The 288,358-nt window shown below is 33.9% G+C and overlaps 3 protein-coding genes across 14 annotated transcripts; 2 read left to right on the top strand and 1 right to left on the bottom strand.

The window, feature by feature from the left end:
* The first annotated feature begins 74,120 nt into the window (after positions 1–74,120).
* On the top strand, positions 74,121–84,140 carry mRpL24 (mitochondrial ribosomal protein L24). 5 transcript variants are annotated; one of them, XM_076475195.1, is made up of 6 exons: positions 74,121–74,580; positions 77,493–77,829; positions 78,363–78,458; positions 80,562–80,668; positions 82,150–82,286; positions 83,795–84,140. In XM_076475195.1, exons 2-6 carry the CDS (start codon positions 77,554–77,556, stop codon positions 83,929–83,931), a joined length of 753 nt encoding a protein of 250 aa, XP_076331310.1. In that variant the 5' UTR covers positions 74,121–74,580; positions 77,493–77,553; the 3' UTR covers positions 83,932–84,140. The 5 variants fall into 5 exon arrangements, with proteins under 5 accessions (XP_076331310.1, XP_076331309.1, XP_076331311.1 ...); XM_076475194.1 differs by lacking the exon at positions 74,121–74,580 and adding an exon at positions 74,779–74,908; XM_076475196.1 differs by lacking the exon at positions 74,121–74,580 and adding an exon at positions 74,819–75,254.
* A 7,628-nt stretch (positions 84,141–91,768) lies between these two features.
* LOC143239045 (ubiquitin-conjugating enzyme E2 Q1-like) lies at positions 91,769–143,631 on the top strand. Its single transcript, XM_076479828.1, has 10 exons — positions 91,769–92,101; positions 102,147–102,251; positions 105,261–105,362; positions 120,422–120,510; positions 122,220–122,398; positions 125,148–125,299; positions 132,268–132,375; positions 138,071–138,172; positions 141,777–141,843; positions 142,260–143,631. Exons 1-10 carry the CDS (start codon positions 91,940–91,942, stop codon positions 142,289–142,291), a joined length of 1,098 nt encoding a protein of 365 aa, XP_076335943.1. The 5' UTR covers positions 91,769–91,939; the 3' UTR covers positions 142,292–143,631.
* A 5,467-nt stretch (positions 143,632–149,098) lies between these two features.
* On the bottom strand, positions 149,099–267,205 carry LOC143239044 (phospholipid-transporting ATPase ID-like). Of its 8 annotated transcripts, XM_076479821.1 has the most exons (23): positions 267,070–267,205; positions 266,508–266,602; positions 216,404–216,501; positions 201,898–201,956; positions 180,828–180,941; positions 179,196–179,294; positions 178,601–178,735; positions 178,116–178,186; positions 177,615–177,697; positions 173,921–174,168; positions 173,062–173,276; positions 171,968–172,223; positions 169,061–169,223; positions 167,505–167,584; positions 164,084–164,185; positions 161,694–161,813; positions 160,180–160,277; positions 159,422–159,600; positions 157,147–157,557; positions 155,640–155,863; positions 154,370–154,453; positions 153,461–153,706; positions 149,099–153,022 (listed from the first exon to the last, which is right to left on the bottom strand). In XM_076479821.1, the coding sequence occupies exons 3-23, from the start codon at positions 216,432–216,434 to the stop codon at positions 152,558–152,560; spliced, it is 3,483 nt and encodes a 1,160-aa protein (XP_076335936.1). In that variant the 5' UTR covers positions 216,435–216,501; positions 266,508–266,602; positions 267,070–267,205; the 3' UTR covers positions 149,099–152,557. The 8 variants fall into 8 exon arrangements, with proteins under 8 accessions (XP_076335936.1, XP_076335935.1, XP_076335937.1 ...); XM_076479820.1 differs by lacking the exon at positions 267,070–267,205 and having other exon boundaries at positions 266,508–267,061; XM_076479822.1 differs by lacking the exons at positions 266,508–266,602; positions 267,070–267,205 and adding an exon at positions 238,080–238,259.
* Positions 267,206–288,358: the final 21,153 nt, after the last annotated feature.

The following is a 288,358-nucleotide window of genomic DNA, read 5'->3' as shown; positions in this document are numbered from 1 at the left end:
TATTCACAAATGTATAAGTAAGTGCTTAACGCTCTTGCCTTCCTGAAACGCCATATTTGTTAATAATATCTGAAAATACCCTGAAAGTCAAGAGTAGAATAATAAAAAAAAAATGCTTTCAAACGTTTATCGAGTAGGCACATAAATATAACACAAATACTAAGCTCAAAGTTTTCATTACCACTGATGTATTTTTGTGCTTAATCAGAAACAAACAAAACAGTTTTTTTGTAGTTTACTAGCTTATAACATTTCACTGGGTTATCTCATAAAGCAAAAACGATGCTTCCTAAATCTAGCTCTATTTTTGTTCCTTGATGGGAGAACGGTAACTGCCCACCAGTGGCACAGCGGTATGTCTGCGCATTCACACCGCTAAAAACCGGGTTTCGATACAAGAGGTGAGTAGAGCACCGATAGTCTCTTGTACGTAATTACAAACAAATAAAACACTAGTACTTTTACTGCCAACGCTAAACTCCGGTATTCGATTCCCCATGGTGAACAGAGCTCAGATAACATTTTCTGTTTTGTAGCTTTATGTTGACAGCATCTTTAACTACTTAGTACATTTGCACCATCTGAACCTCGTATCTATGGATGTTTTTTTGTTAGACACACGAGCGAGAAAAGAAACTTAAGAAAATCACTCACGTATTAACGAAACACAGTTAATATAATATATATATATATTTGATACAGAAAAAGTGAAAAAGTGTCTTCGTTAATGTTTTTGTTTGAATTTCGCGCAAAGCTACTCGAGGGCTATCTGCGCTAATCGTCCCTAATTTAGCAGTGTAAGACTAGAGGGAAGGGAGCTAGTCATCACCACCCACCTCCAACTCCTGGGCTACGCTTTTACCAATGAGTAGTAGGATTGACCGTCACATTATAACGCCCCCACCGGTGAAAGGATGATTATGTTTGGTGCGACGGGGATTCGAACCCGCGACTCTCGGAATACGAGTGCCTTAACTATCTAGCCATGCCGGGCCGTATCTCAGTTATTAACCACTCATCTTACTTCTCTGTCTGACCGTAAAGTAATAATCAAATGTAAGAAGTAACCTGTTGACAATCTTATATATTAATTTCTGAAATGTTACAGTCCACGACGTAGTTAAATCAAAATATATATATGTATACAATACAAGTATTTTATTAGTGACTGATAATCACGCTCAAGTACGCAAAACACACGCACTGCAGCAACTATATAAAATAGTTCTACTTGCTGATTGACTTTATACACTTGGAAGACTTAAGCAGTTTAATCACTGCTTTTTAAATCTGGAAATATTAAATAAGAACTGATGGTTACAATTGTCAATAATACTGGCTTTTCAAAGAAAATGTGTTTACATTTGCAATGGCATAATGTTGCAACAACGGCCAGTATAACTTTATAAGTAATTAATTGTTACATTAACACGGATAAAAGTCTCAAACTTTGGAGTTGCAACGATAAACTTATGTTGATTCTTTCCTCTTTATCAGGAACGTAGTAAAAAAAATCTCGAAACTCAACAAAAAAATAGAAGTTTTCTAAACACTGTGCGAATGTTCAATTCACGTTCGCTAATGTAGGCCTTTTTTTCAAAACAAATTATAAATGTTTGTCGAACAAAACAATTTTTTTAGTAATATACTTAGGAAGTTCATATCAAATACAGTTATGCACATTCATTGTACAGTACCGTTTGTAACAGAATAAATGAATGCTTTATGCACAATGGTCTATAAAAAGACCTGTTATTTTAATTTACATTTTGAAATTACTAACACTGTTGAAGCATTTTCAACGTTTTTCACCATATGCAAACTGACGTTGCGAAACCAATACAAATGAATAAAAGATTGAAAAAATAAAAATAATATAGTCAATTTCACCACGTGTCCTTTTTTATTGCAAATTAAAATAAGAAATGGCAGACAGTAATGTCTTAATTAAGTTCCTCGACTTTGGAAAAAAAAATAACTCCAGAGAAAATCCCGAATTTTAGCGTATAAGTAAGCACTTAAAATTGCAACTCAACTACTCTGTTTGGAGATTTTCTACGAAGTTTTAAGTATTAGCAATTCTGTTAGTAAAAGTAATTCGTACAATCACGATATACAAAGCACACAAAGCTCTTTGAATGTTTTAAATATCTTCTGTAACGCGTTCCATTTGCAGTTTAATACGATTCCCGGTAATTTCTCACATGCCTTCGTAGAGGAAACACGGCGATACTTTTGATTCCCAACTTGAGAACTCTTTTCCCAATAATCTAAATTCTTAAAGTGCTCTCTGTTACGACATCTGGAAATAAAACAACGCTAGAAATATTTGTTAGTGCGATGAAACACTACCTTCAACTTACAGGTAAATAGGATAGGGACGTGCTGGTCGTACCAGTAGCTTGTTCTTCATTTCCTATCCAACAAGCGTTGGCGTTGGCATCGGTCAAATGTCAAGACTTCTTACGCACAACTAGTTTTTTCGCTCTTTCTCGACGTTCATTGAAAGTAATGATTCCTTGAAGTATAGATGAACCAAAACAGAAACGTATTTCCAGGGTATCTCTATGAAAACCTTTTGGTATTTTTGTTATCAAATTAGATAAATAGACTATCTAGAGATAGTTTTTAGCCTATTATTCTATTATATGTTAACGTATTTTTCTAAATTGTGCAGTTGTCAAAATAGTGAAACTAGTTTATATTCATTGATAACAGTATTCATCTATTTCATGCTGTGGTAGTTGTTAGGAAACTAACTATTATCAGTATTTTTTACTAAGATAATCACGTACGTACACACAGGTATATATATATATCCTATTTGTAACTTATTTGTTAATCTGATCCTTCTCATGAACAAATACCCTGCTTCTGTTTAAGCTCGCCAGAAGTTATTCAGTGGGTCCGTGTGGCTACTAAAATATATTTATTTACTCCCACTATTAATAAAATAATTCAACACTACAAACACAGAGGTCGTTAAACTCCCGATTTAATTGAAACATAGAGCTACTCCAATTTCTTGCTTAGATATTTGAAAACGAAAGCTGATTTTTATCCATCTTATCTCAAGCTTGTCTCATTTACTTTAATTATTTGATTAATGTATGTGTCTGTGAGGAAGATCAGATACAGTCTCGTTTTCACAAGTATATATCTCTGTTGAAATTTCAAAACCTGATATCAAACGTACAGGATGGCCTTCTGCTTTGTTTCTCCATATTTCATGTTATACTGTGTCGGTTGTTAGTTACTTAATGCCATTCTCTGTTGCCTGCTGAAAGATGGCGCGATATACATAATCAGTTGATGACCAAAAGACTGTTCATATGTAGATACATATTTAGGACTAGAAGATATACCTAGAATACAAAATCCCGTGATTAACGCTGTCATGTGGTTTAATGAATAAATTTAACATGAGTAAACACAAAATAGTTTATTTATTATTTAAAAATCAGTTTTTTGTCGTCACCCAAGCCTATGAAGATTTATCGGAATTCTTGTACCTCAGACTGCAACATCGTATGAAAGAGAGTTATCTTTAGTGTTCCCCTTATTATAAACTGCAACGTTTAAGAGTTCTTCAAGTCATTAACTTTATTTTGATATATCTATGTTTTGAATTTCGCGCGATGCTACAGGAGAACTATCTGCGCCAGGGAAGGCAGCTACTTATCACCATCTAGGAGAGTGGAATTGACCGTCACATTATATCTTCCCCACAGCTAAAAGGGTGAGCATGTTTGGTACGACGCGGATTCGAACCAGCGACCTTCGGATTAGAAGTGGAGCACCTTAACCACCTGACCACTATATATATTTATTTATACATCACGTAAATAAACAGAAAGTATAAGCTAATAGGTATTAGCTTGATTTTGATATATGTATATATTTACCATGTTAATAAACAGAAGGTATAAGCTAATATGTATTAACTTGATTTTGATATGCGTATATATTTACCATAAATAAACAGAAAGTATATGCTAATATGTAGTAGCTTGATTTTGATATATGTATATATTTACCATGTAAATAAACAAAAGGTATAAGCTAAGGCTCGAACTTAAGCCAAAAGTATTACTACTGATTTATTTTATAGTTTTTATTGTAACTTGAAACTAAAATGCTCAAGAGCTCTCTAAACACATTGTCCACAAAGACAAACAAAGGATACGACGTAACCGAAAATTGAAATGTCCTCAATGTAATCTTAGTTTTATATTCTATAGCTCTCGGGTTATTCGCCGCATGCTACTTTTATAATTTCTTTAGTTTAAAACTTATGTGTAATGTTTTTAATGATGAATCGGTGAAGATAGATAGCTTTCTGCATGAAACGTGACTTTGATAAAAAAACATTTGAACTTGCCAAACATCAACTTTTGAAACAAACATTAGTTTTAACAACTACTACAATATTTTGTTCTTAGTGAGAGACACGTAATATGTATTACCTAGAGTTTGAATACCATTAATTTTAAAAGCTGTGGCAATCTTTTGTTCTTAATGAGAGTCATAATATGTATTACCTAGAGTTTGAATACCACTAATTTTAAAAGCTATGGCAATCTTTTGTTCTTAATGAGAAACATATAATATGTATTACCTAGAGTTTGAATACCACTAATTTTAAAAGCTATGGCAATCTTTTGTTCTTAATGAGAAACATGTAATATGTATTGCCTAGAGTTTGAATACCATTAATTTTAAAAGCTATGGCAATCTTTTGTTCTTAATGAGAGTCATATAATACGTATTACCTAGAGTTTGAATACCACTAATTTGAAAAGCTAAGGCAATCTTTTGTTCTTAATGAGAAACATATAATATGTATTACCTAGAGTTTGAATACCACTAATTTTAAAAGCTATGGCAATCTTTTGTTCTTAATGAGAGTCATATAATATGTATTACCTAGAGTTTGAATACCACTAATTTTAAAAGCTATGGCAATCTTTTGTTCTTAATGAGAGTCATATAATATGTATTACCTAGAGTTTGAATACCACTAATTTTAAAAGCTATGGCAATCTTTTGTTCTTAATGAGAAACATATAATATGTATTACCTAGAGTTTGAATACCACTAATTTTAAAAGCTATGGCAATCTTTTGTTCTTAATGAGAGACATATAATGTGTGTTACCTAGAGTTTGAATACCACAAGCAACTAAGCATTACCATAGAAGGAATGTGAACGTTATGTGATATCGTTCAAATAACCTATTTTGAATGTATCTAAATGAATGGACAGTTGTTGCTGAATGATTATGGTTCCAAACACCAGTTGGACAGTTCTTCAAGTAGATATAACGTTATCTCTCAGTTATACGCTCATTTATATGCAAATTTATTCAAGAACTATCTTCACTAGCAGTGCACTAATTTAGAAATGATAAACTAGATGGAATGTCGACATCATTCACCGCCAACTCTAGAGCTACTCCATTCAAATAGTGGTATTGAATGACGCATTATAACGCTTGAATACTGAAAAGGCGAACATATTCGGTGATGGGATTCGAACCCGCAACATGCTAAATACGAACTGAATGCTCTAATCACCATACCCAACTATTCGAAAACAGTAAATGAAACTTCAAATAGTTACAAAAATATAAAATCACTAATGATCAGATCTGAAGATAAAACTGACACAAAGTCTTTCCAGGGCAAGAAACAAGCGTAAAATATGTAATAATAGAGGTTTATTTTCACAAATAAACACCTATAATTACTATGTTCATAATAATATTTAAGTTTGTTTCTCAATGTATTTCAAGACTGAGTTGTATGTCGAAAGATTTACGGTTCGCTTCTAGTTACTACAAAAATGCACTTTAGATGTATTATAAGAGTAGCTGTCAATTTCCACTATTTGATAGGACAAGAGCAGCCCAAGTGTTAACAGTTTACTAGCCTCCACAAAGATATACATGTGCGCTCTTACAATCAAATTGTTACTTAAACTGAAAACTCCCCCAATGCGATAAGTCTAGGGTGAAAACCAGGTTTCGATGCTCGTAGCGGGAAATAAGCAAACTAAAATAAAGTGGAAACGAAACGTAACAAGTGTGATATGCTAATTAAATATCGTATAATACTACAAATACAGAGTGCTAATATTTCAAGCTGCATCTGAAAGAGTATAAAAATTTTCCATGTGATAATCAACATGGTTATTCTGACAATGTATATTTTTAAATAATTAAAAGAAAAAACAAAATGTCTTAAGTTTCTGTCCCACCAGTTATCTTTCTCGATCCACCTTCGGCTAGCCAACGCCTTGTAATTTAAGACTGAATGAACTTAAACATGCGAAAATTGCTAAATTTAGCCTGATCTAAGACATGTATGTGATTTAAAGAGAAAAAATAAAACAATTACAAAAAAATACTTTGCCCAACATAAAAACTAAAAATATGCATACATTATAAGCCTACACTAGGAAACTTTGGACTTTTTTGAGTCCAGAAACACGAAAATAGATTTATTTATTTCTGTTTCCGGCCAGATCCTTAAAAACTTAAATCTCGGCATAAACCTCAGTGAACTTATAATGTAAAGGAATGAAAATCTGATCTTGACAACAGATGTAACGTCAGAGTTAAAATATACTCGAGCGTGTACTTTCTACATCTGGAGGTTGATGTAGTCAATATATACTAATTTAAAACTACGAAAATCTATGAAAAGCTGTTATGAAAACAACCTATGGCAACCAGTTGGTGATATTGACCATTAGGCTTGGTGTGTTTTAAAAGTGGACTAGTTGAAGAGCTACAAACTTTTCATTTATATTTACTTATCAAAGTAAAAAGACTTTAGTAGGATGGATTTTGTCACGTTACAAAAGCAGAACACAATCGGGCTTAATTAGATATTCGTCGTCTCTACCTATACAACATTTAATATAGTTATATATATATCTTTGCAAACAAAATTAAGTATGCCGTTGCAGAAAAAAAAATTAACGTACTGAGGCGACGCATAAGTCTTAAAATGTAACTTTGGTCAACTCCTACAACGTCAGTTTCATTAAACCTTTACAAACTTGGTTCATTGTAAACTTTTAAAGTAATGAGTGTTCATTAGCATACAGTAAATTCTTAAAGAAAATAAAGAGTGTTTTCTGAGAATAACTTGTATAATATTGTAGTTTCGTTGAGTTATAAAACAATTAGAGCTGACCAGGTAAGTAATCTTCTATTATTTATCTCATTATATGAAATACTACACTCAAATGCAGGTAACAAAGAGAACTTTGAGTAAATCTTTAGCTGCTTAATATGTAGCCTGTCTTAATGAATTCCAAGGTTGTAAAATCTCACCTATAAAAGTGTGAAGTACTGATACAGGCGATACACCAGAAAATGTGACGTTCATTCTTTTCATATGCATATGTTTGTTCTTTGTTACCCTTAACCAACATGGCGTTTTAATATTAGAATCACAAACCCTAATCTCAACTTTTATTCTCAGTGAAGTCGGTTAAAACATTCTTGATTCTGTTTTTTTGGCAGAAAACAAAAGAAGCGACGGGATATTTTTCTTAGAATTCTTTTGTTTTAAATTTTCAGTAATTTAAGGTAAGAAAAAGTGATAAGAGGTATCTACTAGCGAATTTGATGGTTCACTGAATGCAGTAGACATAAATAAATATTTTGTTTTATATGAAACATTAAGGATACAAATACGCAAACATTGCGCATTACATATATGTTTTTTTAGTTGACGATAGTTAAAATTACATTTTTATGTTACACATTAAGAAGTTTATTATTTGCATAATATAATAACATTAATAGGTAACTTACTGCAGAAATGAAAGCGTATGATCAAAAACAATATCCCATTCAACATCACGTAAACGTTCTGGAAAGTTGTATCTTTAAACTCTAATTTGGAAAGTTCTACTTATTGCGTTAATTTTATACCTTGTCCTCAAACCCATTGAATGGAAGAATTTATAATAATTTAGTTGCAAAAACACATAAAATAAAGAGTTACGCGGTTTAACTTCACTAGCGGACAATTATCCGCCTCTCAAAATTCTTTATCCGTTTAATTTAGAAGGACACTTAAAACCAAAAATGACTTCTAGATAGCCAAGAAATTATGGTGGTAAAACTTTTATTTCACTTCTTTTATACATTATTATTGAAAAAAGAAACTTTAACAGCTATCGAATGTATGACCGAATCTTTCATCAGGACAAAAAAAAACATGCCAAAAAATCATCCACCAAAACAAGCGAGAAGATGTCTAAAAATACTGAACTTCACATTTTCACATTTTTCTCAGACGTAAAAATAGAGGGGAATACCATGTGATTGCTTTTTGAAAACTGATCAAATAATGCTGAGAAGCTAAAAGTTGTGACAGCTGAACGAATAGATAACTTCTTTTTTCACATATATATATAAGTGCAAAAGAAAAATTGATAAGGCAAAATGAAACGATTTCTAAACCAATAAGTTTCAAACTTTCTGCCAAAAATGTTAGGTATAAAGTTTCAAAAGGTGTTAATTCATACTTACCATTCGTCATTTTGCTTTGAAATATTTTGACATAAAAATAAATTAAATTGGCTCGGAAGTTTCTCCTTATTTTGTTATTGTTAAACCTTACACTAAAAATATTTGATATCACTGAGTGTAAAATATAATTTTGGACTAGTTCTAAGAATACTAGAACTGTGTAACCAAGGGTTCATGGTATGTAGCTGTTTGCAAAAAACAAAACTCGATCTTGCAGTTTAGATGTACTGGTACGTCACATGAATAACAATCAATTAACATTATTCGGTCAAACAAGAGTAAACGCACGGCATGGCCAGGTTAATCACCTCGACTCGTAATTCCAGGGTTACGGATTCGAATCCCCGTCACACCAAACATGCTCGCCCTTTCAGCCGTAAAGACGTTATAATGTGACGGTCGATCCCACTATTCGTTGGTAAAAGAGCAGCCCAACAGTTGGCGGTGGGTGGTGATGACTAGCTGCCTTCTCTTTAGTCTTACACTGTTAAATTAAGAACAGCTAGCGCAGATAGCCCTCGTGCAGCTTTGCGTGAAATTCAAAACAAACAAAAAAGAGCAGCGCAGGAGTTTGACTCGCTGCCCTTCCTCTTGTATATCAGTTCAAGCCTTCTAGCAGCACAGCGATACGTCTGCTGACTTATACTGCTGGAAACCTGGTTTCGATACCCGTAATGGGCAGAACACAGGTGGCCCTTTGTATATCTTTATGCTTAATAACAAAAAACAACTACTATTAGTTCAAAATTAGAGAAAGATTTGTGCAAGTTGCACTTGTGTAGCTTTGAGCTTCTGAATCAAACAGAAAATGAAAAGTGTTTATAGCTTCTCTACGCTAACAAGCTTTGGTTGCTCCGTTTTATGATTTATTTCTCGAGTTTAAAATCTCGATTCCTTAAGTGTCTATTAACTTCGTTTAAAGCGAATTCTATATCATTAATTTTGAATACAATTTTTAAACAATAATTAGTATTTAATAGTCATGAAAAAATACAAATTTCTTTTTTTTTATTTTGGCAGAAGTGAAAAAAATGAGCTGGAATAATTTCAAAACATTATCAAACTTTCAATTAAAAGAATGGATGGTAAATAAATACGTAATAAGCCGTTATATACATCGAAGAAAACGTGGCCCATGTGAAGTAATAGTACCCTTTGGTCAAAACCATCTACCGACAATATATCAAAACTAAAAGTCAACATGGTAATAGATAGAGATAATCTAATATATTGTATTTATTTATAATGCATTGTTTATTCAGTTGTATACCCCAGATGTTAAAGATATTTTTGTCCATATTCTAGTTGTGAATCTGTTTGGCAATACACAAAACCACTATAAATTTTGGAAAACAAATTTTAACGTAGGAGACATGTAAAGCTTTTTAATCTAATCATTTTGAAAGGAAAAATACACACATATTTATTCCACTGAAAACAAAGATAGCCTTTCTTTAAACAGTACCTTAAAATGATTTATGAATGGGCAAATACTACTATAAACGTACACGTGACGCATATGTTACGCCAGTTCATATGAATACATCCACAAGTCATTTATAAAATAACTATTGTACTAGAACACTATACGTAACTTAGAATAAGGCAGTAAGGACAGTTATTATGTATCAGTTTAGATTATTTGGTAATCTGCTTAGCGCGGCTAACGTAATTCCTCAAGATCACGTGATCCCTTGTAGTAGAGTCAGCTGTGATGATTTGATATAAGTATCGCCCTACGTTTCTAAATAACGTTGCTATATTTTTTTTTATATCTGATTTTGAAGTGTAAAGTCAGATCGCATTTTTCTTCAACAAAGCTAGCATTACAAACCATTTCAGGCAAACGAAATATATCGTTTCATCCAGTATATACTATTAGTTGCTCTAACGTAGTGTGGTTTGGTTTGTTTTGAATTTCGCGCAAAGCTACACGAGGGCTATCTGCGCTAGCCGTCCCTAATTTAGTAGTGTGAGACTAGAGGGAAGGCAGCTAGGCATCAGCACCCACCGCCAACTCTTGGGCTACTTTTTTATCAACGAATAGTAGGAATGCTGTCACATTATAACGCCCTCACGGCTGAAAGGGCGAGCATGTTTGGCGTGACAAGGATTTGAACCCGCGACTCTCAGATTATGAGCCGAACACCTTAATCCACCTGGCCATGCTGGGCCCAACTTATAAGTAAGAGTGACGTGGATTTTGGAATAACTGTGTCAATGTCAGAGCAAGGGCTTTTCATTATTTAATACTGCATTTTCAATTATTGTGCCTTCACTAGCGCCTGGCATAAACGGGTGGTTTATACGAAGTGGGAAAATTTGTAACCACAAAAACTCGTTGATCACGTGCCTTTCAAGTCCTTGAAAAAACATACATGCATTAATGAAGAGAATTTTTGGTTCCTAACGAATTATACACGTGGTTCACAAAGCGAAGTAATTTTACAGCAGTCCTGTAAAATTTCGACCTGTCCGAAATGTTATCCCGAATAGGTCACTGCCTTATGTTACCATTCTCATCTGCTTATGCTATTGAAACCGGGTTCAATACCTTCTCTTATGTGCTGATAGATTTGACTTGACTTTGCCTACCGTGTTGATAACATATGTTATATGATGCGCCGCGGTGGGACAGTTTACGGACTTGCAACGCTAAAATTCAGGGTTCGATTATTGCGGGGAACAAAGGAGATAGTCCAGTGTCATATAGATCTAGAAGAAAAAAAAACTAAGCAAATTGCAAGTAATATAAGATATTATGTACTTTCTTGAAGTAATGTAACATAATATGTTCTCCCTTGAAGCAATATATGTTCTTGACATTATAATATTATGCACCGTTTACCATTATTTCAAAGCTACGAACAGTGTTGGATATTATGTTTTGCAAAAATTAGAATTACTAGTAGTAATAAACTAAACAATGGCGCGAATAAAATGCGAAATGAAACAAGCTAAAAGCTTCAATCTTTGCTCTTTCCAAATACAATTATTGTACCATTATGTTTCCGTTTATCTTCTTTTTGAAACTAGTTCACATTCTTGAACGTTTATGCGCGTTAGGTAAACTGTTAAAGTTGCTCTTATTATTTTATATTATAACATATCTATTATACGCTCAAAACAACTGTTTCTCAGTTGAAATAACTGAGAGTCAAATTCCTATTCAATACTGGCATATACGTTTATTTATTTACTCCACTGGACTTGTAGGTTTACTCGTCGGTGTTATTAACTATTTGTCACCTAAATCTGACATTTTTTTCTTTCAGGCTAACCATCCTTTTTGTTTGTTTGTTTCAGGCAGATCTCAAGACGTGCGACAAGAAACCGCTATTTTTGTGAAATGTTTCCGTTCACGTTACCCGTTTCTGTCTTGTTTTTGTTAACCTATCAATGCTGTATGTTACGAAAGATTATACTAACATTTAGAAAAATTCAAACGACTGATGATATACAGCGTGCTTAGAGCTTATCTTAAATGTTTTATATCATATATCTATAGACCTGCAAAGTGATCCACGTAATTAGAAAGTTTATCTTCAAATACAAAACTTGAAGCTTATTTATGGTACATATATCATAATATAGTTTATCATTATATCATTCTTAAAAGTCTAATCTTAAATTATTTTTAAATTTTTTATTCAGAGTAGCGACAATAAAATAATGAACGCCTTAGGTTCAATCTCTCTCTTGTTATTTTTGATTTTTACATACCTCGTTGAAACCGGTGACTGTTGTCAAATAATTGCATTTATATTAGCTATATAACGTCTCCAATAATTTATATCAGTATAAATAAATATAAATCAAAAATAGCTCGCCACTGCGTTTTCAAACGGCTATAAACACATCACATGAGAAAGAAAAATTAACTAAAGAGCGCCATCTATTGAGTGTCCTGTCATGAAATAACGTAATTCGGATTATACATAACGTTTATTTATTTCTTTTTGTGCATCATCTCATTCTACGTCTATATTTTTACTTATTCGATTTGTTTCTTTTAGAGCAAAACCACATTGGACTATCTGTTGTGTCTACCGAAAGAATTGAGCTCTGGATTTTAGCGTTCGAAGTTTGTAAACTTACTGCTGTCCCATCGGCAGGACTACTCTTTCGATCGTCAGCAAATAATTTACGGACTTACAACTCTAAAATTCGGGATTCAATTCTCCGTAGCGGTTAGAGTGCAGACAGCCCATCGTGCAGCTTTGTGCTTAAAAAACAGATAAGAACTATATTCTACTTTTGGCATTCTCTCTACATAGTTTTGTGTGTGTATGTGAGAATGTTTACGTAAAAGCATTCCTCTGCATAATGTATCTGACGTTTGAAAAGCATCTATTCTAACTTATTAAAAAATTATGTTTATTAGTTACTAGAGGTATTCTTTAATTCCTGAAGTTTGTTATTGGTTAGTTTTAGTGTTCCCCTCACTCTTATTTCTTTCTGTAGAGTGAACGTATTGTACCTAAAACCACACAACCGGTTATATTTGAAGTTATACATTTATTATTCCCTCTGCATGTGCGTTAATTTTAGGAAAATAAACATGGTACCTCTTTCAAAACCAGAAGAAGATGAACTCAAATCGTCTTTCGAGTAAATAAAATAATAAAAATATTTATCTATCAACTATATCATTACCGACACTTATGGAAGTCCGCGTTTTCATTAGTACCGCTGTTAAATATTATCACGCGAACATTTCTCATTATTTTAACCTTTGATTTGATCTAATGGTATCTTACCATTTCGTTGTAACGTCAAAATTTCAACATTAATTTACGAAAATGAGATAAGGGTGTCTTTTTTAATGCTTATTTCTTAAGTCTTGTTTTTTTCCACATCTTAACAACAAATACGTTAACCATTAAAATGTAATCACTTTAATCGATAGAAGAGTTTAACACACGTTACCTCACAAATCTGTGAGAACCAGAATCTGATGTGTTCTATACATTTTCAAATGTTTATGTGCTTTGCTTTGTTTGACTTTTAGTTACGTAGTTTCGATGACCTTGAAGAAATCTAAGTTCATCAATATGTTTTGGAATGAAATTGATTAAAACTAGCATCGGAATTTTTGTGAATCATAAAACTAAAAATAAAAAAAAACTTCATTTTATAATACAACCATTCGAAAATTTTACAAAAAAGCTGTCATGATAAGACTTCTGTAGAAGCTATGCAAAACATCTGTCAAATCCAGCGTATTAACAATAGAAACCGGATTTAAGTTACACAAAAGTGTTACGAGTCCATTTTTACATATGTTAGAGAAAATCGCAGTTTATTTTTTTTACGTCTTATGTTTCTCAGGAATATGTTTAATAACCTTATTCATCTCAAAAGTTGTCGAATATGTTTCACAGATTTAAAAATAACGCACGCTTTCCTCGGGAAACATTTCTCGTGATATAACGTCTCCATCACCTAGAGTAAACTAAAAGTAATCGACCAATAAATACCTCTTTAAAACCAGCACACACACACACAAAGAAGTGTTGTATATTTTACAAGAATATAAATGCCCATTGCGACATTAAAATGTTTTACATATTTTACCAAAACGTCATTGCGCATTGCACTGGGCCCGTTGGGAGCATTAGCTTTTAACAGAGAAGAGACTCTGCCGTCACGAAAATACGAGGCCTGTATTAGACCAAACAAAATCTACATGTTTGGACTCTTGAGACAAATTTATGAATGTATATTCTTTACATCCAAAACTACTGTTTAAACTACCATGAATATTTGTATATATATAACACTGAAAAAGTTTATTTGAACCCATTATTATTGCCATTAATTTTTGCCCAGTGGTAACATTCACTGATAACGAGAGTTTTCCAGTATATAAATCACGTGTTAACGGGTACTTATCACTCAAAACATGAAATGGTTTTATATCATGACATCGAGGTTTTTAACTTAATTAACTTTTGTTCTCATTCCTAAAAGCGTCATAACCGGTGTTTTAACTCCTATCACCTGAAATGTTATAAATGAAATTATCATGCAAGCAAGATTTTATTACGACAAAAATTACTCATGAGTGTAAAACGACTTAATGGTGCAATTTCAATACATAAATGCAGAAAAACGTCATTACAGTTAACGCCGTAAAATATATACTTCAAATTTAATCTATATAGTACTTTAGGATGTCTTCAGAAACCATGTTTGAATCATCGAATTGACCTCCATGTGTGACATTTGAAACTTTATAAGCTGATTTCTGTGAGAAACTGTCTTTGGACCAAGTTGATCAGTCGGTGTGAACAGCATCATACTTTGGGAGTAATTTGCCAGTAAGAGAGAATATAAAAAAGTTGAAATTATTTTGTTGTCACTGTGGATAAAAAGAAACATTTCAAACTACACTTTCCGTCGTTTGGCCCGGCATGGCCAAGCGCGTTAAGGCGTGCGACTCGTAATCTGAGGGTCGCGGGTTCGCATCCCGGTCGCGTCAAAAATTCTCGCCCTTTCAGCCGTGGGGGTGTTATGATGTGATGGTCAATCTCCCTATTCATTGTCTCACTATTCATTGGTAAAAGAGTAGCCCAACAATTAGCGGTGACGACTAGCTGTCTTTCCTCTTGTCTTACACTGCTAAATTAGGGACGGCTAGCGCAGATAGCCCTCGTGTAGCTTTGCACGAAATTCAAAACAAACCAAACCTTAATTCAAAAGTGACGAACTAGAGCAGTGGTTCCCAACCTTTTTTGTGTCCTGCACCCTTAAAAATTTTTAATAAGTTCCCGTACCACTCAGAGTAATTATTTATTTAGGAATAAAGGTGAAGGTGGCCAAAACAAATGTTATCTCGCACCCCTGGTTGGGAACCACTGAACTGGAGGAAGAGTAAGTAGTTAACACCGCCCACCCACTCACACTAGATTGAATCACAACTACAACTCACCTACAACTAAAACGACAAGCATGTTTGGTGACAGAGATTCGAATTCACCTCCTTCACTTTGCTTTTCGAATGCCTTAGCCACCAGGTCATGCCAGTTACAAACAGAAACTAATATCTGACTTAAGGATTATGTTTGTAGGTCAAGAAAAGGCATGGTATTTCCTTTAACCCAGTAAACGTATAAAAGTATTAAACTTCTCAAATTTTACACAACTAAGAAAAAGAATGTCTTGTATGCAATTTTGACGGCATACGTGGTGGCGGATGTACCTATTTTATGACTCAGCTATTCGTATAAAAGTTGAATAATTTTATTGGACAACTGATTTGGCACAGAAAAGTCTTTTCTTTTATCTTGTTCGTAATCAAATTTTGCAGGCAAAAGGACAAGAAATTGGTAGGTGGTAAATAAAATCAACCTTTTCGACAATGCTAAGTATAGAATTCTTGCTAACACTGAAAGCCAGCTGTAGAAGAAAGATTCGTCTCTGTTGTAGAATGTATATTGAACAAGCAGAATAATCGCTATCGCTGACTTCTCACATTTCCTGATCTCTTTTCCCATGACAATAAGATTTAAAGCTTCGAGATGGCTTTATATGTATTATATACAAAGACTTCGTTTTTCTATTTTCTTCCGGCCATAAAGCAAACACTGATATTCACGTTTCTCTCGAATGTAGAAGAAAAATATGTCGACGAATAAAACTTGTTCAAAATATAAATTACACTTAAGTTAGAAATTTTCGAATTTTCTTAAGAATTATCTAATAATTTAAGCTTGTAGTATGCATCCAAGATAGGAGAAAGGTTTATCTCTATTTCAACTTTTTGTTTCATCAATAAAAAACTATAAAAATTTCCTTAGACAAAGATCTATTTTCTACCCATAAAGAAAATTACTTGGTATTAAGGATTTCTTAAAAGAGCAGGTGCCCCCTCTAGTGATCAATCTATACTTTAATAAAAGTGCAGATGTTCCAACGAAACGTGTGGCTGTGTTGTGTTTGTTTTTATGATAAAGCCACATCGGGTTATCTACTGAACCCACCGAGTGGAATCAAACGCCTGTTGATTGTAGTGGAAAGCTGTAGACATACCGCTGTACAAGCGGGGAGCTCCATGAAACACTTGTATGTCTATAATTCTAATTTTCAAAATAACATTTATGGTTACAAACTGTATTAAAGCTACTTTAAGCAGGGTGATTATTCTATTAGCATTTGGCTGTTGCATTTTGGAGATTTTTTCTCTTCAACCATGTTAAATTTATGGCAGGGACTCTCACAAACGAAACTATAGACGTTCGTCGGACAAGAAATTTGACGGATGGCATTATGTTTCAGATAATCTCATAAACACTATTTCATGTCAAAAGAGTTTTCAAGATTTTATATCTGTCACATTTACGGAGTCCAACAACGGACATAAGAAAAAAAAATTATGTCGTGCGCACGACTTGCCATCTTGTTCCCATAAAAATAGTTATCTCGTGCGCACGACTTGCCATCTTGTTCCCATAAAAATAGTTATCTCGTGCGCACGACTTGCCATCTTATTCCCATAAAAATAGTTATCTCGTGCGCACGACTTGCCATCTTGTTCCCATAAAAATAGTTATCTCGTGCGCACGACATAGTAAGTCATGCGCACGACATAAATATTTTATCCCATGTCCCCTTCCGAGATCAGTACATAATACATTTACAAAATCAAAAATTTAGAACAATAGTGTTAAAGATGGTTAAAAAATCTTTGACCTTCAAATAAAGATTGAAGTGTAAAAATTCTTTCATGGATATATTTGTAACTGTAGCGACGCTATTAGTTTAGAATGAATAAAATATTTAATATTTTCATACATTTTCTTCATCATTATTTTAAGGGTGTCCGAAAATTTTGGAACCATAGACAGTTTGCAGTGTTTCTTAATTTCAGGCACGTGACTGATCATAATGCTGTTAAAGCACTAGAAGGTCGACTTCTGTCTACTGTTGATCCAAACTTATTTCGAATTACAAAGACGGCAAGTGGAACATATTTTGTAAAATTTGTTGAAGTGCTTGTGGCTTCAGACTTTACGGACACCTTTAGTTCTGTTGAGGTACGTATGTAAAAGTTTTGATTGGTTATAAAGCACTGCCTTCAAAATGTCACGAGACTTAAAAGTTTTAATGACTAGTTTGCCTGGATCACAATAAATCCTCCTTTTAAATTGAACCTCATAAATTAAAAAGTTTATTTTAAATTTCGACAAGTATTGCAAAAATCCTGGATTATAAAAGTGTAGATTTAATCTGTTAAACAGATATATAATTGCGTATAATGGACAAATATTTTGTACACTTTATGTATACGATAACATCTGAAATAATCGAATGTAAAAAAGTAACTTACAATATAAATACAATGTTACATAACAAATATGTGACATTCAGGCATAGCAATGCGTCGAAAGATAACTTCTTCATTCACTTTGAAGACACGGGCCACATTAAAACTATTTTGAAGACAACGACACATCTATGTATATTATTCTATTTGAATTTGTTTATCGGAAAAAAACTTGTGTATGGTGTAGGTTGTTGATTGTTTGAAGTTAAGCACAAAGCTACACAATGGACTATCTGTGCACTTCACAACATAGGTATCGAAACCCGATATCTAGCGGTGTAAATCCGCAATCATATCGCTGTGTCACTAAGAAGGGGGAGCCGAAATCGTGAAGGATTCAGAAAATGTAATAATTACTTCATTATAAAACTGTTGTTTTTTCATTCTACAGAAGACAGAGTAAAGATGAAAACACCATTTTCTGAGTGGAATCCGCTTAACTCAATTGCTCTTTCAATGAGGTTAAAGTATTAAAAGGTTAAAAGTGAGATTTTCAAGCCAAAAACTTCAAGAAGTTGCAATTGAATAACTACTTACTTTTAACTCTTAGGGTCTCCTTCTTGTTCATGAAATAAAACGTTTGTTTTTTTCCTTTGTTGTTGTTCCTTTTCCAATGAGCAAAAGTAATATTTGTTCTGTAGATAGCAAGTATTTTGGAAAAAAAAAGGAAGAACGCGATTTTTCGATAATTTAGAATGGCAACTTTCAAGGAGTGGTTAAGGGTAAAAGGACTCCTCGCTGGTTGTAATTCAATTCACTTCGCACTCGAATGAAGTTTCTTATCGAGGTCTAAGTAATGTGCTGCACTCTTTCTGGTGGTTTACAGCTTGTGTTTGGTAACTGATGGAAGCAGTGCTTAAAACAAAAAAAATAACATATATTTATTTATTTATTTATAGTAATGGTAGGAATATATAAAGTCGTTCTAACAGTGTAACTCTTTTAAATATTACATTTGTGGGTTTATTGAATCTCGCTCAAAGCTACACGAGAGTTATATGCGCAAGCCGTCTCTATTTTTAAAGTTAAAAACTAGGCGAAATGCAGCTAGTCAATGCCACCTGCTTCCAACTCTTGAGTTACTCTTTTACCAACGTATAGTAGGACTTACCGTCACATTATAATATTCTCTGGTTAAAAGAACGAACATGTTCGGAGACGGTATTTACATACGTGACCCACAGTTTGGAAGTTAGGTACTACAACCAGCAAATATTAAGTCGATTTCAATTCTACTAACTTAATTATGTTATTGCACCCAACTTACGACAAAATGTTATGGATGCTTAATCACAAAAATAAACAAATATTAATGTGTGTCATGTGATAATCAACATAACAAATACTTTAAGCATTTGTAAAATAAATTTATCAAACAGTAAATGTCACGTTACCAAAACTGACCAGTAACGTGTAACTGTGTAAATCTTAAATAAAGAGAGAAGCTCCTAACACCAGAGTCACCCGACTTTATAAATCTTACCCTGTAAATGAAACTGAAAGCGGTTAGAAATTTATTTTAAATAATGTTCGTTTCGAACCAATATCTTCCCTCATTTGAAAATAAAATTCAGGACAACTAAAACTCGCCCCACTTGTTGCTGACACAATGGGGGCAAGTTTTAATTATCGTTGTAAGTTTCCCACTTGTTATCGGATTACATCAGGTGTGCATCGTTTCTTAAATATAACAATCTTTATCAGTAATAGAGTAAATTAAACTAGAAAATTTAAGAAAAAAACGATATTAAACGTATGATACACATAAAACGAAGTTACTATAAAGGTATGGAAGCCAGTAAATGGTCTAATATAACTGGTGGAGTCGGAGATCAGTATAATGAAATACAAGTCATAAATGTCAGAAACAAATGATTTAGTCAGGTTCGTGAGATTATGGGTTCAAGCACCTAAACATTGTTCTCTGATCATTTGAAGTTTGTTCATTTATTGTTGCACAGTAGACTTTTTATTCACGTTTGTGTGTAATTGAAGAGACAGACTAAATTCAAAGTCATTTGAACGCCAGAACAAAACCATACGCCATTTACGACTTTATACATTTTTTACTTTATTTTTTTATTTCCGTATGTTTGTCTCTGCGCATACTTGGATTAAAACTTAGCTCAGTTTTTTTGTATAAAATTAATTATTTATTTATATACATATCTCTGACGTATGTCTTGAACACTCGTATATGTATATCTGTGACTTATGTCTTACACATTAATAGCAAAATGTGAACTTACTAATCATTACTCACAATTGAATTAGATAAGCGGTCTTAATCATGAAACATATGTGTTACACCGCAATAGAGGTGAATTGGACAGTGAATCACCTGTCTCAACCTCCTAGAAATCCAGATACGGAAACAAAGATTCTCCATTGGCGTGTCGTTAAACGATACACCAATCAATTTCTGAAGCCACTACGGCTGTTCGTACAGTTCCCGTAGATCAACTAGCGTTATAATTTTCCACTTGGCTAAGGCCACTTGAGTTGTTGTGTAGTTAAAGTGTTCGAGCTCAGTACCTTTCCGGATTTAGGACAAGTTTGTTGCTCAGCACGCACAGAATAGCTATAGTTAACGATATTTCTCCCTGGCTAGTGGCCGAACCCTCTTAGGACGTAAGTGTAGCTGCCGAGATGAGGTTCTGTGTCCTTTATTTTCCGCCCTATGATTATGCTCCGTGGGAATTTATGCAACTAGGTGCATGTTTTTTATGCTCCTTTCCGTATAGAATTACATCAGCCATTTATTTTACGATGCTCGTGATGTGAGCTAAACGAACGCTTGACTGCATGTTCATATGACGAAACAAAATCGAAAAAATAAAAGGAACTTTCACCTACAAAAATGAAACGGGTCACACAGAGAATTCGGTTTTGCATTTATGAAGTTAGTTAATTATATTTCATAGCGTAGGTAAAAGTTTTATACTGTTTGTTTGTTTGTTCAGAATTAAGCACAAAGCTACACAGTGGACTATCTGCGCTCTGCCCAACACGGGTATTGAAACCCGATTTTTAGCGGTGTAAATCCGCAAACATATCGCTGTGCTACTGGGGGCAGTTTTATACTAAGTTGAGAAATTACAAAACTCATGCATATCTAGTGTTAAATTATGTGCGGGGTTGAGTACGATATGTTTAAATGAATTTGAGTATTTAAGTCAGCAAGTCAAATGACAACCAATTTCATACATGGAGGTATCCAGTATTACATTATACACAGGTTTGTGTACTTTATATTACAAGTGGCTAAATGCGCTCTGTCCAACGCGATGAAGCGAACCTCACATTTTTGTGAGGTAAGTCCTGAGACTTGCCTCTGACCAACCGTGTGATTGGATTGAAGATTTAGAAATTCCAAAAGCTTGATGCCTTTTTACTTGATGTAGTTTTGCAAAACAGAGGAATATAAATCAGTTTGGGAAATTAGATCTATCCATGAAGAGACCTGAAACAAGCCTTACCCAATCCATGGTAAGAAAAGTACCTTGTATTGTAATAAGCGATGCTCCGAAAATACCAAGGTCAGTGACGAAAGCCGTCCACGTGCCTCGGGCAATAATACATGATATAATCAAGAAGGGTCTTCTTCGTCTGGAAGTGAGACCATTGGGGTATGGATTAACCAAAATAAGGCTTGAAGCAGTTGTCAAATAACATGGGTTTCATGCTATTCCACACGAAGAAATACCGATCAAGTCGTTGGATACAGCTCCTGCTGGTTTCTATGTGATCAATTTGTTGAAACGAGCTTTGCGAAAGTGTCTTCCCCACGCACAAGATTTACATGTGAAGCAAATAATGGCAGAGCCTTTAGCAATGTCAACTACGCTGCAAGGCTATTGTGAAGATGCACGAACGTCAGGTAGAACATGTCGGGTCGTGGCGACATAGACTGTAACGACGTGATGATGTTCTAAAACTGTTTTAATATAAGGAGCTAGAGGTAACCCAATGACTAGTATGGCCAAAGTGTAACTCTGAAGATTCATGATTCGCATCACCTTGCTGCAACAAAGCACTCCGCATTTCGTTGTCGTGAATGAGATATAAGAGTAACAGTCAAATCCCTCTAAAAATTAGCGTTGAGTGGTGTTGATTAGCTTCCTTCTAACTAGTCTATCAGTTCAAAATTATAAAATGCTGTTGGCAGATAACCCTTGAATATCTTAAAGCGAATCTTCTAAGTACTAAAACACAGTAACGTGCAGAGAACACTAGATGGGCAGGGACTTGTTAATATAAGGGGCTCATTTCAAGCATCGAAAGGCAAAACCTTTGAAAGGCATGTTAAGAGAGACTATGGAGATTGTAAATTTCCTCTGGTGCATATAGAATAGAAAGCCATGAGATAAAAAATAGGCCCTCTTTTATTCCTATACAATTGTCTTACAAACACTTTCTAAACTTAAAACTAAACAGTAAATTATATATGTGAAAACGGCTGGTATGGATAGAGAAAGTTCTATGTAGAGGAGCAAACTCTACATAGAGCTTTCTCTACCCATACCAGCCGTTTTCACATGTATATTTCTCTCTACGGGTAGATTTTCTCGTCATCACGGATTAAACAGTAAATTATTGTGTATGAACACTTTATAACATAACAATTATGTTTTTAGTGTAAAGACCTACAAAACCCTTTGTTCCATATATTTTAAGGGGTGTTTGTGTGTTTTCTTATTACAAAGCCACATTGGGCTATCTGCTGAGCCCACCGAGGGGAATCGAACCGCTGATTTTAGCGTTGCAAATCCGTAGACTTACCGCTGTACTAGCGGGGGCTATTTTTAGGGAGAATGTTTTTTCCTAATAACTCGCACTAAACAAGATGTGGAATCAAACGTGGCTCTAAGTAGCTAAGAACAATTTGTATGACTGAAAAAAAGGGACACTTTGGGGTTATAAGAGCAGAAAGGCCCACTCAATCACCACGTGTGCACGTTACTGCTACAACAACAACCATCACCCTTTTTGTGAGCCCACGGCCTCAAAACGTGGAGCGAATGTTTGACGCAGCGAGACGCAAACCGTGAATATTTAGATTCATAGTCCAAGCATGCTCTCCACAAAGCCACGCACGGCTTAACAACGATGAAGATGAAATTCAACTATTCAGGCAGACAAAAGTAGCCCAAGATTTAGTAGTTGGTACTGTTTATTGGTGCCTTCAATCTAATTTCTCAACTCACAATAGCAACTAGTCATTTGTGTTGCTTTGTACAAAAATTCTAAAAAAAAACAACAAAAAAACGTGAAGGAGCTTCGATTAACATAACTCGGGATAATGTGAGCTACAAGGAAGTGAACGAATGTCAAACACACTTTATTTAAAACGGGCGTTTTTCATTGTTAAAAATGATCGCATTAATTTCGAATTTTCTTTATTTTAATATTATTTGTGTGGAGCATTTCAATTCCACGTCTCTTCTGAAAGTACGGCCTAATCCAAGGGTGAAATTCTGCTGATAACTACTGGTACTAAGTGCCAGAACGTATTTTTTAAGGTGGTACTAGTACCGGGACTTATTTCAGTTGCCTTGTCGTATTTTTTGTTTACATGTGGATTTTTTTTCCACTTCACCTACCCGAGTACCTCTACTTTATTTTTTTGTAGAATTTCACCTTTGACCTGATCTATATTTTGATAACAGCACATTTGTTTTGGAAATTTAGTCTAAATATTAACTCCAAATGTAATTAATAAATTTTCCTTTGTTTGTTTGAATTTCGTGCAAACCTACACAAGAGATATCTATATGCAAAAACGGCTCGTTTGGGCTGAGAAAACACTTTACATAGAAGAGCGAACAACGTTTCGACCTTCTTCGGTCATCGTCAAGAAGGTCGAAACGTTGTTCGCTCTTCTATGTAAAGTGTTTTCTCAGCCCAAACGAGCCGTTTTTGCATATAAATTTCTCAACAAGTGGGTTTCTCGTCATCACTGAAGAGATATCTGTGCTCATACGAACGATATAAACACAAACTACATTAACCCCCAGTGGCACAGCAGCGTGTCTGGTGACTTACAAGGTTAAAAAGTGGGTCTTTACACCCGTGGTGGGCAGGACATAGAAAACCTTTTGTGTAGCTTTTTTTAGTTAACAACAAACAAACCTCATTAATATTATTTAATAAATTTGGCAAACGTTTTGTTACTTGAGTGAGAATTGTCATGCGAATATGATGATAGGTAGGAAAACAACAACCTACGAGCATAAGAAAATGTTTTGTTGATGGTGGAACATAATACCCAAAAAAGACAGACCGATGTCCTGTCGAAACACGTAATATGTTCCACCATCAATAAAATCTTCCTTATGCCAAGGAGTTGATGTCTTTTTAGTTGATGTATTTTTACAAAACAGAGGATTAAAATAAAATCTTCTGGAAAACAACAACTGAATGGAAGTGATTCCAAAACAAGAACAGGCCCAACCTGCAAACAAAATTAGATAGAAAAACATGCAGACATCTAAGATAAGTAAAATACTTTCTTCAGTTACTTATTTTTTACTCTAACATAAAGTTTAGGATCAATTGTTTGCTCATTCCGCGGATCTTTCATGTCAGTTTGGAAGTTCCAGCTACGATATTGTATTAGATCCAAAAGCTCATTGTCTTCACGAATCGTTAACTAACGCGACTACTTAGTTCGTGAGAAAAGTGAATTTCTTCGTTTTTGCTCCAATAGTGAAATGAAGAACCAAACTTAATACGGGTTTATAAGCACAGCAGATGAGGTTTCTGTCTTCGAAAAAGAGAAAAACACAAAACTTTATCTGCTTACAAAAGTTATTTTAATGCCTGACTTATTCCTCAAATTTGTTCTCATTCTTGGGGGGGGGCGAAACAATGCTAATAGGAACTTCAAGCATGGTAATCAACTGAAAAATACAGTCACGTTTTCTTTGTTCGTTTCAAAACAAAGAGAAGAGCTCGTTGAAAAAAAGGCTAAAAATGCTCTTTATTTGCTTTACATATAAAATAAATACAACAATGTTTGATTTCATCTCTAGTTATAAACATTCCAGTTTTAAGCGTAAACGCTAAGATTTGAGTCTCAACACATTTCGCGCGAAAAGAAATTTATATATTAAGTTATAATATCCCTCCTCAGGTATCAAAAGGACACGTAATTTTTCCACTAGGTTTACGATTACCCTGTCAAATACTCACCATATTATGTTCGATAGTGATTGATCATTGTTTTGATAGTGCGCGTGGTCTTTGGAGAGAAAAAGATGTTCATTCGTCTAGGGAAAATGAGAAAAGGCATAAGAAGTAGTTTTATTCTGATGAAGTGTTAACCCTTTTAAAATAATAAACTATCAGTTTTATTACTGACATTTATAAGGTTAATAAAAATATTGTGATGTGCCACAAGTCAATCCTCTCTAAAAAGAAAACCTATACATTCAAACATTACCACACATACCTTTACCCCAAACAGAAGACAAGAAAATTATTGATTGTCAAACACATCCGTAAATGTACATCTTATGTAAACATATTTTTATTGTGGTAACCTTGTATAAAGTGATTCAATACAAGCTGATAAGTGTGAGATATTTACAGTTTTTACTTCATGAATCTAGAAATCGCCTAACTGGGTCTTGTGGTTAGCATACCCTTATCGTTGTTCCTACGATTCAGGTGGTTGTTCTTTATATTAGATCAAAATGACGTTGGGTACACAGGGAGATTCGAATCCCAAATTGTAGCGTCTGAAGTTCGCGAATTTACCGGTGTCCCACCGTAGAGACAGGTTTCAGCACTCGCGTACCGTTACTATAAAAAAAAAAAAACCATTAAAGAATCGAATAAAGGAAAATGAAAATAACACATTTATTGTCCAAAGCGAAAAACAATTAGAAACAAAACAAAACCCAATAAGACTTACAATCATCTTTAAAACCGCCAATTTTATGTGAACTTTTAAGTTAAAACATAATTATTTTGCAACAGACTGAGCAGGAAATGATTTATTTAGATGTTCGAAATATTAATTAACTTTGACTTAAGATCTACGAAAATTATAAACGTAACCAACGAAAAATGTGAATGTTAGAGCTTAGTTTGTAAGCTGCATTGTGTTAGTTTAATATATCACCGCAAGGGATAGTAAAAGATTTAATTTAGGTGATTTCTTCAATTATTCTATGTCAGTTTGGTTATCTGCCTATCACTATAATTATATTTGCTTTCCTTGGTTTTTGTTGAAGATCTCTTTTTAACTCTAATTTGTTTATTTACTGTAACTGTTTCGTATGTAATTATTATACAAATGAGCTTGGCGTTGCGCAGCGGTTAGTGTGTTTGAACTGTAAATCCAGATAATCTTGTTTTGCAATCCCTTGCTGCAAAATTGTACTCTACATGCTAACCACTAGGCAACTCCCAGCCCGTTCGTCAGATAATTACACGAATTACCGGTTGAGAATTAAGGACAAAAATGGGTAAGTAGCACTTTTTGCAGCTTTGCGGGAGGATTCTGAAGCATTCAAACAGCCACTTCATGGTATTGAAGAGAAGTGGTAAAATACTAAGGGGAAATACGAAAAAAAAGTCATAAAGTCAAAATGTGAATTACCTTCGCAAATTGTATAAGTTTAAGGTGTCAGTAAACAGAAGAGAAAATGACCAAACCCGATCATCCTAATTTTCTTATAACGGACATCGGAATGTCGCTTCATCTCAGAATGGGTTTTTATCTGGAAGCTTTAAAGCACGTTGGTACAAAATAACATGCTTTTGTGATTTACTGCTTATTTTATTTTATTTAAAATAAATTAGATTACTTTTTGTTCGTAAAATAACAATAACATTTTAATAGGGAACTTTTCAAAAAAAATTAAATAATTAATATATTTTTTCTTAAGTATTTTATTTAATGCGTGTCGTCCATTTCTTAAACGTAAGAAGAAAAAGGACGTAAGCCTAAACTGTAGATAGAGCCCCTTCAAAATAAGGATATATCCAGTCCTTTATTTCTCAACAAAATATTCTGGTACACAATTACTATCTTATTCTTATTTTATGTGTTTTGTGCCGACGGTCAGGCATGGTCAAGTGGATAAGGCATTCGACTCATAATCTAAGGGTCGCGGGTTCGAGGTCCCGTTACACCAAACATGCTCACTCTTTCAGCCATGGAGGCGTTATAATATAACGGGCAATCCCACTATTCGTTGGTGAAAGAGTAGCACAAGAGTTTGCGGTGGGTGGTCATGACTAGCTGCCTTCCCTCTAAGGACGGCTAGTGCAGATAGCTCTCGTGTAGCTTCGCACGAAATTAAAAAAAAAAAACCGTTTTGACCCCAGTGGCAAAGCATATTGGACATAATTTCATTGTCATTTTAAAAATGGAAAACAATTTGGTAATGTCTACTCCTAATAAGGTTTCATTAACACAAATGCGAAAATTGAGATACGTTATTTTTAAAGTCAATTTCATGATAATTTTATTAACGTTTATATTTTGTTGAGATTATTAAAGTTGTCGTGAAAGTTTCTGGATATAAAATATAATGACTCGCCATATACACATCTTATTTGTGTTTATTATTTATAATTATTTTAGAAATGTTATTTTAAAAAATATTGAAGATTAATAACTAAAGGTTATATTAACTATTCTTTCTTCGTTATTACGATTGTCACGAGAACGTAATAATACCGTGGTCTTTAACTTCGAAACACAGTGTTAAAACTGAAATTTTTGACTTCGCAGAACGCATAATCGGAAAGATTAGAAGATCTGAAAACGCACAATACCCCTGGTCGCCACAATATCCCTAGTCGTCACAATACCCCTAGTCACCACAATACCCCTAGTCGCCACAATACCCCTAGTCGCCACAATATCCCTAGTCACCACAATACCCCTAGTCGCCACAATATCTCTAGTTGCCACAATACCCCTAGTCGCCAGTGTTGAATTACCATCGAATATGGGAAACTCATTAAGAAATGCCAGCGGTTATAAGTCTGAAGGCTTATAACACTAAAATTCCTATTTCGATACCCGTGGTAGGCACAACAAAGGCAGTTCTTTATGTAGTTTGTGAGTAACAATGAACAAACGGAAACTAAAATACTTACATCAAGATTACTGAGTCTCATGAAACATAAGTTGGCTTACATGTACATGTGGTTCTAGTATTGATTTCTTTTTTTTTTATAGATGGACTGTGGGGTGCCTCTATGGTAAAGCTTAGCCTTTCAGAGCTAGCAAGCTAGGTTCAAATCTGTACGACTCCATAAAATATTTCCTTTTGACCCGGCATGGCCAAGCGCGTTAAGGCGTGCAACTCGTAATCTGAGGGTCGCGGGTTCGCATCCCGGTCGCGCCAAACATGCTCGCCCTTTCAGCCGGGGGGGCGTTATAATGTGATGGTCAATCCCACTATTTGTTGGTAAAAGAGTAGCCCAAGAGTTGGCGGTGGGTGGTGATGACTAGCTGCCTTCCCTCTAGTCTTACACTGCTAAATTAGGGACGGCTAGCACAGATAGCCCTCGAGTAGCTTTGTGCGAAATTCAAAAAACAAACAAACAAACTTTTTATAGATTTATGTAGAGAAACATATACTAAATGAAATTATCATAGGATTACCTTTATTTTGCTTTCTTAAAATCAATCAGCAAAGTTTCTATACTCATGTGAAAAATGTTTTGGAATTAAATCCAAATTACCCTTTCATCTACAGTGTGAGCGTTTTGAAAACTAAATTCACAAATCACTTGTGGATTGTAGTCACTCAAACTTAATCTGCTATAGAGAGATTAAAAGTTTAAAGCAAACGTACAGGTTGATGACGCTAATCCTATGACAGTTAGCCTCACGAAAGTTTGTTTAGTGAAAATACACATCAAAAAGGAGCTTGTAAGCAATAAAACCGTGTGCTGTGGAAATAACCAAAGAAAATGCTTCTTTCCTTAAATAACTAATGAAGTATTTAAGTACAGCTTAAGTTAAAAAACATTTAAATATTTTGTAAAAAAATAAATTTTGATAAATGTAATAACCTTCTCAACATAACTACGCACTTCAAGTATAGTTATTTTTGTCTTTTTGTGCGTGTGTGTATGCGCGTGGAATAAAGCTTGGAAGGAACAATGATCGTTTCTCTAGACAACACCTAAGCAGATATAGTTTCCTTCTGCTATTTCTTCCTCTTATTCTTTCTCCCTACACTTCAGTAGGTTTTACCTTATCTCTTCGGAAGAAGACAGGAGATGTGCAATGATTCATGATCAGGTAAGACGAATTGATTGGAGTAAAAAAAAAAACATTCTGTAGCAAAATTATCCCTTCTAACAGTAGCAGCATAATCCTATACGTATTAGGCTGCTCTACTTGTGGTTGCGAACCCCATCCGAGCAAGGTGTCTATCTATCAGAAAAGATCAATAATTCTACTGTTGGCTGAAAGTGATGTGCTCATTGTAGCAGACGATCATTGAAAGATTCTGGATGATTGTCTGATAAAACGACTGTACGACATGTACAAAAAAAATAATCAGTAAACAAAACATAATCTCAGTCGATTTGACAATTCTTATAACCAACACTATACATCGTACATAACTAAACATCATTCATTTAATATCGACGCGAAAAACGAGTACGAATAGAACTTGAGTTTTGTGCCTTATTTTTCACCCATAAGCTATAATGCGGTACTAAATACAGCAATTAAAATCCAATCTAAGCCTAATGAGCTGAAAGTACAACTAAACCGTTGAAGGAACGTAATAAGGTTACACACAATTAGAAGAGATGTTGTTTCGTACTCTGAAAGCTGTATTGATGTTCCGATCTCACAAACACCATATCTAACATTTCTTTTTGTTTTTACTATTATTTAAGTTGGAGTCTTGTTTAACGAGGCTTTGGCTAATTATTTAAAGGTATTTCAGAAATTAATAATACATGAAAATTCTAAATAATTTGCAAATTCTGTAAAGAATTTGTCTAAATTTTGAAAACGAAAACCTGGGAAAGTTAAGGATGATGTCGTAAATTAGCATACACATAACTGTGGCCTGAAAAGGTGAGACAAAGATAGAAGGCCCAGCAGGGCTTGGTGGTTAAGGCGCTCGTTTCTTAATTCGAAGGGCGCGGGTTCGAATCCCCGTCTCCCAAATATACTCTCACTTTCAGCCGTGGATGTGTTATAATTTGCCCCCAATTGGCTCAGCGGTATGTCTGCGGGTTTACAACGCTAAAAACCGGGTTTCGATACCTGTGGTGGGCAGAGTACAGATAGCCAATTGTGTAGCTTTTTGCTTAATTCAAAAACAACAACAAAGATAGAAAATAACACAAATTATGAAAGTTATGTTGATAACCTAAATTTTTAATTGCTATTTTTTAGACATGAAAAATTTTCAACTTATGCACATTAAAAATCAAGAGAACCATTCTGATGTCAGGAGGAAACTCCAATTACTTTGTGTTACTTATAAGATTATTCAAAATCACAACAAAAATATTTTGAGCGCGCAAATTGGCAATATATATTTATATATAATAAATAAAAACACCTGTCATGTGAAAACTCAACTAAATATAAATATTAAATATTTAGAAATACAACTTCAAGTGCCTAAAATATATTATACATTTGGAAAGCTAATTTTACTTTGTTTTTGGTATTTTACTATTCTCTGCTCTTGAATGATTAATCTAAATAGAGGGCTGCACCGCATGAGAAAAGAAAAAAAATCATTAAGATTACATAAGATCATTGCAAACTTAGGAAACTATGTTTATGCCCTGTGGGAGAATGTGAGGGGGGTGATTTTTCGTAGTTGCCTGACACAATAAATTTCGGTTTCAACATATTAGATTTAAAATGTTTATAAATAACTGCATAAAATATAGTTATAAGTAATCTGCAAGCCGAACTTACTTGGCTGACTTATTTAGTTTTTACAACCATATTGTTTTTTAAGACCTCTATAAGTTGATTGAATTCACACACGCACACACGATAGTACAAGGATTTTGGTAAAAAAAAATTAAGTTCTTCTTAGAATTTGCCCTCAAAAATAGTGCGAGTTCAACAAAAATAATACACATTCGCTGTTATATTTTTTTATATAGATCTTCAAGATTCGTAAAGAACATAATAACTTCTCCTGTGTTATACGTTTCAGACGTTGATTTTTTTATATATTTTTAGTCAACTTCATTTCTAGTTAAAACACGACTTTGCTGCCTGAAAGACTAAACGCATAACACAAGTAAAATCAATGAAAAACTGGTGTTTAGTCATGCCTGAAAAGTTTAAATTCACTTTTTTCGTGAGATTTAATTTATTTTCTCCTTTTTTGCTTTTTTAAAATAATTGTTGCAGAATTAAATTTAAATGTCCGGTAAATTTAATTTCTGATTAATTTTAACGTTTTCTGAATATATTAGAGTTTTAACATTATTATTATTACAACCCTTCTGATTCGTTGGTTCTTATTTTAATCTGTATTTCTCCGCGTAAGCTAAACAACATAAATAAATGTGCCAGTTATTAATAACAACAAAGAAATAACTGAATTCTTCAGTTATCTCTTGTTTATTCTTAATAGTAAGCATGTGCAATATGTTATAGAAGTAAGTAAACTAAAAGCGCTAAAACATTATTAAAAAATGATGTAATAAGAGCTTAAAAGAGATGCTTTGGCATTCATTATTTCATCCATTTCCCTCGTCTTTCATTACTGTATTTTATTAAAATGAAAGCTAAATACAAGCTACTTTTATTAACGTGTTTGTTATTTTTTCTTTTTTGCCTTAATATCTTAAATATACTTAAACAATAACTTTCTTCATTGGTCGCTTTTAACTAAGAGCTTTCTTTGGTTACACTAACCCACAGTCGATGTTTCATTACTTGTCTTTTCCATATGCCCGAAGTGGACCATTTCTGCCAAGACAAATTGTCATGTAAATAATGAACCAACTATTGTATTAAAAACCAAAATACACAGAGACTATCTTAATTTTACCGTTGCTCGGATACACAATGAACCAACTATTGTATTAAAAACCAAAAAACACAGAGAGTGTCTTAATGTTACCGTTGCCCGGATATACAATGAACCAACTATTGTATTAAAAACCAAAAAACACAGAGAGTATCTTAATTTTACCGTTGCCCGGATATACAATGAACCAACTATTGTATTAAAAACCAAAATACACAGAGAGTATCTTAATTTTACCGTTGCCCGGATATACAATGAACCAACTATTGTATTAAAAACCAAAGGACACAGATACGTATCTTAATTTTACCGTTGTCCGGATATACAATGAACCAACTATTGTATTAAAATCCAAAGGACACAAGTCGTGTCTTAATTTACAGTTTGCAGTCATCCGTACGAATATTAACCAGTTTTTGCATTGAAATGTGTTTAAAATAAAAATATAAAAACCATTATAAGTAAGTTTTTTTTAAAAAATCGTCAGTACTTTTAATGAAAACAACAAGCAATCCATTTTTAATTGTAATCTAAATGTTACATTAGGCAACATGATTCATGCATACTGTGATGTGTATTGTGTAAATGAAAGCTGCTTCATACGTATTTGTAATATGAAAGATACATCTAAACCCAGGAAGGCTTTGTTAAATCCACTGAAAGGAGTCCATTATAAGAAAAGCTTTGTGTGAATATCGTGCAGTATTACAAAGGTGTATTAGTAATAATTTCTAAGGTTGTAATTTCTCTATCACGCTTTTATACTTTGAGAAATCTGATAGTTTCTTTCACAGCCGAAATTGTAAGTTCCACAAGTTATAATAAATCTATCCATACGCTATATTTGTGTATCCTTATTTTTCACATTATTAGAACTAGATAATGGCCATATTGGTTGGGATTCCCCTGGGTATTTTGTTCCAAAATAAGCCTCAAACATGCATATTGATAATAACCTAATTAGTTTTTGTTTCTTTGCGTGTTTTATGACGATAATTTAATAAACTCTTTTCACATTTGCTGTATTTTAACTCTTTTTCTTTTCATGGATAGAACATTAGCTTTTGCCTGATTTTGTTTGAATGATCACGTGAGAATTAATAAAAGTGAACACCTTGTAAGTTCAAAAATAAATTTTATCAACAGGCTGTTGATTTTTTTTAAAACTTTTCATGTTAACGATGCTCATAATCATTAATCGTAAAATATTTAAACCACGATTTGAATACTTAAATGTGAGACGGATCAAAATCAAATGATTTTTAAGACACGTTTCTTTGGCACAAAGAAACATGTTTCTGATTTTATTTTGACATTGTGGTTCAACGCAAATTCCTATAGGTTTATGATTAGGTCTGGCAGCTTTTAAGCCATACGACATAAGAGTTTCCTTTTTTTCCGCCCGTAGGCTATAAAAATGTTTCATCCGATCGTTGTCAGTTATCGTTTGTTATAATCATATCTACTAACCAAACACAAAATGTAAGTTTAATGCGGCAAACTAATAATGTTATTTTGTTGTACCTCAAATGCATCGAAGTTTCAAATACTGTTCCTTCAAACAACTTTTTCGGAGCAAGAAATGATGGTATATTAAATCCTTCACGTCAAATATTGTAGCAAATCAATGATCTATTTGATAAAACACCCTTGAGCAAAATAAAATTATTACCTGTATTAGCTTCTTCATAACAACTTATGCACTTTTCCATTGTAAAAATAAAAACATCTGCTGGCGATAGCATAGTTAGTACAAATAAATTTCGAATAAAATACTTATACAGTATGTTTCTTGTTGTTGTTTTGTTATACGTACTGTTTATACAGTATGTTTCTTGTTGTTGTTTTGTTATACGTACTGCTTATATAGTGTGTTTCTTGTTGTTGTTTTGCTATACGTATGTTCAATATTTATTTTCAATTGTAACGAATTCTATCGAAGAGTTCTACTGGTCGTTTGTTCAATAAAACAACTCAAGCGACCTCTATGCTCGTACGTACGACAGAACAATACAGTGAACATCTCTACAATTGATTTAAAAGTATACGAGATATTTCCTCATAATTTATTACTATTTCACATGGGACACACAGAAAATGGAAACGACAATTTCTTTTTTTCATACAAAGTGAATGACTCAATTAATATTGTAAGGCTTTGAAAACTGACCATAATATTTAACAATAAATGAGGAATGTTTACAACTATATACTTTTTATTTAGACAAAAGTTGCCCCTATATTTCAGGTATTACATATATATATACACTGACAAAAGTAAAAGAAAAGCCAGATAAACACAATAGAAAAAACAACTTAGTATGGTTAGTTAGGACTTAGAGATATTGTATAAAAATAATGGTTTTACAATCATAAGTGCAAGAAGCAGAAGTAGAACAAAACTGGGATTTTGTATTTTCCGCATGTTACATCAAAGAAAACAGAAAATACTAGTACTTAGAAATAGAAAAACAAAAATACTGTGACTATACACAATTCCTTTCATTTTAAGATTTTTTGTGAATTTATTCCTTGTATGCCAATAAAATATTAAGTTTCACTTTTTAAAATGGCAATCTATCTCACAGTTATCCATTTTGTTCTAACTTATTAATTCGTATACAAAATAACAAGGAAAGTTAACATTTATCCATTTATTATAAATAATTGCCAAGAGTTTTATGTTGAAGACGTGTGTGTAGGAGAAAATATAAGTAACCTTAAAAAAAATATGTTTCGCTCGAATATTCGTATAAGCTACGTAAGTTCTTTCTGGGCTTGCCGTCTCTTAATTTTTGAAATCATAGACAAGAGAGGAGGCAACTAATCAATAGCATCTCCCGCCAACCCTTATACTGCTCTATTCAAGTAGTAAGAGTTGACCATTATTTATATAACGCATCTACGACTCCAATGTTCGGAGCATGGGTTTGCGATGACAAGACCCGAACCATGGATCCTCGAATCCACAGTCCAGCACACGAAATACTACGTAACATTCAGCCCCATTACGCAAAAGCATGACTTCTACGTAAGAACAGATCAGAGAATTTATAAAAGATTCATAAGATAACACTGATTATTGTCGAGTTTTATTACCAGACAGACAGATTTGACTTACCTCTTTCGAAAAATTCAATAAATTATTTACTTAATATATCTTTAATAGATTCGATAGACCAAGTGAACTGATCTGGGAAATGACTAGCAAGCCTAAATTACAAAACCTTGTAATTGTGATATTACATTTAAATATACTTCTGAATGTTCTTATATAAGTTATAAAGAAATTAACATCATTATATATCAATTTATTTGGTTTGGTTTATTTTGGATTTCGCGCAAAGCTACACGAGGGCTATCTGCGCTAGCCGTCCCTAATTTAGCAGTGCAAATCTTGGGCTACTATTTTATCAATGAATAGTGGGATTCACCGTCACTTTATAACGCCTCCACGGCTAAAGGGGCGAGCATATTTGACGTGACGAGGATTCGAGACCGCGACTCTCGGATTACGAAACGAGCGCCTTAACCACTTGGCCATGCCGGGCTCAATTTATTTGGAATGACAGTTATGACGAAAATGCTAAAGCAGTGGTTCTTAACCTGGGTTCAATGGAACCTAAGGGGTTCGGCGGAGGTCAAGACACACACTCTGGTTATGTGTCCGTTCCGTTCACCCCACTCGTATGATTTGTGACATAATGCTTCACTTGGCCATCATTGGCTGCGCCTAATCACGTCACATCACTGGGCCTTAATATCTGTGCTGCAGGGAACTTCGTGCGCTTAACAGTTGACTTGTGACTGTAGTAATCGTGCATCATTTGTGATTTTTTCCTAATCTTTCAATCTTTTCATACTAACTATGTCCAGCAAAATCAAAAGTGGTCGGACGAATACGTACAATATGGATTTTTTTTTTTTTAATTTCGCACATATCTACTCGAGGGCTACTGTACTACCCGTATCTAATTTAGCAGTGTAAGACTAGAGGGAAAACAGCTAGTCATCACTACCCACAGCCAACTCTTGGGTTACTCTTGTACCAACGAATAGTGGGATTGACCGTCAAATTATAACGCCCCCACGGTTGAAAGGGCGAGCATGTTTGGCGCGACGGAGATCGAATCCGCGACCCTCAGATTATGAGTCGCACGCCTTAACACGCTTGGCCATGCCAGGCCCCAATATAGATTCACGTGTATAACGGAACATGATGGGAGTCAGCGTCCTCAATGCATGATTGCAATGCCAAGTTGAGCAATTCTAGTCTAGCACTGGCAAAACTAAGAGAACACTCCCTAAAGCTGAATGGAGGTGGAAAATACAAGAACACAACGCTTGCTGAATTCAAGGTAAAGAGAGCCAGGTTCGATAAAAAGGCTACTTTGCCTGTTCTCGGCTTTGTACTCATTGACAAACCGATCCTCACAGCATCGTAGGAAGTTGTGTACTTGATCGCAAAGCAGGGCAAACCACACACCATTGGTGAAGCACTCGTAAAACCAGCTGTGTTTAAGATGGCGAATATCATGCTGGGAAAAGCTGCTGTAAATATGTTATCCCAAATTCCTCTTTCAAATGACACCATCAGCAGCAGAATAGATGACATGAGCGATGACGTCTTGACTCAAGTAGTTGTAGATCTGATTTCAAGCCCAGCAAAATTCAGCCTTTAACTCGACGAAACCACCGATGTTTCCAATCTAAGCCAGCTTGTTGTATTCGTGCGCTATGTGAAGAACGACGAGATAAAAGATTTTTTTATTTTGTAAGCCTCTTACAACAACAGCTAAGGCAGCCGATATGAAGAAACTTGTGGATGACTTCTTCAGAGACAACGATCTTTTGTGGGATATGGTTTCTGCAGTTTGTTCGGACGGAGCTCCAGTCATGCTTGGACGAAACTCTGGTTTTGGTGCGCTGATGAAAGCCGATGAACCACACATCATTGTAACACACCATGTTCTACACAGGCATGCATTGGCAACAAAAAACCTTGCCTTCAAAACTGGCAGAAGTATTCAAAATTGCAGTGGAATGTGTGAACTTTGTGCGAAATAGTACCCTGAAGCACCGCATCTTCAAAGAGCTGTGTAATAAAACGGGCTCTGAATTCGAGGCACTTCTGTACCAATCTACCGTTCAGTGGTTATCCCGGGGAAAGGTGCTGAATCGTGTTTTTACCATGCGCGTGGAATTAGCCCTGTTTTTGCAAGAACACCAACATTGTCATACAGATTGCTTCGAAAAATCTGAGTTCATTCTCATTTTCGCGTACATGGTCGATATCTTCAATGCTCTCAATCATTTCAATCAACAGATGCAGGATGGTGGAATCAACATCATCGAAGTGGAAGAAAACCTGAAGGCTTTTCAAAAAAGCTACCGTTATGGAAACGACGAACAGGGGATGATAACTTCGCAAACTTTTCCCTGCTGGACGACTGTGTAAGTAAGATCGAAGATGTGTCTCAAATCGGAGACATTTCTATACCCGGGGAACTGAAGCAAGCAATTGCCACGCACTTAGATGAGCTTGCAAAGTCTTTCGACGGATACTTCTCTACCAAAGAGTTATATCCAGCATGGGTGAGACAGCCGTTCACGTTTAGTGTTGCGACAGCAGATGTCAATAATGAATACCTCGACGAAATCATTGAACTTCAGCAGAGCCAGGTTCAACAGCAACTTTTCAGAACAACAACGCTCTCAACGTTTTGGTGTCACCAAATTCTAGCGTACCCTCTTATTGCTAAGTAAGCCCTTGAGATACTCATACCGTTTGTTACAATGTATCTTTGCGAGCAATCCTTTTCGAGAATGGTAGACATAAAAACGAAGAAAAGGAACAGCTTTTGTTGCGAAAACGATATGAAAGTGGCACTTACCAAAGTGAAGCCGCGCATTTCTGAACTTTCTCTGAAAGGCAACAGCAAAAGTCACATTGATTTGCAGTAAATATTCATTGAGTTATGTTTTTGTGTGAAAAACATGTTTTGTTGGTTTTGTTCTTTGAACACAGCGATATTGTGTGCAACTGATGCATGGTTCATTTTGTGCGCTAATAAAATATCTACTTATGTTTTGAATTTGAAAAAAAAATCATGTTTTATTTTTTCCAATTACGAAGGGTTCAGTGAATGCAAGTACGAAACTTCCGAGGTTCAGTACCTCCAACAAAGTTAAGAACCACTGCAAAGGAAACCTCTATTTGTTATGAAAACTGAATCTAACATGCTGAGTTATTTTGAGTTTGTCATGATACTCAAACGCAGCTGGATTAAAAAACTTCAAGTATATTTAGTGAATAGACTAGATTTCATCCTTTTTTGTATCCGATGGAACAGAAGTAAGTCTTCTAAATTACAGCGCTCTAATTCAGTGTTAGATTCCCTGCGATGGACACACAAGATAATCTAGTATAGCTTTGATCTAAAACAAACACAATCACCCCGTTTCTATATTAAAGGTTTTCCCCAGAACATGTTATGTATTACTTTAAGAAATGCTTTGCAAAATAATTACACTATCTTAATTAAAATACACTTGACATCAAATAATTTGGCCCATTTCATAAATACATATGTGAGATTGCTTCTAGATGTAAAACTGGATTTAGATTTAAGCCTTGTAACCTCAATGTAATGTATAATACGTATATAAATATTTTTTATCAATCACTGTTAACTAAATATGTTAATTTAAAATACCACAACCAGTATCAAACACTGAATGAGAATAGTTTTATCAATCGCCGAAGGAACTCAGTGTGAAAACCAACATTACGTGTTACTATTGAGCACCATAATTTTCATTGCAATAAGCGTTTCCAAAACACGGCGAAGTGAGTACTATACGACAAATCTTGAAATATCTTTCAAAGCCTCTCTACAGTACGTGGACGTGAATTTCCAAAATCATGTTAAAACGGACCCTAGAACAAAAGCTCATTGAAGTTGCCCAAAGGACTTGGGAAATGTGTAATAAAATGATACTGTTGTGTTATCGGTTTCTTCAACCATCTTTCTCACGAAAACAGCCGTAGAGTTTGAGATGTGGGATGTACACTTATGAAACTTTTGTCAACATCGAATCCTTGTTTATTATATTTTTAACAATACCTAGCTTCATCACAATTGCTCTTTTTTCTCTGGGGAAAGAAATCGGAAAGTTGACTTTTAGCAATTATGGAAAGCAAATTAAGTATGCATTTAACTTAAGATCTTTCAGTCGTATTTTCACTGTTACTTCAAATTTTTGTTTTACTTTCATAATTGCATGAATGATAAAGTAAATGCTGGACTAAATGAAGAAATGAAGACCCTGAAAAAGTTTTACTTTTACTAACAATGTACTTTGCAAACAATGTATCAAACAGTTAGGTCAGAAACCCTTACAGTGCAAAAGAATACTTACCAGTTTTCACTGTTGAACAAATGAAGGGCAAACAGTCGGCTGTACTCGTTCCAAGAGAGACTACACCAAGTAGCAGAATTGACTGTCACTCTTGCAATGAAACTACAAAGCATGTTTGGTGGCAATGTGTTCGAGTTCTAGAACTATCGATCTCCAGTACGATATGCTAGCCATTAGGCCACACTTGGACCCAATAGTATTTCGAACATTTGTAATTTCCATCTAATGAAAACATAAAAAGTTTGGGAAATTAGATATATTATGCATTTTGATTTGGTTTAAAGATTAAAGAAAACTCACGTAATTCTTGTCAGATATTGAATTTGTATTTGCAAATTAAAATATAATTTCAATGATTATTTAGTTACTTAATATTATTTTCTTTAAAAAAGAGTAGGGCATTTTTAATAAAAATACTTTCCTTTCTAGTTTAATAGATTTTAGTTTAATTTATTTTTATTAAATTATTATTTTTATTGTTGTTTAGTGATATACCGTTAGAATATTTTATTAAATTATAATAATAGTCATAAACTGTGCTTAAAAGTCCAATATATCTAAATAGTTTAAAGCTATAGTGTACCTATAAAATGCTTATTTTCTCCAAATACTTTATTTTGGTCAAGTGCATTTAAAGACGTAAACTATTATTAGCAATTTCAAAATATATGAATTTATATTAACAACTAAACGGAGGGTCTTAAAACTCCATCTTTTAAATATTTCTGGATGAAGTAAGTTATCTAACAAAATACAATATTGTAATCAATGTAAAGTAGTTATTAACTCCATTTCATGAATGTTTTCATACGTACTCTTATCACACTCGGTAATAACATACTGCGAGTTCCTTCTCCGCGAACTTTTCGTAGTTCTTATAACTAAATCTACATCATAACTGATATTTTATTATTTTATATAAAATAAAATAAAACGGATAGAAATGCTGTATTAAACTCCTTTCAGGTCATGAACTTATTTATTTACATTCGTATTTGAAAACTAGTATTTATTTGAAAATTTTAAAAAGGAATAATAAAAAACATTTAACATGTATATCAAACAAAACTATTCGAAAGGTAGAAACATTAATATATTTTGATCTATAGTAAACCATAAGCATTCTCAAGTACAGTTTTTTAAAAAGGTTTATATTCTACTATTTTATACAGTTAGCATATATTATAATATATTACTTAATTTTATGTTTTTAACGAAATTACATACCATTGCTTCTTTACTTGTTTTAAACTGTAGAATATATTGTATATCGCGCCATAAACGTATAATGAATATAATAATTTTGTATAAGATAACGCTTAAAGTATATAATTAATCGATTTGAAAATTTTCTGTTTAAAATACGAATAATCATATAATTCAGGTGTTCTTCTTCGAACAGATGAATATAATTTAATATTCGTGCTCAATAAAAGTTCATTTCTCATACAAATAAATGCATGTGTCAATTATTATTCATTATACTGCAGTAAAGGACTGTGGATCTGATTTATTTTCAGTAAGATGTATTCACCTTTATCACATTTGGTAACATAGTATATGCATGAGTATCACTATATACCCGTGTCACATTTTTCGGAGACCCAGCATGGCCAGGTGGGTAAAGGCGGTCGACTCCTAATCTGACGGTCGCGGGTTCGAATCCCCGTCGCACCAAATATGCTCGCCCTTTCAGCCGTAGTAGCGTTATAATGTGACGGTAAATCCAACTATTCATTGGTAAAATTGACGATGGGTGGTAATGATTAGCTGTCTTTCCTCTAATCTCACAGTGCTAAATGAGGGACGGCTAGCGCATATATCCCTCGTGTAGCTTTGCGTAAAATTCAAAAACAAACCATTTTCATCATTCAGTAAGTGTGGCGAAAAGATTAATCTATTAATTTTCCGTCTGTTGTTCGCTTTTTGCTCGTCTACAATATTTGACACTGTAATCATGTTATTTATTAAACGTTAAAAACAGACTTCCTGTATTATTTAATAAGTCAAAAATAGTTTCGTTAAGAAATACATGATCAGAATAATTTTCAGTTTGTTTCCTACATACACGATCATTTTGAAAAATGGCTATAAAATATTCCTGAGTTTTCTGGTGGTTCTATATGATCTATTAAGAAAATATAAACTCAGATATGCTCGTTTAGATATAGGTTCAATTATAATTCGAATGTACAAACAGACTGGTTCGTATAATACACGTTTGAAATATCGAATTTAAAAATGATTAATTTGCTATTCAAAAACGTAAAATTCAATTCACTTTTTCAAAAAAGTGAAAATAACGTGTTTCTATTTACCAAAAATAGTTATGTTATCTATCTAATGAAAATATTTATTATCTTAGCATAATAAAATAAGCCTTTTATGATTATTAGAAACAAATATTGGTCTTAAAATTCGTTTTCCTTCTTAAATTAAAAGAAAAATGCTCTATAACTAATTATAATTAAAAAATAACATTTATTGGCTGTCCTTGTTACACACACTACTTGAAGGGAACGGTCAAAACTGAAATATATTTTATAATTTTTCCCTCCAAAACCAAAATAACCTTTTTAAATGTTTGTTAAGTCGAATAATTTTTCAGAGCATGAGATTGCAATAACTGAACATTCTTTATTTCGTTGTGAAAAATGTATTGTCTAACGCATATGTGTATTTTTTCTTAAAGAAAAGCCTCAACGAACTACCTGCTGTGTCCACCGAATGGAATCGAACCCCAAATTTTAGCGTTATGAATCCGAAAACTTGCCTCTGCCCCAGAGAGGGGCTTGTATAGCACGTAAGTTGTATATTACCATGGATGTATATAAATGAAACGGTGTACGTCTGGATTTTATGAACCAAATGACTCGTAACAGGTTCTATCCTTATCTATTTGTTATGGCTTCAGTAGTGCCCGAAGTGATACTGGTCGCAAATTTATTAACTCTATCTGTCAATTCTTTCTTATTTTTAAGAGTCCCCCGCTGGATCAGCGGTAAGTTCATGAACTAACATCGTTAAAATCAGGGATTTTGATTACCCGTTGTTGTTTTTGTTGTTTTGAATTAGGCACAAAGCTACACAATGGACTATCTGTGCTCTGCCCACCACGGGTATCGAAACCTGGATTTTAGCGTTGTAAGTCCGCGTACATACCGCTGAGCTACTGGGGGGCTTTGATTACCCCTGGTGGACAGAAATCAAATAGTCTATTATGCAGCATTACACTAAGAAACAAAATGCTTTTCAAATAGTTCTCCTACACAAGCGTTCTTGATTGTTTCTCTTGTTTACTGTGATTGAACTATTACAATTAAATTGCGGCCCGGCATGGCCAAGCGTGTTAAGACACTCGACTCGTAATCTGAGGGTCGCGGGTTCGCATTCTCGTCGCGCCAAACATGCTCGCCCTTTCAGCCGTGGTGGCGTTATAATATGACGGTCAATCCCACTATTTGTTGGTTAAAAAAGTAGCCCAAGAGTTGGCGGTGGGTCTTACACTGTTAAATTAGCTGACGGCTAGCGCAGTTAGCCCTCGAGTAGCTTTGCGCGAAATTCAAAACAAGCAAACAAACAATACAATTAAATCAACTTCACTTACATATCTGTTGTTTTTCAGTAATTTGTAATTGTTAAATTGTTAAAATGCCAATACGTTCAGCACTTTCTACTGCGACTCGAAACTTCTGTATAGCGTACAACTACTTAGAAATATACGTATTTACATAAGAAAACTCGAAAATTCTCGTCAACATGATACGATTATTGTAAAATTATTACTCGTCCAGTCTAGCGTTTAATTTGATATCTTCTCTTTACCCAGCACAAATATATTCCTTCTTATTTGGAAAAAGGTATTTGTCAAATATTTGAAATGTGTGCTCTGAAGCTATACGGTCCAAAAATGTAATCGATATTACAACAAAACCTCAAGCTAAGCTCACCAGCTCATTATTATGTATTTCACTCAATTCCTTTTCAATATAATTGTAATATTCATGCGTTTTGTTTCTTCTTTTTGCAGTACGTACCCGTTGAATGAATTTAAATTTAGTTCCATCAATACTTATAAATTATCTTTGTAGTCAGATGGATATCATTTATTTTTCAAATAATGTAAATATATCAGTAGAAGGGAGCCACGCTGTTTTGTAGCTTAGTAATGAATTATTTTATAATTCCACTTTCTGCATGTTAAAGATCTGGTTTGTAGATAAACATTCGATTATTTTAATGGAATAATTTCTGCATTACGACGCAAATCTTTCTCCACTATTATCATCTGTACTTTTGTATCGTACTAACTGTCATAAAAAACAACACCACAAAAAAAAACATTTTCAATCTGAATTTAAACTATTAATGGAAACATCTTGTATTAATTTCGTCAGTACTTCCTTACCAACTCTGGAACCCAGAGCTCAGCCACAACCCATGGATCACAACCCAGAGCTCAGTCACAGCCCATGGATCATTTCACTTGAAAGGAAGAATATTTTTGAAACTCCTTACTTCCCGTATTTCAACGTTTAATTATTCACAATGTCCTATTTGTTCTTGAAACTATTTTAATATGTGTGTGTATCTTTTAACAATATTATCTATAAAGAAACCAATTAATACTCTGGACGCATTAACACACTGTCAGAAAATTCAAATCTAGCTTTGTGTATCTTGAATGTGGCTGATTCAGAACTGTCTCGTTTTATTTTACTTATAGAGTTTCATTCAGTTTTAAATATTTGTACGAAAACGAGAGTATAATTTATCTTTTGTTGAACGACTACAAAAATAAAATAATTTGCAATCATTGAAAATCGTGGAAATCAGAACACATATTTATCAACCAGTGTCCCCCCCCTCCTATTGGCTTAGTGATAATTCTTTAGAATTATCAACGTTAAAAGCCAGATTTATATACCCGTGGTAGGCAAAGCACAGACGGCCTATTGTTTAGCTTTGTACTTGAGAACAACCATCCAACCAAATCTGTCTACAAACTGGAATTATCCACTACCTTTCAACTATTAAGCACAAATGAAAAGCCACGTTTTAGAAAGATAGTGTTAGTGTCCTTTACTAGGAAGACTGTTGATATTTTTCCAGAATACAAAGATATATATATAAACGGAAAACATTACAAATACTTGAAACGAGAACTTACGAAATCCTAATAAAAATTAAACGACGTTTTTCCTGGGCCCGGCATGGCCAAGCGTGTTAAGGCGTGCGACTCGTAATCTGAGGGTCGCGGGTTCGCATCCCCTTCGCGTCAAACATGCTCGCCCTCCCAGTGTGGGGGCGTTATAATGTGACGGTCAATCCCACTATCCGTTGGTAAAAGAGTAGCCAAAGAGTTGGCGGTGGGTGGTGATGACTAGTTGCCTTCCCTCTAGTCTTACACTGCTACATTAGGGACGGCTAGCTCAGTTAGCCCTCGAGTAGCTTTGTGCAAAATTCAAAAACAAACAAACAAACTTTTTCCTTTGGATTTGTGATTCTAAAATACCGTCTACGTACATAAACAAAATAATTGCTTCTGTTGGGAAAGTTGGTCAACACATTTTGAAGAAAACATCTTCCAACTCGAAGTAGCCTTGGCATAGCCAGGTGATTAACGCTCCAGCGGTAATCTGGGGATCGCGGGTTCGAATCCCACTCACACCAAACATACTCTCCCTTTCATCCGCGGGAGCGTTATAATGTGATGGTCAATCCCACTATTCGTGGATAAAAGAGTAGCCCCAGAGTTAACGGTTAGTGGTGATAACTCGCTGCCTTCTCTCGAGTCTTACACTGCCAAAAGAGAGACGGCTAGCGCAAATAGCCCTCGTGTAGCTTTGCGCGAAATTCCAAAAACAAACTCGAAGTTCTTTTGTAACATGGTAACGCGTGGGTAACTCGATCAAATACTGTCGTTAAAAGAGAGGAACAAGAGATATGAGATTAACTTTAAATACGTTAAGTGAAGGAGAGTGGACGCAAAAAGCTTTACAATAATTATCTTTGGCGAAATGAATTTATAAAAATACGATCTAGTTTTGTTAAAAAAAAAAGTAATTTGGAAGTTAGTATTCCTAATACAATGGTAATATTTCAACGAGTTTCGTGACCCGCATGAAAATAAGTTAAAATAACAAACTGGAGTGGGAAAAACCTGATTCAGTTTCAAATTTAATTATTATTTTATTCAGAATAAAATGAAGACATTTTATTTATTTATACAAGCAGAAAATAATATATAACTTAAAGAAATAAACCTTTAATATTATACAGATAATAACATACATTTAAACGAGGTAGCAGTTGATAAAGTCACGAGACTGACCTGATAATCTGGTATGATGAAAACGTGGTATTAATTATTAATTCTTTTTAGGTTACAATGATATTTGTTAGCCTGAAATACTTATAATTTCTAAGAAGAAAGTTACTCATTAAGTGCTACAATGATGATACGAGATGACTAAGTTTATAACTATCCGTATCTAATAACTTTTTCAAACAATAATTTCACAAAGCAATACTGGTATTATTGCTGGTAAAAGACATTAAGAAAGAGAGTTATTTAAAGTAATAATGTTTTATATACAATATTTATCCGTACTGTAAACCACAAAAATTTCTCCGGACATCATTACCTATTTTCTATATTAATTTTGAAATTATTTTGTATTTCTACAAAATTTCGTTATGGATACTTTGATTCTGTGTAAAACGTAATTTCTCATTAAATCTAAATAACTTTATTTTCTGTGAAAAAAACACTATGTTTTTTAATATCTTTAACCATTTCTTGACCTTAGCCAATTAAAACTTGAAAAGTCATCAGACTTTATTTTGTCTTTTTAGAGTGTTGTGACTGTTTGCGTGATAATAACTTAACTGCTGTTTTCAAACTACTTAAGACTTCTTTCACTTATCTGAAATTTATTTCCCAACCATAAGCTGCGAAAAAATCGATCGAATTCCTAAGAGAAATAGGAAATGAACCACAAGCTAGTCTTATTTGATGATACAAGTCTTATTCCTTTCAAAACTCTTCGAAAAATTCCACGGTCAATCCATCATAGCCCGAGGTTTTTATCCTTACTCAGCATATTGCAAAACCTTCAAAATTAAACTTTAGAGAAATCCTCTTTCACTTCACCTAAAGTTGGTAAGTCTGTAAAAATCTATTTTACCATTTTTTGTTTTATATTTTTGGAACAATGTATGGTAACTAAGTTTATAGTGGTTCAAAACTAAATAATAAAATTCTATGACGTGTATTAATAGTCTTAAAATTTGAGATAAAAATACACTGCATTCTTGCATATCGTTTCAGCATTCAATTTTTTTTAACAGGAACTTTATAATATTAACTATAAATTTAAATAAGTTCGTTATTGCTTTTAACATCACGAAAAATGTAACTAACAACCTTGAGATAACTTATCATGATCGCATATTAAAAGTTGAACTCATATTTAGGGTCATATTACTCAGCTAATAAAAATAAAAAAATGGTAATAAATAATATTTCATTTGAATGGTAAATCCTCTTTATATTGATACCAATGTCACCACCTAATAGTCAGGTATGACTGAAAGATGGCTACACTTACAAAGCATATTTTTATAATGATACAGCAGTAGAGACCTATGTGGGTTCGATATAATAAGGTATATCTTAGCTCTTTTATTTGTTGTTAATCATAACGCAACTCACTGAGATATCCGTGCTCTGCCCACTGCAGGTATCGTATCCTTATTATTTAACTTAGCCACCTCGTGTGGATACGGATTAACTAGTCAAAAATAGACCAAACCAAATTTTACACAAAATACGAAAATCAATTTCTTAAGCAACCAAGACAACTCTAGATTAATATATTTTTAAAGAATAAGTAACCATAAAGTTCGTTTGTTTGTTTTGAATTTGAAAGATAATGTAGAATATGTTCATTAAGACATATTATACAATTTTTTACCCTATTCCCCATTGTTTGATGAGAAGGTTGTAAGTTTCGTTCAAATTTATCAGAAGGGTCCTGTCAATTATAATTTACTTACATTTGTGAAATAACTAATTAGAATACTCATAAAAAAGTATTGTAGGTAGAAAGTGTTTTGTTTTTAATTTTGCACAAAGTTGCACAAGGGCTATCTGCGCTAGCTGTCCCTAATTTAGCAGTGTAAGACTAGAGTGAAAGCAGCTAATCATCACCACCCACCGCCAACTGTTATGCTTCTCTTTTACCACTGAATAATGGGATTGACCGTAACATTATAACACCAACACGGCTGAAAGGGCGAAAATGTTTGGTGCGACGGGGATTCGAACCCGCGAAGGAAGTTTGTTGAATCAGCTGAATAAATGAATTACTACATTAATTGTAAATATCTAGGTACATATTCTTTTATAATTTTTTATGAATATTGCTGTCTGTAAGGAAGTTTCAGCCTGTCACGTTTCAGAATTTTTGTTTTGATATGCTCAGGCTAGCTTTCCAAATGTTGATAATACAGAGGTCGTTAGTTGTGATTTAAGACATTATTAAAATCGGTAGTGCTTGTATCATTCATGTAAATTGTTTATGCCGAGTTTTACGCAGAAACAGTCTGTATTATTGGATACTAGCTGACTTAACCGTTCTACGCGGGAGAAAGACACAGGAGTCTCCAGCGTGACAAATTCGAAAGCCGACTCACTTTTGACACTTCTAGAGGTCGTAATGATATATGCCGAATTTGGTGTCGATCGTTCTATAGGTTAGTAAATTGTATGCTGACATTCACAAGCACATTTTTTTCAAACAATGTTTTCAAATGTAGATAGCATCCTCAATCTGAAACATTTAGTAAATCAAAACAACTTTATTAAAATATATTTACGGGCAAGAACAAGGAAAATAGAAAAACACGAAAATATATTGTTTACACAGAGAAAAAAACTCATAAAAGTCTCTCTCTCTATATATATATATACACACACACACATACATATAGGTATATTTTGTTTGCATTTTACAAAATAAACTACATTATTGTAGTATTGGCATATAAAACGTTTAGAGTAAATAACACTTTTATTTAAAACACAGACAAATTGTGTACAGTTTTATAAAACAATATTTTTCAGACTATACGTAAAGAACTCTTTCGATATTTTAAAATAACACTTGGACATTAAAAGCTGTAAAACAACTTATCAAACAAATAACGCTTTCAAGATAGTGAGTAAAATCTGGCATGTACGTTTAGGACTTCCGAGGGGGGTGTCTGAACATAGGTCTGTATGTAACTTCTCGGAGTGCTAAGTATACACGTCAAGTTTGATGACGGTTGGTTCAGTTATATGCCAGTTATAAGCAAACACACACATACGTTTGTCAAATAACTCTATAGATGTTGGCTTAATTATATTAACTGCGTTTTTAAATTGCGTCAAGAATAAAAATGACGAAATAATATATATTTATGACTTTTTGATTATGACTCCTATTTATTAGATGATTAAGTTTACACATTCTTAATGCTTACGAGTCTAAAAATCGATTATGAACATAAAGCTTCTGCAGTGGAATAAAATGAGTAGGATTTGTTTAACAGTTTTAAAACCATATTTCTCGAACAAGCTCTAAACAAGTGGATGGATTCTGTTAAAGTCTGTCGAATAAGTGCAATTCTACGACGAAATCTTCTTCATCGTTACTGGCTCGACATGGCCAGGTGGTTAAGGCACTCGACTCGTAATCCGAGGGTCGCCCCTTCAGCCGTGGGGGCGTTATAATGTGACGGTCAATCCCACTATCCGTTGGTAAAAGTGTAGTCCAAGAGTTGGCGGTGGGTGGTGATGACTAGTTGCCTTCCCTCTTCTAGTCTTACACCGCTAAATTAGGGACGGCTAGCACAGATAGCCCTCGGTTGAAAAATATAACAGACTGTCAGTGAATAATGTTGAGGTTCCGTAATCTTCAAATATAAGTATTTTGGAGTTCCAGTCATCAAACATTTATCTAAACGTTTCTTAAGCATTACCATAAGTATTTCGTTGGGCATGTTTACTGCTAAACGTAATGATTGTCCTACATTAGATAAGTATTAGGTAACATTTTCCACTTATTCATTTCCAGATATCGTAGGTTAGTCTCTTGGGTGTTATTAGAAAGAATCTATGTCATGAAAATGGACAGGGGCTGACAGTGAGGTTGCCAGTCTCTGATTATAAGACGTTGATTCATTTATCAAGAGCTTCCTTGAAAAAGAACATCTTCACCTAGAGTACAATAAATTGCCACGTTATTAGTCAATCTAATAATGATCGGATAACGAGAACAAAACTGGGTTAATAAACTAATCTAAAAACATCTAAAACAAAACCTAATGCAACTTTTTTTACCATCTTTCATTATCATATTAATAGAGATATCTCAAAGGCAAATCTAAACACTCTTCCTTTCCTTGAGTATTAAAAATAAAACGGTCTTGAGATTAAAAATCTGACCACTCTTCCGATCCTTGACTATAAAGGAACATTTATTGAGATTGAAAATAATAAAAAGCTGAACACTTATAACACATACCATGCTTTATCCTTTACGAATAAACGCAGGCACTTTGCAAGATAAATTTGGGTTCTGATGACTTATACAATTAATTTAAAATTTCAGTTTTTGATTTTGGATTTATCGAACAAACTCTGTCTTTTAAATTTATGATACAGTCAAAAATACTTAAGCAACAGCTTTATTCTGTATATAAAAGAGAGATTTTTGAAATAAAAATCGAAATATCTGAATACTCCTAGTGGCACAGTTAAAAACAGGGCTTCGATACTCGTAATGGGCCGAGCATAGTAGCCCTTTGTGTAGTTTCGTGCTTAACAGCATGCTCGCTCTTTCAACCGTAGGCACGATATACAGTGACGGTTTATCCCACTATTCGTTGGTAAAAGAGTAGCCAAAGAGTTGGCGGTGGGTGATCATGACTAACTGCCTTCCTTCTAGTCTTACACTGCTAAATTAGGGACAGCTAGCGCAGATAGCCCTTGTGCAGCTTTGCGCAAAATTTAAAACATACAAACAAGTAATTTTATATTTCGTAGAACTATAAATGCTAAAGAAACTGAAACATTCTGTTAATTCTTGAACATAGAGGGAGGTTTTCGAGATCACTAATTTTAAAAAACAAAGACATGAAGTTCGATTAAAAAATCTTCGTGGAAACGACTTCCTGTTTTTTGTCCTCTGATCAATATTTTAAAATTAGGGAAGTTTTGACTTTATTTTAATTAAAGTTTTAATACCCATACCAGCCGTCTTGACAATACATTTTTACTTCAATTGGATTTATCGTCATCAAGAAGTTTTGACTTATTTGTTCAGCGCATCTGCGTGTGCGATAGTATTCGAGTTGAAAATATTAGCAATGAGGGCCTGGCATGGCCTAGCGCGTTCAGGCGTGCGCTTCGTAATCTGAGGGTCGCGGGTTCGCGCCCGAGTCGCGCCAAACATGCTCGCCCTCCCAGCCGTGGGGGCGTTATAATGTGACGGTCAATCCCACTATTCGTTGGTAAAAGAGTAGCCCAAGAGTTAGCGGTGGGTGGTGATGACTAGCTGCCTTCCCTCTAGTCTTACACTGCTAAATTAGGGACGGCTAGCACAGATAGCCCTCGAGTTGTTTTGTGTGAAATTCCAAAACAAGCAAGTATTAGCAATGCCTAATAGAAACCAAAATCTTAAGTGCAACATGTTAAAGTAATATTAACATCCACAGAGAGTATTTTTATTCATGTCTCTATTCAGCAATTTTACAAACACTTGAAATTTGTTTTACAGATAAGCAAGATGTTCTCAAGTTTTTAAAAATATTAAAGTTTTCGTCAGCTTAAATCACCATGTAACACCAGATGGCAGCAAATTCAATTTATAATATGTTGTTGTTCAATTTGAAGATAATTTTTCTTGGTTTACCTTTTTCTAATGTCACTGTATAATGTTAAGTTAACAATTATGAATGGCAGAAAGGCTCATCATGATGTACTATCAAAGTTTCTATTCTACACATTAATCTCTTTGCAAGAAAGATACTAATAACAGAATTCCGTGCAAGTGTTCTACTAATAGTTGTATGCTATCGAAGCTTCAAGTTCTTCCAGTATAAACGTTAAAAATATTATGCTTCTTAAAATTCAATGTATGTAACTTTTGTCTTTTCAAATAATTGTTTGCGCGTATATTTTATTATCATTTTGAGAATAACTCTCCTTCGAATAAAGTTGTTATAACGTAGCAGACATATACTTTGAACAATACTGTCAACCTGGCCTAATTTGTATTTTAAAGTAATACTACTTTAAAGAACAAAAATTCCTTTTTTCTCAATAATGAATAACATTGAAATACCTAGGTGAAAAGTTCCATTGACAGACAGATAAGTCAATGAAAGAATGGCAAGGAATAGCGTTTGACAGATAATCTGAGAATAAAAACCAGGTTTCTCTTCCCTAAAAGAAATATCTCCAGTGTTCTATACAACTATCTAGTAGCTACATAAAATCGCTTTCAAAAGATAACGTGATTGTATTGTACCTTGAAATATCATTCTGGTTCTTTATACCTTAAAAAACACGTTTTCGTAATTCAACAAGCGCACAGATGAGTTGTTTTCACAGCTTTGTGTTTGTATATACGAGGTATTTTTACAGAGAAAACCGTTACTGATTTACGTACGTTATCCCTTAAGAATATACTCAGGCACTTTGCAAGGTAAATTTGGGTTCTGCTGATTTAGACAAATACTTTAAAAATTGAGTTTTTTGATTCTGGATTTATCAAACAAGCTCTGTCTCTTAGAATTATGATATAGTCAAAAATACTTAAGGAATAGCTTTATTCTGTTAAAAACAAATAATTTAATTTTAAGGAATTGTTTTACGCTTAACAATATAATACTTTATCAAAAATATTCCTTTAAAACATCAGTAAGGCATATAAAAAAAAACTTTACACAGTTTGAACCTTAAAACGAACCAAAGAAATGAACTAAAACACTTTCTTTCGAGTGACGTGCTTTAATTTAAAGTGTACTTTTTTCAGAATAAACATGTGGCTCATCTTCTTTAAGGTTTCTTTAAATAACAGATCATATTAGGTTAAGTAACATCTTGTTTATTACAGTAATTTTGTTTTATATATAAATTCTACAATTCGAGTCGAAAATGTAGTCGTGACGTGCAACTATATAAATATTCCCAAGGGAAATTACACTGATATTATTATTAAACCAAGCCAAGAGAACGTCACAAACAAGCCCCAGTATACAGGCTTCTGTGAAGCAAACCTAACAGTATTTTTCTGGTTACTTAATTAACCAATAACTTTCATGAAACTTTTTATTTAAGAATTTTAACTCGTTGTTTAAAGGAGTTTCTGTAATTTAAAAGTTTTAATCCATTACGTAATTACGAACAAGCCATTGTCAATGTTTACTTGTTTATATCTGTGTGCTTCTTTATTTTTAATTGCTTTCAAGTAATGCATGTAAAGCTTTTATAAAATCGACCTGTTTTCACCAGTTGAATAGTTTTCGAGTATATTAAATCTTAAAATAAATGTTCTCTCTTTTTGCTAAGAAGTGTATTTCTTTATTAAAGGCAGAATTTAAATACGTGTAAGGATTTGTATTTTATCAAAAGGTTCACAATAAAAAAAAAAAAAACTTGAAGACATCTTTCTAACATAAAACGTATTGAAACAGCCTTTAGTCAGAAATGGCACACAAGATTCAAAAGTCTTATCCAAATTCTTCTTAACACAAAGTAAGTTACTGGAGCCCGTGATGTCTAGAAATCAGACAGCATGTATAGAGAGGGTATACCACATTTTGTAGCTATGTCTTAAGCTTATCGAGTAGTGCTTTTAATCCGGCTGAAAGAGAGGAAATTGGGAAAATACAAAGGTCTAAGGTATATAAATACACACCTAAAATATGTTTCAATCTAGCAGAAAGAAAACTGTTACAGAATACATTGAATCTGTTGGACTCGCTCCCCTCCCCAGCGGCACAGATGTATGTCTGCAAACTAATACCCTAAAGACCGGATTTCGATACCCGTGGTTGGCAGAGCACAGATAGCTCATTGTATAATTTGTGCTTAATTCTAAACAAACAAACAAACTGTAGAACTTTAGCCGTAAAGAAGAACCACAACTTGTATGCCTAAAGCAATATCAGATGAGATGCTCCACATGAGCTTGGGTTTAATAACCATTTCAAACTTTATAGAGTTATACAACATAAACAAGTATCCTACCCCCCAACTGTATTATTCCTGTGTCTGATGAATAATTTATGCCGCTAAATGTTTTTTTTTTCGTTTTTTAAATTTTTTTATATTGTGCGAAACATTCAAAACAGTCATTTTATTGAAGAGATGTTGTCTTAATGTATTTAGATTTTCCTAATGCAAGTTATATTATTAAACATGGACCACTAGGGGAACATATCAAAGCTGGTTAACTCGATACAGTTTTGAAGCAGTTGAATGCACGTTAATTTGTTTCGTCGCATCTTATTAATATCTTCACTGAATTAGCTTTGAGCTACTGTTACAGAACTGAGCTTTGATTTTACCTGTTTGTTTATTTTGAATTTCGTGCAAAGCTACACGAGGGCTATCTGCGCTAGCCGTCCCTACTATAGCGGTGTAAGACTAGAGGGAAGGTAGTTAGTCATCACCACCTACCGCCAACTTTTGTGCTACTCTTTTACCAACGAATAGTGGGATTGACCGTCACGTTATAACGTCCCCACAGCTGAGAGGACGAGCGTGTTTGGTGTGATTGGGATTCGAACCCGCGACCCTGGGATTACGAGTCGAGTGCCTTAACCACCTGGCCATACCGGGCCAATCTTACCTGAGTGCATATATTTTAATTACCAAACGCTATGGAGTTTGAAAAGAAACTATTTTAAGGTTGAAACATCTTCATCGCTTGATTGACTATTGTCTTAAAGAATTCACTTTGCATTCCATCTTCCGTATCTTCAAAATCTAACGGCCACTTTAACAAATTGTCGTCCTTCGCCGTGATGACAAACATTCTCTTTCCATAAATTTTTCACACCAGTCACGACCAGCTTTGAAACAAACACCAATACTTCCTGCATATTATTTTGCTTTTAACATTAAGGCTTCTCTCGTTACGGGCAGTTCTTTACTTCGTAACTCTCTGAAATACGATGAAACGTCAGCATCAATTTCAGGATGTCTTCCTTTTCTTGGGCCAGATAATGATTTTGTACTTTTCTTAAAAGAAAACAGCTTGGTTTTCATACCACGCCAACGACGTACATTTGCCTCACTCACTGTTCACTTTTTACATGCTACACGTTTCCTAGTATGTTCGGCGCACAAAATAACTTCTATTTTAAATTCGGCATCGTATGTAAAACGTTTTCCATGGATAAAAAACGCAACAATGATAAAAAACACAATAAAATACGGTCTGAACAACAGGAAAGATAGACAGACTGAGGACTGTGATATCCAACTATACCGCTAGAGGCGTTGAGATCAGCAAATTTGACGTTTTGTGCATGTATTTTTAGTTTTTCTAAGCTAAGTTATTTTTAAAATACAGTTCAATCTGTTTGTTAGTGCAGGATTTTAAAAATATTTGATGTTTGAAGAAAATGATGTTTTCGAGACTTTCAAAGAGTGAAAAATAATACCTCGAATTTAAGTCGCACCCCAATTTTCAGTTCGGAAAAAACTTTAAAAAAGGTGCGCTTTAAATTCTAAGTTATACGGCATGTACATAAAAATAATAACCTTTATACAGAGACTTGCTTTCTAAAACTGTAGCCCTAAGGAATTAACTTCTAAACTTTTTAGAGGGGTATTGTTTGTTCGTTTATTTTTAAATTTCGCGCAAAGCTACACGAGGGCTATCTGCGCTAGCCGTCCCTAATTTAGCAGTGCAATACCAGTGGAAAGGCAGCTAGTCATTACCACCCACCGCCATTTCTTGGGCTACTTTTGTACCAACGAATAGTTGTATTGATTGTAACATTATAACGCCCCCACAGCTGAAAGGGCGAGCATGTTTGGAGTAACGGAGATTCGAACTCGCGACCCTCAGATTACGAGTCGAGTGCCTTAACCACCTGGTCATGCCGGGCCAAAACAGTTTGATTTGTTTTGAATTTTGCGCATGGCTACACGAGGGCTATCTGTGCTAGCCGTCCCTAATTTAGTAGTGTAAGACAAGAGCGAAGGTAACTAGTCATCACCACCCACCGCCAACTCTAAGGCGACTCTTTTATCAACAAATAGTGGAAATGACCATCATACGACTTAAAAGTTAAGAGTGCAAGTGTCATAATTTTAAATAAGTAAAATGTTCATTGTAAAAATAATAATAATAACCTTGATAAATAATAAAATAAGGGAATATTCTGAATAACTTTGCTTGCAAGTGTTTTAATTAATATTAGTTTTATTACACATTTGCTGACAGAAAAATAAGTCTGATATAATACTATCTCTGCCCTACAAAAATAGTAACAATTTAATTATAATTTGATTAAGTGTAATTCAAATCTGCTATTTCTTATTTTCAAATGTCTTCAAAAATTTAAAATTACAATTTCAGATGACGACAGCAAACTTCGTCATTTTCTTTGAATTACTCAGATTACCTGAATAGTGTTCGTGTTGTTTCTCACAACTAGACATTCCACTGTACCACAGGGACTCTCAGAGCTGGCAGTTATCAAATTATGCTCCAAAGTGATATTACTATCAGCAAAATATCTTGGTCTTTGCCGAAACAAAAGCGAAATTAACCCTTGTGACAATAATTTTATTTATCTAATACTAGTAATGAGAGCAATTGAGGTATTGGTGTTTTAATTGTGATTATAATTTAATTACAATATGAAAACAGTTGGAATTATGGCGTTCATTATCGTAGTTGCATAAAATGTGAATATATTTAAGTTCGTAGCTTTGTGCTTTCTTATTTTTCAAAATTAACTCTTTTGGACACACTATAGATCTGAATCGAATGAAATATTTTTAAGTGGAAGTGTTTTTGTTTCCAGCGCCTCAGTGAGCATTTTGATATTTTTTTCTCTCTCTAATTTGTTTGCAGACGTAGTAGAATTTATTGTTTTTATAGATATCATAAAGTGTTATTAGAATATTTTAACAGGCAGTAAAGAAATGAAGAACTGCTATCTATACCGAGAGGAACTGAGCATTGATCCTTTCATGTGAAGTCACCGAAGTTATAGAGTGGTCATCTTGGTGGTCTTTTGTCATACTTTCATTTGCTAAAATACAATGTGGAGTTTTAGAAACATAACCTATACATAAAGTAAAAATACCAAAGCTGGTACTCCAGTTGGACAACTGTAAGTTTATGGACTTACAAGGCTAAAAACCTGGGGTTCGATTCCACTCAGTGGACACTTCAGATTGCTCAGTGTGGCTTTGCTTCAAAGACAAACAAATGAAAAGCTGATATTGTTTCGGCTCACTAGTAAGTTTATTTTTTGCGTGTTTTTGAGTTTTTCTTCGTATATAAATTAATATGCATTAGTTTGCTAATACTAGCATATTACGTTGTTAGATATAGTCACTTAAGTCCGGAAGGCAGTCACGTTACCTAGCTGAGACAAAATTTAACTATATAGCTGTTGGAATTTTGTTTCAATTTTATCTTGATATGGTAGTTATCGAGTTCGTGCATCTTCTGGTTTTGTGCATATTTCCAAAGAAACAAGAAAATATATCATGTAAGTAAATATTTCGAAATACAAGTATCAACCAATAAAAGCCTCTTGGTTGTACTCTAAACATTTTGAAGAAAAATATTTTGACAGAACAGACTAAAATGTTCATGTCAGATATAATGATTTGTCAACTGTATGCTCATTATCTGCTGAATATTGGTTTAAAGTGTTTATTTTGAGAAAAATTTTGCTGACGTTCAGCTGTTTAGTTTTGTTTGAATTCATTCTTACTGAGCTCTTTGTTCTCTTTAAGTCTTATGCTAGACGAATTTTATTCTAACAAAACTAAGTACGTAAACGATACAAATTGACATCACATAGATATCTAATACTGTCAGGAAATTAACAGAAAATAATTAATATATTTGAGAATAAATACTCATACAATTCTGAAAGAGGAGTAACATCTTTATGAAATCTGTAAGAATATATTTGATTTGACGTTTACTGAATACTTATAATGTTACTGTTACTTTTAAGAAGAGCAATTATTACACGTAAGCCAAAATAATAGTGCTTATTACTAAATCTATCTACATAAACAGAGATTTTTTTATCTTGGGTGACACTATAACATTTCTAAGAAAGCAATAGTTAATAAAAAAATATGATAATTACTAGAACAGTCAGGCAGTAAAACAAGTTATCCGTGTAATGAAAGACTTATTAAAAAGGAAAAAACATGAATGACTGTAGTAAGTTACTGATTCAATTATATGTTGTGATTTATTCGTCGTTTTTCAACAAAAAAATAAAGGACATTAATACAAAAGTAATCAAATCAAGCACACCTGACAATGTTGCTTCAGATCCAGTTACTTCAAGTACAATATCTGTACAGAGTGATAATAAATATCATGTACTTTTAGAACGTAGCTACCATGTGATTAATAGTCCCACAACTACTGCAAGAAAAAATAGACAAAACAGTTAATCATTTGAACACAGTTAGGAAGTTTTTCATAACAAAAGAACAAGCACTGAAAACGAACTGTTATTTCCTTAAAAGTGATTTTTTTAGCTATAAAAAAGAAACCGTAGTACCCAGTAGTGGTTTCAGCATGCTGTACAGCTCTTATTTTAATATAGAAATATTTAAAAGTCATTGTTGATTAATATGGAAAAAGAAATTGACTCGCAAAGTGATCCTCTGTTTTTGAAATCTTTTTTTGACTCTGTAGTTTTACTCTACCAAAGCCTGCAGCTTTGTAAGATGCACTTTCACTCTAACATATTCTTCTCTCATTCGAAAGTAATATCAAGGCATTAATAAGATATCCGTCATCCTAAGTTATCATATCGGGCCTATCTCTGAATGAAGCAACTGTAAACAGTGAACAGTGCTATTCGCTTTATTCTGCACAATGAAAGACATTGAATTCAAATCAGCAAGTTTGTGTTATTTAAAGAGAGAGAACGAATAGAAATGAAAGCAGAAGAGAAACATAGAACTAAAAGTAATGTTAGTTTGCGATAACAGATATTTATTTATTCAACACAATATAGCTTTAAAACATCTGTTTTGTATACGCTTTCCTGAAAAACGTTTATGATTCTCAGAGTCTTTCTGGTAAAATTTTGTTCATCTAGCTGCTGTTGTTTTGTTTGTTTGTTTGTTTTTTTGGGGGGGTGTTTTTAATTTTAAGATACAGTCACTTAATACGTGTGACTGTCATTGTAATAACCCTGTAGTTTTAAAACAAGTAGACATTTTATGTTGAATGAAACATTTATTGTACTTATGTAATCGATTTCGTTATTAACAATATAGTGACTTGTTAAGCGCTCAATATAAGTACATAAAGAAAAGACGTCTATGTATATTTTCTAAATATTTTCAAATTCCACATAAGTTAACACTTTCAAGAATGTCACTGGATGAAGCACAAGATAGAGTGTTTAATTTGTGTAACGTGTTTTGAAATTAGAAATCGCAGCGACTGGTGACCGCTAAATAGACACATATAAAAACTCCTTTTACAACGCTAATGTATGCACCTCCCATTTTAATACAGCATCAGAGAGAAACAAGAAACTCTAAAGAAATATTAGCACCCTTGCATCCATATTTAAAAACATATAATTTATTTAACATCTAAGAAAGAGCCATAAATACCCACTTTCTTATTGCAAATTGTCCTTACTTCGGAAAGCAACCTTCTTAAAGATGAGACAGATTCCAAGTATCTACATGATTAATAATTGTCTTGAAATTTGTAATTTAAATTCCGTCAGTTTTTCATTCATAACTTTATTTTCTTAATCAAACATGCAACCCAATTTCGTGACAAATTTCAAATTAACTCAATTGCGGCGTCTAGGAAAAATTATATTATTTGAAACTATTTCGTGCGAGTTGCTTTATTACAATGTTGTTTAAAAGTCCACCCTAGGAAAAGATGACAGTTGGTAAACGTGAATATATTATTCTTTTGCTTTAGTTTTTTTGTTTATTTTAAACATTCGTCTAAATATCTTGCAATGTAATATAGAATGAATTGTTTTTTCTTAATGGATATCCACAATATTCCGATACTTAGACTTTTACCTTATAATTTAAAAAAAAAAAGGAACGCTAATTATATTTTAATTGTCAATTTCATATACTTGAATTATTTTAGTTAGATTTCCGAGAGATTGAAACCGGTCAAGATAACAGCTGAGATCATATTGTTGTTCTAGTTTACAAAAGATAAAATTGTTTACAGTGGTTCTTTGTTTTGTTTTTGAACACCAGATGTATAAACTCTGTTTGTCCATCAACGGTTTCAACTCGCAGCTAAAGAGACTAAAAAATCTAACAACCGCACCAGTTAGCACATAACGAACTGACGAAAAGTTTGTCACAACCACATAAATAAAAAATAAACTCTCGAAAATTAAAGCACCCATCCAGTGGCATAGTGGTATATCTGAGAACTTACATCACTAGAAACTGGGTTTTGATACCCGTAGTGAGAAGAGCACAGATTGTCCATTGTGTAGCTTTGCGCTTATTTCAAACAAACAAGAATGAGAGCGGATTTAGCACCATCTTTCGACAAATCTTTAAAATAAGCCTTCAGAAAAGCCAAGGCAACATCACATATTACACTGCACAACAAAGTTTTTGCTTCTTGAACACTGTTGGGTGTTCCTTATAGAATTTTGGCTGCTGATCACGAAACTCACATCCAAATTTGCCCAGCACGTACCGTTTCATCAAAATCTTCAGTTTCACCAGGACATTGCTGCAATGGAAAAACGATATAAGGACAACTGTAATCCTCCAATGCTTGCTGACTACTGTTGAACACTGCAACGTGATACACCGGACATTGAATACGAACGAAAATCAGGAGCAAAACACTTTTAATCATGTTGAACTTAAGAGCGTATTAGAAGCATAAACGCAATTAAACACGTTATTGCCGGTAAACAGTTAACTGTCTATTTCTCAGAGTTCCTATGTGATGAAGCAAAACCGAAACTATATTTGTGCATACCCACCAGGTACCTGTCACGATCAGCAAAAACTTTTCAGGAAGCAAAACTTTAAAAAAAATTGTTGTGCAGTGTTATCACATACTTTCACATTACAACACAAGCAACATGTTGTGTTGGTTAATTATACATAAAACTCTACTCATTCCAGAGTTTACTTCCCTATTTTTGTTTTCTTTTTTTAAATTCTTTGTAAGCAGTGTTTTCATTTAACCACTATAACAATTGATTTAAAATATCCACACTCGATTATGTTGCTGAATAAATGATGTAGAACTGTTAACCTTAATTTTCATCATATAAATAAAGCTTAAAGTAATCAATATGGCACGAGAGTGACCCCAAATTGTAGAGATGCTAGTATTTAAGAAAAGTCAAATATTATCATATACTTAACAATGAATGCAAAGCCTACTTTACTTTATCTAATTGCTCGTAGCTCAAAGAACATTCATAAAAAAAAGTTTCATTGTGTTGAGTTGAATGATCTGCAAAAACGGCGTGTGTAGAATTTTGAATGATGTTGGCTGTTGACTTGGGACCTTCATGAGTTGAATAGCATTTGGTAACTTATAATCCGCAACGGTTTCTTCTGAAGGATAATAGTGTCTTCTATAATAATCTTGTGAGAAAAAAAAAGACACAATAATGAGTTCTTCTATGCTACCTCTCTTATAATTCAATAAGAATTTATATGAGCAAGTTATGTATGAATAACAGAGTATCAGTACTCATTATAACTGGCGCCACTGTTCATATTTTATTCCTTCTGAAGAATAGGATTGCTCACGTGATTATGGGATTATTTAGTTTACTTCACTTAGATCGTCTTTTATGTTCTCTATTGTACTAAGCCCGGCATGGCCAGATGTGTTAAGACGTTCGACTCGTTATCTGTGGGTCGCAGGTTCGAATCTCCGTCACACTAAACATACTCGCCCTTTCAGCCATGGGGACGTTATAATGTGACGGTTAATCCCACTATTCGTTGGTAAAAGAGTAGCCCAAGAGTTGGCGGTGGGTAGTGATGACTAGCTGCCTTCCCTCTAGGGAAGGCTAGCGCAGATAGCTCTTCAGTAGCTTTGCGCGAAATTAACAAACAAACAAACAAACTATTGCACTGAACTGTCCACAAATTCTTAGGCACATTTTATTTAAATACATATTTTTTATACCCTTTACAGAATAATTAATATTTCATTTGGGGTTTACAGGCACTTTTCCTTGAAGGTGAATACCAAAAGTTTTTAATGCTAATTTGAAACAAAATTATTTCCCTTTAGAGACACATTACTTATCACGCAATGCAGCAATCGCCACTGTGTTTCTATTCCAGTAATCAGTAATCGGAATAAAATGGATGTCAAAGAGACTTCATTAACTTCAATGTCGGATTTTGTTTACAGTGCTGTAACATACAGTGTGGAATGTTTCGATCAACTGTTGAGAAGAGAAACATGCAGTGATTTTAATGCTCTCTTCGTTATTCCTAACAACATGTTATTAATATGGATTCATATTTTTATTACAGTTATAAGTGAAAGAATAGAACAGATTAAAACATACATAAAGTTAGTCGTAAAGAATTCTGAAGCTTAGAATGTTTTACTTTATGGTTGTTGATCATTGAATCATCTAACCCATAGATAAATAATGCTTAACTTTCAATTCAACGATAACATAAATATATATTTGAGTCTCAATAGCTATTTAATATTTGTATCTTTAAAAATTATGATAATAGAGAAAACTTTTAAACTGGGGGTTTGTTTTTGTTTTAACGTTGCATGTCAGTAAACTTACTGATAAACCGCCGAGAAACAAAACTTAGGTCTGATTATTGTTAAACGCAAAGCAACACAACTGGTCATTTGAGCTGTTCCCAACACGGGTATCGAAATCCCATTTTTATCATTATAAGCTTCCAGCATTATTGCCGAACCACTGGGTAGAGGCACAAAACTTAACATTAAGAGTGTTCAAATGGTAAAACGAACAAAGTTCATAAATTAGATGCGGCGTACAATATGTTGTCGATTTAAAAGCCATAGTCAACATTTTTGGTCAGTGTTTGTTGTATATGTCCCTTTCGTATTAACAATGTGTTTCTATCACCAGAAAATTATGCTGTAAACATTTCTAGCCATTTAAAATCGCACAAATACGAACATAATGTTTGTTCAGAATTTCGCACAACTGCATCAGTTCCCACGTTTACATTTTATGCCAACAAATACCAAAACTAATTTAGAATACATAAAATACAATACTGCAATAATTAATCTTATCCAAACATTTATTTGTATTATAATGTTATTATTTATTTGATTTTTATAGTATACGCAACAATATTTTATAGACCACAAAATACCAAAAATATCTATCAGTGATAAAAATATTTCAATAAACAGAGAAATAAATCATAATAATTAAACATTTGAAAACTTAATGATACTTAAGTACCCTTAAGACTATTTATGCTGCTTATCTTATTACTGTCAAGCTATAAGAAGCATTTTAATCAAACCTTAAGAGATTATGATAAAATGATAAGTAAAATATACCAATAGGAAAATAGATCAATTTCGTTTCCTAAACTGAAATTCTCGATTTTTGATAAATTTTGTTTTTATCACAATAGCACAATTACTCAAATCTAAAGCTTGCAAACCAAACCACTCCTTTTCACTTAATTATTTCAAATTGGACTTCAAAATGACTAATTATAACATCTGTTCTGCAATCGATTTATCTTCATTAGGATAATTATGCTATGCAGAAACGTTTGAAATAAATAAAATATTTATATATTCGAACATGTATAATCTTCAAGTAATTTGATGAATAAACGTATTTAGATCATTTGCTTCCTTATTATTCAGCCGGTTTCATTTATATAAATGCATTTTCACCGTACCTTTTTAAAAGCAATGCTTGAGGTTTTTACGTTATAAACAGATTTCAATATGAAGAAGAAAAATATTTTTTATTATCAAAGTAGCTATTCGATTAAGACTGTAAAACATATGTGAATCTCCAAGACTTAAATGTTTTGTAAAACCAGTTTCAAATTACGATATTCTGCGTCAAACATTCCTATATCTAGATAATACCAACTGCACCATTTCTTGTTACATAAAACCGGTGCATATATATATTCTGTTGTTTTTTTTAATATATACCTCCTTTATTTTCTGTTCCTAAAACTTAAACTTGTCATTACGTATGTCTTTCGAAGCCTAGTTCTATTATAACATAAACCTGTCACGGTCTTTTTATTCTATTTTTCGTGCATTTATTTTAATACTGTAAAATTTTTTCGTAGTTCTTACAAAAATAGAGAAAGAATACATAAGCAACCAACTAGAATACAGAGAACTAAACCATAAAGAGGTTTAGCAGATGCTATGAAAACTACCTTGTCTATAAAACCCATAACGTTTTGATTAAATGTAAGCAGCTTCGAAATTATCAAAGGATATCAAGATTGGTTTATTAAGATCATAGTTAATATTGACTTAGATAATTTTGCAACAAACACTGGTTTCCAAACACTTTGTTTAATTGATTTTGTAGTTTACATTCGGTGTTTTTAACAAGTAAATGTACCACAGCATGTGCTCGACAGTGTAATAATCAAATTTACCACAGCATGTACCCCACAGGATAATAATCAAATGTACCCCACAATGTGATAATTAAATATGCGACAGCATGTACTCCACAATGAAGTAATAAAATGTATCACAATATGTACTCCACAATATAATAATCAAATGTGCTACAACATTTACCCAACAATATAATAATCAAATGTGCTACAGCATTTACCCAACAATATAATAATCAAATGTGCTACAGCATTTACCCAACAATGTAATAATCAAATGTGCTACAGCATATACCCCACAATGTATTAATCAAATGCATCAGAACATGTACCTCACAACACAATAAACATTGTACTCTGCAATGTTATAAACAAGTATTACAAAACATATACCTACGATGTAACCTGCTTCACAGCATGTATACCACAACCTAATAAACAAAAATGCCACATCAGGAACCCCACACTGTACTGCACCATGCACCTTGCAATTTAATAAACAAATGCACCAGAGAATGTACCCCACAGGGTAATAATTAAATGTGCGACAACATGTACCTCATAACCTAACAAACAAATGCTAACATGTACTCCACATTGTAAGGCCCAGCATGGCCAGGTGGGTAAGGTACTCGACTCGTAATCTGAGGGTCTGAGGCTCGAATCCCCATAACTCCAAACATACTCGCCCTTTCAGCGCAGATAACCCTCGTGTAGCTTTGCGCAAAATTCAAAACAAACCAAATCACATTGTAATAAAGAAATGTATCATATAATGACCATGTAAGAGAAAAGAGGTCACCATGCACAACTTTGCCTTCACAATTTATTTGTTCCTACTTCAAACACGAATTACACAAAGTTTAATATACACCTGTTAACAGATATTATTTCTTAACAGTATGTCATATGGTATTTTTATCATTTCTCTGTATCGAAGCACAAATGAATGATGACAACTAAATAGCAATCGATATTCTTTATTAAGACAAATATAAGCAATGAATATTAAAAATATTAAAACTACCGTCTCTTACAGAGTGATTATGAGTTTACCAACTGTCAAAGTAACTAATGTGCTGTTCTTGGCAATTAATTTATTTGTTGTGAATATTAAGCATGAAATCATGGGGAAGGCCTAGCATTCTGCTTGGCTGAATTATAACATGTCTCACAAATTAACTAAATGAATTATATATTAAAACTAACATAGAAATAATATATTAAAATGCACTACTTTGCTAATGGATATACTTAGGATCCAGATACCATAAACATATCAGTCTTACATAAATTTGTTTCAGCAGTAGCTATTGATATTGTATACTTAAACCTAATATGTAGCTATTGATATTATATACTTAAACCTAATATATATATTATAATCCGGTTGAATGGAAAGAGCCTAACAAAAATTGCCATTCTATAAAAGTATATTTTTTTATATAGCTAAGAGTATCCGCTAAAGAAACAAAAACTATATAAAAAACAATATTATGCATATTTTCATATCTTGTTTATTATAAACTTGAATTCTCATTAGATGCTAATTGCATATCCTGATCTGTGGAAGATAATAAACTGATTAAGTGCCTGTGTCTCTAAATACAAAGCTAAAACTCTGTACCAAGTGAAAAAGTGCCCTATTTAAGGATGTTTTTGTTACCCATCGCAGGCAAAAATCCTAAAGCAAAATAGTACATGAAAACTATGTAACAGATTCCAGTTACCATACTAAGGATGATGGTAATTAAGACAGCCAACTATGGACGATACAATCCAGTTCATGATCATCACTGTTGTTTACCACAAGGATGGCATGTTGATCACTTCATGACCATCACTGTTGTTTACTACAAGGATAGCATGTTGATCACTTCATGGCCATCACTGTTGTTTACTACAAGGATGGCATGTTGATCACTTCATGATCATCACCATTGTTTACTACAAGAATGGTCTGTTAATCAGTTCACTGATAATCACTGTTGTTTACTGTAAAGATGGCATGTTGATCACTTCATGATCATCACTGTTGTTTACTACAAGGATGGCATGTTGATCACTTCATGATCATCACCATTGTTTACTACAAGAATGGTCTGTTAATCAGTTCACTGATAATCAGTGTTGTTTACTGTAAAGACGGCATGTTGATCACTTCATGATCATCACTGTTGTTTATTACAAGGTTGACATATTGATCACTTTATGATCATCACTATTGTTTACTACAAGGATGGTCTGTTAATCAGTTCATGAATATCACTGTTGTTTACTACAATGATGGCTTGTTAATCAGTTTATGAATATCACTGTTGTTTATAACAATGATGGTATGTTAATAATCAGTTCATTGTTTATCACTGTTGTTTACTACAATGATGGTATGTTAATCAGTTCATTGTTTATCACTGTTGTTTACTACAATGATGGTATGTTAATCAGTTCATTGTTTATCACTGTTGTTTACTACAATGATGGCTTGTTAATCAGTTCACTGTTGCTTGCTACAAAGACATCCCACTTTATTTGTATCATATATAACTTTTATTGAGTCACCTATGGTATTTACAATATATTTTATAACAGTGTATCGTTGTCGTGTTAAAAGCAATACATAGCTTTGTTACAACTGAAATCATTGTATGTAACGTCACCAAGGTGTAAAATCCTGTAACCCGAGTGATTTTTCAAGGTGGATCTTTGCCAGTTTGCCACTAATAAACAGGACCGACGTGTCCAGATAGTTAAGACGCTTTACTGGCAATCAATGGGATGGAGGTTCGAAACTTTGGCTCACAAACAAAAATTCTCACCCATTTATCCAAAGATGCGTTATAAATTAGGGCGATTGACTAGAAATCTATGGGATGGAGGTTTGAAACTTTAGCTCACAAACATACTCGCCCATTTAGCCGTGGATGCGTTATAAATTACAGTCAACCCAATTATTCGTTGGTAAAAGAGTAGCCCATGAGTTAGAGGTAGGTCGTGATGTCTAACTGTTTTATCTTCAGTCTTTCACTCCTAAATTAGGAACAGCTAGCGTAGATAGCCCTTTTCTAGCTTTGCACGAAATTTACAATAAACAAATGCTAAAGAACAATGATCCACCTTCTGCAAAGCACTCGGATTATAGAGTTTTGTATTTCTGTGCTGAATTTATTTTATTGACTTATGTGTTGTCCTAACATAGTGAACATATGCAGTGCCAGAAATTTCTTGTATTATTACTACACCAATAGCCTGTATAATGGCAGAAAGAATCAAAAATATAATTATTCCTGCAGTTTATAGAAATTATTTGAACTATTGTGATATGATGTAACAGTCATAGACTACATAAGAAATACGAACTCTTTCTTGTGTATTGTTAAGCATAGAAGACACAGCACGCTTGAAAATGTTAATGGAATACAACTACCTATTGGAAGAAGTGTAGAAATCGAGAGTTTTCCCCTTTTTTCATTCCTTCCCCCCTCCCGCAAGGACGGCGGTAAGTCTACAGAATTACAACGCTAATATCATGGGTTCGATTCCACTCTGTAGACACAGCAAATAGCCCAGTGTGGCTTTGGTATACAAGAAAAAAACACACCAAAACACACCCGTTTTTCGTTCAGCAGGCAGTTATAGTTCCCAAATCTAGTATAGGTTTTTATATTAAACCTATCAATAAATACCACACAAATAATGTTAGAACTGAGTTTTAAACTACTCAGGAAATATGACAAATCATAAAGTTTTTATGTGAGCATTAGAATGTAAATTCTGATTCAACTGTGCATGCGTGAGAAGAGATTCAGCTCTCAGACTAATTTATCAAGATAATGTCAGAAACTGTATCTTTGTCTTTGGTCTCTCATTGCTGTAGCTTATCAAATCGTGATATATTACGTGTAAAATTCAAGAATTTTCACCAAGATCGTAGACATATTTTCTGTATAAATAAGAATCGCTTTTTCGTCTCTTTTTTTAGATTTTTTATAATACCCATTTATTGTGAAGGTTTTGCATTTTATTAAAGAGGTTAAATAAAAAAACAAAAGTGAATTAAAATATTTATTTAAGGACTGCAAACTTCCCTTATTTTTATTGTGGAGTGAAAGAGTATAACCCTGACATAGAGTCATAAACAGTGTTCAGTGATGTCGAGAAAACCCACTTGTAGAGAAATATATATGTAAAAACGGCTCTTCTATGTAAAATATTTTCTCAACCCAAACGAGCCGTTTCTGCATATATAAACAGTATTATACGCTGCGAAATAGCTTAAAATAAAGTGATAATTATAATATTTGTATAACCTCCTACTAAACATTCCTTTATTTTACTTGAGAAATATGTTATGATTGTTTGTTTGTTTTGGAATATCGCACAAAGATACTCGAGGGCTATCCGTCCCTAATTTTGCAGTGTAAGACTAGAGGGAAGGCAGCTAGTCATCACCACCCACCGCCACCGCCAACTCTTCGGTTACTCTTTTACCAACGAGTAGTGGGATTGACCGTCACATTATACACCCCCACGGCTGGGAGGGCGAGCATGTTTAGCGCGACGCGGGCGCGAACCCGCGACCCTCGGATTACGAGTCGCACGCCTTACGCGCTCGGCCATGCCAGGGAAACATGTTATGAAAGAAAAAGATCTAATCAACACAACTGTGTATCAAATTGTTAGATAGTGTAGATTGTTCCTGAATTTTTTAGTCATATAAGCAGTTAATATAAAATAATCTTCTTAATGGATTTCAGGTTGGCATGACAATAAAAATGTAATTACCATTTAATTCCACAAATCTATCCAGTTATACAGAGATATCACAACTTCACTCTTGCTTCGTGAACTTTCAACTTATGAAAAATCGTCTATTTGATCACCGTAATAATTTCAACTTTAACTTAGTATGTTTCGTAAGGACATAGGATTTTTTGACAACTCAAATCATTCAAATAATACAGAAAGAACGCGACTCTCGCGCGACTCTCGCGCGACTCTTTGAATAACCAGAACAAACTTTCAATGGACGATAGCGTTATCTACTCTTCACGCGTCGTTAGTCTATTAGCGATCCAATTGACGGTAACTCTTCAAAACAATTCCTCTCTGTTCACTTAGTACCAATTTAGTAAAACAAACACACTCGGACGTTGAAAATATAACGGTTGGTTGATGCTCCCTGCAGAAAAGGCTTAAGACAAGCTCTGCAAATTATTCCGGTAGTGAGAACATAGGCCCCTCCAATGGGACAGTGGTAAGTTTACGGACAGAGAACGCTAAAATCCAGGGTTCGATTCACCGCTATAGACACAGCAGATAGTCCAATATGGCTATGCTCTAAAATAAACAAATAAGCAAAAGTATTCAATTAGGGCTAAATTTTCCTATTTGCAGTGTGTGTGTGTGTGAGTTATTTAGAATAAAGCCTGCGAACTTCTACTGTTAGAAACTAGGTTAGGATACCAAAGGTTGGCAAAACACAGATAGCCCTTTGTGTAGCTTTGTGCTTACTAACAAACAACAACAAATATAAATGTTCTGGGATCCTCTGTGTATGTTAAAATAAATTGAAAAATAATAACTTTGTAGAGCAGCTCTTAAAACGAGCTAGCTCACTTCAGAAGAAGTAATTGTTTATACCTTTAGCAACCAAAGTCAGGTATTAGTATTGTAGTATTTAAGGAAAGTTCATTTTCACTCATTTTATGCCACCTCAAACAGTTAACTCAATAGAGCGCATTTAATTCACGAGATAGTATCAGAGTTTGTTTTATATTTGAATTTCTCCCAAAGCTACTCGAGGACTATCTGCGCTAGCCGTCCCTAATGTAGGAGTGTAACACCAGAAGGAAGGCAATTAGTCATCACCACCCACCGCCAACTTTTGAGCTACTCTTTTATCAAAGGAGAGTGGAATTGAACGTCACATTATAACGCCCCCACGGCTGAAAAGGCGAGCATGTTTAGTGCGACGGGAATGCGAACCCGCGACCTTCAGATTACTAGTCGCACGCCTTAACCCTTAACAAGAAATAAGGCCAGGTGGGTTAAGACGTTCGACTCGTAATCTGCGGGTGATGACTAGCTGTCTTTCATCTAGTCTTATACCGCTAAATTAGGGACGGCTAGCGCAGATAGCCCTCGTGTAGCTTTGCGCGAAGTTCAAAATAAATCAAACATTAGCGGTATAAGACTAGATGAAAGACAGCTAGTCATCACCACCCACCGCCAACTCTTGGGCTACTCTTTTACTAACGAATAGTGGGATTCACCGTAACATTATAACGCCCTCACAGCTGAAAGGGCGGGAATGTTTGGTGTGATGGGAATGAAAACATAAAAAGGGAATGTATTCAATTGAACAGGCTGAAATCTTTTTCTCTTTAATTTCAAACCATAAATGTTAACAAAAGAAAATCAAACAGAAATGGATGATAGTATGAATTCTCTTGAATAATAGCTCATCTTGTGTGAATGTATTATGTGTTTTGAGATTAGATTATACTTGGGGCGTTAAGAAAATGTAATTTTTTAAATATATCTTGAATAAGAATAATGTTTTTAATGAATAAATATGATTTTATGAATTACATGCATACGTGACTTTAAAGCATGAAAACTGCTTTTTGAGTGTGCGTTGTTGTTTTTAATATTTTTTATGCGACTTTACCTAAAAACTGACCGAAAATAATAAAAGGAAGGTAATGCCATCTATTGGAAATGTTTTATTTTGTTAGAGTTGCTTGATGAAAATTATGTACGGGTAGCGTAATGACATCAAAATCGAACTAATCAGCGAATAATAATACATTTATTATGTTTTATATTTCTAATTTTATTAAAACAATATATAAAATGTTAATTTTGAATACGTCATATAAAATAGTAAGATACACCAAGATGTCAAAATTGTCACAATAATTCAACCAGCAAAAATTAACAAACATTAATTAGCTGTTAAATAGTATCACAACCATAATCAATTTGATTCGTGTCTGCACTAAATACTCCATTTCTGAATGCACTGTTATATGTGTATGAAGTCATAAGGGTACTTCTATCATGTTAAAGTTAATATTTAATGCTGAATTGTCATACAAGAAGTTCGTTTGTATTATGAGAACTTTATATATATATATAATGAGTGCGAATTTCTGTAAAAGTGCAAGAAAATGAAACTTAAAATCAAATTATGAGTAACGTAGAAATTTAAACTTCAGCAAACGTTTACGTAATTGCACGTAAAATGCTTATACATATCATAGTGTCTGCGTCGAAATTTCTAAGGGTTGTTTCACAGTTTTCTCCGTCTCTGGTTGTTTTATGGTTTTATACAGTATTTTTAATCTAAAGGTTCTTTTTGCGTTATCTTTTCATGTAGATTATTTCAAGTTGAAGAACGCAAGTCTGAACCGACTGGATGTCTTTCTAGTACTTGCAAACGACCAATGATTTTTCAGAAATGTGTGATGAGATGTCAAATTTGTCTTTTCCTTAAGTTCTTATAGACGAATGTGTCACTTTGTTTCAGTGAGTCATGGCATGGCAATCTGCAAGTCGTGAGTTCAAATTTCCGTCACCGAAGTACTCGTCCTTTTAGTCGCAGAAGTGTTATAATTTAGTGGTCAATCCCACTATTCGTGGGTAGAAGAGTAGTCCAAGTGTTAGCGGTAAGTGGTGTTGAATAGCTGCCTTCCCTTTAGTTTATCACTAATATATTAGAGGCGGTTACCACGAATAGTCCTCGGACAGCTTTGTACTAAATTAAAAGAACAAAACATTATTCCAGTGGAAACCTAACGTACTTAACTACTTATAGTCGAAAATTTAATCAATACACTCAAAAAATTGGTAACTCTTAAATCTGAGAACAGATATTAAGTTGTTGGTGGTTTAGTATGTGTGGTTTCATTCTAGACAGGAACTAGTTTATTTTTATAAACTTCAGAATAGCAGGTGCATATTAACCCGTTTTTTTGTTTTTTGGTGGGGAATGTGAGTGTACTAACCTTCTCCCTTTTCCAGGAGTTTTATTGCTAAAATTGACCATAATTATAAACGTCAAGTGTACAAAAGAAATTTATACTAGCAGCAGCTCATGGAGAATAAAGTTTCCGATGGTGTTTTATTCCAGTGGAAAAAAACAACAAATAATTAGAAAAGACCAAAAATATTTACGGTGAATTCATAACATTTTTCAATGAAGTAAAATCCTAAACGTGTAATGATATATCTTTTTTGAACTTGACATACTGGGTATAAAAACTTATATAAGAGGAAAGCAGTTGAAGTTCTTGTGTGAAAAAGAAAAGAGAAGATATGGTTGACATATAAATATAGTCATTTCACAGATTAAATTCAGTAATAGATCAACTACAGGTATAAAGAAGAATTTACAAGATCAAAATTTACATCCAGTCGATATATAGCAATCTCGCTGATTAAATTTAATAATAGATGAACTGCCAGCATAAAAAAGGATTTACAAAATCAAAATTTAAATCCAGTGGATAGAACTAAGCATAACTTTATAAAGTTATTAGAATTGCTGAATGAAATACATGGAAAATTTATTTCGTAATGAATCTGGATGTAACGAAACGTGATATTTACTGAAAATCATGTTACATTCAAGTATGTTACCGGAATCAGTTTTCGAAATTTAATTTTTCATCCTGTTGTTTAAAAACTGAGACAGGAATTGTGGTTAGTGAAAATAAAGAAGTTCAGTTATGTAAATGTAGAAAGCATGTTCAAATAGAGTTATGTGTACAGATTTGTGTGTTGTTGATTTTTTTTTATTTCGCTGAAAGCTACATGAGGGCTATTTACGCTAGCCGTCCTTAATTTGACAGTGAAAGAATACAGGGAAGGCATCTAGTCATCACCTCCAACCGCCATCTCTTGGGCTACTCTTTTACCAACGAATAATGGGATTGACTGTAATATTATAACACTAACACAGCTGAAAGGGCGAAAATGTTTGGTGTGACGGGTATTCAAACCATCGACCCTCAGATTACGAGTCGAATGCCTTAACCCACCTGGCCATGCTGGGCCCTTAAATTATTTAAGGAAGGGAAACAAAAACATATTTGGTTAAAGAAATAAAAAGGAGCTGCTTATAGCTTAGCTTGTAGATGCAAAATGAACCACACTGAAGAAACTAGGCGTATAGTTAGTAAATGTAGTTAATGAGAAGAAAATGAAGTAAGTGTGAGATACAATAGATGTTTTTTTCTTTCTGTTGTGTATTCAGTTGGTACATTTATATTCATAATCTAGTGTTTGTTTGTTTTTGAATTTCGTGCAAAGCTACTCAAGGGCTATCTGCGCTAGCCGTCCCTAATTTAGCAGTGTAAGATTAGAAGGAAGGCAACTATACATCACCATCCACCGCCAACTCTTGGGCTACTCTTTTGCCAACGAATAATGGGATTGACCATAACATTATAACGCCCCACGGCTGAAAGAGCGAGCATGTTTGGTAGGACGGAAATTCGAACCCATGACCCTAAGATTACGAGTCGAACACCTTAACCCACCTGGCCATGTCGGGCCATCATAACCTAGTGAGGAAAAACGAGTTTACTTCAATGCCAATTTTCCTTTGATGAGCCCCCCGCTAGTACAGCGGTATGTCTCCGGATTTACAACGCTAAAATTAGGGGTTCGATTCCCCTCGGTGGGCTGAGCAGATAGCCCGATGTGGCTTTGCTATATGGAAAAAAACACAAACATCCTTTGATGAACTCTGCTGTTTGGGTAATATTCTTGATTTAATCCAGTTTTATCTCTAATTAAAGAGCATGAGTTTGGTCTCACAAATTTCCTAAATTACGGTATCGATATTTTTTTCTAAATGAGATAAAACGTGTATTCAACACTTCATGTAATTTTTTTATCTCTCTATCCGCCTTTTTCTTATTGCCTACGCACAAATTTTCGTCAGCTTACGTTTATCTCAGTTTTTACAACGTTCAAATTGTAAATCACAAGCCAAACAAGCACTCAATTTTAAAGTTTTTAAAAGTGTTTTTATTAAGTTTTAAAAAGTATTATAGTTTTTTCTTATATTTCATTTTTGTTACTAATGCGAATCCAAAATGTAAGCAACAATAAATCATGGCTGGTGCAAAGGGTAGGCCGTGCATCCCAAAATTTTCCTCTGAACCACCGAAGTTCATTCTTCCAAGCGGTATAAAAATCAGTGTGATTTTCTCTTAATTTCTAACAGTAAAAGAAACCTGCAAAAACTCCAGTGATCTGAGGCTGAACCTGTGATAAATCGGCCTATTTAAACAATAATGGTCAGCTTCTGTAACACAGTTATATATTAGAAAGTCTGAAAAGAAATCCTCTTTCAACTTATAAAACAACCATTTTTGTAAGTATTCCAAACAATTTTAATGAATTATCATATTTTTATATGTTCTCTAACATCAGTTTTCTTTGCAAACTTTCAGACATAGTCAAGTTATTCTTACACTTCGTTTTCAAAACACAGAAATATAACAAATGCACTTTTGCCTGTGAAATATTTGATATTTTGATTTAATTTATGATAAACTATATATAGTTAACAGTTTTGATTAAGCATAGCGCTTCATATTGAGCGAGTATTAGACTACTGCACTGAATAATAATAACGCGTTAGGTTATGTGAATAGGCCTTGTATTAAAACTACTATTCAGAAGCATGATTATTTTCAAAAGTAAGAGTTTTCTACGAAGCTTTTTTACTAAAGTATATCTCAGTAACTAGATCATTCATTCTTTTTTTATAACTGGAAAGTGTTTAGATGGTAACTTTTTGTTTGGGCATGAAAAATCTAGGTACTTTAAGACTTAGCTACATTTTTACTGAAATTTGAAAGACACGCTTGGCAAATACAAGAAGATCAGGCTATATCATATATGTGCATAAGTTATAAGGACACTTTGCTTTCTGAAAGCGAAAGAAAACCTTTGATTTATCTAATATATAATACTCCATATTGAGTGTAGACTGTGCTGTTGTCCACAGACTGTATTAAGTGAATATAGATGACTAACACGTGAGTACGTGATATTGGTATTACTATAGCATTAATAAGATTTAAGTGTGGTATGCTTGGTCGAGTCTGGCTATAGTTCAGTTTGGTTCTACGATTAACTCTGGATTAGATTTTGTTCAACTTAATCGAGTTAAATAGAAGTATTATGTGAAATGTACTATGAACGTTGCAAAAGTATAAAATAACTATTTACTAATAATTTAGGTAATTTACCTGTTTTATTTCTTTCTCCTTTCTTTTCGTTTATTAGTTTTACGAAAACTTTTCTATTCTTCATGTCCTTTATGCTGTTAATGTTACAGTGCAAAGTAAAATTTACTAAAGGCCATATTTGCTTGAAATAAATGCAGGTCTGATTATCACAGATGTAAATAACACAACATTACAAATCATCTTTAGATATATTTTTTGGTAGTGGTAACACAACAACCATATCTTATTATTTCAGTTACTTAAGCAAAGGGACATAGAAAACAAACTTTGTTCTAGTGTACCAAAAATAAAATAGTAATAGATTACTTCTTAGATGTACCATGACAATTGATACTATAGGGGAGAATGTTACATTTGATTTAATACAAAACATATTAAATAACTGAAGATTAAGTAGCCATATTGGGATAGTAGTTATTGGCCAAGCATTGCATACTTTGATATTACAGCACTTAGAGATGATGGCAAGCCATGAAATTAACATTTGATTGCTGTGCCATAGTTTATAAATTAATATGTTGTGTGATCCATGCTTGTATATCTTAATTTAACAGTAAAACCAATAATCCTAGCTACAATATACACACCTCTCGGTTTCATGGCCTAGTAAATCAGTAGTATTTTACCACTGGGCAATTACAGCATAATTCTCACACTCGCAGTACTGATGAAATTACATGTTCCAGTCAGAAAAGGCTGTAATTATATGCTTGAATATCTATTAATAAAGTTCAAATTTCTGGAAATTGTGATGCACACCTGTTCTTATGTTTTATTCTCATTTTTTTCAATACAATTAGTTTTTTATTTAAAAAAAATTCCTAATTATATATCTTTCCAGGTTTTATTAGACAATAAATAGTTATCTGTGTTTCACTGATTGTTGACAAAAACTATTAAGATATTTAGTTTAGTACAAAGTCTGCAGTGTATGAGAGTAGTAGCTTTAAAACAATCTAATTTACTGAAAAATATAAAAAGTCAACAACTCATTTGTCTTGCACATTTTAGTTTTATATGAAGAGTAAATATATATTAAACATTTCTGTATGATTAAGCTCTCATTTCCTGGGAGTTTTGCACAACATGGTTTAATACACAATTGTAATCTAAGACATCAAATAAAGAAAAAGCCATTTGTATAGATAATTCTTTTTCTTTCTTTTTAAATGTCTGTAAGATTGAAAACGTTCAGTAATGACAGTTGCTTCTTATTGTTAGTAAATGCAGTAACTTACCTTAATCAGTAGGGATGACTTCTTGTACCATTACACTTGACACACTGATTTGCTACAGTTTCATATCTCTAAATGTATCAAATATTTTGAAGGAGAGCTTCAGTCTTTATTATGTTCATAATTACATTTTAAAGTTAAAATACTGCACTTTTAAACTTTAAGCAATAAGAAACTGGAAGGTCACTGAAAACAGGCTACTAAGTTGTAAGTTTAACAGGCAGGTTTTGTGTATGAACTAAAACTTAAAAAATGTGTTTTAATAAAGAAAGACACGAGTTAACTCTACTGAAAAGGATAACTGTCATAGATTAATAACCTGCACATACCATGGTCTATAAATGAGATATTTAATACAACAGTAAGAGCTCTATTTTATACAGCTACTTTTATTTGTTTGTCATTGTGTATTAAATACTTATTTAGATCTTTCATGCAGTGTTCAAAATCTAGTAAGTTTATTTTAACAAGCATATTTTAAATGAAGTCAAACTATTGCCCTTATACAAAAATATAGGCCTAAAAAATTCATAACTACTCCCAATTTAGTAAAATCATTAATAATACTTATTAACTTCAAAAGAAAATACATGACTTGTGAATGTAGAAACATATTTTTATATTTATGTCTGATTTTTTTATTAGTTATTAGTTTGTCTGGTTTCAGATTTTTACAGAGGTTAATTTGAAAACTTTAAAATGTGCTATATGAAGTAACATTTTTTAAACCTCAGTATTACCTTTTATTCTCTTAAACTTACAATAAAAAAGCATGTAATATTGTATTCTTGAAGGTTCATCTGTTTAGAACTCAAAATTATATACTGCTGTTAAGGAACAGTATCGTTAGCTACCATGCGCCTATTTGGTATCCTACAGTCCTGGTCTCACCTTCCAAAAGATTATTCAAACTTTCCTAAGCAATATGTTGAGCGGGCAATGGAGCAAGTTGGTTGGAGGACTCCTAAAGGTCCACAATATCAAAGAAAGGAAATAAAAAGGAAAAAATTTCATTATAATATGTCAAGGCCATGGACAGAAGAATTTAGGAGAGCAAATGAACCTGGAACACAGAGGAAAAAAATATTTCTTGAACCAATTAAAGAATGGTCATTTTTTCGTGGAGATCGAGTGAGTTGCTTAACTTTATGATTAATACAAATATAATGTTTTTCATAAGATAAGAACTTGTCAGTTTATTGTGCATATAGTTTCATTTTCATTATTAAAAATAAGCTTGTTTGATAATAGTGATATTAGCGAGAAATATCAGGTGCCTAGACCTAAATGAAACATAATATTGTACTTAATACTGATGTGTGTGTGTGTGTGTATACATATATTGTCCATGCATGCATATACCCAGTACTTTTTCAAACACTGATGATGAAAGCTGTGTATAACTGGTAATTTAAGTCTTATGTACTTAGTGTTATGAATGAATTCTGATAAACCTATAAAAATAGACTTTCTCAATTTTATTTTCTTTGTACATATTAGTTTTACAAGTGTAATGAAAGGATATTTTCCATATACTTGTTTCTTTTTTAGTTTTGCAAGGATTACTTCCACTGATGTTTGTTTTTTTTGTAATTTTTACTTTAAGGTATGATTTTTTGCATTGCACATGTTTAATTCTCAAATCTAAAATTTTGTTTATATAGGTGGAAGTTATGGTAGGAAAAGACAAAGGAAAACAAGGAATAGTTAACTACATAGTTAAGGAACGAAACTGGGTTGTTGTGGAAGGACTTAATTGTGTAAGTGTCTGCTTGTAGAGAAGTTGTGTATATTAGATAATATTTGTATGAGATGATTTGCTAATATAAGTGCTTCACATTTCAATGGTATTTGCCAAGATGACTATTTGCTGTGGCTGGAAGTATCACAGATGGACATTTTTTGAAGCTACTTTGTTAATAACTAAGGCTTAAATTTTATCCTGAGTTTTCATAGACGTTATTTGACTTTTTTATAGCAATTTAGTATTTAGCTTATTTTTGGGATGTTTTTAAAAGATATGTTTGTAACTTTTTTAACCCTTAGATTGGTTAATAATTAGTCAAATTGTCTAAGTGCACTGTTTATGTGCTATAATGATTTGCTTCTTAAGATGATTAAAATAGGATTTATACTTAACTGTTGCAAATTTTACTCATTGAAGAAATTAGTTTTATTTTTTTTTGCTTACCTTCAATTTATAAAACCATTTTCTCATGTTCAACCTTTCACATCTGGTCACAAGTCAGTTTTATTGAACTACTATTTTATGAGTTTGTGTCAATAAATTTGGAATCAAATTGTAAATTATAATTCAAACTTTAATATTATATATGAATTCATTTCTTACTTTAACTGATCATGTCCAAATGTAGGTTTTAGTGAGTCATGTTGTATGTTGAATGCAGCACTGCTAAAAATTAGGTGTTTTTGATGTCAAAATACTGAGTCTATAGTTTTGTACAAATTAGGACCTCAAATTACTAATTTTGTTAAAGTAGTGTATCAAATAAGAACCTTGCATCTTTTTATTTTGCTGCATTGTAGCATATTTACTAGATCAAACATAGTTGCCCATTCACCTCTTTCCATTCTTATATTCACTTATTTCAGTAAATGACACATGAATAAGCAATAAATAGCTTACAATGTCCCCAAAGTGATTTTTCCTCACCATTTTATTTTTTGAAAAGGCTTTTATATTCATTTGATCCAAAATTTCAGTAAGGTAGGTTGTGTCTCTAGTCAGCTCGAAGTTTCATATTTTTTAAAATCTAAATATATCCTAGTTACTAAGCTTAATTTTATGGAATTAGTGTAGTTATTTATGGTTTTTTTCTGGTTATTCAACTGTGTATATATGTAAACCTAAAAAAAAAAAAAATGATATCCTCCAAATGCAAAATTTTAAAAGGCTTAGCAACCAAGTACAAAGGTCGTAGTGAGAAAAGATAATTGTTTGCTTTTCCTCTTGATTTATTGTTCTATATTTAATAAAAATAAGTTTAATAATTTATTTCTAAATAGTAATAATCTATAAACATATATGTAATCTATAGTAACTGAAATGTAATCACATATAACAAAATACTAGTTCACTAAAACACAGCCAAGACAGAGAAGACTAAAGGTCAGTTTTATATTACTGGATACATGAAATGAGTGAATGTGCACTGTGTCAGTGCAAGTTATGTAAAGTTAGCTGGGCAGAACAGGAAGGACAATATAATAAATATACATGTAAATATATGACATTGTAAGTTTTAAGCTACTTAGACTCAATATTTGTATTTTTGTATTATAATGTATAGCCATTCTAACACAAAAAAAAGCATAATTTTATATGTATTTCCTATTTTTTGTGTGATGTTTATTAGATTGGTCAAGTTACAGACCCCACCTAGTTGGAGTATAGATAATAACACAAAATATAGTTCTACCAGAAACAAACATTTGAAATGAGGGTTTAGAGATTACTCAAATAATATTTTGGACTTTTGAGATGAAGAATGGTTTTTAATCACAACATGAAATCATTCTGCACTCATAGTAGTAATGAAACACTATTTTCACAAATAAATATTTAGTAAAAATATTTCATTGAAAAATCAGATTTTTGGTATACAATACACATGTAATCTTTACTGAAAAACTACCAAATTTTTGTTAAGATACGCTTGCTGTATCAAAAGTTACAGTGCAATTAGTTAACATGTGCAAATGTGTAGAGGAAGTCGTGTATATTATACTGAGGCCCTAGTGAAATGGTTAAGTGAACATATAAATTTGCTTTAGATATTTTACATATTATGTACATTTGTAGTCTGTAACTTTTGTCTTGTACATATGTATTCTTCTTACAGCATTTCAGGTTCATTGGTAAACAGAAAAATTCTCCAGGTGTGTTAGTGCAGAGTGAAGGGCCTTTACTGGTGACTGGTCAGGTGTCCCTTGTTGACCCCTCAGACAAGTAGGCTTATGGAATTTATTTATGTTGGAAACAGATGTTGGTGATTTTATTTGATAATACAATATTGGCCCTTGTCTCACACACACACCACATTTTTCCATATTGAAATTTGTTTAATATTTCAAAATTAACCCAAGACTAGTCTTTGTATGGTAATACAAAATTTAATTTAATTAAATAGTCAACATAGTTTCAGTAAAAAGAAAATTTTGCCTTACAAATCTTTTAAAATTCTTTGAAAAAGCTATTACTTGTGTAGAAGATGTGGGTAAGGGTGTAGATTTGGTGTATCTGGATTTTCAGAAAGCATTTGACAAGGTGCCACATAAAGGGCTTGTAAAAAAAATTGTCCATGGTGTTCAGTATAAATTGCCAAGTTGGATTGAAGAAATCAGATGGTTATTACAAACTGGATTAATCCAGTCGAACTGGACTAATGTCCCAAAAATGGGGTACCTTAGGGCTCAGTCTCAGTACCTTTGCTCTTTTTAGTTTACACCAGTGACATATATGAAAGAATAGGTCAATAAGTTACATAACTTTTGTAGATTATATTAGTCTTAGATGTTGCTGTTGTGGAGAGGATGCTAGTAATTTACAAAAGGATTTCAGTCACTTAGTGAATTGAGAAAATAAATGGGAAATGGGTTTTAGTTATAATAAATGAAAGATAATACATGTGGATTATCATAATCTGAATTATAAGTATAATTTGGGTTGGAGAAACCTTAACAGCATCATGAAAGAAAAGGATCTTGGTGTAATAGTTGATCAGTCTCTAAAGCCATCCAAGCAGTGTGCTTTTGCTAGTGGGAGAGCAAATAGGATTTTAGGTTGTATCTACAGAATTATTAAATCAGAGTCTAAAGAGATTATAACTTTATTGTATAGAACAGTGGTTAGACCACATATGAAATATTGTGTTAAATCTTGGGCTTCCTGTCTCAGGGAAGATAGATTTGAATTGTTGGAAGAGGTTCAGAGAAGGGTTACTAGAATGATGCCTGGGGTGGAGGGATGTTTATACAAAAGGAGGTTGAAATCTCTCAAATTGTTTTTTCTTGGAAAAAGAAGAGTTAAGGGTCTGATTGATGTGTTTAATATTGTAAAGGGAACTGATAGTACTGATGCAGCAACTTTTGTCTTACGTAGCAGTGAAAGCAGTAGGATATCTAAGGTACACAGATATAAATTTTGGCTGAGTCATCTTCAGCTAAGACAGTTTTATTTTTCTAACAGGATGATTGGCCGATGGAATGTGTTGCCTGTGGATGTTGTGAAGGATTTAAATTTAAGTGAGTTTAAAAGATAGCTTGATAAGTATATGAATGATCACGGCTGGCTTCAAGATTTTTTTTTATAGATTTATTTACTAATAGTTTAGAGGATAGAAAAGCAAAGGTGAACCAATAGGTCTTGTGTTGTCCCAGAACCTTATATTATAGTAGAGTACAAAATGAAATAAAAATATTTCAATGCAGTAAACCAGCTGAGGTAGAGTGGAGGTACACTGATGAAGGTGAGAAGGTACGTGTGTCTGTAAGAACTGGACGAATAATTCCTATACCTAAGATGGCAGAAGAAACTCATGATTATAAAGAGAGAGCATTTTATTTAGGTATGTACAATATGAGTTTTGTAGCAAACTCAAATTGAATAAGTAATAGCTAGATTTTTGGAAGTGTTTATAGTATGGCTTACATTTTGTCAGACTTTTTCAACATGCTATAAATGTTACATGGAATTTAAACTTAAAAGTACCAGTAACTGAGGAAAACAGGTTAAAAAGTTTTGGAAGTGGAAATAGCACGGAATGTATATTTTACATTTTAAATGTTACCTTTCCAGAAAAAAATACTCTTGAAAAATATATATACACCCTTATGAATTACTATAAATGAAATTAAACTACTTTATATACATTAAGTTGTTGAGGTAGTAATTCATTTTTTAGTTAGTTATTTATCTCTAATTCAAGTTGTTATAGATTTATAGTTTTTCCTTCATTTAGCTTTGCTTTAAAATAATACTTTTGGCTACTTAGATTTGCAATGAAACTTTTGAGGTAGACAAAATAAAATCTAGTTATTGACATCAACCAATGCAGTAAACAGGAAATTTTCATAACTTGTCTGTTTCGAGCCAGGATAATGTCATGTGAACAATATAGTCAAGGTCAATAAATGGGATATAAGAATAAGTGTTTTAGCCTGTGAAAAATAAATATAGTTAGCTATAATGCTTTTAATTTTCAATAAATTACTTAATATTGAGAATAATGCTTTGGAGTTTTCTTTACATATAAGATTGTCTTTTTTAACTAGTACTTCTAATGTGTTTAAGGAGTTTATTTTTTGCTTAATTTTTTGTGTATATGTCATTTACAGTTACATTTTATACACAAAACAAGGTAGAAATAATATAAAAATAACACCATAAATTTATTTTAGAAAATTTAATTAACTAAAACAAATTGTAGGGGGAGTAATTTCACACTGGTGGTGAAAGTTATTTAAAATCCATCTTAATTTCAAGAAGTATAAAGAACTTTGTTTTTTAATTATGCAAAACTGAGAAACTTATTAAAATAAAACTATATTTGAATAACAGTTACTTGACTAGAAGTTTGAACTTGCAATTTTATTTGCACAGACTGAAGAAGAATGTATCACATAAAATTAATAAAATTACATTTAACTAGTAATTAATATAACCTATAAAGAAAACAATGATTTACTGTATTAGACCCATTGCTAGGTTGAAAACGAAGTGTTCCATTAAAATAGTGACAAAATTAAGTGACTTCCAAGTGGGCACGTCTGTCTGCTTTCTTAAAGAAGTGTATTAACCTTATTCAATTCACTGGAATATTTTTTTGTATTTGTGGATTGGTTAACATATGAAACAAAAGATATTGATTTAACTCCTTTAATATTTATTTTATATATATAGAAATTAGATATTTGTCAAATATGATTCTTTTAAATTTTAATAAATATGTTCTTTATTGGTTCATGCTGAAAGTTTATTTTGGATTAACAGTTCTTTTAGGTCCCAAAAGACAAAGCTAAAGTGCATGTATGTGTGTGTGTGTATTATCATTATTATTATTTATATATTTTTTAGAACAACCTAAAGACACAAAGTCAGAAGAGGTCATCAAAATTACATTTGAGCCAAAACTAATAACATTTGAACAAGACATTATGAATCACCTTGGCATCAAAGAAGATCGTCAGCCTTACAGAACCTACTGGTATTAATTTTGGGTTCATCAGTGTGCATATGTAGTATTTTGTGTTATCAAAAATGAAAAGACTAACTTTAATGACAGTTTTTATTATTTGGCAGAATGATCAATAATATACACAAGTCCATGTTAGTAGTATTGCGTTTTGAAAAATTGAATTGAATTTATAGCCTCATTAAAGTTATAGTGGTGAAATGTTGAATAAACTTTTATCTGGAGTAATAGGTTGTGTCTTTTTATTTCATAACAGTTGACACAGTGCAGTTGCCATTACAGGGATTTTTGCTAAAATAAACATAAACATATTTCTCTTAAATTTTGTCTTTGATTGAAAACTTGTAGCATTTATAGTTTTGAAAAACATATTTTATTGAGCTTATAATTGTAGGAAATATTTTTTAGATTTAACTTTAAAATATGAGGATATGCTATCAGTAATAAAATGAATCAAACAGTATTTACACAACTGGATGTGGAAGATGAGATACAGAAATTATGGCACTGTTATAAAGTAAAATAGAAATAAAACATTATTTCAAAGAAAAACTGTATACTTCATTTTACAAAGGCTTTTTGCAACACAAAATGCCATAATACATGAAGATAATTTTTTGCTAAGCTTCATAGATATTTATTAAAGTTTTGTGTTTATTATTTGAGAATATTACATTTTTATTCATGAATTAATCATGTACACACAAGTTGAGGAATGTTCTTTGGTCAAAAATTTCAAGTTCTCATGGTTTCTTGTTTGTTTTGAATTTTGTGCAAAGCTACACAAGGGCCATCTGCAGTGTAAGACTAAAGAGAGGGAAGCTAGTCATCACCACCAACCTCCAACTCATGGGCTACTCTTTTTACCATTGAATAATAGCATTGACTATTACATTATTATAATGTCCCCATGGCTGAAAGGGTGAGCATGTTTGGTGTGATGAGGATTCGAACCCATAACCTTCAGATTACGAGTCGAGCTCCATAACCACCTGGCATTGCCAAGCCACTTTTATGGTTTCTTACCCAAAATATTAAAATGTACCCTTGTAGTACTAATGAGTTTTGAATACAATTTCTTTAAGGTAATATTGTATGAACATATATTGATGGATAAATGTTATTATTACATTTATGAAAATTAATTTGAAGGTCTTTTAGGCCCAGTGGTTGGTGTGCTTGACTTATAATTTGTATATTGTGTGTTTGATTCCCTGTCTTCAAACATGCTTACCCTGTCAGGTGTTGGAACATTAAAATGTGATGGCTAATCCCATTATTTGTTGCTAAATGAGTAACCCAGTTGTTGGTGGTTGGTGATGTTGACTACCTGCCCTCTCTCTGGTCTACCAGTGCTAAATTATGAACAGCTGGTGCAGATTGCCATTAGATAGCTTTCTGCAAAATTCAAGACAATTGAAAGTCATGTTTGTCTTTCTTTTTAAAACATATTTTACATACCTTAGTGAATTAACTTACCTAATGCTACCAAGACAAAACATTTTTAGTCATCTGTTACACATGTACAGAACCTTGGAGTATTTTATCACAAGGTAACACCAAAGGATATCAGAAATGAACTAATGTTAGTGTTTCTCAATGCAATTTCTTTATTCAAGGGATGATAAAAGACGGTTGTGAATGACCTACTATTATAACGCAAGCCTGCAAACTTAAACTTCGTTAAAGTTGTTTTAGTTGCAATAATAGATGTTCAATAACTCAGCTGTGCAGATTTTGAAAATAATTTTTTTTCTATCACTCAAGTATTCTTTTCACAAATCGGGAAAGAAGAAAATTCTTATTTACCATAAATATAACACAATGTGTTTGAGTCATTTACACAACCTCTTGTTGCCAAAGTGATGAATAAATAGTATTTAAAAGAGAAAATGTCAAAGTGTACACATAAACAAATAGTATCCAGAAATGACACGTTATGCAGCCTGTTAACAGTTTATATACCAGTTGTGTGGTTTTTGTGGATTCTAAAATGATCGACCCCCGCTAGTACAGCGGTAAATCTTTGGATTTACAACGCTAAAATCAGAAGTTCGATCCCCCTTGGTGGACTCAGCAGATAGCCCAATGTGACTTTGCCATAAGAAAACACATTCTAAAACGATCGATAAGACATTGTTATTGGTCTAGAAAAATCTCTACCCATTAGTTGTCAACAGTTCAAGCATAACAAAATGTGACCTGATTTCAATGAAAATGGTTCACTTATGTACAAGTAGATATAACGTTTTGTGAAAAATCTGGACGTAATAGAGAAACGTGGATATTAAGAATTACCGTAGAACGTGTAAACATTTCAATACAATAAAACCATCGCATGCTTGTGTAATGTTATTGCATATACGCTCTGATTGAAGAGATTGGGTTGACTGTATGTTTTATATTTATTCATCACTATTTTTAGGAAAACAACAGTTGTGTTGTTTCAAAGGGTATCTGCTAGTAAAATAAAAAGTCCATTCAACTCCAATATGCACCTTTTCACAACATGATCATACAACAATATTGTATTTATTATAAGCTATAAAGAAGTGTCAGCTTGTAATTATTACAAATTGTTATATGTATATGTGTGTGAAGAGTAAATATTAAAATAAAAGGAAATGAATGAGAAAAAGGAACTGGAATTACAGCATCATATAAACAATACTTTCTACCGAAACTCATTTGTTGTCGCCATTGTTTAGTCGTTTTCCCTCTAGTCTCAAATTTACTAGGTAAGAGAGCACATATTATGTCATGTGACCTATTGGGTAGCGTTGGGCGAAAACAAATAACCAATCCTGTAGAACTAGATGTGGATAACTTTGTGCGAAATCCTATTAATAAGCAAAATAAGCTGTACCTTGTGTTGTGTTTTGTTAATTAATATGTCTCTTAGGCCTGGCATGGCCAAGCGTGTTAAGGCGTTCCACTCGTAATCCGAGGGTCGCGGGTTCGAATCACGGTCGCATCAAACATGCTCGCCCTTTCAGCCATGGGGACGTTATAATTTGACGGTCAATTCCACTATTCGTTGGTAAAAGAGTAGCCCAAGAGTTGGCGGTGGGTGGTGATGACTAGCTGCTTTCCCTCTAGTCTTACACTGCTAAATTAGGGACGGCTAGCACAGATAGCCCTCGAGTAGCTTTGTGCGAAATTCAAAAACAAAACAAGCAACATGTCTCCACCATATAATCCCAACATGGTCAATTTTGACACCATAAAAATCGAAAATTATCTAGATCACTTCTTTGGACCTACAAGAAGATATATTTGCACCATATCTTATGTAACTTGATTGACACACACATGAATAGTTCACGAAAACTCGAAGTTATGTTTGTCCACTGAAAAATTGAGCAAAAGACAAAAATTTTGAAATTGTCTATATCTGTTTGGTACCTTCATTTAGTATCTTTACACTAAATTCCACACAAAGTTGTAGATATATGATGAAGAAATGAACCAAAGCTAATGATATTGTGCGTTTTTATTATTTCCGACTGTCCTAAAAAAGATTCAAAATGGGCAAATCCGTTGTTTTTTTCTTTTTTGATGTCAATATGTTGGTCACATAAAATTTATACTTTTACCAGTTTTCATCTTGATTGTAGTAAATATGACCACACACGAGCCCAAAATTTACATTTTTGGATTGTTTGACCCTTGACTCAACGAAATATTCAAAAAGGTGCTGAGCGAATTGGACCAAGGTTTAACTCTATCGTGTTTCAAGTCAAACCACCAAAAAATAAAGGAATAGTGGTCGAGTGAAGAGAATTTGGAAGAAGAAAGAATTGAGGTGAAACGATACATAAAAAGAGTACGACTGTCTAGGTAAAACAATACATAAAAAGAGTACGACTGTCTAGGTGAAACAATACATAGAAAGAGTATGACTGTCTGCAGAGACGTAATTTAACAAATCCGAAACTTAATTATCACTGAAAAACACTTCTAAGCAATCTTGTTTTGCTGTTGTCTTTTTTCAAATTAAATATATATTTAAGAATTTACTGTATTATATACGCTTAAAGCTAGTAGACTTTTCTTTCTTGTTTTAGATAGAACAGTATTTCGATCTTTATACTGAGGCCTACTGCATCAGATAAGAGAATACAAGCTGAGATGTCGATCTACTATAAACAAGCAAGAGTGTTAAAAACTACGGTGTTTACACTACCTGAAACACCATTAAAACATCTATATTTGTGGTTATGCGAACTCGTTCATGTGAAGAGTTCCTCTCACCTTAAGAGTTCAGATGTTTGATATCTGTAATTGAGTACAAAGCTGCAAAATGGGCTATCTGTGCTCTTCCTACCACGAGTATCGAAACCAGGTTTCTAGCGATATAAGTCTGCAGACGTACTGTTTTGCCACAGGGAGGATTAGTTTTCAAAATTAGAAAAAGAGATGTTACTTTAATTAGCGGTAACACCAATATAATATATCTGAAATACATCAATATTTCACTTAAATATTAGAAAAATATGTTCGTAATTTGTAAATCTGTGCTGTGTTTGGTTCAAGCGACATTTTGCTTTTAATTAAAAAGATAACGTTTACAATTAGTTAGATTGTTTGTTTTATTAATTTCGCTCAAAGCTGCTCAATGGCTATCTGCGTTAACAGTCCCAAATTTAGCAGTATAAGACTAGAGGGAAGGCAGCTAGTAATCACCACCCACAGGCAACTCCTAGACTATTCTTTTTGTCAACGAAATGTGGGATTAACCGTAACTATATAACGCTCTCGCAACTGAAATGGTAAGCGTGTTTGTTGTGATGGGGAGGGTGTATTTGTGTGTTGCGTATTTTTCTTATAACAAAGCCACATCAGGCTATCTACTTTGTCCACCGAGGGGAATCGAACCCATTATTTTAGCGTTGTAAATCCCAAGACTTACCGCTGTCTGAACAGAGAAAGTGACAGAGAGAGAAAATGAATAGAAATAAAAGCAGAAGAGAAACATAGAACTAAAAGTAACGTTAGTTTGCGATAACAGATATTTATTTATTCTACACTATATGACTTGAAAACATCTGTAATATTTATGATTCTCAGAGTCTCTCTGATAAAATTTTGTTCCTATAGTTGCTGGTTGTCTTTTTTAAGATACAATAACTTAAGACGTGTAACTGTCATTATAATATAAAGTAGATATTTTATGTTGAATGAAAGATTTATTGTACTTAAGTAAGCAGTTTCTTTATTAAATATGCAGTGACTTATTATGGGTTTAATACATGTACATAAAGTTGTTGTTGTTTTGAATTAAGCACAAAGCTACACAATGAGCTATCTTTGCTCTGTCTACCATGGGTATCGAAACCCGGTTTTTAGCATTGTAAGTCCGCAGACATACCGCTGAGCCACTGTGGGGCAGTACATAAAGAAAATACGTTATAGGTCACGTCTGTGTATACATTAATATTTTATTTTCCCCGAAAGAACATATTCATTTTCTAAATATTTTGAGTACCTTCCCTCTAGTATCACACTGCTAAATTAGGGACGGCTAGCGTAGATAGCCCTCGTGTAGCTTTGCGCGAAAATCAAAAACTAAACAAAACAAACCACATAAAATAATATTTTCAAGGATATCACTGGGTGAAGCGAAAGATGGAATACTTAATTTGTGTAACGATTTTTGTTTCTTTTGAATTTTCGCGTTAAGCTACACAAGGGCTATTTGAGTAAGCCGTCCCTAATTTAGTAGTATAAAACTAGAGGGAAGGCAATTAGTCATCATCACCCACCGCCAACTTTTGGGCTACTCTTTTACCAACGAATAGTGGGATTGACTGAACATTATAATGCCCCACAGCTGAAAGGGCGAGCATATTTGGTGCGACGGGGAGTCGAACGCCTTAACCACCTGGCTATACTGGACACAAACAGTTAGAAGAGCAATTTTATGACAGTGGTACACGCTTATGAACTGAACATCATAAAGGGATGGTCGCACGAGACTGGATTTAAGCTCATTAGTCTAGGACCATAGATGCATTCTAAGTGTTTGTAGTTTAAGCACAAAGCTACGCAATGAGCTATCTGTTCTCTGCTCACCAGGAATATAGAAACCCGGTCTAAGGTTGTACGTCCGCAGGCGTATCGTTGAGCCACTGGAGGAGGGAAGCAAGAATTTTTACCCCATGTAGTTGGCTCAGTCATCAACCGTATAAGACAAGCAAATTCAGTGACAGTGATTTGAACTCGCAATCCTCAGATTTGGAGTTCCACGCCCTTAGCCTTCAGAACATGTCATCATGCGTTCGAAGTGTAACGACCAAATCCTATTATTTGATTAGAATTGACGTTGGTGTTGTTGATCAAGTGCTTTCGCTTTGGTCTATTAGCTAAATATTAAAGATGCCGAGCGCAGCTAACTTTTGTTTAGCTTTGAGCGAATGTACAAATGAGGTACATCTATTTACACTATTAAAATTAATTGTATACATCAATTAATTTGTTTATATTAGTATATTCAATAAGTCAATGTTATTTAATTTTTATAATTTTTTTTATAGATGAAATTAGGGCCTGGCATGGCCAAGCGCGTAAGGCGTGCAACTCGTAATCCGAGGGTCGCGGGTTCGCGCCCGCGTCGCTCTAAACATGCTCGCCCTCCCAGCCGTGGGGGTGTATAATGTGACGGTCAATCCCACTATTCGTTGGTAAAAAGTAGCCCAAGAGTTGGCGGTGGGTGGTGATGACTAGCTGCCTTCCCTCTAGTCTTACACTGCTACATTAGGGACGGCTAGCACAGATAGCCCTCGAGTAGCTTTGTGCGAAATTACAAAAACAAACAGATGAAATTTAGAAAGTTTTTAGAAATTTTATGTTTAGAAGTTTCACAGTTTAATAGGTAAATTTCAGTTACATTCAACCTAAAATTTGTTGAAACTGAACACACTGATCTAATAAGAATGAATTCATTCTCAGGAGTAAATTAAGTGCAAAACTTTATCTCGCCCTTTCAGCCGTGGGTGCGTTATGTGACGATCAATCCCAATATTTGTTGTTAAATGAGTAGTCCAAGAGTTGGCGGTGGGTGATCATGACTAATTGTCTTCCCTCTAGTCTTACACTAATAAATTAGGGACGGATAGTGCAGATAGCCTTCTTGTAGCTCTGCGCGAAATTCAAAAAACACACAAACAAAACTTTATTGTTTTTTCTGTTCACAAAGTGTAAAGCAGTTTGTCTTTGTTTTTTGTTTTGTAATATTAACTGTGATAAAGCATGGTTATTCGTGAATAAATATACAGCATATATTTGATGACGAGAACAGCTGGTATAGGTATTAACACTTTTACTGATAAGGAGAGAACAACGTTTCGACCTTCCTAGGTCATCTTTAGGTTAAGAACATTGTTCTCTCCTTATCAATAAAAGTGTTAATACTCATACCAGCCGTTCTGATATATATATATATATACACACACACACAACATATAACTAATCACTTTTCATAAAGGTAATTCATTTTCTTTCGTGTCGGTTAAGGCAAAGATTACAGGTAAAGGAATGTAACTCAACAATACGAATACATTTTGTTTTAAAGTTAGAAACTGGCAAATATAGATCAGCAATAATTTGTTAAAACATTATAACTAGTTTGGTTATAATGTTTACAAGTCAAACTTGAAAAATTAGTGTAGGTTATATTACACGAAATCTAAAATATTTGTGAATTGAGACCTATGATAAATAAAAAAATCACATTCTTCGATAGATGAAGAAAAAAATAATAAAAGAACAATGAATCTGACAATCTTACATGCAAAATTATTCATTGTCAAAGAATGATCTTTTATAGTGTTATTACTACTGCGCATGCGTTATGTTCCATTCAGTATACAACGCCATATTGAGAAAAGACAAATTGAGAAAGTGGCGGTCTATAGGTAATATAGTAAACAGGAATTTTCTGTTTCATATCCAGAAAGGAAGCATAAACGCTGCATTTTTTTAGTGAACATTATTTGGTTTTTATGTAATGTTTTCTAGGTGACAAAATGGCTTGTTTGAATACACTAAAGCAAGATATAAAAACACTTGAACTGCACTTCCCAAAATCTCATGAAAGATTTCAGGTGGTTGCAGCTTCGGTCGATGAATTGACTTGTCGATTTGTAGGAAAAAATGGGAAGAAATATGAAATTCACGCAAATATTACTGTAAGTTGTAATTTTTGTATTTTTCAAAGTTTGAAACATGACAGATTGACTAAACTTATACTATTAATTTGGTAATTGAGTTTGATAAGTATTAATTTTAGGCCTATGCAGCACTGCTGTTGACTAAGTGAGAAGGGATATTACTAATTGTTACAACTAGTATTAGTAGTAATACTATAATATTACTAGACAAATTTTTGTTTTATTTTTTCTAATTAGTTTTTAAGGTATTTTATTGTTACAATACATTGAATGAATGAACCGGTAATATAAGTGTAACAAAGTGTTTTTAAGTTTTAATTTAAATGTCCATTAAAACTGATACGAAAAATGTTTCAAAAATTTGCACTGGTTATAACTTAAGCCTGCATGATGCCATTACTGATACTATATAATAAGTGATTAGTGATACATGGAATGTAGATTATTTTGCATAGTTTATATAAATTGTAAAATTTGCATAATTATTAAATTTTATAGAACTGGCTTCTAAACATTTCAGTTATTCGTAACAAGTTGGATGTATAACAAAATACAGGAGTATTCTGCATAACATATATTTTATATAATGTAAACAGTCATTTGAACATTGTAATTTGCATTGTGTATTCAAAACTCTTTTTACCTCCTTTCATGCCTTATGCATAATAAGGTTCTTGTAACCCACCATGCTGGATTGACCCATTGAACAGACTAATATACTAAATCACCATATTATACAGAATTTATTTTTGAAGTCAGTCTGTATTTTAACCTTGCAGAGTCAATCTTTTATTCAGAATATACCCTTATTTTAACAAATGCAGAATGTATTTTTTAGTGTCAACCAATTATGCAAATTGTGATATATGTGAAATAGTATATCCTGTGCTAGATCATAGACCATAATATTTGCATTTAAAGCTAGTTAAATTTCAAGTAACTGTTCATATCAGTTGGTGTTTAATATTGCCCAAAAGTTTGTTAAAAAATAAGTGTATTATAGGAAAAACATACCACTCATAAATTTAGGTGCTTTTTAGAGCATTGAGTGAATAAACTAATGCATATTTATCTTGAGAGTAAATCTGTGGATTTGTTGTATCTGAATTTTCAAAAGGCATTTTACAAGGTGCCACATAATTATTAAAGTTCTCTCTTTGGATGTGGATGATAAGGTGGTTCATTTGTTTGAAAAATGGCTGAGAGAAATAAATGTGGATTGTTATAAATGTAGGTAAACTAGATTAATTGTACAAGTGAGGTATTTTAGGACTCAGTGTTGGAACCCTTGTGCTTTGAATTTTACATCATTGGTATAGATAAGGGAAGAATCAACAGATTGCTTAACTCTCACTGCTGCAGTGACTATGGACTTAGATTTTTCTATATATGAAGGTTCTGTTGCTGTATAAAAGGATTTAGGTCATTTGTTGGGTTAGGTTAATAACCAGCAGATGGGTTTTACTTATGTGAATGCAAGATAATGCATTTAGGTTATAATAATCTACATCATAAGTAGTTTTGATGAGAGTGACCTTAACAGCATCATGGAAGAAAGTCTTGAGCCATATTGAAAGAAATATTTAATATAAACCTAAAGAGGTTAGGGTTATCTGTTTTTTGGATAGAGTATTATGTTCAGAGGAGGGTACTAAGATGATTGTGAAAATGGAGAGGTGGCCATACAAGAACAGGTTAAGATTTTAAAGTTTATTAAAGGTGTGTAGTACTGATGAATCATATTTTTTTTTTCATATTAGTGTTGAGAATGTTAGGACAAAGTGCAAAATTTGTAAAAACATTTTTACATGTCATGAGTAATATTTAGTGTACATATTTTACTTTTCTAGCAGGGTGGCTGGCCTTTATAATATATTGCTTTTTGATTTGGTGGATGTAGTTGTGTTTTACGGAAGGCTCAGTTTAAATGATCAAGTGTTATCATTTGCATGTTATGGAAATGAAACATAACAATACAAGTCTGTTAAAAGAAATAAATTATCAAGAAGAGTTAAGAGAATATGGAGATATTTGAAAGCTAAGCCCTTGAGGTTATGAAATATCTTAAGTCTGTATTAAGACAATCCTTATTTGTAGTAATTAGTGTTAACTACTAAAAAAAGATACATTTGTTGAATAAGATTGGTAAATAATAGTATAAGAATTAAAGTGTCAATAGGCTACTTACATTTAGTGTTGATTATTTATTTTCAAGCTACAATGGTTAATGGTTAAGAATAGTATAGGTATCAAGTGGTCTTGCTTAGTAAAGTGTACAAAGTATGAGTAGTTTTTATATGGGAGTTCAGGACTGGAATACACTTTTGAAAAAGCTTATACTAGTGGTAGTGAAGACATGCAGCTTGCATGTCGTGTACAAGTTAAAGAAACTTTAGGATATCCTGAATAGAGTATGGGTAAGAAATAGAGAAAGGTACACTGTGAGAAATAACAGAAACTTAAGCTCTGATAGTTATATGATGAACTAGCTAATAATGACTTTCATGGAGCTAGAAACAATAATGATAGGACAAAAATAATAGATTAATTGCAATAAGCAGGTTTTAGTAAGTAACAGATTTCAACTTTTTATGCAGATAAGGAACTACTACAAAACGGAAGAAAGATTTAAGGGATATATAGGGATAGCAGTGAAGACATAAGGTTATAGTTATATGTGATCCTTTAGTGTAGTGTGTGGACAGGATTGTGTGTGGGATAAATATGGAGAAAAGTATTAGATTACGCTACTCAGTAGCAATGGTGAAGGATATAATTGCTGGAAGAATTGAAATTGTAAAGGGTGTTCTATTGCTGGTAGGAAAGGGTAGATCATAGGAGCTAATTGATCAATTCAAGGGATTTATAGACATTTAATAAAGGAATAGTATAACTTAATTCTGTCAGAAATATTGTGGGTGTATAATTGTGTGGATGGCACAACTAGGTCATTAGGGCTAAATGCAAGAGTTAGGTTGATGTACAAAGAAGAGCAGGTTGTATTTTGTGGGATCTGCTCATTGGGAAGAGGGTGCTATTTTGGAATGGATGTTTTACATTGAAAGATTAGAGAGAGGAGAGCATGTTTGCAAGAAATATTAATACAAGTCTTAAAGATCAGACTTAAAATAAGACTACACAGTGGTGAAGGCCAGAATAATGTATGAAATAAGGTTGAGAAAAAATTATGTAGGAATAAAGTACAGAATTGCTTTTAATGGTAAGCTAAACTATTATTATTGTAATGCTAGAAATATGAGAAATGAAAGATGACTTGAGTATTAGCAGATGTTAATTTTATTGGGATAACCAGAACCTAGTTGAATGCAAATAATTTTTTTGAGAGGAATTCCTTTGAAATACAGATCCATAGGTTATTTAATAGAATTATAATAGTATACATAGGGAGAGGAATGGCCTAATATGTAATATGTGAGTTAAATGTTTAAGTTGGATATCAAAGCTAATATCAGTGATGTTGATTTGGGTTTTTGTAAAAGGGAGAAGGCTTTCAGTTGAAATTTGCAACAGATCACTACATGAAGCTGATGAAATTAATGAAAAACTGTAGAATGAGATAAACAATTCAACTGTTAAGTTCATAATTGTTTTTTTTCAAGAAATGGCTGATATGGGCATTGAAACTGTAATTAAAATAAAGTACACAAGTTTCAACTTTGTTCACCTTCAGGTTAACAAAGAGAGTTTGCAACAGACTATTGTTGGGCATGTCTTAGGTATGAGGATGTAAATAGGTATGAGATTGTAGGTGGCATTGCAGTTACATGTCAGGTTATTAATTAATATAGGTATGAAGGTGTTTCTTTGTGTTGTTCAATTTTGGTTTGAGTTCTTGTATAAGTTCTGCTTCTTTGATTTTGCATTTGTTTCTCTACTTAGTATGTGGGTATTTTATATGGTTATGTTTTGCTTGTTTGATCTGCAATGTTAAAAAATTTGTGAAGATTTTTTTTATATCATTCTGTATTTTAACTAAAGTTTTATTACCAATACCAGCCATCTTTAGGATACATTTTTACTTCAAGTGGGTTTCTCATTATCATGAGTTATAGAGATTAAAATTAAACTAGTAAACTAGGAAATATTAGGCAGAAAGTGTTCAGGATGGTGTTCACCAATTAGATGGTCAAGGAACCTGTTAAGAACAATGCTATTTTATATTTAACTTCTGATATAAAAACACAACCGATAGAGTGGAGATTGGAGAACATGGCTGAAAGTGATAATTACCTGATTAGGTTTGCTTTGTTGCATGTTGCATTAAGGAATAAGAATTTGGTTCCAACTTTCAAAAGAAAAATTGAAGTAATAACATTATAATCACATTAGAAGACTTAAGAATAAATTTTTAAATATTCAAGATAGTCATGCTCCTTACATAAAAGTGGCTAAAAGCATAAGAAAGCAGTTTAGTTCACAAAAGGTATAAAAGATAAAATTAAGGATGAACATCAATTTAAGAATTTTAAATTGTTTGCTATTATGAGAGATGTAAAGAATTACAGGAGATCAAGAGAGTTGGTTGCATGTGAAATAAGGTAATTGAAATATTATATTAAGTTTGATAAAAAATGTAAAAATTATTAGTAAGGATTGATTTAATTATGTTAAAGGTAAGCAAAATATTAGGATTGAAGTAAAGCATATGAAAGATGATATAGGAAAGTTCATACCTGATGATTGAGATGGCTGGGTTACAGAATTTTACTTTCTCTATTTTTTAGTTATGGAGATTCAAACAATATTCTTTATCCAGATCATTTACTGGAAGGAAACAGGATCAAACAAAATCATTGTATTGATTCTGAGTTTTTATCAGAAAAAATTGGACAGTTTATGGATTGATAAAGCTCTTGGGATAGGTAGTATTTCCTTCAAATGTTTGAGGACCATAAAGGATTGGGCATGTGAGCCAGTCATAATCATAGAAGCTAGGAGTCACTTGATCAAGTTTGATTTATCCAAATTTTGTGAGTTACATGAGTCCAGTTCAATGCTTTCCCATTTGATTGCCTGTTCCCACTTGAGTTGCTAACACAGGAGTAAATAGCTCTTTAAGTTTGGCATTTTTTCTGCTATACAAAACTGTATAGAGGGAGTTCTTATACCAAGGATTTACTTAGCAGTAAATGAAAGTAATTTTATATTTGTCATGAAAAAGATTTTAACCAATGATTGAGTATTGACATGAAATGTGGTTGTAAGAGAATTATTGCAGTAAGAAATTTGTGATAAGAAAATAACTTAAGTGAATACTGAGACAAGAATTGATGTTGGGAAGAGACACTCTAGGTAAAGGAATTGTTGCTCGTTGTCGGCTTTGGTTTCACAAATTTATTTTTCTAATGTCTGTTTTTTGGTGACAGTTGCAAATGCGTACTAGAATATTAAAAATTTATAGATTGTGGTTTATTGTTATTTTTTACAGGCTTTTCTACTAGTTTCTAGTAGGTTTTATCAAATTCCTTGATGTTGAATAGTAGGCAGGTTCCAGTTAATTGTAAGTTGGCTTATGCTATTCCTCTTTTCAAGAAAGGTGATAGAAATTTTCCTAGTAATTATTGTCCTGTTAGTCTTACATCAATGATGAGAAGAATCTATTTTAGTCTGGTAAAAGACACATTGCAAAGTTGTTTAGCAGAATTTTAAAATTTTGTTGATAATCAAAATAGTTCCACTAGGAGAAAAATTTAAATTTTTTTAATGTTCTTTGAAAAAGTTATTGATTATTTAGATAAGAGTACAGATATAATGTGTATTTGGATTTTTTATAAGGCATTTTACGAAATGCCACAAAAAGTTTATTATTCAAGAAAGTGGCTGTATGGAAGAAAGCAGAGGGTTTTTACAAATAGGATTCAGTTAAATGGATTAATATCACAATTGGGATACTTTAGGGCTCAGTGTTAGGACTTTCTCTTTTTTTTTTTAGACACCATTGACATAAATGTAATAATGGTCAATAAATTAACTAAATTTACTTGTGATGATTAAGGTTTGGAGTGTTGTTTGCATTGGGGTTGCTGTGTTTTGAAATAAATTAGAATATTTGTTTAGTTTAACAAGTAAATGGTATTTTGTTTTTAATTATAATAAATGCAAGAAAATGCATGTGAGTTATTAGTTATGGGCAAAAAAAAGGATTTTCATGTTCCAGTTGATCAACCTCTTAAGCCATTCAAGTAATGTGCTCTTGATAGTGGCAGGTTAGATAGGATTTTAGATTTGATCTGCAGAAGTGCTGAATACATGTCTAAAGAGGTTATAATTTCACTATATATTTCAGTGGTTAGGCAGTATTTGGAGTGATGAAACTTTGTTGAATGGACAGCAACTGCCTGTTGTGGAGACCCAAGTATAGAGGACAGCATTTTGAAAATCTTCTGCCTTTTGTCTTCAAGTCAAAGGTGAAAGACTTTTGAAACGTCCTCTACCCTTGCGTCTCCACAACAGGCAGTTGCTGTCCATTCAACAAAGTTTCATCATGAATACACTGTCTAAACAATCTATCTAAGAACATTTGGAGTATTGTTTGGTCTTAGGCTCCTTACTTTAGGAGGCTCATTGAATACTTAGAATGGGCTCAGAGGGCTGCTATTTGAATGAAATGGTTGTAGATCTCTGAAATTTTCTATTAAAAAAAGAATTAAAAGGAAACTGATTGATATATGTAAATTTGTTGAGGTAATTGATAGCATTGATGCACAATTTTTTATGTACCTAATAATGAAAAATATTGATAGGATTAGAGTAGGTATCAGTTTTGACAGATTAGCAGTTATCTTTTTCTTTTTAACAGGATGTTTGGTTTTGTAATTGGCTACTTCAGATGTAATGGATGCAGAGGGCTTGATAAATATTTGAATAAGGGCTGTCTGCAAGTATTTTATCTTTATATTATCTTTATTTTAAAGTTTAGAATAGGGGATGGGGGGGATAGCTTAGCTGTAGCAAAAGGTCCCTTGTTATCATGTAATGTTTGTTTGGCAGACACACCCTTTTACTCTTCAACTATTACAAAGAATACCTTAAAAATGATAGTGTCAGGCATTTGATATGTGAACAATTGACATGTAGTTGGATAGACTGTAATTACCACCTTTTTAATATCATTGTAGGGCTCAGGTGTATGTTTAAGTTTGTATATGCTATATATAGATAGGTTAAGTATGTATTTGATAATGAAGAATTGGGTTAAGTCCTTTTTCTCTCTTTCTACCCACAGTTTTTTCATAACCAGTATTGTCTGTAAATTGGTACTCATAATAGAAGCTGACATAAAAGTCTAAAATTTTTACAAAGAAATTTAAACTTATTCAAACATTCTACTCGGATGGATTTTATTGGCTGGAGTGTTATGGTAGAATTTTCCCAGAAGTTAGAACTTAAAGAAAGGTTTATTTCATTGGTAGTTTTAATCTATGATTTTTTTTGGTACTTTGGTTTCATAACAGCTAGTACATATGACATAATTTTTGAGATTTACATAATACAAGTAAAAAAAAAAACTGTTCAAAAGTATTTTATCCATAGTTGTAAAACTAAGCATAAGCAGAGACAATATTTTCTACTGACCTGATTTCAGAATTCCTCTACAACCTGTGGGTGACATATGATTTAATTTGTACACTAACACCAATTAATTGTACACTTTTTGTTCCATCAAATAAAGAACTATCATATTCTTTCTAGCTACTTCAGAAACAAATCACAAAAATACTTAACGTACAAGTTTTCTGAAGTCATTAAAGTTTGAGAAAGTGGTAAATTGAACCAATAATCAAACACTAAGTGCTTCTACAATAAAAGTAGTTGTTTCATTTGCCGTGATTCAAGTCAGGTGATGTAAACATGTACAATTACTTCCATCAAATAAAGAACTATCATATTCTTTCTAGCTACTTCAGAAACAAATCACAAAAATACTTAACGTACAAGTTTTCTGAAGTCATTAAAGTTTGAGAAAGTGGTAAATTGAACCAATAATCAAACCCTATTTCTGAATAAAATTTGCATAAGCTGTGTCATTAAAAAAAAAAGTGGCACAAGTCTAAAATAAGTAATATTCATGGAGTTTTTCCATTTTGTAATATCTGTCGATGCATTTGAACATTCAGGCTGATGTGAAATAAAAAGCTGATTTGTGAACACTAAGTAGCTAGGAAGTGCAAGTTACATTGTGTTTTGTCCTTTTAAAATGCAATTTGTTAAGAGGGTAATAGGCTTTATTTTTTTAGACACAGTATATCCTTGTTAAACTGTGCCCCAGTATAATGGAAATTTAGATACAAGTTGGTCAGTGTTTGGCTCCTAATTTTCTATTGCTAACCTTATACATTTTGACCAGTATTTCCATGACTGCTTTGATCTATGAACATGCGTGTTGAAGAGATTGTTTATAATTTGACCATGAAACAAGAAACAGCACTAGATATAATTAGGTCAGTTTTTGGTTCCTAATTATCTGTTGCTAAATTTGAGTTTTGAAAGTTTTGGACCAGTACGTCCATGACCAATATGATCTATGAACACGTGTGCTGAAGACATTGTTTATAATGTGACCATGCAACAAGAAACACCACTAGAGTTTATTGAAGATTGTGACACAGGGCCTGGCATGGCCAGGTGGGTTAAGGCATTCGACTCGTAATCTTAGGGTCACGGGTTCAAATCCCTGTTGTACCAAACATGCTCGCCCTTTGAGCCGTGGGGGCATTATAATGTGATAGTCAATCCCACTATTCATTGGTAAAAGAGTAGCTCAAGAGTTGGCGGTGGGTGGTGATGACTAGCTGCCTTCCCTCTAGTCTTACTCTGGTAAATTAGGGATGGTTAGCTCAGATCGCCCTCTAGTAGCTTTGTGCAAAATTAAAAAAAAAACAAAAAAACAAAACAAACAGATTGTGACAATGATGATATGTCAACCTCACCTCCCCATGTCACTGAAGGAATAGAACATGTTGAAGCTATTTTTTGATGGCTTGAAAGCTAAGATGTTAACAGCATGCATGTCCTGCAGCTAGGAAATATACTAGCTTTTGCTCATGGCCAGAAGTTAACATCAGATGATTTTTTAAAGAAAAAAAGCTGCATATTATTAGTTTGTTTTTTGTACAACTCTGTGTTTTTTATTGGCTGTACATTTTGTGTACTATATTTCTATTTTTTTAAAGCTAGTCCTATGAAATATTAGCAACATTCATCATTTTATTGTCATGTGCCATGTGTTTGTTTATTTCTTCATTCATCCAAAAGAAATGTTGTACTGCATTTTAACTGTCAACAGTGTGATTTTAATTAACACAATCATGTAATGATTTTAACATATCATAGTTTATGTACTGAATAACAATGCAAGGTATGTGGAAAATGACTATTTGTGGATACTCAAAATAACATGATCCTACGTATAATGAGATAACAGTTCATGAATCATAAATATTGCAATATAGTAAGGTTTCACTGTATTTTCAGCAATTTGCCTTTTACAAAAAAATGATTTATAAGAAGCAGTATATTATGTTGTAAAGTTATGCTCTTACAGACTTGTGGGTATAAATTAATATTCAGTGAAGTAAAATAACCTAAATGTAACTATAGAAAACAATGTCGTACTGTTGGTTCTATACATAGACACAAGTACACACATGTAAGTAAATATTTATAAATATTTAGTAGATGACTTGTGACTTGGGTGATACGGTTTGGAGGATGTACCAGAGTACAGCTCTATTTTCATGAAAGTGCAAAGTCATTACTGTTAGTATATGTAATTTTGTATTGTGGAAAAAGATGAAAAGAAAACTAATGAGTGATTTTTTCTTGTATTATAAGTCTACATATATTTTAAACAAACATAATTTATATGAATAACTTAATAATTTATGGATTTCTTTTTCTTATCTTTTAATTTCAGTGTATCATTTATAATTTTGTGTTTTTAGTCCACATGTTAAGTAGTCTCCATACTGTATAGATTGCAAGGTTAACTTATCTTCATGCTTTCTACTTAATATAAACAGAGGTGATTTCTATTTTACAGGAAACTTATCCATCAACCCCACCAGTTTGGTTTGCAGAGACAGAGGAGTCAAGTATAACTACAGCTGTACAGATGCTTAGCAACACCTCAGGGAGAGATAACTTAGTATGTTTTAGAGTTGAATTATTAATATTAGATATAAGTTAAGTGTGGAATAGATATGTTAATAATAGTCCAGTTTTACCAGAGACTTAGTAAAAAAATATTGTGATGAAGTTTCATTAAGAAAGTTAGTGTTTATAAAAAGTAACTTTTACAAGTGACTAAATACACTTTACTGAGGAATTTTGCCCAGAACTATTAGTTTGCTATTGTTTCAGGGCAAAACATTCTAGTCAAATTTTGATTTGCTTTATTTATTTATTTATACAAATGATTGAATAACAGTTCTTCATACTGGTTTCCACTTCCTGTCTGCTTCTGGCTAAATAATGTTTGATGTCATACTGAACCCATACTTTTTTCTTCTAATTTTGTGATTGGTTATAATTGGTATTCCTGCTTAGGTAAAATATATCTTGCATATTGTACTGAAAACTACCAATAACAGGTAATTAATGATCTTTATATAGACAGTCTTTGGTCCCTTCTGGAATATCTTGTTGACAGGTAACTGCAAAAAAACTGCAGCTGTATGTGTACAGTGCTGAATTATTGTTAACTCTTATAAAAATTACCAAGCATAACATTAAAATAAGTGATAAGCTCTTACAAGGGTATTACTTGTTAAGGGTAAACTGGTCCCCATATCAATAATTCTTCCAAAACATTCTGAGGTAAAATAATATAAACTCTTTGTTTTGCTACTTAATGAATACTGGCATGAAGCACTGCCAAGGTATCTTACTGTAGTAACAAATATTGCTGAATTATATGAGAAACAGTTGATTTTTTTTGTTTCATGTTCTGGTGCTCAGTATCATCTAAGGCACCTAGCACTAACTTAGACATAATTGAAAAAACAAGCAACTAAAACTATGCAGTACTCAAGGTGAGGTTTAGTAAGTAACTTGTATAGAGATATTCACCTTTTTTGTCTTTTTTAAAATTTTTATTATTTCTATAAATGTATCCTAAAATTCTATTATCTTTAAAGAGCATAACTTAGTGGCTTGAGTAACTTAGTTATTATGCCAACATCTTTTTTTCCTTGGTGACAATGTTGAGTATGTTTTCACTCATATTAACATGTTGGCTCCTAAGCCTATTTTGCTGATACTTTCCAGGGTCCCACTAGTCATTTTATAGTTACTTCTTTTTAGGGAGAGTTTATATGTAACTGTTGTGTCCTAGCCAGTAAGTGACCCTTTCAAAAGAAAATGGAGCACGACTCACTGCTATGTCTTACTGAAAGACTATCATGACCCACTGATGGGTTTTGTAGCAGCCAAGGTGTTAAAATTGTAAACCACATTATGGTAAGTACATTACCATGCACTTACTTTATTTAAAGACCAATTAACAGGTATTTGTGAAATTTACCAATTTGTCCAAGTCATTCTGTAGTACCTTAATATACCTAGCAGTACCTAAAAATTTGTCGTCAACAAACTTTCATAATTTATTAATTATGCTTTTGTTATTGTCATTCATGAAAATAAGAAAAAGCTGAGGCTCAAATGCTGGACCCTGAAACACCATTAGTAACAATGCTCCAGGTTGATTGGACTCCATTAATAACTGTTTTCTATCATTCAGCCACCCTACAATCCAATTGATTAATCCTTTGCCAATGTACACCATTGTGGTTTTCTAAATGAACTAACTCAACAATCTTTTCATCATCCAGATAAGTGATATCTTGTCTATTTTGTGACATATTTCACTAAATAGTTTTGCAAAGCCTTTTTTTTTTTTTTCAGATTAGAATTATTTTCTGTTATAAGACTAATGGCTTATACTTTTCAAGGCAAACCTTTTCATCTTCTTTGAAAGGATGAGTAATATTATAACACTTTATTCTTTAGACACCTTTCTGCTGTCTATTGACTATCCAAATATGAAAGAGTGGGGAGGCTTGTATGTTGGATATTTTTTTTTACCTCATTTAAAACCCTGGAAAAAATGTTTTCTCCTGGTGCTTTATCTGTTTAATGTTTTTTTATATATTATCAAAAAATTACTATATACATGATTCATCTCAATTCCATAATTTCCCAATGACCTTTGAGTAAAATGTTAAAATTAAATATGTAACTAGGGGTCTACAATATCATAAATATCTTTGCAAAACTAAACTGTAGAAGACAAAAAAATTAATGTATTCTTAGTTTGTTAATCATCTGGATTTAACCAGCTTTCACTTCTATTGTATTCAGTATGAAATTCTTATCTTTATGCAGTAGGAATTCCTTTATGGTGTTATTTTTCTGTTCAATTTCACTGAAGGTGAAGAAGTTAGGGACTTTCCTCTTATTGTGATGTAAAAACCAGTTTCCTGGTACTGCCTTGTTTGGGACTGGATTTTATTAACCATGTGTAGTCTGATGCACTCTTACCACACTGCACATATAGCACTTTCAAAAGCCTGATGCAGGATTTGGATTGCGCTTACCTTTTTTGCCCATCCTTGCCACATTTCCTTTTTCAGTTGAAGAGTATACCCTAATACAGATAAGGTCTGGCTTCCCATGATTGTATCCTTATACTGTACTAAGGTATAAGGTGTTACACTCCATGGGTTCTCTGTGGGTACTTCCTATTGATGGGAAAGTTGTTGCATATTAAATTATATGCAATAATATAGATATATAGAAACATGAGGTTAGGTTGGAGCCTCAAAGGAAGAGGTGAAAGAAAAGGTTTGCAAGTAGAGGGCAACAAATAAATTGGAAAAGCTAGATATGACAGGAGGTATCTATTGGAAATGCATTTTCAGCATTGTAGTATGTGAACCTTTCATAAAATTTATGAATTAAAACTCAACTTTGGAACACATCTTTCCATGCAACTTTTTTCATTGACAAAAATCAATAGGTTTTGGGGACTGCAAACATTTTTTTATTAAAAGGGGTCCTAGAATTATTTTGGAACAACTGATCAGTTCTTTTTTTATAATTTTGAAGAGGAAGTAATTATGGTTGTCTCAGAATTTTGTTTTCTTTGAAAATTTAGATAGTACCACAGGTCAGAATTCTTCTTCAGGAATTATGCAAGCTTCATAATCTGCCTGAACTGCCCAATCTTGAATCCTTAGAAGGAAACCAAGTATTACAAGTAAGGTCACCAAACATGCATATGTAATAATAAATAAATACCAAATTGGTAATGCTGTTTCATTTTTATGGTGGTGTTAATTTCTAAAGTTTTTCAGTTTGTTGAATGCAGACTTTCTTATGCAGTTCAGTTTGTTAACTATCAAGTGTTTTTAATTAATTATCAAATTAGATTAAGTAAATCTCATAACTTATTTTAAGTAAGTTTTTCAAATTTCTTTCATTTCTTATCTGGTAATACTTTTATTTAGACTTTCTACAACTAAAAATAAAAACAACCATTATTTATGAAAATTAGTTCATTTGTGTCATCATGAGTTATTCTAGTTTGTTGTTTGATGTAATATTCTTATTTGTATCACACATTAAGTACTTTTATTAGATAGCTGGTAAGACAATAATTAAGTTCTGTTTCAGACTGTCAGAAACTATTATAATAAAACAAATATGAAGCTTGATCTACCATTTGTCTCCATTTTCTATGGGTATCTTGGAATTTCATCAATAACTGGAAAAAAACCACAAAAAGCCAACTAGGCCTGTAATATAATGGTAAACTAAGTGATTAGATTTGGCTTCATTTATAGTGACTCAGCTTGTCTGCTGAATGAGCTAGAAGAATACATTATCACCAGTGTAACATTTTTTAAACCAAAGTTCACTATGATGAGTAAAAGACAACAAAACACCATTCATGATGATAACTTAATAGATCCTCTCGTTTTGATCAAGTGAATTAACTTTTTATAGTCGTTAATTAAACCCACTACTTCAGTGACCTCTATTATAAATATGGTCAGAGCTTAAAGTTGATGTTTATAAAGTACCAAGTTGTTGGTTACTATTGAAGTTTTGCTAGTAAAACTTCTAATATGCAAAAAAAACTTGCTAGTATGCATTTCAGAAGGAAGATTCTCAGATTCTTTTTGTCATATGCCCAGTACACATGCATTTTAGTCATTTGTGTTGCAAGATTCTGGATACAGTTGGTTTGTATAATTATGATCAACAAGAGAGTTTCACTTCTCAGTGATGAGCTGACAGGTTTTTGTGACCAGAGTAGGAAATAAATGGCATAGCTAGGCTGAGTAGTAAAAAATGAAAATGGCAAGGATGCAGTTTCAGCTCTTTTAGTTGGTTGCCAAGATAGTGTGGATCATTTGATTAGACTCATTGTTTGGCAGTTTTGTCACATACGTAATGAGATATACTGTGCTCATGTGGTTGCTGATTGCAGTTAATGATTTTGAAAAGAAATTACAAAACCATATGTTTTCTTTTTCTTTTTTCTCATATTCATAATTTGTACCTTTTCCATACAGCTAGGGGTCAGAGCATGTGCTATATTCCAAAGCATACCATTTGCTGATACTATAGCAATTTCTCAATCTCCATGGTTTCTACTCTTTGTCTACTGAAGCACAGAGAATGTTTGCTCCAGTTTTTTATACCCCACTCCAATGCCTTAGGCAAATTATAACTTGCAATTTCTCTAACTTCAATACTCCCTGTATCTAACTGCTGTATATAAGCACCTCATTCTGGTAATATAATCCCTTTCTCTCAACAAAACATTTGGCATGGGTTTCTGTGAACGGAAGTATTGTGATTATTTACCATTTATGATGTAATTTTGAATGCAGTTGGTGTTTTTCTGAGGTTTTCTTTTTGTTTATATGTTACTTAACTAAAAAGAAAAATTTCAGACAAGTATGAATTGCCAAGTTAATTTTTCTGCTACTGAGATGAGCTAATTCTCTGCTCTTCCATCTCTGTTATCTGGTGTTTGTGAGTCTAGGCTGTTTGTGATGTGATCAGTTGTGGGACTAAAGGGTGTCTCTCAGGGTTCTGAGGAGGCTCTTGGAAATGATCCTCTGTAGAGAATTTATTCACCATCTCTGTTCAGTTGGTTACTTGGGTTTGTGAGATTTGAGTGGTGCATATTCCTTCCTTGTTCAGGATAGCAGCTGGAAGCAGGATTGTCATCCCCATATTTATCAGATCAGCATACTTTGGCTTATTACCACTAAGGGGAGGCCTATTTAGCTTCATGGGTTTCTTGAATTCATCTTACTCTTATGGCTGTCCTGAGGTATTGATCTTCAATCCAACTTTTGTCTGAAGCTTATCAATGTTCCTCTCAGTAATTTTAGGATGAGTTGGGGATTTTGATGATGTGCACCTCAGTCAGTTTGTCTTCTTCTGTTCTTTCTTTGGTTTCCTGTCTGGTTATTGTTTGGTAGATATACTTTGTTAGAAAGGGTTTGTTTACCATCTTTCACCTTCAGGGAGTTATGGAAAGCTCCTTTTCTCAATTCCATGTTATTTGCTGGAGTTCTATCTTGAATTGATACTGCCTGTTTGCATTCTTCATCATCATCACTGGGCTATTCATCTTTATAGTTCCCAGGTCTATTGATTTCCATATTTGATTTCCAGGTCTATCCATATTCTCAATGATCTTCAGCTGTGCAGACTGATAACAACAGCATTAGTGACTATCCTGGAGGCAGGGAGCAGTGAAAACATGTGTACATTACTCCTGGACATCTGGAGTTCTTTTACCAGAGATCCATGTATACTCCATGTTCTGACTTCAGGGTAAGTCATTCTGTTTATATCACTTCCATTGTTGTCTTGTGAACTTGTTACTTTTCACCTGCAACAGATCTATAGTGAGAGGATTTCTGTTCCCTGATAGGGGTATTCAACCAATTTTTAGATCCTTCTCATTTCACAGTCAGTCAGCTGGTTCACTTGGGCTAGAGTCAACCAAGTACCAGTGTTGGAAGTTCTCAACGGGTGTTGTGGACATTGTGCCTGATGCTGGTGTTTGGGTATAGTGCTCACGAATCCCTGGCATTGCTGCATTATCCTTGCATGACATTGTAGTGCGTCCCCTTTTAGGGCTCCATGGTGGGTCGGGTCAGTGGGTACTGAAATTTTTCTTTTGTTCCTATGGATCCTCCTTCAAAAAATTTAAATAAAATAGTGAAAAAAAAGTTAATAGGTAAGCAACCTCATCTTGAAGACTTTGAGCAGCAATCCTCAACATCTGTAACACACGTACCTCATTTTCTTATATTATGTTCTCTTTCAGGAAAACCTTTAGGGCAATTGTCCCCCTTTTTCATTCAGAAGGGACTAGAGGGTCTTGCTGGCTCTCCAAAGTCAGTAAAGAAGCTTTGATCTGGAGACATATTAGTTGAAACATCCACAACCCATCACAGTGAACTCCTTTTCAATTCAATGGCAATTAGGGATATACCTATTGGGGTTATGCCTCATGCTACCTTGAATTCATCATGAGGAGTTATTGTTGAGAGGGATTTGAAGAATGTCCTCAAGTAGGAGATTCTCGCTGGTCTCTCCACTCAAGGAGTTTCTGCAGTGAGGCGCATCTCCACTCACAAAGATGGAGTTACACTGCCAACATTTATTATCGTTTTGACATTTACATCATCACGTGCACATGCCACCATCAAGGCAGGTTATCTAATTTGCAGGGTACAGCCATACATTCCAAACCCTCTCCAATGTTTCCAGTGTCAGAGGTTCAGCTACTCAAAGACATCATGTTGTGGTTCCCTGACATGTGCTCGTTGCAATGGCAAGGACCACGATGCCTATGAATGTGACATGGACCCACATTGCATCAACTGCAATGGTTCTCACCCTTCCTACTTTTGTTTTTGCCCAAAATGGTTGGACGAAAAAGAGGTGCAGCATTTAAAAACGACTCATAACATTAGTTATCCTGAGGCTCGAAAATTGCTGCCCACCACTCCATCTCGGACATATGCTGTTGCACTTCATTTAACAACCACAGTGGGAGTGCAGACAGATCTCTCTGTGCCTCCAAGAGAATTGTTTTCAAAACTAATGAAAAGCCTTTTGACCTCCACGGTTAAAAAGGTTGATTAATCGACTTTCACACCCATCTCTGTTCCTCCTCTACATTCCAACAAACCTCAAGATCCACATCCTTCAGTTTCAGATACAGGCATTTCTTCTGATACATCTTTTTCTCCAACTCCAAGATGCAAAACAATCATTCGTTCAGGTCCTCAGTCACTGGAATCCCCTTCCAATAAAAAAGTCCTGCCCAATCGACCCAGGGCAGGATCCATGGAGGTTGATAGACCTCCTCCAACTAAGGACAGTAAGGAAAAAAGACGTGGTCGTAAACAGAAGGGTTCTCCAGCCACTTCACCTACCCGTCATTAAAAATGGCCATCTTTATACAATGGAACTGTCGAGGTTTACGTTCTAATCTGGTGACATCAAAACACTGATTGCTTCCTACTATCCTGTATGTCTTTCCTTGCAAGAAGCATTTCTAAAACCTGCTGATATAGTCACCATTTGGCAGTTTTCTCTGTTCAGAAATGACAGGCTGTGTGATGGACGAGTACATGGAGGGGAGGCACTGTTGGTTGATCAGCATGTGCCCACCCTGTCTTTGTCACTCAACACACCCTTGGAGGCGGTAGCCATCCATGTTTCCTTGGGTCATATCATCACTGTTTGTTCTCTCTACCTGTCCCTTGGAGAGACATATGATCAATCAGACCTTGATGCTCTCGTTGAACAGTTGCCGTCTCCCTTTCTTCTCCTGGGGGACTTTAATGGACATCATTCCTTCTGGGGAAGTGCTGGTATTGATAAGAGGGGTCATTCTGTAGAGCATGTGCTCTCTGATCACAACCTTTCTCTTTTCAATACTAGTTCTTCCACTTATTTTCATGCACCTAGTCAGTCCTTTACCGCTATTGATCTCTCAGTTTGCTCCCCTTCATTATTCTCCCATTTTTCATGGAGGGTTCACAATAATCCACTAGGCAGTGATCATTTTCCTATACTTTTGAGAGAGACTGGCCGTGGTCGATGCTACACTACCCGCATGCTCCGATGGAAGCTGGATCAGGCAGACTGCTCCAGTTTCACTGCTCTCGCAGAACTTGATCCTGCCATGGTGAATCAGTCATCAATAGACGACTGTGTGGCAGCGGTAATTGGCTGTGTTATACAAGCAGCTGCTCATTGTATTCCTAAAACACCTCGACACGTTTTCACTATATTTTTGTCCGTGGTGGAATCCTGCTGCCACATGCACGGTAGGCTCAAAAGCGGGCCTGGGATACTTTTCGTAGATATCCCACACTTTCGAACCACGTCACTTCCCAATGGGCCCGTGCACATGTTAGGTGGGTAAGACGTCAAAACCAGAAAGAATCTTGGATTAAATTCACAACCAGCATTTCTTCTACCACCAGTTCCAAGGTCATATCGGACAGGATTCGAAAGGTCAGTGGGCACTACAATTCTGTCTTCCTCTCGATCTTACTCTCTGATGGTCAGGTGGTGGCTGATGTCCGGAGCATTGCTGATATTCTAGGTGAAATCTTTTGCCGGGTATCTAGCACTTCTGCTTGTTCCTTCACCTTCTTGGCCATCAAGACTCGGGCAGAGTGTTCACCTCTTTCCTTTCAAACTGACTATCTCTTTGACTATAATTGTTCCTTTACACTGGTGAAACTCAAACTGGCCCTTCATCGGTCTGGCAGTGCATCTGTTGGACTAGATAATGTACACTATGATATGCTGCACTGGCAGGAGAATGTTTTTCCTGATGCCTGGCATCAGGCTATTATCTTACCTTTCTCTAAGCCTGGGAAAGATCCCAAGATTCCTTCAAACTACTGTCCAATTGCTTTGACGAGCTGTCTCTGTAAGACTTTTGAAAGGATGGTTAATGCTCGTCTTGTTTGGTTCCTCAAATCAAACAACCTCCTCTCACCCACCCAGTGTGGGTTCAGACGACAGCACTCCACCACAGACCACCTCATTTGACTTGAAACATCAATCAGAGAAGCCTTTCTCAATCGTCGACATCTAGTATCAATATTCTTTGACATTGAGAAGGCTTATGACACAACATGGAGGTATGGTGTTTTGCAAGACCTTCATTCATATGGGTTACTTGGCCATTTACCCATGTTTATTAAAAAGTTTTTAATGGACAGGAGATTCCAAGTTTGTGTGGGTTCGACACTTTCCCGTTCTTTTGTGCAGTTACTTGGAGTCCCTCAGGGCTGTGTTTTGAGTGTCACACTTTTCAGTATAAAGATAAATGCCATCACTGAACAACTCCCTTTCACTCTTGCAAATGGGCTGTATGTCGACGACTTTCACATCTCATGTCAGTTGTCAAACATGAGATATATTGAGCGGCAACTACAAACTGCTCTCAATCGTGTGCTGAAGTGGACTATGGCAAATGGCTTTAATTTCTCTCTCTATAAAACCGTTTTCATGCACTTTTGCCACCAACGGGGTATTCACCCTGATCCTGAACTTCATATCGGTGAAGTTTTTGCTGCCAGTGGTTCCTGACACCAAGTTCTTGGGGCTTATCTTTGACCGTAAGCTGACCTTTATACCACACTTAATGCAGCTATGGGTCAAATGCACAAGAGCACTGAACATCCTCTGTGTCCTCTCTACTACCATTTGGGGAGCAGATCGATGTTCTATGTTAAAGGTATATCGTGCTCTTATTCAATCAAAACTCTACTATGGATCAATGGTCTATGACTCTGCCAGACCCTCGGCCTTAAAGAAGCTAGACCCCATTCATCACCAAGGACTTCGACTCTGTACTGGAACTTTTCACACCTCTCCAGTTCAAAACTTATACGTTGAATCTCATGAACCTTCTCTGCACCTTTGCTGTTTGCAACTATCTTTACTATATTCTTCGAAACTTTGTTTCTTACCAAAGCATCCCACCTGGGGATGTGTTTTCCTTCCTCAGTGGGCCATACTTTTTCAGAACAGATGATCTGCTATTGCTCCGTTTGGCCTTCGCATCTAGGCGCACTTGGATGACTTGGGTCTGTCCTTGGATAACATTGCAGATTCCACAGGTCAGCCCATACCACCATGGCTTATTACAGCCCCCAAATGTGACCTTTCTTTCAGTCATCTGAAAAAGGCAGATACTCCAGATTGGAAGTACCATCATTTATTTAATGAACATCTTTCAAACAATCATTCCGTTCCCACTTATACAGATGGTTCCAAGTCAGGTAATTCAGTGGGCTCTGCTATGGTTTGCTGCAGTTCGGTGGTTGCATGCAGAATTCCCTCTACAGCTTATGTGTTCACTGCTGAACTGTATGCTGTATTTTTTGCCCTGGATCATATTGAAGCTGAGTAGTACTTCAACTGCACTATTTATACTGACTCGCATAGTTCTATACTGGCCCTGGAATCGCTACACGTTGGCTCACACCCTGTTCTCGCTGATATTCAAAACCGACTGGCCCATTTTTCATTAACTGCTACTTCTATCCAGTTTTTCTGGATACCAGGCCATGTTGGTATTTGCGGGAACGAGCTTGCAGACACGGCAGCTAAATCTATCTGCTCCGGCACTATCACCACTGTGCCTATTCTGTACATGGACTATGGTCTTGTATTCAAGGCTTGGCTCTGTGCCAGCTGGCAGTCCACTTGGAGTGAGCAACCGACAACAATCATTTTCAAATAAAACCCTATATTGGGCTTTGGGCATCTAGCTTCCATAAGGTTCAGAAGGATGAAGTTGTTCTAACTAGACTACACATTGGTCACAGTTTTTTAACTCATCGTTTTCTTTTATTTGGAACTGATGCACCAGTGTGTAGTTTGTGTAACACTCAAATCACTATCAGCCACATTTTACTTTCTTGCCATCCTTTCGATTCTCAACGAAGGCAATATTTTACACGTTTTTTCCCAGAGTTTATCTGTAACATTGGACAGTGTTATTGGTGATGGTGACACTGTCCACCTTGATAAAGTTTTTAGTTTTTTAATGGCCATTAATCTTTTTAATCTCATTTAAGTGTTGGATATTTATTCATTACACCTTTTTAATTGTGGTTCCCTTTTCACAGTTTCATTCTCTCTAGTTCATTTTGACATTGCAAAATGGCCAGAACATTAAATAACTCGATACCAGGACTGGAAAGGCCAACTTCAGGTGACTAACACTGCTGTTTAAACTATTCGTTTGAACTACCCGTTAGTTGTCCTTGCGAGTTGTTATGCCAATTTTGCTGCATGTCTTTTAAACTTTTATTACTTTACCTTTTGGTACTGGCCATAATGACACATAACCCCGGAACCAGGACTGGAAAGACCAACTTCAGGTGACTGACAGTGGTTCTGGTACTTGCCTGTTAGTCTTCCTGGCGGTTTATGATTGTTACCATTCTGCTACAGAAGTTCTTTACAACTTTATAGATTGGATGTCAACATCGGTTTTATGCAATTTTCTGTTTTTAATTGCTGTTTTGTTTTTTACCTTCTTTTACTTTTACAAATTTTACTACATTTACTTTACTTTTACCTTTTTACTGGACATTTGGCTACTCATTATTACAATTTTGCTATATGTCTTTTAAAACTTCTATTATTTTACATTTTGATAATGGCTGCTATGACACATAACCCGGAACCAGGACTGGAAAGGCCAACTTCAGGTGACTGACGGTGGTTCTTGAACTTACCTGTTTGTCTTCCTGGCGGGTTATGATCATTACCATTTTGCTAGAGTAAGTACTTTACAACTTCTTTTACTCTGCTTTCTCTCTTACCATTGTAAACTAGGTGTCAACATTGGTTTTATGCTTTTTTTGTTTTTCAATGATGTTTTGTTTTACCTTCATTTCCTTTTCTGTATTTTACTACATTTAATTTAATCTTACCTTTTTAACGGATGTTTGGGGCAGATAGCCTAGTTGCTAAATCAATCAATCAATTCTCAGATTTGTATACAAGGGTAAGGTGCCATAGTTTAGGTCACTACCTTATAACCTTGCATCAGTTCCTTATGTCTTCTGCAGAGTTGTTGAGCATTTTCTCATCACTTGCATTTCTTGGACCTGTGCACACATCACCGTCTGGACAACTGGCTCCTTCTTGTTCCATCCCATCAATTAGCAGAACAACACTTTCAAATTCTCCTTTGAAAAGCCACAAAAGCAGACTTCCTTATCAGATTTAATATCTGTTTTGTCTTCAATGCAATATCTTGCCCCATTGGGGTGTATTTTTAATATTCACTTAAATTTGTTTAACCAACCCCTCTTAGTCTTCAAGCCATTGAAAGAGTTGTCAGGCTTTTACTTTTGCTTCTTCCTGCTACATGGATGGTTCTCTCTCCTTTTGGGATGTGGGCATCCCTTGAGCCTCTCATTCCTTTGGGACTAGCACATGAGAGGCTTCTTTAGTGGTCATTGTGCAACCAATGGATCATACAATCTGATTCTTGGATCATCCTGCCTATTTACTCAGGAACAATATTGTCAATTGTGAATGATGGTTGAAGCAGAGCGATGCTACTGTTGGGGTACCTATTTCATCACTTTGTTCTGGGATCCATCTGTTTGCAGACACATCTCTTCAGGGATGTAGGACTTATCTCCAAGGTCAGGGGTTTGAGGGCACTTGGTCAAAATAATTCATCCACTATATCAACATTCTCAAACTTCTTACAGTATATCGGGCAGTGATTGAAGGTCTTTCTCTTGAGAGGAAAATTTGTCATGATACATTCCAACAATTCCTTAGTTGTATTTCATATTTTTTTCATAGAGGCACACTTTGTTGAGACCTTTGTTTTCATACCTTGGATCTTCTTTACTGGGATCATTTCCAAAATAGTCTTATAGCATGTCATATTCCAGGAGTGATGAATTTAATTGCAGATCACTTGTTTTAATCCAGCTGGATTCTTCTGACAAACAGTTGCTACATCACAAGGTTTTTCATTGGATTTGACCTCTGTTTGGGTTTTGAGTGATTGATACCTTTTCAAATCATTGGAATTCTCAACTGCAGTTGTTTTGTTCTCCAATATCTGATCCTCAAGTGTTGACAGTAAATGCATTTAGTCTGCATGCCTTTCTGTGATTAAGCTATTGCCCCATGTTTTGACTGTGGTTTGTTCTACTCTGTCAAGTTCTCTATGTTGCACCTTATTGGGCAGCTTAGGCATAGTTATCAGTTCATCAACATTTGTAGGAATTTCCATCTCTACCTCCTCCACATTGGAAGTCTCTGTTGAGACAACCTTGATCAAACATTCTCCACCTAGATGTTAAGAAATCAGTCGTCATTCTTGTATGTTATGTGGTCTTTTGCCTGATTTAACTTCTAAAGTTTCTTTGTACTTAACTAAATTTCTCCATAGGCCAACCATATTTGTTTATCAACAAAAATGGGATATGTATATCATCAGTGGAATTTAAACCTTCTTCATCCAAAAGTACTTATCACATCTCATTTACTAACTTAGTATTTGAGAAGGATTTTGTTTTGTTCTATGGTGGCTTTATATAAGGTATTTTTATCTACTATTTTTAGTTATTCTAAATACAATAAGGTTTTGAATTCCCAATTTTGTCAGGTCTACTAAAATCTTTTTATATTTATGGCTCAAATGACTTTTTCAGTTACCATATTTCAGTTTTACATGCAATGCCTCATCCTCCTTTTAAGCTCTTATCTTTGTGTTCTTTTTTTCACCTTTATCTTAACTTTTATATTTTGTTGTTGTTGGCTTGTTAATGTCACTGACAGTTGATTGCAGTTCATATGCATAGGACTCTTTTTATCATTTCACATTTGTCCTGCTTTACCTCGGTAGGTTTCTTCTTCCCAAGAATCTGGCAGCCAGGGAAGGGGAAAGGTGTTTCTCACCAATCTATTTCTTAGCCATTTCTCACCTTTATGACTGCTCCAAACATGATCATTTATGTCCTTCCAGGGCCCTCAAGTGTTATGTTGCTGTTTGTAACTCATTTAAATATACTAGGAACTGACAGGGATCCTTCTATTTTCCATGACTTATCTCCCTGCAAATTAATCACATGGCCTATAATGGTTTATTGTTACAGGAGAGGAATATTTTGCATGTCACATCTCACCAGATTTGTCATTTGGTTGAATTGCCCTCTAGAAAGACATTTGTGCAGGCTGGTATGTGGACTATTATTAATACTTTCCTATATCATTGCTTATGTGATCTGGTAGTTTCCTCATTTGACTACTGGCTGTAGCTATTTTGATTACATCTGTTAGGCTTTAACCAGAAGTAAGTATTTTTCTGAATCATGTACTCTTTTTATTTCCAGGGTCCCTTTATTTTTCATTGGATCCCACTCTGGGGCGAGAGTGATGCCCAGACAAGTATGCCTTTTCTTCTCAATTCTGCAGTAGCAAACACTTTAACTATAATTACTGCAGGTTGCAACATGTGCTTTTGAAATGGAGTTTTTCATATAACCATCTTGGTTTCTACTGGGTGGTATTACCTTATTATGGACTGTCACTTAAGGACACTAATGAGTAAAGCTAAAGGGGATCCTGCCCATCTCTGACAATTTTAGAGATTGGTTTGCTTTTAAAAATATAGGGAACTTGGTTCACGTATTGTACAGTTTCCAGAGTAATGTTTCTCACTAGTACAGGTTAGGAGTTTTTATCATCCCTAGTTTTCATTAGCTGAGGTGGCAAACAGAGGCTTTTCCTCCAGATTGTTTTAGTGTGTTCATTCACTCTTGGAGAAGAGGGTGAAGCTGGAGACCCTACTACTATGGTTGCTGGATGTTATTCCCAGTAGGAGTGGCATCAGCCTTCATGAGAGCTTACTTGTAATTCAGGTTTAGATTTAATACAAAGGCATTTGAGTTGGGTATAAAACACTGGAGAAAGTGTCCTTAATACTTAGATGGACAAAAAGTGGAAATCCTGGAGATCAAGAAATGGCTGTTGTCAGTTGAGGTAAGTATTATAGGAAATAGATTTTGAGTTTAGGAAAATGTTGACTTTCATAGACTTGCATTCAAACTTTTATTTAAACTACTATTTTATAATTGGATGTACATGAAGTTGGAATCAAATCGTGTTTTGCAATTCAAATTTTATTGTTATACATTATTTAATTTCTTCGTTTAAAAATAAATATTAGAAATAATTTTAGTGTCACATGGTACATTGCCCTCTGCTGTTCCTTATATTGTATTATGGGTATCATAAAATATAAAATCTGAAGCTTTTAATAAATTAGAAGTTGCCAATACTGACAAGCTAGAATATAGAGTAAGAACCTCTATCATTATATTAGATATCATTATATTTAGCAAATCCATCACCTCCTCATTTGAAAATACTTGTTTATTTGTGCCTATTTCTCTTAAGTACATGTTTATAACCAGTCAAAGTGCTCAATTGAACTATGTAATCATGCCAGTCTTCTTAACGTAGTTGCATGAGTAAAACTCATTAGTGATGGAGAGTTTGAAGAGTGGTGATCGAGGCAATACAGTGATTGGAAATGGAATGTTTTTAAAACTTAGTATAGCTTAGTTAGGAAGCCTGGTAAAGTACAATGGAATTTTGTGGTATTGGTATTGTAATTTATATTTTTTTGTTATTTAAAATGCCTATAAAAAATCTAAAAATCCTCCATGTGTTTAGCAAGTATGATGCACAAGTACAAAAGAACTTGGTGACACTGTAAGTAGTAGAGATCAGTGTTTATATAATTACAGGTCTCTGCTTCAAGAAAAATAACAAATTTAAAAATTTTGTGAATAGTAATTGTGTGTGTATGCAATGTATGGTAACTGCAATTTGATTGTATTTTATAAAATGCTAGTACACTAGTGCTATAGCTAAGAATAAGACATTTTGTACAGGCCATTTGTAAGATGCACATATGTTGCTTAATTTATGACTACATAGCTGGATTATTAGTTACACAGTTTTAAGGTTAAAACAAAAGTAATAAATATAAATAGATATATACTGTTATGAAAGTTAAGGTATTTGGAATAAACATTTGTTGTTTTTTTTGTTCCAATTAGTGATAATTCTAGAATTTAGGTATTTTCAAATTTTATGTTGGTAACAAGATTAATCAAGTTGACTAATTCAGTTAAGGTAGGGAGAATAACTGAAAATAAGTTTGTCTTTTTTAAACATTTGATAGTTATTTAGAAGGTTATAGAAATTATGTAAATGAAATTTGACAAATTTCAAATGAAGAAATATTTTTAATCTTAAAATCAAAATTACCTTGCATGTTGGGTAGTCAGTGAACATTCTGAAAGAAAAAAATTCATGAGTAAATGGTTAAAAAAATCTTTGCTGATAAAAAAAAAAAAAAAAAAAAATGTGTTTTGTGCACAAAAGACTCGCAGTGTTTGCTGATGATCTGCAAAACTTTCTGAAGAAAAGTGTACATTATCAAAAGTTTTATAGTATGGTTCCTTTGGTGGTTATGCACCAGGTGTAGTGCGCCTACTTCTAGTCATAGTTAATCATCTATGATTAACACAAGTGGTAGGCCTGTTGGCTTCTAAATCTTTGCCAATCTTTATATTGGTATTTCAACTGCAACATTTAATAATTATACTTCTTAATGTAGTGGTCACAAGTGGAGTACTTCAAAATTTGTCTGTGCTTGCTAACTAGTTTTTTATGAATATCCTTCACTTTTAGATTGTTTTTATTCTATGGCCTTACACTAAATCAGATAATAGTGAAAATGGTTGAAATAAAATTGAAAAATTGTAAACCATAAAAATAAAAAGTTCTACAAGTAATGCATCAGTTATTGCATTGTGTGTTTAGAGTTGTCCATGTGCAGAGCAACATGTTTATTTTTTGTCTTGCCTTCAGCTACCCATATTCTTTATAAAAAAATAAAATGTACAAATACAGTATATAGTGTAATGATATTTGCTTCAGTGGTTTAATATTAGGAAATTTTTGTAGTTATCTTATTGGAGACAAGAAAAGTCATGTTTTGAATTTTGGTCTTTTTTTTTTTTTCTGATGAAAAAAATATTAAACTTCTGATGCATCATGCATGGGACTTTGACCATATTGGTTCAAACTATGGGTATGTGCAGTTATTAAAAATAAGATTTTAATTAAATCATAAAATTTCCTTATCATACCTGTTATGATAGTATGCTTCATTTGTACACAGTACACTGATATGTTAAAAAAAAATAATGATAAAATGTTGTTAATTGCTTTATAGATAAAACTTGATAAAATGATTGAAGAATTATTTTTGCAGCAGAATATTAATGTTACTTTTGTAAAATTTATGCTAGCCCCCACAGTTTATGAGGCTGTTTTGGATTGTCCAAATTATTTAATATATGAATTTAATTTGAGTTAAAGAAAATGTATTGGTCCAGAGAAACAGACTTTAGGACTGTATTCTAAAATTACTGTCAGATTAAAAACTGGCCACCTCAAATTAAAAACATATTTAATACTCTGTCATATTCTATATTAACTCAGCAATATGACATCAAAATAAGTGCAACTTGGTATGTACCAATCTCATTCTTTATGTGATTGATGGAAAGTGTTGTTTTAACAATTCTATAAAAGATGCTGGCTGTCACTATTAAACATGTATTTAAAATAAAATCGTTAGTGCTTGGAAAATGTGAAATGGTACCTCAATTTACTGTGGTTTGTCTCACTATGTATAATTTTTTTTTCCTCTTAAAACTGAATGTTTCAACCCTGATACAGTAATTTACATAGGTTATGTTAACTACATAACTTTGTAGCTTATGTCAATAGAAATCATAATAGCTGTTACTGAACTAAAACTTCAAATTTGCATTAGAATTCTTTCATTCATTTGTATATTTATATTATGTATGTCTATTGTTTACTGATAATAGAAAGTATATTAGCATTAGAAACTGGAACTAAATAGTTTATTATTAATATTTACTTTTAAATAAGAAATTAACTCATATATAATATTAAAGTTTAAAATATAATCCAAAGTTTGATTTCAAACTTACTGAAATAAATTTATGAAACAGTAGATCAGTAAAATTTTGAATGCAAGTCAACAAATGCAATGACATGGCCTTTAACCTGTGATCTGTAGTGAAAGGTTTAATGATGATTGTATGGCTTTCTTTGTGTAAGACTTAAGTGTGGTGAATATTATGACTTTTTTCACAGTCTGAAGATGAATTAGTAGATGATTCAGAAGATGAAGATGAAGAAATTGATTATGACGATGATCACATAGAAATGGAAGATGATATAAGGTTAGTGTTTCATATATTACTGTTCTATCTCTGATTAAAATGATTTTAGATAGAAGGAACTCTATACAATAATCACTCTTCCTTATGTGACTTTGATACATGATAATTGGAGATGTACTTCAAAGCAAAAGTGGTTAAAGTTCCAGAAACAAATTCTTAATAGAAGAACCAACAAGCTTTTGTTGCCAGAGAAAGACATCACAAACAAGCATCCAGTGCCGAACCACCTGATCATTTTATATATTACCTCTGTTTGTGTTATGATCATATTTAATTATAATTATCTTTGTACATTGTTGTAAACTAAATGCATGGGCAGACTAGCACAATTAACAAAGTAAGAAGTTGAGAAAATATGAATGATTTCTAAAATTTTTAAATACTATGTTACAGTATTAGACAAGAGACTTGAACAACAGAGCAAAGATGTAAAAATAAACACAGTTAGAAATGTAGCATTTTCCAGAAAACAGAGTTAGGAATGAAATAGTGAAATATGCCAAGCAATATAGAGTATATGTAACTGTGAGGATGTAGTTTTATACACTACAGGTCAGTTTTGTCGTGTGTGTGTTTATATATAGTTGATTTTACAGTTGTTAGTACCACATTATTTTTAAGTTTTATTTTCTAAATATCTTGATGGGCCTTTTTAATGAGTAATAAGTAAAAGGTTGGACAAAAGATAATATTAAGTATAGTTGTGTATTTTATTTTTCTAATATTATGAATCAGAAAAAAATTGTAATTCAGTGTGCTAAGTAATTTATAATCAATAAAAAAAAAAAATGTAATAACAAAAAAATTGACTCATGGGTACAAAAATCAAAATATCATGAAATTCTAAAACTTTTTTCTTAATATTAAAGGAAAAAGGATGATATTTGTAGTTTAAATCAGTTTGTCACACATAATTGTTCATTGTAAAACAATATTTTGTTCTTTAGATAAATGAGTATCACCTCAAGTTTCAGTGCAAATTATGGATGTTAACACTCAGAGCAGTGTGATTTGTGTTTCAAACTAAATTATGCATGTTATCTGAATGCAAATGTTTTCTTTGAAATCCATAAAATATGTTAAAATTTGATGAAATAGTTTTAAATTTCACTTGAATGATTCAAAATTATGTAATTTTAGAAAAGTTAGAACCTTAATGATTTAACTCTAGTAATCATCAGTTTATAGGGCACTGAAATGTTTAATTAAATTTACAAAATAGAAGTATGTCCATACATATTAAATATTCCTAGAATACTATAAAGCTTCTCTTTGTCATATGCTTAATTTTATGTCTTTTATCTTTTCACCAACAGTTTGTTTTTAAATTTTCCTTTCCAATTTTTTTTCTCTTATTCTTGATGCAGGTATGCCAACTTTTCCTCATGGTGTTCTACAATTGTTATAGGGCAAAGGTCATTCACAAAGTCTGCACACACTTGCAAATTATGCCATTTTGCTAAGACATTTTAAGAAGTGAAACTATATCATGTTATATAGGGTTAAAAAAAAATGCAACAGCCAAGTTGTACCATATCTGATGATTACAATTTTTTCAGTGTTTGGCATCAGATAAACTGTTAACACCAGTTACTTTAATTGAAAAAAAAAAAAGAATTTTATCAAAGTATGGATTTTTTGTTTTGTTAATTCACTTATAAAACTGGAAAAAGTGACATATTTTGTAAGATTTTTTGTACTGCTTTTAGCTCTTCCCAAGAAAAACAAGACAATAACCTTAGTAGCGAGCACTCAGCTACTTTAGAAAGGCTTCAACAGACCCAAAGACAAGATTATATGCGTGGCTCCTTATCAGGATCTGTGCAGGCCACAGACCGCCTCATGAAAGAGTTACGAGATGTTTACCGGTCTGAGAGCTTTAAGAAAGGTAAGAACATTTACAAAAAACATGCAATCTAAACAGCTGAGAGCTTTAACACGTTGGCTCCCATACTAATCACCAGTGGGTTGTGATACTCTTTCCAGTAATACCTACACTGCCCTCTGGTGAGTTGGGCTCTATTTTCTTTTAAAAGGGCCAGTTATTGGTTAGGACACAACTGCTACATAAACAGATGAGTGAGACATCAGGACATTTCTTTTCCAAGCCCACCTATTTTTTGTTAAGTTTTTTTTTGTTTTGTTTTATTAACCTGATAGTTGTATGTAGTATATTATAATAGACTAAGCAAATAAGTTTTAGACATAAAAGGATACAACAAAAAAAATGAATTTTATAACAAAATTGTTATTTTGACGTAGTGAATTTTAAAAAAGCATTAAAAACAATTTAAGTGAAATGTTATGTAAATTTTCCATTGTACTGTTTCCAAAAGATATTGGAAAACAAATACATCAGTTCACCATGAAAATAAAGATATTGAATAGTAAGAAAGTAGTACAAAGTGACATTATAGGTATAATCTGAAGTTGTATGATATGTCTTTTTGAAATAAGTAATGCATAGAGCAGGGCTACCTTGACATTTATCACAGTATATGCAAACTTTTCTGTTCTTTCTGTCTGCTTATTTTGCAGTCATTGTCTTTCTTATTGCACTGTAGCAGCCAATGCATCTTTTATGAATTATTTTGTTAGACTTGTCTCTTCCAGTTCAAGTCTTCATAATGTGCCCTGGCTCTTCCTGCTGTTGTCCTTGGTGTTACTGTTGCTAGAACATTTACTATATGCAGTGATTCAGTGACTGATTTTTGCAACTCATGCATTTGTAGGTTGTTTTTTATATGCTTTATTGAATAACATCAAAGCATTTGCTACTGCTATGTTTAACAAAAACTCGAAGGCAATTTTATGATACCATCTGATACTCTTCCTAAGTGGCAAGAAATAGCTGGACATTTGATCAGACATGTCTGTTCCTTGTTTTTATGATTTTGTAATGAAGAACCATTTCTGCTTTTTGATATTAACATTACTGATTCTCTGTCCAGTTTCCTTGAAACTCAGATCATGATTCATTGACAGCATAAAAACATCACATTTGTCCTTCCATTTTGCAATCACAATTCCATCATCTTGTTGACAACCTACAATTTTTCCCTTTAGTTTTGCACTTATAATTTCCATGTGGTTACCCTTTCTGTTCACTTGTTCTTAAAAGGTGGATTTGATGCTTTAGCAACTTCTTTGATAAATCGATTGATGTATAGAAATTATCTATAGTGACTGTTCTAGATAGCCTTTAGCAAGATCAAGGACTGTTTGAGTTGCATGTGTGATTCCACCTAAGAGATACTGTCTCTGTTGCTGTGTTTCATCTCTTCCAGCAAAAAGTGTTGGTGCAGGTGTAATCTTGGAATCGCATAGTTTATACACTTTTAAACTATATTTGTGTGCCTTCCTAGGATTATATTGACGAAACATTAGGTGACCTTACTATAGCACCATTGTTTCATCTGATGCAGTGTATTCGAGTGGAATATTAGTTCTTGTAAAAAATGTTTTCAATAATCTCAAGTAACCTTCTAATTTTTCCAATATAATCTCTCCCAATTGTTTGATTATCTGCAAAACAAACAAAATGTAGAAGTGCTTGAAAAACCTATTTCTTGACATTTATTTGTGATATGTAAGAACTTCTGAAGAAGATATCTTTCTGCCAGTAGTAGGCAATCTATGGGTATCTCAAAAGTCCCATATACATAAGTTCCAGGAGCAATAAATAAAAAAGTTTTTTGGTTGGAACTGTTCACTGGGCACCATTCATAAGATAGAGTGTGCTGTTGGGCATTACCATTAGTTTCATGCAGTATTTTCAAAATCTTCAGGTGTGAGGGCTTTTTCATCTTCTGAGTTGGAAGTTTCATTACTAGTAGGTTCATCATTTTTATTTTTAGTATTTGAATTTTCCTCAATTTTTGAAGAATCTGATCTTGATTTTCTTTTTTTAAAAGCTTTAAAAATATTTACTGGCACATCAGATTGTTTCGAACTCATATTTCAACGTATAGAAAAAATATTTAAATTATTTGAAAAAGAGAAAAAATTAAATGTTATATATATTCATATACCAAAAATGTTATGCTTTTGAAATTCTAGCATGGGTTGGTTCTGTAGGACAGTATAACTAAATCTATTCTTAGGTTCTGAGTGATGCACCTGTGGTTCATGGGTCAAAAATGACCTTTACAGTGTCTTTGACTTGTACCTTACGTTAATATAAAAAAAACTTTACACTCTTCATAAAAAAAAAAAAAAAGTAATTGTAAAATGACTAGTGAGATCCTGAAAAGTATCGGCAAAATAGGCTTGGAAGCCAACGTGTTACAAAAGGAGGGTAAAGGACAATTGTGAGGAAATGTAACAGAAAAAATAACTGTACAGAAAATGATATAACAAGAAGCTTAAATAGTGAAGAATGTTTACAAAAGATTAAACAAAGTTACAAGTATTGCAAGTTTACCACTCAAAAGCTTAAAATTTTAATAATTTTGTAATATCAATTTTGTTATTCTCAAAGACAAAGTACAAATTTTATGTCTCATAAAGATTGTACTTAAGGTATTTTCTGTTCTGTATGCTTCAGTATGGAACTTCTTACATTTACTTTAAAGAAAATAATTATGAAGTGTAGAATTTCCCTTGTTGTATCCTTTGTTATTCTGTTTACTTCACAGGTGTTTTTGCTGTTGATTTAGTAAATGACAGCTTGTATGAGTGGAATGTTAAATTGCTTATGGTTGATCCAGATAGTCCTCTACATAATGATTTAGTCCAGTTAAAGGAAAAAGATGGAAAAGACTATATTCTCCTTAATATTCTCTTCAATGTAAGTACTTGCTAAGTTGACTTAATCATCAAAATTTTTAAAGTAGTCAAATCTTGTATTACATTTTGTACGAGTCGATTGATGGAACGGTTTAAAGTGATTACATGGTACTTGTGTTATAAAAAGCTGATCTTAAAAGAAAAATTTGTAAACTGGACCAAATGCTTTTGAATTTCTAAGTAAGAATTTATAGAACATCAGTAAGTTACATGTTTACTTGTATATTGATGGTTGCACATCTTTTAGGTGCAAAGGGCACACTACAATATCAGACCTCAAAATTTAAGTAGAAATAATCTTTTTTTATGTTCTAAAGTATTTAGGATTGATATTTTATCATGCAACATTTAATATAATTCACACAGAAAACAGTTCGAACTGTTACTTCTGTACAGCTCCAAGGAGTCATCCCTGTAAACATTACATTTATTCTATTAATGTTTTTTGGAATTTTTATTCCCTTTTCAAAATGTGTTTATATTCACTAAGAGGCTATGATCTCTTGTAGATACAATGACTTATGTCTTGTGTAATAGCATGTGGTCTGAACAGTTACTAATGAAATTTGTCTTTTAAAATGGGTGAAGTCAAAATAGAAAAATGTGTGATTTATGTATTTCAAACAATAGCTTGAGCAATAATAATTGGTTTCTTGAGAAAGTGGCTACTAGACTTCTTGCAGGGGTGAACAGAAGACAAATACAAAGTCTAGAACACTTAAGAACAAACCACAGATATATAGTTTCTTTAAACATTTCTGAAAGCTCTTCAAAAACTACAGGAATTTTTCTTCTGTGATAAAATATGAGGTAAATGTAGTAAGTATGGTGATGGCAGAATATCTTGGCGACTTACTTTTATTAGTAATTATTTTTAAATTATGTTCAAACAATGCACTCAAACAACACTTTCTAATTATTGTATTTTTAAAATGTTTATTACATACAATGATCTCAACCAACAACATTATGATCAAGAAAATCATGATTCTAACCTGATAAAAAAAAAAAATAACAGTGAGGCTCTAGTTTACCAATGATTCTTTGTCAGTTTGTGTTGTATTTTTAGGATGTGTAGCTTAAAATGGTAACTATTTCAGTTGGCAAAAATAAAGTATCAAAATTTGTTAGTTTCTACTTGATTAATATTAATTATCTGGAAACATTTTGATCAACAATGAAAGAAATTACTATTCTGAAATGATCTTTTGCTGCTGTTTTATTTTCAGGACAGTGTCTCACAACATAAATTTGTTAAGCTAACAGTGTAAAATCTGATAAAATTACTAAAATCATATGAATTTTTTAAAGCAGAAACTAGATATATTTTAGTACGTTTCATCGTTTCATACAGTTTGATTAATTATTGCTATTGTGGGAAGGAAAAGGTCAGGAATTGACACCCTCTTTGGTTCAGAAAGGGTTGAGAAATGGCTATGCACTGTATTAGAAAATATATCCTTTAAGTTTAGGAAGAATAAATGTATGTAACATTTGTTATGATTTTTAACAACACAATATAAAAATTAAAATGTCTGACTTACTGTTTAGTTAAAATAAAGTATTTGGTTGTTTAAAAAATAATGGAGGATTTTAAGTTTTAACTTTAAGAAATGAAAAAATTGAAAAACAACTTTTATTTGTCAAAATAGGAACCTAGTGAATCTATACACTTGTCAGTGGGAAACAAGATTTATTTATGTCATAACAATAAAACACTGAAGTCCTAGAACTAAAAAATTCTTTAAAGCCATTCTGTGCTGAAGTTCTGTTGTTGAATCTTTTGTCCTGTAAAAAGTTGTCCAAATGCTTGAAAAAGTCTGGGGAGTAAGTGGGATGAGGCAAAGTTTTAATAGCCCAATTTGATGAGTTTCTGGAGCATCATTTGAGCAAAGTGTGGCCAAGCATTATCATGAAGCAAGATTGGTGCACTTTGATTAATTAGTGCTAGCATTTTTTCATGCAACTTTCTATGCTTTTTTACCAGTTCTTGATAGTAAACTTCTGCAGTGATATTCTGGCACTGGTTGAGCAAGCTGTAATTGATAATACCAGCTGCAGACCACCATGCAGTGACCATAATCTTCTGTTGGTGCAACTTTGGTATTGGAAAGTGTTTTTGAGCTTTGTAACTGTTAAGCCACTATGCAGATTGCTTTCTGTTTTCACATGGATCCACTTTTCATCACAGGTGACAATTTTAATCAAGAAATGGATCATTTCTGTTGCACAAAATTGGCACAGAGCACAATTCAAAATGGCAATTTTTCTGATTATCAATTTCGATGTTGAGTTTTTATAACTTGTTTGAGATGGTCCGAAATTATGGAAATAACGACATACAATTCTTTTGCTATTTCTCAAACAGTTTGGCATGGGTTTCTTTCCACAAATGTTCTCAGTTGGTCAAATTCAGCAGCAGAAGGATGTCCTTTAAGACACATCTCCATTAGAAACATTTTGGAACCAACACTGTATTGCACATTTGGAGGTGGTGGTTTTGCTCTATGCTTGGTTGATATTGTAAGCTGTTTGCAATGCACAGTGACCAAGTTTGAATTCATGCAGAAAAATAGTGAACAATTTTTTTTGTTATCCATCATTAATTGTAAGAGTTTGAGATATTGGAAATAAAGTTTGAAAAAAGAATAAAGTAAAAGCACTAATAAATAGAAGAAAGCTTTAGTTTTTCAATGGTGTATATGAAGTCATAAAAAAACAGGTTTCTTATCCCTATAAATGAATAAAATTTTGATATGAAATTCTGCCATTATTTTTTGGATAACCTAATATGATTTAGCTTTATCTTTGAAAATTTCTCAACAACTTGTGTTTTGATTAGTTTGTAGTTATATTTTTACATACTTTAAAATTTAATGCATACCTTTTAGGGTACAAATTTTGTTCTTGGTTCCATAGGGCTATTTAAGCCAAAAAAAAGTTAATTGGCTACATTTTTTTCCTTTTGCATTGCTTCTCTCATAACATAATGGAGTTAAATCCAGGATTTTCCTGGTTGCATGGAGCTGCAAATGAAATGCCCCTCTATGTTAGATCTGCCATTTGCAATTTGGTTGGCGATCAGCATCTTCATTGAAAAAGAATAAAAGAGCAACAGATGTCCAACTTTCAATTCATAGATGTTTTCCAGATGTGCTTTCAAATATCAATGATGAAAATTGATATGGAAAGATATGAGGCAATAAATGAGGCAAACCCAATCATATCATTCCCTGATGATAAAATAAAAAGCAAGATCAGCCAAACCAAACAGAAAACCCTCGGTGTGGATTCCTGTATGTGGTGAGGTTACCTCCTCTGGAATCTAAACATCCACCTGTGTGTTTGCTGTGTGTGGTGACCCATGATGGGGAGGAGAGGATCCTGGTGGTTGAGGGGTCCAACCCTAACACACCACTTTGGCCTTGAATTCCTGAAAACAGGCAGCCTTTGGGTGGCTCCCCTTGGATCAGTTGGCTGGTCCACTTGGGCGAGGGTCAACCAAGTACCAGTGTTGGAAGTTCTCAATGGGTGTTTTGGACATTGTGTCTGATGCTGGTGTTTGGGTATAGTGCTCACGAAACTCTGGCGTTGCTGCAGTGTCCCTGCTGGACATGGTAGTGTGTCCCCTCATAGGGCTCCATGGTGGGTGGGTTCAGTGGGCACCGAAATTTTCTTTTTTCCTATGGATCCTCTAAATACCAATTTAATTAAAATAGTGAAAAAACAGTCAATAGGTAAACGATCACATCTTGAAGACTGATCAGCAATCTTCAACATCTGTACCACCAGTTGTACCTCATTTTCTCATCCTACATTCTCTATCAGAGAAACCTTCAGGACAAATGTCCCCCTTTTTTATTCAGAAGGGACTGGAGGGACTTTCTGGCTCTCCAAAGTCAGTAAAGAATCTTCGATCTGGAGACATTGGTTGAAGCATCCACATCCCAACACGGTGAACTGCTCTTGAATTCAAAGGCAATTGGGGATATACCTATTGAGGTTACACCTCATGCTACATTGAATTCTTCATGAGGAGTTATTGTCCCTGAGTCATAGATTATTGCTGGTTTCTCCACTCAAGGAGTTTCTGCAGTGAGGCGCATCTCTTCTCGCAAAGATGGAGTTACACAGCCAACAGATTACCTCGTTTTGACATTTACATCAACACGTGCCCCTAACTCCATCAAGGCAGGTTATCTAAATCCCCTCCGATGTTTCCAGTGACAGAGGTTCAGTCACTCAAAGATGTCATGACGTGGTTCCCTGACATGTGCTCATTGTGGTGGCAAGGACCACGATGTCTATGAGTGTGAAACAGACCCACGTTGTGTCAACTGCAGTGGTTCTCACCCTTCCTACTCTCGTTCTTGCCCGAAATGGTTGGAGGAAAAAAGAGGTGCAGCATTTGAAAACAACTCATAACATTACTTATTCTGAGGCTTGGAAATTGCTGTCCACCACTTCATCTCGGACATATGCTGCTGCACTTTATTCCACAACTACAGTGGGAGTGCAGACAGATCTCTCTGTGCCTCGAAGAGAATCATTCTCAAAACAAATGAAAAGCCTTATGACCTCCATGATTAAAAAAGTTGATGAATCAACACCCATCTCTTTCCCTTAAATACATTCCAACAAACTCCATGATCCACATCCTTTGGTTCCAGCTACAGGCATTTCTCCAGATACATCTTTTTCTCCTACCCCAAGATGCAAAACAATCATTCGTTCGTATCCTCAGTCACTGGAATCCCCTTTCAACAATAAAGACCTGCCCAATCAACTCAGGGCAGGATCCATGGAGATTGATTGACCTCCCCAAAATAAGGATAGTGAGGAAAAAAGACATGGTCGTAAACAGAAGGGTTCTCCAGCCAATTCGCCTACATGTCATTAAAAATGGCCACCTTGATACAATGGAACTGTTGTGGTTTACATTCTAATCTGTATGACATCAAAATACTAATTGCTTCCTACCATCCTGTATGTCTTTCCTCACAAGAAACATTTCTGAAATCTGCTGATACAGTCACCTTTCGACAGTTTTCTCTGTACAGATATGACCGGCTGTGTGATGGACGAGTACATGGAGGGGTGGCACTCTTGGTTGATCAGCATGTGCCCACCTTGTCTTTATCACTCAACACACCATTGGAGGCCGTAGCCATCCATGTTTCCTTGGGTCATACCATCACTGTTTGTTCTCTCTACCTGTCCCCTGGAGAGATGTATGATCAATCAGACCTTGATGCTCTCGTTGAACAGTTGCCATCTCCATTTCTAACCCTGGGGGCTTTAATAAACATCATCCACTCTTGGGAAGTGCTGTTATTGACAGGCAGTAATCATTTTCCTATACTTTTGAGAAAAAAACTGGCCGTAGTCCATGTCACTCAACCCACGTGCCCCAGTGGAAGCTGGTTCAGGCAGACTGGTCCACTTTCACTGCACTTGCAGAACTTGATCCTGCCATCATCTGTTAGCCATCAATAGATGACTGTGTGGCAGCAGTAACTGACTGTATTATACAAGAAGCTACTCAATATATTCCTAAAACCTCAACACGTTTTTCACTATATTTTTGTCCGTGGTGGACTCCTGTCTGCCATATGACACGGAATGCTCAAAAACGGGCCTGGGATACTTTCCGTAGATATCCCACACTTTCGAACCGTATCGCTTTCCAGTTGGCCCGTGCACATGCTAGGTAGGTAAGATGTCAACGCCAGAAGGAATCTTGGATTAAGTTCACAACTGGCATATCTTCTACCACCAGTTACAAAGTCATATGGGACAGGGTTTGAAGGGTCAGTGGACATTATAATTCTGTCCCTCTCTCGATCTTACTCTCTAATGGTCAAGAAGTATCTGATATCTGGAGCATCGTCTATACTCTTGGTGAAAGTTTTTGCCAGGTATCTAGCACTTCTTCTTGTTCCTTCACCTTCTTGGCCATCAAGACTTGGGCAGAGCATTCACCTCTTTCTTTTCAAACTGATTGTCTCTATGACTATAATCGTCCCTTTACACTGGTGAAACTCAAACTGGCCCTTCATCGGTCTGGCAGTGCATCTGTTGGACCAGATGTACACTATAATATGCTGCACTATCTCTCTCCTGCTTCTCTTGATATTCTTTTAATTGTTTTTAACCAGATCTGGCAGGAAAATGTTTTTCCTAATACCTGGCACCAGGCTATTATCTTACCTTTCTCTAAGCCTGGGAAAGATCCCAAGATTCCTTCAAACTACCCTCCAATTGCTTTGACGAGCTGTCTCTGTAAGGTTTTTAAATGCTGTTTTGTTTTACCTTCATTTCCTTTTATGAATTTTACTACATTTACTTTATTTTTATCTTTTTACTGGATGTTTGGCACAGATAGCCAAGCTGCTTTGTGCCATAAAACACTTAATCAACAAACCAACCAAACAGAAAAAGAAAAAAGCATACATCTGAAGAAGATATCCAAGGTGTTTTATTGTGAATTCTGTACTTGTTTGAAGGTCAACATAAGTATTCATTCCAAAAACAGTAAAATTGTAAGGTACTTGAATTTTTTTCATGAAAGAAAAAAATAAAAGAAACAAAAGAACAAGAAAACAAAGAGCAAAATGGCCCTGAAAAGGGTGCACTTTTTTAAAAAATGTAGCCAAAATTGCAGTTTTCAAATTTTGAACATTTATGCCTGCAGAAAATAAAAACGCCCTTGAGAATATTTGTTGTTCTGTTTTAGTACTAAATGCTTTACTTCACTGTTCAGATTTTGCAGTTAACATTCTGTAGTAATTGGCAATACATCAGGAAATTTTGCCACCCTGAGGTCTGCATTATGTGTTAATAAAATACTTAAAGTTAAATTTTGGGTAGATTGTGTTTTAATTAAGAGTTTGAAATATGCAATGTGTCATTGAACTATTTTAATAGTTTGAGGTGTGTGACTTTTTGTAATGACCATTTTCTTTCTAGGAAACATTTCCTTTTGAACCTCCATTTGTGAGAGTAGTACATCCTGTCATAACTGGAGGTTATGTACTTGGTGGTGGTGCCATCTGTATGGAATTACTGACAAAACAGGTATTTTGTTACATATATATGTATTAACTATAAAAGTTCTAATGAGATTTATATAAATTATCTGTTTATTACAGAGTCCTTAATAACATAGATCACAGAAAAATGCATAGAAAAATATTGTCAATATTTATGGAAAATGTTTTCACCTAAATTTTTGGTCATTCATTTGCATTTAGGCAAATAATACAGAATTGATCATGGTGTAATATAGAAACTCATCAGTTGTGAATGGTGTATATCAGAAATAGTACTTTTCTGCCAATTAGAAAGTTTCAACTTTTAAGATAAATCTTTTAAGGTAAAGGAAGATGAGAACTAATGTTAACAGTATGGTATTGTAATTTAATATCTGTAATTTAATGAATTCTTTATGTAGGTATAAAACATTTAGTATTAATTAATTCTGTTGATTTCTGGACTTTCCAACAAATCAGATTCATCCATTCAAACACTTCACCTGCCATTTTATCTTCTTGGGATTATTAGCTTTAAAGTCACAAAGTTTTAAGAATTGGTCTTGATTGTAAGATATTTTGGATATTCTCTGCCAGTGAAGTGATCTGAGAGAGAGAGAGAGTAGCACACAACTATCAAAAACAACTTTATGTAGTTCTGGTCTGAGAAAGTTAATTGTTAACTGACAGGTACTTCAAACTCAAAATTAATGAGTATACGGATCAAACACTGCAGTACCATAAAGAAAAACCTATAAGCTGAGAAGGTGTTTCTGTTAAACCTTTTGCAATGGTCTCCTGTAATTAGCAGGAGCCTGGCTGGGGAAGTGTCCTTCTGCAACAATAGATACAGTAACACTGATTTCTCTTAACACAGATTTTATTAAAGATTACAAGTATCTTGTAAATAATGACATTATTTTAAGTAAACATGTTATCCATCTGTTGTAGTTGTTTCTGGCTGGGGAAGTATCCTTCTGCAACAATAGATACAGTAACACTGATTTCTCTTAACACAGATTTTATTAAAGATTACAAGTATCTTGTAAATAATGACATTATTTTAAGTAAACATGTTATCCATCTGTTGTAGTTGTTTCTGGCTGGGAAGTATCCTTCTGCAACAATAGATACAGTAACACTGATTTCTCTTAACACAGTTTTTATTAAAGATTACAAGTATCTTGTAAATAATGACATTATTTTAAGTAAATATGTTATCCATCTGTTGTAGTTGTTTGCAAACAGACTAAATAATTTGAGTGGTAGTTGATTTTCATTAAGTATAGAAATATTGTTATTTACATCAGTTTTTTTAGTTTTATTTGCATGACCTCTAGCACCTCCTAAATGAACATCAAAAGTTTGTTGAGGTAAATATTTATATTTTTCATTTTCTCTACAGTGTCACTAACTCTAGATATTAAAATCAATTTACAGTACAATTAAATGCTTAAAATTAACAAATAGAAAAAAATATTTCTTTTAATTTTGTATAGATTTTCTTGACTGATACACTGCTGGCCAAAATCTTAAGGCCAATGAACATAAAGGAAAAATATGCATTTTTGCATTGTTAGACTCAACCACTTGTTTGAGTAGAGCTTCAAAAGATGAAAATAACAAAAGGGAAAATAAAAAAACTTTCTTAGCATTTTAATAGGGAAAATGTGAACACTATGAAATTAGCCTAAATACTAGCTGGTCAAAAGTTTAAGACCATACCAAATAGAAGTCCTAAATAGGGTAAGAAATGCCCAACAAGAAGTCTCAGTAGTGAGTTGCACGGCTGTCATTGCGAATAATTCAAACATTCATTTTGGCATGGTTGATATTATTGTTTGCAGAAGGCTGGCTGGAATGTTATTCCAAGTGATGAAGATGGCTTTACGAAGATCATGCACTGTTTAGAATTGACATCGATTTCTATAGACTTCCCTTGCCATCCACCCCCAAACATTTTCAATGGGGTTTAGTTCAGGCGAACACGCTGGATGGTCCAAAAGAATCACGTTATTCGCCATGAAAAATTCCTTTTTTCTGCAGACAATGTGGATTGCAGCGTTGTCCTGCTGAAAGATCCAGTCATTTCCACACAAGCCGAGGGCCTTCAGTCAATGAGGATGCTCTTGCCAACATGCCAATGTAGCCAGCTGCTGTTTGATACCCCTGTATTACCTGAGGCTCCATTGTTCCATGGAAGGAGAAAACACCCCAGATCATGATGGAACCTCCTCCACTGTGCCATGTAGAAAATGTGTCTGGTGGTATATCCTTATCATGCCAGTAACGTTGGAAGCCATCTGCACCATCCAGGTTAATTTTTTCTCATCAGAGAACAAAACCTTTGTCCAGTTTTCTATGTCCCATGTTTGGTGCTTCTCAAGTTTAACCGAGCTGTTTCGTGGTGTTGTGGAAGGAAGCGTGACCTCTGAAGACGTTTACAGTTTTTAAAGCCTTTCTCTTGTGGATACCGTCTTATTGTCTTGAGTTGCATTCTGCATCCGTAAAGGCCTTAATCTGGTTCGACGATCAGCTGGTATCTTGCCAGACAACCCGTTGAATCTTCCAGCTTAACGCCAGCGGGAATTTTCTTGGGCCGATCACTTGAAATTCTCATTCCACATCCCTCAGGGTCTTTTAAGAAATGCAACAGCAGTTTTGCTGTGCATAATCTCACCAGTGATGACACGTTGAGAGAGACCTAGCTTTTGCAGCTCGACAATTCTGCCACGTTCAAACTCTGTCAACTTTTTATCCTTTGCCGTGTTTTTACCCAATGTAACACAGGAGATGTCAGTGGGAGATGTTGACTACACTTATGCTTGAACACGAATGACTAAATTTCATTATGTCTTTACCGATTAACGCTTAGTTTCAGTATGGTCTTAAACTTTTGACCAATTAGTATTTAGGCTAATTTCATAGTGTTTACATTTTCACTATTAAATGATAAAAAGGTTTTTTATTGTTATTTTCCCTTTTGTTATTTTCATCTTTTGAAGCTCTACTCAAATAAATGGTTGGGTCTAACAATGCAAAATGCATATTTTTTCTTTATGTTCATTGGCCTTAAGATTTTGGCCAGTAGTGTATGTGTAACTTGCTTAATTTTTAAGGTTTTATTTTTCGTTCCTGCCTTTTACCAGCTATTATTTGTCTTAACACAAATCAACAGTTTTTCTAAGACCTGTTAGTGTTGTCGACAAATGTGCAAGCCTTGTCCAAAATCATGGGCCTTGAGAACTGGGGCAGTATTTAAGATTAATTTTCAAAATGTTTAAGCCTTTCAATTATACATTTTAAAATGTAAATAATGTGCAATTAAGTAACATGTAAAAGTAAAATATAAATGTAATTTAATTATCTCTAACATATTTACATCGGAAACAACTTTCATGGACAAAGCAGTCAACAGCACTGCTGGCAGGTATGTCTACCTGATGATGAAAAGTGAGAGTTAATTTCAAAATAACTGTTGTTGGAGGGTAGTGTAAAAATATTAAGTAAAGTAATAAGCATTTATAGGTGGTAAAAAAAACAACAACAATATTTGTAGCCTTGGTAGATGGAGTATTTCCCATCCTACACACTTCTCAGGTGTTGCCTATCGTCAGTCTTCCCTCGTTTTATAATTTTGTCTTATATCATCTTTGGTGTGAATAAACATGGTAACGTAAAGGTTAAAATGTGTCATTCAGACAAATTTTTCATTAAACATGGGTCACTGCCCATATTCTTAACTTGTAGCTTTCTGAGATTGGTAACATACTCTATTATTTATTGTTAACAGATTGGCCTGTCAAAGCATGTTACTCTACTTGTGTTGAGTGTTTGACACAGTACAGTATTAAAGTTAAATTTTGTGAAACATTATTAAGATGTATTAGAACTGTTTCTACTTTTTTGCCAGTTTAGGTTACTGAATAGCTTAGACATAAAATAGTTTCTTGCCATTTTTATTTTGTGCCTGTCATACTTTTTATGTATGAAATGTAGTTAACCCATTTTGTTTGTCAATGTATATGTTAAGAAAATTGGCACCAAAACATAGTCTATGTATCTTGGTCAATTTTTGATTTTCTAGTTTCAGATGGAAATATTAGGAAATTTTTTGTTTTCAGTATTCTGTTGACACATGCTTTCTGAATTCTCTCATTTACATTCTAACTTCAATAATACAGCTTCTATAGTACCTAACTAAGTAGAAATACAAATTATGCAGATGAACGAGGAAAATTTGAATGTCCTACGTTCTTGTTTTGCTAAGATAACAATAAATTTATAAAATTCACCAGATAAACTTCTCCCATTATTCCAAACAAATTATCTGCTCCTGCTGACTTGTCTGATAAATATATTTATAATAAAAAAAAAAAAAAGAGCATATTATAATATACAAGAGCCTTAAGTGTTAATTTTTGTGGCCAAAGACTATAGGCTCTCAAGAAAAACTGAGTAAAATTGTTACTCTAATTAGTGAAGGATTATTTCTTTTAACCTATTTATAACTTGGTTAGAAAACTTCATAAATAAATGTGTTGGCACATTCTGTTCCTGTGTGTTCAAAACATGCATTTGAAAACATGAATAATTTTTTTGGACAACTGGCAGAATGAGAAAAAAAAAATGTAGAATTACTGCAGGACAACATCTAAGAGCAAATGGCTTCAATGCTAAAGTAAGTGCTAAGTTTCTCACTTTTTTGCCATAGATTTTTAAGAAAAGTAACTAAAATGAAAAAAACTTCATAAGTTAAGTAACAAGACTTGCATAAAATTTAATTTTGGAAGTTAGAAAGGTTCTCAGCACATGACAGTAATTTAACTGTTTGTTTGTCATAAGTTGTGCCTGCAATATTTCTTTCTGTTTTAATGCTTTTCATGCAAAGAGAGGGTCAAAAGTTAAACCGTTAAATGAAAATGGTCATTAAACAATTAGAAAGGATGTTACTAATCTTCTTTTGGGTTTTTCACCTTGTTACTTTACCAAACATTGAGGATTTTGCTAGTGTTAGAGTAGAGAAAATAAAACATTTTCATTTTCCTTTAGTACGTCCTGGAGGTGGTTATGCAAATGAAATCTGAAAGTGAAAGATGAAAAAAACAACTTATTATTACATGAAAGTCACCTTTGAATAGGATCGAATCAGTAAAGGCCCTTCACATTTGCAGACAGATCTTTAGAAATGCTTTATAAAACAATGTCTTTGTGTTTAACAGATGAATATTGTGCACTAAAAGTCTTTTAAATTTCCTGGAGATATATTAAGTAAACTCTGTTATAACTTGTATAGTTTCATCCTTAACAAGGGATTTTTTTTTTGTAGGATCATAGGAAATTTATATATTTTAAATCTTGTTTTCAATGTGATGTGTTGATGTAGTTGGAGCTTAGTAATAAATGTAAGTAATTTGACAGTGAAACATCAAATCCAACAAAAAATTATTGTAGCTTGAACTAGGGCTACTAAATTCAGATTTATATGGATACTTTGATGTAAAATGTACACAGCTTTATGTGAGGTTGAGGTATTGACATTGTACAGTATGTCATGATTCTCTGATGAAACTAGTTGGTTTAAGCAAAGGACATTCAGATTTCTAGTGATTTTAAGTGTTTACCATATTGGAATTCAGTGTTATAAAACAACTATAGGTGCTTTGTTTTAATGACACTTAACCTTATTTACTATTTCAGTTTTAAAGTACAGATGAAAGAGTTCATTTCTTTCATTACAGGGATGGAGTAGTGCTTACACTGTGGAAGCTATAATCCTGCAAATTGCCGCTACTTTAGTTAAGGGAAAAGCTCGTGTGAAGTTTGTCGGCACCAAAGTACCAGTAATAGCAATTTTTATATTCTTTATTATAGTATTTCATATAACTGTGATTACCTGTTACCTACCATTAAAGCAAACTTGGTGTGCTTTTTTTTTTTTTATTCCAAGGGATGATAAGGATGTACCTAAATAATGGTTTTACACACTGAACCCAGTGAAATGTACAGACTTATAGGGCTTTTCTTTCATGAAACATATAATAAATGAACCAAATATTTAAAAATGTATAATTCATTAACTTTTCTAATTTCCTCTGGTTCATGAGAATACAGAATGCCTGTTTCCTCAAGAGTCAACACTTTGACTCAAATTAGCTTTAATGTTTCTTGAAGTAGTGAAGTCATATGAAAGTGTAAAATGCATGAAAAGTGAATCTTTTGTTTATTGGGAGAAAGTGAATAAATATATTCTTATTGTGTTATTGTTTTTATCATTCTTTGATTGGAATGGGTTACTTTTTGTGCTGCTTTGTGTCATACTTGAGAAAGGAAATGCATTGTGCTGATACATCAGTGGGTAGACACACAATGATTTATAAGCTCAAGAAATAATGTTTTATCCATGTTGGAACATGCTAACTGTTTTAATAGGATATTGATCTGTCTTCTTCAGGTATGATCAGTAATAAGCTATACAGTTTATATAACATGAGGTGAATTCCAGACATCTACCCTAATATATCAGTATGAAACAGATCTTAAAATACCATGGAATGAAATTATCCAATTACACCAATCCAAAATCAACAGAGACTATTTAGAAACTAGAAATCATTAAAGCTAATAGTCTAGCTAAACTGTGATAATGGTCCAAGCAACATAAACCACAAAACTGACCAGACTTGACCATTAACTATATCTGATTATCTGCTGACATTATTTCTGTTTTACTTAAGTTTTTTGTTTTAGTAATGTGTTATCTAAGCTGTGTATGGCATATTAGTGATTATACCTGAAGAAGACAGACTAGTGTTCTGATGAAACTATGCTTACCTATTGATAGTTTGTACCATAATTGAATCAATGCAGTTTGTTTGTGTGTAGAAAGAAAGATTTAAACCATCTTAATCTAAATGTTTTACCAATGGTTTCATATCATGAAACAGTTAAAGGAAATTTTGTAGGTGTAATCAGTTGTTTTTTAAAATTAAAATAGCTGCTTAGATTTTCTAAACTTCTTCAGACAACTGATGTTTACAGATGATTTTGTTTCCAGTTAGCAGATATTTTACAGATGATTCAGTGAATATGATGTCCATGTATGACAGTATTAAGCAAAGTTTGACTGTTTTTACTGTTTTTATGCAGTAGTTTAGGAACCAAAATTCCCATGAGTTATATTGAATATTTCCAGAGATGCCAACCATTACGATTTGAGCATAATCATTACGATTTTGGTGTATACATTACGACTATTCGCTCATACAGACAAATATTACGACTTGTTGCAACTCACAAATTATATATTATATAGGCCTATACAATAAAGTGATAAATTGTTCCCCCAGGGCTTGAAAGGGGTGAAAAGAAAATTTCTAGTGAGATACAAATAAATTTTGATAATAAATAGACATAATCCAAATGGCTATGTGCGATAATCCTGTTTTTGCTTGAAATAATAAAAAATATTTGTATCTCCAATGTCTACCAATAGTTTGAGTGTGGTGCTTCTCCATACTGGGTAAGTGGGAGAATCCACAGTTACGTCATCAGTGTTTGTCAGCCAATCGGCGCTCGTGTAGATGGGTATTTCTCATTTTCTAAGCGGCATAAAAACACCAATGTGATTGTTCACAAGATGGAAAACAAGAGGCCTCATTCACCAGATTTTGTTTCTGGCAAATCTAAAACTGTGAATCAAAAATTTAGGAAAGAGTGTAGTGCAAAATATCTGGTCATTGCATCAAAAATCAGTGACAATCATGCATTTTGTACAGTTTGTCACATCAATTTTTTTGTGGCACCTGGCGGGATAAACGATTGTTCCAGACATACAAAATTGGCATCTCACGAACAAAAGGCTGAAGCGAAGACAAAAACGATACAGATAACAAAATTTATGAGTAAGAATTCAGAATATGAAACCATAAATGCAGAAGTGATGTTCACGCAATTTGTCATTGCTTATAATTTACCCGTAGCTGTAGGTGATCATGCAGGACATCTATTCAAAAAATGTTCCCAGACTCTGATATAGCAAAAAATTATGGCTGTGCTAGAATGAAAACTGCAGCCATTGTACAAATGTTGGGTTGTGAAAATGACAAAATGATTTCAAGCATACTTACTAACGGTGTTTACAGTTTAGCCACAGATGGATCCACAGGCATGAATCACTCAAAACTGTATCCAGTGGTTGTACGATATCTGTATGGGCTCTGTCTACAATCATAACGCTCAGTCATTTGAAATAGTTGGCATCTCTGTATTTCTAGTTTGGATGAGTTTGTAGCTCAAGTTGTGTTGTTTACAGATGTACTCTGTATTTATACAAATACTTATGATTTTACCTCATAGACATCTCAAACAAAATAATAAGTCTTTTTATTTATGGGTTCATAATCATCTCTTCATGCATTTTATGTACTGCTGTGTTGATTTACATTCAGAAATAGGAAGTAGTATTTAGTCTCAGTTGTAAAGCTGTCTTGAATGTGAAAACTCGGGAAATTTTGCAAGGTTGATGTAGCATCTTGAAAGCATGACCTTCTTTTCTTTTTGACAAATTTAAATTGCTGAGATCTAGTGCAATTGGTTCAGAGAAAAATTCTTTATTAATTTAACTCTCCAGACAGGTCACAGGTGAAAGGCCATGTCATTGTGTATGTTGATATGCATTTACAATTTTATTGAATTACTATTTAATGAATTTGTCATTAAGTTTGGTATCAAACTGTGGATTATAATTCAATTTTTCATATAACATGTTATTTAATTTTTCAGTTTGAAGGTAAATTTTAAAAATGCACCTGAACATCAATTTTTGTGTCTCATAGTATATTGAATACAGCACTGATTCAAATTATATGTTTGTGATGTCAGAATACAAAGTCTGTAGTTTTGTATGGAACTAAAATTACCATCGATCCACTATAATTTAAAATAACCCTTTTTAGATGGTTCATGGGCCAAAGGCCATGTCACCTAAATATTGATTTTTGTGTTGTGTGATATGTTGAATGTAACACTGGTTTGGACTAGATGTTTGTAATATCAAAATACAAAGTCTATAGTTTGTACAAATTTGAACTCAAACTACCAGTACTTACAAACTAGAATATAAATTAAAAATCTCTTCTCTAATTGCTAAGTTGTCTCTGTTTAGCAAATCAAACACAGTGGCTCTTTTTTTTTTCTTTTTTCATTGAGAGTGTGATAATGGATGTTTTAAGTAGTTTCCTCCGAGTGTGGTCAACCTTGTTTCATGCAATTGCTTCTCTACACAAGTTTCATTTTATGATAAACATGCTTACATATTTTCAGATTATAAATTTCTAATTGTTTTTTATATTGTGTTGATTGAAGAAGAAAACTAAATTTAGGTAAATGTTGTTCACTGTTGTAAATAATTATGGAAATAGTGATGAAAGAGTTTACTGTTTGCAGGCCCAGTACAGTCTTGCTCATGCCCAGAAGTCCTTTAGGTCCCTTGTTCAAATCCATGAGAAGAATGGTAAATATTTCCTTTAATTGGATATTTGTTAGCCACTTGCGTATTTTATTTCTAATTAACTATCTATAACTACAAAATTTGTTAGTTGGCTTGCTATTTTTATAATTGTACTAGCTAACAAGGTGATTCTTATATTTTGGGTATCACATCAATTATTTTTTCTAATTTCTGAAAGTACTTTTATGAATGTATAACATTTGTCTTATTTATAACTTGCTCTGAAAAATGGTCCAATAAAGTTAAAATAAATTTTATAGTTCAAGTCTGATAGAAGCCAGTTACAATGAAACTTGTTTGTGAGGTTTTGCTTTGCACCAGGAACATGCTGTAAAGATGGTTTTTACCAGATCAATTGTAAAAGAGCTTTTATATGTAATATTTGTGTTTTAGAGACACTAGTTTTTGTACTTTTTCAGGCTGGTTTACGCCTCCCAAAGAAGACGGCTGACAAGAAAGCAAAACTTTATACTGAATATATTAAGTATTTGTAGTGATAGACGATTATATCTTTTTTCTTTCTTTGTTCTTTTTTTATGTGTTGTGGTCTTTTGATCAAAAACTTCAGATTAAGATGTAAAACAAAAACTGAAAGTTTTATATTTAAAGTTATACAATTGCATTTAATTTCACAATCTTCACTGCTTACAAAAGAATGTAAAATAATTGAATTAAGGACTTCCTGAAAACTGTTTATATAATACATGTGAAAAAATAAAACCATATTTCTTTGTATAGTAGTATTCTTTTAAATGAAATCTTGTGATTTTTTTTGAAAACAGAATAGAAGCTAGTTACTTCTAAACACAAGCTGATGAATATTGGTTAGAAAAGGACTATCCAACTGACAGGCCCCCACCCCCATAGCACTGGAAGGATCAGTCAGTTAATTTGCTTATTTCATGTTTTAAACAGGCAAAGTATTATTTGTGTGTGAATGTATTACTTACCTTATTTATTTCATAGCTCTAAACATACAATGGACAGATAATATATGTTCCAACATTCAAACAGTTTTAGAATCTAGGATTCTATATTAAGTTGAAAAGTGGCCATCTTCTGGTTTGAAGTTGAACAGCCTTAAGTTGGAGCACTCTTTATAATGTAATATTATGAAGTTTTGTAGTTGTGTGTTTGGACATAAACAAACAAGTGAAATGATGTATGTGAGCTAATCTAGTATTCTGATTGGGCTTTAATGAATAAATATCCTTTAAATAATCTTTATTATAAGGAACACTCTTGAGTCTGTACAATAAACAAAAATTCAAAACATTAAAACTGTGTCTATGTAACTAACATAAAGCAAAGATTGTGTGTGACTATTCAACCTAATAAATCTCTGGACTGTTTCATAATTGAGAGAAGTTCTAACTTTGTAAAGCTATGAATGTCATGTTTCGTAATCCTTTAAGCTCAGATCATCAATCTTGGATATTCTGAGTATAGTAATGAAGATCAGCAAAAGAGATGCAATGTAGTAAACGTGTATCTGAAGATGATGATAATGCTCAGTTCAGAAAATAAGTAACCTGTTAATTTCTGTACAGAAAACTATAATTCTGTATTTTTGGTCTAGTTGTGTTTTGTTTTATGCAAAAAAAGTTATTTTGAACTATGTATTAGGCATAATTTCATGATACTGCACGAATCAGATTTTTAGTTAGAGTTGACATGTTTTATTACTTTAATACATCATTGTTAATGGTCATACATTTAAACTGTAAGTATGTTTCTTCCCAGAGAGAAATGATATAACCAAAGCATTTATATTAAAAATCATTCTTTGTGTGTTGTTGTATTTTCTTTTATTTTCAAATATTTAAAAAACATTGGGAACAATAGTTCAATATGGCCATTTTCTCCAAATAAAAGAACAGTTTATATAAGGACTTTTTGCTGTAATGACTTCATTAGACAAAAAAAATGAATCAAACAGTTAGTGTACAAACACACAGCAATAAATATATATTATTTTAAGTAGACATTGTAAAATACAAATGTATTAAGAAAATTAAGTTTTTCATTAATTTCCAGAAGAGAGAGATTGTATCAGTAACTGACATCTCCATGATTTTTGTGGCACTTGTAAATAGCATTTTTAAAATTTCAATTACTTTTTTATGTTTTACTTTAATACTTTTAACTTTCACTGATTTTCAATTTACATTCCAAATAAAATATATTAAAGTTCTTTATGAATGAAAGTGCTGAAATTATTTAAAATGTTTATTTTTTGTTAAAATACATACAGTATAATTGGTTAGACATTTAGTCTGGTTATGTTGCATACTGGTATACTTAAAACTGTCTATTTAATGTGTACAGGCTTGTTTCTAAATCTTTAACTTCTTTATATGTAACAACACCACACAAAACTGACTGTAATATAACTATAACAAGGCATAAACCATAGCTATGAAATTTTCACCTATTCTTCAGCAATACAAATCAGGCATTTAATGATTGGTCATGCAATCTAGAGTACAAAAGATTAATCATTCAGCCTGTGTTCTTAGTAGTGGTCTTGCATGACTTTTATCTGTTGTCAGTTTGAGGTGAATCGTAGAGTTTAAAATGGTGTATGTTATTCATGAACTGTAGCTGAACCTTAGAAAAAAACATTGTTTCACTCCTGAAAAGCCTTCAAAGAATGGAATCTGTATCAGATTTGGTAGAAATGTTTTTAGTGTTAGAAACAGAATAAGGGATTGCTTCCAAACCAGTAGAACAGTGGTAGCGATGATCAGACACAAACTTCACTAGTTGACCTTTATGTCAAATAAATTGCATTTCACTCGGAGAAAATACAAGAGCCATGTCCATTTATACAAAGGAATAAGATAATGAAAGTATGGTGTAAGTAGGAATTGGCAGTGTTGGATGTACAAATTTCTATATACTAGGAAATTATTCTATTAATGCCACATGTTATGGGTATCTTATTCTATGATATAGCCCTTTGTGGTACTATGTGCTAGTACAGTATACCTTAACTTTGGCCTGATGGATGTTACTGTGCCAGATTTGTTGAAACATTCCAGAAAAGACTAAATGTATTTCTTTATGGTCCCTGAAAGTGTTCTGTTTTGAGAGTAATGAAAACTAAAATTAAGATCTACAAATATTTCGTACCTTTCATGTTCATATGTCATATTGTAATCAGCAGAAGGCATAATTCATCTCTCAGTTCATAGCATATGCACATCTTACCAATGTCACAGCAGTATAAATTGCAATGTTAAGCTTCATTTATGTGATGTCATTTATTGATTTACTGACCTGACTGAAAATACCCTACTATATGATAGTGCAAATAGCTCTTGGTTCCATTTCAGAGAAAATAGTGGATTGACAAGATGAAATGGATTTAGTGTGAGGTACTGTTTGGGGGTGCACTGCATCCTAGAAAGTGACATCAGGTATATATTTGAAATGAAAATCTCTTAAGGGTTTTTTTAGGATCTTAAACTCACTTCAAGTGTGTGACAAAAGTATGAAGTTGCCTTGTTTGAACTGAGAGCAGTAATTGGCAACTGACATTATTAAGAAATGAAAATTTTGTTTTTTTTGTAGATAATATATTAAAATTTCCTATTATCCTTTAAACTGCTTTATGCTTTACAGGTTTTTAGAGAAAAAGAATACAAGTTAGTGTACTATTTTCTAAACTGAGATTGTTAAATATGTGTAATTAAACTGTAAGTCATGTATTTAAATTTGTTTGGACATGCTTGCTTGAAGTAGCAAGCTTGTTTCAGTGTAATTTCATATATATTTAGAAATTTAAATGTTTTTTTTATGGATTAAATCATGAGCATAAATGGATTTTTTAATATTTTTTTTGTTACTAATTTAATTTTTATTGCCCTATTTCTACTGCATGTTCCTTAGGTTTGACATTCCTAAGATAGCCTTGGTTTAATAAAGTTATAAATAAAAAATATTTTAATTTACAAGTGTTGGGTTGTGTAAAATGTTTGTTTGGATTTTAATAGATGGTATTGGTGTGTTAGTTGACTTAATACACATTCTGACATGCAACTTTTTTAAGTTCCTAATTTGAAGATGAGTGATAATATATATTTTTGGCATATAATGCTTTTCTATTATTGTAAGGGGAAAAAATGTTGTGCAAACAACATAAAAAAAAATTGAAATGTTTATGGTGGTGATGCTGTAAATGACCGTATCCTTCAAATAGTGGTTTAAAAATTTTCTCATGGTGAATCCAGCTTGGATGATAAAGTGCGGTCAGGTAAGCCCATCAAGGTGAACAGTGACAAACTAGCCATTTGATTGAAAATAATCCATGTTACATGGCACCAGTAATCGTTTACATGTTGAAAATATTTTATAAAGTAGTTGCATTACATTTAAATAAGTTGGGAACGGTGAAAAATACAATGTTTGGATACCACACAAACTGAATAAAAAAATTTACTCAATAGAATATCAGCCTGCACATACTTATTAAAATGTAAAGAGACTAGTAACAAGTGATGAAGAGTGGATTATTTATAACAATGTCCAACTTAAAAAAAAACATTGGATAAAATGAGATAAATCACCATTGAGCACTCCTAAAGCGGGTTTGCTCCCAAAAAAGGTAATGTCTGTATGGTGGGGTTGGAAGGGTGTTTTGTATTCTGAGCTTCTATCAGACTGTTAACACTGATAAATACTGTTTACAACTTAACCAGTTAAGGACAGCAAAGAAGGAAATGTGTCTTTCATCAGTCTCTAGAAAAGTTGTGGTTCTACATCATGGTAATGCTAGACCACATGCATTTTTGCAAACCTGGCAAAAATTGATGCAGTTTGGTTGGGATGTTCTTGTTAACCTGCTGTATTTTTTTGACCATGAACCCACAGATTACAATCTGTTATAATCTCTCCAAAAATATTTATAATGGTAAAATGTTAAAAAATGTGGAGGAAGTCAAAATGCATGTGTTGAAGTTTGAAGAAAAATAACATTACAGCAGTTCCCTAGAAGGTGGCAAATATTTGTTGAATAAAATGGTGCTTATGTTATTGATTAAAGGTTTGTCAAAACATGCTTGTTGTTTTTCATTCAAGAATCCAAACAGACATTTTACAAAACCCCATAAAACATACTAAACTGATCATAAAACTGTGTTCCTAACAGCATGTGCAATATTTGTAAAATTGCTGACAGACTACAGTGTAACTTACATTTTTTATAATGAATTAACTTTTAATTAGAATAAAGAAATGGTTTTAAAGTTTGTTATATTAAAAGTTGTTATGCAAAGTAAAATTTAATCTTCCTTGTAGTGTGATGTATCACATTTAGATAAAACTGTTTTCCACTTACAGAAAATGCAATAGATTCACTTATAGGAGTTTCAACAAGATATATATGTATACACAAAGTGCAACTGTCTGTCTGTCTATCCTTTATTTATAACTACTAAGTCAGTGGATCAATCTCAAACTTAGCAGGATGATAGTTTGTAATTAGGGACATGTTAATGTGGAGTTAAATTTTCTATAACACAACATACACAAATAAGAGCACACAAAATATATATGTACAGCAGAGAGTGTACCAGCACACTGTATGGGAAAAATGCAGTGAAAATATTTGTTGGCACTATTATTGTAAAACAAACTCAGCTAAAGTCCCTACTCCAGTAGCGACAATAATGCTGATGGGAAGAGCCATTTCTAGTCTTAAACTCGCTTCCTACTCTAACATCTTAACTTTAATTTACAAGACACTGCAGCAAATGACTGTCAGTTAATTTATCATGGGAAATACTGTGGAAGAACATTAAGAGCTGGGTGTTGAAAGTAGGTAACAGAAGGCATATCTGTTGGTGCTACTTTGACCATTACCTTTTCCTACAAAGTCACTGGGGCTTGACCATTGAACAATGTATACCATGTCTTGCATATATACGTTGAGTTTTTAAACCTTATGCAAAATGTTTGGTGAGGTGGTAATGAATAGTGGAATAGTAATGATTGTTATTTATTATACCATCCACCATCATGCCCACATTTTTCTTGAATTTCATAACCTGGACAAAGGGTTTATTTCTCAGCTTATTAACTTTGAATTCCCTGCCCTTGAGAAAGAAATTCTTCATTTAAATTTCCATGTACAATCAAATTAACATGTATGTTTACTGGATGAAGAACAGCACCTTTACTTCTCTTTTAACTAATGAAGATGTTTAAATAAGAATTGGTTAACATTACAAGTTAAACTCTAAGAGACTCTTTAAAAACAAATGATTTAAATATTTACCACACTGGAGACTTGAGAGAAAGAGAGAGCTAGTAAATGATCATTCTATTAAATACCAAATTCTATAATGCTCTATTCTGGGGAAGTGTGTGCCCCTGTAGGGAAAACTTGTTGAAACGTAGGATACTCCCTAATGTACAACAGCTCAATGTTCCCACACAATGTTCAGCATTACAGATGCACCTACCCTTGGCAAAATCAGTGTTATAGCTGGAGTATGGTAAAGGCAGCTCTAAAAGATTAACTTTATGACCATGACAACATTTTTTATATGATACATGCTCAGAAATAACTGATAATTTAGGTAAGGACTGTATTAATATAAGAAATTTAGCAGAAAATTTTGTTTATACACCACAGTAATACTTTGTAAATATATGATTGTTGCTAAGTATTTACTGTTTTAGGTTGATATTATAGCATTACATATAGCTATAGAGGACCAGTTTGTGTAGTTATGGGCAAAGTAGTTTTTAGGAAACTATTTGTTAATACTGTATATAAAAGAGTTTTCACTGTAGTACTAGTTTCTTTATGAAATTAGGTTAAAATGAGATGTTTCATTTTAAAATATTTTGTAAACAGGTTTTGTATTATGGTAACACTTTTCAGACAGGTACTGTTCATGAATGTGTTGTAGGTTGACTTTAGTTTTGTATTAGTGAAACTGAACTCGAGTGCTGTTCCATTGAAATATAGTATTGGAAATGAATTATGATGTGCAAATTTATTTATATGAATGGACTTTTTCGTAAATGAGGAATCATGATTTGAAATAGAAGAAATTTGTTTTATCAAGAAATGAAACTCAAGATCACTGCTTACTGAATTTATGATCAAGCATTACTTTTTTAATGATACCCGCTGTTTAAGATTTTTACTGCTAGACATTGTATCCGTGTAATGTTAAATATTTTTAACAGATATTCTTATCCCAGTAACATTCTTTGGCCAAAGGAATTTGTGGTCTGGTGGAGGTTTTGTTTTTATTTTTAAAAAGTTTTAATAATAAAGTTTATAAATACAATGAAATATTTGCCAACTTACCAATAAAAACCTTCATGACAATATTAACAGATAATATATGAACCTCTACCTACAAATAATTACCATAAGGTTACAACAACAGTAACAAGAAAGAAAAATAAGTAAAAATGGGGCCTGCTGACCAACTAACTTTAAAATTCAAATCTTAACTGTTAAGTTTCTCATATATGATTTGCACACAATAAGCAAGAGTATTAAGTTACTACATTCACAGCTATTTCCATATATACCATAACATTAGAAAAATGCAAAGTCCTAGCTTTTTTATGATTGAGAAGTCCAAGAATAAATAGATTGGGTCTTGTTTGTTTCCAATTTCAATAGTGAGATAGAAAATCTTTGCATGATATTATGCAATTATAGGTAATGTATACATCTTCAAATCTGTTTAAGTCAGAAGTTTTCATTTTCTTTAAATAGGAAAATATATTAAATAAATAACTTACTGAATTAGACTTTTCATAAACCAATATTTTCACATTTTTATTTAATTTTCATCTTATTGATGAAAAAAAATGGCTAACATTTTTGATGTCAGTATAACAGAAGCATGAAAATATTTATATTTCAATAAAATAATAAAGTTAAACACTTTTTTGAATTCAAGATAGCTGGTAATAAACAGTTCAACTATCACCTGATGATACATACAATTTGAGCCACAACAAGTAATCAGTGTGCCTTCTCTATAAAACTGCATTGAATCAAACATGGAAAGATTTAATAAAACATGTCATAAGCATTTTTGAAGACAACTAACTGAGCAAAGTACCAACATATCAAATTATAGAAGTAGGCTGTGGATGTGAAACTATGTTTGATGTAGAGCATATTAAGGATGAAAGTTTAATACAGATCTAATTTTCTGTTTGTTTATATACTTACTAATTCAAATTACCATTGTCCAAAGTGTCTGATATTGACAAGTTGCTTGCTTTGTTTCAGTCTGTATAATTGGTTTTTATTTTTTAATTAATGTATACATGCTCATCTGAAGGTTTTTTCTTGCAAACTATTCAGATTTTCTCATACAAAGTAATATATAGCTATGTTATTTTACATTGAAAAAATACAATTTTTTTTCATAAAACATATATACTTGAGAAAACTATTTGTAATTTCATATTTCTTCAATTCTTTACCCAAATTAAAATTTCCTTTAATACCAGCTCAAAACTTCATATTTAAAAACAAAACAAAAAGCAATTTGTTGTATTTTACTCTGTTTTCCCATGAGCTGGGCTGTTCTTATAAAATACACTGTTGGGAAAGTATCACTTTTAAAGTTAAAATATATTAAAGTTTTTAAAATAAGTAACCGTACTTTCCACTACCTTACATTAAATATTGTATGATGGGAATGGCCATCTTAAGTGTAGTCTGGAGTACAACTTGTCACCACCAGATGTTTTTATTTTTGTTCACTTGCTGGTGCAGCAGTTTACAAATATTTCAATAATTGTCTTTCAGTAGACACTAAATACCGAGTATTTACGTGTATTTTGCATATTATCTTCTTGTCTCCAAATTTCTATTATGAAAACTAAACCTATGAATGATAACAAAACAGTTTATTAAATGTTAGATGAGAAAGGCACAACATATCTTCCCATTCCATTATGAAATGTCTAAACTTTTAGTACTCGCAGTATTTGTAAACATGTTTAGCAAAATTGCAGAAGTAAAAATGTATGTACTTGTATATGTAATGACACTAAACTGCTTTAAGATTTAAAGAAAAAAATGGAATGAAGAGTTCTGACCAACAGTATCTCTTGATCTATAAATCATGAAAATATTAATTGCAAAATGCTTAGTGCTCGCAAGAAGTTATCCCAAGTCTCTTCATACATGCACAAGATAAGAAATTTCAATCCTCTTTGTTTTAATTCATCATATACAAGTTAACAAACAGAATGTAAAATCCATAAACTCACATTCCGTAAACATCACTTACTTAGCTTTAAGAGGTGAAAGTAGCAACAGCCAGTTTTAAATTTGACTGAGTCTGCTATAAAGCTATGTATAATTTTTACTCTTCCAACAACAAAGCAAACTTAAGTGAATTACCTGTGTATCTGTTTCACTTTATCTATATATAGATAAGTAACATTAACATGACAATATAATTGAATTTGAAAACTTTTCATTTCAGAAATAAATCAACAATGTTTAAACGTTTGATACTCTCAAACTTAATGAAATTATACAAAATATATCCAAAAATTAATAATGTAATATGAAAACAGAAATATGTATTTACTTTAAAATATAGCTACAACTAATATTTCAAAATAAAGAACACCAAACAAAAGATATACTTTATCAAAGTTATCATATTGGGATTATTATGTACAATGACATTTAATTTAAAAAAATGAAATTATATCATGTAAGAAAATCCATTTGTTTATTTGATAAACTGAGTACAAGTTCAAATGGCATTTTATCACATAAATATATTTTGGTTAACTTTGTGCTTACCCATTTCAAGTTTGATTGATGAAAATCTTTGGGGTATACAACTCAAAAATTTATTAGCTTGAGATTAATTACTGTGGAGGTTTTATTAAAAACAAGACTGTACCAAAGACTGTTATAGAAAGTACTGAGATAAACAAATCTGAAAACAGAAGGTTAAAGAAAGTTATTTGGATAACCTCTGAGGTAGTTAGCATATTTGAATATAGTTTTCTAGTTAATGGCTACCCTATTAAAGTTAGAAAGTGGTCACAGTTTAGGCATGGTGATCAATGAGTTATGATATAGAACTTTAATTACAAGTGTTTAAATTTTTTAGGTTGTTGATACTTATGAGAAAATGGAACGTAAGAAAACCAATCATGCTAGCTTTAGAAACTAGTATGAAAGTAATGTGGATTATTTATTTTAATAATATATCATTAAGCTTTATATTTTAATATAGCTATTAATGATTTGTCTGTCCCAAAATAATTCAACTTGATATATAACAAATGTACTAATGCATTAAAATAGATGCACTTGAAAATATTCATTAAACATTTAGTCCATGAAGGTGGAAATGTTCATGATGTTATACTCATTTAAAATAGTGCATTTCTGTTTAATATTGCAAGTGCATGCATTCTTACAGCATCATATGCGCGTTACTAATACCCTCAAAGTTATTCTAATAGCACACACAATTTAAAAGCTTTAAACATTTAAGTTAGCCTATAGCTTTTAGAAAACAAACATTTTTTATATGTTACATCACAGTACTCGTGCAATTAATGCTAGAACATTTTTCACATTAGCTGAAACCTGTAATTCTGGAAAGTAAAGTCAATGCACATTTGGTCAATCATAAGAAACTGTTACAAGTGGTTATCAAATCCTGATTTTTGATCATACAAAATATATATATCTCTAAATTTCTACTTTTGTGAACTTTGGAAGTTGAAGGGACACTGATAAATTCTTCATGATCTTTCCACTTGTAATTAATTTACCAAATCCCTCTTGATGCGCAAAAGCATACCCTGAGTGAGGTCTTTGACTTCGACGAATACTTGAAAGTCTTGTATGTGATGAGAATCTTCTTGCATGAATGCGATTGTCGTTTCTTTGTTTCAGCCGCACTTTGTCAGATAAGGTGGGATTCTTGTCAACACTGTAGAATCTAATTGCTATGACAGGTACAATTAGTACAGCTAGTGTAAGGAAAGCAGTAAACCAGAACTGCGGTAAGCACAGTGCCATCCGAAATGAGCCTACATATGTGTTTCTAATAAAATTACTATTGACGAAAAAAGTCATTGCAAAGTAAAAGACAGCACTACCCCATACGACAATATGATTAAAGAATGTCCAATACCCCATATCCAGCATCACCTATGAAAATTAAAATTATTCTGTATGAAAGGGAAGAATATTTCAAAACTTTTATAACTAATGATTTCATTTCTATGGAGAGGTTTAAATAACCTGAGCTTTATAAAATCTACATTATACATTGTTATTATACACAACCTAGCCTTTTGTAGTACCAGTAGTGAAAAATACTGGTGATCTACTAAGTTAAATTAGGTCAAAACTTACTTTAAATTTCTTTGAACTTTAAATTTTGGAATTATATGCAATTTCAAGACTTCAAGAACCAGATGCAGAAAAAACAGTAAGTGTTTTACACATTTGCTACTGTTAAAAACCTTTGCCAAATCCAAAAATAATACTGAACAAAATTTGTAAACATAGTCTTCCTACAAAAACATGTTTTTCAGTACGTTACATATAGTATATAGATACACAAGTTTCTAATGGAGGGCTTACCTGAGCAGTGACGACCAACACCAATATGGTTGACACCACATTACCAAATAACTGATGTCCATCCACATTTAAACCATCTGATGATACACCTTCAAAGAAACTTCCATATGGTATGAAGAAGAGAACAAAAGAAGAAATGAACCCATTTAACACACTTTTCAAAAATTCTTTTTTATTGAAAAGTAGATTCATTTGTCCTGGCGTGTAAAGCTTGGGATACTGCATAGAGTTCCTGTCATTCACATCCTAAGGATAGACACAAAGTTGCTTTTAGAATACTAAGCAAATACTTCTGAATTATTCTAATAAATATTTCTAAATTTTGTATAAGCTAAATATGAATTACAATTGCAAAAGCATCACAAAACATTCTTATACATAAATGCACCACTCCTACTTACATCAGTGTTAAATAAAAATTGTTTAATGGTATTGATGTTTAAAGCTGATACAATGTAGAAGCTGTTCTGGTTGGTTCTACAAACTGTGTTAAAATATTACCTTAAGATGCACAAGATTATATGAAAAAAAACCCAACAAAAAACAGTTATATGTCAATAGTTGATGTTTTGTTACATTTCTTAAAGCAACAAGACTTAACATCATGAACTTTCACATCAGTAAAACATTTCATCACAAGAAACTAAAACAAAATTAACAGGTTTACCCGTGTTAATTTTCTTTGGTAATTACGTACAAAGCTAAAAATTGTGTTATGCCCACTACAGTATCAAAATCTGATTGTTAGCATTATAATCCCTCAAATTTACTGTTGAGCCACCAATAATACTGTTGCAAAGCATTTTACATCACAAAATAAGAGGTAACAATAGAATTTGTTTTTTTATTCAATTGTTTCCTGAAATTTAGAAAAATGACAGCAAGTACAATATTATGGTAATAACTAACCTGATAAAAAACGCCAAGAGCCAAAACAGGTAAAGATGTGTAAAACACATTGTAAAAAGAGATAAATACAGGATCCAACAAAGTCTGTAATTTAAGAATAAAATTATCATTTTAAAGCATCTTTATTAAAATAAAAAAAATATGCTGTTATTCGTGTTATGCTATTATATACAATGAATACAACATTAATTTAAAATGAAATAATTCATTAAAATACAACTTTTTCTACAGAGAGGTATAACATATTTCATGAAGCCATTGACAGTCACTGTTTAATATGATGTGGTAACATTGAAACTTAAGTTTATTTTAAATTGAGGCTGTTAACAGCTTCATGTTTCAATTATGTAGAGAAAATCAGTTCAAGCCTTAATGTAAATTATTTGTACTTAACCCTTTTTTGCTTACTGCAATTTTATCCGTTTTTTTAATTTTCAGATTTTATATTGTTGTAGCTGCATTTGTTTGACTCGTGCAACACACTCCTAACATGGATTTCATATTTTTGGCTTTTATAGTTTGTATCTCAAAAATTTTCATTCTATATAACACTAGCGTTTTCTGTGATTTTTCATACAGAGCAATTTCTCATGCTATAGCACTAGTGCATTCTGTGTTGTTTCTCTATACATAGCAGTTTTTTTATGCTACAATACTTGCATTTTATATGAAAATTAAAAATCTTTATTTTTATCCACACCCTAATATATTGTGAATAGGAATGTTGTATTTTTTAGGAAAGTAATACATTTCCAAAACAATATCCTATAAATGTTTAAGAAACTATTACATGCAAAAAAGTACTTTATTTTTAAATGATTAATCAAATCATGCTGAAAAAATAGGAAAAAAAGCATTTTATTAATAAAATGAAATTTATCAGAGAAAATACTCAACTAAAACAATAAGTAGCACTTTGTTATAACTACACCAGCCTACTGACTGCTTCACAGCATAAAGTAATATAGTAAAGAACCTTTATTGATTCATTATGGTAATTTACAAATTTTAAATATGATTTTCATATTCACAACAAAGGAACTGCCACTACCAATGTGAGTGGTTTGATAATTCAATAAATGCATGGAAAGGCTATAAAAATTTAAGAATATTAATTATAGCATTATAATCACTATACAAATACGTTAAAAAATTATATGGTATGCAACTTAGTATGAAACACAAATTTAACAAAATAATATTTTAGTAGTATGTTTACTTATTATAAACAGATATTTGCGAGTTAAAAACACTTCAAAAATGAATATACCTGTGCTGAAAACCCACAAAAAAAAGCAAACCAGAAGTGGCAAAGTGTAAAAGCAAAGTTCTTGTAAAAAAAGTAACGGAGGAATCTAGCCATACGGAAGTAAGACCAGCGGCCATGAACTAGAAGTAACCTCTCCAAGAACCGAAACTGGGCAAGAGAAAAATCACTAGACAAAACAGCTTGCATCCCTTCTTGACCACTGATACCAACACCTATGTGAGCAGCTGAAAGTAAAATCAAAGGTCATACAAATAAAGAGAATGAGAAACTTGGGTTGTTCACTTAACACACCCAACTGTTGAGTTTTTGTTTTATTTTGTAATTTATGCTTAGTTGTGGTTAAAAAACTTAAGTTAAAAAATCACAAAGAAACTACAACACTTAGTAAAAAATCATCCCTTCAAACGAATTGCACAAATAAAATACTACAAATTACTTTGTTAAAGTGCTTATTTTGAGAATAATTTTTTCATCAACATAAAGACATGACAGTGTTTTCTTAAGCTGAACAAACAGAAAAACATCTAGAATTAAATTAATGTATTTTAACATGTTACATATTTTATACACTTTGTGAAGTATAACTTCAAAAAATTATTAACATAATAAAAAATAAAAGAATGGTTTTGTTATTGTCCACTGCTTACATAGTTAATATTTATGTGTATATACAAACAAATCAGTCATAAACATAAGTGAAACACAGTAACATAGAAAGGTAGCTACAGTGTTGTCAAGCAATTAGAAGCAAGCAGCAAAAAAGGTTACATCTAGTGAAGTATGAATCACAAGCCATTTTCCACAATAAATTGGCCACATTATGGAAGATAATTTTGATGATGTAAAGAAGAAAACTACAAAGTATTACTATTTGAACGTTGTTTAATGTGGAAAGTAAATTACAAAATTAAATATTCAACAGTTTCATTTTAAAAAATGCACATTTGAAAAACTAGACAGGAAAAAGTGAACTGTTTGATCTAGAGCAGGAATTCTCAAACTGTGGTAGCATATCACTGGTGGTATGTGGAGTTAATGTCAGTGGTACATGACACAATTAATATGAAAGATCATAAAATTTATAACATGCCTTATATGAGCTTTCCAAGTACATATACACACTACCTTTTCCTTATTCAAAGACTCGCCCTCTACATGATAGACTCACTAGTATTTTCTTCTCTTAAAATTGACAAAAAGTATACCACACATTCTTAAACTGAGCAAGAAAAAACATTCACATCTTTCACATTAAAGGGTAAGTACTAAAATATAAATTTTTATCTTTTACTTAATTAGATCTAGGTTTGTAATTTAAAAAAAAAAAAAAAAAGTGGGACATGAGCCTGAAACGTTTGAAAACCACTTACAAAATATTTATCAGAGATACGTTCAGATGCATTCAGAAGCTATGAAATTTAGTTTTCAATATTTGCTTAAATTATAACAACTTGTGTTTCTTCTGTTTCAATAATCAGGTATATTTAAGGAAAAACAAAAACCCTACTTTTAATCATGCTGACGTCATTAGCTCCATCACCAATAGCAAGAGTAACTGCTTTCTTGCGGCATTTCACAAGTTCAACAACCAGAGCCTTTTGTAATGGAGTCACCCTGCAGCAAATGACAGCTTTACATTGTGATGCTACAGACAAAAACAGCTCTTCCATGTCTGGTTTTAGAGCATGCACTAAACTGTTCCCATTAACAACAAGACCAAAGCCTCCAAACTCCTCAGAGAAAGTAATAGTACTTAAAGTTAAGGGAACTTCCTTGGAACATAAAATTCTGCTGATATCTTGTTGGAATTTATCCAATTGGTCTCTCACTACATAGTCTTCATTCCCATCCACAATGAAAATATCTACCATCTCATCAGTCAGCAGTTGGCAGGAATAGCCAATGTTAATGGCAGTTTCTGCAATTTGAAACAAATTTAATTTTTTTAACATCCATACATGTAATAATATGATTAGCACATTAAAATGCTTACATCATCAAGACCGTTTAAGACTTGCAGACATTCTCCATAACTTAAAGTTCAACTTTCATTTATTTTATTCAATAGTTGGAGCACAATATATGCAGGATAAATCAGCAACAATTACATGTATGTATGCATGTTCTTACATCTTATTTTTACCTCAGTCAATAAAATTGTTACTCTCTAAAACTTCATTCTAACTGATCTTTTTGTAATCAATAACAGATTTATGTTTTAATGTTAGTATACACAAAATCTGTATGCATGTCTTAAATGTGTTCCTCTTCTTTGACTAGAATAGACCAAATAAAAACAGAGCAACAAATAAACTATTTAACATAGGAAAATGATCAGTTTTCAAGCTGAACTGTAAGAAGTTTGCATCAACAAACACAACAAGAGGAAAGTTTTATTTTACTGACTAAAATTATATTAAAATTAAAATGTTAACATAAATACATATTTACTTTTCTTATTTAGCATAACAGTTAAATGACCTCTGAATAAACACACTGAAGTCCTATCAATATGAAAATAAAAGTATTTGATTAAAAAACAAGTTTCACGACTATTAACAACACCATGGAGGTTTAACACAAAAACAGTAAAGTGATACTTTCAAAATTCAGGTTTATCCAATTTAATTATCAGCAAGTGTGACAACAAATACTTTAATATTTCATCATAGATTTTATAGACGGTATTCTTGATTATCATTAGAAGAAACATATTTAAAACAAGAATATGTATAATTAAATTAAAAATTGCTCTTAAAAATGACTAAAATTAGTTTTCTACAATTCTCTGCTTAACTATTCAAAGAACTACAAAGTAATGGATTTAATACAATAAACAAAATAGTTGCCATACTCAACTGCATGCCTTGTTTACCAGTTTAAATATTAGTGTAAACCCATTTTTTATTTTATTTTCAATTTTGTTCTTTTTAGTGCAAAGCTACACAATGTGATACCTGTGTTCTACTCACTAAAGGAAACCAAACCCTAAATTATACTATTGTAAGTCCAGAAACTTACTGCTGAACCAATGAGGATACAACATTCACTAGTAATTTAACTTAATTCAATTATAGTGAAACACTAAAAAATTTTTTTTTAATTATAAAACAAAGCCATAGTTGTCATAAATAGCCAATAACATTTACAATGTTGGAATTAACAAATAATTTCTTTAACTCAAAAATAAAAGAAAGAACACAAGATAAAAATACTTCAATTTGTTATCAGTTTAGGGGTTTTCTAGTGATTTTCTATTAAATTAATTTCAAAGTAAAAGTGTGTTTAAACTTATTAAAATACAAACAAGTATAATTTGAAACGTCGGAAAAATAACATTTTAAAAACCTTTTTCATATAAAACATAAAACTGTTCAAAAACATCAATAAAAACTATTAAAACTTGATTTAAAACACACATTCTTAAATGTTGCATTAGTCATTAGGCATTTTATGATTTATGAAAGATACAGACAACATACATTTGTAACATAACATAAAAATTGCACAAAACACTTAGTACTGGGTTTAAGGCTTTTTATCAGCTTTTACAATTTAAAATGATATTTCTTTGCTAATTGTAGCCAAAAGATAACAATTTCAGAAGTTCAAAATAAAAACATGTATACCAATGAAAGCTACAAGAGGAGGAGATATAGGAAAACCTGTAGTTTTGTACAATATCTTCTCAACAAAATAATTTACTCCACTGTTAGTGTGGATAAGTTTTTACAAATGTTATTCAAGTTTTTAATCTATTATATATATAATTTATATGTTACCTTGTTTGTCTCCTGTTAAAACCCATATTTTTATTCCAGCTATAGCTAAGTCATATATGGTTTCAGGGACTCCATCTTGTAGTTTATCTTCTATTGCTGTTGTTCCAATAAGATAAAGGTTTTTCTCAATTTCCTCATAAACACTGCTTACCTTTTCTTCTCGGTTGTCCATCGAAGTTCTAAAACAATAAGAACAAATTACTGACAATCTATGAATGACAATTTATTTTACAATGTCAAGGTTATTTCATAGAAATTCATTATTAGACAATATGGATTTAATATACTAAAGTGCCATTTCTTTATCCTGCTCATTTGGTTGACAATCTGTAAAATAGTTTCACTGTAACGTATTTGCATTTTTAAATACAAAACTGGTCCATTATGTAGAACATTTCAGTACAAAAATCAGTCATCCTAAAATATTTTTACATAATACAAAATGTTTACGATTAGTACACAGTGAAAAGCCTTCTTCATTTTAATAGTTTTTCAAAGCATTCTTTAAAATTAACTTAAGACTGTCAGTAAAAAGTTAATTAACAATAAGCATTCTTTATTTTATTGTCATTTAAAAAAAATTAACTGCATAAAAATGATAAAATAATATATTTTTTTAATATAAAGTAAATACTTGATTTCAAGTGAAAAGATTTTGCTGCATGATATCATGTTTTTAATAAAACTGAATAACAAAGACGATTATGAATACCATAAGCGAGTTAAAAGTCCAAAATAACGTTGCAAGTATAACTTACACTGCCTCCTCAAACCTCTCTTTCCACTGCGTAAAATATTCTTCCTCGAGATCTTTCACTGCAAGGCACAAGGTACGTAATCCTTCACTGGCAAATTTCTAAGAAACAAGATAGTCAGTCACGTTTAACTAAGATTGACCAATCTAAGTACAATACATGTAATAAGTTGTAAAAAAAATGTCCTGATATGAAAGAGAAAAGCTAGAAAATTTAACAGTAAAACAAACTATTAGTGTAGATATTTCAAAGATTACCATCTCTGGGAAAAAAACTGGATTTTGATTGAAATATCATAATTAACATTGTTCTTTCAGCAAAATAGAGCTACTGGTAAGGAACTGTGCTACAAACTTGTGTTATTCATAACAAAGAGACAACCAAAAACAGTTCAGGTGAAACCATATACATGTATGTGTCCATCGGTTTTTCCCTCATAAAAACAATAACAAAAATAATATCAAACTGTAAATCAATCTGTATTTGTAACTTAAGTTTAACTGTGCTTGCATGTATGAGTGAAAGATACTGAAATATCCTTGACAAAGAAAGGCTAGTTGAAAAGTGCCAGCTGAAAAAAAAAAAAAAAAATGTTAACCATTAAACAGCAGCCATTACACAATGAAACACAAATTTTGTTCCTGGATAATATGTGTTATTTCCTAATTGCTTATGTTGTAAAAGTACAGAAAATGGGCATTATTTCCTTCAAACTTTGGTTTTGTAACCTGGATAATGAAATTTATAAATGAACCTATTTTATATGTAAAAACGGGCAAATTTGCACATTTTCATTTACATAAGGTCTGAATAAAACAATATATACATCAAGATTTACATGTATTTATACTAAAGTTATACAAGAATGTTTAGAAGTGAGTAGTTTTTCGAGATTTGGGATTGTAATGAAAGTCACTTTCATGTATCAGCCCCCAAATATAGTTTCCCATCATGTTTTTGTTATACACTCCCAGGTCACAAAAGGAAAGTTTGAAGAGAAAAATAGATCTTTTCCATTTACTTTAGGTATAAGCAATTGGGAAATAACACTTTCTCCCCAGGAACAAGAAAAAGTACAAATTTTGTTACATAGTGTTATCAACTGGTAACTGCTACCTACAACATTCCTGCTGATTAAGTGTGAAACTGCATAATTTGCAAAAATCAGTGTTAGATAATTTTCATCAGTTTCTTTATAACAAAAACAAACATTGAATGTATTGCCTGCTTAGATATCCTATATCTACTTGTTCCACCATGTAATTTACTTCAGTTCAATCTGGACTCAATTCGATTCTATATTATGACAGAAAAGTTGTTTAAAAATGTTTTGATGGTTTTTGACCAACATTTATACACATTTAAATGATTTCAGTTTATATCAAAATATGGACATGAAAACATGTAAAATGCAGCAAGAACACTGTTGTCCTAACAGTTACTGCAACTGTATTATTAATATTACAATACGAAAATATTTATTCAAATTATTAAAACACATAAATGAAAGTACTTACATTAAGGTGTTCTACTGTTTTTTCTTTAATTTTAAACAAGTCTGGGTTAAGACGTTCAAATATCACAGAATCAGCACCTTTACAGTAAAGCTTCAATTGGCCATCTTTTCTGAGTATTACCTAATATTAGGAAGAAAGGAGAAATGAATCAAATCTATTGAAAACTTATGGAGAGTATGTGTGGTTATATAAACAAAAAATTTGACCTTTTTTTATATACCACATAACAGTGCACTAGTTACATTAAAAATACATACCACGTGAAAATAAAAGCGTATTTAAAAATGATAACACTTAACAATTATAGCTATTGAAGTATATAGTTTGATAGTACTTATGGAAATGTTGATGTCCTCATACTGTTAGGCAGGTCTTCAGAGCTGCACAAGTAAGATTATACATGAACAAAATACACCACAAATGTATTAAATTAGTTAAATGTCAAAACAACTACACATAATTAAAATAAAAATCATTGCAATAGGAAGCAATTTTGGAGTGAAAAGGCTTCTGCCATTTATAGAGTGGTCTGGGGACATGCACCCCCAGAAAAGTTTTGAAAATTTAATGTTATGAGATTGAATTTTGAGCCATTTTAACTACAACTACTGCATATACCCAAAGTAATGTACTGAATTAAAGAAACAAATGTTAATACATAAGTTGTAACCATGCATGCCATGAAAATGTGGAGAGGTCATGGACTGGCTGAATTTACCAATTCTTACAGCTCTTAATATTTAATCATGAATGTTCTCATTAGATGTCATGTTCTGCATTTATACTGAAAATCAAAAGTGTCTCAAACTAATAATCCTTAAGGTTTTCCAATCAACCTACACTTTTATTTTACCATATGAGCAAATATTCTGTACTTGCATATATAATTAAAATACTGTTATAACTATCCTGCTTCTGGTTGCTCTCCAATTGCCATTGGCACTTTCTCTTTAGAACTAACAACACTTGCTGTAAATTACTTCTTATTTGCATGAAATCAACTTACTATTTTTGCAGGACACATATCTGGAAATGATAATTCAAGGGAAATAAAAACCATTTATGAAATAAATGATAAACGAAACTCAAACAGACATATACAAGCAAATATTTTTTTTATTTTAACATAGAACTTGAAGTTTGCACCATCCAGACTGCTGTGTCTCACTGTTGTGGGTTGAGGAAAATTGTTTGATTATATCGGTTTGCACAAAAAAACATTTCGAGGGGGGGCACAAGATGAAGTTGCGATTGTTCCTTATTTAATGTTGCTAAAAATCTGAACATAATTTTATACCTGCCAAGCTAATTGAGTAACTTTTCTAATATTCTACATGCAGATAATAATTTATAATATGGAAACAGTAAACAATATGGAGACTTAATGTGTAGCTAGTTAAGTACCATATTAAATAAACTATAGTATTCCTCATTAGAAAGGATATGTAAATGCTATTACACTTCATAATTATAATTCATACATTAACAGAAGTTTAAATGAGTCATTGTCTTTTTATTTTAAAAATATTTTGTAGTACATGTTCACTGGTATTCATGTGCATAAGCAGATACATATGAATAAATTGAGAATATTGTCAAAAATACACAAATATTCAACTCTTTTAAAATTATGTTTTCAATTACAAAAGGGTTTTTGTAAATAACATTTCTGATAGACTACCATGCTTCCATTTTCAGTTGATAAATATTTGTACTTGATACACAAAAACATGCACATATATACACACAATTTATAAAAAATGGTACAGAAATGTTTCTTCTTCACAAAGACATGTTTTATAGTAAAGTTAAAAAGAGTAGTTATGGCTTTTTATTTCATTAGTACTATACATTTATTTACAAAGCATTTATGATCAAAGCACAAAGCTATACTATAGCCTGTATGTATGGTGCCCATCTCAAGAATTAAAGCCAGTATTTTAATAAGTAATGAGTCTTCAGGGTAATACGATCAGCATCAACAAGCTTTTATTGATCAATTTATATGGTTGAGTATGTTATACTAAAATGACTTTGAACAAGCAAATCACCGTGTCAATCATATAACAATGAAAGCCAGTCTGGCCTTTCATGTGGTTTTTTTTAATCAATTCAAAATGCTTTCTATATATAGAATGTGTACAATGGAATAAATCTAATGGGTTATTTTTCCCTAGTTTTGTCCATCTGAAAAAGAACACTGAATCCAAAACACTGTGTAATTAATTACTTTTATAATGGGAAAAATATTCCCTGATATTTTTCAATGCAATTATCTACTACTGTGCTGTCTTTATATGCCTTTTTTTTTCTGTAATGTATTATATATTAGTATCTCCTATTAAAAATAACACAATAATATAATCCAATGCAAGCACGTTTCAACTTACAGACATGCGTTTCCGAACATTGTTGAAATCCAGAATCCCCAGTAATTCATATACTAGTTCCTTTCCCATCACTTCAATGGTAATGGTTTTTGGTGTACGATTCTACATACATGAATGTCATAGAAATGAATGATTTTTTTTTCTTTGTTAGCCAGATATTAGATGCAAAGTTTAAAAGACCTCATATTTTTTTTAATGAAGTAATTTTATATTTGAGTTTACCTTTATGTTGATAATATTAACTTTTCTTCAAAGTCCCTTAAACTTCTTTAAATAAAAAAAACTTAGGAATTTGAAATAAACCATGAGTACTCCACTTGATTTTAATGTTTATCTTATCATACTTATCATAAGGTTTCAAATGATACACAGGTAAAAACTCTACTTATACAAAAAAGTTTAAGTTGCACATTTCTTTAATTTTTCCAGTAAATATCAAACAACACTAAGATATTTGTTTTTGGCATTATTTTACCTTATGAAATAAAAAAAAAAAGGAATCCTGTATTATACAAGTAATATTTTCTAGTGAGAGATTAAAAATGTTTATAAATATCTGACTCACACCAAAAACATTTGAATTTTAACACATTCAAATTTTAATGACCAACAACCTTCTACTAAAACAATAGCTTTTGGTAAAAAAGGAAAACTGTTTAAAATTTTCAGTATCAGGGCTTTCCATTAAGTAAAAATTATCTGGTTAGTTAACATTGCCATCAGCAGTGTCCTTAAATAATGTAACAATAAACTGGACAATACAGACTTCATATTGTCTTCACTACAAGGAAGCTGATTTTGTTAAACAGTAAATCAATTCCTTTTAAAGTATAACATTCAATGGAGACTATGTATGTGATCCTTCTATTTAGTCTGTAAATGCACTTGTGCACTGTCTATGACTTTTAACCCTACACTAATTATACATTCTTCAGGCATTTGTTTATAAAAGAATTTTGTTAGATTAAAAAAAAAACTTTCCACTAATATGCAAAAATACATGAAAACTTTCAATGTTACTAAAAGTAAAGAAAATTTAGTTAGCAATGAAATACAATTATTTGACATTGCACTGTATAAGTTGTTAGTATAAACTATTGCTGTTGCACACACATAACAAAGTTTAAAAGCATAAAAATATCAAAAATATATTTGTAGCACTTAAAAATACTATACTATAACAAAAAGTATTGATTTTTAAATACAAGAACAATTTGATAAAATCAATGAGACTAATTAGCATATTTTGATATATTAAATGTAGTTTGTTTTTTTTTATCACAGTTGAAAACAGTTATAAATAATAAATGAAATTACAATTTACTGATGGAACAAACAAATGTCTTGAAATTTCAAATTAAGATATAAAGAGTTACAATAAAATATAATTTATATAGTTAATATGGAGAAAAACCTAAGTTTTATTATTTTTTCAGTACAAATTCCAGTTAGTGATTTCTTGCACATCAGGCAAGTGCTTTACTAACCAAAATGAACAGTTAACCCACTAGCAATGGTTAGTAAGATACATTTTAGCAATTAAAACTATAAGATTCTTTCTTTCTACTTTAACCTGTATCTCAAGGTCAAGGAATGATCACTGTTTGGTTGCTGGCTTTTAAATGGGAATCCAAATGTTGTACTATTTGGTTGGCTGCATTCAAACCCAAGACCTATTATGCACCTACTGAATTAAAGAGTTAACCCCAGTAGTACTTAGTAGTAAGACACTTTTAATGATTAAAATAAAATATACAAGATATGGAAAAAGAAAAAAATAATTCCAGTTTGTGGTATTTTTCAGAGAAAGTAGATACTGTTTGTTTTTTAATTTTGCGCAAAGCTGCACGAGGGTTATCTGCGCTAGCTGTCCCTAATTTTGTGGTGTAAAACTAAAGGGAAGACAGGTAGTCATCATCACCCCCTGCCAACTTTTGAACTACTCTTTTATCAATGAAAAGTGGGATTGACTATAACATTATAACACCCACACAGCTAAAAGGGAGAACACATTTGGCGTGACGGGAATTCAAACCCACGACCCTCATATTATGAGTTGAGCACTGTAACCACCTGGCCATGTCAGACCTGGTGAATACTGTTATCAACCAGGCAATTATAAAAATTTTAAATCAATCTCAATATTAAATTTTTGTAAGAGAATATAAAGATTTTTATTTTCTTGATTAACTTATTTCTTCTGGAAACGACAAAAGTGACAAACCAATTTTATTTCTAAAATCTTGGTTCTTTTTATTAAAGTTACAATATCCCAAATGTCCCATTTTATGATTAGATATTCAGATTTGTATTACTACATATCATGTACACAAAAGTGCATAATGATATTTTGATTTTACCTCAATGCACGGAATTATGAAACAGTTTCGATATATTCCCACATGTATTTAACGTTACTTGCCAACTGTTACTATTTCTTCATATTAAAACATAAAATATTACAACCAATACATATAAAGATATACATATATACGTATATATACAAACAGATAGGTACAAACATACACATGATTATATATGCATTATAGTTGAAAAAGGAAAAAACAATACACATTTGTCTGTATAAAACTTTTTAAAAGAGGGTAAACTGAAAATGAGAAATATTACAAGAAACTAAAATGTTCACTTAGCATATCAGGGTGAAAAGTTCCCTGGTCAGAAATTTTGTTTTCTTGTAATTTGCAGTTATGATTGTTTGTAGGGGTATTCTTCAAAATACTCGAGGGTGTGGTTGTGCAAATTGAATCTATGAAACAATGTCTAGACAATAATTTTATATTCTCAAACTTTTTGCTTTACTGAAGGTCAATGTTTTAACAAAAAATGCTGCTTCAAAGATTGCTACAGTTTACACTCCATGCTGCTAACTTGCATTCACAAAGACCAATTATTCTGTCGTTCAGCAAAATGTAGAACTTGCACTTTTAAAAGAAGCTAAAATCATGTTTGGTTACATTTTTTTTCCTCCAATTTTAAAAATATATTCTTTGTTGTTTATCTTCATTAATATATATATGTAAAGAACTTTAACCTGAAATACTTCACTGATTTAATTTTAAAAACTATGAAATATGTTTTTGTTGAAACATTTGAATGAGCAAATGAAATATTTTTATCTGCTAATTTGTAGCATTTGTATACAAAATATTCAAGATATTTTCATTAACAAATACACAAAGACAAAAAGTAAAGAAACCTAGCCTTAAGCTAATTTTTGTTTGCCTGAGGTCCCCAGTTATGACTCTATAATCAGATATAACATAATTAAGAAATAATCAACTCAAACAAAACTAACATGTTAACAACCTAATACTGTATAAATATTTAACAAACCAAAACTGCTAGTTTCAAATTATGAATACATATCACAAAAGCCTTAAAATATTTCATTTTCACTTACTTTAAATACAAAACCAAAATTTCTAGCAGCAGAAGTAAGGGCTTCTTCATCTGGAGATTGGGCTTGATATTCTAGTCGACCTAGAAAATGTTTACAGTTAATAAAACCACATATGCTTCACAATGAATTTGAGCATGAATAACTTATTAGTAAATAAAAACACTGAAAAGATTTTGAATATAAATAACAGGAAAATGGTATGCTTTTTGTTTTTTTCATTTTTGAGAGGGATGTTTTTATAGGGAGTAGTAATACAAAAACACACAGAATTCACTGTACCTACATAAAGCATAAAAAAAGTATTATATACTTCTCTCATATTTTGCTACTACAGAGCAATTGTTATGGTACAAATTTATTTCTGTAGTTTTTTTTATAATGTGATTAATTAATTTTACACAAATGAGTTTCTTAGTCACAAAACATTATTTAATACCAAAAACATACTAACACGTGCATGAACAATACTATTTTCCTTATTACAACCGTCAAACAGTGTCATCAGAGTATTATTTTTTCCATTTAATATATGAAATAGTCTAATAACAATACTTTCTAAAATCAAATATCATTGTTTCATAAAGTAAAAAACAATAGATAAATAGATTAAAAAATCAACTTCTCTTACAAAAAATGTTTTTTTAAATCCTATACTGCAACATAATACTTATCTGGGGCAAGAAAACATGAAAACTTAAATTTGGCTGACAATAAACATGCCAGCAGCAGCAAATTAATATAATTCTATTTTCTATACAATAAATTTGATATGTAACAGTACTGTCAGGGCTTAAACTAATTAAATAAACATTATGTAATAATAAAAAGTAACATGTGGCATAATGTGCAAGAATAAACACAATTTTATAAATCTGTTGCCTAAACTGTCTTTCCGTTAAATAGATAATATTTGAGAGCTATTTATAGCATGAATTAAGGGTGTTTTTGTTATGCAGCTAATACTTAAGAGTTATATAAAGCAACTATCTGTTCTGCAACAGTCTAAAATTAGTTGTGATACAATATCTTTATATAAAAGATAATCATAATGAATATATGGTTCAAACTGGCATGCCTTTCAAATCAAAAAATCATAGTAAGAAATAACAGCTGACTACATATAATTACTTTGCAGTTATTCTTTATATTATGATATTAAAGGATAAAATAGACTGACAACACAAGACACCTCACATTCATCTTCTTTAATCTCATAGTAGCAAATAATCACTGACAACACAGAGACCTCAGACTCACTTTCCTTATTCACCACTGTAAAAAATGGTCAAATATAAAGAAATAAAGGTGACTATCATTAAATTCTTCTCTTTACTCAGATATCAGTGTATGAAATCAAGTCTGTTAACACTAGGTCCTTCATACTCAGACATTATATATTAGGAAATAAAAGGACTCTCATCATAAAACTACAATAATCTTTCATCCTATACTCAGATACCACTAACAAATGAAACCTGATAACATTAGATCCTTTACATTCAGATAATACACATTAGGAAATAAAGACTGCTAACATAAAGACACATTACACTTACCTTCCCTGTAATCAGACATCACTGTATGACAAACAGCTAAGAGAGTAAAGAATTCACATACATCCTTTTTTCCTCTCTTCAAATCATCAAGCAGGGTTTGATCATAAAATTTAAACTTTGGTTCATATAGAGGATTACCAGAGAAGTCAATGGGTTTCATATCCTAAGGTAGAAATAACAGAGCATAACAATTATTCTACTGAAATACAAACCCTTATAACCCAAGCACTTTCGAAAGGTCCCTTGGGTTATAATTGTTTTTATTTCAGTTTTATCAAAACTTCTTGAACCTAAGTGTTTTTAGCACATCACAATTATTCTACTGAAACTGTTACTTGAGTTAATTCTTAAATAAAAACAATTACAATAAATGTTATTCATCATTCATTAAAGTATACTATCAGTACTAATTGCTTAATAAAGTAAACTAAGTGTACAGTATTAAAATAGCATACCTACACACTAAATTTAAATGTCTCAAATGTATGCGTGTTTTATAGGTATATGTAACCTACCAAAACAGGAAAATCAATCATTTATATGTGAATCATAATTCAAATAATGCATTTTGAAATGTATAACTTCAAACCAATGTCTGTAATTATGGTGAATGATAGATGAGTTTCAACACTAGATTTACTTAAAGGTATTTAGTAAAACAGAAACTCAGTGGAAGTCTTTGAGTTCAGCAGACATTTAATATTTGTGTTCCCTTTTTGCTGTAATTACTGTAGACAATCTTTCAAGCTTTATTGCAGTATATTTAATACACTCTAATACACTCCTTAAAGTTTCTTTGGAAGTAACTTTTGATTTGTCAAGTTTTTAGTCTATCAAATCCCAGACCTGCTCAATTCAGTTGAAATGTAGGCTCTATGGGAACCACTATCTCATTTGAATGACTCCAGCAGCTTCCATCTTTAGCTAACTAATTTCTGCACAAGTTGGATGAGTGTTTGGGGTCATTATCTTCTTGGTAGTAGAAATCCTTTATCGATAACATGCAAACCACTGGTTGTACCATGATGGATCAGTATCTGATGGTCTATTATTCCATCTATTTTGCAAGTATTTTCTGTTGCCTCAGCAAGAAAACATCTTTAAACCATCACAATATCTTTTTCATGCTTCATTATTTTTTACCTTTCTTCTGCTGGATGTACAACCTATACTTTGAACTAGATATTTCAAACTTAGACTAATCCAATCCATCCATCCACAACATCCTTTTCCAATTATTAACAGCCCATTTTTGTACTTTTTAACATACTTCAGTCTCTTGACAATATTTGTAGATTGAAGTAAAAGATTTTTAACTGATACACAACAAAATATTATATTCTCATTTAGTGTTCTTGATACTACAGACCTGGACACTTCTGTCATTTTAAACACTGTCATCTATCTCATGCTTGAGGTAAGTGGCAGTATTCCTTCTGTCTTGATGGCTGCATAAACATGGATACTTAATATCAGTATCACTGAGTTTAGGTGTTCTGCCTCTTCCTTTCCTATTTTCAAATCTACATGTTTTGGTCTCACAATCTAGGGTGTACTTGACAATGTTTGAGGAGCAATTCAAGTCTGCAACAATTTGTTGGAGAAGCCAAACAGCATCATGTAAAACTTTTATGTGAACTCTCTGCTTTACCAATAATTCTCTACATTTTTGGGGTCATAGCATGACAACAAAATTTAATACATAATATTATAAACTGTTTTTATCAAGATTTATGGAACATTATTAAATCGATTTCTTCTCACGTATACCTGTATAATATGCTAGTTTCTTTCTATATAGTTAAGACACTGCATGGGATACCATGATAGTTATTTCAGACCTTAAATTTGATCAGTATGTTCATTCTAGCAAAACCCTCATAACATGCCCTTTGCAGAAGTATGTGGGGATTCTAAACAAAATAAGTATTTTCACCCTGACTCATTCAATTGTCAACAGTAATCAATGATGAAATTTACATCTTATAATGGCATAGAAAAAATAGCCACAGAAAATGTAATAAATGATAAAATATTTTCTTGTCCTAATACTTTTACATTGTACTGAATAGTCAGTCACTCAGTTAATAACAAAGGTTCCAACAGATGAATAATCACAACATGTGCATTGTTTTATATACTCTTGCCAGCTTTACATTTCAAGTTTTATTGGGATCATAATTTATTTATATGTAAACTCACTTGATACATCTTTTCAACTAAACAGTTCATCCATAACTTTATATGTAATAAAATCTAAAGCATCAACAAAGTTCAGATTCACAAAAATGTTATAATTCATTTCTCTATAACGAAACTGTTCATATGGTTTTTGTTCAGACAACATTCATAACTTATTACACTATTGGGATTGAAAATATTAATTTAAAAAATAAATAATGAGCATATTTAACTGCTTTTACTGAAAAAAGCTATGTGTAAATGCATTCATTTCACAAGGCATGCCAAAAATGTATTGTGTGTATGGAAAAATTATTTCAACTATTATGCTTGGTTTTTTAATTTTGTGCAAAGCTACACAAGGGCTATATGTGCTAGCTGTCCCTAATTTAGCAGTGTAAGACTAAAGGGAAGGCAGCTAGTCATCAGCACTCACCACCAACTCTTGGGCTACTCTTTTACCAATGAATATAATGCTTCCATGGCTGAAAGGGCGAGCATGTTTAGTGTGATGGGAATTCGAACCCATGACCCTCGGATTATGAGTCGAGTGCCTTAACCACTTGGCCATGCTAGGCCTTCAACTATTATGAATAAGTAAAATTTTATATTGAAATTTCATTTTATTTTTAATTTACCTTAAGTTTCACGTACTGGATACAAGTATATTAAATTACATCACATAATACTGTATTCTAATTTCTCTGAAGCAAAATTAAAACTTACTTCTGTGATTTCCAGTGGTTCTTTTGTTACAGGGTCAAGTATTTCACCATAAATCTGACCATTAATACTACATTTTTTGAATTCCATAATATTCTGCGTGAGGGTCCCTGTCTTATCTGAGAAAACATATTCAATCTGACCAAGTTCCTCGTTTAAAGTTGTGGTCCGTGCTTGAGCTGGAGTGTCCCGTACTTCATAATACATGTTTTGATCCCAGTTAATCCATAAACTGTGTGCAAAACGAATAACTTCCACACTACAAGGAAGATGAAGTGTATTAAACCGACCTTGTACTTCAGTAGTGATGCCAAAATAAAATTACATTAAAACTAAACTGTCAACTAGTATTCAAAAATGATTACTTTATGTCCTATACAATGTTATTCAGATTGTAAAAAACAGCTAAGTGTAAAAAACATGTATAACAGAATATCAAAAGAAAAGCACTCATATTATTAAACACTTCAAAAACTTAAAGCAATGGCATGTCAAAAATATGTACAAGGCAACTGCACAAATTTGGAAACCACTGCAGAACAAGGTACACTAAAAATTACATGAACTATGTTATAACTGATGAAGCAGACAAACACAAGGCTCAAGTTGTTAGATTAGTGTATGAATCAAGAATTCTACAATAAGTAGATACTTATTATAACAAGCTCTTCTTAATTGTTAATTGATATCATATGAAAATTACATAATAATTTGATAATATTATAATTGCATAATTTTAAGAGGGTTACATGGAAATGAAATGAATTTTAACATGTTTATGAATTATCAAGTATTTAAATAATCTGATATAATTTCAAATATTACTATGTGCAAGTATGTTAAAAACAAAGTCATACGAATATTTTTACTTATTATTGTTACAAACATTTTGAAAAAAAAGATTTTAATGACTGATTTTTCCTTTTGAATTAAAATCATCAACATCAATTGTGGTAAAACCATTTATTTATGTACAGAGTTTATTAAATCTAACAAGAGTAGTACAAATGCAGCTTAAAGCAGAAATACATCATTGAAAGTGGTTCTTCTACAGTCAAAATACTATACATTAAACTGAAGTTTTGCTATCTCCTTACCTCACATACAAAGAAATAGGTACAACAGTATTCAACACTATTGCATAAGAAAAAAAAATGAGAAGAGCTATAACAGTAGCCCCACTTGTGGTGTTGTCCTCAGGAATGTGAGAGGCCCATGGAAGGTAAATCCTGAAGTATTGTCCTGTAATGGTCTCCCACACTCCACATGCTATAGTACAGAACAGACACATGCTGAACAGGAAGAAAACAATCTATAAAAAAATATAGCAGTAAATAAAACCAAACTTGTACTCAAGTGCAGGGTATAATTGTTTTTTTTTTTAGTAAGATATAAAAACTGTCAAAATTATTTAAGATTTCTACATATATGTTTGGATATAAAGTGATTCATGAAACACTATTCTTAACACTTGAAAATGGATCTTTCATTTGGAAGATTTTTAAATCTTTGATTAATGAAGTTTAAAAGTGCTTTTAAAGATGGACACAAAATTTTTTTTATCTCAGAAAGGCTCATATGGATATTAACACTTTTATTCATAAGCAGAGAACAATATTTCCAGGTTAATCTGAAAATGACCTAAGAAGGTCGAAACATTGTTCTCTGCTCATCAATAAAAGTGTTAATACTAAAACTAGTTGTTCCAAGATACATTTTTATTTCAAGTGGGTTTCTCATCATCAAGGTACAAAAATCTTTGTACAATTTTTTGTTTAAAATGTGAAAAGTACATTTCAGCAGTAAGATTAACTTTACTTTTCTACATTCAAAGTAAAGTTTAAAAATATCTTTAGACTGATAAAAATAAAACATAATTTTTAAACTTAAGTTTTCATACTTTTTTACTTTAAATACTTTTAGGTATTTACCAACATAGAATGGTCAAATACACACCCCAATTATTAAAACATTTAACAAACGGTCCAGACTTGTGCGCTTGAAGATGGTTTTTCCACTGTTCTGCATTAGCTTTGTGTCACAACCTGCAAATATCACCATTCCATAGCACCACTGAGTATTCCGTAGAATACAGCCCCTAAGCAACATTTTATCATTGTCAATGGCATAGCTTTTACTGTTCCATTTAAGAGTTCCTTCAAATTTATTCAGATTATTGTTGGGGGGCTCACAAGTAATTTCACCTGAAAAAAAATCAGTGAAAGCTTTCTGTACATGAAATGAAACAGATAAAAAAAATGTTATCTTTTTCATTTTCTTCAAACAGTCATGGAAGTAAAATGCTTAGAATATAGAATAATTCTCAAATAAAATACATAAGGATGTTTTTTGTTGTGTTTTTTAAAAAGTAAACTCAAATAAACAAGTAAATAAAAATACATTTTCATACATTCCTACTTAAAAAGGTTTCTTTACTTAAAACTTTATTAGAAGCTACTAAAATAGTTGACTCACACTTTTTCTCATACATATGAGGAAAACTGATCAGGATTGTAATGAATAACAGAGCAACAACAGTATGGATCACTATATGTGGCATGCAGTAACAACAACAGTATGGATCACTATATGTGGCATGCAGTAACAACAACAGTATGGATCACTATATGTGGCATTGCAGTAACAACAGCAGTATGGATCACTATATGTGGCATTGCAGTAACAACAGCAGTATGGATCACTATATGTGGCATTGCAGTAACAACAACAGTATGGATCACTATATGTGGCATGCAGTAACAACAGCAGCATGGATCACTATATGTGGCATTGCAGTAACAACAACAGTATGGATCACTATATGTGGCATATGTGGCATTGCAGTAACAACAGCAGTATGGATCACTATATGTGGCATTGCAGTAACAACAACAACATTATGGATCACTATATGTGTGCAGTATGGATCACTATATGTGGCATTGCAGTAACAACAACAGTATGGATCACTATATGTGGCATTGCAGTAACAACAACAGCAGTATGGATCACTAACAACAGCAGTATGGATCACTATATGTGGCATTGCAGTAACAACAGCAGTATGGATCACTATATGTGGCATTGCAGTAACAACAACAGTGTGGATCACTATATGTGGCATACAGTAACAACAACAGTATGGATTAGTATATGTAGCATGCAGTAACAAAATTGAAACTCAATTGTTAAATGTCTCTTTAATAAAAAGCATTCTGATGACCAAGCTGAAAACACTTTAACATGAATACATACTCTATTGAGTTGGGAACATTGTAACTTAAATGATTGGTATTCTAATGACCAGGAAACAATGTTTCTTTAAAAAATGTGCATTCTGGGGACATGAGAACAACATAACATAAAAAATGATGTCAGAAAAATGTGTAGGTTAAATAAGTCTTAATATAAAATGATAAAAACCCTACATCCAGACTATTTTTTAAAAGTGGACCTTTCTTCTTCAGGGGTAAACTGGGACCTTTTAAAAGTACCCAGGTTATCATTATAACATGAAGAGATCTTTAGTAAAGATTACACAAGTACTTTGTGTACAAAATAAAATATGATTTTTTAATGAAATATTTTTACTAAAGATTTGTTTATGAAAATAAGGTATTTCATTACCAGTCTGAGTGCAAAGTGATTTCACGTTATGATTAAAAAACTATTCTTCATCCCAAAAATCAAATACTGAGTAATCTCTAGAACCTCCTAAATACATTTCAAACACTTATTTTCAGTAAGACTATATTTTGTGTTATTATCTATACTAAAACTATGTAGGATCTGTCACTTAACCAACCTCACAACCATCACAAAAAAAAAGGAAATAAATATAAATTATGCTTTTTCATGCTAGAATGACGTCATACTATAACACAAAAACACAAATGTTCAATCTAAGTGGCTTGAGTTTCATAATACTATATATTTTCATATATAATTATTACTTTTTATCATACTGACCTTCCACTAATGCCTAGCTAACATAACATAAATTACATTTACATGGTGCAAGTGCACTCAGGTCATATATTAAGTAATACAAATCTGACCTATAGTCTTCCCTGTCTTGGCTGTATTTTTGTGGATTGGTATTTTGTAATACACAGCCACATTTCAATTACTTACACTAACCTAACCTATATATATAAATTATTAGTATTTAGAAATAAAGTATTAAACTTTTTTCTTTTAGAACAACAAATAAAAAGTAAAACAAACAATTATCTCTTCTCGCTATTACCTTTGTACTTGACTGTTGGACAAAGGTTGCTAAGCATTTTAAAATTTTGCACATGGAGGACATCAAACAAAATAGTTTATTAAGGTTTCATCATACAATTGAACAACCAAAAATCATAAATAACTATACTGATACCATAGAATTCCATTATAATTTATTAAGCTTACTCACTAAGATGTATTTAAAGTTTAAAAAATATGAAACTTCGAGCAGACTAAAGACAAGATTTACCTCACTGAAATCTTGGACTGAAATAATGTTTTAGCACTTTCAAATATTAAAACAGACAGGAAAAAAACACTCTTGGGCCATTGATTGGTTGTTCACATGTCATATATTGTAGAAAGTATATATAAGGGACTGTTTCCAAAAATGGAAAGACGTGAATGGGCCCACTGTGTTTAATCCAGTACATACGTCATATCTCAGTAAAATAAAAAGACGTGAGGTTCTCATTTTATATTCTAGACATAATATTTTGATATCACAAACATCTAATTTTAAACAGTGCAGTATTCAATATACCATGCGACTCACTAAAATTCTACATTTGTGTTCTTTTAACATTTATTTTGAAATTAAAAAAAAATGACTCATAAATAATATTAAAGTTTTATTTATAATGTACAATTTGATTCTGAACTTATTGACAAATTCATACAATAGTAGTTCAATCAAATTTTAAATGCAAGTCAACAAATGCAAAACTACAATAATACCCTATCCCTCTATTATATAAAATGCCTCAGAGTGATCTAGAATCTGGAACCAGATTTGGATCTGAACCAAATTTGGGGAGAACTATCCAATACTGACTTCACATTTTGTATAAAATTTTCATGTACCTTAGTGTGTATGTATAAATATATATCTGGTACAAGGGTAATTAAAACCCAACAATTATAACTGAGGCTTATTATTGTTAATAAAAAGCAGAGAATTAAAAATAAATTATTTACTTACTGGTTTATCTTTAAATAAGAAACTCAAATATTACATTTTATTAGATTTTTATCAATCCTTGAAAAACAATTATTATTATTTTGTATATTATTTTGTATAGCAAACATTTAGCCATTAATTGTTAACTAAAAAGGTAAGTAAGTCATCAATTTAAAACAAATAGATATTACAAATAGCTACTTGTGGTACATTATATGTACATTATCTTTTATAATGTATCTTTTAAACACTTGTGACACATTTAATAGCTCGTCTAAGAAATGTTTTCTTTGCATTTTGTTTTACATCAAATTCAAAATTACATCCTAAAGTAATTAGAAACAAAAAAATCTCACAATATATTTCACTTACAATTTGTTTTATAAATTTCAAGAAAGATTTTTAAGCAACTGCATCATTTAAATTTTAAATAAATATGCTAGTTATACTTATTAATACCATAAAACTCTCCTATCTTTACGTTGTCTTCCATTAATTCAGCAGTCTCTGGTAGAGCTTGTCTACATTTCAAGTTTGTTTCTCTAAAGATAAAAATTATCACAATTGAAAATACATTGAGAGAGAAGTATTCCAATTATAACTAACAATATATGACCATTCAATTCTTATAACAAAGTAACAAAACCAATTACTCATACTTTTGACGATAAAAAATAAAAAGTACAAAACTTTTATGTAATAAATTTTGGTGAATTATATTAAGATGAATATAATTAAACTAAACAGATTTCTCTTTAATTTGCTGTAAAAATTATAATATTACTTTCTTTTATGAAATATAAATTCTACAAAATTTGTAGTTGAAAAAACAAAATTTTTATATAGATAATAAATTTAAAAAACACAATATCTTCAATTGTTTTTTCAAAATTCATTATGTTGAAGTTATAAGCTGAATGAAGAAAAGTATTTATTGAAAATGGTAAAGCAGTACCTTACCCATCAAGTTCTGCAGTTTCTATGTAACAAAGTCCATTGGGTTCACTAGTGGATAACAGCAATAAATCAGCCTGAAAAAAATGTATGTTCTAAGAATCGTGCAATTCAGAGAAATAAATTTAAAAATTAATAAACATTTATGTGAAAATACGAAAAAACAGTAAAGAGTAACACCAATAATAATAAACATATCTTTGAGAAGCTGCTTTGGCAATACAATAACAATTATTAAATCTTCATTTGTTAAGTATTATTTATTTCAAAAATCTGAAAAAGGAATAATAAATATTTTTCATCCAAGTAAATATTTTAGAAAAGAATCAAATCTCTCTCACTTTACTGAAATAGCTTTAAGCAGTTACTTAGTCTACATAAGATATTTATATATAAAAATTGCCTCATTCAAAATATCAAACATAAATGTTTAGCAACTAAATATTTGGACTAAGAGTAGATTTTAGAAGATAATATATTTTTATACATACTGCTACAAACTGATCATTCTCCATTCTTATTATGTCTCCAACTTGTACTTTGTGCCATCGTTCATCTACAAGTTTCCCATTGCGTAGCACCTGAGAACTTCGATTATTTACTTGATTGTCACTACGAAGTCGTTGCTAAAAATGAAAGATTCATTAAATTTATTTTGCTACTAATAATTTTCTGTAACAAATATAAAGTAGTTATATATTTCTTGAATGACTTTTGTAATTTGGTTACAGTAAACAGAAGAAGTCGGAAAACATATCCTGTTCTGTTAATTTTTGTCAAATTTTTCACAGAGTATAAAACTTGTCTTTCAAATTCCTTGAGATAGTTTATTTTAAAATATTATAAGCAGTGTAAAACAATTAGAGAGTATCTTAATAGAATCTTTAAACCTTTTCATATTAGGAAGTAAAAAATGTCTTACAAAGAATAAACATAAATAAACTAAGTTTCAGATATCATCTTGTCTATACCAATGTCTATATTCAGATGAGAACACCACCTGCCAGATAAAAAAAATAAATAAATCACTTAATAATTGTTAAGAGAGTAAAAAAAAAAAATAGTATTTATCAAAAGAATGCTCACAATATCATCAATAGCATCCTTAAGTGCAGTAATAGCAAGCACAACAGCTAAAGGTACTGCAGTGGTAACTGGTGTTAAAGAAGATATTTGAGGAATTAACTGTAAAAGAGAAAAAGTTTTATTTCAATATTTACAAAAACAATGTATTTTTCTTCAAATGCATATATTCTTACAATAATCTTTATAAATATTGTACTATTAAAAAAATTAAATAACTTATCTATATTTAAATATATATTACAGGCCTGAAAGATAAAGCTGCATACGTAAAATGAATAAAACCAATTTATTATGAAAAATTACCTGTTACTCAATATTTTTAACATATAGTATTTCATTGATATTCATGAAAATGTTTTAGGCTTGACTGAAACACAATTGATGCTGCTTTTCATCCAACAGTTAAAATGTAAAAAGAATACAAGTATTATGTTGATATGTATCACAATCACCTTATAATTTTTATTTTCCTACTTACATGTCACACATTTGTAAAAATCAGATGATGAATTTTGTCAGGTTATTCACATAAATTTCATTTTCCAAATGTCAAAGTTATTGAACAAGAAAGGCTGAATATCATTTATTAATAAATAAAATAAATCTAACAGTTAGTTGATGAGTGTGAGTGTTTTCTGAAGTTTACTTGTGTTGAATACTACAGAATAGGTGAAATTCCAGCTTATTATTCAAGCACTGTTGTGTGAATGTTCATTACTTTATAAGTTGTAATTTCTGCAAATAAAGAAGTTTTATTTTATTTTTCAAAAAATGTTTCAATAACTCTTCAATTAAACCACCCCCAAATTCTAAAAGCATTTTATTTAATTGAAGAATGAGAATTCAATCAATCAGCTTTACTCTGCTGCCATACACACCCAATGACAGCCATTTGTAGAAACAATTGAGTTACATCATATAAAAACATTAATATTTCTAGCAATTTAATATATAAAATTACCACCACCATGCATGAACTTCAAACTAATGTAAATGTCAACTATATCACTCAACAAATATACATGAAAGAAATAAAATGGACTCACAATAAATACAAGTAATATACAGGGTATTTGGAAAGTCACTGTGCACTTATATATTTATTAACTGACATGTTTCAATATAGAATACAGGAGGTAAATATGAATGACAATTATAAGCAATGTTGAAAGTGACCCCCATTGGCATTAATACAGGCCTGGATCCTTCTTATTTTGTTTCTAAACACCACTATCAGTTGCTGGCTTGAAATAGAGTGACTAAAGTATGATTACAAAACTGCACAGTAACTTTCTGAACACCCTGTAGAAACAAGTTCATTCTATTCAGCAGTGTTTCTTTAGACTTAATACAAAAATTAAACAAATAACCATTATATAGTAAAGCTTAGCTTAAATTCTCTTTTTCATATAATATTGAACTTTTTTTTAAATATCAAGTGGCAGATATGCACTTCTAGGATTGTTATAAGAATAATCTGAGATATACTGAATTGAAATGGAAATCAAAACTAAGACCACCTCAAATCTTTTAGAACTCTATTATTCACAAATAGCAATAAATTAAATTTTACTTTTTTAAACACGATCTGTTGGTGAGTGTTAGAAACAGCCAAAACATAAAACAACTTACCTGCAATATCAGTAAGCATAAGAAGTAGAAATTAGCTAATCGTTGAAACTGTTCAAATAAATTCCTTGGTAGAAATGTCAGGATGGTGTATTTAGAGGTCTTGATATAATTGTTCTAGAGGAATGAAAATACATTTTAAAATTTTTATTTGTATGTTTTAATATAGTTTCTAAGAGTCACAGATATGGCCAAACAGATTAGCTTACAAACTGAAAAAGTAAGAAAAGTTTTAAACATTTCATATACATAGTACAAACTCAAAATACTAAAATTTAGAAATTTAAATCACAATGTTCTATGTCTTTGAAAAACATCTTACCCCTTGTATACATTTTAAATTATAAGACTAAATCTAAAATTTGAAAATTAGTTATGAATATCAAACAAAAAAGTTACATAAGTATAATAAGAAACATTAAAAAAATTTTATTTATGTATATAGTAAGAACAGCAGTGATTTCCAGTTACTTACATAATAACAAAATTACAGTTAGCCCTACACTAATTTTTCTACATTACTGTCCAGTATTTAGCTCTAAGTTTTAAATGTAACAAAGTTATGTAAGTAATTGTATTCACATTCAATGGTATATAACACAACACCTGGGTTAAAATACCCAGTCAAAGACTTCTACATGTAAAAGCTCAGAAGCTGAGCTGCTGACCGGAGTGTGCATATGTGTTGTGTTCAGTCAGCAGCACCATCACCTATGTAAGTACTCTCAACTTAGTAATAGAACTGACTTTCACAGTTGTAATGCCTACACAGGGCAAGTTCAGTAGAATATCATGGCTGAATCCCACATCTTGCAGCCCCAAACTAGACCAATTTTATTTTCTTGTGACCAACTTATATTTAGCATGTACATTTCAATAGTCTTCTTTTGTTTTTTTTAATGATTCAGTTTGGTCTGGATTACTACTAAATAGAATGTGTGTATGTATACATCAACTGATGTGATCATACAGAATCAGCCAACATAAACAACATAAAATGATTTCTCTGTAACAAACTAATTAAAATTAATTTAATACTATATTGTGCTTCAAGGATAATTTTTATATGGTGATCTCAGTGACAGTGAATAAAAAGTAGAACATAATCTAAATCTCAATTGAAACCTCATAAAAACCTAGCAATTTCAGCATGCAAGTCCATTTTCATAAGCTGAAAAGAAGTCCACTTGTTAGAAATTGCTAATATAATATATTCATATTATGTTTACAATGTTAACATTCATCTGGTTGTACTTTTACTGTGACAAACCTTCATTCCTTGTAATCTAACAGTTTTTATGTGCATACTACACTAAAATAACAATTTAATTTATGATGATTGCTGTTAAAGTTTTTGTAAACAGAGCACATGTTATTTTTAATGGTTTTAAACTGTCTCTAGTTTTCCCTATATTAACCTTTTAAATATAAAATACTTTAATATAGCACCCTAAAAAATAAAAAAATGGCATGGTCTAAGTACCACTTTTGAGATGTGAATAAGATATCAGGTGCATAGTTTTCCTGTATTAGTAAAGAGTTTGAATACGTACATAATAAATGTGTATGTACATTTACTCCCTGAAATGGAAAGAAGTTCTACCTGTTCACTTAAAGATTCTTACCTGTGAATATAATGTTGAAGTTTACACTGAAAAAACATTAAGTCAATTCTTCACTATAAAAGGTGGGACTTCCTGTTATGTAAAAACGTTACACTTTGTCCTTAATTACTGAACATTAGAGAGTGTTTTATTGAATAATGTTTTTCCTAAAAAATTAACCAACATTGATTTTAAAATATATTTCTGCATCAAAAGCAGGTTGAGCCCTTGTGTAAAGCTTAGTTTTACCCAAAATTACTCTCGATCAAAATTATTGTATTTCATTTAAAAAAAAAAAAAAAAGTCGAAGATAAAACAATTTTTCTTTTTAATATGATAGAACCAATTTATTAGGGGTGAATTTAGAGAAGAAAAATATTATTTGCTATGAAAAAAGAATCATGGCTAAACAATCTGTTTATTTGTGGTTAAACACAAAGCTACACGATGGTTAACTGTGCTCTGCCCACCACGGGTATAGAATTTCTAATGTTACAAGTTTACAGACACACCGCTGTGTCAATGGAAGGGAGAGAAGACAATGCTAAACAACCTATCACCTTGCACTCCTTTTTATATGAAAACAAATCTTCTGTTCGATTACAATTGCTAAATAGTATTACTGAACTCATTGTAATAATTGAATTTCAGTACACGAGAAAAATATATAAAGTGATGTTTGGAATGTTCTATCTCAACATCACGTGAAGAATTTTTCTCAAAAATAACAAGACTGGTTAGATATCACACAATCACACACACGCGCACTGTAAGAGATTTCTCTATGGTGGCGAAACTTCAACACGTTACCTTGATTTAATTTCATTATTCAACAGAATGAAACTTCTGATTAACTTAATGTGTTAGTCACAGCTAATCACCGGGTTACAAAGAGCATCAACTAATCATGCGCCGCAGCAACGTTACTTGTGTGCATTTAATCCAAGCAGCAACTGAATATTAGAGAAATTAGTTGCTTGAAACGAGTCGTTTTACGAAGGCTGATTTCAAAAAATGTGCAGTTATTTAGTAAAATACACGTACCGAATAACACTATTATTATCACTTGCACGTAACGATGAGGTTTATATGTTAAAATATAAACGGTTATTCTCCTATTTATGCAAAGCTTTAAATTACACTAGACCTTCGGGTAAAAGTTTAGAGAGTCGTTAAAATATCCAATAATTTGTTCTGGAGTCCGGTTATTTTTCCTAATTCGTTATAAGGAAGTGAACGTGAAATTATATGTAGGGCACTATGAGGTCTGACGTACGTAAAATTATATGTTAGATTTTATGAAATTTAATTCTTTTTGTTTGTTTGTTTTCATTTACGGATTTCTTTTCTCTAACTTTCGTTTTAAGGTTTTGTTACAGAGTGCTTTATGTGAGGAAATGGCGACACGTGACAAATTGGCTGCATGCGAGTTAGATCCGGTATGTGGCAATACTTGCCAAATGTTAATAATACTTGTTTTGTTTGTTTGTTTTATGGAATTTCGCACAAAGCTACTCAAGGGCTATCTGTCCTTAATTTAGCAGTGTAAGACTAGAGGGAAGGCAGCTAGTCATCACCACCCACCGCCAACTCTTGGGCTACTCTTTTACCAACGAATAGTGGGATTGACCGAACATTATAAAGCCCCCACGGCTGAAAGGGCGAGCATGTTTAGCGCGACCGGGATGCGAACCCGCGACCCTCAGATTACGAGTCGCACGCCTTAACACGCTTGGCCATGCCGGGCCCTAAATATATACAAAGAGAAAAGAAGAAAAAAAGTTAAAATGATTAAGAAAATTAAAAAAATGGCTGAGAGAGGTATAGCTTCAATGATTAACAGGACAGTACTAGATGGAGTTCAAAAGGACAGCCTTGGAGATTACCATCACCGGTGCCAATGAAGTCCAAGTGCAATATTAAATTATTTGGTCCGGTACGATCCTGCAAGGCCCACAGGTTTAAGTAACAAAGTTAGTGGTCAGGCAAAACGAAAATACCAATTTCCGACACTATTTATATGATCAGCTTCCTTCACTGATAATGCAAAACTGCATGAATCACAATACTGGGCTATAATACGACAATACGTATGTAATAAACATGTTTAATGTAAGGTCGTTTTCACTACTACAAAACAAAGGTTTAAAACGACTAGGCAGTATAAATTGGTAAAGTGCTTACAATTGGTTTTCTATAATTTTACCTGAACTTGCCCAGAAAATAAACATAATACGAGTAAAAACTGTCGTAATAGTACTTTACCTTTACAGAAATAATTCTTTGAAGTCGGTGTGGAATCTATGAGGGCTACACAAGTTCCATTAATGTACTCGATCACAAAGTGTTTAGAGATGTCATCTACAACATCTGATACATCATGCATACCTGCAAGAATTATGTTCTCTTATGACGGGAATGTCCAAAAAACCACATAACAGATGGCACAACCCACAACTCTTGTCCCAGGTCTTCGTTGACAGTACCATGCTGAAGCGATACAATAAAATTGACAAAAGATACCTTGTCCTTAAGGAATACCCTTTGTTAGATACAATTCTTGACTGAATTTTCGCGCGTAACAGAGTATTGTCTTATTTATCAACAGAAGGATCACACCATCTTAAAAATTACGTTCACAAGCATAAAATCTGTTTCTTTAATCTAGCAAACATCGAAAATTGGAACAAATGTTATCTTCAATAAGTTTTGAAAAGTCTAAAGCTGTATCGTGGGCTTTTATCTTTATCCACAAAGCCTTTTACGAGCTAGTCCTTGAAATTCTACAACGTCACACCATTTGTTACACAGTTTCATCAACTGAAGCATGCATTTTAGTACAGAAGAATTACCATCTGCACTACATACAAGACTAACTGGGACGAAATGGCATTAACAATTCAGATGTATTCACTTATGAAAGGAATCTGTCCGTTAGTTAATACCATTACAATAACTTCTATTACTTTATCTGGCCCACTGACTGCCTCGACCACCGAATGCACTTCGGTAACTAATCTTGAGGAAAGAGATTGCTCTTTTGTATAAATACGCACAATCTCGAGCGTATTTTTAAAACAGCCATTTACAACAGAAACACCATCTGTTTACAGCCAACTCTGGATGTCTTTTAACATCCTTTTACAGCATATAACGAACTGTTGTGGAACATCATTATTCATCCCACAATAGCGTACAGTCTCATAACGAATACTATGTATCCATCTATAGATACTATTATTATTATTGACTTATTGACTTTCTAAGCAGCTATTGCTTATTGAAGGTGTAATTCCTTCGTTGGAATGCATATTTAATATCACTTGTTTTTTTAATATAATACATGTATACGTAAGTGCCATCTAAAACTAAGGTTGTCTTATCACCTTTTCCATCATCTATTACTTCTCTTGCCAAGGAACAAGTGTGGGTGTCAATTAATTATTGATTAATATGCCTAAATCAAGTGGAATAAAGTCATTCGTTGACTAAATCTGCAATAGCCGAGCAGAATGCTACCGATGTGACAGAATAAACCTTTAAGTCCAAAACAGTTGATAAAACCCTGTCTCATAAGTCAGTGTAAAGCTCAATCAACACAATAGCTAAACATGCCTGTACAGATTACATTTCCCAGAAAGAGGACCGAATGCTGTTTGGAGTTACCTGTTTTAATTGCTCATATCACTATACAGTAGTGCGTTACTTGTCAGTCAGTAGACACTAAAATGACATCACATAAGAAATGCTTAAAGATGCAACTTCAGTGTTGTGACGTCAGTAAAACGTGCTCATGCCATGAATTACGAGAAGAACTATACATTTTGTAGGCTACAACACTGCATGACATATGAACTTCAACATAAAGAAATAAAATTATTTGTTACTCTTCATTTTGGTTTATTTTATTCTAGAAACATAACAATTTCGAGAACCCCCTATTATGAATATTTCTCAAAAATGGATGCCTAGATGTTAAGCCATCAAAGTAAGATATTTATAATCCTTGCCAATCTCCGTACAGTTATTCGAGTTCTTTCCGCTAAGTTAATGACAACAATCCTATTTTAATGTGTATGTAGCTGTTCGGTTGAGGTTCGATTAGTTCAAACTAGTTTGTAGAAAACTACTTTCTATTCAGATGGTTGTGGCGCCATCTTATTACATCATGAATAATAACAATAGAGTGATTTCTAGACCCCAGAGTTATGACTTCTAGTGGAAAAAAGTTACTAAGTTAGGGCATATAAAATATTCGGTGTGGCTTCTGCTTGTTGATATACAGCTATGTATTACACGCTTTGGATCGAACAATACATAACCTGTTGTCTGCAGTTCTATTCATACGTTTATCTACCAGCTGTTGCGAGTGGGTCATGATATGCAGACCTTACACTGAAAATACTGCTGGTGCCATTTACTGCAGGTATAATCTTTATCATCACCAGGTCGGTGGTAAATTAACTGACATACAACGTTAAAACCGTGATTCGAGTCCCGCAGTGACCAGAGGTTTGACAGATTGTTCTATAACTTCTAAGAAAGCAATGACATATATGGGTATGGAGAGTTTCTTTTCATTCAAAGGATAAGTTCTCAATTCCACATTAAAATGTTCAAAGTAAAAAGAGATTTTTGATATCTGCTCTAAGACAACGAGTAGTGCGTCTACATTCGCCAGGTAACGTAACTATGTATTGAAAGCAACAATAATGGTTTGTTGTTTTTTTAATTTCTGGCAAATCTAATCTGGGATTGTTAACCACCTGAATGTGACCTGAAAAGGTCGAGAAATTGTTCTGTATTTTAATTAAAGTTATAACACCCATACCAATCGTCTTTAGAATACATTTTTACTTCAAGTGGGTTTCTAGTCATCACGAATTACACGAGGACTATCTATGCTAACCGTCCCTAATTTACCAGTGTAAGACTAGAGGGAAGGCAGCTAGTCATCACCGCCCACAGTCAACTCTTGAACTACTCTTTTACCAATGAAAACAATGGAATTTACCGTCACATTATGACGCCCCCACGGCTGAAAGGGCGAGCGTTTTTGTTGTGAAGGGGATTCAAACCCGCGACCTTCAGATTACGAGTCGAGTGCCCTAACCCTCTGACCATACTAGGTCGAGCAGAATGGAAGGTTGTTTGTAAGACATATAGGTAGTAAAGTGGTAAGTACTGAATGACTGACAAAATGAATGCGTGGCACGAACCAAATCGGACAAAAATCACCCAAATGTATGATTGGCTACAAATATGTTTGTTCATAAGCTCGACTTCTTGCTTTTATTGAATGAGTTGCTGAAAGGGCAAGCATGTTTGACGTGATGAAGGTAAGAACCCACGAGTCGAGCGTCATAACCACCTGGCCATGCCGGGCCTGTTTCCAAAGTGCACTAGTCTAAAGTTTCTGTAATGAAATATTAAAAAATGTTTTATTTTATTTATGCTATAGCTATCTAAAAGTCAACCTGACACTTGAAGTGTTTATCTAAAAACGCGGAAGCAGTGAATGATGGAACAGGACTATAGATTTAGTTTCTTCTTTCTAGTTCCTTTATTGATAGTAAATCACTATATAGCAAGAATGTACGCAGAAAAGTCAACACATTACGCGAAGCACAATCAGAATGCAACAGAGGAGGAGGAAGGGTCTGAGGGCACGCGACTATTTCAAGTCAAAAATACTAATACTTCATCAGAAGAATGTAGACTATGTAGGACGTTTAAAATACCGTAAACAGCTGCGCTGTAACTGTAAGAGTTTTATTTTTTAGATCATAAAAGTAAGGGGGTTCGACCCAACCTCCCTCTGTACGTGCATGAATTGTGCAATTTAAGGGAGGAAAAGCAAACAATATAAATCACATTAATTTCATATGATTTCTCCTCTAATAAAAATCACGTTTATTACAGCACAGTGTATATACTCCAAATAATTAAAATTTTAAAACTTGGCTTATTTTGAAGAAGTCATCAGTTGTATCTTTTTCAGATAGTATAAGCATGTCATTAGTGTAAATACACATGTATAATCGTTAAATCCACTGAAAACAGTTTAACGTTGTAAGCACAAAGCATAGACACGATGTCAAAAATACATTATAAATACTGTTGAAGTGCAGACATACAGATAAGATTAGTATCCTAGAAACCAGAAAATGTTTTGGCGAGTCATGCCGATGTTATCAAGTGTACAACAAAGACAATCACAACTCCTAGCCTCTGAACAAAGAAAAAGTTGCCAACAAAAGAGTTCTTATCAATGACGTTTACTAAAAGACACAGTCTCGTGAAATCACAAACGCAGTTGTTATTGGCACAAGCGTTTTAACCGAACTACATGCTGTTAATCTGTCTATTTCAGCATAGTTTTTCACAACACGTCTAGAATTTCCAATAAATTTTTAGATACTCATAAAAATACTCATTGCATAGTCTACGTCCGGAAATATCACGGACACTGGTGACTTAACATTCTGTAATTAAATGAAATGATTGTTCTTTTCCTTAGTTGAAGATACACACCGTTCTGGCTATTTGTATGTACCCTGCTTACCGCGTGGACATTAAATCTTTAGATTTTGTGTTGTAAATCCGTCAACCTACCGATGGTTCCCAGGTTTTGATCAAGTTACTACTTAGTTTTGATTCTTTTATTTTCTTTGAGTAACTCCCAGAGAGGTTATCTAATTTGGTTAAAACACTCACATATTTTTATGTTTCATAATAATTTAAACATACTTCTGTGTTAATGTACAGGTATCATTCTAAAGTTTATGTACCGTATGGTTTGTTTTGAATTTCGCGCAAAGCTACAAGAAGGCTAACTGCGCTCGCCATCCCTAATTTGGCTGTGTAAGACTAGAGGGAAGGCAGCTAGTCATCACCACCCACAGCCAACTCTTGGGCTACTCTTTTACCAACGAATAATGGAATTGACCGTGACATTATAACGCCTTCACGGCTGAAAGGAGGAGCAAGTTTGGTGTGACTATGTACCGTATATGTTCACGTGATGTTTGACAGAAAGTTCCATTGACAATGTTGAATGTTCAGACACTATAATCACGTAACAGTTTTTTAATTTGAAACTGGATAAAGTAGCTTATGATCGTAAACGATCAACTAGGTGACAGCGCCTTCATATCAACTCCACTATAATATTAATAAACAAAAATAATGTGAATTTTAATTATGTTCTTCATTTCAATTATTACATGATTATATACCTTTACAGTTGTTGCGAGTGTAGCAATTAGAAATTTACAGCCACGTGGAAACCAGTTTTTGAAACCCATTCACACACACATATAATAAGCACTGAGCACACTAGAGATAGTAAATGTTTATATTCTATATTACATATATTAGAGAATTCACCACTTCTTGTAACAGAGATTCAAGAATCGCACGCTGTAAGTCAGACTTCCATACAACTGTAGGTGATGGTCGTGGTTGGTTGGCGTTTTATGGCACAAAGCAAATAGGCTATCTGCGCCAAACAACCGGTAGAAAAATTAAAAAAATATAAAATTATTAAAATTCGTAAGAAGCAATCATGTTAAATCATTTCTAAATTAAAAACCCAAATAGCGTTCAAAAGGCCAATGGCCCTCAGAAAACTAAAAACATTTGTGAGGTGAATAGTGTCACCATTGCCAATAACACTATCCAGCATTAGGGGTAAACCTGTGGACAAAACATGTCTAAAATGGTGCCGTCGTTGAGTCGTAATGATGGCATTACAGTAAAATGTGAACTACTGTGACCTGAGTATCACACAGACCATACGTAGATGCATCAGTTCCAGATAAAAGAAAACGATGAGTTAAAAAACTGTGACCAAAGTGTAGTCCAGTTAGGGCAATATCCTCCTTCCGATCCTTGCAGAAACAAAACTCTCAAAGTTCAATAGAGGGTTTTATCCAGAAAACTTGTTATCACGATGCTCACTCCTAGTCGACTGCCAACTGACGCGGAGCAGAGCCTTGAATAAAAGACCATAGTCCATGTATGGAACAGACACAGCAGTGATAGTGCCAGAGCAGACAAACTTAACTGCAGTGTTAGCAAGCTTATTCCCACGAATACCAACGTGGCCTGTTATCCAGAAAAACTGGTTAGATGTTAAAGCGAAATGTGTCAGTTGGTTTTGAATATTGGCGAGAACAGGGTGAGAACTAACGTGAAGCGATTCCAGGCCTAATAAAGAGCTAAGCAAGTCAGTATAAACAGTAAAATTTGAGTATTACTTAGCTTCTATGTGATCAACGGCAAGAGAAATGACATACATTTCAGCAGTGAACACAAACTGTAGAGAAGATTCTGTACACAGCAACCAAACCACAACAACACATGGCAGACACCACATAGTCACTTGGTTTTAAACCATCCGTATAAATGGGAATGGAAGGATGGTTCAAAAGATATTTGGCAAATAGAAGACGGTACTTCCAATCAGAAGTATCTGCCTTTCTCAGATAACTCAAAGAAAGACCACACCTGAGAGTGGTAATAAGCCATGTTGGGATGGGCTGGCTTCTGGATATAGCAATGTTATCCAAAGACAGACCCAATTTACCTAACTGACCTGTATATGAAAGCCAAAAGGAATAATGGCAGTCCAACTGTTTTGAAAAAGCATGGCCCACCAAGGAAGGAAAACACAACCCCAGGTGGGATGTTGTGGTAAGGATCGAAATACAATAAATACATTTGTAAATGGCAGAGGTGTAGAGAAGGTTCATGACACTCTCAGTACAAACTCTGAACTGTGGAAGTGTGGATAGTTTCAGTTGAAACTCCTGATGATGAACGAGGTCCAGCATCTTCCAGGCAAAAATCCTGCCAGAGCCATAGACAGGAGACCCATAATCCAGTTCTGATCGAATAAGAGCATGATATATCTTCAGCATAGAACATCAATCTGCTCCGCAGGAGCTGAAAGAAAGGGCATGGAGGATGTTCAGTGCCCTTGCACACTTAACTCGTAGCTACTTGACATGTGGTATAAAGGTCAGCTTACGGTCAAAGATAAGCCTTGAAAACTTTACCTCAGGAACCACGGGAAGCACAACTTTACCAACATGAAGTTCAGAATCAAGATGAATACCCCATGGGCGGCAAAAGTGCATGCAAACGGTTTAGAGAAAGAAAAATCAAAACTGTTTAATGTGGTTCATTTCGGTAAATGATTGAGGGAGTCTGTAGCTGCTGCTTAATAAATCTCACGTTCGACGACTGACACAAGATGTGGAAGTCGTCAACATAGAGCCCATTTGCTAGTAAGAGGGAGTTGTCCAGTGATGGCATTAATCTTTATACTGAAAAGTGTGACACTCAAGACACAGCCCTGAGAGACTCCAAGTTCCTGTAGGAAACAGTAGGAAAATGTCGAACCAACACAAATTTAGAATCACCTACCTGCCCATTAAAATATTATTTTTAATAAAAATGGCCAAGTGATCGATTTAAGTGGAGTTCTCACAAAATGCCATTCCTCCATGTTATATCACAAGCATTTTCAATGTCAAAAAGTACTGACACAAAATGTTGTCGCTTGAGAAAAACTTATCTGATCAACATTTTAAGTTGAATCAAGTGGTGCATGGTGAAGCATTGCCATTAAAACCCATACAGGGTGGGCAAGAAAAGGATGTTTGATTCAAGGAACCAAACAAGATGAGCATTAACCATCCTTTCCAAGGTGTTACAGAGAAGCTCTTCAAAGCAATTCGATGGTAATATGGAGGAATCTTGGGACCTTTCCAAGGCTTGGAGAAAGGTGGGATAATAGCCTGGTACCATGCATTAGGAAAAATTTTCCTGCCAGATCTGGTTAAAAACAACCAGAAGAATAGAAAGAGAAGCAGGAGAAAGGTGCCACAGAATCTCCTAGTGTATATCATCAAGTCTGTCTAACTTACTCCAGACTGGTGAAGAGCCAGCTTGAGTTCTACCAGTGTAAAGAGATGATTAGTTCAAAAGGGAAGAGGCAATCATTCTGTCTAAAGCAGAAGTGCTAGAGACCTGGCATAAGCTTAAACCAAGAGTATCAGTGCTACTCTGGGCATCAGCTACTTCCTGGCCATCGGAGAACAACATCAAAAGAGGGACACAGAATTATTCTGCCCACGGACCATCCGAATCTTGTTCCATATGACTTTGGAACTGGTGGTAGAAGAGACGCTGGTTGTGAATTTAATCCAAGATTGCTTCTGGCCTTGATGTTTTACCTGTCAAGTATGTGCATGGGCCTGCTGAAAAGCAAGATGGTTTGAAAGTGTGGGATACCTATGAAAGGTATCCTAGGCTCGTTTTTTGCCTTCTGTGTCCTGTAGCAGGCAGGATTCCCTCATGGACAAGAATATCGTGAAAAAAGTGTCGAGGTTTTAGGAATACACTGAGCAGCTGCGTGTATAATACAGTCAGTTACCGCTGCCACACAGTCGTCTATTGATCGCTGATTCATGATGGCAGGTTCAAGTTCTGCGAGAGCAGTGAAAGTGGACCAGTCTGTCTGATCCAGCTTCCACCGGGGCACGCGGGTTGGCTGGCATCAACCACGGCCAGTCTCTCTCAAAAGTATAGGAAAATTATCACTGCCTAGTGGGTTATTGTCAATGCTCCATGACAAATGGGAAAATAATGAAGGGGAGCAAACCTTAGCAGTTAAGAACTGACTAGGTGCGTGAAAATAAGTGGAAGAACCAGTATTGAAAAGAGAAAGATTGTGATCAGAGAGCATACACTCTACAGAGCAACCCCTCCTATCAATAACAGCACTTCCCAAGAGGGGATGATGTCCATTAAAGTCCTCCAGGATAGGAAATGGAGACGGCAACTGTTCAACGAGAGCATCAAGGTCTGATTGATCCTATATCTCTCCAGGGGACAGGTAGAGAGAACAAACAGTGATGGTATGACCAAAGGAAACACGGATGGCAATGCCCTCCAAGGGTGTGTTGAGCGACAAAGACAGGGTGGGCACATGCTGATCAACCAATAGTGCCACCCCTCCATGTACTCGTCTATCACACAGCCTGTCATTTCTGTACAAAGAAAACTGCCGAATGGTGACTATATCAGCAGGTTTTAGAAATGCTTCTTGTAAGGAAAGACATACAGGATAGTAGGAAGCAATGTGTTTTGATATCATCCAGATTAGAACGTAAACCTCGACAGTTCCATTGTATAAAGATGGCCATTTTTAATGACGGGTAGGTGAAGTGGCTGGAGAACCCTTCTGTTTACGACCACGTCTTTTTTCCTTACTGTCCTTATTCGGAGGAGGTCTATCGACCTCCATGGATCCTGCCCTGGGTCTATTGGGCAGGTCTTTGTTGTTGGAAGGAGATTCCAGTGACGGAGGACGCGAACGAATGATTGTTTTGCATCGTGGGGTTGGAGAAAAAGATGTATCAGAAGAAATGCCTGTATTTGAAACCAAAGAATGTGGATCTTGAGATTTGTTAAAATGTATGGGAGGAACAGAGATGGGTGTAGAAGTCGATTCATCAACCTTTTTAACCATGGAGGTCAAAAGGCTTTTCATTTGCTTTGCAAACGATTCTCTTGGTGGTACAAAGAGATCTGTCTGCACTCCCACTGTAGTTGAGAAACGAAGTGCAGCAGCATATGTCCGAGATGGAGTGGCAGACAGCAATTTCCGAGCCTCAAGATAACTCATGTTATGGGTCGTTTTCAAACGTTGCACCTCTTTTTCCTCCAACCATTTTGGCAAAAAACGATAGTAAGAAGGGTGAGAACCATTGCAGTTGACACAATGTGGGTCCGTGTCACACTCATAGGCATCGTGGTCCTTGCCACCACAACAAGCACATGTCAGGGAACCACGACATGACGTTTTTGAGTTGACACTGGAAATATTGGAGAAGGTTTGGAATGTATGACCGTACTCTGCAATTAAGATAACCTGCCTTGATGGTGGCAGGCAGACGTGGTGACGTAAATGTCAGAATGAGGACATTGGTCGGCATCATTATTCCATCTTTGCGAGTGGAGATACGCCTCACTGCAGAAACTCGTTGAGTGGAGAGACCAGCGAGAATCTCTGACTCGGGAACGTTCTTCAAATCCCTCTCAACAATAACTCCTCGTGATGAATTCAAGGTAGCATTAGGGGTAACATCAATAGGTACATCCCAATTGCCTTTGTATTCAAGAGGAGTTCACTGTGTTGGGATGTGAATGTTTTAACCAATATGTCTCCAGATCGAAGCTTCTATACTGACTTTGGAAAGCCAGCAAGACCCTCTAGTCCGTTCTGAATAAAAAAGGGGACATTTGCCCTAAAAGTTTTTCTGAAAGAGAATGTAATATCAGAAAATGAGGTACATGTGTTACACATGTTGAAGATTGCTGCTCAGAGTCTTCAAGACGTGGTCGTTTATGTATTGACTGTTTTTTCACTATTTTATTTAAATTTTTATTTGGAGGATCCATAGGAAACAAAAATTTCGGTACCCACTGACCCCATCCACCATGGAGCCCTACGAGGGTACGCACTACAATATCATGCAAGGACATTGCAGCAACGCCAGGGTTTCATGAGCACTATACCCAAACACTAGCATCAGACACAATGTCCACAATACCCGTTGAGAACTTCCAACACTGGTACTTGGTTGACTCTAGCCCAAGTGGACCAGCCGATTGACCCAAGGGGGGCCACCCAAAAGCCGCCCATCTATAGGAATTCAAGGCCAAAGTGGTGTGTTAGGGTTGGACCCCTCAACCCCCAGGATCCTCTACTCCCCTTCACGGATCGCCACGCACGGCAAACACGTGGGTGGATGTTTAGATCCCAGAGGTGGTAAACTGAAAGAACAGAACCTTCCCTGGGAGGTCCCCTCACCACGAACAGGAATTCACACCGAGGGGGGAATCTTGTGATCCTTCCCAGGCTTGGAGAAAGGTAGGACAATAGCTTGGCACCAGGCAACAGGAAAAACATTCTCCTGCTAAATCCAGTTAAAACAATCAGAATAATAGCAAAAAATTAGGAGACAGATGGCGCAGCATTTCATAGCATACATCATCAGGTCCAACCGATGTACTGTCAGACCAATGAAGGACCAGTTTGAGTTCCACCTGTGTAAAGGGACGATTATAGTCATAGAAACAATCAGATCGAAAGGAAAGAGGTTATAACTCTGTTCGAGTCATGATGGCTGAGTAAGAAGGTGAAGGAAGAAGCATAAGTGCCAGATACCCAGCAAAAGCTTTCACCTAGAGTGTCAGCAATGCACTGGGAAGCAGGTACTTCGTGGCCATCAGAGAGCAATATTGAGAACGAATAATAGGAACAGAGATGGGTGTTGATGTTGATTTATCAGTTTTCTTAACCATGGAGGGCAAAAAAATTTTCACATGGGTTGAAAACAATTCTTTTGGAGGCATAGAGATCCATGTGCACTCCCCCACTATACCAGTGGAACAAAGTGCAGCAGTATACATTCTAGATGGAGTGGTGGACAATAACTTTCGAGCCTTGGGGTATGAAATGTTGTGAACCATTTTTAAACATTGTACTTCTTTTTCTTCCATCCACCTTGGGCATGAACGAAAGCAATTTGGGTAAGAGCCATTGCAATTAACACAATAAGGGTCTATTTCACACTCATAGGCATCGTAGTCCTTGCCACCACAATGAGCACACATCAAGGAACCACTGCACGATGTCTTTGAGTGATTGAATCACTGATATTGGAAACATCTGAGTGTGTTCAGAATATGTGGCTATACCTTGCAATTTAGATAACCTGCTGTGATGGCGGCAGGTGGACAGGGTGATGTAAAAGTCAAAATTAGGACATTGGTCAGCATCATAATCCCATCTTTGGAAGTGGAGATATGCCTCACTGCAGAAATTCTTTAGGTAGAGAAACCAGCTAGAATCCCCGACTTGGGGATGTTGTTTAGATCCCTCTCATCAATGATGAATTCAAAGTAACATGGGGAATAACTTCAACATCCAACTCTGGTACTTGGCTGACCCTAACCCAAGTGGACCAGCTGATTGACCCTGGGGGGGGGCACCCCAAGGCTGCCTATCTACGGGAATTCAAGATCAAAGTGGTGTGTTAGGGTTAGACCCCTTAACCACCAGGATCCTCCCTTTCCCTGCGGGTGTTCGCCACGCACAGCAAACACGTGGGGAGATGTTTAATTCCCAGAGGAGGCAAACTGAAGAAACAGAATCTCCTCTGGGAGGTCCCCTCACCACGTACAGGAATCCACAACGACGGTGATAGTAGTGGAAATGCTATCTTACAGTAATAATTAGTGAAATAACATCCGTTCTGATAATGCTACATCGCATTTCGCTTGATGTTTGACTGTAATAGACAAAAGTCTTGCGTCATCTACTGATTGGCACTACAAACAAAAATCCATAAAAAAATCAACTCTTTGGGTATTCAAGTTTCAGACAATTACATAGATAACTGTGGTATGTGTTACAGCGATTTCTTTTTATCACAGAATACGATTTTAAATAAAGGTTCTCACAACAAAAAATACGACTCTCACTGGGAGTGTATGTGAGAGTTTGATTACATCAATATTGATGGATTTTTTAGTCGTAGTACTGAAAACCTTAGGGTTCTTAAAAACTGTTTTCTTTTTCAATAAACGATACCACTTTTAATATTAAAAACATTACAGTTTATATCAAAAAATGTACATTGAATTACTTGATGCAATAAGTTACGTATGACTAATGAACACAATCCGGATACTTTTTTTTTTTTTTTTCTAGGAAGTACTGTAGAGAAAATGTTCACATTTATATATAGATATAACTTTTGCAATGAGGTACGATTACTACGTTTAGTAATTATTAGCACAAATAGCCGCCCGTAGGGCGTCTTTTCTGCTAATATGTAATAAAGATAATGAAACACGGTTCGTTAATTTTTCAAGCGTTCACTTAAATAATAGTCATAAATTATTTCGTAAATAACAATACACACACACACAAATGTGTGTACTACAATGAATCACAAGGTTTGACCACTGAAAAAAAAAATCGTTATATGAGCATGTTGAATTTATTAAAACCTGAAATGGGATGGTGTTTTAGCGTTTGGTTGTTTTTTGAATTTCGTGCAAAGCTACTCGAGAGCTACCTGCGCTAGCCGTCCCTAATTTAGCAGTGTAAGACTGGAGGGAAGGCAGCTAGTCATCACCACCCACTGCCAACTCTTGGGCTACTTTTTTACCAACAAGTAGTGGTACTAACTGTCACATTATAACGCCCCTACGGCTGAAAGGGAAAGCATGTTTGGTATGACGGGGATTTGAACCCGTGACCTTTGGATTACGAGTCAAGCGCCTTAACCATCCGGTCATGCCGGGCCTATTTTGGTGTTTATACAACTTATTTTGCTGAAATCGCGAAACGTAAAACAAAATGCAACAAATAACTAAGGAATGAAACAGAATAAATAAATGGAACAGTTATTTATATCTTTGTGTTAAACGATTTAAACAAAATATAGTTCAGGAACTGCAGTGACTCTAAACACAATTAGTCCATGTACAGAAATAACATTTCATTTCAATCGTTGATCATTTTAAATAGTGAAATGATTTTTGTTTTTGCGGTCACTGGCCGAATCTTGAGAATGAACATAATAGGTATACTATTTAGACGTGTAAAAACCCTACTTGAAAAGTGCTAATACTATTTATTGTGTAAGAAAAACACAACTAAAACGGTTACTTTTTTTTTTCAATTTCTAATATATTCATTGCAATATCTTCCAGAAAAGATGTGTGAACGTATTTATGATAAGAGTAATTCCTTGTTTTCAATCAAAACCCAGATATACATTTGTATATCTCTGCTAAAAGATTAAAATGTCAGCTACTTCATTAATACTCTTGGCCGAGAAAACCCAACCAAATTTAAGAGAAAAAACAACGTCATAGCTGAAAAACTCTACTATTCAAAACAAACATTTTTTTAAGATCTGAAACCCATGAAGTATGAATACAGATACAGCTGTATATAGCAGTAATAGTCTGCGTCTAATCCGTATCTGTATTCATACTTCATGGGTTTCAGATCTTTAAAAAAAATGTTTTGAATAGTAGAGTCAAGTAGTTTATTTCTATCAGTTAGCGTCTTTTGGAACAAAATATTTCAAAATTTGGCACGACGTCTAGAGAGCTCGGTTTATCGTGACCGAGATTCTTAAAACAATAACCTATGCATTTGTATGAAAACTTAAATATTTGACATACTAAATACATTTGTAGAACATTTCAGGTATTTAACTTCATGTGATATGTTTGTTTCTTGGATATCGCGTAAAGTTATAGAAATGAAGTATATCTGCGCTAGCTCCTGTTCATTTTGAAGTGATTGCTTATTTGCTTGTTTTGAATATCGCGCAAAGCTACACGAGGGTTATCTGTGTTGGGCATCCACCTAATTTAGTAATGTAAGACTACAGGAAAGGCTGTTAGTCATCACCACCCACCACCAACTCTTGGGCTACTCTTTCTCCAACGAATAGCGGGATTGACCGTCACATATAATGCCCTCACGGCTGAAAGGGTGAGCACGTTTGGTGTGACGGAAATTCGAACCAGTGACTTTCAGATTACGAGTCGAAAGTCTTAACCACCTAGCCATTCCAGGTCTAAATATGTTTGTGTGTTTCTTATTGCAAAGCCAGATAGAGTTATCTACTGAGTGCACCGAGAGGAATCGATCCCCTGATTTTAGCGTTATAAATCCGTAGACTTACCCCTGTATCGGCGGAGGACTGAAGTGATTAATTATACACAAGGCAACTAATCAACATCTCCCACCGCAAACTTTTGGTTTACTCTTGTCTGCCCGATTAGTGAGATTCACTTTTATAACGCACCTGGGGTCCTAAAGTGAGCAGTGAAAGTTAGAACTTTCTTTTCTTCAGAGAGTAACAAGTCGGGAACAACAGAACATCAGCCGTACAGTACGGAGTGTTGAGTTCCGATCCATATGCTAATACAGAATAATGACAGAAATGTTGATTTAAAGCGTTTAACGTCAAACGCAACCAATGGTACTCAGAAAACCTTTTCCGCTTCACCCACACTTGTGACAAGAGAATAATGGGAATAGCTAAGATGGAAGAAAAACAAAACTGGAGATTTTCAGAAGCAGAATGATAACTTGACAGAAAGCGAAGAGAAAACCACGGACGGTTTTAACAAAACCCATGGCAAATATGACTTAATGGCCTGTCAGTGCTGCGTAGGACCTATAGATCCAATTCTCACGTGCTAAGTGATTGTTTGGGGGTTATTAATGCACATAAACGTTGTAATGTAATGAGAAGCGTCTTTGAGGCAAAAGTTCGATCTTCTGAACTTTTAAGAAAGGGGATTAACATTCAGCGTACACATAAACATTGGTTCAGAACGTGTTTTACCGAAAACACTGTATTTCTATCCTGAAGTGTGATAAATTTACTGTTATATATTTATTTTAATATCGACATTTGTTGCAATTAAATTTATATTCAGAAATGCATGTAATTTATGCTGTTAACTGTATATTATGAAAGTCCTCTCTATTCACTAAATTTGTAGAAGATTCTCGAGTGTAAAAATCAACAATGTACATATGTATGTAAACACTAGTGACTGTCAGTATTGTTGCCAACTGAAATTTCAAGAGCTTCGCCTAATGATTTTAAAAAGCAGCCATCACAACATGCGAAGAGACAGTATATATTGTTGGTTTGCTACAGTTGGTATACTATAAACCTCGGAAGCTATAACTGTAATTAACGCTTATTAATAGGGAAACTACAGATAGTTGACCGGGAACGTTTGTAGATTTCAAATATTACAAGTATCGTGTGTCTCTTTCCGATATTGCTACACATCTCAATGTGCCGAAATCTACTGTTCAAAGCATAATTGCCAAGTTTAAGCTCACAGGATCAACTGTTAACCTCCCTCGTTCCAAACGCCCCACCAAAATTCCAGAGAGAACCAAGAGGAAGGTTCTCAAAGAAGTTAGTAGGAACCATCGTTTAACAAGTAATGACATACAGAAACTGGTAAGGGAAACTGGGGTTGAAGTAAGCACCTCTACAGTTACGAGCATGTTACGCTCTTCTAAGTTCAAAGCATGTCGTTCTCGTAGAACTCCATATTTAAAGCCTGTTCATTTAGAAGCACGATTGAGGCATGCAAGAAAGCATGTAGATAAACCCTTTACCTATTGGAAGAGTATTCTTTGGTCAGAGAAGACTAAAATCGACCTTTTCGGCCACAATGATGTTCGCAACATTTTCCGTAAAAAGGGGGAACGAAATCTTCCAAAGAACACCGTCCCTACAGTTAAACACGGAGGTGGCTCGATCATGCTATGGGGTTTCTTCAGCTCTTCTGGTTAGGCAGCATTCACCGCGTCAACGGAATCATGAAAAAAGAAGAGTACGTTTATATATCAGGCACTTATATCAAGAATGATGCTCGGGCTTGCAGCTTGGATGTCGCTGGATCTTTCAGCACGACAATGACCCTAAGCACACATCGAAATATGTGCAATCATGATTGCAAAGGAACCATATAAGCGTTCTGGGGTGGCCATCGCAGTCACCCGATCTCAACCCAATTGAAAACGTTTGGCATGAGTTGAAGACCAGGGTTCATCAGCGTCATCTGAAAAACTTGCAAGAATTGGAGTCTTCTGTAAAGAAGAATGGAAGAAAATACCAGTCGAGTACTGACAAACGATCATGGAGGGCTATGAGGAGATATTGCGCCAAGTAATTCACCTGAAAGGCTACACAACTGACAATTAAAGTAGATGCACAAACACTTTCTGCCCCTCCTATATTTGGTTATTTGTTTATAAACAGTTTATTTGTTGTTCAATTTACATAAAATTTATGTAGATATATGTTAGTGTAATATTTATAACATACTTTAGTTTCATTATCCTAATCGTGATACTTTCAATGTTATGAGGAAAAAACTACTCACGACGCAGGGGTACAAACACATTCTGTCGTAACTGTAAATCATTTGTAATAACTCTCTGTAAAAACCATTATTATCAATTGTATTATTGTTTGTATATTAAAATATATTTGTGTTAAGAAAGAAAATCCTAGGCCGCGCCCGACCTTAATAAAGAAATACGTACATTTATGAAAAGTTCGCAGTGGTTTCAACTCCTGCTGTTTCCTAAAAATATAACATTAGCACATGTATTACTTTGTCATCACTCATCTGTTATCCATTAATTCCTCCATATAACAAGATAAATAATTATTTTGTTTGTGGTGCTCTGCCCAACATGGGTTTCTAGTGTTAAAGTCCATACTGCTGCACCACTAGGAGGCACGATAAATTTTAAAAAAATTGATAAACAAAAAACAACTTAAGAGAAAGTCGATTGTTTGTTTTCATAAAATAATACTTACAGCATAGTTGAATTGCTCGTTGTAGGCATGGTTATTTGCATATATCTTCCTTTCTGTTTCTAAAAAAAACAAATATATCGTTTCGTTATTAGAAAGTGAAAAATATTCTATTAAAATAAACAAATGAAGAACGCCTACATACAACTGTCGAGTGAACTATGATATAACATCAATATTTGCCATTAGAGAGCCTGCAATATTTAGATAAACGTGAAATTCGGCGAAGTTTTTAATTTTAAACTGAAAACAAAACAGACAAAATAAATGCATTTACCGAAATCTTCAGGTATTAATGGACATCTTAAAACTTTCATTGTGTATAGAGTTGTTTTATATATAAAAAAAAAAATGTACACTGAGAAAAAAAGCGGCTACAGAAGGTTTGCTTGGTTTGGGTTTCGAATATTCACGTAAAGCTACATAAGAGCAATTTACACTGGTTGTCTCCTAACTGTGAACGTATAAACTAAAGTGAAGTCAACAGCACATACCGACAGCGTTTGAGCTGCTCCAATAGAATAGTAAAAACGTGACCATTACAGTTATAACACAAACACTGGTTCAAATTACAGAAAGCAAGCCGTAAGTTGTCTTGATTTAAAGTCCAACATGTTAACCAGTAAGCTACGCCTGTCCTAGGCTGGAGGGAGAAAAAAACAAAAAGAAACGTAGATTACTCTAACAGTTGATCAAACAACCAGGCCACACCTGCCCCAAACTGCAGAGGAGGAAAAAAAAAAAAACGTAGATGGGTCTACCAATTGATCAAACAACCAGACCACACCTGCCGCAAGCTACAGAGGAGAAAACAAAAGAAACGTAGATGACAAACAAATGATCAAACAACTGTAAATTATTTATAATGATACATGATTCTCACTGATGAATTATTTGAACGTAAATAATATTTTTTTTTCTACTGATGAAAAGATTGTAACTTTTTGAATAAATCACTCTCCAGTTCTTGGTGCACATGTATAAAAATATTGAAAAAATTATAAAATATACGCAAAATTTTAAATCACGTTTTAAGGCGATACATATGATTACACATACTACAGACCAACGAGCAATAATTTTGAAAGGATGAATCATTAAACATAATTTACTGAAATTTAAAACGGGAATATCGTGACACGAAGTAATTGAGAACATGCTATTCAAGTTACCTCCTCTGTTATATATCAGTAATGTTTCCAATAGAAGAGGAAGATAGAGTTAACGTATCAATATCTCATACGATCGTATGTGCTTATCAAATCTTAGTATTAAACCCAACGTTAATCTGCAAGTTAAATAATGTATAATAATAAATAATATCAAGTTTATTTATCGACTAAAATAAATGAATACATTATACATACACACTAATCCCCCTCAAGGATAAACTTGTGTTCCATTGTATACATCCTCTTGGTCGTTAGCTTGGTGAGGAAAATGTACATTAAACTTTAGTTACAGTTATCGAATAGATTTTACTAGAAATTACATTGTTAAGGCAGAAATACATATTTCTATGGCAACAATTTAAAGTAATTCAGACATTTAACATCAGGGCACGCGATCACCTCCCATGTATCATACAGTCATCTTCAAACAAACGACGTAAGTCACGGGAGAAGATCCGACATGAAACATGCGTATATTGGTAATATCTCTATTGTTTATTAACAATTTACGCGCTGTCAATGGATGGTAGGTGGTTAATAGAATAATTTGTGGAGCAACTGAGAAGAGGCTGCTTACAAAGAATGAGAAAAGCTATTGCTGGGTCCGGATGGCTGAACATTATAAACAGATAACACCCTACAATACAAACAGACAACAGGAATACTTTATAGAAGTGTGACTATGTGCTTTAACTTTCAATACCTTATAAATCATATCCAATTACACGATGTATGTACTGGGAATATTGTTCTTGTTATGATAGAGTTAAAGAACACATTTTAAAAGGACAGAAAGGTCACTACCCAACCAGATGAGGTACCGATCAACATGTACCTCATTTTGCTTGAAGTTATATACACATGACAGCATCTAAGCTAACTTTAAGAACAATGGCTTCGCTTAACACAGTTAATTTATATGTATTTCCGTTTTTACTTAAATTGATTCATTTTTATTGCCTATAATCCTAAGTTCAACTTCTTACTGTAAATGCAAATACAGTTTTTATTATAGAGTTTCACGTGCAATATTTTTAAGCGATTTATAAAATGGTTTCGAGTTTTTAAAAGTACAAAACGTTTAAATCAGAGCTTCGCCATCTCTTGACCGATTTGAGATCTAATTATAGCGTTGGATTCATAAGGTCAAACACTTTCGATTGATGTATCTGACCATGTACAAGGTCTCGTAGATTAATTGACTCTAATCCTGCCCAAAATAATTAAGGGCTCCGGCTACTGCGGATTCCTTCTTGTTTATTACAAGATTAAATTCACAAAGAGAACACATATGGAACATTCGTCAAGTTTAAAATTATTTTGCGAGTTAGTCGAGCAGGATAAGTCATTTTAGTATTTTTATTTAATTGGCTTTATTTTCCAAATGTTTAACAGAAATCGTTTTAATCAGAAATAGTTCAGATACAGACATATTAACCAAACGGTTACTGTTATGAATCTAGATTTAAATTTCTTCTTTAAACAAATGTTATAACAGTGTGCCATACCACGCTTAGTTATCTGTTCCGTGAAATGCCTACCATAAAACACTAAAGTGTGTGAAGTTACAATATGTAAAATTATAAACAGTTCTAAAGAATTTGCTTTATGCATACTTAAGTTTACAGCTGCATAATTTATTTTATTTTCTGTTTTGATTTTCTTATCATTTTCTTCTACTTTCAAGTACTCACGTGCTTATTTTAACCATTAAGATATGTGTTTCACTCACCAAGTTGTCTCTCATTTCAAGTACTCACGTGCTTATTTTAACCATTAAGATGTGTTTCACTCACCAAGTTGTCTCTCATTTTCCCAATGAAAACCGAACAATTTTAAAATCATACCCTTAGTCTATTCAGGCAAATACACAAGTACAACTAGACATTCAAACAAACGTCCTTACTACACACAAAAATCCATCAGTATAACCAGGTTTAGAGAACTTTGATCAATACCTTATCACAGATTTTTTTTGAGAATGTTATCAGTATGTTTTGTACTTGTTCAACTGAGAAATATCACACGAGAAGAATTACTCGTGATAACCGTTTGAATCTATAAATCAACCCAGTTTTTATCGCCGGAAAAAAAAACAAAAAACGAATGAAATATAGATGCAGTCGAAACCTATCTACTAAAGCCTGACAAATTCACAAGTTCTCATCGTCAGTGTAGATTTTGAACTCTAGTTGTCACAGTAGTTTAACAGAAACCTACGTAAGAAACGCTGTCACAACCAGCTCAAAAGGTTAAACTTCTAACAAACGTTTAATAATTTAAAAGAACGACTTAACGTGATATCGTTTCTTTCCCATTTGTACTCTTTTTTCTTTAATATAATAACAACAGTTCGACGCCGCTCTGAGAACGAAAAAATCAATGCAGTGATCAAAGAAAGTACTTCAACTGCTGATAAACCTTGCAGGTACATGTTCATCAGTGGCGGCGCCGCCAGGATATTTTCGTTGGGGCTGCTGAGGTGGGGCCGAGGTAAACTGTGGAGGGTTCCCAAAATACCATCAATATGAAGTATAGATGGTAAATTATAATAATGTAAATACCAAGGTACATTTCAGAAAGGTGTGCTATTTTGAACTGCGTTTTCAATGCAGTTTTCATTGGAAACTCATATTCTGATTAATAATTCGTTATTACAAATTAGAAATATTCTGTTTATGAAAACATTCGTATATGTAAAAGAGGAAGCTCACCTAAATTCCACCCAAGGTAATACATAATAATAAAGAAAATCAATATTAGCTTAGATTGAACATTTAATATACCATTAAGAGTAAAGCTACAAATCAAAATAAGTATAACATAAAAACATAGTTTACATAGCAGAAACGAATTATCCCATGTGAAGTTAATACACTCTGAAGAAAAGTAAGATCACTATCAGGCTAAGTATCTTTCATCATGCTGTGTTTGTAGTCAATATTACTTCAGAACAATGTGCCTGTTCTGGTGATTGGCAACAAATTTTGGATGGCTGATACACAATGCAAAATGATCTCACAGAGGAAACAACACCGGCTAAGTGTTTCATAGTTTTAACCTATACACAATACACTTATGCATGCATGCTATGTTTCACTTTTCAATAAAAGATAAATGAAATTAATGGGTAAATACTTGTGCAACCTTTGGTTTATCAAGTAAAATCCCTGATGATCTGTTGTAACTTAAAATCAACGTGGTTGTCTAACCTTCGTCAAAGCTCAAGATAGAATGGCGTTACACAGGGAGCGGCAATACAGCGCATGAGTTTTAGTGCTTTAAGTATGTTGCTGTGGGACGCATGACACATACTTCCGTCTTAATGAAGACGTTGAGTTCTACAGATCTATGTCTTTTTGATATTAATTGTTAAGCAACAACGACGATTGTGTTTTCCATATTTTATGAATATATGTAGGTAACAATATTGGGGGGTTGAGGGGGCTGAGCTCATTTTGGGGGATTCCCCCCTGGCGCCGCCACTGATGTTTATCATAACAAAAACTCTTCTCTTGCTGTAACTTCTGCATTGAGATAAGACAATTTCAACAAGTTTCAAGCTATCACGTTATATGAACCATTTTTCGAATCTTTTAATTTTCCATTCGCTGGAAACTTAAATAATGTATGGCTTAAGTTTTTCAAAAGAACAGAAACACTATAAAGCTTTGATATTTTATGTCGACTAAATATACAGTATTTATTGTATAGTGTCGCGATCTTTAGAAATGTTACTGTTAAATGCCTGCCAGTAATAATAGATTGGCCTCCGAAATGACTTAAAATCATTTCATTACAAGAATAAAACGTCTTAGCCCTACATTTTTATAAATGTGAAAGCACACATGACGTATAATACATCACTTTCCATTTAATGTTTTTGTTTTTCATTACAACCTATACAATAAAATAACTGGTCTGTTTACCGTTGTTATATTAAGAGTAAAAACACACTGAAGTGTTAACTTTACATTAGTAACAGTTGACTCTGCTGGGTAACAATTAACATCATTAGGGCTATTGTTTGTGTTAGGTACAACCAAAATAAAATTTTATCTTTTAATGTGCAAAAACCATCGTTGTGGTTCTTAATTTTTAACGTATACGCACAATGTGTCCGAAAATTAATTACTGTGTACTGTATTTTAAAATACATAGAACAATTAAAGGATAACAGGAAATTTTAGTGTTACAAGTATGGCGTAGTAAAAATACTGATATAGTGCGGGTCACCACCCTCTCTTCGTTCTTATGCAAATCACACATGTGCGATTTGAAATACAAAATGTGACCATAAAGCCTATGCTACACACACACACACAGAGAGAGAGAGAGAGAGAGAAAATGCAAATCACTGAGTTTAAAGTGCTTCGAATTCTTCATGACCCATTACTCGAACTTTTATTGGTGACATCTGAACTTTTCGAAAGAGAATGTCGAACTGCACCTGGAAATATTTAGAAATAGAAATTACTGAACTCACCCTATTAATTTATAAATTGGTGAATTTCAGCAGTTGAATTAATTCTATTGACACACTTTAAATTATGCTGATTATAAATAATAATGTCCTCTATAACCAAATATAAATATAACCAGTATAGTGTCCTCTATAACCAAATATAAATATAACCAGTATAATGTCCTCTATAACCAAATATAAATATAACCAGTATAATGTCCTCTATAAACCAAACCAGGTGATACGAAAAGAAATCTGGGTTTGTAGTGATGTTAGCCTAATAATGATAGCCGATGGTATTTTTGAAAGTAGATTTCTCAAACGTTCCAAAAATATGTTTGATGAAATTAGTATTTTTCAGGAGTGTTGTAAACATTATGTATTATTGTCTGGTTTGTTCAACTGGATTAACACCAACAACCTTACGTATGCTGATGTCACAGCACTACTAACTCCAAGTGTGTCAGATATACAAGAGTTTAGTAAACGAAGTAACTGAAAAAAAAGGGAAAAATCCAGAGATGAATACTAAAAAGACCAAATAAACTGCAGTAACTAAGAGTCAAGATGCACCTGGAACCGGTCTAACTATACATGTATATATTTAAGGCACGTGAGCTCTGAAGATGGTAAGATCAAGTGAAAAAAACAAAAACAGAAATTTCTAGGACTGTATTTAACAATATATCAAAAACATCAGCACCAGTAAACATCAACATAACACAAATGAGACCAGTCAAATGTTGTGTGTTCAACTCTTATGATGCTGAAACGTGGACAGTATTTAAAGTGATTGGTTAAAATTCAGAGGCATTTGAAGTGTGGATCTATAGGAGTGGACTGAAAATATCTTGGACAGGACAAAGTAAATGAACAAGTATTAGAAATGACGAAAACTAAAAGAGTACAATTTTAGTAATTAGAAGAGAAAATGCACTGGATATATAATTGTTAACAATAGAATACAAAGGCTGTTGCTAGACGGAAAAATTAATGGGAAAAGAGGATGAAACAGAACAAGATATAATATAGATGGACGACATAAAAGATTGGATGGGAACATGAAATAGTAACCGTGTTAGAACGGCTGAAAGAAAAGAACAGTGACTCTTCAGAACAGTCAACCTGCTTCGAGCAGATGGCACACGACTATAATGACTATTGTAAACATAACATAACTGAAACACAAAATTTAAAATTTACGATGTTGTCATAAAAGTATATGAAGTAAATACAATGGTTTGATTTATTAATTAGTCCAACAGCATATATAGACATATAAGCGGTGGAATACATTTAAACTGTGGAGGTGGCACTATATTTTTCTATAGTAACCGTGAGAATGAATTCAAAAAGTGAAACGGAGTGTCGCTTGGAGTCACTTGAAGGGATACGACGCGTCTTCAAAAACACCCATACAGTAAGAGTGCTGTTATTATCAATTAGGATGAAGTGAGCTTCTCTTATGTTATAATATTGCAACGACAAAAAAGTCATAAAACAAAGTTTTTATGATGTGTGACATGCGTTAACAGTATCATTCTACAAGTAGACATCACCGCGGTCACCATTGCTTACTCCTGTTCTCACTATACTCCAATCCCCAGCTCAGGTGGTTAGGACGCTCGACTCGGACGATCACGTGTCCATCCACATAAAATTAGAGAAGTCAACTTCCCTCAATCGATGGTGGGTGGTGATGACTAGCTGCCTTCCCTCTAGCTTTACACTGCCAAATTAGAGACGGCTAGCGCAGACAGCCCTCGTGTAGCTTTGCGCGAAATTCAAAACAAACAAAACCCTCAATCGAAATTAAAAATTTCGAGTTACAGAAATAACTTCCCATGATCCTTTGTTCCAACAATCCTTTACCATTTTCATCAATTTTACCATTTTAGCCCCCTGAGTCCTGTATTGTTATTACTAAAGATCTCACATCGGTCAAGAGATGATGAAACTATGAGCTAAAAGTTTGTACTTGGAAAACCAAACAAAAACTATCTAATGAGCCTTTATGACGCGGCTAAAAATTGTGTATGACACTTGTTACTACTGTAAAATCCCTAAATATTAAATGTATTTACGATTTTCCACTTGAAAAAAATGTGATGAATAAAATTCCAATAAGTAACTTAACTAGGTGGATTGAACAATATAGAAGACATGATATAAAAAAACTTTGCATGGATAAAGTAAGTTGTCAACCTTTCGTTCCGTAAACACACAATCTGTTAACCATTACGGTTTCACCAATTCTATGACGAAAGAATTACACGAAATGTTCAATCACCAGAAGGCGCACACATATTCGTGTCATTATTATAAAGTAGTGTTGAATTCTACACGTATGTTTTGCAGGAGAGGGTTGCATCACATTTAGTTTATTCTAAACAGGGCTAATAATACATACATTATTATGGTATATAACGTATTACTCCGGCGAAGTGTAACGTCACACAAACCACCGACAAACATATATTTTTTATCAAAACCCAATACAAGCTGATTAGAAATGTCTTGCACTTATAAATTCACCACAACATAAACTACAGACCAATAACAATTCGAAGTAATATGTAATACGGATACATCCATCATCAGCAAATGTTTTCCAGACATTATTCACAACATGTTACAGTACGGCTTTGTGTGTTTACAGTTGATTTATTGGTAAACTCTATTTTCTGTTTGAAAGAAATATAAAGGTAATAAACTTATACGATAAAAATTAAAAAGTTGAAATAAACGAACTGAAAAACTAATAATGAGCAAGCACAGAAAATAATAATAACAATTAAAATAATAAACTTATACGGGCACTCCAAATGATTCATTGATTGGCAAATATATATACAGCTGTTCAAAGCGCACTTTCAACCTTCATTCTATATTTACCGAGAGTTTTATACAAAAAAAAAATTATGAACGATATCAAAAACAGAAACAGCTAGTAGAGAAATGGTGTCGTGCGTTAAGGATCTCATCCCCATGTATACGTGTTAATGAAATTAAATAAATAGACAAAATCATGAGAAAGAACGGCGTTAGAAACAGCAAATCCCAGCCTCTATTATACAATGTTGATACAAAAAAATTAATTGTTAATATTATATATATTTTCATTTTCATTCTTAATTTAGAGCACCTAAATAGCAATAGTCGGTTACGCTTAACTGACCAACAGGATTAGCTTCTATTGTTACAAAGCGTATTACAGCTCGAGTTTTGGACCTTCCGATACATTGTCCGACTTGCTAGTTAACAGCCAACAATTGTGAATCTTCCTTTGACAACAAGTTTTCTTTCATAAAACGCACAAAAACACAAATAATGATAGAAATTTAAATTGTATATTGTAGTTTAAAAAACAACAACTACTTTTTCACATTAAACACGGTTAAAAATTTAAGGTGAAAAATATTATAAGTTAATTTATTAAAACTTAACCATCTAATTTCAATTAAACTACATAACCAGGTACTTAACTCTTTCCATTCATATTGGAATCAACTCGCTTAAAAATTTCTGGGCATTAATGTAAAACATTAATATACTACCAGTCTCCTTATACAGTATATAAATAAAAAATATCTACGCCCAACAAATCAAACCCGTGATTCTGGGTACGATATTAACAGTAACAAAATTTACACAAACACACGATATTACTATTCACTGTGATTTTAATCACAACAATAAGTAAACCAAAGGTTAATAACTTGCTAGTGAGGTCACTGGTCCAATTCGATGATAACTAAATGACATCTTGCTGTGACAGTATGAACCATTATATAAATAAAACTTTAAAACTTTCCACGAAACTACTCTATTAATTAGCAATGTGGTTATGAAGAAAGCGAACCAGATATTTTGTATATGAAATTAGTTTTAGAGTATTTGATGACCAAAGCGTTAAAGAAAATCCAAATTTAATATACTTTAACATTTAGTTCATTTGACAAAATTACAACGGAGATAATTAGAAATAGATATCAATTGGGGTTCAAAATGATAGAGCGAATACAACTTACTTTTACATGTCACGATCGTAAAAAAATGTACACACAAGTGTTTCCTTCGTTATACAACATGACTATGGAAGAGAGTAGCATAAAGAGGTTAAACACTATCGATGAATAAAAGAATTATAACATGATTTGTCATTAAATACACTCATAACTTGCAGAACACTAATATCAATATCCTGCACGTTGAAGATGTATATGCTCAAGTTAAATGAACTTCTGTTTACAATTAGGTTAATATTTCATGTTTCTTTTGAATTTCGCGCAATGCTGCATGAGGGCTATCTGAACTAATCATTTTTAATTTAGGAGTGAAATACTAGAGGGAAGTCATCACCCACCTACCGCCAACTCTTGGGCTACTCTTTTACCAACGGACAGTGGAATTGTCCGTAACATTATAACGCCTCCAAGATTGAAAAGGAGAGAATGTTTGGTGAGACGGACATTCGAACTCGCGACCCTGACATTACAAGTTAGTCGCCCTGAACACCTGGTCATACAGAGCCAATTCGGCTAATCGTCGCAGTGTGAACATGTAACTACATAAAACTATGCATATATTACATAATTTGACATTTTAAATCGTTAATGTAAGTTCGGGTGAAATCACTTATTTTTATTATATGTTAATCTGAAATAATTCATTAAATACACTAGAAAAAAAACACAACATGAAAAGTGCGCAATCATTTATTAAAAAAAAAAAAACAGGTTCGTTGAACAACTTTACATGTTTCGGTGGTGTTCTATCAAGCCATTATCATGCCGTGTCTGGCTAATTCGAAAACTCTACATGTTACACTTTTTACGAATATTCAAGCTCATGGAATTGAAACAAGAGAGCGATTTGGGCTGCTGACGACATACCCTAAACTTTCTTTAAGTCTACATTTCTGTTGAAAATATTCTTTCTCATTATCGTTTCGCTTTGAGTGAAAAGGAATTGAAACTTTCTCTCGCGAAGACATTTTTAATCCTATGTAAAATAAGTTATTAAATGTAAAACAGACGCTACATAGTACCTATAGCAGAATAACACCTTATTTATTATATCTTTATAGCCCCACCCAGGGCGTTGATTATTGTAACCTCTCTTTCTGTAGGTATGTAACCTACATACATACCTCTAGGATTTTAACGAGTTTTGGATCAATATTCAATTGTTCTATTTTCAAACAGTAATTACTTTTAACTTGCTTAAATTCTAGGCGAAATCTCTCTCTCTCTCTCATATATATATATATATATATATGGCACATTTTCGTTATTTTTCATATTATAAATTACAGATCAAGTATTATTTTAAGCAGCTAACACAATTCTAAAAATTAAGATACAGAAATATAAGGTGTATATTATAAATATGTTACACCCTTCGAATCATAAGTTAATACAAGGATGTAAATTATGTAAAATAGAAAATTTAGAGAAATTTTGTAAACAGTGTAACGAAACATCGAAATTAAGGCATAGAAACGTAATTTAGTTAAGACGTACAGAGTAATATCCACGTAGCAGAGTTAGAAAAAGGAAACATTTTTAACATAATACACATTTCATATAGTGAATTTAAAATTACAATCTCATTTGATTTTACCAGAAATATTTCAACTTTCATTGATTGCAAACCATTATTTACGAGAGCTGACGGTGGCACAGCTTTTAACCAACAGCCTTTGAAGAGAAACCACATGAAGAATTGCTCATTTATCATTATAAAACTTAAAGCTGAAATTTTGATTAGGTCATTCTTACAAGAAATAGCCCAAAATATAAATATTAATTGGAAAAACTGTTTCCAAAACTTCTAACTTTTCGAGGCTTGTCTCAGCAAGTCATATGGTGCAAAGTACTAAGCGAGACTATAGTACCCATTGTCAACTGATGTCTGACCAAATAGTGCGGAGTGTGTTTTTGCGATAATGGCAAGCGAGCCATGATCTCTGGAATCCACCACATATGAGCATGCCAAGTGTTAGATAACGCCAAAACGTTACTGGTTAGTGAGATAACTATTATACTGTTTGTTAACGTTTAGGCTTAATATTAATTAAAATAATCATCTCCAGATCGCCTTTTTGACGGATGTACTACTATATACATTTATTTTAATACTGATGTTTGTTTTAGTTAAATATATATTTAAATACACGAAACTTATACTGTTAAATGTGTGTTACGAAATTCCCACCTATTCGGTAAATTTGTAGAAGATTCTCTAGTGTAAGAATCAACAATGTATGTAAACACAAGTGACTGCCAGTATTGTTACCAAGAGAAAATTTGAGAACCTCGCTTAATGACTACAAAAGTTAGTCATCGCAATACCCGGAGAGCGAGTTTTATGTCGTTGGTTTGCTACAGATAGTATACTATAAATCTCGGAAGCTATAACTGTGATTAATCGCTTATCAATTGGAGAACTATAGATATTTGACCAGGAACGTTTATAGATTTCGAACATGACAAACCGTTTATCTTCAGTGAGTTAACTTCGGACGTTAATATTTTTACGAAGACATTGTATAACTTTAGTTGTGAAAAACTCGCATGTAGTCAGTGAAGAAGTTACTTAGCTACCCGTTAAGTGAAGTGTACCCACATTAACTCGAAATTAATTCGCTCATCGTGAATTGTTGATAAAATATTCGGTTTCAAACAAGTTAGAAGACTCGACACTCTTTGCAAGTTTGTTCAACGTTTATATATAAATCATTATTTGTACTAACTATATGTAATAATCATTGTTACGAACTTTATTATTGTTTGTGTATTAAAATATACTTGTGTTAAGAAAGAAAACTATGTCTGTGTGTATCAATCTTGTTGGCAAATATCATATCGACATTTAATGATTTTCTAAATCTAAGTTACAATTTAACTCAGCTTCAGGCTGTTTGAAATCATAATACGTGACATAATAAATTGGAGGCGCGTCAGAGATAAATTATGATACGCAACATCCTTTGTCAAGGATGAGACTGATGATGAAGTTATAGGAAATTGCAGATATTTTGCGATAAATAATAAACTTCGACATTTTCTAGTACTAATAGATTTAACGAGTTGTTTTGTAGTAACGTATAAGAAGATCGGGGTTCATGATGCATACGTAGGACATCATAGTACACGTCACGAAGCTCGAAATTGAATACAAGTGTAACTTAAAGTGAAAGCAAAAACACAAATTTTGATTGTATGACTAAATACACTGAGGACCACAAAACTGACCTCTATGTCAAGTTGTAGAAATGAAGGGAGGACAGGTCTCTATCGAATTTTGTTGTTTATGAGTTGAACTCAGAGCTATGTCGTCTAACAGCGTCATGATGCAGTAACGTTCCTGAGGTTTTAGGGAACACATTTAAATGGGAGTATGTTAAATAAACAACATAAATCATGGTTTGTAAAACGGTTTTGTACCTTTCAAGTAGTAAATTTGACGAAATAATCATCGCACATTTGCCTATTTATAAAATTTAAATGAGTAAAATATACAATACAGAATAATTGATTATATTGATTAATTTGTCCTCTGGTGGCCAAAAAAATAAACATATAAATAATATAATGCTTTTCTGAGTTGTTTTATCTATACTCGAAACTGGTCTGTTTTCTTTAACAACGCGCTCCATAAACGATTCAAAATGTAACTCCAAGGAGTTTGAAACTTAGCTTTTTCACTTTCATAATAGCTAAGAAATAACAGAAATTGTTAAAGCAACTGGTAAATGAATAACGCTTTCAAAATACCAGATAAATTCCATTTTCGAATTTAACGTTTTCTTTAGGATTCAACATACACGTTTTATATTGTTCTTAAAACAAATTTTACAAAAAATTCAAGTTATTAGTGAACTAAATTATCTCATAATTAAACAATCACTGCTTTCTCTATTCTTCCGGGAGAAACGTTAATGAGTATGCCTACGTGACCAAAACGTTTTGTAAAGTGAGGATTCGGTAACGGTATTTTCAACCTAAACAACACCTTAGGCGCACATGGGCCAAATGGCCAGATCAAATAAACCTACAAGATTTAGATATAACCGATCACAGGAAATTGGCTTTGTCTGCCTCCTGGACTGACTAATGTAATTGGCCGTCACGCTTTTTTTTTTTTCTAATTTTTATTATGCTCTTAAGAGCTGCAATAAATGAGCATGTTTTGATATACTCACCTTTAAGGCGTTATAGCACAACACAAACATTTTGTTCGATTTTTTAAATGTTAGTAGATTATACTTCACATTTCAACATATCTCATGCTTTGAAGTTACCTAAACGTACTCTTAACAGTTTAACAGTTAAACATATCCTTTTAAAGTTTGTGCTACAGGTATCAAGAAAGAACATCAAAATGGTTTTGCCGTTTTTACGTTGCAAAGCGAAGGCGTTAAACAACTAATCTCTGTAAATTACGTTTCGTTGTTTTCATGTCAAAGTATTACATTTACTCCTTAATTTAAAAACAACGACATTTTATCTGTGGCTTGTAATTAATATATTCTTTCCGCATTCAAATATATAACGCATTCATAAATCGGAATAAATTATTTTGTTTGTCTGTAACTAAGCACAGTTATACAAGGGGTTACCTGTGCCGTATCCTTCATAAGTATCGAAACCCGGTTTTTAGCGTTATAATCCTTCAAACTTACCGCTGTACCACTTGGAGTAAAAATGAATAAAGTCTATCATAATAATTAATTATCACACTAATTACACTGTAATAACTAGGAGCACATATCACAAAAATAAATAAAAACTGTCACGCTAAATGAATCATAAATGTTTTGCACCATCGTGGTTTGTACTCGGATGTAAAAAAGAAAAAAAATTACCCTTCTCGATCTTTTTTTGCCAGCTAACCATATTTGTTCTGTAAGATGGTGCACCCTGTCATCCATACACAGTAGTCATTAGGTGAAACACCGAACACCTAAAATCAGAGAAATGAAACTCGTTTAAGTATCTAGTAAGTAATTAAAAAAACACTGTTTTTACACTGTGGTTAACTCTGTGAAAATGTAAAAATATGACCAGTTTATATGTATATTGGTAGATATCAAATCACACACATTTCCAAAAATCTATAAACGTTGTAAAGAGCAATATCTTAAATGCTATACCAGAATAAAATTAGAATTGAAATTTTCAACCTCGACAGCTCTTTATATGGACGTGAACTAGATTCACGTATAGCCCTCCCTAATTTGTAACTAGTAACCTAGGGAAGGTGGCCTGTCAGTAACACCGTAAGGCACAAAGGCTTCGTCTGGCTCTTCGAACTGAATAAACAGATTATCTGACATTTTTACCAATTGTTTACCAGCACCTTATCTCGAGTCTTGGGCTTTCGGTCTGTTTGCTCGGCACATTATCATAAGCTTACTCTAGTTTGAACAGTCTTAGTGAATTATATTACATTATGGATTTAGACATAATGGAGAAACGGAGACGGAAAAAGAGAAAAAAGATACAGCTACCTTAGGGTTAATTTGAACAATACAAGCACCTGGAATCTTTAATGGAGAGGAAATATTCTGAACAGCATTTTAATTGGAGTTGTAACTAAGCCTGGGAATACCTTTGTATTTTTTCTTATATCTCTTTCCCTCATTCTCACCAGAAATTATCGATGTTTATTAACAAAATACGAGTTGTGGGTGTTATTTAGGATGGCATTATGCGAGGCAGTTCACAATACAACTGTTTCAATGTCGTAATGTAAGTGTTTTCGCTCAAGTACTAAATGTTGCTATTAGTCAACACACTACGTGAACAAAGGATTGTCAGTTACGATAATATAACAAGAATAATAAATATCATACAATAATGAAACTCTTGCTTATATAATACTGGAAAAACGTTTTTATTACGCGATGTGCAACTTTCAATTCTGCGAAATTTTTATCTTGAGTGCATGTAGATTTGCAATATGGCTCATGATTTTTCCGTTCGCCTCCGTTTACCGTCACAGAGAATTTTTTTTTGTCCATTCGAATGTACAGAAAAATTGTGCAGCTGAATTTGCTGCGCGTAGAGAAACAAAACGAAGGTTAAGAGGTTACATACAGATTCGATGTTTATGGAGTTATAAAGTGATGAAAATCGTCAGAAACAGTTCTGTATTATCAGTTTTCAAGTATCTACCAAGTATTCAAGCGAAAACTGTCATTTGTTGCCAGAAATTGGAAAAACTTAGAAAACTGTTCTCGAAGCGGTGCTATTTGTTTACAAACACGCGTGTTGCAGATATGACGTCACACGTGGATCTAATTGTTTTTAACAAATTACAGAGTTACAAAGCGATGAATAGCGTCATTACTATTAATTAGCACATTACTTAGTAAATAGATTTTGTCTTTGGCATGTTTTTGTCTATGGATAAGAAAAAGAAATGAGCAGAGATTACTATACCAGGCTGCGTATCTCTCATAACTACGACACAATATCATCTCTACCAACTGCCAGCACCACGGGCAATTGGCTAGTAACTATAACACAGGTCCTACCCAGTCCTCCACACTCCCATTAAAAGTACGCTCACGTTATTTCACTTTTATTTATGTTTTTCGTCTACATATTTTTTTTTTGCCACCAAGTCTGTATTTTAGTTAATGTCCAGATAGCGTCCATGTAAACGTCTAACTGTTACCCTGATCTTCCCCCACTACTTAGGACTGTTGTACCCTACTTTTCAGCTTGACTACATGTACATTAACGATTTTTTGTTGTCGCTTTTTTTTTTTTTTACTGTACCAATTACGGTTAATCTCCTGTCTCTGGAACCTAATTGGAAGATTACAGTAAATAACTGTATTATCAAATATAGCGTATTTTATTAGGTAATTTTTTTTTTACAAACACTGCTTGTATACAGTACGACACAGAGAAGTCGCTGTCAATTCACTAAACCGAGATACTGAACACTGCTCTATAAAACGTGAAAATAGAAAACGTTTGGACTTAAGATATCGTTTTCATTTGACAAACTTAAACTATGCCATAGGAGCGAACGAGTCGCGTATATTAATCTATCAACGGTTTTCTACCTACACGTTCATTAAACAAGGTAACAGTCACAACGTAAATTTCAAGTTGTTACGCTTGTACATTCATTGTTTCTTTCGCTCCGGTATATCGCAATTTTTTTTTTTTTTCACAGTGCTTAAAATTTGTCAAGCCATATTTTTCAAAAGTGTCTTACAACGTTCGCAAATAAAGTTTCGGCAATGTCTCATGTTGCTATTTATCAGGCTTAACTTACAATCCGCAACTACAGTATTACTCTACACTTGCTAATTTATACACAAGGAGAGGCGAAGGTAAGACAAACACAACGAAAGACTACACAAAAAACAAACAAACTATACACTAATAGTAACTCATACCTATCGATTAACCCGAGATACGTATATGTTTGTGTGTGTGTTGTTGTTGTTGTTGTTTTTTTACAGCATAGCCACATCGGGCTATCTGCTGTGTATACCGAAGGGAATCAAACGCCTGACTTTAGCGTTGTAAGTTCAAAGACTTACCGCTGTTCCACAAAGGATCCCCGCGGTACGTGAATCAATGTCGTAGAATATGCGTTACAATTAACGTAAAAGTTTTTATACAGCCTCCCAGGTTTATTACAATTAAAAGAAGTTTTGGGCCATTTTTGATTAAGTATCTAAATTCTAACAATTATCATTTTTACATCATAACCAACAACAAAATTCAGGTGATTTTTATTTCATAACCTCCGCCACCAAAGATGGACGTAGGTTATGTTTTTACCCATGTGTGTGTATTTGTTAGCAAGATTTATCGAAAATGACAATGGTTGTGGACAAAAGTTGGTATACATTTGGATTATGACCGAACTTCGAAGGTGATTCGTTTTTGAGAGGGGTCAAGGTCAAAGGGTGAGGTCACGAAAAAATCCCTGTGTTAACGTTGGGACCGATTTTTAACACTATTTTAGCTGCATAACTCAGTCAAATGTGATCAGATTTCAACAGAACTCGATGGACCTATGTAGAATATTATTCCTCATTGTCTTGACAAAAATGGTCCGTGTCCGTTAATAAATATCGGACATACGATTACAATTTCGTATTTTTGGAGACCCGAACACGATCAACGCTGTGTGGGAGGTATGCGCTCAATTGAGTGCACTTACAACGTTTTACTTGAGAATTTTATACAGAGAACCAAAACATGGTTTAAGCTAGTAATATGTTTCTTAATTATGTTGTTTTATATATTTTAAGTACGAATATACACACACACACACACACTGCCTCATTGACAGCAGCACATCAAAAAAATGTTCTTCAGTTATATTTAGAATTTGTTGTTAATTTTTTCAAACATTGTACATTCAAAATAACAAGATCTAATATTGTAGAGTTAAACATGAACATCATAAATCTCACATTTAAAAAGGCATAATTTTTGCTCCTAATATATAAATATTGGAACCATGTAACTTAGATGATAAAATACGTATATTTTGTCAACGTTCTCCTCCTGTAAGAAAGACGTAAACTATATTACCAATCGAGACACATCTGAAATCTCCCAAGATCTTTAACCTTTAACAAAGATGAAATACTTTCATATTTGTTTACCTGTTCAAATAACTTTTCGCTGGGGTATATTTAACATTATGCATCATATTAAGGTGTACCTTGAGATACATGGTAGATTCTAAAACGTAGATAGCACCAGCGCTTCTGGTCCGCTCTAAACGAGCAGATTCACCATTCATATTGTACCTATAGAACCGTCCCCCGCTGGTACAGCGGTAAGTCTACGGATCTACAATGCTAAAATTAGGGTTCGATTCCCCTCATTAGACTCAGCAGATAGCTCAATGTGGTTTTGTTATGTGAAATACACACACAAAGAATAATCTTTATTATAAAATTAATAAAATCCAAAAAAAAATAGTTGGTGGAAATTTACATTTTCCCCAGATTCTGTTGGCCTCCTCTTCTAGGTGTATGATGATTATTTTAAATATTTGAGAAACCTACATAGAACTTTGTGAAAACGTTACCTATTACTTCTAATAAAAATACAGATGGAGAAAAAATATTCCTGGTGTGATGACAGACACAGTCACAAGAAGTAAGAAACATTTTACTAATACGTCTACAGATGGAATATTTTCGTTAAAGTAGGAAAACTGTAGCAACAGTCTTGTTTGTCCGTTTGTTGTTAGGCAGAAAGCTACAGAATGGACTATCTGTGGTGTACCCATCACGGGTATCGAAACCTGGTTTTTAGCGCTAAAATCTTCAACTTTCCGTTGTGCCACTGGAGGGCAGCAACAGTGACACAAACATGTAACGTTCAAAATTTAAATATTTCGAAAGGATGCGAATTATCATAAGTAGTCTAGAGTAACATTCAAGAAAGATGCATCTTATACTACTTATGAGCAAATAATACAAATAAAAATAATTGTCTCTATTGTATTCAAGTTGGATGTTCAACTGAGGATGATAAACCTTCTAAATCAATGTTTCGTGGTTGGTGATCCTGAAACTAAGATTTTGAAATCAGTGGTTGTTGTTTCCACGTTTTTGACTAGTTCTGCTCGAAACTTCCAAAGGCTCAAACAGCATAAAGATGGAGTTAAGTTTTAATTGTGTTTTGAATCAGAAAACGAGATTTGAAAACTCCACACATTTAAATTGTTGAAAGCAGGTTTTAACTACCTTCTGCTTTCAAGATTTTTAGTTCTATTGACCTCAGTTTTCAGTCCAGGTATCGTTTCATCATACTTGCTACATGCTTGGACTTAAGCATTTGCTGGATAATGAATCCCTGCCTAACAGGTAATGTTTTTGAGAAAATAACACAATGGATAAGTATTTCTTGTACTTGTCAGCAGTCAGACTACCATCAGTTTTGTGTAATTTTCAACACCGCTAGCTGAGATGCAACTCGCACTTGTATCTGCCCCCTGTATTACAATGAAGATGTTGTACTTTACCGTGACACTGTGCTCGTTCCTCTTTGTTATAGAACAAATTATGATTGTTGACAATTTGTACTTTGATTTATCTGTAAAAGACATCCTACCAGCTTCGTTCATCCCACTGTTTGAATACTGATGTACATTTCAGCCTTTTGGTTTTGTTACACCTAATTAGTTACTTATCCATTGTGACCATTTTTTCTAAAATGTATTTTACTGTTCTGAAAGTAAAATCAACGTTTTTACTTAATAAGAATTTGGGCTTTTCATCTCGACTGCTTCCGTTTTCAATTTCCATATACACAGAATGAATACTTACATTAAACGATTCCTCATGTTGTTAGTCTATACCCTCATGCTGTATATGAGAACACATGCATCTTATCAATGCGTTGTGTCATCTTTAAAATGGTCCGTCAAGTTCAGAGGACATTCTTCATCCCTGCAACTTTTCTGCTCCCTTTATTGTACGAAAAGGACGATTTCCCATCGTTCAGTGTCTGGATACTTCATATGGAATGGAATCAATAGCCCCTACGTTCTCCGGCTGCTTGTGGCATGTAGATGGTTGAACAGATATGTTTCAGAAACTGCTTTAGTACAAGTGTCGCTTTTCCATATGCGCATCATTCTGAATTATGATGCATACTGTTGCCATCTTTACAGATGATCAGGGAGCTTTAAGTTAATAAATATACCTTTGTTTTCCATTGCCAGTAACTACTATGTATATCTTCATCTTGGAAATTCTCAGTCTCAGATCTCAGTGTATGAATATTTTGTGTCAAAAAGAGCTGTTACAAAACCAATCAATTTTCGGAGTTAAAAAACTGTCTTTTCTGCATTTTTCATTGCATACTTACGAAAAGACAAACAATATCAAAATGTAGTTCTGATATACTCCATTCTACCGCAACTTTATATCGGAAGTAACTATTTGCGTAACTTGCTGGTTTACATGTTAAAAATCATCTTAACGTACTCAGATCTCTGTAGCTTCTATTGATATACAAAATTTCGCCTCAAACTCTTGCATGTAGTAACTTTCACAGCCAAAACTTGTATTTTTACGCGTTTTACACATGGCATTTTCTTCCTAGGAACTACAAATACAAACATCACATTATTACCGGGAACAGTATGACTGTTTGTACTTTAGTCATTATATTGGTGTAGCACTGACTCTTTTTACATAATTGCACTCTAATGCAGTTAATTTTCACGGGTTAGAGGGTAAGCAATCCCGTATTATATTTGTGTTTTATAATAAAGTTTCTCACTGTTTTCATTAGTATTTCTAGCACTCTGTGTGTGATTATTTTAAAGGAACACTCAACTTCAGACAATATCGTATTCTTTTGAAATATCAGTTAGATTGCGAGTCGAACACTATACTTAAGGTTTAATCTATTACAATTCATTTAAATGTAGATTTGGATAACAAGTTGTTTAAAATTCGTATTCTGGGACTCACATTCTAATGTCATCGATAATGTATTTCAGCTTAGTTAAATGGTGACACTTTAACTATACATATAACTTTGTCAATGAGGTTACTGATCGATTTAAGTTAAACAATGCCTCAAAAGAGGGAGTTTTATTCAACTTTAAATTGCAGAATAAATACGAAGTCAACTTTTAAACGTCAGATTTGACGAATATTCCAGATGTAATGATGCAAAACAGATGTTTGACAGAGTGGTAGAGAAATTCTCATTGAAGTAAGAGCGTCGCATGAGAAGTAACAAAACAAAGTCTCGTCGCATGAGAAGGAACAAAACAAAGTCTCAAATGTGGAAAAATACATGAAAATAGACAAAACTATTTTTTTCTTTGCTTGAAGTCAAGCATAAAGCTACACAGTGAGCTATATGTGTTCTACCAACCACGAATATTAAGACAAGGTTTCTAGCGTTGTAAGTCTGCAGACATACAACTGTGCAGCCGGTAGGCCAAAAGTAAATGCATATGGCCCTGAATCAGAAGGTACTTATGCATGTAAAATTCTCGAAAGAGTAGCGATGTTGATATTTCATTAAGCACATAGCTACACAATGGGCTATCTGTGCTCTGCCCACCACGGTTATTGAAACCCGATTTCTAGTGGTGTAAGTACGCAGAAATGCTGCTGTGCCACTCAGAGACAAAACAATAACGTTTGATAAAACTGGAGAGAAGAAATGAAATAACATCACACTGCCAGGGTAAATAAATTAAAAACAAACATTAACAAAAACCTATGTTTCCCGAATGACAACCAGCAAAATGTATCTTTTAACATAGAACTCTTCTTGATGGAACTATCTATAAAACAAAAACAATAAGTGGCAGAAACTTATTAATCTCATGTAACCTACATATAAAATAATATTTGAAGCAAATTAATGTGCCAACATTATTATTTAAACTACCTTTAACCATCAGTTAATTATTCAGAGGTTTCCAAATTAACCATGATGTAAATGTAAATTGAGCTTGCACACGTAGCGAATTAGTCTGGGTTTTGTGACTGTTAAAATACAAATAAAAACACTTGGAACCTTCCATAATTTAGTAATAATCCTTACTATTGTAATATATGTGCAATAATGGAATGTTCTTCATCACGGTAGAGCTTATGGAGAATACAAGTATGTATGCATGGGTTTTACCCATATTACAGTGGAGCGCCGTTAAGCCGCAGTATTTGGGGGGTCAACCTGCTTAACCGCGGCTTAAGTGGTCCACGGCTTAAACCTTTGTGGCTGAAAAGCCGAAGTCGCCAACAGCTCCGCCGAGGAGCCCCATCCAGGCCATTGCGTGATCATTATATCGGATTATCGAATTAAAAATAATACTTTAATTATTGATCACTTTTTCACGGATTTACCGCGGATTAACTAATGTATGGAGAGGTGTGATTCGGTAACAATGGCGGCCTCCATAAAGCTGACATAGAGAGCGGATAAGGTAGATTAACGGTCGATTTCTATTGTAATATATTTTATTTATTTCCCAAATTGAAGCAAATTCTTTTTAAATATCCCCTTGAAGTTATAAAGCCAGGATTAAATTCGTAAGCCGCGTTTTTACACGTTCTTAAACTAGCGGTGAACCGCGATAATCCTCGCTCACAAGACTTGCGATAGCGGCTTAAGCGATTTCGCGGTTTACTGGTGCGCGGCTTAATGGTGCTCCACTGTATTAGACTGTGTTGTGTCCAGTAGTACAACAAGTAGGTCAGGGGCCCCTGAAATGACCTGAGCTTTTTTTTTTTTTTTCAAAATAAAAGACTAGGCCATGCTCCCCAGATACTGCTGACCCCGCGGCATTCTTTCGTCTACACGAATAAAAATATATTTTTAGGTTTCCATACACTTACAGAAAATTTAAATGAAAATCCGTCCATAAATGTCAAACGCCAACGAATGCTTTCTAGCCTTCAAGGAAAATAAAAATCTACGAGACAACGCATATGCTAAGACCACTGAACCATAATGTTTCAGTCTACAAGCACTAACCACACGCAAGATAGTAGTATGTGAACTAAAGGCAACAATTTATCTCTATCTGTACAAGTTTTTCGAATATTTTATATTATCCTATCCTAACATGCAGCGAGATATTTTAAGGTAAACTGATGTGAATTATGAATCACCATCATGTATGCGTACGCTATAATGTAATACATTTTATGCGTAGAAGTAAAACAGTTGTTGAAAATGCAAGGAAACACCTGGAATGACGTATATATGGAACGAAGTGTGTGAAAGTGCGCGAGTCATGATGATAAACGTTGCAGCCAGAGCTTGCTGCTTAAATGAGCTAAGACCGATTATTTAAAGTATATATATTGTGCTTTTTAATAGAATTCTCAAAATATCCAGTTAAAATATTGCGAGGATAAATAACATTTTACTCTTTGCCAAAAAGAGAGAATGTATCAGTGTTAAGCTCCATAAATTTCTCTGTCCTTGTAAAAGACTGAAAGCAAATGCCTAAAATAACAAAATATAAATAATAACAATAACAAATCATGCTTCAACAATATCTTAATTTAGATCCACACACATTAATATACCAATGTGGATATTCCTTTATTCCTGAATATTATTAACGGTGGAGAGTTTGTTGTCACTGACAAACTAAAGAACGTGTCAGTTTTCATGATTTGATCCGTTTCCACCTGCAAAAAAATGTCACAATTTGCAAGTTATGAAATTAACTCAAATACAAACGTCAAGTTAACCGTCACAAACCGCATAAAACTATCAAGCTATTAAATGTCCTAGCCTTCAAATGGTCTCCAGCAATTTTTGTTTTAAATGTTTCCCACAACTGCAAAGTAGATTATGCAGTCACATAACAAAGCAAAGAGTTAAATAAATCTATGAATAACTGACAGTTGACGAATAATGCATGTAAATTTCTACAGCCATCTGTGAAGCTTCCATGTGAGGTTTGTTTGTTTATGATGGTAAGGGATTTTAACATGTAAGTTCTAATAATACTAAAAATGAAGTCTGTATTAATCCACACGTACACACAACCATCGACAATGCTACAAAATCGTTATAATTTCACGAATCTGTACTGGTAGTTACGTCTCCGCAGAAAGACACTTTCTAACACTTATTCCTCTATCTTTGTTCTTCCAAACACTTTTCAATGGATCGCCATTCGAGGTGGACTGACTTGAAACTTTTTCGTTTTCTCTTCTGGTTTAATTACATTTATGCTTTCGCTTTTATGAAATCAAAGGTAAAAGGCCTTAAATGTATATTTTGGGCTCCTGTGCGGTCATATTTACAACAACCAAGAACACAATTCACACAAATATAAATGTTCAGACATCCAACACATTGACATTGAAAAAAAAAAAAAAGTCGGATTTGCCTATTTCAAGTCTTTTTAGGGAAGTCGTTGTTGTTTGGTGTTTACTGGCGCAAAGCAACTGGGCGATTTGAGACAACTATTTCCGATCCTTACGGAAATAAGACGGCAAAAAAGCAATAGAAAATTTTATCAGGATAAGCTTGTTATCACGTTGTTCGTCACAAGTTGACTGCCAACTGATGTGTTTTGGAGTGACAGCCCTCATTTCCAGAAAAGTATAACTTTGAGTTTTTGTCAATTACTCGGCTGTATTTTGACTAATTTACATGGGATTTGGTACAAAGATACTTTTCTACAGGTCCCACACGCTGACAAAAATGGTGAACATTTCCATTTTTAGCAATTATAGGAGGAGAGTCAATATGTCACAAAAACATAATTTTGAGTTTTTGACAATTAATCCGCAATATTTTGGTCAGTTTACACGGGATTCGCTACAAAGGTAGACATACTACAAATATGTGGGATACACACATTTCTCGTCATTTAGGTGGGAGGAATTAAAAATATATTAATTCATAATTACAGAGGTGTTGGTCAATTATGTTGCCTTGTTTCGACCGATGCACAAGGAATTTGGTATACAGACACTTTTCTATAGGCAATACAAATTGACAAACAAAAATGTTGGACTTGTCCATTTTAATAATTACAGGGAGTCTCTGGTTGATTGCTTGTTTTCTTGCTTGGTTTGGCATTTTTTGCGCAACACAACAAGGCTATCTCTGCCAAACAACCTGTAAAAATGTCAAAAATAAAATAAAGTTAAAAACTAAGCAAAGATAGAAAATCATGTAAAAAATAAACATTAACATACTGCTAAAAAGGCCTATGGCCCGTAAAAAGCTAGAAACACGATCAAGTTGGACAGTGTTACTATCGCCTATAACAACGTCCTACGTGAAGGATAAACTCTTCGAAAATAGATGTCTACCATGTGGTACCATCGCTCACAGTTGTAATGACGACACGATAATAGCACGTGCACAACTGTGACTTGAGTGTCACAAAGGTGCCACATTGATTGGTCAGTACCAGATAAAATAAAACGATGTGTTAATCTATGACAAATGTGTAGCCTAGCCAAAATAATTTGCTTCTTCAGATTTTTACGGAAACAAAGCAGTCAAAGAGCAACAGTGAGCTTAATTCGTAAAAGCATGTTATTGCATTGTCCACCCCAAGCCGATTACCAACTGACATGCAGCCGAGCCTTAAATAAAGGCCCGTAGTCCACATATGAAACAGGCATGACCCCGACACCATCAGAGCAGACAGACTTAGCTGCGATATCAGCAAACTTGTTCCCGCAAATACCGACCTGGCCTGGTATCCAGAAAAACTGGATTGCAAGAGAAGATAAACAAAAAATGGATCAGTCACCGTTGAATATCTTCAAAAACAGGGTGAAAATTAATATTAAGCGATTTCAGGGACAACAGACAGCCAAGAAAGTCAGTGTAAATAGTACAATAGACAGCCAAGAAAGTCAGTGTAAATAGTACAATAGACAGCCAAGAAAGTCAGTGTAACTAGTACAATAGACAGTCAAGAAAGTCAGTGTAACTAGTACAATTAGCGTGCTGCATAGCTTCTACGTGATCCACGACAAGAGAAATGGCATACATCTCGGCAATGAACACAACCTGTAGAAGGAATGCTACGAGCAACCAGTGAGCCACAGCAAACAACAGCGTGGCCCACAAAGCCACCCGATTTCGAACAATCTGTATAAAATGAAATATAGGAATGGGTTGAAATATGTTTGTCAAAGAAAAGACAGTGCTTCCAATCGGAAGTATCTGTTTTCCTCAAATGACTAAAGGAGAGGTCACAAGTGGGGATGGTAATGAAACATGATAAAATACGCTAATGATTAGAGACATGACGTTATCCAATGACACAACCAGATCAGTAAGCTGCACCTGGATATGAAGGATAAAAGAAAGACTTACAGGCTGACATGCAATTACGAAAGAGCATTATCCACTGAAGAAAGAAGGCACAACCCTAGACGGGATGCTTTGTTAAAGATCAAAACTTAGTGGCACACTGCAGAGAAAGTTGCAAACGTCAGAGATGAAAAAAGGTTCATGGAGTTTGGTGTACAAACTCTGGAATGGAGAATTGCAAAAAACCTCTATGCAGTTTAAAAGCTGCTGCTCAATAAATTCATGTTTTGCGACCAAAATGAGATGTGTAAATCGTCGACATAGAAGTCATTTTCAAGTGTAGAAAGAAGTTGTCAAGTAAAAGCACTGACTTTCACACTAAACTACAAGTTACTCCAAGTTCCTCTGTTAAGAAATAAGTATGAGTGAAACCTACACGGGCTTGAAAGTGTCTGTCATGTAAAATAATTACAAATAATAATGAGCAAGTGACAATGCAACCCATGTAAATGGAGGTCCTAAAAATGCCATACCTCCAGATAGTGTTAAGTCTTCTCAAGATCAAAGAAAACAGAAACATGATGTTCTCTCTTGAGGAAGACTTACCTGATCGAAGTTTCAAGTCTAATCAGATGGTCCCCATTGAAGTACTATCAATGGAACTGACACTGGTTGGACAGGAGGAGGTTTTTGATTCAAGGAATCAAATATGATAAACAATAATCATCCTCTCTAAATCCTTATAAAGACAGCTAGTCAAAACAATAGATGAAAATTAGAAGAAATCTTGGGATCCTCCCTAGGCTTAGAAAAAGTAGGACAGCAGCCTTGTGTTAAGTAGCAGGGAAGATGTTCTCATACCATATCCAGTTAAAAACAACTAGAAGAGCAAGTAAGGCAGGAGAGATGGCGCAGCATCTAGTAGTGAATTTCATCAGATCTAACCAATGTATTGTCAAACTGATGAAGAACTAACTAGCTTAAGTGTAAAGGGGAAATTATAATCACAGAGATTATCAACCTGAAAGAAAAAAGGAGATTGTTCTGCCTGAGACTTGATAACCTAGAAGGTTTGGTTTGAATTTTGTGCAATGCTACACGAGGGCTATCTGTGCTAGTTGTCCCTAATATGGCATTGTAAGACTAGAGGGAAGGCAACTAGTCACCACCCATTGCCAACTTTTGGGCTACTCTTTTACCAACGAAAAATGGGATTGACCATCACATTATGACGCCCCCACGGCTGAAAAGGCAAGCATGTTTGGTGAGACGACGATTCGAGCCCGTGGCCCTCAGATTACGAGTCGAGTGCCTTACCCACCTGGACATTCCAGGCCAACACAGAAGGCAGAGCACAAAACCGAAGAAAGGTAAGTAAAGTCCTCACTGAGAGTATTGGCGATATTCCCTACATCAGCAACTTCTCAGCCACCAGAAAGCAATACAGAGGGGATAGGAAGTACACCTACCATTCATCTTCCGAATATTGTTCTATATAACTTTGGAACTGATGATAAAAGAGATGTTGGTTGTAAATATAATCAAAAATTCCTTTTGGCTTTGACTTCAGACCTACCGAGCATGGGCACAGACCCACTGGAAAACAATGTGGTTAGAAAGAATGAGTTACCTACAAAAGGCATCCAAGGCCCGTTTCTGAACCTTCCATGCCTGCTAGCAGGTGGGATACTACCATAAACGAGAATATCATGGGAAATGTGTTAAGGCTTTTGGATATGAATAGCTGCTTGAATGATACAATCAGTTACTGCCTCCATGCAGTCTTCAATAGATAGACGACTAACAACAGCAGGATTAAGTTCTGAGACAGAGGTGAAAGACAGCCAGTCAGCCTGGTACAGCATCCACCACGGTACTCGTATTGGACAGCATCCACCTCGGCCAATCTCCCTTAAATGACAGGAAATTATCACTGCTCCATGGGTCATCATCAACCTTCTAAGCAAAACAAGAGAAAAGAGAACAGGAACAGATAGATCAATAGTAATATAAGGCTGATTAAGTGCATAAAAAGAGATAAGAGAACTATTACTAAAAATAGACAAGTTACGGTCCAAGAACTCGTGCTTCATGGAATAACGTCTCCCACCGATATCACAGCACCACTGCAAAGGAGGAGTGTCCATTAAGGTCACCCAAGATAAGAAATGAAGACAGCAACTGTTCTATGAGAGCATAAAGTACTGCCTGATCATAAATCTCTCCAGGAGATAGGTAAAGACCAAACAGTAATGTGACCCAAGAAGATATGGATGGTTATGGCCTCCTAGGATGTATCAATTGGTACAAACATACAATGGAACTGTCGAGGTTTTTGTTCTAATTTAGATGAAATTGAGACCATCATTTCTCCTCATCCACCTCGTCTCTCCTTGCATGAAACATTCCTGAAACTTGCTGATATTGTCATCTTTCAGCAATTTTATTTACACCAGAATGGTAGGTTGTGTGATGTACGTGTTTATAGAGGGGTGGAATTGCTGGTTGACCAACATCTACCCACCATATCTGTGTCAGTTGATACATCCTAGGAGGCCATAGCCACCCGTATCTCCTTGGGTCAAATGCCCAGCATGGCCAGGTGGGTTAAGTTTTTCAACTCGTAATCTGAGGGTCGCGGGTTCGAATCCCCGTCGCACCACATATTCTCGCCCTTTCAGCTGTGTGGAGTTATATGTGATGGTCAATCCCACTATTAGTTGGTGAAAGAGTAGCCAAAGAGTTGGCAGTGGGTGATGATGACTAGCTGCCTTCCCTCTAGTGTTTACACTGCTAAATTAGGGACGACTAGCGCAGATAGCCCTCGCATAGCTTTGTGCGAAATTAAAAAAACAAACAAACAAATCCATGAGTCATATTACTGTTTGCTCTTTACCCGTTTCCTGATGGCTTCCATGGAGACCAGCATGGGTCAACTGAGCAGATCTCATGCAGTAGAAGCAGGTTCCAGCAACTGAGAGTGCGAACGAATTATTGTTCTGCTTCTCAAGTCCAAATAAGTTGGATTTGAGCTGTCAACTCAAACTAGGACCAAAGAAGATGGACCCAAACAGATGATAGATGCAACATTGGGAACAGAGAAAGTAGTAGACGTTGACTTGTCGACTCTTATTCATAGAGGGTAAAAAGACTCTTTATGTAATGTGAAAAATATTATTTTGGAAGCATGGAAGGACCTGTCTGCACTTCCGATGTAGCAGTGAAATGTAGTGCAACAGCATACATTCAAGATGAAGTTGGAAACAACAACTTCCAAGTCTCTGGATAAGAAATGTTGTTTACAGTATATAATCGTTGTACCTTTTTCTCCTCCACTCACTTAACTAAAATATAAAGGAAGATGGGTACAATTACAACAGTAAGGGTCTAGTTGACACTCATAGGCGTCATGGTATATGTCACGATAACGAGCACACAAGGAAACACAACAAGATGCCTTAGAATGTCCAAACCGTTGACAATGGAGACTTCCCAGAGGATTAGGAATATACAGATGTACCTTGACAGAGACAGGCGGGTGTGGTGATGTAAACGTAAAAATCAGAACATTGGTTGTTGGTATAATTCTGAATAGAAATGTATCACATAGTAAAAACTTCTTCACCTAAAAAACCAGCAAAAATCTCCGACTCGGGGATTTGTTTAAATCCCTCTCTACAATAACTTCTCGTAAGAAGTTCAATGTAACATGTAATGTAACCTCAATATGTATGCCACCAAGGGCTTTTTACTTAAGGAGGAATTTGCTATGGCGTAGTGTAGATATCTCGAGAACGTAACTTCTTGACTAACTTGGAAGAACCAGAAAGCCAATCTAATCTCTTCTGGATGAAAAAGGAGACATTTTCCCCAAGGATTTCTCAGTCAAGGAATGTAAAATTAGAAAATGAGGTACAGGAATCGACGTGGGTGGTGACTGTGGAAAAATATCCTCCATACATAATTGCTTACCAATTAATTCTTTTCTGACTGCTTTATTTTTATTTGGAGATAGGGATTCATAAGAAAGAAAGAAAAAGAATGCTCACTGACCCCACCTACAATAAAGTCCTACGAGCGAAACAAGGTCACTGTAGCAACACCAGGGCTCTGTGAGCACAATATACAAACACCAGCATCAAACACGACATCTGCAATACCGATTGAGAACGCCTGATACAAGTTCTCACAGGACCAGCCCAACAGGACCAGCCGATTGACCCTGGGGAGGCACCAGTCTACAGGGGTTCAAGGCCAAAGTGGGGTGTTGCAGTGCCTCATACACCATTCAACCACCAAAACATATTCTCTCCTTCACAGTTCGCTTCGCACAACAAACAATTGTGTTTTCTTTGTTGATAAGTTGAGCGTTCTTGTGAACCAATGAATACAGTGGTATGTTCAACTAACTTAGATTTGTTACAAAGATACCTTCTTGCACACAAACACTTATACACAAAGAAAGGGCATCATGACGAACAGAGTAATTTATCAACATTTTTATTTTGAGGGACAGCAGATACATGAAGGCGTTTTTGAAGATAACACGTTAAGTATAAGAAGAAAAAATGTTTGATCTTATTTCCTTTAAAAAGACTTTTTTTTTAACTAACCACATACAACTGTGATATTTCTTTCAATACTAATAGAGGAAATATAACAACATAAAAGTATACTTCTTTGTACTGGTTCAAGAAACGTGTCATGCTGTTTGTTGTTGTTCTTTATATCTTTTGCTCATTACAAAACAAAATTTCTCACGGAAACAGTAAAAGAAAGAAAACTACTTTATACAATTACGGGTACACACAAACACACTCATATATGTATACATATATGCATACATAAATATATACTTATACACAAAGAAGGGGCATCATAATGAACGTAATTCATCAGCATTATGATGACACGTTTCATCTTCGTTCTTAGAAATAATCAATGTATTATGAAATATATATAGGTTTGTTTTGAATTTTGCGCAAAGCTATACGAAGGCTACCTGCGCTATCCGTCCCTAATTTAGCGGTGTAGGGCTAGAGAAAAGATAGCTAGTTATTACCACCCATCACCAACGTTTGAGCTACTCTTTTACCAACGAATAGTGGGAATGACCGGAACATTATAACGTCCCATGGCTGAAAGGACGAAAACGTTTGGTGGAACGGGGATTTGAACCCGCAACTCTCAGACTGAGTCGAGCGCCCTAACCACCTGGCACTGCCCTGTACATATAACAAAATGTTCCTAGTCAGAACGCCACCAAGTAACCGTCTTCACTCTATACCAAACAGCTGGTTCTATACAGCACACACAGCACAAATGATATAGCATACACATACAAGCCAGAATATGTAAAGCCACCTGTACATAAATCGAAAACGTACAATTCTAATACACAGGTATGCACTAAGGATGACCTCTGAGGTTTCTTTGAACAATTGTGTAAATACACAAAACGTGAATTACGCAAACAAATAAAAAGCAATCGATTTCAAAAACAAGCACAATATAAACAATTCAAGAAACTTCAAATATTACTTTAAATTAAGTACTAAAGTGAAACTAACTTCATTCGCACTTAATTCATACGAGAGTTATAATTTCCTAAACATTATTCCGACAAATCTGCTTGTTTTAAACTACATATAAATAAAAGACTATCTGCGTTCTAATCACCGCGGGAAATCGAGCCCCATATTTAGCGTTGTAAACCAACCACTTACGCGCATGAAAGTACCGAGTAATAATCAGTTCTCGTGCATGCTATATTCTTGTCTGCATACAGAAACTTAAAGCACTTCATGTATACGTGCACGTGAAGATTTTCTGCAATGCTTCATAACACTAAAAATAGATACTTTTAACAGACTTGAATCACTCATCTGAAGTCGTATATAAACCTTTAATAATATCAATTATGCAGATACTTTTTAAACACTACTATCGTTTCCTACAAGAAATTCGAAACGCCCAGTTATATGAAATGAAATGTATTACGTTAGAGTAACTGAAGTAATGTATAAACAATTGAAAAAGATCACGTAACCAGCAACACCATTACTCAACAAGCGTGTCCAGCCTACAACACTCGAAACATGAACTCAGAAGTCGATGAATATTAACTACTAAACTTATTTGAAAAACAAAATATAGAAGCCACGTCAGCTTTGGATACCCCTGAGATTACTCTGTGTATATATACACTTGAAATATTTATAGGAAAACGTCAATCTTATTAACTAACTATGTTGTATATGCTTGAAAACACGAGTACGCGACAAATTAAGTCGAAAGTTATACCACAAAGTTATACATTTAGATTAACTTCTCATAGATATACACATGCAGTTCATCTTTAATACTTACACGATAGATTTTTGGTCATCAGCTATTTTCAAGCTCATGATAGGTTTATATTGATATAGTGTCGTACTAGTCAACTTAAAGTATATTTTTTATTGAAGACTTAAGCACGGTTACAACGACGAAACAAAGGTGAAAATGGTCATCAACTTTCTTACTTTGAAGGCAGAACATTAATGAAAAGGTTGCAATAAGGAAGGGCAAATTGACGATATTTTAGAAGTCTCCTACTTTCAGGTCAAAAATAACTAGTTGCACTATGCAAGGCTTTTCGTAAAGGCGTTTATCGTGGGTTGTGATTGGTTAATAGTATTGAAAATTCTTTGGTTTACAAGTTGGTCATAGTTTTGGTAATCGTTTTGCGTGCATGGCAACCATAGGCTGCTAAAGTCTGCACCTCTTCCAAGTGAAAACTTCAGTATCGTACGATAGAAAGCTTCCTCAATTTTCCTGGTTTACCATAACTTGACCGTGTCAATGGGTCTGTACTTATCTAAGGTGATCATCTTACTACAGAATCATGTTCGGCAATAGCGAAGTTCTACGTTTTCACCAGACACCTCATATTATCTTTGTGTTCATTTACTCTAGCTACAAGATGTCTGGTCTCCGAGAATTTTTTTTTTCCCATTATAAAAATGAATCTGATTCCCTTGCAAAATTTCCAGCGAATATTGAAACTTCTGGCCATGTGTTTTTATTTTTCTGTATTCTCTACTGTATTCTGTACTCGTATTCTGTATATGAAAATATAACTAATTGTTTTAGGTGTATTATCATCCCTTCTGTTTTCAACGTTGCTTTCTTTTACCTTTTTCTAAGTTTTAAAGGTAGTCATTCTCTTTGTAAACATTCATTATTGGTGGAATTTTTATCACAAATATTTTCAACTCCATCCACACACCAGATAACGAGTTTTATGAAAGGTAGGTTGGAAGTTTAAAAATCTGTCTGTATTAGTGTTTTCTGTATGGTGTAATTTCAAACTTATCGCCACGTTTGATGACCAGAATGGCCATGAACGACGGTGTTTGTGTATTTCATTAGCATGAGGAATCGAATTCAGAGTTTACATGTTTCCAGCAATAAATTAGGCGTTCTTACCCATGTAACAGATGACACGTGTATTTAATAAAGAATCTTTAAAAACTTAGCCCTTTGTCGGAATACCGCGTATTTAAAGTCTCCCATGTAGCTAAGTCTTTTATATGGTGCTCCCTCCAAGATGTTATATCATGCATGATGAAAATAAGCCGAAGTACTAATCACCCTTAAATATGTAGCCCAAGTTTAGTAATATGCCACCTATTGCTAGACCTACATAATTCATCATTGTTGTTTATTATACAGTCTATTACGAAAAAGTATTTATGTAAATAGATTTTAAATAGATTATTCAAGCAACTCCTCCCTCCAATTCATTAGTTGACCATAAACATACCTTAACTTCGCTTTTCCGATAACGTAGAATAACAGGACGATGACAGCCTCAACGAATATATGACACGTGCATGTTCAGTAACAAACATTTAATTTTTGGACGTTTCGGAATATACATATTATATCTTCAGCAAGCTATACAAAACATTATACATTATTAGGTACAGACATATAAAGTTTAAACACTCTATACAAACAATTAAAATACAGCATAAAAGTATGTATGTTTTTTTAATTTCATGCAAAGCTACACGAGGGCTATCTGCGCTAGCCGTCCCTAATTTAGCAGTATAAGACTAGAGGGAAGGCAGCTAGTTATTACCACCCACTGCCAACTGTTGGGCTACTCTTTTATCAACGAATAGTCGGATTGACTATAACGTTATAACGTCCCCACGGCTAAAAGGGCGAGCATGTTTGGTGTGAAGGGAATTCGAACCCGTGACCCTCGGATTACGGGTCGAATGTCTTAACTTCGTGGCTATACCGGGCCCATAAAACTAAAATACAAATAGATAATAGAAAAATACAATAAATATTGTATTTATTATACTACAGACTTAATTGTAGTGAAGTTATAATCTAAATTTAGGAGATCATTTAAAATAGATGAATTTTCTTTAATTAAAAATTCAGTGTGTGGTGATCCAGATGAGATGATTTTGAAATTCGTAATCAAGATGTGGTGGTTAGTGTTTTCACTGCGAATTATAAAGTCTGATGGATTTGATAAGTATATTCCGAATCGTCCAAAAATTAAATGTTTGTTACTGAACATACACGTGTCAAATGTTAGATGTCGCGACCATCGTCCTGTTATTCGATATTAAACTTCGATTCCCGTCGAATGAGTCTATTGTAAGTGTAATTAAAAACTTGAAAATCCTAAACTACACTTTAGGTAATATCAGCAACCGCTACGCGTAGCGCGAGTATCCAAATAAATAAAGATAATTATGATAGTTGTTTTTATGTTCGTATTATTGCATCATAATAACATAACAAAGTTAAACCCAAAGTAAATTGTAATGATAACTGTTAAACTCAACTTATTTCACTCTTTGTTTAAGGGAAAGTGAGAAGTCTAGGAAATTGATTGATCGCTTTAGAATTAAGCACAAAGCTACACAAAGGGCTATCTGAGCTCTGTCCACCACGGGTATCAAAACACGAAATTCAAAACAGAACAGCGTTATAAACTTTGGTCTTTTTGCTAAGCCACACTCAGCAGCTTTCAATAAAGTGCCATCTATACTGAAGAGTCGGACATCCACAAAGTTTTTTTTAAAAAATGGACTCAGTATTTGAATATAATTTAGTTTTCATGTTTAAACTGTTTAATAAAATCTTACTCATGGCATCTTAAATATTCTCTCTCTCGTAAAATATTTTACAAAATTTATTTGTTCTGTATTAAGAGCTAAGCCACACTGGGCAACCTGCTACGGACTTGCTGGTTTCCCCACCATAAAACCTTTTGTACAAATATAAAAATAAAAAATGCGTCAAATCACATTGCCGTGTTAGAATAGTTGAGTCATTTTAACTAACCAAATATATCTAACAGTTTATATAACAAACAATTATAAAGATTATAACTATTTAAAACCTGTAGCTTACAATGATTAATGAATTTATCTCTTCTACTTAAGTTTTCCTAAGTATCTATTAATATGACTATAAATACACACACCATTTAACACAAATGTTATCTGAAAGATCCGTTTTATGTGTCTTGAATGATAGCTTTCAGTACAGACTGCCTTTTCGGTTATAACTGTTTTATTGAATATTCATCAAAATAGCACTAAAGTTAATAAAATAACAATAAAACGTTACAGCAAATTTAAGAACTTTTGGAATAATGTTAAGAAATAAAAATATTTTTACATGGTACATCAAATAAATAAGAAGTCTGTTAGTTCAGATAAAACGATAAAAAATTCAAAATGTGAACGAACAAACCTGAAAGCGGGGTGCACTGGATTTCAACTCTTACTAACGTGGTTTGTTTCTGAAATTTCAAGACTAGGAAAATTTGTATGAAAGGAAAAACATCAATAACCTAAACATACAGTTTTTCAGCTTAACAAACGTTTAATTTGACAGCTTGACAACAAGCTTCACAAATGTTTTCAAAAACAAACGCTGTATTACTTAACTGAATCGGGCTGAATTAGATGCTTCGCTCCTGTCGCCCTCTTTAGTTTGTGGAACAAAGTAATGTCGTACAAGAAATATCTATTAATTTCACCCTTCATTAAATAATATGGAATATATTTTTAGTAAGATCTATCTTTTTCTAAATTATTCTGCATGTACTTATTACATTGTGAAAGGAATGTCGTTAGGTCGAAAATATGTGCTAATTCTTGGTGAATTTCTCATAGTGCGACATATTAGCACAACCTCTCTTCGATTTCGTGCTTCAGATCTTTGTAGACGAGAGAGAGTCAGGTTCTACTCTTCCGCCCTCCTTGACTATTGTTGTTGTAAATGCTTAACCAGTTTTATATGATATATAATTTCTACTTATCCATTTCAGGGTTATATCCATGAATTTATTTTACTGCTGAATAATGTTTTTTCTTTTCTTTCTCCACCTTTGGATATTTATTTACTTGGGTGTGTGATATAGGGGTTCATGAATAAGTGGATTATATAAGTAGTTACAGGCGTAAATTGTTGTTTACCTCAGTGTAAATGTGTTGTTGGCACTTACGGCACAAAGAGTTTTGGTGGGAATTCAGTTGTAGCGAGACCACTACAACCCACACATCATGAGAGGGATTTATGCACTGTTACAACGTGTCCGCAGTTATAACACTGGGTTACACCTACAGAGGATGTTTTTGCTTCTTCGACCCACAGAATACTACTGTCAGATGTCACACTGTGTGTGTGTGTGTGTTATTTTAGCAAAGCCACATCGGGCTATCTGTTGAGTTCACCGAAGGGAATTGAGCCCCTGATTTTAGCGTGGTACATCTAAGTTTACCGCTGTACCAGCGGAAAATCTGTATGTTTTGAAATGTGTGTGTAAACTTTGATTTGTTTATTTGTGTGTTTTATATGAAAAGACGCGTTTTTGCTTTCGAAAATGTGTTCTGTTATGTTAGTTCGTGTTGCATTTGTTTCGTTTGGATACTAATATGTGCATCGTTGATTATAAAAGGTTTTAGCATTTGTTTCAGATCGAGGTGACTATTAATATTTTCTAGTTCCATAGTTTGGGAAAGACACCGTTCGAGGTTAACTATGATAGATGCTATTTTCACTTCCGGCTTGTATTGTGCAATTATTGTTGGTAGATGCGGCTCTTTATAAGCGAGTACCAAGAACACCGTGTAAACTTAAAGCAAATCTTGGTTGTTGTACGTGTTTCACACATACTTGTAATTTCGTATTTGTATTTGGTTGTGTTGTTGTTTTACGTTACTAATGGAAATCATCTACTTCTGTAATGTTTTGTCCGTATTTCAATATTCAGGTTTACGTTTTTTCTCTGTCCATGTTATTTTCCCCTCGATGTGGATTCCTGTACGTGGTGAGCGGACCTCCCAGGGAAAATTCTGTTCTTTCAGTTTACCTCTTCTTGGATCTAAACATCCACCCACGTGTTTGCCGTGCGTGGCGACCGTGAAGGGGAGGAGAGAATCCTGGTGGTTGAGGGGTCCAACCCTAAAACACCACTTTGGCCTTAAATTCCTGTAGACGGGCGACCTTTGGGTGGCCCCTTGGGTCAATCGGCTGTTCCACTTGGGCTAGAGTCAACCAAGTACTAGTGTTGGAAGTTCTCAATGGGTGTTGTGGACATTGTGTCTGATGCTGGTGATTGGGTATAGTGCTCATGAAACCCCGGCGTTGCTGCAATGTCCTTTCACGATATTGTAGTGCATCCCCTCGTAGGGCTCCATGGTGGGTGGGGTCAGTGGTAACCGAAATTTTCCCTTTTTCCTATGGATCCTCCTAATAAACATTTAAATAAAATAATGAAAAAACAGTCAATAGATAAACGACCACGTCTTGAAGACTCTGAGCAGCAATCTTCAACATGTGTAACACACGTACCTCATTTTCTGACATTACATTCTCTTTCAGAAAATCCTTTAGGGCAAATGCCCCCCTTTTTTATTCAGAAGGGACTAGAGGGTCTTGCTGGCTCTCCAAGGTCAGTAAAGAAGCTTTGATCTGAAGACATACTGGTTGAAACATCCACATCCCAACACAGTGAACCCCTCTTGAATACAAAGGCAATTGGGGATGTATCTATTGAGGTTACCCCTCATGCTACCTTGAATTCATCACGAGGAGTTATTGTTGAAAGGGGTTTGAAGAACGACCCCGAGTCAGAGATTCTCGCTGGTCTCTCCACTCAAGGAGTTTCTGCAGTGAGGCGTATCTCCACTCGCAAAGATGGAATAATGATGCCGACCAATGTCCTCATTCTGACATTTACGTCACCACGTCCGCCTGCCACCATCAAGGCAGGTTATCTCATTTGCAGAGTACGGCCATACATTCCAAACCCTCTCCAATGTTTCCAATGTCAGAGATTCGGCCACTCAAAGACATCATGTCGTGGTTCCCTGACATGTGCTCGTTGTGGGAGCAAGGACCACGATGCCTATGAATGTGACATGGACCCACATTGCGTCAACTGCAATGGTTCTCACCCCTCCTACTTTCGTTCTTTGCCAAAATGGTTGGAGGAAAAAGAGGTGCAGCATTTGAAAACGACTCATAACATTAGTTATCCTGAGGCTCTGAAATTGCTGTTCGCCACTCCATCTCGTACATATGCTGCTGCACTTCGTTCCACAACTACAGTGAGAGTGCAGACAGATCTCTGTGCCTCCAAGAAAATCGTTTTCAAAACAAATGAAAAGCCTTTTGACCTTCATGGTTAAAAAGGTTGATGAATCGACTTCTACACCCATCTCTGTTCCTCCCATACAGTCCAACACACCTCAAGATCCACATCCTTCGGTTTCAAATACAAACATTTCTTCATACATCTTTTTCTCCCACCCAAAGATGCAAAACAATCATTCGTTCACGTCCTCAGTCACTGAAACCCCTTCCAACAATAAAGACCTGCCCAATCGACCCAGGGCAGGATCCATGGAGGTCGATAGACCTCCTCCGAATAAGGACAGTAAGGATAAAAGACGTGGTCGTAAACAGAAGGGTTCTCCAGCCACTTCGCCTACCCGTCATTAAAAATGGCCACCTTGATACAATGGAACTGTCGAGGGTTACGCTCTAATCTGGATAATATCAAAACACTGACAGGTTCCTACTAAACTGTATGTATTTCCTTACAAGAAACATTTCTAAAACCTGCTGATACAGTCACTATTCGGCAGTTTTCTCTGTACAGAAATGACAGGCTGTGTGATGGACGAGTACATGGAGGGGTGGCACTATTGGTTGATCAGCATGTGCCCACCCTATCTTTGTCACTCAACACACCCTTGGAGGCCGTAGCCATCTGTGTTTCCTTGGGTCATACCATCACTGTTTGTTCTCTCTACCTGTCCCCTGGAGAAACATATGATCAATTAGACCTTAATGCTCTCGTTGAACAGTTGCCGTCTCCCTTTCTAATCCTGGGGGACTTTAATGGACATCATGCCCTATGGAGAAGTGTTGTTATTGATAGGAGGGGTCGCTCTGTAGAGCGTATGCTCTTTGATCACAATCTTTCTCTTTTCAATACTGGTTCTTCCACTTATTTTCACACACCTAATCAGTCCTTTACCGCTATTGATCTCTCGGTTTGCCCCCTTCATTATTCTCCCATTTTTCATGGAGGGTTGACAATATTCCACAATAATAAGGCAGTGATCATTTACCTATACTTTTGAAAGAGACGACTTGGCCGTGGTCGATGCCACCCAACCCGCGTGCCCTGGTGGAAGCTGAATCAGGCAGACTGGTCCACTTTCACTGCTCTCGCAGAACTTGATCCTGCCATCGTGAATCAGCCATCAATAGATGACTGTGTGGCAGCGGTAACTGACTGTATTATACAAGCAGCTGCTCAGTGTATTTTTGAAACCTCGACACGTTTTCCACAATATCCTCGTCCGTGGTGGAATCCTGCTTGCCACTTGGCATGAAAGGCTCAAAAACGGGCCTGGGATACTTTCCGTAGATATTCCACACTTTCGAACCGTATCACTTTCTAATGGGCCAGTGCACATGCTAGGTGGGTAAGACGTCAAAGCCAGAAGAAATCTTGGATTAAATTCACAACCAGCATTTCTTCTACCACCAGTTCCAAGGTCATATCGGACAGGATTCGAAAGGTCAGTGGGCACTACAATTCTATCCCCCTTTCGATCTTACTCTCCAGTGGCCAAGATGTTGCTGATGTCCAGAGCATCGCCGATACTCTAGGTGAAAGCTTTTACCGGGTATCTACCACTTCTGGTTGTTCCTCTACCTTCTTGGCCATCAAGACTCGTGCACAGCGTTCACCTCTTTCCTTTCGAACTGACTATCTTTTTTACTATAATTATCCCTTTACACTGGTGGAACTGAAAATGGCCCTTCATCAGTCTGGCAGTACATCTGTTCGACATGATGATATACATTATGACATGCTGCACTCTCTCTCTCCTGCTACTCTTAATATTCTTCTAACTGTTTTTAACCAGATCTGGCAGGAGAATGTTTTTCCTGATGCCTGGCACCAGGCTATTATCTTACCTTTCTCTAAGCCTGGGAAAGATCACAAGATTCCTTCAAACTACCGTCCAATTGTTCTGACGAGCTGTCTCTGTAAGACCTTAGAGAGGATGGTTAATGCTCGTCTTGTTTGGTTCCTTGAATCAAACAACCTTCTATCGTCCACCCTGTGTGGGTTCCAACTACAGCACTCCACCACAGACCACCTAATTCGACTTGAAACATCAATCAGAGAAGCCTTTTTCAAACGCCAAATTCTTGTATCAATAATCTTTGACATTGAGAAGGCTTATGACACAACATGGAGGTGTGGCATTTTGCGAGACCTCCATATATATGGGTTACGTGGCAATTTACCCATGTTTATTAAATTTTTTTAATGGACAGGAGACTCCAAGTTCGTGTGGGTTCGACACTTTCCCGTTCTTTTGTACAGGAACTTGGGGTCCTTCAGGGCTGTGTTTTGAGTGTCACGCTTTTCAATATAAAGATAAATGCCATCACTGAACAACTCCCTCTTACTGTTGCGAATGGGCTCTATGTCAACGACTTTCACATCTCGTGTCAGTCGTCGACCATCAGGTATATTGAGCGGCAACAACAAACTGCCCTCAATCGTGTACTGAAGAGGATTACGGCAAATGGCTTTAATTTCTCTCTCTAAAACCGTTTGCATGCGCTTTTGGTTCCAAAGGGGTATTCACCCTGAAGCTGAACTCCGTATCGGTGAAGTTTCGCTGCCAGTGGTCCCTGAGACCAAGTTCTTGGGGCTTATCCTTGACCGTAAGCTGACATTTATACCACACTTAAAACAGCTACGGGTCAAATGCACAAGAGCCCTGAACATCCTCCATGTCCTGTTTACCGCCAGTTGGGGAGCAGATCGATATTCTATGTTAAAGATGTATTGTGCTCTTATTCGATCAAAACTCGACTATGGATCAATGGTCTATGGTTCTGTCAGACCCTCGACCTTAAAGATGCTGGATCCTATTCATCATCAAGGACTTCGACTCTGCACTGGGGCTTTCCGCACCTCCACAGTTCAAAGTTTATACGTAGAATCTCATAAACCTTCTCTGCACCTTCGCCGTTTGCAACTGTCTTTACTATATTCTTCAAAACTTTGTTCCTTACCAAAGCATCCCACCTGGAGATGTGTTTTCCTTCTTCAGTGGGCCATACTTTTTCAGAACAGACGATCTGCCATTGCTCCTTTTGGCCATCGCATCCAGGCACAATTGGATGAATTGGGTCTGTCCTTGGATAACATTGCAGAATCCACTGGTCAGCCCATCCCACCATGGCTTATTACAGCTCCCAAATGTGATCTTTAAGTCATCTGAGAAAGGCAGATACTCCCGATTGGAAGTACCGTCTTTTATTTACTGAACATCTTTCGAACAATCATTCCATTCCAATTTGTACGGATGGTTCCAAATCAGGTAATTCTGTGGGCTCTGCCATGGTTTGTTGTGGTTCGGTGGTTGCGCGCAGAATCCCCTCTACAGCTTCTGTGTTTACTGCTGAACTGTACGCCATATCTCTTGCCCTGGATCATATTGAAGCTGAGCAGTACTCCGACTGCACTATTTATACTGACTCCATTAATTCTCTGCTGTCCTTGGAATCACTTCATGTTGGCTCACATCCTGTTCTCGCTGATATTCAAAACTGACTGGCCCATTTCTCATTAACATCTACTTCTATCCAGTTTTTCTGGATACCAGGCCATGTTGGTATTCGTGGGAATGTGCTTGCAGACATGGCAGCTAAATCTATCTGCTCTGGCACTATTACCACTGTGCCTTTTCCGTACATGGACTATGGTCCTGTATTCAAGGCTCGGCTTCGTGCAAGCTGGCAGTCCACTTGGAGTGAGCAACGCGACAACAAGCTTTTTCAAATAAAACCCTATATTGGGCTTTGGCTGTCTAGCTTCCGTAAGATTCGGAAGGAGTAAGTTGTTCTAACTACGCATTGGTCACAGTTTTTAACTCATCGTTTTATTTTATTTGGAATTGTTGCACCAGTGTGTACTTTGTGTAACACTGAGATCACTATAAGCCACATTTTACTTTCTTGCCATCGTTATCACTCTCAACGACGGCACTATTTTAAACATGTTCTGTCCCAGGGTTTGTCTGTAACATTGGACAGTGTTATTGGTGATGGTGACACTGTCCACTTTGATAAAGTTTTTAGTTTTTTAATGGCCATTAATCTTTTTAACCTCATTTAAGTGTTTGATATTTATTCATTACACCTTTTTAATTGTGGTTCCCTTTTCAGAGTCTCATTCTCTCTAGTTCATTTTGAAATTGTAAAATGGCCAGAAGATTAAATAACTCGACACCAGGACTGGAAAGACCAACTTCAGGTGACTAACGCTGCTGTTTGAACTATCCGTTAGTCGTCATGGCGAGTTGTTATTACAATTTTGCTGCAAAGATACTGACCACAATAACATAACCCGGAACCAGGACTGGAAAGATCAACTTCAGGTGACTGACGGTGGTTCTTGTACTTACCTGTTAGTCTTCCTGGCAGGTTATGATCATTACCATTTTGCTAGAGAAAGTCCTTTACAACTTCTCTTACTCTGCTTTCTCTCTTAACATTGTACACTAGGTGTCAACATTGGTTTTATGCTTTTTCTGTTTTTCAATGATGTTTTGTTTTACCTTCATTTCCTTTAATGTATTTTACTACATTTAGTTTATTTTTACTTTTTTACCGGACGTTTGCCGCAGATAGCTCAATTACAATTAGTAGTGCTTGCAAAAAAAGGATCTCACATGATTAAAACTCAGGGCAAGTTCCAAATTCACTCAAATTAGATTTCCCTATGTTTTCAGAGAAGTTCATATGTTAACACTGTCTGTGAAGTTGTTTCCGCTGATACCACGTCCCTCGTCTCAACAGGCGGGTTCAATAGTTCTAGTGTCTACTTGTGATTTCCTGCTGCGTCCCTGGTACAAGTTCCTTTGAATATCTAACTCACTCACTTTGCGTGTAGACAACACTGTTCAGTCTATCAGTTACTAATATTGAGTTCAAAGATTTTTTTTCAGAAAAGTGAAGCATCACCTAGGAAGTTCGTTTGTTTTGAATTTTGCACAATGCTACAAGAGAGCTATCTGCGCTACCCATTCCCAATTTACCAGTGAAAGACTAGGGAGAAGAGAGCTAGTCATCACCACCCACAGTCAGTTCTTAGGCTACTCTTTTACCAATAAATAAATTAGTTGGACTGGCCATAGCATTATAACGCCCCCATGGCTGAAAGGGCGCCATGCTTGCCGTAACGGGAATTCGAACCTGCAGCCTTCAGATTCCGAGTCGAGCGCTCTAACCACCTGGTCAGGCCGTCTGTATAAAACAACAAAATGTTCCTAGTGAGAACGACACTAAGTAACCGTATTCACTCGCTGTACCAAACAGCTGGCTCTATACAGCACACGACATAAACGGTATAGCATACACATACAAGCCATAATATGGAAAACCACCTGTGTATAAATCGAAAACGTACGATTCTAATACACAAGTATGTACTTAGGATGACCTCTAAGGGTATTTTGATATTTGTTTAAATACATAGAAAGTTAATTGCACAAACAAACAAAAAGCAGTCGATTTCAAACAAGCACAAAAGAAAAACTTTCTGAAACCACTTGGAAATTTTCTCCCCTGTTTATATTACATGGAAAAGTCAGTGATATAATAGCTTTGAGTTATGAGATACAGCACATATTTGTTTTATTCATGAGTACGTGTAACTCCTGTCGTAAAGTGTGCGGTTGTTAAAGGGAAGTCTCTAAATTCCATAAGCAAGTTTAATCAATATGTGGAAAGTGAAAAGCCAGCCAGTAATAAAAACATACACAGTGTGGTTGTGAATAAACATTGTGTTTGTTCACCTGTATTTGTTTTCCCTCTGCTGTCGTTTTCGATTTACTATTGGCTTAACAGTGTTCTAGCGTATGACAGTGTATTTCAGTATCACTGTGTCAGGATTTTATGCATGTAAGAACTGAGGATTCTTCCACAGTGGGTGTCTGACTTGTTAGTGATAAATTCGAACAATAAACAGACAGCACCAATCAACTTGTTTTAAAATAATGTATTCAAAACAAGTCAAACGAAAGAATAATATTCTTTACAGTATATGAAATAACAATCTTATCTAAAACTCTAATTATCTTCTGTTGTCAAAAGATCATACAGACTGATTGAATTACTTTGGAATCCAAGTTAGAACACGAACCACTTTTTACTACACTGTTTCTTACTGCGATATATTCAACTACGTTACTCCGTGCGTTACCATAGTTTATCTCGAACGTCAAATAATTGTCTTCTCTTCGTCAAATATCAAACAGATGGGTTCAATTACTTTAGAACACCCTTTGACAAGACAAATTATTCTACTTATCTCTATTAAACTGTGAAACGCACCTTAGAATATCACCTGTTACGGCTAAATACTCACACATTGACTTACTTCATGTTTTCTAAATTTTTACCAATTTGCCCTCGCTTGGTCGCTTATAGTTATATGTTGTTCACAGCGGTCTCGAACTTTCTATAAATTGCGCGAACGAAACTATAATGTAACAATAGTAACTTAAATACCAAACCACAAAATAAATCAAATATAGCACTTACATTAAACAGTCTTCTATATCCAACACTTTGTACGAAATAACCCTTCATCACCTACATACAATACCGTAAAGTGTGTAAACGTATAGGATAGCTTTCACTATGGTTGTTGTGCGGGAATATAAGAAATAAGCTAAAACAATATCAACGTAACATTAATAGATAAATAGCGGGTATCATAACAGAGAACAAATTGTTCATGTGAAGGACGATAGATATAGTAGAAAAATGTAATAAAACTCAAACACTTACAGCATCCACTACTGCCCTCTATGTGTACAAAACAAATTATTAAGCTCTGATCCTACTGCCTTCAATTCCCCTACATCCAAGATGTATCAGACTTAAAATATCTGGGTGCTCTGTATGGCTATGACCTACATGCTACAAGAAAGTTTCTTCTGTTGATGGTAAGGTGGTTGCTAATACATCTGTTGATGTGGATATGGCATATCGGGATTCACCAACATTGTTACAGAGCTGCCCACATTCCTTCTTTCTGTTGTACAGCTACAGAGCTGCCCACATTCCTTCTTTCTGTTGTACAGCTACAGAGCTGCCCACATTCCTTCTTTTTGTTGTACAACTACAGAGCTGCCCACATTCCTTCTTTTTGTTGTACAACTACAGAGCTGCCCACATTCCTTCTTTTTGTTGTACAGCTACAGAGCTGCCCACATTCCTTCTTTCTGTTGTGTACAGCTACAGAGCTGCCCACATTCCTTCTTTTTTCTGTTGTAACAGCCACAGAGCTGCCCACATTCCTTCTTTTTTTTGTGCAGCCACAGAGCTGCCCACATTCCTTCTTTTTTGTTGTGCAGCCACAGAGCTGCCCACATTCCTTCTTTCTGTTGTACAGCTACAGAGCTGCCCACATTCCTTCTTTTTGTTGTACAGCTACAGAGCTGCCCACATTCCTTCTTTCTGTTGTTGCAATAGCCACAGAGCTGCCCACATTCCTTCTTTCTGTTGTACAGCTACAGAGCTGCCCACATTCCTTCTTTCTGTTGTACAGCTACAGAGCTGCCCACATTCCTTCTTTCTGTTGTACAGCTACAGAGCTGCCCACATTCCTTCTTTCTGTTGTACAGCTACAGAGCTGCCCACATTCCTTCTTTTTGTTGTACAGCTACAGAGCTGCCCACATTCCTTCTTTTTGTTGTACAACTACAGAGCTGCCCACATTCCTTCTTTTTGTTGTACAACTACAGAACAAAATTCCTAGCGACAGTTAAGGTATCGCTGGGTGTTCCAAAAGATTAAAGCTATCTTATACATTTCATTCATTGCGATCGTTTAACAATAAGATACGAAGCACATGTGCTGTCACATCCTTGTTAAGTCATGAATCCCAGACAAACACTGATATATCTTCGCACTTGCAGCGGTAGAGAAGACTTGATTTTTTTTTTTTTCGTGACTTGCATGCGTGAAAGTGCCAGTGGTAAACGTTTTCACTAGCGTCGTAACACAATAACAATGTGTAACCGTATCGAACAATAGTGCGAGTGTGACCACTAACTGCATCTATGGCACATAGCATTGTCTGTGAATCCGCTTCTAAGTGGAATATACATGTACTAGGTTTATTAGTGAAGTCAGTATTATCTCTTTTTAACATGTCCTTCTGCCAAGTTGACATACATGTTGTTAAAAATCGTTTCTTAATACATATATGCATTTGTGCGAGTGTGCCCTTCTCTCTCTCTCTCTCTCCAAGAACCTTCCTCCAAGGTCCAAAACTATGACCACCGAATTGTTTAACTGATGTAATTTTCAAGTCCGAAACTGTGTTTTCATATTAGGTCATTTGAATCAAATACGTAATTATGTCACAGAACTATCAGACTTCTCATACAACTAACGAAGTTGGAATATACCTGAATTTCTATCAAATATTGGGAATATATACGCTGAACCACTCAATTATACTACATTAACATTTGCATTTTACATAACTCTGCGAAAAAAATAAACCTAGCAAATATACATATATAATAGCATACAGCCTGAGCTAGCGACTCAAAGTAATACGTAGAGAAAGAAGGAAGAATTTGACCACAGATTTCTTCTGGTCAGAACTCGTGAAACCCTGTCTTCGTTCAACCATTTCTTCTAGCGCTTCCTCATCGTGTGCATTTCAACTTTATTTAAAGTTAGAAATGCAAAAGTGAATCACAATGTAGTACTCGTGCAACCAATCGATCAGTCTGCCTTCTGCTTGTTTCCCTTATATATAAAAACTTAAGTTTTTTCTATATATATTTTTATCTCAAGTTCACGTCGTATCTTGTCTATTTTACTCCACCCACGATATACCTAGAAGCTCTAGTTATTGTGGAGATGAAGAAACTCGAGTGCTTGTTTTACCCATAGATTACAGCGCCTACTTGTTTATTTCGAAAACTCCAGCAACGTAATCACGTAGATGTGGTTAAGCATACATACACACATGCCTGTATAAATACACAAATATTTTAACAGCTCTTACTGAGAATGAACCCAGGTTTTCGTGACACCAGTTTCTAAAATGGCATAATTAGTCAGCTTATTTCTTTGCTTTCATTCCATGCGTTTTTCTTTCTAATAAAGCATTTCAGTTGTATTAGATGGTGCACTAACCCTTTAACGATGTTAGTAACTGTGCACTGTATGCGTTTGCTCTTCTTGCTTAACATTATATAGAACATGATAACATTATTAACGAATGTGTATACAACCTTACGTTTGTATATGCTGACCTGAACAAATGAAAACTAAGTTATGTTCATTTCAATTATTAATGTACGCGTGTAACTATAATACGTTATTTAACATTAACGAGTTTCTTTTTTGTTTGGAATTAAGCACAAAGCTATACAATAGGCTGTTTGTGCTCTGCCCATCGCGGGTATCGAAACCCGGTTTGTAACGGTGCAAGTCCATAGACAAACCGCTGTGCCGCTGTTGGGCAATGTAATATGTAATTTCAAAAAGAATCAAACTTGAGTGATATCCATTTTTAACATTTAATACTTTAAATGAAAAAAATGGTTTCCACCTTCTTTTCAAATTGAGCAAAATGGAATTTTTTATATATATATAATTAAAAAAATATATTTTTGTGATAAGAACGTATTACACGTGTTTGTAGTAGTTCCTGATATCGACGCTTTTCACTGGTCAGCTGATAAAACAATAACAGTGTGATGTATGATCGTCTAACTGACAAGAAACGAGCTTTTGATTCGTGACATGCTACAATAACACACAAAGTAGGTCAAAACCTACGATCTAGTGGTTTTTTTTTTTATCAGTAATTGTTTTTATTTGATGGTTTTATTGCTTCACAAGTTTTCCGCACTTTCGTCAAAAGACTGTTTTCACACGACAATTTACACAGCTTCGCGACAGATATCAGTATACTCTATTGAAATCTTCACTCGAACAGGTCAGTCACCATGATTCACATACATAACCGTTTAACTTAAAACATGGGGTAACTACGAAGCCACATCTGATCGCTAACGTTATAACGGCCTAATTACCAACGAGTTGTGTAAAAATAAGCCGAATGAATAATGAATGATAAAAAAATGTATTAATCAAATTGTAAATGGTAGTTATAAATAAACCGACATTTAAAAAATAACTTAAAAATTAATGTGAGGAACGTACGTCGTTTATTTAAAATTTAATCGTTTAATTTCAATTCAGTTACGTGCTCAAGGGTTTAAATGTTTCCATCTATACTGAAACCTACTTGCATCAAAAATTCTAGGATTAATATGCATGTGCATATATTTCTCAGCTCCTCATAAAAATATATATTACACATGTAAAATGCAAAATTTTTACTTCAGTTATTGTGTCTCAACTTATATCTTATAAACCAAGCTTCTTAGAGTTAACTATCTGTAATAGTGGATAAGGTTACCTTCACAGAAACAGACTAGAAACTACTAGAGTAAGACAAGACCTGCTATGTTTTATGTAAGTTTTAAAATTAAACGTAAGTAGAGATGTGAAACCATATATATTTTTTATTTGTTGTTAAAAAAAACTTGCAACTTATTCTGTTTTTGAAACAGTAATTTATAACTTCCAGAGTGTCTCATAAACTTATGTCCAGTAACTTTAGTGTACTGACACCAGGAAAAAGTGATAAAATATTAACACACCGACTTTTTCTAACATTTATGAAGTGTTACAATATCACTCTTTTCAAGTTCTCGAAACTTAGTCCAACTGTTAAAATACCGCATATTTTAACTACATTCGCTGTATTTACATAACCAAAAACTACACAGCTATCGAACGTATTTTCAGCAACTCCTTACAGTGTTCACTATGATGTGCAGTTCTAAGAAACCCAATTGATATTTATAAACCACAATAATATACTTTGAAGCACGCATTATGTAATTCGATTTCAAAAGTTATTGCAGTTTGGAAACTTGCATCATTATCACATGTACGCAGGGTAACCCAAATTGGGTTGTACTTCAAGTTTTTCATAAAGGTGTCGAAGCGATATTTATACATTAAATATATGCTAGAAAGAAAGCAATTAACCCTAAAACCTGGTTCTGTAAATGTTATGAACAGTATCAAAATAAAGAGAAAGATAAAACACGTAACACAAAAGAACAAATACCCGTATTCACAAACACCGTTTCTTTACCTGCTGATCGCCTCTACTTAGAATGAAACCGTTTACTGCTGCTGGAGTGAAGAGAACGTTTCCAAATTTGCGCAGGACAAGGGAAACCAATAATGATGTAATTACCACTTTCAACTCAAACCAGGATCCTAGTGCGGGATCCAACATCTTTAAAAAAAAAACCCACACCAATTATCTTTTCGAACAAACTGATAAGAGGAATATAAACTCACAATTTATACCAACTTTTGCAAGTCTCTTTGTATCATTCCTTGAAATGGGACAGACATAGGATAAAGTTGGTACAAGCTTCTACAGTTAAGACTAACTATTTTCCAAACGGTGTCGCGGCTAGTTTCTTGGAGTGTCGAAAATTTCAATAAACGAAAGATAATTTAAAGTATATATAAAAACTCTACAACAAAAGTACTGGATGTAGCAACAGGTGTGTCGCGCAACTCACGTTAGTGAATTTGGGTGCCATCAGTGAGTGAGAAATTTGGAAACCAATGTTTAATTACATACACAAATAGATAGCAAATGTATAAACATTACCTAAACAATACACAATCTAAGATGCATCTTAAACTAGTTACATAAGGGTAAAATATCAATACATTAGTATTAAGACAATATTAATAGTCTTACAAATACGACAAATAGAAAATTGCGCGTGCCTTGCATGACTTTCTAACTTACTTGTTCATAAACTAAGAACATTCGGGTATTTTATTACAATTTAAGGGTTTTACGGTAAGATTAGTTTTTAGAACAGGTGCGACGTGTCGATCATTATCAAGTAAGTACACAGGTTTTTATAGTAACGAGCGGTTTTAAGGAACCAAAAAATGGTGAAAGCTGAAGAGAACAATTGAACGTTATGACATTTATAACTTTTATACTACACGTTCACAGCGACAGATTTTAAGAAAATGTTAGTTACAAAGTCAAATACATATAGAGAAGAAAATGTGAAATGATACAGAGACACCTTCAGGGTGTTGTCTGTTCAGTTCCCAGTTCTTACATTAGCTGTCTCGAGTTTTCTGAGGAGCTGCAAAATTACTCTCAGGATGTTATCCGTATAATTACACCTAAGACGTAAAAACTTGTGCACTTGATAATGATAGAAACGTCGTACCTGTTTTAAAAACTAATCTTACCTACTGTAAAATCCGTAAATTGGAAAAAAATATATACTTTATCAGTAAGTAAACTCAAGACGAAATAATTAATTCGGAGGTTTCGTTTGTTGTTTGTTTGTTTTTTTAATTTCGCGCAAAGCTACGCGAGGGCTATCTGCGCTAGCCGTCGCTGATTTAGCAGTGTAAGACTATAGAAGGAAGGCAGCTAGTTACCACCACCCACTGCCAACTCTTGGGGTATTCTTTTACCAACGAATAGTGAGATTAATCGTCACTTTATAACTGCCCCCATGGCCGAAAGTACCATTGAACAACAATTTTAGCTATCACCCGAGTGGCGAAAACCGGTAACTTTCGTTAAGTTACATTTGCTAGTAAATTTGTGTTAGAGAAAAAAAATCACAAAATATCAACAAAACCAACTCAGTAACTAACTCATAACCTGCATGTATAGAGTTAAATATTTACACACACAAGGTGGGGACACATTGGTTATTCAAACTATAACAGAAATAGTGCAAACACAAAATACATTTCATGCGAATAAAAACTAACTGTAGTAGTATACTATTGTTTGTTTGATTAGGATATCACAATGACACACAAAAGCGATATGAACTAGTCGTCCCTGAAGGGAAGATTACACAAGCTTTTATCTGTGCACATACGAAAAAAGATAACAATAATCGTAATAACGCATAAGCAGACCCATTTTCTTAATGAAGTGAAAAACATACTGCTTTAAGTTTCAAGATACAAACACAAAGGCATATTACATGACGTCATTATTTCAGGAAAAATGGATTTTCTTGAAAGGTATTTAGGTTTAAATAACCAGATATGTTAAAAATATGTGATATTTTTCTTTATCCGCACGTGAATTTTGGATACTGAAAACTTTTACAACTTAATTGTTTCGACGTTATTTTGGTTTGGGCCTGACCCGACTCCTGTTTCACCCTGCCGAATACCACCCAAGCGCCACAAGCCACAAAAACAAGCATTAGCACTTCCGATAACCTCCAACTGTAATACTATCCGAGAAAGGTCAAGCGGCACTACTAACAGAAGAATGAACCAATCATACTGCTCTAAAAGAGACAGAGTTCCAGTACTTTTTATTGACATATCTTTAATAATGTTACGATTTATAAAATAAGCTGGCATGTTGTAAAGAAATACTTAACTTGCAGTTAACAATTTAGTTATATGGGGACTGAACAAATACGATATAAGCTAAACTTTAGAGCACAGTAAAAGCTAACGTTATGGTCAAACAAAAAAATTATTAAGTTACAAGTCCATTAACTGAAAGAAACAAATTATATAAACACGTCTACAAAAGTCTTTTTCCATTGTTTGGTCATTACCTGACAGAAAAGTGTTAAAAGGGAGAAAGATTATCTAATTTGAATGTTGTCATTAGGAGACTTATTCCTCCATGAAGCAGGGGTAGCCGTTGAGCTATGTACAAATGAGCTATGATTTCGTGATCCATCGTAAAAGAAAGCTGCAAGGCTTACGATTCGTTCTGTAATATACTGTAAATTAATAATTTTATGCGGGTGTGTGGGTAACCTTTATACTATTTGGATGGCCTGTACTTGTTGAGTTTGGTTTGTTTTGAATTTCGCGCAAAATTACACGAGGGCTATCTGCACTGGCCGTCCCTAATTTAGCAGTGTAAGACTAGAGGGAAGGCAGCTAGTCATCACCACCCACCGCCAATTCTTGGGCTACTCTTTTACCAACGAATAGTGGGATTGACAGTCTCATTATAACGCCCCCACTGCTGAAAGGGCGAGCATGTTTGGTACGACCGGGATTCGAACCCGCGACCCACCTGGCCATGCCGGGCCTACTTGTTGAGAGTATGCAATTTTATACAGCTCAGATATAATACGTTTCAATAATGGGTCGAATGTGCATTTTGTAAACTAACATGACAGAGTTTATAGTTTGTGAAAGTGATCTAGTCTGAGGTATTCTTTCAAGTATTTCCGATATGTGATTATTCCAATTTAATGTCTTAAGTTAGCCCAGAAATTTAACGAAGTTTGAGAAGGTTTATACCATCTAAATTAAGACTGATGTAACTTGTGTTTCTCAAATTTCTTTCTAATGCCTTGAGAAATATTATTGCTCGAGTTTTCATAACGTTTTGAGCTACTTACTATGCGTTACACCATACCATTACATCGCCTAAATTAATTTCTTTAAACCTAAAGGAAGCTAACCGGAGATCACGTAACACACTTCAAATTGCGATGTCATCAGCATATTACGAATCATGGGTGTGAGTCAATTCTGGGAAGTTTATATTATTAACGAAAAGCATTACAAAACACTGGATTGTGCCTGCTTCTAACGTGAATACTTCAAATATCGAGTCCTGAATTTGTTGAAACAGCTGCAGATTCATCTTATTACTGACCTGCAATACTGTACTTGCTTAATATATATATTTCCACAGTCATTGTGTCAAGGAAACACTGACTGGTGCGTAGCCGTTATTGGCCAGTCGTGACTGTTTCCGTCAAGTCACAAGGCGGTTAGCAGTTAGACAACGTTTGCGTGAAGCGTTTTGACTGTAACCAAGCATATTATTTATTTGTAGGAAACAAAGCAGTTTTGTGGCTACAATTTTATCCACTAGTTTGCCTGTAAAATTTAAAAGGGTGTTAGTTCTTTAGTTACATTTCTATTGACTTACAGTAATTATTGCGGTTTTCCATGATTTCGGGTAATAACCCGATTTAAATTATTATTTAAACAACGCCTTAAAATGTACGATTAGGAGGATTGATATATTTAAGATCAAAGGCACATAATATTGTCCTCTCCAGGTACTAAAGTTTGTTTACATTTTTTAAATTCTAATTTCTGCATTAGAAATTAGATGTGATAAGCGATTTGGACTGAGTACTTCCGTAAGGTTTTAATGTTGTTCTTGAGAATTTAGACATATACTTGTGATTGTCTTCTAACTTTGTTAAAGTGTTCTCGATTTAGTTTAGCTAAACTTGGGGTAGTGTAAGTGTACCTGTAATATACAAGTAATCTCCAGAGAGGTCTACTTCCTAAATCTATGCTATGTATACCTGGAATTAGTTTCTATTGGTTGGCATTTTGATGTCTTTGGGGAGTTGGGACTCCACATGAATTATGAGACTGGTTTAATAAATTACTTAGTTATTAGAATTATGGAGCGTTTCGTTAATGGAAGTTATATCTATGTTTAAGTTGCCACAAAGACCAAAGTTCGTATTTCTCACTATACAAGTCACTTTCAATGCAGAGATAACAGAGCTTCATATTTTCCTGGGATGCGATCGTTGTCGATGAATTTTTCGCTCAATAAAGTAGTAATACGTCGGGATTAGCTCATATGAAGCTTTTCAAAAAGTGTGCCATAACTTTTGTCATGTACTGTTTATTTTCAAAACATTCCTGTAGTTGTTTCTTTAACCGACAGGTTTGTTTCCGTTTTGAAAAACAGCATTTGCTCTAAACGCCGCCAGCAAAATAAAATACAAAGTTTTTAAAGTAATTTACCTTCACCTACGTATGTTTTTTTTCTATTTATTTGTTCGAACTTCTGACAATTGTAACGCTAAAGAGTGGGTGCAGATGTTGACATCTGGGTGATATGAAACCAAACGTTTAAACCATTCTTCATCATGCTTCTGAGACTTCTGTATTTTAAAGACGATTGGTATGGGCATTAAAACGTTAATTAAAAAAAAAAAGAAGCACAAAACTGTTTCGACCTTCTTAGGTCAACAGGTTAGCATAGAGTTTGCAGCGGACTGTTGCTTGCCACGTCTTACGGATGAGAATATGAACGAGTACAAGTAGTAGGGAGCGTTGCGATCGGATGTTAGGTTATTAAGAAGGTCGAAACATTGTCCTGCACTTTATTTCAATTAAAGTTTTAATACAAATACCAGCCGTCTTTAGAATATATTATTACTTCAAGTGGGTTTCTCATCATCATGGAAAGCGCAACTTTGCTGCTATACAGCCATACACAACAGAAGCGTAGCCAATAATAACAAACCAAATACTAGCCAGAAAATAACTTTCAACGCTGTCGTATCTTAAAGCGTACACGTCAGAGACAGCAGGTTTCGACACATAAAATACAGAAAATAAAGACATTCGAATTAAACCCATCATTCCATACAGAAGTGGAAATAAAATCATGTCAGTCTGAGTGGTTTCGAATGTTCCAGCGTCAGTCCGAAAATTAAAAAAAAAAAAAAAATCCGTATCGTGGGTGGTCCTCAACAAACTCGAACGAGATACCAATTCCAGTGAGGTCATTAATACTACGTAATGATTGTCCATTTGTACGATAGGGTAAGACGCACAAGACAATTCATTCTATTCACTCTCTAAATATAGCATAGTTTAAACATTTTTTTCTACAGCATAAAGGAGGGATACGTTTTAGATATTTGTTTGTCTGTTTTTATTTCGCGCAAAACTGCACGAGGGCTATCTACGCTAACAGTTACTAATTTAGCAGTGTAAGACTAGAAGGAAAAGGTAGCTATTTATCACCACCCATCGCCAATTCTTGGGTTACTCTTTTACCAAAGAATAGCGGGATTGACCGTAACATAATAACGTCCCTACGGCTGAAAGAACGAGCACGTTTGGTGTGACAAGAATTCGAACCTGCGACCCTCAAATTACGAGTCGAACGCCCTAACCACTTGGCTATGCTAAACCCCATCTTATATACATATACCTTGAACGTTAAGTTTAAAACAACCTACTTAACAAATCAAAGTCCTCCAAATACGGTCTCTGAAACTATCTATCAGATAAGATGTGTTGATATAACAGTTGTAGAGTGCAATGACATTACTCCAGAACAGTTACTTTTTAACCCAAATTAACACCTGTAATTACTGGCAAAAATTGTTAAAACTGTCACTAATTCAAATTGTATCATGCATAGACATGAAAAACATTGTCATATGACAGAAGACATTACAAAAATTCCTTATCTCACATGTTAACAGAAAATCATGGTTTTATACGTTCTTACAGTGCTGGGTATGAACAATTAATAACTGGAGTCATGTAATGTGGTCTGATAAGTCATGTAAAATTACAGTAAAACAATGAGGAAGTTAATACTGTTTATGATGCTCAATAAAGTGCAAGATACTGTGTAGTAATATAGGAAATATTCTTGTGACGGCTGTTGGTTTCTCTAACTTACAAGGCTGGATAATGTTCAGTTTGTCAACCATGTCTAGCCATACCAAAGTATGGACCAGCAGAGAACTGAAGAATCTCTATTGCAGAGAACAGACCTGGAATTAGCTGGTTCTCTTATTTCAACGAGTAAAAACTTATCCACACTTGTTATGTCAGTGCAGATTATTGCTGACATGGTGGCTGAACACTGGATATAATGATTAGTGTACTTACAAAAATCCACAATATCCCAGAAACTAATTTCAACAATCACTTATTTGCTGGGTGTGATGAAGATGTGTAATTTATCACTCCTAGTCTGATGGTTTAGAATAATGAATTATATGGATAAGTTCACTTGTAAAGTTTGTGAAAAATATGATGTATGAAATGAAAAGGATGTTCCTGGAACATGTGAATGGTGGGATTGATCCAAGCTCCTATGATTAATATTTCAATGGAGAAATGCCTTACCTTTTGATCAGTATTAAAATAGTTATCTCAAGTGATATTTTTGTTGTGTTTTTCTAGGTTAATAAATGGAGATTATATGCATTGTAAAGTGATATAATTAAAAAGTTATTTTCTATTAAAAGTTTTGTTTAATGTTACACATATATGCAAATACTTATTTATAATTGTGCCTTTCTTCTTTTAAGATTCTCATCTGCAGTTGATAAAATGGAATAAAGATATATATACATATGTTCATACAGTGGGCCAGATAAACTCGATAAGAACCAATTATGATTTCTGGAAGACAATTCAAAATTTTTGTCAAAGATAGGTTGTAAATTTTGGACCCTGTCAAGCATGCTAATCACTAGATCATGTCCAACTCAATATCAGCAGCATAACTTCTCTGATGATTGGCCAAAATGCCAGCAATAACCTCCTGATTATTACATGTGAATTTAACTGCCTGTCCAGCAGTGAAGATGGCGAGTTGCTTGAAAAGAGCATTATTTTCTTTTGAACTGTCAAGTAGAGGTTCACAGTGAATTGTCTACAGACCACTATGGGATAACCACTTGACCATCATATAGCTAGCATGGCTAATGTTTTTTGATGTAATCCCTCAAAATAAAACAACTGCTGTGAGAAAGTCATTTCTATAAATTCTAACTAAAGTAATTTGGAAGCTTTGTTTTAAGTACTCAGGTTCAATTCTGTGATAAACACTGCAAGTATGTTAATATGAAACACCATCTAAGAACAAGTATGAAAGTGGAAATTTAATTAGCACTTACACCATATGGCAAAAGAGTTCTGTTAATCAGTCACAAGAAATGAATAAGACTGTGATAAGTCACACTGGAAAACTCCTTGTTTCAGTAGCTTTTTTCTGTGATGCCAACTGTAGTGGGTTGATCAACACATAAATAGCAGTATAATATGCTGAAAATTTGGGCATTGATTTTGAGAGCATATTTTACTGCTGAATATTGTACTTAGCCTGCATCTGTATGATGCAGTAGAGAGCATGAATATTGGTCCTGGTAGATTAATTACATCTGAAAGGCCCAATTTTAATTGAATTTGCCAATAATTTAATATTTTATGATGCTAACAAAGAAAAATAGAATGTCAAGTTTATCATCTTATAAATGGCTTGATTAATGAGGCATAGTTCACAGAACTGCCAAGCAAGATTGCTGTGGTTATCAAAAATGAGTCTTCAGGCAATTTGGTGGATGCTATAAGCATATATAATATCACACTTGTGTTTGTGAGTGTTGTGTTTCACATGTACACCTACATCACAGTAATTTTTTCATGCATGTTTTATACAAACACAAACAAAACACACAGATATTATTAGCTTGTGCTACATGAAGGGTGAACTCAAGATTTTTGCTCCACTTGGGGAGAGTATATTCAGTTTAGTAGTTAAAAGTTTGTGATCTTGTGTATTTTTCCTAAAAAGATAAAAGTAATTGTCAAGCTTATACTACACTGAGAGAAAATGTGTTGAATTTAGCTAAAGAAACATTCATAAGCAAGTGAAATTACATATACAAGGTGAGACTTCTGATAGTAGCTTATCAAGAAAAAGCATGCAACCAAGTTTTCATGGGTCTGATGACAAATATTTAAGACTGAAATATTTCATAAGTGCAACTTGACTGAATATCCTGTATTAATTTACATTAAATGAGCATATATGTTTATCTGTTTGTCCATGAAATCTTTCCACAGTTTCTAGCTAGCAGGACTAAACTTGCCATGTAAACTTGTGAGAGGAGATTCTTTTCAAGATGGTTAATCTTCCCCCCACCAAGAGGAGAAAAAGCATACCCAGATGGTCATACAGACGTGGTGGGGGTATAGAAGTAGATTTTAATGGTTGCTAAACCCAAATATAGCATTAAATTTTATGATCCACAAGCAGGTGTCTTAACAGTTTTATTTCATGGAATGGGTGGGAGGTATGACCCAAATGAGGTATTTCTAGAAGTTATTTAGGATAACTGAAGAACTTGATCACTATACCAGGTGTCTGAACTGTAAGTTACAGTGTGAGGATACATTAGTGTGGACTTGAGGGCATGCGAGTAACACTTATGTGGTGCTTCTTGTAGTTTCATCAAGTCATATTATACAGGTTTCAGAAATTGCATCCTATGAAGGTATAGTGCTTATTTTAATGGAATCTTACTTTCAAATGGTGGTCAATGCTGTAAAGTGGCTAGTCTAATGCTAGTTACTTGAGTAAGACACCACACTAGAAGTTTTACCTATGGGTTCTCCATTAGTACTAAACTGTTTTTTCAGTAACTACATAATTGTCGAAGCCTCCTAATATGAGATTGGTAACCACACTAAACTTGCACATATGTCATGAAGTAAAGACCCAACAGGAAATATGGCAAAATACTGGTCACGTGCATGTTATGTCACATATAAAACCTACTAAACCATGATATTAACAGGTGCTTGGGAAACATTTTCTCATGCTGTGTGTGTGTGTGTGTGTGTGTGTGTGTGTACAACAGTTATTGCACTGAAACAAAATTATCTTTTGCTGAAATATCCAACATTCAGGCTCTCTCAGGTGCAACCATCTGCTTCATTTCTGAATCTGGGTGACCAGCCATTTAACATCAATGAATTAAACAGCCTTGGAACAAGCCAGGGAAATTTTTATCATGATCAACAATCCAAATCTGCCAGCTGCAGAGCCAATGCTGTCAATATTCGCAATAGTAACCTCCCCTGAACTAGTCAGGGATGTATATGAGAAGAGAATAAAATATACAGTAAAGCACTCTGTTGGTTAAGTAGTTATAAAACTAAAAATTGTCGTTTTTTTTGTTTTTCTTTACCAACACGTTAAACTAAGTGTGTGTTTTTTTTTTTCCAAGTTATAAATTAATCATTTTACAAAACAAAAAGAATAGGGATCCCTTTTCCTTTCTTTGAGATAAATGATTAGTGTTAAATGGTTCATACATTTTGTACTGTGATAACTAAGTCTTTATTAAAGGGTAATTATTGGATATTATATTATGATGTTACTTTTGCATAAGGGTAAATTACTGTGGATGCAAGAATGGCTGTTTTTGACATTGGATTTCCTTAAAGGGGGAGGGGATTAATGTCTTTTCCTTCTAGTTTAAAAAAACAAACATTTCTTATTTGGTAACAGTTTTCACATTACATATGTTCAACACTTTCCAAGTCTACAATGTTCAGATAATGTTTCAATTGAGTTGCGTTTTCTTGTATTAACTACACGTTAAATATTTATGCTTTCCAAAGGATGGTGGGCCCTGAAAACTTCATTGTACTGTGAAAATCTTTTAATTAAAGGTTTAGAAATAACCCAAATATTTTCCCTACTTTTACTAAGATGATGAACAGGTGACATATTGACAAAAGGACCCTATGGAAATAAGTACATAGTAACTGATGCTCTCAATTAAAGATCTTTCCTACACAGAATAAAAGGAGCAGAAGTCTGATATTTTGGTACACACATAATTGAAATTGTCCATCTTGTGTTCATATACTGTTGAATAACAGTAATTATTTCAATTCAGTCAAGTCAAAATTTGGTTCACTCATAACACTTTTTTCTCCCAAACTTTTAATTTGAGAGAATACCATTCCTACTTGTAAGAAATAAAATATAAGTGAAAATTCTATACTTACAGTATGTTTAGACTTATTAATAAGTAAGGCTTGATCAGAATTGCATCTTTCTCTTTACAACATATTTTGTAATTATAAAGTTTAGTACACCAAAAACTATGCACAAAAACTCCAGAGCAATGTATGGTACGATAAAGTCGAAAGTAAATAAACATGCAGTACAGTACTATAAAATAAACTGTATACATATAACACATTAAGGTAAAGTGAAACATGTTTTTACAGAATTGTATACTTTGTATAATTTGGTTCATATCAAAATATGTAACAGCAGAGTGAAATATGTCAGTTATAAATAATATGTTCAAGAATATCTTATATTAATGTATTTATTATAGTCTTGTTTATATTCTACAAGGATATTTATATTAACATTATCAGAAATATGCTTGTGATATTCACTTCTTCCGTGTATCTATTATAGTCTTGAGAAAAAATTGAAAAGACCAGACCACTAAAGTTGTTTCTCTACAGATTATGTATATTACAATTTATATTAAGCCTACATGATTAATAAAGTGTATATCAAAATAAACACTAGAATGAGAGCCTACTTTCTTCTGAAAAAGTGAATTTTACTTTAAAACAATAAAATAAATTAGAAGGAAGAAGTGAGAACATTATATTAAGATAATGAGCATAACATGCCATACATATGATTCAAACTTATTAACATTGTTTGTCATCAAAAGACAACAAACAATAGAGGGAGTGTCAAAAAGTTTCTTGTTTGTACAAATGTGTTCCTCTGAGTAACCACTTACTAAAGCAGAGGTAACCAATCAGTGACACACAAGAGAAGAAACTTTCAGTACATCTGTCATTTTAGAAATACCACTTGTTACAACATATAAAACAAATTTTGTTTAGAATTTTAGTATATCCATGAAACTAGACTGACTGATTTCTTAAATTTTTAATGGAAAAGTTATATTTGAAAGCATGATGCAACTTACGAACTATTTCAGGAAATCTCGGATCTGACAGAGCTCAGAAGAGTAACAATGAAAGATCTTCTGCCAGCTGGCAGAAACCTTGAACCTACAAGATACCTCACACATCTATATTTCATAACTTCATTCCTCTTAAAGTTTAATGAATTTAGAGGAACACTCTAAACATGTCACTACCCTATATCATAGGGATGAAATCTGCAGTGGACTATTCCTTGTTTCTTGGACTGAACAACACATTGTTCCCAATAAGGTCTCAACACAGAGAAAAAAAAAGAAAAGTGAAAAGCCATGCAATTTGTGACACTTCTTTGCTGAACACATCTGGTTGTAATACATTGAAAAACAGTTATACAAGAACAAACATCTTAGTGTGAGACTATAGATAACACTAAAAATTTTCATCTGAATATTAGCATTTGTATAATTATAAATGTCTCATTTTTGGTGTGTGGCACATTATTTAAAGTCCAGAACCTAAAATTATAACAATACTAACGAGGTTAGACACTCTTATCCAAAAGGATAAAACGACAAAGAAAAACATTGATCTGAACACACAAAATAGTTTATATTATAATTGTTACATGAAGAATTACACACATACATAACATTGAAGATAAAACTGTATGAAGAATGAAATATTTCAATTAAGATTATAAATATAAAATCTTATTAATTATGTTATTTGTTTACTAAAGTTAAATTTGTTTCAGTAATTGCAAATTAAGGAAGGTTTCCCTAATTATATATACTCACTTTCACTAAATATAATTCTTCAAATAGAGACACTTTCTAAATGAAGTACCCACAAAACTCTATACTGGAACAGATAATCATAAAAACATATTACATACCTATACAAGTACTTGCTTCAAACAGTTATTAGATATTATTGTGGTTTGGGCAGTGTATTATCTACTAATATAAAGATGATGAATGAAAATTGTAAGTCAAAAATCTTTTATGATTTTAATAATTGTAACCACCTATAATATAATAGAAAAACAAACTTTGTTTGGTTATCATTAGTGATTTCATAAGATAAACAATTTTCCTCTTATATGAATTGCCAAGATATATTTCACGTAAATCATATATTTAATCATAATTGTGTAATATAACCTTAAAATTGACATAATAATTACATCCCTTAAAACAAAAGGAACTATTATATGCATTAACCTTTTAGTTACTATTTTTCCTGTTTTATTTTACACAATTACTACATAAATGTAAGGTGACTACTTTTCTAGACCATGTTTTGCAAAACATATATAATAAAATGAAAATCACCGACTTATTATACATTGTAAAAATATAAAAAAACAACAAGAAACACTCAAGGTTAGGTAACATATCAGCAAAGTTTAATTTTTTTTGTATCATCAACTATATTTTGTGATAATGAAAAATGAGGTGTAGTCTATTTCTGTATTCACAAACAGACCTCTCCATGTTAGACAGTGGACAGCTTATGAAAGTTAACAAATTATTTATATGATTCATTTATTATACTGGGATTTGTGGCCACCTGTACACTCACAAAATCTTTTTTTTTAGTAATTCTTTCTGTTTTTGATAAGGTTCTCTTGTGTACTTTCTTTTACCAATGATCACACCTGAATGACAGTGTAAAATATAGTTTTTGTTATTGTTTTTTTTAATCAGTTGTACATAGTAAAATATTTCTTCACAACATTTTACAAAGTTTACAATGTACAACCAATAAAAAGTAAGTATGAATATTTTAAAAACACAATTCTTTCCAATATTTAAATGTCTTATCATAAAACACTAAGTTGGTAGGTGTTACGAGGTGTTCATATCAATGAATATTAAATCACACAAATGACTGATAAGATCTGGAAACAAAATACAGCAGCTATGAACATAAAAAAATGCATTTTATTTTACTGAAATATGCCAGTGGCAAAATAAAAATTGAAAGTATATAAGAATAAAACTATTCATGTTCACAGGGCTTTATTATTTAACTAATATTTTATTTTGTATTTTACTTTTTTATTATTATTGAAAAGCAATAAATAACATGTAACAAAAACATTTCACTTAAATATGTGTTTCTTAACAATATATATAAACAAAGTGCTAAAATGAAATCCTTCAAATAAATAATGGAATTTGAAAAAGCAATGCAATTGTAGAATTAATATTTTACAAGTTATTAATACAAATGGTGTTTCTGTTTATGTCCCAAATATATTTGTAATAAATGAAAGTACAAAGACTGTAGGTATAGCAATGAAAAAGGAAACTGGAGATATCCTATCAGTACCCCTAGCTGTCATGCCATTAAATAATCTTTTTTGCTATCATCCTGCCATAAACTCTACCAATTTCAAAAGAAAAATAAATTATTCTTGACAAATCTGAAATAATTTATAGTTGATTAATCTATACTTAACAGGCCCAAATACAAAATCTTAGAATAAGTAGAGGCCAAACAAACTCACAAACTTCTCTTAAACTTTGAGTCAAATTATGGTAGGATTACATATCACTAAGTTAGACAACTTTCATAAAATATACTTCATTAAATAATTCCAAAAGTAGGGAATCCAAAAATAAAACCTGCTTCTTGCAGCAGTAAGAAGAGACAACTTCAAAACATTATAGATAAATTTGAAAGACTAAGGCTAATAAAAATTAAATAAAGCTTTACCTCTTTGTTCAGTTATATCAACTCATTATATTTCTAACCTACAACAGGTATGTTTATCATTAAATACGTAATTAAAAATAAAGTATTAATGGATTTACAGCGATGAAAATAATTTATTAATACGAATAAGTATTTTAAAATACGATTTACACATACCCTTATACTTACAATGCACCAGTCAAATAAATATGTTACAACATAATACTCATTTTTATTCATGTATTGGTAACTTACCTTAAAAACTTTTACAGTTACGCCACCTCCAAAATAAGACGGTAGTCAAGTGTACCTCCTTTCCCTCTTCTATACACCTGGCAAGTTTATGTTTTCTAACAGAAATATTGAATTATCAGGCAGCTAATACTAGTACGTTTGTCTAACACTTAGTGACATACTCATTATTTTATCACTCTGATAAAATGAAATGGTCATAAAATGTGCAACTTTGAAAAAAAATGATTAAAATATCACTTTACTAACACTGACATGCTCAACAAACGCAATGAAAAACTGTGTTGCGACATTAATTTCCAAAGATTGGTTGTAATACCGGGAAAAGAAGCAACATCAGAATCAGAATTGTAAGGTGTCACTCGTTACACACAACACTAAAAAATTTCATACGAGAAGTGAAATTTGTATGACCATACGAGTTTCATTTTGAAACTAAAGGAAAGTGACAGTCATTTTCTATACGTTCTGTAATGTACTGCACCATAACTATCTGAATATTTCACATTAATTTGCTGTTAAATGATATAGTGAAACAAAACGTTTGTTCCCTCCTACCACATACCTTTCATCGTAATACTCCGGAAACTAAGATTTATCAACGTTTAGTAATGACGTCACCTGTACCTAATTTCAACGAACATAATTTGTCCTAAGCTAGCGTGAGGTCGGACGTTTAAGTATCTAACCCTAATAAGCGAAATGGCGAAACTGATTTACGGAAGTGTAGTTTACCAACCAATAGTTGGGTTTAAAAGCATTCTTTAGAAAGATAATATTAACTTATGAAGTGTATGTTAATTAAAAGTTGGACCATAAAATTCCACAAGTGTTTCTACTCTTTGCGAAATTTACTCCAGTACAAACATTTAGCTTTTTACTCTTTATAAAGTCTCGACAACAAATACAAAAGTAAGGCAAACGAAATTACTATAAATTATAACTTATACTGCCTGTAATACCAATAAAAATTATCAGATTTTAAACGGTTTTTAAGTATATTAAACTTAAAGACTATGTTTTTGTCGGCCTGGCATGGCCTAGTGCGTTAAGGCGTGCGCTTCGTAATTTGAGGGTCGCGGTATCGCGCCCGAGTCGCGCCAAACATGCTCGCCCTCCCAGTCGTGGGGGCGTTATAATATGACTATCAATCCCACTATTCGTTGGTAAAAGAATAACTCAAGAGTTGGCGGTGGGTGGTGATGACTAGCTGCTTTCCCTCTAGTCTTACACTGCTAAATTAGGGACGGCTAGCACAGACAGCCCTCGAGTAGCTTTGTGCGAAATTCAAAAACAAACAAACAAAACAAATGATTTGCATAAAATGTAGATGTTCTTATTTTAATATTTTTTGGGTTAAGTATTTTGTTCTACAATGTATTTTCATTCTACTTCATATTAAAAATTTGTTGCAAAATCATGGTATTATTCAAAACTGTAAATTTGTATTAAACTTGTTGATAATATCTGGGAAGTTAGTGGCCCTTGCAGATTTTTATACAGCTTTATAATATATCATTTTTGATAGTTTTTATTTTTAATAACGGCTCATTTCGGTATTTTTTTATTTTTAGTAACGTTTCATTTTTCATAGCTATTTTAATTACGGAGTTATGATGCTGAAATCCGTGGATTGATTCCCCGCGGTAGCTGGAGTGCAGATTAACCATTATATAGCTTTGAACTAAAGAATTGATTAATGAATACAGAAAACTAGATGTTATCAGCGAATTCATTCGAATATGCAGGTACACACTGATTTTTAATTGGTTTCATTATATAGAATTATTCTAAAAAATTTCGGTTTAGTTTCGGAAAGTTGTTAAAACTACCTTATTCTAGTTGCTTTTTATTTTTCTCTATAATAGATAATGTCTATCTGCCGTAGAAGATATTGCAATGATATATATAGTATTGTAGTTGAAAGAAACAGAAATTTAATATCCTTTTCTTGCGGGCTGACATTGAATAAATATAATAGCTGATAAATGCCGTGAGAAAATGTATGTCACGAGGTGATGCTGTCGACTGGACAAAAAAAGCAAGTTTACCTGTCGAATTCAAGCGTGCTTTCTAGATCCCATTCTATTAGGAAATCGCCAAATGAAATATATTTCAAGAACGCCGTGTTTTAGTTCTACCTCCTGGGTATGACCAAGTGTGTTAAGACGTTCGACTCGTAATCCAAGGGTCGTGGGTTTAAATCCCCGTCGCACCAAACATGCTCGCCCTTTCAGCCGTGGAGACTAGAGGGAAGGCAGCTAGTCATCACCACCCACTGCCAACTCATGGGCTACTCTTTTACCAACGAATAATGGCATTGGCCGTCATATTATAATGCCCCCACGGCTGAAAGGGCGAGCATGTTCGGTGTGACGGGGATTCGAACACTCGACCCTCGGATTACGAGTCGAGTGCCTTAATCACCTGGCCATGCCATACGATTTATTTAAGAAGTACTACCTCCATCAGGGATGGATACAGAGACTAGGATGAGGGATTATCCCCCCCACTGGCCATATCCAAATTGTGTAGGTTAATGGGAGTACATGGTCATATGCACTGTGGTGTTAAAGAGTTCATGTTAATATGTTGTGTACGTGATTCGATATACCGCTATAGGCCTAAGTACTGTATGTTTACTCATAACATGTTATTTTGGAATATATGAAAGTCCATTGTCACATGCACTATGTTGTGTGATTCAGTATTGTGCTGTACAATTACTTGTTTCTTGATATTTTAGAATAAAATCAATAAATGAGAGTTCATAGACATATATGTTTCTTTTCTTTGTTTCCAAATTAATTCCATGAAATTTACGTTGCAGTAACAAGGAAAAGTTTACTTGGGGTCGCGTTTAAGTCACTGTTACTTAAAAAAAAAAAATCCTGTATCCATCCCTGGCCTCCATAAGAATAGTTGTGTGCATGAAATGAACTAGTTTTAATAGCGTGGATTCTGAATGAAGTCACGGAATAGATTGGTCTGGGAAGAGTTAGATCTCGAACTCGTTAATAAAATATCATTTTATTCGAAAGTGCGAGATCTTACAGTAACTCCGTTTAATGTGTTCTCAAACTGTATAGCAGTACATCTCATAATGACGTTATCCTTACACAAGATTATCAAAGATTGTTAATATAAAAGGAAGAATATAGATCTTTAAAAAATTACAGAGAAAAGATAGGTAGCTAAAAGTGAAAATAAATATATATAAATAAACGAACAAGTGTTAGATTTCACACATGGTGTTGCATTATTTCCTTAAGCTACAAATCTCTGTTTTGACTCTCCTATTACATCTTTTAGATTTGAAGTCAAATAGAAATTTAGCCTAAGGAAATAATGTCTCCAACTCTAAGCCTTATTGCTGTTGTTTATTTGTGATTACATTTCCACTTTAAAACTACGTATCTTGTTTCTGTAATTTGTTGAAGATCCCTTTTCTCTTTTTTTTTTTTAAATTAACAATTTTAATAATCTTGTGTCTTTTAGTTTTGTGTCTATGATGCGAATAAATTTGTATATTAGTAATACTGTCCTACTTGAAACAGTTCAGTTTAATGAAATACGTATTGGTGTATGATGATCTGTCGGGAAACAATGAAAACCTTTGGATTAGCTTCATGCAGATTGAACGGCTGTTGTTCCTAATATCATTGCATCAATGTTATCATTAATAGTGGTACAACATCTATATGACTACTCTAATACCTGGTGACCAACATATCACATGTTATGTAGAGGCTTATAAAATGTATGTAATTACTATATTTATACCTTGTAACTGCAAGGGAAGTTTGCAAACTATTGAACTATATAGTGTAATGGCGCTTGGACTGGATTTTTGTAACTGCATGAGTTTTATACATACATGCACATGCAATACTTGTCGGCCGGCATAAATTTATAGCTGTATATTGTATATATATTGATTGGTTTTATAGTGCTTATAAAGATAGCTATATTAATTTTCCAGTGCAAATATAAAAGAGTGTTTCATAATATAATAGGATATGCATATAAGCATTTCTAATATTTCTTATAGTTGTAATATATCCCCGCATTGTAGATTGAAAGTAAAGATGAAAATGATATAATATGTTAATCAATACATTTGACATTTCAGTACCGACGAGACCTTTCGACCGGTAACAGTTCTCATCAGCTAAACTTAGATATAGCACATATAGTAATGATGCAGACGCTTTTTATATCATCAAGTGTTATGAACAACAACTCCTATAGAGTAAATTAAGTGAATATAGTATAATTATTATTAATTTTATTTAAGTCATATACAAATCAGACTTTGAAAGTAAGTATTAACAACGATATATATTTATGTATTTTAACAGCAGTTATTTGTATATTAATATTACTATTTCCAATAATATTATCATTATTTGTTTTTAAAGTGGCGTTTCTCCAGCATTTGTACAGGTCAGTAACACACACAACTGACGCGTTTGATTTTGATTGATAGTTTAGTGTTACAAGTAGGGTAGATTTGTCCAGTGGTTACCTAATGTGCGTGCATGAAGAAATTTGTTAGCTCAAGCGTAGAGAAGTATTCTGAGAAGGAACTGAAATTAAGGCTTACATCGTATATATTCTGGAGCGTAATCGCAGCAGCTGTTTGCTGACCTGACGTTACGATTCTTTGCTTCATCGTTTTCTCGCAAGACGGTTACATCACGTTAAATACATATATTTAACTGGATTGAGCAGTTAAATTACGTTGAAACGAACATTTATTATTAACATTTCGCCTTTAGTCATTAAGCTTTGATAAAAAAAAAAAATGTTGGAAGAAACTTCGTGCGTTGAATAAAAATAAAAATCAAACTATGACATATATTTTACAAGGTAGAAATATTTTTAAATCTTCGGTCGAGCCTAACCTAGTAGGTACATGCCGGACTGCGTATCAAAGGGTGCGTAACATAGTAGGTAGCATGATGGACTGTGTATCGAAGGGGGCGTAACCTAATAGGTAGCATGCCGGACTTGTGTGGAATGGGACGAGTTTCTCTTTCTGTTGCTGGTAGATGTTGCCTTTTATTTCAGGGCCGTAGGTATGCCATTAAAATGAAGATTCGATTACAGTTGTCCAAGAGTTGATAGTGGTCGGTGTTGACAAATCGTCTACAGTCTAGCACAGAGATTCCGAAACTGGGGGTTTGCGGTAGTATTTATGTGGGCCCGTAGTAATACATTAAATTTATGAAATTACCATTTTCTGAAAGAGTAACGAATAAAACAAAATACTAAGACATTATAAAGCTAATATAGTAATATATAAAAATCTCAAATTAGTAATTTTGATTAATATAAATTACGTACATGTGTTGTGCGCCTAGCGCCGTTGCTTGCTGATCGTAAAAAATAAATAAATAAATAATGAATTTACAGTTGATTTATTTTTGAATTTCAGGCAAAGCTACACGAGGGCTATCTGCGTTAGCTGTCCCTAATTTAGCAGTGTAAGACTAGAGGGAAGGCAGCTAGTCATTACCACCCACCGCCAACTCTTGGGCTACTCTTTTACCAACGAATAATGGGATTGACCGTAACACTATAACGACCCCACGGCTGGAAGGGCGAGCATGTTTGGTGTGACGGGAATTCGAACCCGTGACCCACAAATTACGAGTCGAGTGCTTTAACCACCTGGCTATGCCGGGCCTTTACAGTTGGATTGACACGTATAAAACGGTAGTATAAAAATCAGATAAATATGGAACCAGATCTTTGTGTGAAACTGTCAGACATTGACCTGGACATTCGTAAGAAGTAACATTCTTCACATTAAAGTAAGTTGTAATATATTTTATTCTCCATATTTAATTACCTTTTCATTATATTTTTCTTAAAACTCTTAAAACTAAATCCGTAAAGACAGTAAAATATGATACACTAGTTACACACGATAAAATCTATTTTTAACGGGAGATGGCCCGCCAATACAGTAATACAGCAAAATTTGGAAAACCCTGTTGTTGTAAATTAATTTAAAATTATGGGCAACTAGCGCAGATAGCTCCTGCGTGAAGCTACGCAAATGTCCGAAAGAAATAAGATATTACACTAGAAGCTGAAACAACATTCACTGCCCCGAAATAAGATATTGCACTAGGAACTGTAACAACACCTACTGACCCGAAATAAGATATTACACTAGGAGCTGTAACAACACCTACTACCCCGAAATAAGATATTGCAATAGGTGATGTAACAACACCTACTATAATAATTTAAATATAACTAGTTTTCTTTAGTTCAGAGTGTTTCTACCCCGTCCATATTTCTTTAGGTATAAATAACACACAGATAGCCCTCGTTTAGCTTTGCGCAAAATTCAAAAACAAACAAACTTTCTGTTTAAAACAAATTATACATTGTTTTTTTTTTTAATTTATTGTTTATGACGAATCCTCGTTAATCCGGACACATTTTACTTTAACGTTCAGATTAACGAGACATCCGGTTAGTTGAATAAGCCACTTGAAGTTGGACCCCGCTGGTACAGCGGTAAGCCTACGAATTTACAACATTAAAATCAGAGGTTTGATTACCCTCGATATACTCAGCAGATAGCCCGATGTGGCTTTGCTATAAGAAAAACACAAACACGCACACTTTCAATTGACTAGACACTTAATATTATACCTTATCGATGGTAAATATAAAGGTTTGTTTGTTTGTTTTGAATTTCGCGCAAAGCTACTGGAGGGCCATATGCGCTAGCCGTCCCTAATTTATCAGTGTAAGACTAGAGAAAAGGCAGCTAGTCATCCCCACCCACCGCCAACTCTTGGGCTACTTTTTTACCAACAAAGAATGGGATTGACCGTCACATTATAACGCCCCCATTATTGAAAGGGCGAGCATGTTTGGTGCGACCGGGATTGGAACCCAAAATCTCGGATTACAAGTTGAACGCCTTAACACGCTTGGCCATGCCGGGCCAAATATAAAGGTAGGCATATGACTAGGAAACAAAAAGCAACTGTGTATACAATAAACTTAAGATTTGATTATCTTATACAACGTCAATAATTATACAAACTGTGTAATTATTCAATTTATTATCTTATACATCGTTAATAATTATACAAATTGCTTAATCAAAATAGCTTTTCATTATCTTCGTGCAAAACGTAATATGATGACACGTTTAAGGCGAGATTGTTCTTTGTTCAGACTGACACTCTGGACGATTGGATTATGTTCTGTGTCAGATTCACTGTTACCAAACTGCTGAATTGACATAATGGAAATAATGTCTTCATCTGACAACTTTTGACGAGCTGATTCTGTTGAAAAGTGGTACCCACTAGTTAGTGCAGGTATTGTGTAAACCGCAACTTCCACATCCCTTTGTATTCTGATCTAGCTTATTTTCGTGGAGTCATATACGGATTATCAGTTCATATGTCTATGCGAAATGTATATTTATTAAAGGAAATAGCTATCCTGGTTTGGAACGCAATTATACAAATTATTGTTTAAATGTCCTATTGTCTGTTTGTTTTTGTTTTTTTAATTTAAGCACAAAGCTACCGGTTTCTGGCGTTGTAAGTTCACAGACATCCTTCCGCGTTACTGGGGGAAATTTCCTTTAGTAAATATTTGTCAAAACGATTATTAAGATTTTCAATGTACGGAATAATAAGGATTCGATACATGGTATTAATTTCTGTCAAATACCAATCGGAAGACTTTAAGTTCAAAACTTAATCACAGTATTCATTTGTTTCTTTGGGTAAAGCACTTTGTCCCAAAATTTAAGTCTCTCCAGCATTATGTTGGATACCAGTTGAGAGGTTAATCTTCAATGGAGTGGCATCCAGTCCTGAGGGAAGATGTCATTATTCTCAACCATTTGTACATGGAGTTCGAGACCAGTTCCTGAGTGAAAGCCCAGCATGGCCAGGTGAGTTAAGGCGTTCGACTTGCAATATGAGGGTAGCGGGTTTGAATTCCCATCGCACCAAACATGCTCGCTCTTTCAACCGTGGGAGCGCTATAATGTGACGGTTAATCCCACTATTCGTTGGTAAAAGAGTAGTCCAAGAGTTGGCGGTGGGTAGTGATGACTAGCTGCCTTCCCTCTAGGGAAGGCTAGCGCAGATAGCTCTTCAGTAGCTTTGCGCGAAATTAACAAACAAACAAACAAACAAACTATTGCACTGAACTGTCCACAAATTGGCGGTGGGGGGTGATGACTAGCTGTCTTCCCTCTAGTCTTACACTGTTAAATTAGGGACCTGAACCCAGGAAGATCAGGTTTCGTTAACCTCTTTCTCCTTCCTTCAATAAGCCCGGGCATGGTCAAGCGTGTTAAGGCATGCGACCTCGTAATCTGAGGGTCGCGGGTTCGCATCCTCGTCGCGCCAAACATGCTCGCCCTCTCAGCCGTGGGGGCGTTATATAATGACGGTCAATCCCACTATTCGTCGGTAAGAGAGTAGCCCAAGAGTTGGCGGTGGGTGGTGATGACTAGCTGCCTTCCCTCTAGTCTTACACTGCTAAATTAGGGACGGCTAGCACAGATAGCCCTCGAGTAGCTTTGTGCGAAATTAAAAAACAAACAACAAACAAACCTACCTTCAAATTTTGGTTTTACAACTGTCAAGCGTATTTATATATGGTACACGAGGGTTAGAGTAATCCGCACTTACTCAGGCCCCTTTCAGAGCAATGTTCATGCACAATCTACACATACACTCAGTGCAAGTAAATCATTTCTCTTATAGTTCCATAGATTATTTGCACTTTCATCAGTCAGGTATAAACTATAAAACGTTTACATAAAAAAAACCCTTTCAATGTTGAATAATTCATCTCTAATCTAATGTGGAATCTAGTTTATAGGTGGCCTTTTATTTATTTATTTTTATTTAGAAAATATATATTCACTGGGGAAAGGTGCTTAGGTCTACCATCATCATATAAACAATACCTGTCAAGTTCGTTTACTAGTTAATTTTTTATCCAATTTTCGTCAAAATAGTTTATTATACTATGTAGGAGTCTATCTGCTATTGTTTCCATGTGTGCGTATTTATGCATGAATTCAGAGGATGTTGTTCTGGGTACTTTATAAACTGTTGTAAGTAGTGTATTTTGCGATGTGCAAGAATAAAAAAAAGTTTGAATTTCGCGCAAAGCTGTCTGCGCTATCCATTCCTAGTGTAAGACAGCTAGTAATCACTACCAACTTTTTGGGCTACTCTTTTATCAATGAATAGTGGAATTGATTGCAACATTATAACGATCCTCTGTCTCTAAAGAGAGCTCCCTGACTACCTCGCCAAAAGTAAGACAAGCAATAACAAAAAAGGAGAATGCCATTAATAGTATTAAATAAATCCTATAGTTCTGTTTTTAACTTTGTTCTGTGACTGTTATTAACAGTGTAATCGGTACAGCTGTAAGAAACTGCTGAAACATGAGAGTAAAGATTGAGAAACTGGTGGGTCCTCGAGTTGAACTGTAAAATTCCTCTAATGCTTGTACGTATTATTCATAAACAACTCTAATCCAATACTGTAGGTATGTTAATTAAACAATGTGGTTAAAGATGAAACTAGATTATTATTGTCAAGATATTTATCTTAAAGGTTTAAGAGTGAACCCAAAGAGGAATATATAACTTTTGTAAATGCTACATCTTTTGCAATAAAATTGCTATGCTGTAACCATGTTTCATCTATTAAAATATATCGTGCTATAAAACTGGAATTAACTAATGACTCCAAACTTTACGATAGTACTGACCGAATGTACTCTGAATAACCCTTTGGCAATAATATGTATTCGTGCGACACAAGCGAGATAATCGTTCAAATTCTATTCTTTTTTGTAAATTACACGTGTCGAGCAAGATATTTTAGGTAATTTTGCGATTTTTTGTTGTTATAGTAATTTATTATTACTTATTCATTTAGTAAAGGTAATTTGTGTGCATGTGTGTGAGCTTGTTTTGGTTAAAAAATGTTACTGGCTATAGTAGTTTTTACTTCGGTCTTTCCCTTTCAACTGCCATACTCGGACTATATCACTCTTAGTAACCTAGTTATGTTAACATTTCAATCATGTGATCGAAAGGAGTCTTAATGTGGTATTTAAATACACTTGAGAGTGTTACAAGGTACGACAGAAAATTCTGAAATATGTTCCGACTGAGATAGCTAAATAACGTCATGTGACCCTGTGAATGCCGTATTAAGAGTTCAGACTTCTTACGATCACGCCACCACCTGGTGTAAAAAAGATAAAGCCTCCGTTGTACCTGACCCTCTCAGGTTTTAAACTGACCTAAAAAATCTATCATGACTCCTCACACCTGGTGCAAGTGGTAATAAATTCAAACAAACACAAGCAGTCATTATCCGAAAAGCATTAATAGGAAAGTTAATGGTTCTTTACAATAAACCAAAACTTTACAACACAGAGATGACTGTCTCACTAATGTGCTTAAATTTCTAGGAATAACGTCTTGTTAGATAATTCAATGAAAAACTATATTATCAAAATCGGAGACAATGTTGACGGTTGTAATTTATATTAATTGTGCTCATCTGTTGTTCACACTGAGCTATTTTAGAATACAGAATATTGCCTCCAAATCTACATCACACCCCATTTAATATTTACAAACTCTTCGTAATAAATTAACAATTAAAGAACGCACTAAAAAGTGTCTCTTTAATAGGCTTTCTCCTTTTGCACAAAATCTCCAAAACATAAACCTTTCCCAACTTGGTTTCCGTTCATAGGTGACGTCACTTCCTGCATGATGATATTTCACAGTACAACTAAATCAATAGCTTCAATCTTCCCAGAAGTACTTAAGACGAGTTAGTGACGGTATCCATAATTCCCTGCCACAAATGCAAGTTTTTGTCCTCTTCCTTTTCCCCCCTCGTTAAGTATTTTCCCAATGCCTTTTACATTACCGCCAGAGTATAAACCTTTCCCAACTTGGTTTCCGTTCATAGGTGACGTCACTTCCTGCATGATGACATTTCACAGTACAACTAAATCAATAGCTTCAATCTTCCCAGAAGTACTTAAGACGAGTTAGTGACGGTATCCATAATTCCCTGCCACAAATGCAAGTTTTTGTCCTCTTCCTTTTCCCCCCTCGTTAAGTATTTTCCCAATGCCTTTTACATTACCGCCAGAGTATAAACCTTTCCCAACTTGGTTTCCGTTCATAGGTGACGTCACTTCCTGCATGATGACATTTCACAGTACAACTAAATCAATAGCTTCAATCTTCCCAGAAGTACTTAAGACGAGTTAGTGACGGTATCCATAATTCCCTGCTACAAATGCAAGTTTTTGTCCTCTTCCTTTTTCCCCCTCGTTAAGTATTTTCCCAATGCCTTTTACATTATCGCCAGAGTATAAGGAAATTCTTTCATTTCGAAACACTATGAGTGAGTGGTCCGGCATGGCCAAGTGTGTTCGGCTCGTAATCCGAGGGTCGCGGGTTCGAATCCCAGTCGTACCAAACATGCTCACCCTCCAAGCCATGGGGGTGTTATAATGTGTACGGTTAATCCCACTATTCGTTGGTAAAAGAGTAACCCAAGAGTTGGCGGTGGTTGGTAATGACTATCTGCCTTCCCTCTAGTCTTACACTGCTAAATTAGAGACGGCTAGCGCAGATAGCCCTCGTGTAGCTTTGCGCAAACTTCAAAAACAAACAAACACTATGAGTGTTATTCAAACTCAAATATCTACCATGATAACGATTTTAAGAATAAATAATAAACTCTAGAAGTTGAACTTTAAATTGTTTTGCATAGTGTGTAATAAATATTATGATTGTTTATACCCTTGTGCTCAAATTTTTCGTTTGTCTAAGACTCAGTTATATAAAGAGGTTTGTTTGTTTGTTTGTTTGGGAATTTCGCACAAAGCTACTCGAGGGCTATCTGTGCTAGCCGTCCCTAATTTAGCAGTGTAAGACTAGAGGGAAGGCAGCTATCACCACCCACCGCCAACTCTTGGGCTACTTTACCAACGAATAGTGGATTGACCGTCACATTATACACCCCACGGCTAGGGCGAGCATGTTGCTTTGACGCGGGCGCGAACCCGCGACCCTCGGATTACGAGTCACACGCCTTACGCGCTAGGCCATATATAAAGAGGAAACACGGCACTGCTCTGTAATACACTATCTGCCGAATTGTTCTGTCTTGATCCGCCGCTGGGACAGCGGTATCTCTAAGGGTTTGCAACGATAAATCCAGGGATTCATATCCCTCGGTAGACACAGCAGATATCACCATGTGGCTTTGCTATAAGAAAACACGCCCTTCTGTTCTATGGCTTCCTGCAGGCTGCTTTGGAGAAATCAGAGCTATCAGCAATACCGCATACCTACATAAAATTATAATTGGTTTCGACACGTCAGGTTAGTATTGGGCATTTCATATAGTGTAGTTAATCATATTAATAATTTATGTTTAATTTATTGTTTTACGCAATAAACAGTTTATGCTCAAAAACGGTTTTGTCATCTTTTAATTCTTTTCATAGTGAAAGAGAAAAGAAAGTTGATTTCTTATGTATATACATTTATTTATAAATTAATTATACTATTATAACTAGCTTCTGAAGAAAAACAGTACACCTTCTACCTATTGAAAGCGCCGCCTTTTCAATAATTTTGTACAAATAACCTTCAAGTTCTTACGTTTTTGTTGTTTTTTCAAACATATTTAGAAACCACAATGTCATTCAATTTAATACGCAATTGTTATTTATCACAATTTAAACTTCTTTGTTTTAACAGAACGCCACTTTATGTCCTCCGCATTTCATCTTAAATATATTTACTTCTGCGAAATTATTTAACAATGCAAGTATTTTTGTAGTCACATCACGCAATCCTGCTATATAACTAAGCAATATCCATATCACAGAGTTCTATATTTTAGTATGAACGCTAAACTAGAAAGTGTCCTTTAAACATTACCTGCGCATTGGTAATTCTGTTTAGCTCTTTCTGTCTCTGTTAATTCCAAAAACGTACACTTCTCTTTCATCATATATGCTTACATTCAAAATCTGAAGATAGTTGGGAAAAAATAAATAAACTAAGTAAAACAGGGAAAATTTGGTCAAAATTTGGGCTAAATAATCTTCTTTTCACGAGTTTAGCAATCACACAAACAATCAATATTTATTAGACACAGTTTTTAACATTTAAAGTTTGATTACATGTCAAGTAAATTACAAAAAAAAAAAAAATCGTCACCACTGATAATTTTACTTTAGAGGCATCACTTTTTGTGTGTGAGGTGATTGCGGCTGTTTTCCTCAAGGAAGGGCCACAAATGTTACATTTTGTGAGACACTTCCAATCAAGCCATGTTGTGGGGCTCTCAGCTGAATTAAGAGACCCACATGAAGTAATTCTTCCATTCCTCCTCCAAGTATTTTGTGAAATGACATTCCTAATTCACGGTCGACACAAACAATAGGAATATACAACAAATGTCATCAAACGCAAAAGTGAAATATCTTTCACCTTCAAGTTTGGTATGGTTTGTTTTGAATTTCGCGCAAAGCTACACGAGTGCTATTTGTGCTAGCCGTCCCTAATTTAGCAGTGTAAGACTAGAGGGAAGGCAACTAGTCATCATCAACGAACAGGGGAATTGACCATCTCATTATAACGCCCCCACGACTTAAAGAGTGAGTAAGTTTGGTGCGACAGGAAATGGAACCCGTGACTCGTAGAATGCGAGTCAAGCACACTAACCACCTGAATATGTCAGTCCTCACAAAAGGAGGAATATTATGAGCACCTTGTATTAGTAAAATGCATCCATAAGAAAGAAAATTACAACATGTATGTTGCATATATATATTTTAGGAAGAAGACTGTCTAAGAGGGTTAATGGAAAACAATGGTGTAAATGCCATGCCGATGCTACTAATTTGCAAAAAAAAAAAAAGGACACAAAATGTGCAGAGAAATAAATATCATTCTTTTTGACCATGCAAAAAATCAGCATGTTGAAAATAACTAAAAGGTCACATCTGGCAACAATAGATACTCAGAAGTGTATAAAAAGAAATGGTAAATCTCATGATAACTACTAACAAGTGTAGTCAAGTGATGTATAACAATCTTACACATGTGCATGCCTAATAAGAAGTGAGATAAAAACTTTTCTCGCAGAAAATACCCACAAAATAGGTATTCATTTCATTACTGACGAAAAGAGTGTTTAGGAACTGCTGTGCACTCTTTTTTGGTAGATCATTTTTGAAGCTATCTTGAATGTTTATTCAAAAACACTCGCACCACGTATGCTGAATGCATAGCTATAATATTAACCCTTTATGTATCGTATGCCAAGCAATCTTATAGGCAAATTAGTTATAACCTCAAACTGATGTGACAATGTAAAAAAAGAAAATGCATTTGTGATTGGCACAGGATTAACCGTTCACCGTGACAAAAGAAACAAGGATCTTCTGCAGCCACTCTTTTCTCGTGATCATTCATGTCAATTTTATGAAACTTCTGGTATTGGAGATGGTCGTTGATAATTTGCAGGCAACAGATGGTTTCTACACACCTATATTCTTAAAAAAAAGTTTCTGTTTTTTCCCATTGACAAAACATATTTCAGTGACTAAATTCTCGATGGAGAAAGACCTTACATGCTTCAAAGCGTTGTATCTAGTTTCAAATAAGTTATTTTGTTTTCAGTTGGTTACACGAACTGGAAAAGTTTTATATAAAAAGAGGAAGAAAAGAACATTGGTTTAATATAATTAGGTTGAAGTTCCTTCTAACGACGGTCGATTCTAAAGTTACAGATTGATAATGTTTGGTTTTTGAATTTTGCACAAAGCTACACGAGGGCTATTTGTGCTAACCGTCCCTAATTTACCAGTGTAAAATTAGGGAGAAGGCACTTAATCATCATGACTCACCACCAGCTCTGGGAATACTCTTTTACCAACGAATAGTGGGATTAACTGTAACATGTCATGCCCACAAAACTGAAAGGGCAAACATACTTGGTGTGACGGGGATTCGAACTTGCCACCTTCAACTTGTGAGTAAGCGCCCCTAAACACCTGGCTATACCGTGCCAATTAATAATGACACACTATTATTATTTTTTATATTATAAAACCAAGTTAACCCAAACATTAGCAGCGATCTTAAAGCTTTCATACCTCTATAGAATCAACACAACGTTTAATACGTAACAGTATTAACAATGTCATTTTGCTAAAGTTAAATTACTATTGTTAAAAAAAATGTAGGTATTCTAAGAAAATAATAACAATTTTATATTAAAATATTAATAATTTAATGTTACTTCCGCAATAAGACATTATAACATTCATTTTATAATTTTAATGACTTTGTTTGCGACGACGACGGTAACAATGCCTTACAAGTCATGCACTAATAGAAAATGTTTTCTTTATTGCCTTGCAGGGCTAGTATAGAGTTATTTCGTACATTAGAATGTCTGTAACAGAAAACAACAACAACAACTATTCACCAGAGAGCTATAATATTTGACTCTTGAACCAACCAGATGATGAGAAAAACGACTCCAGTGCCATGATTATTATAATCATTTGGTTGGTTGGTCAAAGATAAGCCCCAAGAACTTTGTATCAGGGACCAAAGGCAGCACACCTTCACTGATATGGAGTTCAAGATGGAGTTCAAGATCAGAGTGAATACCCCATTGGCGGTAAAAGTGCATGCAAGCGATTTTAAAGAGAGATAGAGAAGTTGAAGTCGTTTGCTGTGGTCCACTTCAGTAAATAATTGAGGGCAGTCTGTAGCTGCCGCTTAATATACCTTATGTTCGACGACTGACATGATATATGAAAGTCGTCGACGTAGAGCCTGTTTTTATCAGTAAGAGGGAGTTGTTCATTGATGGCATTAATCTTTATATTGAAAAGTGTGACACTCAAAACACAGCCCTGAGGGAATCAAAGTTCCTTTACAAAAGAATGGGAAAGTGTCGAACCCACACAAACTTGGAATCGCCTGCCCATTAAAAGAACTTTTCAATAAAAATGGGCAAATGACCACGTTACTCATATCAATGGAGGTTTCACAAAATGCCATATCTCCATGTTATATCGTAAGCCTTCTCAATGTCAAAGAATATTGATACAAGATGTTGTCGTTTGAGAAAGGATTCTCTGATTGACGTTTCAAGTCGAATCAGGTGGTCCGTGGTGGAGTGCTGTCGTCAGAACCCACACTGGGTGGGCGACAGGAGGTTGTTTGATTCAAGGAACCAAACAAGACGAACATTAACCATTCTCTCTAAGGACTTACAGAAACAGTTTGTCAAAGCACTTGGATGGTTGTTTGAAGGAATCTTGAGATCCTTCTCAGGCTTAGAGAAAGGTAGGACAATAGCCTGGCGCCCCATATCTGTAAAAGCATTCTCCTCCCAAATCTGGTTAAAAACAAAAGAGCAGCAAGAGAAGCGGGAGATAGATGGCATAGTATTTCATAGCGTTCATCATCTGGTCCAACCAATATACTGCCAGGCCAATGAAGGGCCATTTTGAGCTCCACCAGTGAAAGGGACGATTATTGTCATAGAGACAATCAGCTCGAAAGGAAAGAGGTGATCACTCTGTCCGAGTCTTGACGGCTAAGAAGGTGGAGGAAGAAGCAAAAGTGTTGAATACCTGGCAAAAGCTTTCACCTAGAGTTGTGGGGATGCTCTAGGTATCAGCTACTTCCTGGCCATCAGAGTGTAAGATCGAAAGAGGAACAGAATTATATTGCCCACTGACCTTTCGAATCTTGTCCCATATGATTTTGGTAAAAGATATGCTGGTTGAGAACTTAATCCAAGATTTCTTCTGGCTTTGACGTCTTACCCACCGAGCATGTGCACGGGTCTGCTGGAAAGCGATGTGGTGCAAGAATGTGGGATACCTATGGAAAGTATCCCAAGCACGTGTTTGAGTCTTCCATGCCATGTGGCAGATAGTATTCCACAACGGACAAGGATATCGTGGAAAACGTGTCGAGGTTTTTGGAATACACTGAGCAGCTGCCTGTATAATACAATCAGTCACTGCTGCCACACAGTCGTCTATTGATGACTTACAAAAGATGGCAGGATCGACCCCTCCCATTAATATCAGCACTTCCCCAGAGGGAATGACGTTCATTAAAGTCCCCCAGGATTAAAAAGCGAGACGGCAACTGTTCAATGAGAGCATCAAGGTCTGATTGATTATAGGTTTCTCCACGCGACAGGTAGAGGGAGTAAACAGTAATGGTAAGACCCAGGAAACACGGATGACTATAGCCTCCAAGGGCGTGTTGAGTGGCAAAGACAGCGTAGGCACACGCTGATCAACCAACAGTGCCAACCCTCCATGCACTCGTGCATCACACGATCTGTCATTTTTCTACAAAGAAGACTGCCGAAAGGTGACTGTATCGACAGGTTTCAGAAATGTTTCCTGAAAGAAAAGCCGTACAGGATGATTGGAAGGAATCAGTGCTTTGACGTCATCGAGACTCGAATATAAACCTCGACAGTTCCATTGCATCAATGTGGCCATTTTTATTTATGTGTAGACGAATTATGTGGAGAGCCCTTCTCTTTACAACCACGTCATTTTTCTTTATTTGAAGGAGGTCTGTCGACTTCTATGGATCCTGCCCTGGGTCGATTGGGCAGGTCTTTGCTGTTGAAAGAGGATTCCAGCGACTGAGGACATGAACGAATGATCGTTTTGCATATTGGAGTGGGAGAAGAAGATGTACCCGAGGAAATGCCTGTACCCGGAACCATAGGATGTAGATCTTGGACTTTGCTGAAATGTATCTTAGGGACAGAGATGGGTGTTGAAATTGATTCATCAACTTTTTAACCATGTAGGTCAAAAGATTTTTTATTTGGTTTGAGAACGATTCTTCTAGAGGCATAGAGAGATCCATCTGCACTCCCACTGTAGTAGTGAAATGAAGTGCAGCAGCATACGTCTGAGATGAAGTGGTAGACAGCAACTTTCGAGCCTCAGAATAAATAATGTTTTGAATCCTTTTCAAATGCTGCACCTCTTTTTCTTACAACCATTTAGAGCAAGAATGAAAGTATGACGGGTGAGAGCCATTGCAACTGATGCAATGAGGGTCCGTTTTACACTCATAAGCATCGTGGTCCTTGTCACTACAACGAGCACACTTCAAGGAATCACGACATGATGTCTTCGAGTGACTGAACTGCTGACAGTGGAAACATCTGAGAGGGTTTGGAATGTATGGCTGTATCTTGCAATTAAGATAACCTGCCTTGATGGTGGCAGGTGGGCGTGGTGATGTAAATGTAAGAATGAGTACATTGATCGGCATCATAATTCTATCTTTACAAGTGGAGATACGCCTTATTGCAGAAACTCCTTGAGTAGAGAATCTCTGACTCGGGGATATTCTTCAAATCCCTCTCAACAATAACTCCTCGTGACGAATTCAAAGTAGCATGAGGCATAACCTGAATAGGTATATCCTGAATTGCCTTTGAATGCAAGAGGATTTCACTGTGTTGAGATGTAGATTTTTTCACCAATACATCACCAGAGGAGCTTCTTTACTAACTTTGGAAAGCCAGCAAGTCCCTTCTGAATAAAAAAAGGGAGACAACTGCCCTAAAGGTTTGTCATCACCACCCACTACCAACTCTTTCACCAACGAATAGTTGGACTGATCGTCACATTATGACGCCTCCACGGCTGAGAGGGCGAGCATGTTTGATGTAACGAGGATACGAACCCGCAACCTTCGGATTACAAGTCGAGTGCGTTAACCACTGGACTTTTAGTAACATGATTCGATTATTAGGTGAGCAAGTTTATTTTTACATTAATCTGGGCATCATTAGTGTGTTACTTCTGTTTAAACTTCGTTTATAAATTTTGGCCTACAGGTTACAATGGTATATAAGTGAAGCATACAAACATCAAAGAAGAAATAAATTTGTTATCGTTACATGGATTGGACATGGTTTTATTTGTCCTTATAATTTAAAAGATCAAGCTCGTTGAAAAAACAACTTTAGAACAATTTTACATGCGACAATCTTTCATGTCCTTTAATTTCTATTGTAAGAAAATGTGACACAGTTAAATCATACTACCAGGTTCCAAAAGTTCCTTTTTATTAGATGAACCAAGTTTGACACAGTGATTATAATTGGAGACTGTGAATCCGAAGGTTAATCATTCGTGCTCCATTATTGTTTGAAAATTCGCATAAATTCTTATCTGGGATAACGGGTAAATTATGGGTGACATTCAATTTCTACTGCGCAATAAGCCATGAGTAGACAATGGGTACTTTTAACAACCTTTCCTCTAGTCTATCTGGTCAAAGTTAGACATGCCTAATGTATTTATTGAGTAGCTTTCTGTAAATGTTTGATAAATAACAAATACACAGACTTTAGATGGTGTAGTCAGTACTGGATTAACGCACAGACCTGGCCATACAAGAGCTACATTGGCACCCGAATAAAAAAAAAAAAAGATTACAGTTTGTACAACTAGTAGAATAGATGTAAAAGTGAGTAATAATTATTATTATTCTCATATCTTACATGGGCCAAGGGTCCCATTAGACCTTAATCCTGCCTGGGTGTAGTACAATATTTTACAGATCTATCAAAGAAGCAGTAAATCAATGATCTCATGGTCAAAAGTTAGCAGGGTAGAGACCTACAAACGTGATGAAGCCAACAATGACATTTCAGTCTGTGCAATGTGGTATGGAGCATTATCTTGCTTGAAGATTGTTTATTTAAGATTTCTGTTAGAAGTGTACATGATAAAATAATCACTATGGATTGTTAGTATGTACTACCACGAATCTTATTATTTGCGGGTTTCTCAAAGGAGTGAAGCCAAATAACAAATTTGCTTCCAAATCCAACTCGCTTTACCTCTTCATCATGCAGACCATTAGGTGAACAGAGTATTAGACCTTGACTTTAACTGATGTTCCTACATCTTAGGCAAGGCCATTATGTCCTAAAACCAAAAAAGATATTTCGAAAAATTAAGCCTGGATGGAGATATAGTACCAAAAAATAAACTTAGAAAAAGCAACTAAGGCATTATCAAGACATCCCTCGTCGACGAAGCCATCAACATCTGTTATAGTTTAAATTGGGCCATCACTTTAGACAGCTGTGTCTTTAAGTGGCGTTGTGCAGTCCAGAACCCAAGGTCGATATAATATCACTCTCTACGAAAGTAAGCTGACACAGCTGAATCATGAGGATCCACTATCAATATTTGATGAAGTGTGACAGTTCTAGTTGGCTTAACTGACGGAGTTCTTGACATAGGACATAAATATCTTCCTCTACACAGCCACTTCTAACTCCAAGTTCAGCACTGTTATGGCTCTGCAAAACTGAACCACCTAGTACGTGTCTTGTTTCGTTCCTTTACAACTTGTTCTTCAATAATTCGAAATGATTATCTTCATTTTTTTGTAAAAAAAAGTATGTTACTTTACTCTTCAATTGTGCAAAAGTACCATAAACTACTCTACTCTTCATTCAAGAATGTGAAATACGTACCTTCACTTAGAACAATAAAAATGCATCACATGTGACTTTACCCTTCATTCTACTATAGTTTGAAGTAGTCACCCCTAAAATGATTAAATAAACATTTTGCTAATCTTAGAGTTAATTGGACTCTTCTTTGTTTTTGGTTGTTTGTTTTGAATTTCGCGCAAAGCTACTCGAGAGCGATCTGCGCTAGTCGCCCCTAATTTAGCAGTGTAAGACTAAAGGAAAGCAACTAGTCATTACCACTCACCGCCAACTCTTGGGCTACTCCTTTACCAACGAATAGTGGGGATTGATCGTAACATTATAACGCCCCCACGGCTGAAAGGGCGAGCATGTTTGGCGTGACCGGGATTCGAACCCGTGACCCTCGGATTACGAGTCGAACGCCTTAACCTGCTTGCCCATGCCGGGCCACCAGTGTTATTGTTTAACATAAGTGTTGAATGTTTTCATTACTAAAAGTTCTTCTAAGTCTAATGCTGCAGGTAAATGAAATTGTTAAACATTATGATACCCTTACCATGTGTTTGCTCTCCACTGATTTTCATATAGGATTAAAAAATCATTTATTGACATTTACGCATTTTCACATGGTACATTAGCAAAGAAAGTCATCAAGTACTCTTCACTCTAAATGTTTTCACAAAGGTGTGCATACACTATAGGAAAGTGAACGTGGATTTTTTCCACTGGCTGGTGGCCCGACATGCTCGCCCTTTCAGCTGTAGGGACATTATGATTTGACGATCAATCCACTATTCGTTGGCAAAAGAATAGCCCAAGAGTTGGAGGTGGGTAATGATGACTAGCTGTCTTCCATCTAGTCTCACACTACTAAATTAGGGACGATTACCGCAGATTGCCCTCGTGTAGCTTTGCACGAAATTCAAAATAAACCAATTCACTGACTGGTATGTGATATTTATATGTAGTTTGCTTATGTTTCAACGTAAATAAGCAACCACCACATTAGGAGTGCAAGCACCTTGGGATAACTTGGCATTGGTGTTTCATGTACATGATGCTTCTTAGTGTTTTTCACAAAACACAGAGAACAACAGGTAAATGACACAACAAACTCAGTAGTGGCTTACATAAAGAACCACCATCTTTTTGTATGTATGCCCTGGTTTATTCCATGAGTTTTTTACAGAGTGGAAAGCATCGAATATGGTAAAATTAGCATGGTTGAAATAGTTTATTTTATGCTCATTTTTT

The sequence above is a fragment of the Tachypleus tridentatus genome, chromosome 13, assembly GCF_004210375.1.
Source record: "Tachypleus tridentatus isolate NWPU-2018 chromosome 13, ASM421037v1, whole genome shotgun sequence".
Classification (NCBI taxonomy): domain Eukaryota; kingdom Metazoa; phylum Arthropoda; class Merostomata; order Xiphosura; family Limulidae; genus Tachypleus; species Tachypleus tridentatus.
The sequence above is the reverse complement of the archived record's forward strand: the minus strand, read 5'-3'. Positions and strand labels throughout refer to the sequence as shown.

What these genes read in the sequence shown, in the direction of transcription:
- mRpL24 (XM_076475195.1), top strand. Translation starts at nt 77,554, where the DNA reads ATGCGCCTATTTGGTATCCTACAGTCCTGGTCTCACCTTCCAAAAGAT. An exon ending in CATTTTTTCGTGGAGATCGA is followed by an intron (nt 77,830 to 78,362) that starts GTGAGTTGCTTA and finishes TTGTTTATATAG; the next exon opens with GTGGAAGTTATGGTAGGAAA. An exon ending in TTGTGGAAGGACTTAATTGT is followed by an intron (nt 78,459 to 80,561) that starts GTAAGTGTCTGC and finishes TTCTTCTTACAG; the next exon opens with CATTTCAGGTTCATTGGTAA.
- LOC143239045 (XM_076479828.1), top strand. Translation starts at nt 91,940, where the DNA reads ATGGCTTGTTTGAATACACTAAAGCAAGATATAAAAACACTTGAACTG. An exon ending in AAATTCACGCAAATATTACT is followed by an intron (nt 92,102 to 102,146) that starts GTAAGTTGTAAT and finishes TCTATTTTACAG; the next exon opens with GAAACTTATCCATCAACCCC. An exon ending in GTCTGAGAGCTTTAAGAAAG is followed by an intron (nt 122,399 to 125,147) that starts GTAAGAACATTT and finishes TTTACTTCACAG; the next exon opens with GTGTTTTTGCTGTTGATTTA.
- LOC143239044 (XM_076479819.1), bottom strand. Translation starts at nt 204,911, where the DNA reads ATGATTTTAAAATTGTTCGGTTTTCATTGGGAAAATGAGAGACAACTT. An exon ending in GGAAAATGAGAGACAACTTG is followed by an intron (nt 201,957 to 204,862) that starts GTGAGTGAAACA and finishes TGTTTTTTTTAG; the next exon opens with AAACAGAAAGGAAGATATAT. An exon ending in TTTAACAGGAGACAAACAAG is followed by an intron (nt 157,558 to 159,421) that starts GTAACATATAAA and finishes TTCAAATTGCAG; the next exon opens with AAACTGCCATTAACATTGGC.